Source organism: Hippocampus bargibanti, linkage group LG14 (genome assembly GCF_051943395.1).
Source record: "Hippocampus bargibanti isolate YZ-2025 linkage group LG14, ASM5194339v1, whole genome shotgun sequence".
NCBI classification, from domain to species: Eukaryota; Metazoa; Chordata; class Actinopteri; order Syngnathiformes; family Syngnathidae; genus Hippocampus; species Hippocampus bargibanti.
The window spans coordinates 6,272,428-6,560,785 of NC_142747.1; the positions used below are offsets into that span (position 1 = coordinate 6,272,428).

At 42.5% G+C, this 288,358-nt stretch overlaps 4 protein-coding genes and 1 pseudogene across 8 annotated transcripts in view; 1 reads left to right on the forward strand and 4 right to left on the reverse strand.

Moving 5' to 3' along the window:
* pgr (progesterone receptor) overlaps positions 1–3,250 on the forward strand; it is an 8,531-nt gene extending 5,281 nt beyond the window's left edge. The window contains exons 6-8 of the mRNA XM_089012983.1: positions 818–948; positions 2,707–2,864; positions 2,979–3,250. Of these exons, the coding sequence (XP_088869109.1) occupies positions 818–948; positions 2,707–2,864; positions 2,979–3,134 (445 nt within the window). The 3' untranslated portion in view covers positions 3,135–3,250. The remainder of the gene's footprint in view (positions 1–817; positions 949–2,706; positions 2,865–2,978) is intronic.
* Positions 3,251–5,445: 2,195 nt separating this feature from the next.
* Positions 5,446–83,717, reverse strand: arhgap42b (Rho GTPase activating protein 42b). Of its 5 annotated transcripts, none has more exons than XM_089013648.1 (25): positions 83,430–83,717; positions 68,429–68,524; positions 44,362–44,433; positions 29,152–29,207; positions 28,340–28,441; positions 28,112–28,222; positions 25,143–25,247; positions 21,311–21,440; positions 20,912–21,012; positions 19,846–19,955; positions 19,340–19,396; positions 18,167–18,245; positions 17,534–17,573; positions 17,078–17,140; positions 16,932–17,006; positions 15,683–15,767; positions 15,480–15,538; positions 15,194–15,299; positions 14,953–15,112; positions 14,719–14,869; positions 11,852–12,172; positions 11,553–11,712; positions 10,532–10,594; positions 9,178–9,257; positions 5,446–6,302 (listed from the first exon to the last, which is right to left on the reverse strand). In XM_089013648.1, the coding sequence occupies exons 1-25, from the start codon at positions 83,581–83,583 to the stop codon at positions 6,214–6,216; spliced, it is 2,625 nt and encodes an 874-aa protein (XP_088869774.1). In that variant the 5' UTR covers positions 83,584–83,717; the 3' UTR covers positions 5,446–6,213. The 5 variants fall into 5 exon arrangements, with proteins under 5 accessions (XP_088869774.1, XP_088869773.1, XP_088869776.1 ...); XM_089013647.1 differs by lacking the exon at positions 29,152–29,207 and adding an exon at positions 62,991–63,052 and having other exon boundaries at positions 83,430–83,715; XM_089013650.1 differs by lacking the exon at positions 68,429–68,524.
* A 14,722-nt stretch (positions 83,718–98,439) lies between these two features.
* LOC148888108 (28S ribosomal RNA) lies at positions 98,440–99,046 on the reverse strand (annotated as a pseudogene; the record flags this gene model as incomplete).
* A 12,905-nt stretch (positions 99,047–111,951) lies between these two features.
* On the reverse strand, positions 111,952–242,252 carry cntn5 (contactin 5). The gene is made up of 24 exons (XM_089013643.1): positions 242,065–242,252; positions 215,296–215,414; positions 196,978–197,190; positions 193,887–194,010; positions 193,596–193,771; positions 185,298–185,393; positions 167,989–168,192; positions 163,114–163,216; positions 159,253–159,434; positions 155,299–155,435; positions 155,048–155,177; positions 152,528–152,672; positions 139,736–139,863; positions 136,986–137,176; positions 135,103–135,223; positions 132,945–133,103; positions 131,736–131,885; positions 131,577–131,647; positions 122,576–122,810; positions 122,383–122,492; positions 119,820–120,006; positions 119,609–119,721; positions 116,732–116,900; positions 111,952–112,706 (listed from the first exon to the last, which is right to left on the reverse strand). The coding sequence occupies exons 2-24, from the start codon at positions 215,348–215,350 to the stop codon at positions 112,621–112,623; spliced, it is 3,285 nt and encodes a 1,094-aa protein (XP_088869769.1). The 5' UTR covers positions 215,351–215,414; positions 242,065–242,252; the 3' UTR covers positions 111,952–112,620.
* On the reverse strand, positions 208,401–211,767 carry LOC148888110 (uncharacterized). Its single transcript, XM_089014423.1, has 2 exons — positions 210,152–211,767; positions 208,401–208,509 (listed from the first exon to the last, which is right to left on the reverse strand). Exons 1-2 carry the CDS (start codon positions 211,343–211,345, stop codon positions 208,483–208,485), a joined length of 1,221 nt encoding a protein of 406 aa, XP_088870549.1. The 5' UTR covers positions 211,346–211,767; the 3' UTR covers positions 208,401–208,482.
* Positions 242,253–288,358: the final 46,106 nt, after the last annotated feature.

A 288,358-nucleotide genomic window follows, 5' to 3' on the forward strand; every position in this document is an offset into this window, starting at 1 on the left:
GGGGCTGTGAAGATGCTGCCCATTCAAGGTGCAAAAAAGCACAATCACCCTATAGCTGTCCAGCGATGACAGTCAAATAGCACCGACATTCTTCCCAAATCAAAAACAGTGCTGGCATATTTGTGCTGCCAAAAAGGCGCAACCGCTCAGCAGTGTCTCCTCCTTGAAGAATGTCATGGCTTAAAATGCTGAAAAACAATCCGTATCCGTGCCACATGACACACAACAACTCAAAGTGACACAAAGACAACACAAAAGCAACAAATATAGCAAGACAGCTGTGAGAACTTGCTGACGGATGCCTACTGGGGCGCCATCTTGGACTTCTTTCATGTACCGCTATTCAGTTCTTGACCAGCCTTTTAGTTTCGGAAACAGTATATTTCAATTGCATTAACCGTGGATGTTTCTTGGCAGAAATAAATGCAATGTGTTTTCATGAAAAAAAAATGACATTACAAATACAGTTCATTTCATTCAAGTCAAAAAGGAAAAACGTCATTTCCCCCGATGTTCATTACATCTCCAACTGGGGCGCACTCAGTCCAAAGCTTAGGGATGTAGCTAAAAAGAATTAAATTAATACATTGCAAACAAACTAACAAATAAATACAGTATACAAATTCACGGATTAAAGTGGGGCTTGTGAGATTTTTTTTGGTTATCCCTACAAAATACCTTGGCAGGATTATATTTGTATTTGTTATTATTAATTTTTATTTATTTATTTCATTTGCCATACTTTATTAAAAAAAAAAAAAACTAACTCATGGCCAATGTCTATTTTTTCTACTCTGTACCCCACCCTCCTCATCAGGGAACAAATGAGGAGATCCCCCATATACGACCTGTGCGTCGCCATCCAGTTCATCCCGCAGGAGTTTGCCAACCTTCAAGTGACCCGCGAGGAATTTCTGTGCATGAAGGCCATCATCTTGCTCAACACAGGTAAAACTGTTTTGCGGCACCGGTGACCCAAGCGGCAGCCAAAACCCTTGTTTAACTCATTCACTGCCAGACAATGTGCAAAAATGTATCCACTCCAGTGCCAGGGTTTTCGCCACTTTTTGGGGTTCATTCAATTTCATTGTGTTTTTAGGTCGCGTGTCGACTTGAACAATAGAAACAAGATGCGCTTTATGTACCTTTTAGTACCACATTGAAAAGAAGTGACAAACAAGAGTTCAATACATATACAAGCAAAGTAATAAAATAAAAAGTAGCTAACTAAAATTATTAACTCATTCACGATCAGAAGATGTGCACAAATGTGTCCACTCCAGTTTTTGTCATTTTCACTCAAATTGCAGGGCCCACAGAAGATTGAGTTTTAGGACTACATAACTTACATACATAACTTTGCTGCTGTGAAATGTAAATTTCTCCACTGCGAGACTATTAAAGGCAAATCCAAATCCAAATCCAAATCCAAATAAACATTCAATGCAGCGGAAGAAACCTTAGACTCTCTTCTTTCTTCAGAAAATATAAGTTAGTTCCAAAATTCTATGGGTCTGGAGTGATCTGAGCTTGAAATGGGGGTGGCTGTGTAAAAGGTAAATGCTGCCCCATATTGGGAGGGAAAAACATTGCCAGAGGTCTGACCGAATCTTGAAACGCACCCCCCCAGCCCCCGCAAGAAAAAACAAAACCTGAACACATTCAGGAATGGCGTTCCACGTTGTCACACTTTTCAATTTCCGAATAAATTTGGGAATGGCAGTGGGTGTGCTGTAGACTATATCGCCAGTCTTCAGGCAGTATGTGGGGGAAAACCTGAACTGGTTGCCAGCCAATCGCAAGGCACATAGAGACAGACAACCATCACACCGAGGGACAATTTATAATAATAATAATACATTTATTTATTATTTCAAAACTGTCAAGGTGACTTTACAGTCACAGAGTAAGTTTTTCTGTGGGTGAGCAGGGGCAGCCACATGCGCCAGCGTTCACTCAACCCGGAATTTAATAGCTAGGAAGCTAGCTAGCCAGCAAGTATAGTTCATAGATAGCCAACAGCTAGCTAGATAGCTAGCCACCTAGATAGTTATATAGCTAATAGCTAGCTAGCTAGATAGTTAGTTAGCGAATACACTGAACGTCACTATTAAATACACAGATAGAAAGCTAGCTAGCCAGCTAGTAGATAGCTAGCTAGATAGCCAGCCACGTATACAGCTATATAGCTAATAGGTAGCTAACTAGATAGCTGGTTAGCTATTTAGAGTAGGGGTGTCAATGTCATTTTTGCTGTGGGCCACATTGTAGTTGTTTTCCTCTCGAGGGCCGTTATGAATGTGGGTGAATACAAATATTACATATATATAGAGTGCACAACAAATTAATTAATAACTACTTTTCAAATCTGAAGTCAAGAAAAATGACTGTTATTGTGGTTTACTTACATTTAGAAATGTTGGCTCGGATTTTAGCAAGCATCGTGGAAAGTTTCATTTGCTTTCGCGGGCCGAAAAAAATGATGTGGCGGGCCGGATTTGGCCCCCGGGCCTTGACTTCGACACCAGTTGTGAAGGCAATTTGCTAAATGTGTTCGTATAGCAAATTGCCTCAACATCTGTGATTTAGAGTGTTCAATCGTGCTCCCATGCACATTTTTGGAATGCCGGAGGAAAGGAGAAACGTCACACCTGATAGCTCCCTCAATGCGTCCGTTCCAAAACGTCCTTGCGGTTGTGCCCTCAGTGCCTCTGGAGGGTCTGAAAAGTCAAGGCGCCTTTGAGGAGATGCGGCAAAATTACATCCGCGAGTTGACCAAGGCCATCCACGGGAAGGAGAAAGGCGTGGTGGCCAGCTCGCAGCGTTTCTACCACCTGACCAAACTCATGGACGCCATGCATGAAGTACACCGACCCAAAATTCTTCAACCTCTCACACGCTTCTTTTTGACAATTGCAAATATCCAAAAGTATCACCCTCATCTCCTCGATCCCCTTCCTTCTTTTTTTTCTGGACAGATCGTGAAGAAGGTCAACCTGTTCTGCCTGAGCACATTCATCCAAGCAGAGGCCATGAAGGTGGAGTTTCCCGAGATGATGACAGAGGTGATCGCCTCGCAGCTGCCCAAGGTCTTGGCAGGCATGGTGAGGCCGTTGCTCTTCCACCCCAAGTGACCACGTAGACTGGATTTGTTTGTCGTTACTTTTCAAGCCTCCCCTTGTGCCTCTCCTGATTTTTTTTAATCTCTTTTCTGTGTGGGATCAATCAAAAACGCTTGATGAATAAAGTGACACTGGAAAGAAAATCATCCACATGACCAATAAAATACCGTAACGGGGCCACCGGCATACAGGCGCCACACTCGCGTTCCATAAACCCAGCAGAATCACGAATGCGCGCAAATCGGGACGGTCCGATTGTCAAAATCAAGGCCCCTGGGCCGAATCGGGCCAGTTGCGTCGTTGGAGTGGTTCATGACAGCAAAAAGTTGAAAAAAAAATTATATATAAAAAAAAAAATATATATATATATATATATATATGTGTGTGTGTGTGTGTGTGTGTGTATGTATGTATACAGTGATACCTCGGTTTACAAAGCGAAGCGTTAAATTTATGAAAATTTTACCTTGGCATACAAACTATTTTTCGGGATACACAGGCAGCTGCCACAATGAGTGATGTGTCGTTCGTGAACGAGCCCATTCTCCTAAAAGAAAATGGCACTGGCTTGTTTTGGTCCTCTATTCCCCGTCCCCAGTCGTCGGTTAAAGCCACTTGATTGGTCAAGAATGCAGCAGTGAGGGGAGGTAGTTTAAACATTAAAGAGACAGGCAGACAACAGAGTGAGAGTGACAAAATGGATCAAACAAGGTGAAATTTGGACCAGTTTCAACTTTGATAGTTCAAAGGTGCATGGTTAAAATATCCCATCAATCAGGCTCCACAAACAACCCGCACAAGCCATCTGTACCCTTGATGCAAAAAGCTATCAACCCAGCTAAACAGAACACAATTGATGAGTAACTAGGTAAAATGATCACAGAGAAAGCACCTACAAGGGATCATTCCTCAAGTTGGTGAAAGAATAAGGCTACGTTTCTCATCAAGTGTTTCATGCTCATGAAACCGGCCACTCCATTCCATCAAGCCATCATCGACCATCACCAAAGTAAATAAAACGACTTTATTATACGGTACAGTTGATTTCTTTAATCATAATACTGTAGCACATTTAGTATACATAAAATAAGGTATATTCTGTGTAGTTTTGAGGCTTAGAAAATTAGAAAGTAGAAAATTATGTTTTATGGGGACCTGGGAACGGATTATTCTCATTTTTATGGTTTCCTATGGGAAATTAATTTTTGGGATACACACTTTTCACCTTACACTGTCTGGGAACCAATTAGATTCGTAAGCCAAGGTATCCCTGTACAATACAATACATATTGATTTATGTCGCGCTTTAACAACAGCCCAAGCTGTAACAAAGCACTTTACATTGTCAGCTGTCATATACAGGAAATAAAGCAGTCACAAAGATAGTAGTAAGCACCAGGGAGTAAGTCTGAATCATGAGGAGTCACATGCCAGTGTCACAACAAGAATAACAATGAGCTTGCGAAAAATAGATTTTTTTTTGTTGTTATGTTGATTCTCAGTAATCTGGGTGGTCATGCTCACAGTTCAATCGATACAACTGGATTTGTTTTGTTTGTGGACATACAGTAAAGTCTCGTTATATCGATAGTACTGCTTATTACGATACTATTTCTATGAACGCAAGGAGAAAATTTACATGCCGCAGGATCGGATATATCGATATTTTTTCCGACTCCCGAGAATATCGATATAACGAGACTTTACTGTAATTAGCAACATGCAGTGCACCGGTAAGCTAATCATATCATTAACTCATTCACTGCCATTCCCAAATGTATTCCGGAATTGAAAAGCATGACATGAAGCCATTCCCTAATTTGTTCGGGTTTTGGTTTTTCTTGCGCGGGGTGCTGATCAAGCGCTGGACAGACCTCTGGCAATGTTTTTCCCTACCGTGAGAAAGCAGCATTCGTCTTTTGTACAGCTGCCCCCATTTCAGGCTCAGACAACTCCAGACCCATATAAATTAAGAATTAACTCTTTGTTTCTGATGAAAGAAGAGAGTGTAAGGTTTCTTATGCTGAATTGAATGTTTATGTAGTCCTAAAACTCAATATTCTGTAGGTCCTGCAATTTGAGTGAAAATGACAAAAACCCTGGCACTGGAGTGGAGACATTTTTGCACATCGTTTGGCAGTGAATGAGTTAACAGTCCGACTCGCTTGTGGTTGGTGCAACCCAAATGCTCAAATTTATGCGACATAAATCACATTAAAATAAATAAACACATAAATAAATAAATAACTTACCCACCGACATTCCAAGCTCGTAATCGCACAATAAGCCAAGTAGGGAGAATAATAAAAAAAAAATGTCATCCTTAATAAATCATTTTGTTTATTTGGAGACACACAGTAGTTGTTCGCCGAGGAAACAACCTCCTCCACGTGGAAATGTTACACAATGCGAGACACGATTCTAATTTCTGCAACACGCATGCGCAAACCCTCACTTTTAGGGAGTTTTCTCCTCAATCTTCCCACGTCGCTCAAAAGCGGCCAAGGCCACCTGACATTCCCGAAATACACTCTCAGCCCCTCCGCCCTTGCAGTGGTTGTTTTTTTTCCCCTAAGTGCTCACATAGTTTTAGAAAACAATAATAAAATTAAGGGTGTGGGGGATGCCAACAAGTATATATAAAAATATATAAAGCATATATAAAACAATATATAATATATAAAACAAGGCTGGTGAAAAAAAATATAATAATGATAATAATAACACAGTATTTTCCGTCATTGTGTGCAGGCCTGAGCAAGGCAGTCAATTTTGCTAACTTGGCAAATGATTAGTTCTTTTGCTGATCTCTGTTTTTAAACATGGGGAAAAACATCACAGACTGCTAAAGATCATATTCCAGGATAATAAAACCAGTCAAGTGGTTCTCGTGTGTCATTGGAAGTCTTAAAAAAAAACCACGTCGCAAAAGTTAAACGATGTCTCGGTCTGATTAAAAGCACATTGGAGCAAGTTTTGTACATATAAAAAAGGAAAGAAAGAGGTATTTGTCATATTGTAGCCCCCATCCAAACAGCTGGATGAAACTGGTGTTACCATCGATGGATGGGGGGGATAAAAAGAAAAAAAATTAAAGATAGATGACGTAGTTTTCAGGGATTAAACCCGTTTTTCCCTGGTATGTCGCTTGTAGCCATCCTGGTTCGACTGACGGATGCACTGCCACAGACAAAAACACAGATGAAAAAGATAAGTACAAATGCATGTGAAGAGTTTTTGAAACGCTACAACATCCCTTGAAATTTACAATCACTGGCAACCTATTTTGACAACAGGCCTGCGTTAAAAAGCCCCAATCTCGCCCTCCAAGGGTTAAGCGGTGGAACCAATTAACTCATTCGCTGCCATTCCCGAATTTATTGTGACGTGGAGCGCCATTCCGGAATTTGTTCGGGTTTTATTTTTTCTTGTGGGCGGGGCTGTGTGTGTGCCGATAAAGCACTGGTCAGAGCTCTGGCAATGTTTTTCCCTTCCACGAGTGGGAAGCATTTACCTTTTCTCCATGTTTCAGCTTCAGCTGTTGTTAAAGCACTATATAAATCAATATGTACGCATTGTACTGTATTTTGTACAGCCAGCCTCATTTCAAGCTCAGATAACTCCAGACCCATAAAACTTTAGAATTAACTACAGTAAAGTCTCGTTATATCGATATTCAAGGGAGTCCGAAAAAATATCGATATAACCGGGACTATCGATATATCCGACCCTGTTTGCATGTAATTTTCTCCGTGCGTGCATAGAAATAGTATCGATATAACCGGGACTATCGATATATCCGATATCGATATAACGAGACTTTACTGTATTTCATTCTGATGAAGGAAGAGAGTCTAAGGTTTATTACACTATATTGAATGTTTATGTAGGCCCAAAACTCAATTTTCGGTGGGTCTTGCAATTTGAGTGAAAATGACAAAAACCCTGGCATTGGAGTCAACTCATTTTTTCACATCGTCTGGCAGTGAATGAGTTAAGTGGCACCTTGCAAGTCACATCCTATCGCTCGATTAGTTGTTTTTCTTCAGGTGCGGTGGTCTCTTAGATTTTGGATGAGAGACACAAACGGGGTTGATGCTCACACACAATTGCCGAACCATAATGATTGTTTTGACAAATAGGACCAAAAGTACAGTAAATCCCAAGGAGCGGACTGTCAACATTAGTTCATTGTGGAACTTGATCAGAGCAAATAAAAAAATGATAAAGTGCTTTCGGTTTACTCATGCGAAGCCATGAAAAGCCTTTTGCTAAATGGCGAGTAGTGTTGTCCTTTTTTTGTATCTGTCAGCAGGCTTTGCTGGACCAGAGAGACATAGTGGGGGGTTGGGTTAGCGAGCCCGGGTGCCTTCCATCACTAGGTTACTGTGACCTGCCTCCCTGCTGTTAGCGGGCCAAACGGGATCGTCAGGGAAAGGCAATAAAACCAGAGGGGAAAAAAAGGCGCTGTTTGGATTTTAGCAGTGCTCACACTAAAAGCCAGGATGAAGCCAAATGGGTTCCAATGAGCCACAGCAAAGCAGATAAGCAGCAACTGGAGGGGAGCAAGTCATGAAGTACAAAGACTATGGAAGAGGATTGGGGCCACTGAAGAAAAAAAAAAACAAGGTTGGCAAGATTCTGACCCTTTTTCTCAAAATTCGGAGAATTGAGTCACTCTAAAGTTAGAATTTTGAGATGAAAGTCAGAATTCTGACTTTGTATAGTTATAGCTATAGCTTCACGAATGTCACAGTCATAAATACTTTTCGTCTTTGTGAGCTCTCAGTCGTACAGGAGTGGTCCATCGATGAAAGGGTTTCTTCAGCCGTCATCTGTATTTCTTTGAAGGTGTCGGACGTTTCGCTTATCCAAGAAACTTCGTCAGCAAACAAAATTTTTGCTGGTAGTTTAGGCTCTATAGGGGGGAGCAGAGGACTACTCCCTGCGGCTCCACTGATTGTTCCTATTGTCCTGACTAACGACTGGCCTAGTTGCCCCACTTGCTCCGGTATCACCGCATCAGCATTACTAATCCTATGTTGCCTACGCAGGCTGTTGTACGAACGATCCAAATTGAACCTCACCCCACCATATCGGTTTAATGAAGGATTTGGCTGATTTATGAAAATTGCTTTTTGTACTCCCCTTTCAAACTATCTATGTTCTTTCTCTAAGATTTTAACCTCATTGTCATCAAATGAGTGGTTGCTAGCTTTTAGGTGCATATGTACTGCCGATTGAGGCCCACTAGTATTATCCCTGCGATGTTGATAAAGTCTTTTTTTGAGAATTTGTTTAGTCTCCCCAATGTATTGTGCTTTACAATTTTCATTATTACAATGTATTGAATAAACTACATTACTTTGTTTTTCATTTGGCAGCCTATCTTTTGGATGCACTAATTTTTGCCTTAAAGTGTTTATCGGTTTGAAATAAGTGGGAATTTTGTGTTGCCAAAGTACTCTGTAGTTTTTCAGAAACTCCTGCAATGTAAGGTATACTGCTACTCCTCTCCTTTTTGTATCTTCAGAATTTTTGGTTTAATTCCCTATTCTTTCTTTCTGACATTTGTTAAATGACCACTGAGGGTACCCACACATTGTGAGTGCTCTCCTGATATGTTTTGACTCCTTTTCTCGACCTTCGACTGGAGGGTTCTGATAACTCCTAGTTTGTGTTGTAAAGGGTGGTTAGAATCGAAAAGTAAGTATTGGTCAGTGTGCATAGCCTTCCGAAAGACTTGCTCTGTCCTCTTTTATAATTTACAATTGGTTAGCTATAGAGAAGCAACTAGCCTTTTTGGATTGTCAAGTAATTATAAATAATAATCGTCCGTCAAATACTGACTATACTTAAGTTATACTTTTAGAAAGAGAGAAAGAGAAAGAAATAAACTCAACTGTGGTTAAGACCTTCGAAAAAAAAAACAGATGTTTACCAGAACATCGTTTTTCAAATACAAACAAACAAACAAAACAGTATGTGAAGAAAACGTGCGCAATGTCGCCTTGATAGACAAGCTGAGTTCATTTTGTTTCCTAGTAGAGCTCACCATTTGAGAAATGCGCCCCCTGGGGGAAGCTGAGCTCGTGGCTGTGCTCCGCTTCGCAGGAGTAGACGGCTTGAGCGTCCCTGTCAGAAGAACATGTTACAAAATGCCTTTTGAGTCTTTCGCTGGAGAATTTTCTTTCCAATAGCCTCTAGTGGCCTATTGGGGGCATTTCCCAAAAAAGCACAAAAACTGATTGCATATAAATTCACCAGTCAAGAACAGTCATTAATTTTGTCATCCGTGTATTTGAAAAGTGAATTTAACTTTTGATGAATTAGAATTATTACGCTTTGTAAAATACCAGAAGATGGCACCCAAAGCCCAAGCTGACATCTTTAAACATCTGTTCCAGTAATTGTTATCATTTTATTTCCCAAATTACAGTGATACCTCAGTTTACGAACCCCTTGGCTTACGAACTTTTCGGTTTACGAACTTTACATTTATGAAAATATTACCTTGGCATACGAACTTTTTTTTGTACACAGAGCTGCCTCAATGAGTGATGTGTCGTTCGCGAACGAGCCCATTCTTCGAACAACAAAATGGCAGCCGACTGTTTTTGTCTTCTATTCCCCGCCCCCAGTCATCGGTTAAAGCCACGTGATTGGTCAAGAATGCAGCAGTGAGGGTAGGTAGTTTAAACATGAAAAAGACCGGCAGACAATAGTGAGAGAGTTTCAACTTTGATAGTTCAATTGATGAGGAATCAGATAAAATTATCACAAAGAAAGCACCTACAAGGGATCATTCCTCAAGATGGTGAAAGAAGACGGTTACGTTCCTCATCAAGTGTTTAATGCTGATGAAACCAGCCACTCCATTCCATCAAGCAATCAACGACCATCACAAAGGTAAATAAAACGACTTTATTATACACTACAGTTTATTTCTTTAATTATAATACCATAGCACATGTATTATAAAATAAAATAAAATAAGGTATATTTTGTATAGTTTTAAGGTGTAGAAAATTAGAAAGTAGAAAATTACGTTTTATGGGGACCTGGGAACAGATTATTCTCATTTAATTTTTGGGATACACACTTTTCGCCTTACACACTGTCTGGGAACCAATTAAGTTCAGAAGCCAAGGTATCACTGTAATTAATTAATGTATTTTTTTAATTAAGGGTAATTGAGGGTAAAGTTTGAAATAATGTTAAAAGTTTTTAGAAATGTGGTTTGTAGGAGCTCTATTGTGTCAACAACTAGTATGGGCAATTATGAACTTTCGGAAAAGAAATGGGTGGAATGATGTCAATGACTAACCTATTTTCACAATTCGAGAACCTGACTGAAAAAAAAGAACCCCAATTTGTATTTGACATCTTTGGAAGTGTATGCCAGTTACCTCCCGAAGGTGGCGGGCCGCTGGGTGATGGCGTGTTCGAAAAGCAGCGCTCTGGCAGCAATCCTGAGAGTTAACCAACCAAAAAAAAAGCACAACAATTACTGCGCTGATATCAGATTGTGGTTGGCGGGCCCTTCATTTTTTTTGTCAGCACAAATATTTCACAAACAAGCATCCAACACATGTAATATAATTACAAATTCATACATACAAAGCTTATCACATCAACATGTTTCACCCCCCGCTCAAAAAAATACACAAAACACGCGAATGGTGGCAAAAAGGTCAATTAAGCTATTCAACGCACGTCAACAGTTCCTATCGGATGGCGCCACAGCACTGTTTAAAGCAGTGGTTGGATTGCTGAGCACATCAGCGAATCACGAAGGATTGGTTTAAAATACATGCACACGCACGCACGCACGCACGCACGCACGCACGCACGCACACACACACACACACACACACACACACACACACACACACACACACACACACACACACACACACACATTAACGAGGAGGATGAGGAGAGCATTCTGCTAGGTCACATCAACCCCGAGAATTAAGAGCAGCTCTCCCACGACAGAGGAGAGATCTCATAAATCCTCACCACGCTTGCATGCAGGCCAAGGTGGTGGCCAGAAATTGTCCTTATTTATGTGTAACGCATGCTAAATTAATATTATAAAAAAACATGCTATGAGAGCAAAGAGGAAAAACACAAATGGCCATCAAAAAAAAAAATAAAAAAAATAAAATAAAATCCCCTATTTGCATTTTTGTTCAGGCTAATTTTTTCAGGCATCCCGATGGGCCTTCGTTTCCTTAAATGTCCTTCTGTTTGGACAAAGTGTTTGGACTAGTATAAAATTCCAATCTTCTGATGTCGAATGTGCTGCGCCATCTTCTTGCTGACAGTCATTTGCGCTTGCCAAATAGTGAGCCAACACTTTTTAAAGCTATTCTAAGTCATACACAACACTCGGGATGATGATGGAAATAATACGGGTGTACTTACACTGAGCCTGGTCTTTGGTATCTGTTGACGGATGAGTCAGCGGCGCCTCGCCGTCGGATCACAAGCTTGGGCGGAAGCTGGGGGTGCTCCGCTGGCTTCAAGTGATCGATAAGATCCAGCGTGGAGAGATTTTGGGCGGACTTTGAGTAGATCCTTTGGCCTTGAAAGGGAGTTTCTCAGTTTTTATTCAATGATTTTAATGTTATTTGTCTTTTTTTCAAGGAGGCATGCTGACAATAATAATCGCTTTAAAAGTGATAGTGTGACAAAGTTTAGCCTGGGTTGTGCCTGAGAGTTACCTGTTGCCGTGAGATCCGGCGGCCTGAGTCCAAGATGCCCTCGGTGGGGGGCCTTTTTGGGGGCCATGCCGGTAAACGACCATGCGCTGAGCGCGTCCTCCGATTCCACGTCGGTCGGACCGGGATCCTCCCTCGAGCTGGACTCGGTGCTCCGGGCCCCGCTGGAGTGCAGGGACGCGGCGTCGGGGAGCCTCGGGCTTGGAGCTTGAATGGAGGGAGGCGTCTCGGCCTTGGAGGAGCCGTTGTGCTCCGACGAGTGTGAGGAAAGAGACTCAATGCTGCCCATGGGGGTGCTGCCTGGACTGCTGCTGGACGCGTTGCCTATGCAGGGATCGGACGCGACACATGCAAGGCCCTCATTAAAATCGTCCTTGTCACTACAAATGCGGATTTGTTTGGCGACCTGATAAAACAAAGGCTTTTAAAGGACAACCAACGTCCCTTTTTTGTTTTTTAACTGACATCAGAAAAACTTTTATAACATCTAATATACCCAAAACACGCAGTATGATATTTTTAGTCAAATGCAAAACACCAATAAAAATGGCTTAAAGTGTCCAAAATCTGCAAAAAATGGAGCTGCGAATTGGGCATTTTCAGAAAGTCCCGCCCCCAGTTCGTGACGTACACGCCAAGACGTCAAGCATTGCTAGTGAATCAAAACAATTGCTTCAGATTTGGAAAATATGCTTTCTTGTTACACATCCAGTTATGAATATGATTCAAATAGTTCTGAAGAGGAAAGCATACATGTTTGCAATCGATTAAATAATTTATTTGTGCCATTTTGAGGCAACATTGGGGGGAAATCTCTCACCCAAAAAAAGAGGCACAAAATTCAATTTCATTCCTTTCATCACTTTGCTGCTGTTAAATGTAAATTTCTCCATTGGGAGACTAATAAAGGCATATCCAATCCAATATCCAAAATGGCGACCTCCTGTGGCCACCTCCGTTTCCACAGGCTAATAAATTCCTTAAATGGCGCTTGGACGCCCTCTTCTGGCCTTCTGGCGGCTTTTGGGTGCAACACGAGGTCCCCAGACCAAACAAGTACAGCAAAATCCTTGAACTTTGAGTGTTATAATTCTTTTTCCTTTGTGTCTTTGTGTTGTCATATTTGTTATTTTTGTTTTTCCCAAGATGGCGGCGCGTGAACACGCAGCGGCTCCCCTCTCCCGGCAAATTGGCGTTTTCATGTTTATTATGTTTGTTAAAGTCATTATAAGTGCGTTGCATGCTGGGTCCGAGAGGACAGTAATTTCATCTGTGCTGTATGTCATGCATGTTAGCATATTTGACAATAAAGCTGACTTTGACTTTGAAAATACATTGACGTGATGGAAGGACCGCTACAATGCGTCTTTTTTTACGGTCAGGGGCGGTCCTTTAGTAACGTCACGTACGGACTGGTCACCAACTCAAAAACAAGACTTCCTGAATATTCAGCGCGAGTCTTAAAACGTAAAATATAGCTATATGCGGTGGAATGTTTGTAAAATACGCTCAGTAGAAGTCATTTGAAGCCATTTTACAAATTATGGACCCAACTTGTCCGGAGACGTCGGTTGTCCTTTAAGTGTATATGTACTGCATATTAAACAAATGATCAAAAATAGCATTTGTTTATTTTCCGAAACTAAACAAATGCTGAAAAAAAGACGTTATCAACATCACAGGGATAATGCTAGTGGGCCTCAATCTGCAGTACATATGCACCTAAAAGCTAGCAACCACTCATTTGACGACAGTGAGGTTAAAATCTTAGCCAAAGAAAATAGATGGTTTGAAAGGGGAATAAAAGAAGCTATTTTTATAAAACAGCAAAACCCTTCACCAAATCGCCATGGTGGTTTGGGGTTTAATTTGGATCATGCTTCCAACAGACTTCTATGATCGTTACCACGTAGGCTTAGTCATGCTGCTGAGGTGATACCAGAGCGAATGGGGCAATCAGAGCCAGTCATAGTCTATAATCAGACAGACCAAAAGAGGATTTAGATTAGCTTCAGGGAGTAGTCCACTGCTCCCTCCAACCTTAGAGCAGGGACCTATCAAAGCAGAGGTCTGGCACCGCCATCGATGTCCATTATGGATACATATAGGGCCAGAGCTACCGGCACAACTTTAGTTGGCTGACGAAGCTTTTCGGATGAGGAGCGAAAAATCTGACACCTTCAAAGAAATACAGTTGACGGCTGAAGAAACCTTTTCATTGATGTCAGGAGTAACATGATAGCTCACGGTCGCCAAATGGAGTACTGTATTTTCCGATGTATAAGGCACACCCAAAAGCCTTGATTTTCTTCTAAAGATGACCCTGCGCCTTATAAGCAGGTGTGCCGTATGTGTCGTAATATTGAGCCACAACAGTTCTCGCAACTCCTGTCAGCAGCGACAGACTCCAGTTCCCCCCACCCCACAAGTAGAAGTATTGCATAACCCCAGCCTCTCCTCTAGCGCCTTATAATGTGGTGTGCCTTATATTTGGAAAACCTTTTATCATTCATTTAAGGTGTGCCTTTTAGTTTAGTGCACCCTATACTGTATATGTAAAAAGTTTGGAAATATGTACACCATTCATTGGGGGTGTGCTTTATACTCCAGTGCGCCCTATACACGGGAAAATATGGTAGATATCCCATATTTTCGTCCGTACATAGATGGAAAATGCAAATTATGAAATAAATTACCTCACTTGAGTCAATAGACTTTGATTTTTGTTTAAATGGGGGCACATAGTTTGCACAGTAGATGTCGAAGAATATATCTCTGCGGGACACATCGTGTCAAATCCATTTGCATTTATAACCGCCAATCGAGAAAATCGTGCAGCCCGGCAGGCTTTATTTCCTCTTGGTACTCACTTTCAACATCGGCCAAGCACAGGGTGGGGGTGTAGAGGCCGCGAGGCTTGCGGGGGGCGCTTGACAGACAAATGGCTCTGCTCCTGCGGGAACCGGGTCTATTCTGAGGCTGCGGTGGTGGTACATTGGGGTCTGGAGGCTTATGAAAGATCTAGGTGAAAACAAAAATCCTGAGGATCATATTTTTAATTTTGCTTGTGTTTTGACAATGCGAAAGTTGACCCCTCGGCACACCTTTTTAAAATTCTCAATGAGAATTTCCACCACAATATTCTGGAACTTGATGTTCATCATGGCGGCCACCGTTTCCTCTTGCGAGCGCATCAGTGTGGGGCCAAAGATGACACCCAGGTTGGACACAGTCATCATGTTGGACTGATTTTTCATGGAAACCCTGCAGGTCAAAAACATAGGCATGGAAAGGCCACTACTTTTGTCTTCTCTACATATTGACAAAAACAGAGCTGAATCGTACACAACAAGGTGTTTGATGAGCATCTCCAACATCTCCTTGTTCCTCCCAGGCAGCCTATGGACCAAAGAATGGACAGCGCACACGCGGTAGTTCTGGTCGTCCGATTCTGAGACGGAACCATCAAAAAAGTTGCAAATTATAAATCGGTTCTGTTAAAATGATTTTATGGAGAAAAAATAATTGCTTGGATACAAACAGCTGGTTCTTTAACCTTTTTGAAGGACAATGGTGAGTACAGAGGACAACTGAGGAAAGCCTCAAAAGGACTAAAATGTGTTGAACTTACTGGCAGCCATGATGAATTCTTTATGCAGCTTGAAGGTCATCAGCGGCTCAGAGAGACACCTGGACAATTTAAATATAAATCAATTAAATAACTCGAGAGACTTGTCATTCATTTCTAAATTTTGGCAGCCCTGCTTCTTCCTTCCCGTCGGTCATCGAGAGTCAATGAGTATTTGTGACAGACGAAGACAGTGGGAAACTGACCTGAGATAATTCTTCAGGCCGCTGGTGATTGTCTTGTTGTCCCATGTATCGGGATCCAGGTCCACGTCCACCGGGGCCTTGGTTGCTTTGAGAAACACGCAGTGAACGTGAGTGACGTCGCTGACAACCGGTAGCCACATATTGGCCATATAAAAAAAAAAGAAAGAAAGAGAGATCCGCCTCCAACCCCACCAAAAAATTTCCACTCAAATAGTAAAACCATAAAGCTAAACCAAACGTAAATTCTTAAATCAAAGGTCAGTTGTTCGAGTCGTCTGTCGTCTTCTTGAAGAAACAATCATGAGTGAAATTTGGTTTTGAATCTGCACTTGACAACTGCCTTAGTTTCCACACTAAAAGGCACGCTGGATTATAAAGCGCAATATTCAATACGTCCACCAGATAGAGCTACGCTTCTTCCGTTCGACTTGATGCAATCAGGGCCACCTTCAAAAAATACGTGAATTAAACATCACTTCAATGAAACTACGAATATAAAAACAATGCGTCAAAAAAAAAAAAAATCAAGCGACGGAATCACCCCTACCGAATTTACTTTGTGATTTCTTTGTTTGTGAATACACACAAAAAAAAATGAAATAGAAACTTTTAAGAAAATAGAAGGCTTTTTGGTTTGAAAAATACATTACTCCATATATTTGTGTCCTTGAGAGTTTTGAAAGGCAATACAATTCTTATTCTTATTTTTTTCAAAAAATAAAACTGATACAAAATGAATAAAAACGTAAATAAAACGATGCATTTCAGATACCAATTTACCATACATTTTTTAAAACAACAAATTTAACTAATTCGCTGCCATTCCCGGTGTTATTCTGGAATTGAAAATGTGACGTGGAGCACCATTCCTGAATGTGTTCGGTTTTTGTCAGACAGACCTCTGGCAATATTTTTCCCTTCCACGAGGGGGCAGCATTTGACTTTTGTACAGCCGTCCTCACTTGCACCTCATATTACTCCAGATCCATATAACTTTGAAATTGACTGTTTTTTTTCTCATGAAAGAAGAGAGTCTAAGGTTTCTTACGCTGCATTGAATGTTTATGTAGTCCTAAAACTCAATATTCTATGTGTCCTGCAATTTGAGTGAAAATGACAACAACCCTGGCACTGGAGTGGACATATTTTTGCACATCGACTGGCAGTGAATGAGTTAACAACCAAGCCGACACGCAAGAGCCGTTGGGCTGAACTTGCGCAACCTACTTTCCTAGCATGGTTTACTTACAAAAAGCCGTCGCCATCAACTTCTGCACTTTGGAGTTGACACCTCCGATCCTGTACAGTCCCAAAGTGTTGATGCCTGAACATGAGATCAACTGCTATGAAGTCATATTGTCCATCAATGGCCGTTCGTTTTGGAAGCCATCCTACCTCTGCTCTCCACCAAGTTGATGCACTTCCGCACAAAGTTAAAGCCGGCCTCGTCCAGGAACGCTGGGACACAACGTTAAGTGTGGAGTGGCGAATTGAGAGCATCAACACGAAATTTACATTGCGTGAATATATTTTACTGTCATAAATAAGGTGGCTTCTCGAAGGACCATTCTTTCAATATTACAACTCTCTTTTTCTCCTCTAAAAGTTTTACTTTTTACATTCAGATGGAATTTTAGGGAAACATTATGATTATATGTCAATCTTGAATTTTTTTATGAGAAAGCAAAATAGTCACTTGCCACTTGATTAGGTACACAAAGAATAGTACCGCTGAGAATTCATCTGACGATGGTACTGTACCAATGTTGCAACAGGAGCCATCTTTTTCACGTTGGGTGGCAAACCTTAACCTGTCAGAAACATGTCTAATGCACAAAAAGACACACTTACTTTCTTCCTTCTTGCTCAGGATAGCAGGCAGGTTATAAATCTAGATAATGATAAAAACAAAATAAATCAAAACAAAAAGCAAAGCAAAACATTCATTTGAGCATGTTTAGTCTAGAACAGGGTCACTTCACTCTATTTTATTTTATTGTTTAATCCAGTCACCAAGCAATTAGATTAAGATTGCTGAGAATATGGATGGATTCATGAAAAGAAAACACGTGAGTGAATTATCAGTCTACGGAAAAATCATTTGATTTATAAATCAATTTAAAGACGACATCTGTGTAAGCTCTCAGTCGTACAGGAGTGGTCCATCAGTCAGACTTCAGTTCGCTGACGAAGCCTCTTGGATAGGAGGCGAAACGTCCGACACCTTCAAAAAGTACAGATGACGGCTGAAGAAACCTTCTCATCGATTTAAAGACGACAGTCGCTGAGGGGAATTAAGGCCCTTTGTGTTTTGTAGTTTCGAGAAAGAGACACACGAGGAAGCCAGAGGCCCACGAATGCGACTGACTGACTGACTGACTGACTGACTGATTTACTTACTTACTTACTTACTTACTTACTTACTTGTTTATTTTTACCCGCCAACTCTGCAGGATTGTCATACATCCCAAGGGGGTTCCTTACCGGCTCCTTGCCATCCATGGCCTCCAGCCACAGCCTCCTGTTGGACTCTGACAGCGCCTGCAGTGTCATGACACCATGCCTTGGGTCATAGAAACAAAAATTCATAATTAAAAACATAAATAAAATTCTTTCGGTGTGGTGCCATTGCCTCTGGGGTGTTTACAGTTTCTGTTGTCACTTTTAAAAGCCCAGTGTGACCAAATACAGTTTGACGGGGCTTGGCATCCCGCGCGCGTTTGATTAAAAGCCGCAGCGTGATTCACCACCATTGCAAACCCAGCATGCATGCGCGTTTTGTTTTCATCACCTCAACGGCGCAACACACAAAACGCTGATTTGAAGGCGTGGCTCACAAATTTGCTCCATTTTACTGATTTTGCCGGCATTAAGCGTAAATCTGGGCACGGAGGGACACAAAATGAAAAGCAGAAAAGCAGTTTTGGTCGAGAAAGAAATGTTGGCTTCTTAACTCATTCACTGCCATTCCCGAATTAAAGCGTGACGTGGAGCGCCATACCCGAATTTGTTCGGGTTTTGGTTTTTCTTGCAGGAGGTGCCGATAAAGCGCTGGTCAAACAACTGCCGTTTTTTTCCCTTCCACAAGGGGCAGCATTTCACTTTTTTCCATGTTAGCGCTTTGTTACAGCTTCAACTATTGTTAGAGCGCTATATAAATCAATATGTACGTATTGTCTTGTATTTTGTACAGCCGCCCCTATTTCAATCTAAGGTAACTCCAGACCCATATAACTGTATAGGAATTAACTTTTTTTCTCTTTTTTTGACAGAAGAGAGTATATGGTTTCTCACGCTGCATTGAGTGTTCACGTAGTCCTAAAACGCAATATTCTGTGGGTCCTGTGAGTGAAAATGAATAAAACCCTGGCACTGGAGTGGACACATTTTTGCATGTCTGGCAGTGAAAGAGTTAAACACAGAAATGCATTTCAAATGAATAATAAGCTAAAATTTGATTGGGTAAAACATCTGAATGTTTCCCTCGCCCAAAAGTAATCTTGGTGGAATATTGTCTTTCTAACCAATTCGGGTCAAAATTGGAAGGTTGGACAACAATCGCTGCAAAAACGCACATTGAAAGCATCTGTACATTTTGCCCCAGCGAGGCACACACAAACACACGCGTGCACATGCGACGAGGTTCCGCTCACGTACCGGACTTTATAGAACAATCGAAGAGGCCTGAAAAGAGTTCCGCGGCAGACGGCGTTTCTATGCGTACATGGAGAAAGAAGGAGAAGAAGAAGAAAAAGAATAAAGAGGGACTTGGAAGAGCTTTTTAACGTTGAGGTTACTGTAATCCTGCACCTTTAAATTACGATTCCTCGTTGAGTTCCTGCTGAGTATTGCAATCCAGTATTTTAAATCCCAAACTGTCATGAATAGCAGGGTGACGACTGTATATGCAACAAGGAAATATGAGGGGAATCATGCTAGACTCAAAGGGAAAGGAAAACTTGGGGAGCCTTCCAGGATGTTAATGGAGGGTGGACAACGTTGACACGGAGAGAGTCTCTGCCGGGTTAATTTGATGGAACAGCAAACATACCACATGCACTTCAACTGAGCTTTTTCTTGAGTGCTGAATAAACACGATTGGAAAGATTCACATTTTTAATGAGCATTTTTTTTTAATCTATTTTTAGAAATTTTACACAAACCTTTCCACCACCTCAGTGTCAAAGCAGAAGCGCTTGTCGATGGAGTCCGTTTTCCTTCGGATGCACGACTTGAGTTTGAACATCTCGGGCTGGTTGAGGACCAAACCATTCTAAAAAAATAAGTGCAATAAAAACAGCCCCAATCAATTAAAGATGCAATGTTAGAGATTGAAAATTAAATCTTTAAGAAATTCAACGAAGAAAAAATACATTGTAATGACATGCCTGGAATAAAGTTGTTGATAAATGGGGGAAAAAACGATATCAGGATTAAACAACTCTAAGATAAATTCATCTGTGTAGGCTCTTAGTCATACAGGAGTGGTCCATCGATGAAAAGGTTTCTTCAGCCATCATCTGTACTTCTTTGAAGAAGTACAGATGATGGCTGACCGTCATCTGTAATTCTTGAAAGAAGTACAGATGACACAAAATAAATTAGTACATGAGGATAATCAAACATGAAGCCAATCTGGAAAAAAAAAAAATCACCCAAGTCACTTAACTCATTCACTGCCATTCGCAAATTCAATCGGGTTTTCGTGTTTCTTGCTGAAGGTGCTGATAAAGCACTGGCCAAGGCCTCTGGCAATGTTTTTCCTTTCCACGAGGGGCCAGCATTTCCTTTTTTTCCATGCTAGTGCTATGTTCCAGCTTCAGCTATTGTTGTAGCGCTATGTAAACCAATACGTATTGCATTCTACTCTGGACAGCCGCCCTCATTTCAAGCTCATATAACTTCATACCCATATAATTTATGAATTACCTCTTTTTTTCTCACGAAAGAAAAAAGTCTAAGGTTTCTTACGCTGCATTGAATGTTTATGTAGTCCCAAAACTCAATATTCTGTGGGTCCTGGAATTTGAGTGAAAATGACATAAACCCTGGCACTGGAATGGACACATCGTCTGGCAGTGAATGAGTTAAAATAAACAAAAGTGAACCACATCGAAAATAATCCAAGCCAAAAACAAACGAAGCAGAACAGAAGCTAAGCTAAGATCAAATAAAACAAAACTAAGCTAAACAAAACAAAACAAGAAAAAAATGAGGTGAGTAAACTACCTGCTTATTGCCTGATTTATTGTCTGTATTGCTCATGGTAAAAGTTTTGCTGCTTTTCTCATATGTGCAGTAGTGCCTTGCCCAAGTGCAGCCAAGCGGACCTGGGACAACAACAAGAAAACATTGTCATATCAGTTGAAACTCATCTCTTTTCATCATTTAAAATTAATGCCCATTTTACTATTACCGGAGTTTTTCAGAGACTAAGGGTATATCAGTACCTTGACTTTGGAGTTTAATTCCTATTGTGACCTAGCTTGTCGACATATTTCCTTATTTGTGTGCATTTTGGCAACACTGTAATCTTTCCAAAAAAGTCAAAAACAAAATACGAGTTTCTTGACTGGTACATTTGAGTGACACCTCAAAACTTCAGTGACATCAAGAACGGTCGCTCACGTTTCTCCAGAACATACAGGAAGCCTTCCATGCTCCATCTGCCTGGAGCTTTGTAGTCCTGGTCGGCAGATCGGATCCTCCTCATCAGTTTCTCCACTTCCTGCTTGGTGCTTACAAAGTTGTTGCGTGTCTGAATGAGGGCAAGGGAAGAGAGGAGGGAGTGAAGAGAGTCAGCTTTATTGTCAAATATGCTAATATGCATGACATACAGCACAGATGAAATTACACTGAAAACATCACACTCTTAAAGGACAACCGACACCATTTGTTTCCTAACTGACACCAGAAAAATGTTTTATAGCATCTAAAATACCCAAAACACGCAGGCTGATATTTTTAGTGAAATGCAAAACACCAATAAAAATGAGTTAAAGTGTCCCAAAACTACTTTAAAATGACCCAGAATATGGTGAGTTTAAGAAGGTTCTACCCCGTTGTTCGTGACGTCACGCCAGGACGTCTTGCCTTGCTCTAGAATCAAAACAATGGCTTCAGATTCGAAGAAGATGCTTTCTTGTTACTCATCCAGTACGAATATCATTCAAATAGTTCTGAAGAGGAAAGCATAAATGTTTGCAATTGATTAAAGAAGTCCTTCCGTTTCATTTTGAGGCATCTGGACTCCAATGTAGCGCCCAGAAAATGCACAGCATGGCGCCCAAGCTCTGATTTGTCTGCTGGGAATTTGTGTCAACTAGTATCAAATAGTATGCTTGGTGCAACACACAACGATTCACCATTGCGTTATTTATATTTTTTTCTTCTAATTTCGCCATCAACACGGATCAACACAAAGTTTTCAGACCAAACAAAGTACCCAAAATGCTTTGTGTGTCGTTTTCTCGGTCTGGAATCGTCACCAACTCGAAAACATGACTTCCTGAATATTCAGCGCAAGTCTTAAAATGTAAAATGTAGCTATATGGCGTGGAATCTTTGTAAAATATGCTCAGTATAAGTCATTTTAAGTGATTTTACAAATTAAGGACACAACTTGTCCGGAGGCGTCGGTTGTCCTTTAAAGGGGTCAATTTGATATATTTTGTGTACTCCCACAAGTGTCAACTCAGATTGCTGATTAACTCATTCACTGCCAGACGATGTGCAAAAATGTGTACACTCCAGTGCCATGGTTGCTTGTCATTTTCACTCAAATTGCAGGACCCACAGAATATCAGGTTTTAGGATTACTTAAACATTCAAAGAAACGTTAGACAGTCTCTCAGAAAAAAAACAGTTAATTATATTTTATAGTTAATTATATAGTTAATTATATGGGTCTGGAGTTATCTGAGCTTGAAATGGAGGCGACTGTACAAAATACTGTACTTCTTTTCCTTCAGGGGTCGCCACAACGAATCAGTGTCCTCCATCTAACGCGGTTTTAATACAGTACAATACATACATATTAATTTATATTATTTAAAAGACAACCGACATCACTTTTTTGTTTCCTAACTGACATCAGAAAAACGTTTTATAGCATCTAAAATACCCAAAACATGCTGTATGATATTTTTAGTCAAATGCAAAACACCAATAAAAATGACTTAAAGTCTCCAAAAACTACTTCAAATTGAACCCGGAAGTGGCCAGTTTTAGAAGGTTCCGCCCCCTCGTTTGTGGTGTCACACCAAGACGTCTTGCCTTGCTCAAGAATCAAAACAATGGCTTCAGATTTGGAAAATATGCTTTCTTGTTACTCATCCAGTTATGAATATGATTCAAATAGTTCTGAAGAGGAAAGCATACATGTTTGAAATCGATTAAAGAATTTATTCCGCTCATTTTAATGCATCTGGAGAGAAATGGAGTGACAAACTCTTTAGTACCCACAGTACCCAAAAAAGGCAGAAGACGCCGACAAAGCTCCGTGGAAATTGTCTCCTGGGACGTTTTGTAAGCGGACATCAAATACACTGTACAAGTCTGGGCGCAACACACAACGATTCACCATTGCGTTATTTATGAGTTTTCCTTCTAATTTCGCCATCAACATGGATCAACACGAAGTTTTCAGATCAAACAAAGTACCGCAAAATGCATTGAGGTGATGCAAGGTATGTCCTTTCTCGGTGAGGGGCCTTCCTTCAGTGACGTAGGGTGAGGACTCGTCACCAACTCAAAAACAAGACTTCCAGAATATTCAGCGTGAGTCTTAAAATATAAAATATAGCTATATGCAGTGGAATCTTTGTAAAATACGCTCAGTAGAAGTCATTTGAAGCGATTTTACAAATTATGGACACAACTTGTCCGGAGACGTCGGTTGTCCTTTAATAAATATATAAACAAACAAACAAACAAACAAACAAACAAACAAACAAATAAATAAATAAATAAATAAATAAATAAATCATAATAATTATTATTATTAATTAGAATAATCATTATTGTTATTCTGATGATTTATTGTTTTTCTGACCAAGCTCACTTGCGATTGGCGTACTGTGCTGCACGCATACGCACGAACACAGACACATTAGAGCAGTGGTTCTTAACCTGGGTTCCATCGAACCCTAGGGGTTCGGTGAGTTGGTCTCAGGGGTTCGCTCTCCACTTTCTGAAAAATACATTGCACTGCCAGCGGGCAACAGGTGACAAAATGGCCGCCGCTTCAGATGGTTAAAAACAAATGGATTTGTGTGCTTATGTGATGAAATCTGAACCCTCATATTTAGACTATAGTGGGGGCATGTAGAAGATAGCATTGGAAACAAAATTTGGGACTTGACTTCCCGCCTTGAATTAAAAATATCTCTCATTTGTTAGCTCACTAGCTTGTAAACAAAAAAATCTATCCATCCATCCACCACTAACCCACCAATCCATCTACCAAATATCACTAGCTAGCTATGTTGACAACAAAAACATCTATTGGCCAATCAATCGATACACGTGTCTATTGCAAGTTAACTGGGCACCTAAAAAAAAAAAAAAAAAAAAAATCCACCCATCAACCATAACTAGGTAGCTGTCATGAAAAGAAAAACATCTATCTTACTGGCTATCTATACCCATGGCCAGCTATTTAGAAGTAAAATATAAAAGACATTGCTCAAGTAAAAGAAGAAATAGCTGCAAAATCAACCTAAAAAAATAGAGTGAGGAAGTATTTGTCAAACTTTATTTGCCACGACGGACTGCAGCGTGTGATGGCGCAGAGCAGCGAGATGCTGATGCAGTGGTGCAGTGCTATCAAAGCCCTCAGCCTTGCGGGGCGTGAAGAGCAAGTGTAAAATGTCAGCGCGACGGCTGCTGCGTCAGGCCGATTTCCAGGGGCCCTGGGGCTGCCACTGCTGTCGAAGGCAGCCTGCTGTTATTTGACTCTTAACCTTTATTATTATTTTATTTATTTATTTTAATTAAGGGCAGGATAAAGGAGACACGTTTGGGAAAATTACTTTTTTTTATCGCTTGTTCATGGGATGTGGTGAGATTATAACAGGGTTCTGCTCAGAAATACAACAAATAATTTTCCCACTTGGTGAAGTGCTGCTTCAATGAATGAAAATTCCTCAGCTTTATTTTTCTATTTTTGTCGTGATGCAATCATTCTCGCACACTATACAGCAGAGAGTGTGGGAGGGGTGAGGGGATGGGGATGAAGGTCTGCCTCCACCAGCGAAAATACATATTGTGCTTTTATGTATTTTTTATGGGGGTCGGTCTCTCTTTCTCTTTTTGGAAATAATTAGCAGAACTTTTATGAAGACACATGGGAACTCCTTTACATTATGACCAAAAAAAAATGTGGTATCTCCTTTAAAAAGCAGCAGCAGAGAAACCTGACGACCATACAGGGCACGGTCAGATATGGGTCGGTACTTACGTTCTGGAGGTTGAACTGGAGCTGCTGTTTGTACGGCTCAAACTCGTGAGCAAGCTCGTATCCCTCGTGGTAGAACGTAAACAAGCCCTGCAGGAAGGCCAGGAGCTGTGAAGGAGCAGCGCTGAGGCATTAGCACACACACACACACACATACACAAACCATAACCTGTGTACTGTATCAACATACAAATAGGATAGAGAGGGTGCTCGAAAAAGTTAAGAGATGAGGTGCTCTTCCTCTGTGACCCTCTTGGTGCAAACTCCTCCACAATTGAGCAGTTGAGGAGTTGTTGTTGTTATGCACAGACTATGTCAATTTTCGCATCATGTTGAAAAAAATAAAATAAAAATCTCAACTCAGTGGTGTAATGCGCAGTACTCTAAATCTGATCTTCTTCTTCTTCTTTTCCTTTTGGCTTTTCCCTTCAAGGGGTCGCCACAGCGGATCAGTGTCCTCCATCTTCAGAGGTCTGATCCGCATGCTTTTTTTAGCCAAGCTTTTACGTCGGATGCCCTTCCTGACAAAACCCGCTGTATTTATCCGGGCTTGGGACCGGCACAAGAAGACTTATGTCCTTTTGTGGCTACAGAACAAGCAACTCGCTCAGTACAAAGCTCCCAAACACAACATGGTCATCGGCGCAGCAACATTCAAAAAAGCAAAACTACACTCACCATGACTAGATGACTAGTTAGCTATCGGTGAACTATATTCCACCATGAATACATAAATTCAAAAAAATAATTGAACAATTTTAGGTTGTAGTTGGGCTGGTGAAACTAGCTAAAGCTAATAAGGCTAGCAAAAAAAGATTACAAGCGACACTGACAAAAAAACGTCAAAACTAAGTTGCCAAAGGGTACGAAAATGGAATCAAAGGTGATCAAGTGAGTAATAAATTAAAAAAAGAAAGAAAAATAATGTTTATTTTAATACAGATGAATCATACGATTGCGGTCGTTAAAAATAAATAAATAAAAAATATGGGACGATGATTGTCTCATAAATTGCGATTGCAATATTGAGGAATGAATGTTTTATTAGAATTTTTTCTTAAATCATTCAGCCATTTTAATGCGAGCTTGATCATGGAATGGATGAAAGTCATAAATCAAGGTATCGCTGCGCTTGTATTACTTATTTATCGTATTTTAAGGTGTAGAAGGCTGACCCAAAAAGCCTTCATTTTCTTCAAAACATGACCCTGCGCCTTATATGCAGGTGCGCCTTACATGTGAAGTAATATTGAGCCACAACAAGTCTCGCAACTGCTGTCAGCAGCCCCCGACTCCATTTCATCCCTGTAGAGCACAGGTGTCAAAGTCAAGGCCCGCGGGCCAAATCCGGCCCGCCACATCATTTTTTTTTCGGCCCGCGACAGCAAATCAAACTTGTCAAATTCCATGATGATTGCTAAAATCTGAGCCAAAATTTCATATTTTTGGATGTCAACCACAATAAAAGTCATTATACTTGACTTCAGATTTGAAAACGAGTTATTCATTAATTTGCTGTGTGCTCTATATGTAATATTTGAATTGATTTAAACATTCTAATGGGTTCCCCAAATTCATAACGGCCCTCGAGAGGAAACCATAACTACAATGTGGCCCGCGGCAAAAAATGACTTTGACACCCCTGCTGTAGAGGAAGTAGTACGTATCCCCAGCCTCTACTGAAAACTTTAATATATTTGTTATATTATATGTGGAAAACTTTTTTCATTCATATTATATGGAAAAAGTTAAAAATACACTATTTATTGGGGTGCACCTTATACTCCAGTGCGGCTTATACAACGGAAAATGCATTATTTACCGATCCATGCGCTCCAGCAGACATTTAAACAGCTTCTTCCCCCAAGCCATTAACACTTTGAACTCTTTCAACAGTAGCCAAAATGGAACTGTATAGTGCCACTTAGCAGTTTTTTTTTTTTTTTTTGACGACGATACTAGTGCAGCGTGTTCTACCGGAAACAAATTCCTTGTGTGTTCTACATACTTGGCAATAAAGATGATTCTGATTATCTATCTATCTATCTATCTATCTATCTATCTATCTATCTATCTATCTATCTATCTATCTATCTATCTATCTATCTATCTATCTATCTATCTATCTATCTATCTATCTATCTATCTATCTATCTATCTATCTATCTATCTATCTATCTATCTATCTATCTGTCTGTCTGTCTGTCTGTCTGTCTGTCTGTTTATTTATTCATTCCGTTCTTCACCGAATAACTACCCCTATCCAATTTTCTCCATGAGAAAGCAAAACTGAGTCATTGATCCCCCCCCAATAAGACCACACAACCCATTCCAAAATCAACCTACACCCCAGATGCAGACAGTTGCTCCTCAAATTAAGTCATTGCAGAGCACTACTTTGACACAAAAGGAAGAAAAAAACATTTTGATCCTTGCCTCCTGTGGTGCCAGACGAGAGCGATTGTCAGTCAAATCCCGGCGACACAGACCCCGATTTCATATTCGGTATGAGCTTGGCTGTATCAAACGCTCATCAAAAGGATGAATCACCTTATGTAGCAATTCATTCCATCACGGTGACCCAGCGGGCCAATAGATTTACATTTCGTTTGGTGGAGTGGGGGGATGGGCCTTTCTTTGCAACATGGGTTGACATAAACAAATGAAAAATGGGGATGCAGCGGGTTGAGGTTGGACTTGGAAATCATCTCACGTCTTCAACACATTCAGTAAACAGAGAACTATTACCTGTCACCTTTGCTGATGGAGATGTTGAAAATAACCGCACGGGTGCGATGGTTGGTTGTATGACGCACACGCGGTTGGGGTGTTAACTAGCGGAACACATTATTAGGCACGCTCAAACCATCTAATGATATGAGGTGTGGCCTCGTATGTGCCTGACGCTACGAAAATAAACTTCCCTTACCACGTACAGTACAAACAAAGTGTTGGAAACAAGTTCTACTTACCGGCTCCACAAACTCAAACTTCTTCTTTTCTTGCACTTCCTGTATTTTAAAGACGTACTCGAGGGACGCGTCATAGAAAAGCTGCCTCTCGTTATCAATCTGTGCGTCGGCCTGCCAACCAGCAAAAGTGTCCAGTCAAAGAAAGGTGAGCCCGAGCTTTATTCATGAGAATTAGATGACAGACAAAGCTGCATTAGATATTTAAAAAAATATTTGTTTGGGCTTTACCTCTTGAAGATAAGCTTCTTTCTTTTTGGATGACAGGTTGAGGTGCCTTTCAAGCGTGGAGTAATATTTCTCTGTCTCCTTATCAAATTTCTTCTTCCCATCCTAAAAAATGAAAAAAACCGGAATGGATAAATAAAAGGCCCTAACACCAGTCTTGGGAAAGTGTGATGCACCTTCCACTAGGTGGAAGTCAAACCACATTCACACTTTGCATGCTGCCATCAAGAGAATTAAGTCATAAAATACAGCACGGGCATTTTGTGAAATCTGAATTATCGATTACGAAAAGAAAAAAAATCTCCAAGTTCCACCATTATAACAAACACTAAAATACAGTAGTGTAGGTCTAAGTGTTTATATGTATACATATGTGACGGGTGTCACAAAAGTGACTGTCTTGAGCTCCACGATGCTGCCGTCTTAATAATACCAGACGCGTGGATGTGCCTTTTTATTTCTGCAACACAGTATGGCAGAAGGGATGGGTGAAGTCGCATGGGTTTTGTCTTGTGATTAACATAAATCTTGTCCAAGTAGTCGTCAATATGCAAAACATTGTAGATAACAAAACAGAATGAACAACGTGTGATCGTATAGTGGTTATTTACAGAAAAAGAGAATACAACACAAGTTCACTGTTATTTACATGATGTCCCTGAACACATCACATTTGCGACGACGGTCGCCGCGAACACGCGGTCCGCTGGATTATGGCGGCACAGTTCGACCGGCCACGAACACTCACGGCCAAATGAAACACGACACAAGAAACTAAATACTATATAATAAAAATGAAATGAAACAATTATTACCTGCAACACAGTATGGCAGAAGGGATTGGTGAAGTCGCATGAGTTTCGTCTTGTAACTGCGCAACAGAAAAGCACTATGAAGCACTTGTGCTTCAAAGTTCCACTCGACAAAACTTAAATTAAATAATGACACAAAAAGTAATCTGGACTCGAAAGGAATCAGGGAACTAATTAAATAACAGTAGACAGTACAAAAGGGGAAACAAAATAAGATATTGTTATGAAAATGCGCGTTAATCTAGACCAGGGGTGCTCATTATGTCGATCGCGATCTACTGGTCGATCGCGGAGGTAGTACTGGTCGATCGCAGCGTGACAGTAAAAAAAAACTTCAGAAAAAATTTGTCAGCCTATCAAACAGCGTAACCATTCAGATGACAACTGAATTTTTACCTTTAGGTCGCCGTGCATGCGTAAACAACGGCGCTAAAAGCAGCAAAATTTACAAGCTAGTCAGCGAATTACCTCAGATTTTAAGGCCTTGCTAAAACATATGGTGATCAAAATGAGTGAGAAAGCGGGACCAAGTAAGGGGGCAAAACATATTACTTTCATACGGAATGGGAAAATGTGGAGCGCCATTTTCGGACTGTTCATGGATAATACGACATTGACTTCACGCAGAAAAGCCAGCTGAGAAAGAAAACGGTGGACGAACTAAAATCCCAGTTGTCCGGACAGCAGTCATTTTTCACTCAACATACTTCAAAAGCGAAAGTCGCCACCTAAGCATCTTTCCGGGTGAGTCACGCCATCGTTAAAACCAATAAGTCCTTCCAAGACGGAGAGACAGTAAAAGAAGCATTCGTTGAGGCAGCTGACTCCTTGTTCAGAGAATTGGACAGGTCTGTAACTTACTCACACAGGAAAAGTACCCCAACTTGAGGAAATGTGCTACCTCCTTGACTGCATTATTCGGCTCCACTTATTTATGTGAGTCAGCCTTTTCCTACATGAAGATCATTAAGTCCAAATACCGTTCCACCATAGATGATGAACATTTGGAAATGTGCTTGAGGCTGGCTGTCAGCAGCGACTGTCCAGACTATGCATCCCTGGCTGATTCAATTCAGTGCAAGTCATCAAAGTAAACTCAGGGCAGGACATTAGGGATATATAAATAGGGCCGATACGACCAGTCAGACTTTAGTTCGCTGACGAAGCCTCTTGGATAGGAGGCGAAACGTCCGAAACCTTCAAATTTGAACAGATGACGGCTGAAGAAACCTTCTCATCGATGGACCACTCCTGTACGACTGAGAGCTTACGCAGACGTAAACTTAGGTAATTACAAAAAAAAAAAAAAAACAATAGTTATTTATTATGTTATGTATATGTAGTTATTATGTGTGTTGTGCAATATTGGCTTATTCAGTTATGCAAGATACATCAACATACATACAAAGAATCCTTAAAACATTGGAAAATAATTATGTTTTGCATTTTTGTTGCATAAATGTTGTCCAAATAGTTCTGAAAACTATGGGCAGGACTTGGTGCCACACTGTGCGCCGTGTTACACATATCAGAATCAGAAAGCCTTTAACAGACCCACAATGCGGAAATTTGCAATCTACAGCAGCAAAAAGGCAGCAAAAGGTGTGTATTATATATATGTCTGTGTAAGCTCTCAGTCGTACAGGAGTGGTCCATCGATGAGAAGGTTTCTTGTCATCTGTACAAATTTGAAGGTTTCGGACGTTTCGCCTCCTATCTAAGAGGCTTCGTCAGCGAACTAAAGTCTGACTGGTCGTATCGGCCCTATTTATATATCCCTAATGTCCACACATGGCGGCGCCGGACACAGCTATGATAGGTCCCTACTCTGAGGTTGGGGGGAGCAGAGGACCACTCCCTGTGGCCCCCACTGATATATATATATATATATATATATATATATATATATATATATATATATATATATATATATATATATATACGCAGCAGAGCCATAGAGGCACGGATATACCACACCAGTCAAGACCCAAGGTGTAGTTGTGCAAAGAGGCACCTGGGACAATCCAACACATAACTGCAGGGTGTAAGATGTTGGCAGGGAAAGCCTGCATGGAGCACCATGACTGGCATAGTCTACTGAAACATCTGTGCGGAGTATGGACTGGAAACCCCAAGGTCAAAATGGGAAACACCTCCCAAGGTAGTCGAGAATGATCGAGCAAAGATCCTGTGGGACTTCCAGATACAGACTGACAAGATGGTAACGACTGACAAGAAGGAACATGAGAAAATCGAGAAATACCAAGGGCTCAGAGAGGAGCTGGAGAGAGCCTGGAAGGTAAAGGTGACAGTCGTGCCTGTGGTGGTCGGAGCACTCGGGCTAGTGACCCCCAAACTCGACGAGTGGTTGCAACAGATCCCGGGAACAACATTGGATATCTTGGTCCAGAAAAGCGCATTACTGGGAACAGCACGGATACTGCGCAGAACCCTCAAGCTTCCTGGCCTCTGGTAGAGGACCCGAGCTAAAATGGGGGACAGACACCACCCATGGGGGGTGAGACGAGGACTTTTTTATTGATGTAGTAAAAAAATTCATAGTTGAGGTCCACTGCATAAAAAAATCTCTGTTGCTATTTAGGACAGAGTAAATGATTCCGCCGTCATTCTAAATGGGCAGGAGAGAGGGGCAAACTTATCGTAAACCATCAACAGCAAAATAAAATTTGGGGCAGATCTGCATGACATTCGGAACTTATTTTTTCCCTATTAAGTGGATGGATGCCGTGTATTTTCCCAAAATGATCTTTAAAGATCTGACAAAATGTTTCTGTGAGAGGAGTAGGAAATGGACTTTTCATGACACGCGGCCATCTTGCAAGAATGTAAACACAAGACTCAACTTTTAACAACCCCTCCACCCCAAATTAGATCCAAATCAGATGTGTCTGATCTATGAAGGCATGTGTGTTGTCTGACCTCTTGGGCTGAGACAAAGTAACAGAAAAAGGGAGGGGAGTGGACCCAGAGGGGGGGCATTGAGGAGGGCTTGAAATCAGAGCCTGCTTGTTTGTTTTCATTCCCATGGCCCTGATGTTCAGCAAGCCGACTGGACCCACACGGACCCTGAGCGAGTTAAAACTCACCACGGAACACAATGACGCAACAATTCCTGCCACCGGAGAGTGAGAAAAAAAATCAATACATAATTTTACATGGCTTCTTATTTCCATCACACCCGCTGTGTCTGGCACACAATTGATTTTTGTCAACAGAGGATGAAGGGGCGCTGTTGTTGAGAGAGACAAGCCACACAAACGGGTGTCGAGCTAAATAAACACTTAAGTATGATACGAGATTGACAGCAAATATATTTCCCCCAAGAACCGAATGTGCACTTTCTTCCATTTCAAAAATAAAATAAAATTGCCAACGTTGGTAAAGTGCCGTTGACATGAAATTATTTTGGAAGCACGCACACAAGTGTAGGGAATTCCCTCAGGAGAGAGAAAACACACATACACGCTCACTACGGGACTCACAATAAATTAGCAACTCGGGTGGCCAATGCGGAAGTCTGACCAGCACGAGCGTGCCACGATCGGCTGCTCACCACTTTCCCACAGGCCTTCTCGCACTGTTGGGATTGCAGAGTGAAAATGTAAGTAGGCGCAAGTCGCATTTTGTCACCCTGCTTTGTTTGTTTGCGACAAATACAAAGTGCTTCATTACTTTACCTGAAAAACGCTGTTAAGTGAATTCAGACATTTGTTTCTCAACATCATCAAAGTGTTTCATAAAAGCTGCACATTGTTCACTCGGGAAATAGAACTAAAACATTTCCACCATTTGGGTTGTCGACGTGAATAGAGTGAGATATATTACATCCCCTTTGAGGTGCCTGACTATGCTGAAAGCAAAAATGGGAGAGACAAAGGCGTTTGAACCGCAATAACAACAAAAACAAAAACAATGTCAACACAACAGGTCATATCCAGTTGCGCACAATGCTAAGCAAGTACAACAAATTATACAAACACATTGTCATGCACAAAGAAAATAAACCGCGATCGCTTTGGATGGGAACATTGGCCCTGCCAACATGGCGGCTAGCATCTTTGGGTGCGTTTGGGAATGTGCGCCAAGCGTGCATTGCTTCACCACAATCGTTCGGAAACCTATCTTTTTCAGATTATTTTTTTTAGACAAGCATCTGTACTTTGACTTGAGTATGGACTCCAAGTACGTTGGCCACCTATGTTGACAAGAGTCTCGCGAAGTGCAGCAGGTGCTCTCTGATTTGTTCCAGAAATAAGTATGGCACCTACATCACCCTGGATGGGAGAAAAATACAAGTGGGGGGAATCAGATGAAGGAATTCTGCCAAGCTTTACACTGATGTCATTGTGTGTGTCACTGTGGAAGGTAAAAGGAGGAGTAGAGGGTGACAGTTCAAGACCACCCGCGGACCAAAAATGACATGATAGCAGCTTCCGCTGTGGCCAGGTCACGGGTACTCTGAAGCGGGGTTACCTAGAGTGCCGGCCAACTATGAGCATTCTGACTCACGGAAATATTGGGCTATACGTTGATGTCAACACAGAAACTACCAAATTAAACATTAAACTCACGTCATGCATCTGAATAATGAATTTCTTTCCAATTTATTCCTTTGTTTTCTTTTTGCAATCAGCAGTAGAATATAAACTGGTTTCACGTAATTCATAGACTAGACAACAGCAAACAAGGATTTGGTGAAAAGATAATATTTTATAAACAACAGTGACTTTTAAGCTAATTAGTTTTGTTTTATTGACAGCCACACATAAACAGCCATTTTCGTAAAATACCCACAGCAACGACAAAAGCTGCTTTTGATGGCATAATGATGGTTTCACAAATTTCACCAGCTGCACAAATACACCCTTGAGAACCTTCGTGGACTATTTCCACCCGATTTAGTAGTAATTGTAGTCGTAGTAGTTGTAGTATTTAGTTGTGTGTATTGATCCATCATGCCATGCAAAAGCCAAAACACTTAACAGGACTACCAATGCATACCTGCCAACTTGTGAAACCAGAAAAGCCTTGTAATATGCCGGGGTCCAAGGGCCGCAGGCCCCGGTTGGTCGTAAATATTTATTTATTTATTTAAAGTGTTGTGCAAAAGCAAAAAAATAAAGTGCAATAGGCACGGTGTTTATTACTGTATATGACTCTTGCTATTCTTTGTAGATAGTCATTTGCCCCCCTGAAGCCAAACGATTTTTAACATTATACGTAGGTACAGTACTTAAAACGAGGCTAAAAACATCATGGTCAATGTCAAAGATAGACTTGTGAAAAAATACCTATATTTCAACTCGTCAATCATTAAAATATGTTTGCGCCTATTTTAAGAAAACAAAACAGAAGTATTTTACAATCAACCAAACATTTAATAATCAATCTTGTTTAAAAAGTACAATGAATTGTAAGACATTATTAGTAACTTCGAATATGCACATCTAACCTACATTCCTATGGGTTGAGAAAAACAGTTGTCAGCAAACTCAAATTATAAACACGGGAAATTTTCACCTTTTCTTGACCGAACTCCTGGAAATGCTTGGGACTATTCCTCGCGAAAACATCATCATTTTCTTTTAGATTTCACACTTTTTGTTGCCTTTTCTCTGGCAGATGCCATTACAAGACAATGATAAAAATGATGCTGACTCTTGACTCTCGATACCAGGAATGACCCGTACCACGTGCATGCGCAATTCATCCAAAGGAAGCTAACAGCTGGCATTGTGCCAATCGCCTGTTCTAAATTTAGATACAATATATAGTGATCTCGTGGGTATTTTGACAATTTTTGACTTATTGTTTTTATTGGAAACCGTAATTTTCATTCATAAACCGTAACCCGGAATGAGATAAAAACCATACATATTACAGCAAAACCAGAGTAGTTGGCAGGTATGTCTCATGGGAATGTCTTGTGATTACGACCAAAGTGCCAAGAGTGATAGTTGTTCCCTTAAGCTGATTGCAGAACGGATGCAGTCAATGTTCCCACCACTTGAACTTAACCTCAATATGAAATAGTTGCCAGCCTCAAGCAGGAATAGCTAAGCAAAACCATTACTGCTCTTACTGCTTGCAGCATGTTTAACATATACCTATTTGACACTGTGGCTTTGTTTACCCCGAACATGGTGCTGTGAGTTGTTATTGAAGTATCAGATGCGTCACTATAGAGTTTATAACCCTGTAGCGCCGCCGAGAAGGAATCTTTGACCCAGACTGATCCCGGGTGCCCAAGAGTAATCAGCTGGATAGGAATAGAAGAGAAACAAAGCAGTGGTAAGCAATCGGCAAATAACCTACTCAACAAACGTGCACACGCGCATGCACACACACTTGGCGCTACTGTACGACCTGGGAGATTTCCCCATCTGATTACTTTGTATTCCCTCATGAATAAATCGCACGCAAGAAGAGATGCTTCTGAAGCAGAGCGATGTCGGGATGGCTGTTGTGTGTTTGGGCGCAATACTTGGTGTGGGAAAAAATGCAGTACCCAACGGTATTTTCACTAGATCCAATATGGACAAAAAAAGTACAATCAGCAAATATCAGTAGAGCGCAGATGCCCGCTAGGTATAGATCTGGATTCTCCAAAGCGTTCCAATCCGCAAACTGTAATTATTTTGAAGGAGCACCAGCAGAGCAGTGATTCTCAAACGCAGGTCCCGAGATCCCGAGGGTCTGCAAGCGGTTGTTAATGAATATGTCAATTATATCACGAAATATATGGATACCAAGAAAACAAACATACAAAGCAATTACCTTATTTCCCGGTGTATAAGGTGCACCCAAAAGCCCTGATTTTCTTTAAAAGATGAACCTGCGACTTATACGCAGATGCACCTTATATGTGAAGTCATATTGAGCCACAACAGGTCTCGCAACGACTGTCAGTAGCCACTGACTCCATTTCCCCTTGTAAAAGAAGTCGTGCGTAAACCTAGCCTCTACTGAAGCGCCTTATAATGTGGTGTGCCTTATATTTGGAAAACTAATATATTTATTATATTACATGTGGAAAACATTTTTCATTCATTAAAGGTGCGCCTTATATATGGAAAACGAAAATACACCATTCATTGGTGGTCCGCCTTATAATACGGTGTGCATTATAAACCGGAAAATATGGTACAAATTCATTCCGTAGCTTAGGGCCATTTAAAAACACTCAGGGGATTATGACCTATCATGTAAATCATTCTTGCTTTATTATTATTTTTTTTTTACAGGATTATATTCAGCTATTTTTCAAGCACAAAGGTGTTGTATGCCAACATGAACGGGCATTAAATGACAAAAATACTTTCCTACCTTGTTAAAGTACCGTATTTGGAAAATGTTTATATATTTATATATTATATTCGAAAAACGTTGTCATTCATTGAAGGTGCACCTTATAGTCCGGTGTACCATATGTGTGAAAAAAGTTTGAAAATACACCATTCATTGGGGTGCACCTTATACTCCACTGCGCCTTATATAGCGGAAAATACGGTAGGACTTTAACCATTTTATGCACCATGTCAACTTTAGGAACCGCTGTCCGTGAAATGGTTGACATCATAATTCAGTATTATGACTCTATTGCAGGGGCCGGGAACCTTTTTGACTAAGAGAGCCATAAAAGTAAAATATTTCTAAATGTTTTTCAGTGAGAGCCAGACGCACGCGCGCGCGCACATACAAACACGCGCGTGCGCACACACGCACACGGCCACTTTTCAAAAAAACATCAGAATGTATGACTTAAAATAACTTTGTGATAGTACTCACTGTTAACATGAAAGGTTTTCCGTTCCTCGTGATTGGTAAAAATCCAGCCAAACGATCGGAATGAAATTCAACTTGCCGGTCCAGAGGAGAAGTTACTGCTAGCTAGCCTGCACACAGCTCATAAGCTTCCACACTTGCTATCTGCAATATACTTCTCGCAGAAGTATGTCGATGTTAACGTTAACATGGGGCTTGTTAAAATGTCACTGACGTTCGACTGGCATCGATGGTATTGTTTCATTGCAAATTAGAATCAGAACATTTTCTCTCCTCAAAGGCTAATGCTCCGGTGCATTCAAGCTGAAGTGCACTCGTTGGGCTCATTTAAAGGGGCGTTTACCTGTTTTAACATGACGGCCGGTATCATCCAATCAAAATGGCGCTTTCGGCCAACCTAGGTCAGTGTCATCCAATCAAAATGGCGCTTTCCGCCAACTGCAGCCCCAACGGGAAATCAACAGCGAAAAAAAACAAGAATATGTATTTAGTTTTATCGGCGAGCCATACGCAATCATCAAAAGAGCCATAGGTTCCCCTGCTCTATTGGAATATAATCACCCCCCTCCAGTAATCCATAAATGTCACAGTACAATTTTTTAAAGTCTTAATGTCATGTCGGTGTTTGCTCTTAATTTTCGGATTATTAGCAAGAACATTTCTTTCCTTGTGAGGTAAATTTGTGTCCAGTGTACGCATCATTAGCGGTGCAGGTGTACCCTACCTAATGTTGTGGCCAGTGAGCATATCATGTTATGAACGCTGAGGGGTGGGGAAAAAATGTATACACCTCACTAACATTGCCCCCTTAACAGGGGCTCTAATGAGCAACACGACCATTGTCTTCTTGCCTCACATCACCATGGCAACAGATGTCAGCAGAGGGAGGTCCAACGTTCACCGATATGTACAGCGGAAAAGAGAAAACGTCTCAATAGCACACCTTGTAACATTTCAATAGTAAAGTTAACATCTGTGGCTGACGAGATGTCACCTGAATTTTGGGTTGAAATGGCTTCCCTGGAACGGTGACAAGAAATAGGAGGACGGGGACTTTCGGTATGAGGGAGCTCATTACAGGAAGCTAATTTGTAACAAAGGCGGATCACGCTACCAAACGGGAAGAGATTTACATTCTGCCTTATTTTAAATGTCGGTTTATTTCTGTTTTTAGATTGGGTTGTTTGTAAAAAATGTGACAAACTGGTGCCTCGCCCGAGAAATGAGAAAGTTTGCAGTCATGCTTGTTCTCCAATGTTTTTGTGTGTATTAAATTTTAATTTTGGGAAGGAAAAAACAGAGTAAAGCCAGCGCTGATACTACTTGTGATTTTGTCAGTCCTGGCGTGTGGCATTCCATAAAAGCTACATTTGTACAATAAAATACAAAACATTGTTTTATAAGCACTAAGCAACAACAGCTGAAGCTGCAACAAAGCGCTTAACATGGACAGGTATCATGTACATGAAATAAAGCAGTCACAAAGTTACTAGAAAGCATCAGGGAGTGAAACCAAGATCAAGTCGGAATCATGCTGAGTCGAATGCCAAAGAGTACAAGTGAGTTTTGAGACGGGTTTTAAAGATGGGCAGCGAGGGTTCTTGCCGAATGTTCAATGGCAGGCCATTCCAGAGAGTGGGACCAGCAACGGAAAAAGCTTGATCCCCTCTGATCCTCCGATTAGTTTTTGGTACATCTAATAATGTCTGATCAGCAGATCTGAGGCGTCGGGAAGGAACGAGGCCATTTAAAGATTTGAAGACAAATGATAAAATCTTGAAAAGAACTCGAAAATGTATCGGTAGCCAGTGAAGGGATGCCAGAGTAGGAGTTATGTGCTCCCTCTTACGAGTACCAGTCCAATTTGTGGATCATACTTTGTGGATCAACGAAAAATAGGCCGGCATTTGCAATATTTGTGTAAAAGTTCATGGTGATAGTTGTGTCATATACATTGCAATTATCACATTTCAAGATGAACATGCAAAAAAGGTGAATGTCACATCCTCCAGGGATCCAAAGTAGCCACGAACTATCTGCGGTGTGTGCACTGACATCTTTTAATTAGCAGTGGTCACGTCCCCTCCCCGTGTGTGTGTATGTGTGTGTGTGTGTGTGTGTGTGTGTGTGTGTGTGTGTGTGTGTGTGTGTGTGTGCATTCATCCTTCACACCCTCAAGCCGGTGATGGACCTCAACAGTAACCCTGCTGACGAAATCTCTCAACCGGAACATTATAATGTGATTATTTTTTTTCTTTTTTCTTAACCACAAGCTAAAAGGGTCACCAAAGAATTTGAAGCTCCTCTGCTGATTCCAGGATGAAAGTTAAAAGTAGCACAGACACTGCTTTTGTGTGTGTGTGTGTGTGTGTGTGTGTGTGTGTGTGCGTGCGTGCGTGCGTGTGTGTGTGTGTGTGTGTGTGTGTGTGTGTGTGTTTAACTCTGACACATCCCAGTATGTGACAAAAGAGAAAAAAAAGTTAACACGAATGAAAGTACAAAGTACTTCAGTCTTTATGACAGTTCTAAAAATATACTTTTACGTGGGAAGAAGACGAACAACAGGGTGTGGGGGAGGATCGGTTGGGAGGATTAACTATTGCACAAATTATATCCCCTTTTGATTAAATCACAGTGGGTATTAGACAAAATTATCAAAAGGGAACACGGAGAAAACAAAATGAGAAATATCAAGATTTTAAATTTCATGCTTTATATACAAGGGCAGCCCGGTAGTCAAGTGGTTAGCACGCTGGCTTCACAATGCAAAGGTCATGAGTTTAAGACCCGGACCGGCCTCCTGTGTGGAGTTCCCCTGCGTGGGTTTTCTCCGTGTACTCCCGTTTCCTCCGACATTCCATCAATAGGGAGGAGGAATGATAAATATCAAGATTTTAAATTTCATGTTTTATATACAAGGGCGCTCCGGTAGTCAAGTGGTTAGCATGCTGACTTCGCAGTGCAGAGGTCGTGAGTTCAAGACCACGTCTGGCCTCCTTGTAGGGGTTTGCATGTCCTCTCAGGGCCGCGTGGGTTTTCTCCAGGTCCCCCGATTTCCTCCCACATTCCAACAACATGCATGGCAGGCTGATTGAACACTCAAAAAAAAGTTGTCCAGAGGTTCGAGTGTGAGAGCGATTGGTGGTTTGTCTCGGTGTGCCCTGCGATTGGCTGGCAACCAATTCAGGGTTTTCTCCCGCTTAGTGTCCGAAGACGACTGGGATAGGCTACAGCACCCCCGCGACCCTAATGAAGATAAAATTGTCTAGATGGATACATTAGATTTGTAATTTAAGATATTAAGTACATAATATTTGCATAAATGCAATTATAACAGTCAGTTTTCCATCATGTACTGTATTCCTTTTAACGTGAATATCCCCTGCTTAGTTGTAATTGTTACGCCAACAGAAGCCGTCACGGGACAGATTTAAATTTCCTCGGCAGTGGTGCAGTTTACGCGCCGGCACGCCGTGAGCGTCACGCATCAGCACCCGCCGAGGCGAAGCATCCATACGTTACCTCGAGGGATTACTCGCAGTGCTGCAAAATAAGGCGCTAACAGGAAGAGGGCCGTGTGGGGGTTGGGCGGATGGAAGGCAGAGCGTGGCTCTGCATTCTCGGAATCGTGTAAAAGTTGCCACTGGTGATGGCCGGCTTTTATCTTGCTCCAGTCCGTGCTAATATTTGGCGATACGAGAGGAGAAAGCCATTAGGAGGAAGTGGGCGGAGTTCGAATGACGTGAGGAGCAAGCTTTTAAGGAGCCGCTCTATAAACATGAGCAATAACAACACTGGAAAGTGGAATGGGGGGGGAAAAGTGGAGGCAGAACACCCAAGGGATGGAAATGAATAGAAATACCATTCTTCTCGCCGCAATGTTTTTCTTTTACCTCATTCCAATTTTAGTAATCAACAGGAGAATATGGGTTGGTTTCACCAAAATGACCTATTTCATCTGTGCTGTATGTAATGCATATTAGCATATTTGACAATAAAGCTGACTTTGACTTTTAACTTTGATTTTGAACCAAAAAAAGCTCTTCATGAAAATATATATTCCGTGCAAAGGTGCACACTATTTTATTGTAGTAGTATTTAGTTGATAGCGGCAGGGTAGTCGAGTGGAGGGCACGCCGACTGCACAGTGCAGAGCTTTTGAGTTCAAATCTAACTCCGGCTTCGTGTGGGGAGGTTGCATGTTCTCCCTGGGCCCGCATGGCTTTTCGCAGGGTCCTCCGGTTTCCTCCCACATTGCAAAAACATGCATTGCAGGCTGATTGAACACTGTAAATCTAAAACGTCCCTCAGTGTGAGAGCGAATGTTTGTTTGTTTCTGTGTGCGATTGACTGGCAACCAATTCAGGGTGTCCACCACGGAATGCCAGAAGACGGCTGGGATTGGCTTCAACACTCCCCGCCCGCAACCTTAAGGATAAAGCGGTAATGAATGAATGAATGAATGAATTGTATTTAGTTTTGTGTGTTTGTTTGAGGATTACTTTGATGACATTTGATGTGAATTGTGTTTAAAGCGTTCTGAAAATATCATTTAAAGGACAACCGACGCCTTCGGCCGGACAAGTTGTGTCCATAATTTGTAAAATCACTTCAAATGACTTCTACTGAGCGTTTTTACAAAGATTCCACGGCATATAGCTATATTTTAGGTTTTAAGACTCACGCTGAATATTCAGGAAGTCTTGTTTTCGAGTTGATGAAGATGCCTGATGTGATGTCGCGTCTGGAACGCCCCTGACTGAGGAAGCGACACACAATGCATTTTGGGTACTTTGATTGGTCCGAAAACTTTGTGTTGTGTTAATGGCAAAATTAAAAGAAAAAAAACATAAATAACGCGATGGTGAATCGTTGTGTGTTGCACCCAGACTACTATTTGATACTAGTTGACACAAATTCCTAGGAGACAAATCAGCCCATTTCCAACGGAGCTTGGGCGCCATGCTGTGCATTTTCTGGGAGCTACATTGGAGTTCAGACGCCTCAAAATGAGACGGAAGGACTTCGTTAATCGATTGCAAACATTTATGCTTTTTTTACATTTATGCAAGACGTCTTGCCGTGAGACCACGAACATGGGAGCGGGACCTTCTGAAACTGGCCACTTCCGGTTTCAAATTGAAGTACTTTTTAGACACTTTAAGTCATTTTTATTGGTGTTTTGCATTTGACTAAAAATATCAGCCTGCGTGTTTTGGGTATTTTAGATGTTATAAAACGATTTTCTGATGTCAGTTAGGAAACAAAAAAATGGTGTCGGTTGTCCTTTAACAAGATTGTAAACAGAGTAATAGCTATCAAATGTAACGTAAAGAACCAAACAACTTGTGCATTATGAGTCCAGTTTGTGTTGCTCCAACTGGTGTAACCTGCCAGACCCATTGGGGCAGTACATACATAATGATAATCATAGTAATTAAACCCTATTTTCCGGTGTATGAGACATACCCAAAAGCCTTTGTTTTTCTTCAAAAGATGACCCTGCGGCTTATAACCCTGCGGCTTATACACCAGTGCGCATTATATGTGAAGTAATATTGAGCCACAACAGGTCTTGAAACTACTGTCAGTAACCACTGACTCCATTTCCACCTGTAGAAGAAGTAGTGCGTGGTCAATGCTGGCATATATAAAATGTAACCCCAACCTCTACTGTAAATCCTTATAATGTGGTGTGCCTTATATTTAGAAAACCTTTTGAAATATGTCATACAGTGGAGGTGTGCCTTATAGTCCGGTGCCCCTTATATATGAAAAAGTTTGAAAATATAACATTCATTGCAGGTGCGCCTTATACGGCGGTGCGTCTTATGCATCAGAAAATATGGTAATAATCGGAAGACAAGGAATATATGCTTGTGAGCATTGTTATATATTATGCATTGATTGCCATTGATACAAACTGTCAGCAAACAAATGTCGCTTTGCTTCATTAACTTGAAGTGTTTAAAAAGTATTCTTTCAAGCCTGGGTGACGGTTTCAAAGAAGTAGGATTTCAAATGACAAATTTCAAGACGAGGTTACGCTTCAGGACAGTTTCTGATGGAGGTACCTATCAAGGGGACGGACTCACAAGGGTTAAAAGACCACATAATGACGGCAAAAGGGCTGAAGCGAGCTCTGAGACTCGGCAGGATGCCGTGGGAACGAGCACAAACGCGGCGCCGCGCTTTGATTTGACGGGTCCACAGTAGCCAGGGGAATGAAATCCGCGTTCCTGTGAAGCAACAAAGCAACTCTGTGCTTTTTACAAGTCATCCGCAGAGGCTCGATGATGCCCTGCAGCCAGTATTTTCGTCCCTATCAATCCTGTGTGTCCACTCGGGCGTGGAGCATGTAACCGGATCAGAGTAATCTGATTATAAAAAATGGCTCATACTATAAATTAGATACTGTTGGGTTGACACAATAAGATTAGCAAATCTTATGAAAACAAAAAATGCTGGTCAGCAGGATTGTGGAGAAGTATCTTCGAAAGAATGACAGTGACCATAAAAGGAGTTTTACTGCAAATAGACATGAAAGTAGAAAGACAGTAATCCCCCGAGATTATGAATCGAGCCCCCTAAGAATGTCCCTCGTTTTCTATCTCAATGCAGTGGTGTCAACTGTAAATATACAGGATGTAACAAATTACGATCCCCAGACACTTTAAATGTCATATTTTGTATTTGTGTATATAGTAAATTTATTGTGAGCAAATATGTTAAAATTGTTCGGAAATTGAAAATATGACGTGCAGTGCAATTCCCGAATTTGTTCGGGTTTTCATTTTTCCATCGATGGGTGCCGATAAAGCGCTGGCCAGACCTCTGGCAGTGTTTTTTTCCCATTCCACAAGGGGCAGCATTTCCCTTTTTTCCACGTTAGCGCTTGTTTCCAGCTTCATCTGATATTAAAGCGTTATATAATCCAATATGTATGTATTGCATTGTAATTTGTACAGCCGCTCTCATTTCAAGATCATAACTCCAGACCCATATAATTTAGGAATTAACTTTTTTTGATGAAAGAAGAGAGTCTAAGGTTTCTTACGCTGCATTGAATATTGAATATTCTGTGGGTCCTGGAATTTGAGTGAAAATGACAAAAACCCTGGCACTGGAGTGGACACATTTTTGCACGTCAGGCAGTGGATGAGTTAAATTAAATTGGCTAGTCTGAAATAAGATTTTCTTCTGCTTGTGTCATTCTGTCACCAACCTTTATGATTGCTGATTGCGTTCGTGCAAATTTGACTTTCATTTCGGGATGCCGCGTTTCATCGCCACGCAAAGCGACACTCGCACCATTCATTCAGCCAAGAATCAATCCTCCGTCTGACTTAGGTCCCGCACAGTATGATACTAAGGAGCTCGCTGTATACGTCGGAATGGGTCACTTACCTTGGCGGCGCCAATTTGTTCCTTGCGAAACCTTTCCAAGGGAGCGATCAAGACATCGTTGGCGTTCTGAATCTGGCGGTGCGACAAAACAAAAGCAAACAAATGTTGAGCTGTGTCTTCAAAGGAAGTATTCAAGCTGAAAAGATCACAAATTAAAAAGCGCCATGTAGCTGTCATTGGACCGGAGCGTTGCGTAAAGGCTCCACGGCGAGTGTGACACGTGAGGGTTTAAAGCTTAGTCCAGGATACAGTTTGGAAAAAGAATGGAGTTAATTTAAAACTCTCATCCTGACCCTTTGAATCTGAGTCTCAATTTCAGTCTAAGTGATAAAACTGGGCTATAGTTTCAAAAACAAAATGTTGGTTTCAAAGTAGGGTTTTAAGATGGTGCTAGGTGTTCAATTTAGTGTGATTGTTCAAAGTAAAAGAGCAAAAGAATATCAATGATATCATTTTAAAAAGCCATTTTCTTTTCTCGGTGGTAAACGGCCTGGTCATTGGGGATCTTTGAGCTGCAGAACTCAAATCAGAGTTTTTGTTTTGCATCATTAATCACTGAGCAATTTTAGCATGTGGAACATCTGTTGGGGCCTCCATGGAAACTCTAAGTGGAGCTTTGGTCCTTTTCAATTGCCCCATTCTTTTCTTTAATCATCACAAATGCAGTTTCAAATGGAAGCGGCGACACAAAAGGCTCCAAACGTCCTTGCCAGACCTTTTTCCAGTATGTATAAATCATCTTGTCATCAGCATGCATCTGCCAGCTAACCCCGGGACGTCTGTTAGATAGGTCATTCATATACACATGCAAAATTGCAGCGGGCTCGAGACGGACTCCTGGGGTATCCCCCCCATGACCATTCTCGGAAAATTGTACTCATCCCCTGAGGCGCAAGCGAAAGCAATACAGAAAAAAAACAATTTGGATTTCAATAGACAGTGTTGAAAGTTACGAGAGGACGTTTTGAGTAAGCCTGATTTCACAGGAAATCGTGTGTGCAAAACAAATGAGCCTGAACACAAATAGCAAATCCCCGCCAATCATCCATGCTCCCTTACAAACAAGATGTGTTTTCCGAGCGGTCGTTCGTATGGCGAAGTTGCTTCAGTGCTATATTTTGTATGGAATGCACTGTATGATTAAGTCAAACACTGAAAAATAAATTTATAACTACTCCAGTACGACGACATATATCCTTGGGTCTTCAGTAAGCCATTACTGAAGCTGCTGGCAAGTAATTACTGAATTATGTGCCAGCAGCCTTTACTTTTTGGTATGCATCGCGTCCTCCTGGAGCGTCAACTGTGAAGAGGGATTTCCTCCCCGCCCACATACTCTACACAGCCAATTGCAAGCGAGCTCAGTCGGAAAAAGGTGTTTAATACAAAATCCAATTCACAACATCTCTGTCTGAAGATTTTCCAACATACCTGCAAAAATGTTCGCATGTACTGTTGTTCGGAACTCCACTGTTCGAAAGTCAGAGAGCGACTGTATATTGATCATACATACCTTTTTGTTTTAGCCTGCTGCAGCGGTAATTATAATGTGCCTTAGTTTTGAATGTGCATACGGTGAGTCTTCAGTGACAAATTCTTTCCCTTCATATACTTGTTAGAATATTGGCCTGGCGCTCATGAGCACAGCATGTGATGTACGCATTCCATTAGAGATAAGGTCTCCCCTTTTGTCAATTGTTTTTCTGTGTGTGTGTAGACTTTATTTTGGCATTGCCTATGCACATGTATTTAAATAAAAATCACATCATAACCGCAGACCCTTTTGCGCAACACTCAACCTGAGATCGTCGGAGGACGTTTGGGGTTCATACTAACGGCACCTATTTGTTATCCCCCTGCCGGCCCCCCACAAGTCGCGGTGTTATCTACATGCACCGGGAGTCATCTGCCGGTGTGGGAGTGTCATTTCCGACGCTTTATCTCCTCTATGCTTGTTCGTCTAATTGAACCCGCGTTGTGTGCCGTTGTGCTTTTCCAATGGAGACATCTAATAGCACTCGCTTGTCCAATTCCATTTGAACAGACAGGACAGTTAAACACAGCTTGATAAGAGACAGAAATTAACGCCTACAATGAAAATGTGAAGGCAAGAATGTGTACTTCTCTTTAGCTTGTAATCAGTGACGCATGGTACCTCAAAACGTAAATATTTTTAATACATCGCGACCGAATTGGATGCTTGTAAACCATCTATCGCGGGAATTTTATTTTATTTTGTGTATTCCCATGAGGACCACTTCAGTCATTGTAACTTTCTCAAAAGCCGACAGTGAGCATTATATTCCGATGCACCTATAATACAGTGGTGGGGTGTCAGGGCCTGCTAGGCGTTCTCTGCCGGCCTAAAAATATCAGTATCACAGACTAATGTTAATCATATTTTGTCCATGAATTCTTATTAAGTAATTACAAATTGTCTTTAAGCTTTCTTTCATTACTTTTCCCTTGTGCTACTTCCAGACGTGTGTTTTCATATTAAAGCATTTAACCAATCACCTTTCAGCCATCATTTGTTGCTCGGGTCAGAAATCTACCTGGACACCTTCACAAACAGTTCTGAAGGCCTTAGAGCAGTGGTCCCCAACATTTTTTTGCGCCACGGACCGGTTTAATGTCAGACAATATTTTAACGGACCGGTGGATAAATACAACAAAAACTAAAATGGTACGACAGGCATGGAAACTGTTTTTTTTCTTTCTTTTAAATAGAATAAACGTGAATCCATGGTGTATTTTTATACAACTTTATTAGCAGAGTCCTGGTAACATCGCGCCAACAACAACATTATGTAACATTGTCTCTGTCCCTGAATGCTCTATGGCAGGGGTGTCAAAGTCATTTTTGCTGCGGGCCACATTGTAGTTATGGTTTCCTCTCGAGGGCTGTTATGAATTTGGGCAACCCATTAGAATGTTTAAATCCCTTCAAATATTACATATAGAGCACACAGCAAATTAATGAATAACTTGTTTTCAAATCTGAAGTCAAGAATAATGACTTTTATTGTGGTCCAAAACCCATCCAAAAATGTGAAATTTTGGCTCAGATTTTAGCAATCGTCATGGAATTTAACAAGTTTGATTTGCTTTCGCGGGCCGAAAAAAATGATGTGGCGGGCCGGATTTGGCCTGCGGGCCTTGACTTTGATAAGTGTGCTCTATGGTCACCATGCTAATGTTTAATCGTGTCTTCAAAATAAGATACACCACAAAAACAAGTACAAAGCGCATGAAAAATACAACTCACTACAACTGAATCAGTGGGACTGAGCAACGAGACGGTCCCATCTAGGGATAATAGGAGCAAATGACACCCGCAGTGTCTTGCTTATGTGCAGTCTACTCCGTAGTTTTGTTTTGGTTGCTGTCACTGCAGAAAACCCCGCTTCACACAAATAAGATGTCGGATACGGCAACAGGGTTTTCAGTGCCGTTGTGGCGATCTCGGGGTATTCTGCCATCACTTTAATCCAGAACACCGGCAGAGTTGTTGACTCAAACATACTTTTAAGTCCACCATCATTTGCGAACTCCAGCAATTGTTCTTCCTCTTGCACGGGCATGCTGGATTCACCTGGTTTGTTGACAAATAGGTTGCGGATCCATTCCTTGACAGTTCGTGGGTCTTTTGTGGCTGGGAAGTAGCGTTCGAACTCTTTTAAAAGCAAAGACAGGTGCTCGTGCATCCGCTGGGGGAATGAAGGCTCGGGCTCAGTCTCTTCCAAAAACCCCGTCAATTTTTGAAACATGTCAAATACACTGCTATTCGCGTGCCGTCCTCACAAATCCAGTTTGGCTTGAAATGCAGCTACTTTATCAGCCAACTTGAAGACAGTTGCCATTTTCCCCCGAAGTGACAGATTGAGTTCATTGAGCAGCAGTTGAATATGTCCACAAGTATGCGAGCTTTGCGACCCATTCCTCGTCACGGAAATGCGCTGCAAGCGGTGACTTTTCATTTTTCAAAATAAAACATAGTTCGGCCTCAGATCATAAATAAAATGGAAATTATGTAAATTATTTATTCCTTCTGCACGGCCCAGTACCAAATGACCCATGGACCGGTACTGGTCCGCAGCCCGGGGGTTGGGGACCTCTGCCCTAGAGGATAAAAATCAATGTAGATGAAACTATTGCTTTAACCAATCAGAGTTAACCAAGCAGAGATCGAGTTGGCAACCCAAGGCGTGCGGGAAGGCGCTGGAAACGTCAGGGCTTTCGCAAACTATGATTGGCTAGTCACATGAATGGCTAGTCAGTAGCCAATCACAGTATCACTAGCCGTTAGTGAAGAGCATACTGGCCAGAGCTAGCATACTGTATCTGTAGCGAGCTGCATAAATAAATATATTGTGTTGATTTAATAGCAGTTTTGTCAACTCACAATGGTTGAAGGAGGCGAAGAAATTGATTTGGTTGCGGATATATTGTTAAAGCCATTTTCAAGACGGACTTTAAGAATAGATGGACCTCATTAAGGTTGGACGGCTAGCAAAAATAGCAAATAATATTGTAATTTAATAATAATAATAATAATAATACATTTTATTTCAAGCGCCTTTCAAAACACCCAAGGACACTTTACAATAAAAACAATAAAACAAAGCACATAACAATAAAACCATAAGTAAAATGATACATAATAAAATAGCAGATAGAACTAGACATTGAAAGCAATTTTAAACAAGTGGGTTTTGAGGTGAGCCTTGAAAATAGGGAGGGAGTCAATATTACGGATGTTGGGTGGAATTTTATGTGGTTATCATGAATCCACACGTTCATAGTAAAAATGTGAACAGTTTAATGACATCCATCCATCCATTTTCCGTACCGCTTATTCCTCATTAGGGTCGCGGGGGTTGCTGCAGCCTATCCCCGCCGTCTCCGGGCACTAGGCAGGGGACACCCCGAATTGGTTGCCCGCCAATCGCAGAGCACACAAAGACATACAACAGTCATTCTCACACTCACACCTAGGGACAATTTGGAGTGTTCAATCTGCCTGCCATACATAATTTTAGAATGTTGGAGGAAACCGGAGGACCGGGAGAGAACCCACGCAGGCCCGGCACAAACATGCAAACTCCACACAGGGAGGCCGGAGTGGGGCGCGACCCGGCGACATCTGCACCGTAAAGCCAGCGTGCTAACCATTGGTCTACCAGGCCGCCCTAGTTTAATGACAGTAATTTTTAAGTTTCTTCAAGTCACTAGTCATTTCCTGACCCTGTGACCCCTAAGGACTTTGCCATCGTTATGGATGCCATCCCAAGTGTTATCATAAGCCTGTTCAAGGGTCACTCCGCTACTCCCGACAGACCACCGCCAATTCCAGTAACAGAAACCGCCCTGGGGAAACTCTGTTTCTCATCAATTGCCCGAAATCGGAACCGTGCAATTAGATATTTGTTTCAAAAATCCTTTGTGACGGTTCCCTACATTGTTCATCACTGGAGAACGTATGTCCCAAATATCCCCTGGGAAAAGGTTTGGACCCTCCCATATAAATTTTTCATCACAAACAAACAAAGAGAAATAACCTACAAACTCTTGCACCGTTGCTATCCTGTTAAACATAAGATACGTTCCTTACAGGATATATTTTGTACATTTTGTGAACCTGAGCCTGAAACTGCAACTCACCTCTTCTGGGCTTGTCCCGAAACTACTCGCTTCTGGAAACACTTTGTCAAATATGTTCAATGTAAAATCACTTCTACGTTCATATTTCATTACAAAGACATGCTGTTTGGATATTACAACAAGACCAATGATAAATATTTTATTATTAATTTATTAGTTTTCCTTGCCAAACACCATATTCATAAATCTAAATTTTGTGGGAGGAAACCCCTATTTGTAATATTTCAAAATGAAATGAAACTATATCAGAAAACAATTCAACCATCTGCCGACCCAAATGCTATCAAAACATATGATTTGTTTATCAAATATGGCATAGGATGACATGCTTGCCAAATCATCTGGTGTCCCCCCCCCTCTCTTTTTTTTGTCAATTTCACTATGTTGTGCGGACTCAATGAAATGTTAAAACCCCTGGCACCCCCCGCTCTCTCTCTCTCTTCTATTTTTTTTCTTCTCTCCTCTTTTTTCTTTTTGTATAATGATTATCTGTCAGGAACTCTTATTTCCTGTGCGATCAGGTACTGTCTCTTACGCGTTTATGTCACCTAATGTATGTTACTGTCTCTTATGCGATTATGGGATTATGTCACCTAATGTATGTTACTGTCTCTTATGCGATTATGGGATTATGTCACCTAATGTATGTTGCCAACTATTTAGAAAATATTAAGCATGCAGAAAGATTTGCTGAGACACACCTGATTTACTTCTAGAAGCTCCACGAGCTATGCAAAACCAATGGTTTTGTTTACTTTTGTTGTGTTTTGTTTTCAGTGTTGTTTGTTTCTATTACTTTGTATGTTTGCATGCCATTTTAATAAAAAAAAAAGACCGCTTTGAAAATTTCAAGAAAATACGTGTTCGAATTCGAAATACGCACCAAAAAAACAAAAAGTTATTTCCTGGTCCAAGTCACCCTCTAGTGGACGTGTAGTAATATCACACCAAACTCACAGCTCATTGATTCAGACTTAGCACTATCGAAGGCCGAGGAGTGACACGCACGGCCCACCACTGCTATAATATAAATATCTGTCGTCGACATCTCCATCCATCCATCTATCTATCCATTTATCATAGTGTTCTAAATGTTCTATAAAGCCCTTTGTCATTTATGCAGCATTTGTGAAAGCGCAATAACAAATAAAACTGTATTGTATTGTATTCTTTTTTGCATAGCTCCATATAGTGGATGTGTTGTAGAGCACAGAGTAGTGCCATATATTTGAAAACAGTTTTAAGATATACTCCCATGTGCCTTATTGTGCGGAAGATATGGTAGTTCTATATAATTCAAGGCACAAAAAGATCCCAATTGAATATAGTTGTCTTAGCAGTACATCAACTGGGCTTATTTACACCTCAACTGAAGGCAACCTTAGCGAAGGCTCTTCCGTTAAGTTGGCATTGTTCCAGATGCCCTCAGCAGCCGCTTCTCTCAAACTGATTAAATCTACGATGCTCGAAAGGATGCAACGGCACTGAAGAATTTCATCATGGGGCAAGTAGTTCAGAATCGCAGTGCGCTCAGCTGCTGCCGGTGAATGTGTTTTTCCTCAGACCACCAGCAGCTCATTAAACACTACAATCAGAATCCTTTGCAATCGACCATTTTTGAGTTGAAAATCAAAATCAGGAGGCGAATCCCGGATTGAAACGATTATACTTGGGAGAAATAACGATTGCATTATTTGGAATCTCTATAATTGCCAAAGAAATTCGAATTCCACAAGGCCATTATCAACGACGCATTTTGCATCCTTACGCAGGATAATAACTGGTACCCCACTGCACGCTGTATAAAAGCTTTTCTTCAAATCCATTATTAGCCATGTTGTCCGGGGCATATTTATGACTCATTATAACTAACGAGGAGCAAGCTCTCAGTCAGATATTGATTTGTCTTTTTTTTTTTTTTTTCATAGTCGTAGTGATTTCTGCAAACCAATAAAGTGTTGAGAAGTCAAGAGGTGACAAAACAACAGCATTTTGCAGGAACAAGCAACGTTGATATGCCATGTACAGCTAAATATTGAATGAATAAAAAGCGGGTTTGAGGAAGGGAAGGAAGTGAAGAAGGCAATGAAGCCATTAATTTTGAAGAGCCAAGCAAAATCAGAATCTGAATCAACTTTATTGCCAAGTATGTAGAACACACAAGGAATTTGTTTCCGGTAGAACACGCTGCACTAGTATCATCAAAACATTGCTAAGTGGCACTATACAGTTCCATTTGGGCTACTGTTGAAAGAGTTCAAAGAGTTAATGGCTTGGGGGAAGAAGCTGTTTAAATGTCTGCTGGATTTGGTGCGCATGGATCCGTAGCGCCTGTTATGATCTGGTTGGCGACCAACGGGTGGTGCTGTCGGCCCCGCCTGCACCTGCACAGGTGCTGGTCGTTACAATCAGTGACACTTAAAAGGACACCCGGCAGGACCATTCGGTGTCGGGTAAATGTTAAATGTCATTGTACGTGACAGCGCCGGCCTGAGGGGAGTAGCTGGAAAAGGTGGTGGGCAGGGTGCGGAGGGTCCAGTAGGATTTTCCGCGCCCTAGTTTGGATTCTTCCAGTGTGCAAGTCCTCGAGAGTGGGTAGGGCGGTGCCAATGATTTTTTTCCGCCGTCCTAACTGACCGTTGAAGTCGGATTTTGTCCATTTTTGTGGCGGCCCCGAACCAAACGTGATGGAAGAACACAGTATCGATTCGATGACAGCCGTGTAGAAATGTTGCAGCACATCCTGTGGCAGGCCATGCTTCTTTAGCAGCCTCAAAATGAAAATATTCAAAATTTTAGAGATCATAGCTTGTGGTATCCTTTCTCATGAGTCAATGTGAACCGTTGTATGGCTTCCATCGACTCGCAGGTTCTTCGCCGTTGATTCATCTCGACGCCACTACATCAACGCGCTGTCATCAGCTGGGAACGAGCAACTCCACCACCAACACCACCCTCACCCTGACCATCCCTTCATCTGGAGCCACATACCCGCTAATGATGGCCGGGAGCACGGCATAAAAAAAATATAGGGGCCGCTCGCACCTATAATCACAACAACAGACGCCGCGCCCTGAAGAAATTAGCCCGACTCGTTAAAGTAGTCCTAAGCATGCGTGCCCGCCAAATGAACGGCTAATAAACATTCCACCCTTGTCATTATGATCGAATAAAATCCCCCATTTCATGCCGAGGGTGTGAAATGACCTTTATTAAAAAAGCGTGGCGTGTAGATTGGTTTCGTGAGGGGTGCGTAGAGGTGGTGGGGGTTGAGAGGGGGTGGGTGGAGACAAGTGAGGGAGGGCAGAACCACGCAATTGTACGGCTAAATATTCATCTGGTCCGCAATCGGCACCTGGAGCAAAGCCGGCAAGGTATTATAAAAACATATTTCTTGAATCTGCGTCCAAAAATCATTCAGACAGTAAAAGCCATCTTGGCCTTGAATCAAAATAAAAAATGTGCGATTGATTTTGGATTTTTTATATTTTGTGATATATTTCAGACCAAAAAAGAAACAGAATCAGAATTAGCTTATGTTCCTACATTTTTTTGGAAATTTGAAATGTCTTCCTAAAAATCGCGGTTTATGATCTAAAAGGTAGGAAAAAATATTATTATTATTATTTAAAAACACGTCAAGTAGACAATGACTCAAACACTTCATGACACCGTAAATTGTTAAAATAACTAAACAAATAATTACCATAATTTCTGGACTATCGAGCACACCTGATTATAAGCTTCACCTAGTACATTTTTAATGGAAACACAACCCTAGTAATGGTAGTAACACAACCCTAACAGGGCAGGTTAAAAAAACGTCGATAAAAGTCACTGAGATAGGGCAGCAACACGGCAGCAACACGTTAGCACTCGCTAACAGGTTTGGGAGCAAAAACATACCGAGTCACTGAGACACGGAAGAAACACGTTAGCACTCACTAACAGTGCTGGTTGCAAAAACATAGCAGGTCACTAAGAGTCGTCCTCATCTTCCTCCTGTGCACTGAAACCATGGAAGTCTTCCTCCTGTGTGTCGCATTGCAATAGCATCAGATATTCCTTGCCACACACTCATTCTCTCTTTCGTTGTCGCATTAAGAGGTAAAGTAACCCCCGAGCTTGTGCTGTCCTCTCCGTCACGCAGCAGACTCGTTTTTCAAAACCCGTTGGTGATGGTTGATTTTTTTTCCCCCCATTGCTCCACGCTGTCAGGATCCACTGGCATATTTGTGCAATAGTTGCTCTTCGCATACGGCCACCTTTGGTAAACGATTTCTCGCCGCTGGTCATCCAAGCCTCTCATTCAACTCGGAGGTCCACTTTAATTGCACGATTCACACGCGAAGTTACATTTAACTTGCGTCGTCCTCGGCACATATATTCGCTGTGTCTCACTCTTACCGTTAGTGCTCGAGCACCCCTGGCGGCCATGAGAAAAAATGTATACATTGACCGCATCATTGCATAAACCGCAGTGTTTAAAGCTTGTGACAAAAGTTGCGGCTTATAGTCCCGAAATTATGATACCGCTTTTGTTGTAACAAAATAATCATTTCATTACAGATATAAAACTATAATTCTGGTATATTTATCATGAAAGGACTTATGTTAGCGTGCCGATTCCATTTTTTCACAATTAGTGGTAGGGCTCGAATTCTGTAAAAAACAGACCTCAATAGTCGCGCCGTGAAAACAAGGACACCATGCTCGTATGCAAGCAAAATCGAAGACCAGCTCAGGGGTCGGCCATTTTGTAACCACAACTGTGTTTAATGTGATACAATGTTTTAACCACCTCATATTTCCCTCGCTCGCATAGGAGCAACTATCTAAGCAGGGAAGGTCAATGCTGTGTGCATCTTTATATGTGAAGCAACACCGTCCTGGTATGAATTCTTCATGAGGGAGATGAGAAGATAAAAAAATAAACGTAAACAAACAAAAAAAAAAAAAACTGCAATACAGTACAACACGGACAGTCGACGTGCCACGCTTGCCTCACGTTGCATTGGTGAGTAAGTCACTGAACGAACGGCACACAGCACCTGATATAAAGCTGCTCTGTCGCTCCCCGGGGAGCTCTCACGCATCCCGCGGCTTTCTTTGACAACGATGCCCATTGAATGGGGAGTTTGGGGGGCTGATGCAGACCGCTTCCCTACAGCCGTGTGATGCACCCAACAACTGAAGCAATAGATTCCTTGCTGTGTGCTATACTGACATGAAAGGACTCCACACCCCAGAGTTGTGTTTGGAGATGTAGGCTACTGAACTAACGAAGAAAAAAAAAAATGTCAGCAGTGCAGAACAGTGTAAATAATTTTCACACAGCAACTTCTTTGCTGTGTGCTGTGTGCATTGCATTTTTTATGGTTTTAATATGACAATAGTGTCAAATGTATTGTCATTTATTTAGATCAAAGTGTCACTCAATTATTTTTGGGAAACCACATCCATGGAACCCATTTCATGCAGTCGAGCTATTGGAGTTTCGTGGTTATGTCAAATATTTGATGTACAATTGAGGTGAGGGCTGATATTCTCATCTGGGCTTAAATTTGCGAAGGCTCATTGCCTTGCAAGTTTTTATCATCTGCTCCAAATAGTTTTCCAACGCTCATCAAACACACTCGGGGCCCACATCAGCTGAGAACAACGGCTGCCTTTATTGGCCACTGTTGCTTCAGGGTCATTGGAAACATTCCTGTGTTCACGTGACGGTACAGAAGGTGCCCACAGGGACGAGTCACTGTACTAAACACACACACACACACACACACGCATAGACACAAAGACATTTAATTCTGCCACACCGAGATGCACTTTGGACAATGTTGTTTCTGTCGGTGGTGTAAAATGGTTATGGTTGATTTTGAAATGTGTTTAAAAGGCCATTGAAGGAAATGTAAACCTAAAGAAAAGTGTCAACGTGGGAAATAAATTGGGAGTCGGCAAAGCCAAAAAGCACTTAAGGGATCGAGAGGCCTTGGTTGTTCATTTTAAAAAGCAGCAGGAGAACCCGTAAATTACAATGTGAATTAAAACCTGGCACTTATGACTCAGAGTACAATAGGTTTGCACATAGAGGCTACATCAACAACAATAAAATAAAAAAAAAAAAAACGAGAGCAGATATTTTCAAATTGTGTGCAGCTTTATCGAATTGCCAAAATTTGTAAAGAAAGAGAAAAAAAATGCTGCTAAATGCTTGTGTTTCCACTGTTACTTATTGTCTGATTTTTTTTTTAGACCAAAAAAAACTCTTATTGCCCTCAACTTTATCACATTGGAGGGAGCAAGGACCTGGACCAGATTTTCGCTAGTATGAGGCTAGCTCATATGTACAAAAAGTTTGCTTTAGCATATTAGCTAGCTCTGCCCCACCTGTGCTAGCCACATTTACGTTATGTGTATGAGCTAAGTTAAAAACAATAGCAGCCTTGACACAAATACCATTTGTAATATTTTACTTTATATCAGATGTTATAAATAGAACTAAACCTTTATCTAGCAGTGAACTATGTGAAGCAATTAAAGTGGACACTTTTACATAAACTATTAGCCTGCTACAATTCGACCGACATCATTTTTTAAAAAAATCTATCTTAATGATATATTTATTTTACTGCTCTAAACTGGCTTTGCGGTGTGTTTAAATAATGTTTACAGTATGTGTAATGGCTAGTTTTACAACATGTTGTCTTGGCTCAGCTCGCTTCCTAATGCTGTGAACTGTTTCAACGTGGGATTAAGCGATGAAGATGCCCAATTCGCAAAGAAAGAACAGTGGATATGCCGCAATTTACTTTTTATTTTTACGCAAGCTCCACTTTAGGTACGAACTGGCTTTACAAACATCACTGAGTTGCTTTTACAGTGAAGGTGATTTCCATCATGACGAAGCACTTTGCCTCTGTTCTACCCAAGGCCAAGTTGACTCCAAGCATGCAAATTAAATCAATATTGTACTTAAAAAAAAGAGTGAATTTGAGAATTCTTGCCGGCTACGCCAATCATGGCATAATTTACGGCTTGGCTTCCCAACGAAGCATCAGACAATAAATGGCAAATTGGACCTGTGGAACAAGTCAATCCTGAACGCTTCAGGAGGAAGGAAAGGCTACGTTTCTTTCCCATCTGCTGTCAGATGTTTGGCTTTCAACAAAAAGCATTATCGGTGAATCTATTTATATACCACTGATTAAGTCCAGATACAAAAGAGGAGTGGAAAGGGGTTGGACTAATCTAAATTTGATTTGTGATGCTCCTCTGAAAAAGACAAAACGAAAAAGGAAACCAAAAATAAGAAGCTTCCACGCACACGTCCACCTCCAAATGTCTCATTGGCTCAAACATGTTGCACCACTGAAATCTAAATAAAGTGAACAAGGAAACATCTTGTAGAGACTTTCGCTCCATAGTATTCATTTTTCTAAAACAAGGTATGCTCTGATACCACCCAAAAATAATAAATAAATAAACAACTTCCTTGTTAAATAACTGCCAGCTCTGCAAAAAGTACTGAAATCAAAACCAGTTGGACACCCAAAAGTTTGAAGTTCAAATCCTTTTTAAATGAAATGAAATGTCAGCAGCAAACTGAGTGTTGTCCAGTTTGCGTTTTAAATTGTGAATCAAAGTTTATCTCTGCCCCAGTTCATTTGCTGTGTGTTTTAAATTGGCCAAGCAACCAACAGAGCAAATTACATTTCACACAGGCAGCACTTTATTGGCAGCCAGTGGCTAATCTAATGGCAAATTCCATAAAAGCACATTCATCTTGTTTGGATTTACAACTTGTTCAAAAGATTCTCTGTCCTATCGCTTAATGGACGTTTAAATCACGCAGGCCGGAATGGGATCAGTTAAAGCGCATTTTTAATGCCGGCTCTATATCGATGTGGCCCAGACACCCGTGCACCCCCCCCCCTCCACAAAGATAAATAAATAATTAAAAAAACATTGTCAATTATTTACGACAGCTTCATTCGCGTCAAGGTGGAAGTGTGATGGGCACTAAACTCAGAGGCGGGTTTGGTGATTTGAGACCAGCCATCCATACATTCATCCATCCATTATCCATCTGATAGAGAATATCCAACTGAATATCTCTGACACTGTCTTTTCTTTTTTTCCATAGAAGCAGCAGATATCTGAACAAAAACGGTGTTGCAACACATTTGACCGGCGCTGTCAAACTCAATTTTGTTGCGGGACGGTTTCTCCCTTATTTCTCTAAAAATGTAAAAATTTGAAAGAGATTTTAGCAAGCATGATGAAAGTTGATAATTATGATTTGCATTCACGGGCCATGAGTTAGCCATGTGTGCATTCGACAATATAACACAAGTCAGGCTGGATGATTTCCCCAAAAAAATATGTTTTGACTCAAGATGAAATCATAATTAAAACCATTATTTACAGATTTCGAAACCTAAGTAACGGAGGTCTATTGTGACTACTGTGTTAGCTCAATTCTGACAGAAAGAAAGCAGAAAACGGTAAAAACTATTGATGCAACTCCACTAATTACGACCCTCCTATTAGCGAGGGCTTGGGTGCGGTCTTCTGCCGTCGTCTGGCATTTTGGACAGAGCGGACAAATGAGCGAATCAGTGAGTTAAGAGGGCTTGCAAAGAGGAAATTGCCAAAAGGCTGATTCACTGCATTGCTTAAAAGACTCATGGACCTTGCACTTCATCTTTAGCGAGCACACAGGTGACCCGTTGCTCGAAAGGGCAACACCGTCGTAAACATTTTGCTGCACTTTCACTATCAGACAGGGAGAGTGTGAGGGTGTGGGGGGGGAGAGATCTCAAATATATTAAAGCACTTCTCTTCTAAGCGTGAGCAGGTTAGATTTTATCACTCAATATACTAAATGGTAAAAGGCGGCATCAGTGTATGCAGTGTTTATGGGCTTGCGGTTCGTTGGTAGATTGTAAAGCAAAAAAAAGTTTGACTGAGGAAAAACAATTAAAAACATTTTGGGACCTATAACGCTAACGTCTGCTTTGCCGCTCGAGTCTCAAACACAGACATTGCTGCTATGTGTTCCTCCCATTAGAACAAGGACTCATCATTAATTATTATTATTATTATTACTATTATTATTTCTTTTAATTCATTCACTGCCGTTCACAAATGTATATAGGAATTGAAAATATGGCGTAGAGCGCTATTCCCGAATTTGTTCGGGTTTTGTTTTTTTTTTCTTATTTGGGTGCCAATAAAGCGGTGGGCAAGTTCTGGCCAAGTTTTTTTTTCCTTTCCACAAGGGGCCGCATTTCCTTTTTTCCATGTTAGCGCTTCATTCCAGCTTCAACTATTGTATTAGCCCTATATATGTATGTAGTACATTGTATTTTGGACAGCCACCGTCATTTCAAGCTCATATAACTTCAGAGCCATATAATTTAGGAACAAACTTTTTTTCTGATGAAAGAAGATAGTTTAAGGTTTCTTACGCTGCATTGAATGTTTATGTCGGTCGAGTTCTGTGGGTCCTGGAATTCAAGTGACAATGACAAAAACCCTGGCACTGGAGTTTTTGTCTGGCATTGAATGAGTCAAAGATAAAGATACAAGCCATTAGAATTGTGAGCAAGTGCACCATTTGTGTACACACAAATGGTGGAGCGACATGCGTACACACGCAATTTGAGACTAAATATATTCTTTATCTTCTGTAAAAAATGCAGACTGGTCCTGCAGCTTGCTCAAGATTTTTTCTTTCACCCCCCCCAACCCCTCCAACTTGTAATGCAAGACAATAAATATAAAGCCTTATCTGTTTGAGGCACATGTTGAAGTCGCTATAAGCACACCACCCTCCCCCCATTATTTTCTTTTTTGATTGTTTGTTTTCCATAATTTCGGTATCACGCCAAGCCCAAAAATTATTGCATTATTATTCTCGCGATAAGACGTTTGAATAGTAATGAGTCATCTTGATGCAAGGGTTGTTGCAGTTTTCCCGGTGGGTGGCTGATAAACACAAAGCTGACGCAACAAAGGATCGTTCTTATGATGAAGCGCTCAAAAATGTTTTCAAATTCACATTGAGCCATTTCGTTGCACTGGGACAATTTCCCCTCAACAATCACAAATAGAACAAAAGCAAGACACAGAAGATTGAAGCAGCAAGCGACACATTTTTGAGGGACGGGTGTAAACATTAATCGAAGTGATTCAAGCAGGCGGGTGAAAACAACAAAAAATAAGTGGACGTCATTGAGGGGTTGCAGTTGCCACTTTTGACTCGCTGGGGAGCCGGATTCAATTTCTCAGCGGCTGAAAGGGGCGCGATAAATGTGAATGTGACTTTTTGGGACTAACCTGGGGATCAGGAATCTATGGCTCGCGAGCCATATATGCCTCTTTTGATGATTGCATCTGGCTCGCCAATAAAACTATATTCTCGCTTTTTCGCTGTTCATTTCCAGTTTGGGCTGCAGTTGGCGGAAAGCCTAATTTTGATTAGATTGGATACTGGCCGTTGTTGAAACAGGAAAATGGCCCTTTTAAATAAACCCGCCGAGTAAAAAAAATGATGAGTATCGTACACTTCAGGTTGAATAAATGGGGAGAGAAAAGGTTCTGATTCTAATTTGCAATGAAACAATATCGATGAAACAGTCGAATGTCAGTGGCACTTTGACAAGCCCCATGCTAACGTGAGCATCAATATACTTCTGCAAGAGACAGCAGAAAGCAAGTGTGGAAGCTAACGAGCCGTATGCAGGCTAGCTAGCAGTAACTTCACGTATGGACCCGGCAAGTTGACTTTCATTCCGATCGTTTGTCTGGAATTTTTTTTACCAATCATGGTGAGTATTATCACAAAGTTATGTTAAATAATACATTCTGACATTTTGTTGAAAAGTGGCCGCGCATGCATGCGTGTGTGTTTGTGACTCTCACTGCAAAACATGTCTCAATACAGTGATACCTCGGTTTACGAACCCCTTGGCTTCCAAACTTTTTGGTTTAAGAACGATACACTTGGCATATGAATTTTTTCATACGAACTTTACCTTGGCATATGAATTTTTTCGTACACGGAGCTGCCTCAATGAGTGATGTCGTTTGCGAACGAGCCCGTTCTTCTAACAACAACATGGCAGCCGACTGTTTTTGTCCTCGATTCCCCGTCCCCAGTCTTCGGTTAAAGCCATGAGATTGGTCAAGAACGCAGCGCTGTGGGGGGTGTGGGTGTGGTCTGAACATTAAAGAGACAGGCAGACGACAGTGAGAGAGTTTCAACTTTAATAGTTCAAAGGCAGAGTGTAGACTGCTGACGGTTAAAATATCCCATCAATCAGGCTCCACAAACAACCTGCACAAGCCATCTGTACACTTGATGCAAAAAGCTATCAACCCAGCTAAACAAAACACAATTGATGAGGAACTAGATACAATTATCACAGAGAAAGCACCTACAACATTCCTCAAGATGATGAAAGGTTACGTTCCTCATCAAGTGTTTAATGCTGATGAAACCTGCCACTCCATTCCATCAAGACATCAACGACCAGCACAAAGGTACATAAAACGACCTTATTATATCTCATCTCATCTCATTTTCCATACCGCTTATTCCTCATTAGGGTCGCGGGGGTTGCTGGAGCCTATCTCAGCTGTCTTCGGGCACGAGGCGGGTGTCACCCTGAATTGGTTATTTTTTGGGATACACACTTTTTGCCTGACACACTCTGTCTGGGAACCAATTAAGTTCGTAAGCCAAGGTATCACTGTATTTTACTTTTATGGCTCTCTTAGTCAAAAAGGTTCCCGACCCCTGAAGTAACCCATCAAGTGTGACATCTCGCAACCGTGTCAATCTTTTGTCAGCTGCCCATTTCGGAAAAAGTTTTTTGTGATACGTAACTGTGTTAATTTACATAAGACAGCCTATGACTTCATGGGGTGTTCGTTTGTTTGTTTTTGTATGTATGTGTGTGTGTGTGTGTGTGTGTGTGTGTGTGTGTGTGTGTGTGTGTGTGTGTGTGTGTGTGATGGGTGGATGTATGTATGTATGTATGTATGCATGCATGTATGTATGTATGCATGTATGCATGTGTGTACGTATGTATGCATGCATGTATGTTTGTATGTATGTACAGTATGTCTGCGGTCTGTATGTATGTATTTATGTACGTATTTATTTTTTATTTGTCATTTATCCATTTATTTATTTGTCGTTGTCTTTATCCATCCATCCATTTTCCGTCCCGCTTATTCGTCATTAGGGTCGCGGGGAGTGCTGGAGCCTATCTCAGCTGTCTTCGGGCACGAGGCGGGTGTCACCCTGAATTGGTTGCCAGCCAATCGCAGGGCACACAAAGACATACAACAGTCACTCTCACACTCACACCTAGGGCCAATTTGGAGTGGTCAATCTGCCTGCCATGCATGTTTTTGGAGTGTGGGAGGAAACCGGAGGACCCGGAGAAAACCCACGCGGATCCGGGGAGAACATGCAAACTCCACACAGGGAGGCCGGACCGGGACGCGAACCGGCGACCTCTGCACTGTGAAGCCGGTGTACTAACCACTCGACTACCGGGCCGCTCGTTGTCTTTATGTATTTATTAATTTTGAATTTAATGTATTTATATATTTATGTATTGATATATTTATCCATCCATCCATTTTCCGTATCGCTTATTCCTCATTAGGGTCGCGGGGGTGCTGGAGCCTATCTCACCTCTCTGCGGGCACGAGGCGGGGGACACCCTGAATTGGTTGCCAGCCAATCGCATTTATTTATTTATTTATTTATTTATTTATTTATGTGTTTATTTGCTTGTTCGTTCATTTATTCATATTTTATGACAACAATTTAGTGTTTCCTCACAGGATGGAGACAATATGAAATGTAACGGATGAAGAGCTGCCTCCACGAGTGAAAATGCACGTTATTTCAATCATCAAATGTTTCCAAGCTGCATTCTTACCAAGCGCAGTCTCTCCTCTTCCACAGTGTTGAGAAGCTTGGAGAACTCCTTGAAGGACTGCGCTGAAATGGAATCAAGAAGAAACTTTGAACACAGACATGAGTTTACAGATGCAACGGCATTCGTTAAACGTCAGATGCTCCCAGCTCGCCGTGAGCATCAGACCCTAAAACTTTTATGGAAACTGCAGCCTCAGAGCTTTTGTCTCGGCATATTTTAGAACGCAGTAAAGTTAGGCAGCTGTTGGAAGATAAGTTGTAAAATACACGAACACAAATGCAACACCTGAAACTGAGTGAAGACCATTAATTACATCCCCTTTATTTTAGTTCCCTTGCCCCACCTGGGGCTGACATTACAAGCTGCGGGGTCAGTTGAGACCTTGGTCTGCCTGCGAACTGGCCGCTGACACCATTATCAGCTGGGCATGGGGTAGGGGTAGTGGGTCATGCATAATCCGAGACACGCTGGCCCATATATATATATACAGTAAAGTCTCGTTATATCGATATCGGTTATATCGATAGTATTGCTTATTACGATACTATTTCGCTGAACGCAAGGAGAACATTTACATGCCGCAGGATCGGATATATCGATAGTCCGGTTATATCGATATTTTTTCCGACTCCCGAGAATATATTGATATAACGAGACTTTACTATATATATATATATATATATATGTATATACACACACACACACACATACGGACGGGCGGACGGACAGACAGAGAGACAGACAGACAGACAGACAGATCGAGATAACAATTTCTTTCCCTTTTGTGCTGAAAAGTGTAATTTCCCTCCGATATTTTGTTCACTTTCTGTAATACGTCTGTGTAAGCTCTCAGTCGTACAGGAGTGGTCCATCGATGAGAAGGTTTCTTCAGCCGTCATCTGTACAAAAGTGAAGGTTTCGGACGTTTCGCCTCCTATCCAAGAGGCTTCGTCAGCGAACTAAAGTCTGACTGGTCGTATCGGCCCCATTTATATATCCCTAATGTCCAGACCTGGTGGCGCCGGACACAGCTATGATAGGTCCCTACTCTCAGGTTGGGGGGGCCCCATATAAATGGGGCCGATACGACCAGTCAGACTTTAGTTCGCTCAGATAACCTTCTCATCCACTTTCTGTAATGGCAAGGATGTGACATCATGCTAAGTTTAGCCTGGGTAACTAGTGGAAATGATGTTTTCCTTTTTTTGAGAGGAAATGTATCTCATGTTTACGGGATGATAGAGATATAAAGCTGATCTCACACTGAAATGCTGTGGGATGAATTTTCAGGAGAAGGGCACGCAACGTAAAAAAAAAACGCATTAATCCTTTGGTGCTATTGATTTTCCGCAGAATGTGAATGTCATGGAGCCGAATCGATCGGAGGTCAGGTGAACCCCCGTGACGACAAGTGCACGGGGTTTTGGCGTGCCACCGTTGAAGTAAGGACCATCAAAGAGAGGCCGGTGACGGACGTGAGGCTGCCAGTGTCGGTCGAGGGACTAGCATAGATGGGGTTCAACCTTGCTGATGACTGGATTGATTTCCATCGAGTATATATATATATATATATATATATATATATATATCGTTATATTGATATCGGATATATCGATAGTCCCGGTTATATCGATACTATTTCTATGCACGCACGTAGAAAATTACATGCAAACAGGATCGGATATATCGATAGTCCCGGTTATATCGATATTTTTTCGGACTCCCTTGAATATCGATATAACGAGACTTTACTATATCAGTAAAGTCGGTCGATACCGATATCGATATAACGAGACTTTACTATATCAGTAAAGTCTCGTTATATCGATATCGGTTATATCGATATCGGTTATATCGATAGTACTGCTTATTACGATACTATTTCTATGAACTCAAGGAGAAAATTACATGACCGCAGGATCGGATATATTGATAGTCCGGTTATATCGATATTTTTTCCGACTCCCGAGAATATCGATATAATGAGAATTTACTGTATATACAGTAAAGTCTCGTTATATCGATCTCGGTTATATCGATAGTACCGCTTATTACGATACTATTTTCATTTCCCTTGCACATTTCTAGTCTTTTTATGTATAATTAGTACCGTTTAGTACGATACCCGGTTATTACGATAATCCGGTTATTACGGTGCTCCTTTTCATCCCCCGCCGGCCATTTTTGTTGTTTATATCGATATATCCGTCGCGCCATTGGTCAACTTGGTCACGTGTCTTGTTACGTGAGCCGCCATCGGTCGCGCCATTGGTCGACTTGGTCACATGAGCCGCCATCGGTCGCGCTATTGGTCGACTTGGCCGTGTGACTTTGTCACGTGACACGCCATCGGTCGCGCCATTGGTCAACTTGGTCACGTGTCTTGGTTACGTGTCAAGCCATCAGTCGCACCATTGGTCGACTTGGTCAGGTGACTTGGTTACGTGCCCAGCACCCGTGTAGCAGAGCCATTTTCATTTTCAGACGCTAGCTCGTGTGTAGCAGACGAGATTGAAGTGTTTGTGTTAAAAGGTAAAAATGGGAAGCAGAAGAAGATTGATGACTTTTTTAAATTGTATAGATAATACAGTAAGATGTAAGCGTTGCAGTTTCCTTGTTGTGTTATGTACATGCCCACTGTACTGTATATGAATGCAATCGTTTTTTGCAACAATGTTTCTTGTTTTGTCTGCTGAAGCGCGATGATTTTGAAAATTATTAACATTCCATACTGTGTATTAAAGGACAGCCGATGTCACTTTTTATTCAAATGCAAATAAAAATGACTTCACGCCAAGACGTCTTGCATTGCTTGTGAATCCAAACAATGGCTTCAGATTCGGATAATATGCTTTCTTGTTACACATCCAGTTATGAATATTTTTCAAATACACTGTAGTTCTGAAGATTAAAGCATACATGTTTACAATCATGAAAGAATTATATGTGCCATTTTGAGGCAACATTGGGGGAACGTCTCTCACCCCCAAAAAAAGGGAGCTAATGGCCAGCTCCGTTTCTTATATGGCGCTTGGCTGCCCTCTTTTGGCGGCTTTTGTTTAATGCAGTTCGGCGCAGGATCGGATATATCGATAGTCCCGGTTATATTGATATTTTTTCGGACTCCCTTGAATATCGATATAACGAGACTTTACTGTATATGGCTGATCTCAAGAAGTCCTATCAGTGGCTAGAGAGGGCTAGCCTAAAGGACAGAACAGAGGCACTCAAGAGCAGGCCCTGAATACCAGAGCCATAGAGGCACAGGTATACCACCCCAGGCAAGACCCAAGGTGTAGGTTGTGCAAAGAGGCACCTGAGCCAATCCAACATAAAACTGCAGGGTGTAAAATGCTGGCAGGGAAGCCTACATGGAGCGCCATAACCAGGTGGCTGGCATAGTCTAACGAAACATCTGTGCGGAGTATGGACTGGAAACCCCAAGGTCAAAATGGGAAACACCTCCCAAGGTAGTAGAGAATGACCGAGCAAAGATCCCGTGGGACTTCCAGATACAGACTGACAAGATGGTAATGGCCAACAAACCAGATATCGTGTTCATAGATAAAGGGCAAAGGAAAGCCGTTGTCGTGGATGTAGCGGTCCCGAGTGATGGAAACATCAGAAAGAAGGAACATGAGAAAATCGAGAAATATCAAGGGCTCAGAGAGGAGCTGGTGAGAGCCTTAAAGGTAAAGGTGACAGTCGTGCCTGTGGGAGTCGGAGCACTCGGGGCAGTGACCCCCAAACTAGACGAGTGGTTGCAACAGATCCCGGGAACAACCTCAAATATCTCGGTCCAGGAAAGCGCACTGCTAGGAACAGCACGGATACTGTGCAGAACCCTCAAGCTTCATGGCCCCTGGTAGAGGGCCCAAGCTAAAAAGAAAAAAAAAATGGGGGACAGACACCACCCATGGTGGGTGAGACGAGGATTATTTTAAATTATAAAAATCCTCGTCTCACCCCCCATGGGTGGTGTCTGTCCCCATTTTAGCTCGGGTCCTCTACCAAGGTCTCACTGTATGTCCCTACTGTCCAGACATGGCGGTGCCGGACACTGCTATGATAGGTCCCTGCTCTCAGGTTGGGGGGAGCAGAGGACTAATCCCTGCAGCTCCACTGACACCTGACTGACGACTGGCCTGATTGCCCAATTGGCCCTGGTATCACCTCATCAGCATGACTAATCCTATGTTGCCTAAGCAGGCTATTGTATGAACGATCCAAATTGAACCTCACCCCACCAAACCGGTTTAATGAAGGATTTAGTTGTTTTATGAAAACCACTTCTTTTACTCCCCTTTCAAACCATCTATGTTCTTTCGCTAAGATTTTAACCTCATTGTCGTCAAATGAGTGGCTGCTAGCTTTTAGGTGCAAATGTACTGCCGATTGAGGCCCACTAGCATTATCCCTGCGATGTTGATAAAGTCTTTTTTTCGAGAATTTGTTTAGTCTCCCCTATGTACTGCTCTTTAATATTTTCATTTTTACAATGTATTGAAAAAACTACATTACTTTGTTTTTCATTTGGCAGCCTATCTCTTGGATGCACTAATTTTTTCCTTAAAGTGTTTAGCGGTTTGAAATAAATAGGAATTTTGTGTTGCCAAAGGACTCTGTAGTTTTTCAGAAACTCCTGCAATGTAAGGTACTACTACTCTTCTCCTTTTAGTATCTTCAGAATTGTTGGTCTCATTCCCTTTTCTGTCCTTTTGACATTTGTTAAAAGACCACTGAGGGTAACCAGAGTTTGTGACTTCTTTCCTGATATGTTTTGAGTCTTTTTCTCTACCTTCGACACTTGTTGATATTAGGTTCACCCTATACTGGAGGGTTGTGATAACTCCTAGTTTGTGTTGTAGAGGGTGGTTAGAATCGAAAAGTAAGTATTGATCAGTGTGTGTGTGTGTGTATATATATATATATATATATATTCCAGAGGACTGACCAGCGCTTTATCGGCACCCCTCACAAGAAAACCAAAATCGAACAAATTCAGGTTACACTTTTCAAATACACTCGAGAATGGCAGCGAATGAGTTAAAAAAGAAGTTACTGTCTTAAAAAAATGCTTTGTTAATTCCCTCCATTAGTGTAAGATTTGTGTGGGTTTTGTAGCAACAATTCAAACAATTTAACCTGGACACTAGACAGAAAATTACTTCCCTTAATCTCCTAAAGAGAGAAAAAAAACAATTGATGGCATGAATTATAAATGCAGCAAACAGTTCGAGGCTGGGCATAACGATGGATTGATTAATTGGTGCCGTTCAATCTTGCGGAATTGGAATACAATGATTGCCGATTGATCACACAGGTGTCATTTGCACCTTTAAAACGTGTCATGGAAGCATGGTTTGAAACATTCTGAGTAAAATCAAATCAAATAAAAATCCTCACTGTGCCAAGAAAAAAAAACAGACTGAACTCACCGATGTTCACCTCATCATCTGTTTCGGCGTCGCCGAGGCACTCAAACTGGAACTCCTGCAGAGATTGGGAGAATTTCTGGACGGCAACAGAAAGATCTGAGCAACGAGAGAACATAAAAGCCAGGACATCAGGAAACCGAGCCATGACCATGTTTACTTCTCATTTCATGGTCCACTGATTGGGGTTTACACATTCATTGACCAACACCCAAATAAAACCGATCCCAGTCACCGTTTTGTTCACCATCATCCCGGCGTAAACCGTTTACATTTCATCTCCGCTTGCAATGATTTTTCACACGTGATATTTGACACTTTTCCGAGCCAAGCGTTTACTCATTTGGAACTTTTATTCACCCAGCCTTCATTAGTGCGTGTCGGCGGTGGAAAAGATTTCCGACGGTGCAACGCTGGAACATCTTTGCTCATTAAAACGTGTCAAAAGTGCTAAAATGTAACAGAGGTTGATGCTTCCCGTCAAGCGCCATAAATCTGTTGCGAAATGAAAATGACACAAATAATGTGCCTACTCTGCACGGCACATTGCAGAGGCGCCACCTAAACTCTCACGTCTGTGTAAGCTCTCAATCGTACAGGTGAAAAGGTTTCATTACCTGCCATCAGTACTTCTTTGAAGGTCTCGGACATTTCGCTCCTCATCCAAAAAGCTTCGTCAGCGAACTAAAGTTGTGCTGGTAACTCTAACCCTATATATATATATATATATATATATATATATATATATATATATATATATATATATATACAGTAAAGTCTCGTTATATCGATATTCAAGGGAGTCCGAAAAAATATCGATATAACCGGGACTATCGATATATCCGACCCTGTTTGCATGTAATTTTCTCCGTGCGTGCATAGAAATAGTATCGATATAACCGGGACTATCGATATATCCGATATCGATATAACGAGACTTTACTGTATATATATATATATATATATATATATATATATATATATATATATATATATATATATATATATATATATATATATATATATATATATATATATATATATATATATATGCCTAATGGACACTGGTGGCGATGCCAAACCTCTGCTTTGATAGGTCCCTGCTCTAAGGTTGGAGGGAGCAGTGGACTACTCCCTGAAGCTAATCTAAATCCTCTTTTGGTCTGTCTGATTATGTACTATGACTGGCTCTGATTGCCCCATTCGCTCTGGTATCACCTCATCAGCATGACTAAGCCTACGTAGTAACGATCTAAGAAGTCTGTTGTAAGCACGATCCAAATTAAACCTCACACCACCATGGCAATTTGGTGAAGGGTTTTGCTGTTTGATGAAAATAGCTTCTTTTACTCCTCTTAGATCAGGGGTCTGCAACCTTTACGACTCAAAGAGCCATTTGGACCCATTTCCCACAGAAAAGAAAACACTGGGAGCCACAAAATCCTTTTGACATTTAAAATGAAGACAACTGCATCTTTTCATCATCGTTTTTTACCTTTATATATGCATAAACAAACTATAGTGTGTTGCATTTATGAATCAATTCACGGTTACACAGAAGCAAAATTACATTTCTGCACGCAACAAAAACATTTTAAACTGAAAAAAAGACGTTGGGTTGAAGATTACTTTCAAATATAATACTAAATGTCTATTTGAAAAAAAAGAATATTTGCAAAATGGCAAATACAATATTTATCACCTGGTTAATGTGATTTCTGCTCCTGCACCTCAGCGCACAGCCTCTGCACAGCAGGGCTGTATGACGTTACCTTCATCTTCACACAGGACTGTAAGCTGTCATCTGTCAGGCGTGAGCGATATCTGTTTTTAAGGCGAACGAATATGCCCACATATAATTAAACGTTCCGTTTTCTTCAGAAACTTTTCTTTTCTTAGATTTATCCATAGTTGGCCGACCTGGGGGTCGAAAAATTCAAGAAATCGTGTGCAATTTGGCAGTTGGGACCGGATATACGTCCACTGTCGATGGTTGTAACTTATATTATGAGCGACAAAAAAATTGAATACGTTTTATTTTGTATTAGTTATAATCACCATAATCTTAAAATTTAGAATTACATTTTAAAAACGAACGAACTAAAATAATATACATTGAATTAAATACTCATTTATTTTCTAAAGCCGCAGGGAGCCGCAGCAGGGGGGTGAAAGAGCCACATGCGGCTCCGGAGCCGCAGGTTGCCGACGCCTGTCTTAGATGGTTTGAAAGGGGAGTCGTTTTTGCGCCTATAATGGCCAGAATTTTCACAGCCCGGCTATGTTCAGTGGAAAGGTCGGTGCTGTTGGACAGTCTGCGTTTGGATGGATGCATGGTTTGAGGAGCCCACGATGAGATGAAAGGAGCATTAGCGCAATGCGTATGTGGAACGGTCGCAGCTTGGAATTGACACGGATTTACGTGTGACAGGAGATGTGAGACAATCGATCTTCGTCAATGGATGCTACAGCTGCGTTTTTGCTTTCAAATTTAGCTTGTAGTAGACATGCACTTTCCACCATGACGTCCCTAATCCACTGGTGAAAAGTATGCTTTGATCCTCTCCTCTTTCATCTTGAACTGTTTCATGCAACAAAGAGGGTTCTTAAAGTGCTTAAGATTGAATGACTGTCTGTGTCTTTTGTGTTGTGTCACATTATTTGTTTTTTTTGTTCTTTTGACTTCAAGATGGTACTGTGAGAGTGGCTGCCTTTCCAGCAGCTTCTGTATTTTGGTTTTCTACTTATTTCTTTCCTTTCATAACTTTGCTGCATTTATACAATTCTGTACGCAAAATATACGCAAATATGTACATTTCTCTACTGTGAGACTAATAAAGGCTAAACCAATCGAAAAACATGTGGACTGAGAATCAAGCCATGTGGAACATGATCATCTGCGGTGGTTTACGGCCGAGTTGTATTCCTCAAAGAAAGGGATGAAATAGATTCCCACACCGCATAAACACATTTCAATGGCCTGACATGATATCGTCGCACTCTTCAGCCAGACCTCAAATTGAAATCCTCTTGTGAAAGCCATTTACATTAGAGTGAACAATGACCGCTTGCAAACACCGCTCCGAGTGCCGTCGCGAGCTACAGTCCCAGAAGATGGATTACACCTCCGCCACACTAGCCCTCTTTGTCCGCGCGGCCGCAAATTTTGGGATCGATACCTGCCCGGCGGTCCGAAGGCGCTCGCGGGGCCATCAATAATGGGTGATCTTAGAGCGCGGATATTCAAGACAGGTGGAACAAACGTGAGGTCACGTGCTGTCCGATGCTTGCCTTGGCCACCATAGAAACAAAACATGACACCTCTAAAAGCCGATGTTAGAAAAAATAGTGCTGAGAAGCAAAATAAATAAAAGAACATTCTATTTTCCCCATTTACACGCATTTTGGTGCAAGTATAACAATTTACGACACAAAGCAAACAACAAGGCCAAAAGGCTTGTTGACACACAGCGGCAAACATGAGAGACCCCATTAGCTTCCACTCTACAAGACAGCAGGGAAATAAGACATAAAAGCGCCAAACAAAATGGCCACTCGGAAGGCGTGCACGTCAAGTAGAGATGTCACGGCTCCTCGTATAGCTCGTCTTCATCTGACAGAGGAGGGAATTTGTTGCATTACACTTTGATTATATGATGTATGGCCATTTGGGGGGAGCTGGAACAAGCCGAGTGTGGAGGAGTAATACAATCAAAATAAATAAATAAAAGACAGAATAAAAAAGATAGCAACGTGAGCTAGCAAAGGTCTAAATCATCTCGCTGAGCAGTGTCAGAGCGACATGAGAGGAGTGGCTGTGATGAAAGTGTCGTTGAGGAGCAAAACCCAGCAAAAGAAAACATTTTGCACTTATTACAAGAAGGTGTCTAAATAGCCACTCTTAATTTTATTACACTCGACAAGCATTTGATCCGGCCCAGCGTGAGATTTTTTTGTGCTGAAATGATCATTCGGCACAGAAGGGAGGGGGGGGCAAGAATAATATTAACCATGGGGGCAGATTGGCATGCAGGTTTGATCACACAAGAGATGCTCCGGGGTCTCGAAACAGAGCGGGTATGCCACTTAGTAGCCAACGTGCAAAGACAGCCCCCCGGCCACCCACAGGACTGACGAAATCTCATCTCCAAGGCAACAGCATGCCTGTCCAAAGATGCCACACTGATGACAGCGCTGTCCACAAATCCGGAAGACAATTTAAATAAATAAATAAATAAATAAATAAATAAATAAATAACCACATGAATAAATGATTAAATTAATAATGTTGAAAAGTTGAAATAAATGAGATAATAAATAGAATAAATAAACAATAAATACAATAATCATTCCACCATAACATCTCTGATCCACTGCTGAAAAGGATGCTTTGATCCTCTCCTCTTTCATCTAGAACTGCTTCATGTCACAAAGAGGGTACAGCAATTGCTGAAATTGAATGACTCTCTGTGTCTTTGTTTTGTCATATTATTTGTTTTTTTTTTCCCAAAAGATGGCGGCGCGTGAACGCAGTGGCTCCTCTCTCTCTCCCGGTAAAGTTGCATTTTCGTGTTTATTATGTTTGTCAAAGTCATTATAAGTGCCTTGCACGCTGGGTCCGAGAGGACAGTAATTTCATCTGTGCTGTATGTCATTAATATTAGCATATTTGACAATAAAGCTGACTTTGACTTGAAACAAATATATATATATATATATATATATATATATATATATATATATATATATATATATATATATATATATATATATATATATATATATAAAATAATAAAATAAATAAATAATACTCATTTGTGTTTGGGTGGGGACGGCAGGGGGACAAGCACAAAAGCAGGCTGGAAAGAACACGCCGGCGCTCTGTCCTGTGCAACACATTTCATCAGTGTTGATTAGGGGCCAAGCCGTTTTCCAGAAAGGGAGCCCGCTGCTTTCTTTTACGCTGCCCGAGCTTAGCGGTGGCATGGTGAGAAAACGACGGGGCGCATCGTGCAACTTTGATTGAAACGAACCGTGGAGGCTTCCACTTCAGGTAAGTCCCACCTTGCACTCTGCATTGCACCATCCTGTCAGTCGCACGACGGGGGGCCCCAAGTCCAAAAGACGAGCCCGTGAGAGCAGAGAGTATACCTATTTTTTCCCACCCTCTTGTAGGCTGGGAAACAAAAAACTTTCTAATTCACTATATTGGAAATATTGAACCGATGTTGGTATTTACAGCTCTGAATGCACCGCATGGGGAATTGGGCAAGGACATTTTGTTTTTCGGAGCATGAGACAATCTGACTTTCGCTGAGTTAGACAGAACAAAAGAAGTAATCAGATTAGCTTCAGGCAGTAGTACTGCTCCCCCAACCTTAGAACAGGGGCCCATCAGAGCAGAGGTCTGGCACCGCTACCTCTGTCCTTTAGGGATACATATCGGGCCAGAGTTACCAGCACAACTTTAGATCACTGACGCAGATCTTTGGATGAGGAGAGAAATGTCCGGCACTTTGAAAGAAGTACAGATGACGGCTGAAGAAACCGTTTCATCGATGGACCACCCCTGTACAACTGAGAGCATACACATACCTTTTTTTGCTGAAATACATCGGAAAAGCAAATTTAGTCCCATAAATGCGATGTGTGTACCTTGCTCCATAAGAGTAGGCGATCATTTTAGAGATGGGCAAAAATTGTGGCGCATACTCTGGTATTGCTATTTGTTGAGACTGCAAATACTAGCTACCAATATAAATACCAGGAAAACAAATCTGACATTGATTCAGCATACATTGGCAATATTTCGTGCCATACTGCAGCAGCATGAAATCATCATCATCATTATCTGTGGAGCAAAGAAAGGTTTTTGGTAACAACTTGTGATATTTTGAAATCAAAACGTATTCATCGAAGGTACAAGAGGTATACTCAATGAGTGCATGATCGTACCGGTTTTGGTCGAAAGAAGAGTGGTCTAGAACATCTCCAACTAACTCGGCATACCATACAGCAGGGGGCGGGAACCTTTTTGAATAAGAGAGCCATACAAGTAAAATATCGAGAAATGTTTTTCAGTGAGCGCCACAAGCACGCGCACACACACACACACACACACACACACACACACACACACACACACACGCGCACACACACACAAACACACACACACACACACACACACACACACACACACACACACGCACGCACGCACACACGCACACAAGTGCAGCCACTTTTCAACAAATGTCAGAACGTATTATTTAAAATAACTTTGTGATAGTAATCACCATTAACATGAATGGTTTTCCTTTCCCCATGATTGGTAAAAATCCAGCCAAACGATCGGAATGAAAGTCAACTTGCTGGGTCCATATGTGAAGTTACTGCTAGCTAGCCTGCACATGGCTCATTAGCTTCCACACTTTCTTTCTGCTGTCTCTTGCAGAAGTACAGTGGCACCTTGGCTTACGAACTTAATTGGTTCCCAGACAGAGTGTGTAAGGCGAAAAGTGTGTATCCCAAAATTTTATTTCCCATAGGAAACCATTAAAATGAGAATAATGCATTCCCAGGTCCGCATAAAACATAATTTTCTACTTTCTAATGTTCTAAGCCTTAAAGGACAACCGACATTTTTTTGTTTCCTAACTGACAGCAGAAAAACGTTTTATAACATCTAAAATAGCCAAAACATGAAGTATGATATTTTTATTCAAATGCAAAACACCAATAAAAATGATTTAAAGTGTCCTAAATCTGCAAAAAATTGAGCTGCGAGAATTGGGCATTTTCAGAAAGTCCCGCACTCAGTTCGTGACGTCACGCCAAGATGTCTTGCATTGGTGGAGAATCAACACAATGGCTTCAAATTCGGAGAATATGCTTTCTTGTTACACATCCAGTTATGAATATGATTCAAATAGTTCTGAAGAGGAAAGCATGTTTTCAATCGATTAAAGAATTTATTCCGTGCCATTTTGAGGCAACATTGGGGGGAAATGTATCACCAAAAAAGAGGCAGAAAATGCCGACCGAGCTCCTGTGAGGAATTAATCAGCCCGTTTCCACAGGCTGATAAATTCCTTATATGGAGCTTGGTCGCCCTCTTCTGGCTCTTTTTGGTGCAACATAACGTTTTCAGACCAAACAAGCACAGCATAATGCATTGACGTGATGGAAGGACTGCTACAATGTGTCCTTTTTTTCGGTCAGGGGCATTCCTTCAGTGACGTCACGTACGGACTCGTCACCAACTCAAAAACAAGACTTCCGGAATATTCAGCGCAAGTCTTAAAATGTAAAATATAGCTATATGCGGTGGAATCTTTGTAAAATACACTCAGTAGGAGTCGTTTGCAGCCATTTTACAAATTATGGACACAACTTGTCGGGAGACGTCGGTTGTCCTTTAAAACAACACCAATATACCTTATTTTATGCATAATACATGTGCTATAGTATTATGATTAAAGAAATAAACTGTACTGTACAATAAAGTCATTTATTTACCTTTATAATGATCGTTAATGGCTTGATGGAATGGAGTGGCCGGTTTCCTCAGCATTAACCACTTGATGAGAAACGTAACCTTCTTTCACCATCTTGAGGAATGATCCCTTGTAGGTGCTTTCTCTGTGACAATTGTATCTAGTTATTCATCAATTGTGATCTGTTTAGCTGGGTTGATAGCTTTTTGCATCAAGTGTACAGATGACTTGTGCGGTTTATTTGTGGAGCCTGATTGATGGGATATTTTAACATTCCAGTCTACACTCTGCTTTTGAATTTTCAAAGTTGAAACGAGTCTAAATTTCACTATTTTCTATCCATTTTCTAACCTTTTTCTATGTTGTTTTTCTTTTATTTTTCACTTTTGTTTTTTTGGTTTAAAACTCTGTCATCTCCTTTTCGTGTGTGTTTTCTCTCACTCTCTCTGTCTGCCTGTCTCTTCAATGTTTAACCCCCCCCCCCTCCACTGCTGGGTTCTTGACCAATCTCGTGGCTTTAACCGAAGACGTCATTTTGTTTTTTGGAGAACGGCCTCATTCTCTGTCTGCAACCCGATCCCCCACGTGACCAATCACGTGGCTTTAAACGAAGACTGGGGGCGGGGAACAGAGAAATAAATGCAGTAGGCTGCCATTTTGTTGTTAGAAGAACGGGCTCGTTCGCGAACGACACATCACTCATTGTGGCAGCTCCGTGTGTATTCCGAAAAATAGTTTGTATGCCTAGGTAATATTTTCATAAATGTAACGTTCGGAAATCGAAAAGTTCGTAAGCCAAGGGGTTCGTAAACCGAGGTCTCACTGTATGTTGCCGGTAACGTTAGCATGGGGCTCGTCAAAGTGCCACTGACATTCGACTGTTTCATCGCTGGTTTTGTTTCATTGCAAATTAGAATCAGAACCTTTTCTCTCCACAAAGGCGAATCCTCCGGTCCATTCAACCTGAAGTGTACGATACTTGTCATTTTTTCACTCGTCAGGCTTATTTAAAAGGGATGTTTACCTGTTTCAACATGAACGGCCAGTATCATCCAATCAAAACTGCGCTTTCCGCCTACTGCAGCCAAAACAGGAAATGAACAGTGAAAAAGCCAGATTATATATTTAGTTTTATCGGCGCGCCAGATGCAATCATCAAAAGAGCCATATATGGTGCGCGAGACATAGGTTCCCTACCCCTGCCACACAGTATACCTCGAAAGCAATTGCCCCACCGAATTTGGGCCACGGCAGCGGTGAAGCTTTTGACATGAGACGGAAGCTTGATCTCTTTTTTTAATACAGTCTATAAAAAGCCTTTTAGTTCTGCATGCATGGGGAAAAAGTCACCAAATTCTCGCGACAGGCTGTCTCCCACTGCATCTGACCATGACAACTTATAAAAAAATACATTCAAAGAAAGGAGGGCAACCAATCGTTTAAGCACTTTCACGATTCAGCCAGCTCCCTGCTGCTATTGACACGGGTGGGATTTGTCAGTACTTTGACTTCCCAGCCACAATCAGTTAAAAAAGGAAAACAACTAAAATATCGAAATCAGAAAGAAAAACAACTTCAACATGTCTGCAACAGGACTTTATGCAATGCATTACACAGATTTCAGTTCCTCCACGCGCACACACACACACACATGCATGCACACTCACACATGCACACACACACACACACACGCACGCACACTCACACTCACACATGCACACACACACACACACACACACGCACACACACACACACACACACACACACACACACACACACACACACACACACACACACACACACACACACACACACACACACACACACACACACACATCATACAGTTCGAAGAATAAACACCCCTGCAGTAAACCAGAGTGATGTCAGGCCAAATGCAATGCAAGGGTGGGCAGTGGGGTGGGGGGGGGGGGTCTAGTTACACAAGCAAGCATGTTTACACGACACTTCCTGTGGCTGAGCCTCAGAAGCGTCATCTGTCCTCACATCAACGCGGAGACGTCCCAGAGCTCCAAAGCCGACATGATAACGGATCCGTATCATTATTTTAATAACGTTGCCCGTATCACATTGCTCGGCTAAAATATGCACAAGTACAAGTGAATATGTTGTTTACAGACGTTTACAAGAACATAGCGTGACCCATTCATTGGTGTCCCCCTCCACCAATACTGCTGAGCAGGTATAAGCACGCATCGGGCGTAATAAGGCGCCATCATGAAACAAAATGATGGCCTGCCATGGTTGTATGCCAGATGGCAATGTAGTGAATGTAATGAAGAAAAAAACAACAACATTCACAGTACTTAATACACACACACCAGGGAATGTTGTTAAGTATTTGCACATAGTAGAGTCAAACCAAAACCGTAACCACTGTGTCTCCATGCTTTGTCATTTGGGAAAGTGCGGAATTTACGTTAAAATTTTATATCGGCTTTGTGGATTTTTTTTTCTCGACACTTGTTGGGGATCATTCAATTTCTTAGAGTTTTTGGGTCGCGTGTCGACTTCTAAAATAGAAACAAGATGTGCTTTATGCAACTTTCAGTACCACATTGAAAATAAGTGACAACCAAGAGTTCAATACATACTTTTTGACAAAATAAAAAGTAGCTAACGAAAATGATTAACTCACTCACTGTCAGACGATGTGCAAAAATATGCCCATTCCACTGCCAGGGTTTCTGAAATTTTCACTCAAATTGCAGGACCCACAGAATATTGAGTTTCAGGACGATATAAACATTCAATGGAGCGTGAGAAACATTAGACTCTCTTCTTTCATCAGAAAAATGGTAATTCCTAAGTTATATGGGTCTGGAGTTATCTGAACTTGAAATTGGGGCGGCTGTACAAAATACAATAAAATACATACATATTGATTTATTTAGCGCTTTAACAACATCTTGAAGCTGTAACAAACGCTATCATGGTCAAAAAGCAAATGCTTCCCCCTTGTGGAAGGAAAAACATTACCAGGGATCTGACCAGCGCTTGATCGGCTCCCCCTAGCAAGAAAAATCAAAACACGAACAAATTTTGGAATGACAATTGACATCAAGGTTTTCAATTCCCGAATAATTTCGGGAATGGCAGTGAATGAGTTCAAAGAATGTCCAGTGTAAGAACTACAAAAAAATCTCTCTCTATCTCTCTCTATTATAAATATGCTATACTCTCACTTTCTCTCTCTCCCCATCTATCTCCCTCTCTCTCCACCCTCTCTGCTCTCTCAACTCGCCACAGCATAATTAGTGTATTCAATTAGCGCAGCCGCACCAAGGGAATTAATACAAGTCAGCGGTGGTTTCAGAGACCAGGTGTGAATATCAAGTAGCTTGCTGGATGCAGATGGATCTCACTTGCAGCTGGAATCAATTACCCGTGGCACAATAAATTCAGGATGCTTTGGACTGCCATTCATGTAAAGCTGCAAGAGAAACAGCCGCCGCTTGAAAGAGGCCAATCCATAGCAAAAGCTACATCATCAAGATCCGGGGAATTTTCAAAGTTGGAAGCGTTCCACAAGAATTGAGAGCAATAAACAAGGAATGAACCAGATTGAAAATTGGGCCTGAACTCATTCACCGCCGTTGATGTTTCTATTTGTCAATTCCAACGCAACAGTTCCCTGCCACCACTTGGACATATGCCAAGTCTTTTTTTTTTACTCATTCGCTGCCATTCCCGAATTTATTCAGGAATTGAAAAGTGTGACATGGCGCGCCATTTTTGAATGGGAGGGGATAAAGCGCTGGGCAGACCTCTTTCAATGGTTTTCCCTCCCACGAGGGGGTAGCATTTGGTCTTCGTCCATGTTACCGCTTTGTTACAGCTTCAGCTGTTGTTGAAGCGCTATATAAAGCAATATGTATGTATTGTATTTTGTACAGCCACCCCCGTTTAAAGATTAGATAACTCCAAACCCATATAACTTAGGAATGAACTCTGATGAAAGAAGAAAGAAGAAATCAAAATACAGTAAAGTCTCGTTATATCGATATCGGATATAACGATAGTCCCGGTTATATCTCTGTGTAAGCTCTCAGTCGTACAGGAGTGGTCCATCGATGAGAAGGTTTCTTCAGCCGTCATCTGTACAAAGGTTTTTGTACAGATGACGGCTGAAGAAACCTTCTCATCCCGGTTATATCGATACTATTTCTATGCATGCACGGAGAAAATTACATGCAAACAGGGTCGGATATATCGATAGTCCCGGTTATATTGATATTTTTTCGGACTCCCTTGAATATCGATGTAACGAGACTTTACTGTATTCTAACGGTTTATTGAATGTTTATGTAGTCCTAAAACTCCATATTCTGTGGGTCCTGGAATTTGAGTAAAAATGACAAAAAAACTGTCACTGGAGTGGACACATTTTTGCACATCATCTGGTAGTCAATGAGTTAATGAGTGGGTGTGGAGTCACCCAGTGATTCAGATTTGTAGATCACTGTAATAATAAACAGATCCCTGAAGACGGCACATTCACAGCATCCGTTGTACTCTCGACACCCCGGCTATCCCACCAGACCAGCCTCATGCGGATTTGATGTTGAGTTTTGAAGTGAAAAGTGACAAAATGACATTTTTTTCTGACATGGGAACTTCCATGGTAACATGTTGATGAATTAATTAATGTTATTTAAAAAAAATATAAAAGAAAACCTCATCGTTATCCCTCAACCAGACCAACACTACAGTACCCTGGTTTTCCAACCAGACCAGCCTCATGGCATTATTATGTCGCGTTTTGAAATCAAAGGCCTCTGAAAAGTGACAACATGACTTTGTTTCTGACATGTTGACCTGCATGCTAACATGTTGATCAGTGGTTCTTAATCTTGTTGGGGGCACCGATTTGGATTAACGAAAAGCAGCTATCCGGCGACAGCGTGAGTAAAGCTATTTTATGTGAGAAATAACGCCAAAACATGTCAGCTAATTGAACACCTACACTGTCTGTAAGTAAAGAATCTGCTTAATATTAGATATCAAGTAGACAGGATGAACTTTTATGTGAGAAAAGCACGGCTAATTCACGCCGAAATCGGCATGCGCCAACCTGGAAGTTCGGCGCTTATTGAGGATTTTAAAGCCAGTAACGGATCGTTCGAGAACATCTGAGGGCGACGAGGAGATGGCTGCAGCATCAAGTGAGCTCATATAGGCAAAGTGGAATGATGTGCAGGCTTTTACCGAACAGTTCCATCCAGAAAAGACTGTGGCTATGAAAATCATCAACATGATGAACGATAATGTGATGCCTCAGCTTCATAAGACCTTACAAGTCAGAAAGCAACAGGTGTCAATTAAGAGGTTTTTAATTAGCAAAAATGACCAGGAGTCTCCAAAGAAAAAAGAAGAGAAGCTACACCAGAGGTTAAATTACCAACAGTACTTATGGAAGGTGACTCTCCTTCCATAAGCCATCAACGACCATCAAAAAGGTAAATAAAACTTTATTTTACAGCACAGTTTATTTCTTTAATTACAGTCCTCATGTAATGTGCCTCTCTTTCCAAACAGCAATTCCCTTTGACCTTCGACCTCCAATGCCATTCCATCAAGCCATCAATGACCATCACAAATGTAAATAAAGTGACTTTATGATACAATGCAGTGTATTTCTTTCATTACAATACAATAGCACGTTTATTATACATAGAATAAGGTATGTTGCGTGTTGTTTTAAGGCTTATTTAGTTGAAACGTATATTTTATGGAAACCCGGGAACGGATTATTCCCATTTTAATGGTTTCCTATGGGAAAAATGTTTTTGAGATACACACTTTTAGCCTTACACTCTATCTGGGAACCAATTAAGTTCGTAAGTTGAGATCTCACTGTACTTTGCTACGTACACGATGCTACAGCTTCGTGTTTGCTTTCAACATTTAGCTTGTAGTAGACGTACAAATTCCACCATGAAATCCCTGATCCACTGCCGACATGGATGCTTTGATCCTCTCCTCTTTCATCTAGAGCTGCTTCATGCCATCACAAAGAGGGTGCAGCAAGTCCTGAAGAATGAATGACTCTGTGTCTTTGGATTTGGATTTGCCTTTATTAGTCTCGCAGTGGAGAAATTTACATTTCACAGCAGCAAAGTTATGAAAGAAATGAAAGATGAATGATTTGTGTTGTCATATTTGTTATTTTTGTTTTATTTTATTTTTCCCAAGATGGCGGCGCGTGAACGCGCAGCGGCTCCTCTCTCCCGGCAAATTGCCGTTTTCATGTTTATTATGTTTGTTAAAGTCATTACAAGTGCCTTGAATGCTGGGTCCGTGAGGACAGTAATTTCATCTGTGCTGTATGTCATTCATATTAGCATATTTGACAATAAAGCTGACTTTGACTTTCCTATGCTCATTCAATGAACCCTTATTTAATTAGTTATTATTATTTTACTGGTGCAGTAAGAGAATTGTGTTCAAATAACAAAACCAACATAGTGCATGAACTCAAAACACTTTCAATGACTGCCCACTAACTGCAGACTAGACTGAGGGGTGGACCTCTACGGCAGAGGATCCACAAAACCCCTGAGACCGACTCACCTTGGGTTCGATCAAAGCCAGTTTAAGAACCACTGATGTTGATATTTTTAGTCAATTTTTAAAAACCTCTCAAGGACAAAAATCCTAGTTATCCCTCAACTAGACCAACAATTGGGGAAACTACAGCACCCAGCTATCCAACCACACCTGACTCATGCGGATCTGATGTCGCGTTTTGGAATCAATGGCTTCTGAAAAGTGACAACATGACCTGAGATCTGACATGTTGACCCGCATCCGAACATGTTGATCTTTTCCATGAATTTTTAGAGCACGCTAAAATAAAGAATCCTAGTTATCCCCCAACCAGACCAACACTTGGGGGAACTACAGCAACCCGGCTATCCAACCAGACCAGCCTCATGCGGCTCTGGTGTTGCGTTTTGGAATCTAAGGCCTCTGAAAAGTGACAAGACACTTGACTTCAGTTTTGCGAGTGCGAACTGGCTTGACCACAGTCATATCATTTAACTACAGAGGATGACAATGAGATGCAATTTTAAAAAACCACTGCGTCTGTATCCATGAACACAGAGTAACTACACTATTATATTTTGTTGATGTCAATTTTTTTTGGGGGGTGGGGGTTGTTTTTAGCCTGATACTTGGTACTGTAAAGTTTTAGAAGCACTATTTTGGAATGTCAGTCAGTGCCACAACAAAATGTGGAGTCGTCGACTCGACTCCATTGGGCCTCTCAAGTGCTCAGTGAGGCAAGTCTCATCTTGCAACCAACGAAAAGGACAAACAAACTATTCCGCGTGTTCTCACATGGAATAAATGTCATTCAATAATCATCGCAAATGACATTTGCGTGGATTGTTGCGCCCCGCACGTCATTCACCCGGCGTGTCGTTGCTTTTCATGTAAAAAAAAGCGCGTGTTGAGAAATTTATTTTCATTGCATTTGTTTTACTCACTCCTGAGGGCTCCGATGAGCATATTTCCATCTTTAATGAGATCCTTGATGAATTTATTGGTCCTCTCCAGTTCGATTTCGTGACACTTGAGACGCTCTCGGAAATCAGGACCGTCCAGAAAAGAGTCACTAAACTCCAGTGTGGGGAGCCCCATGCTTCGTCTTGTTCCAATGGCTCTCCTTTACGAGGAGACGCCGCAGACACCGAAAGAAAAAGTTCTCGGCGACAAACTTTAGGCTCCTTTCCCACTAGCTTCCGGGTGCCGTGGTTCGAAGTTGGAGGATTGGGGGGTTGGATGTTGGAGGAGCGGGGGGCAATCGTCTAATCACGGTGGTCGCGTGACTCCTGCTGGTGACTCCGTGCCCACTCCCACCACCCCTGTTCCGGAAGAAAGGTGTCTGAATTCAAAAACTACACTTAGGTTTTAAGACGGGGTCCGAGTTTCAGAGTTTGGAAATCGTCGCTTGATGCTGATAATTATAGTGTATCTAAGGCAGGCTTAGGTTTCAAAATTAAGTTTCAAACCAAGTCAGGGTTCAAATGAGGTACAGTATTCCTTTGCTAATTTGCGCTTCGATTATCGCAGCCCTTGATGGATCGCGGATTTTTGTCGAACCTAAGAAAAAGTAGCGAATGGTAGAAAATGGTAGCGAAAGTCACTACACTACAGTACAGTGCTGTAAAACATCAGCGGGTCACATAGATCAGCGTATAGCATTCATTAGATTTACTGTTATATTTTTATACGTACATTTCGAGGCATTACTGTACTGTAAATGCACAAAACCGAACATTACTTCAGTAACCAAAAACATCGGTTTCATTTGGTCACACCTGACAATGAGTTGGTGATTAATGTAAACATGTTCATCACTTTGCTTACTATGAATTAATTGTTGAGACTTTGTTTACATGCATGCGATGCCACACTGTCAACTCGGGTTTTTCTTTTTACATTTGTTTTTTTCATTTGCTCACTCGGGTCGAAGATGATTGGCCGAGAGACACCACTACTGGACAGCATTCAACCTACCTGAATGCTTATCCCTCCTCCTGTTGTCGCATCACGTTAGTTCAGGTAACATACTGTTGTGGCGGGCACGAGGACCAGGCATCTCACCCAGCAGGTGCACAGGAGGGGGTGGGTTTATGTTACATATATTTCACTGCATTTTCTGTTTGAGTCAGATCCACTTGTTAGCCGTTGGAATAAACACATGTCTACGTTCAGTCCTGTGTGCTCCTTCCTCAACGACCCCAAAGTTTAAAATGTTCCTGTCAACCGACGAAGAGGTATCTTCCTCGGCCATGTCGTCATGACCAACGCTCCAACTCGCAGACGAGGCTGCCCGAGTTCTGGCACAGCGATCCGGCTTCGTGGTTCCAGCATGTGGAAGCGCTTTTCCACCTCCGTGCCATTACGACAGATGAGCTGAAGTATTGTCTGGCCGTGGCGTCTCTCAACGAGCAGACTACTCGTCATGTTCTGCCGCTCTCATGCGCACCTCAACAGAGCTATAAATATGCGGCGCACAAACACCTGCTGCTCAGACGATTCACGTTATCGGCAGACATGCTTCTTTCCCTTCCTGGACTCGGCGACGGAACAGCAGTAGATCTCATGGACAAAATGCTGTCGCTGTTAAATTCGGATGAGGCCGGATTCCTTTTCCCCCACATATTCCTCCGTCAGCTACCAGCCTCAGCGTGCGCTGTGCTAGCTAACTCGACGTGCCTAGCCACCGCCAACTATCAAGGTTTGGCTGAAGAAGCGGATCGAGTGCTTCTGGCGACACAGCGGTTCGCCGTGCAAAGCGTGACGGCCGAACCTCTCGGTGAAGAGGCATCGAGCATCGATGATGGAGTGGTATCGGAGAAGCGGCGCAGGAAGACCATCTGTTTTTTCCATCAGTGGTTTGGCACCAAGGCTCGACTCTGCGTACCCCCCTGCCGCCACGAGGATCCGGGAAACTCCCAACACCGGCAGTGGGTGCCGGTCCGGCACCCAGTAGCAGCCATGGGCGCCGGCAACGAAAGAGCGCTGCTTTTCATGACGGACTCCTCGTCAGAAGAGGTTTCCTTGTGCACAGCGGATCACAAGTCAGCCTGCTGACGCCCACCGCCGCGTACAAAACGGCAGGTGGGTGCAGGCCTCCCCTGTGCGCAGCTCACCCATCGGCAACTTTGGCTCCAGGTCGGTGACTGTGTGCTTCCACGGACGGGAATTCAAGTGGAACGTTTGATTGATGCCATATCGTTCACGACTTTACCGTGTGATGCTGGAGGGCTCGGAGCATGAACACACGCAAATTATTTAACGTCAGGTAATGTTTACGAACGTCTGCTGACCGAGTTCCCGTCATTAACTACTCCCGCCTTTTCCAATTCCGATACTAAAAACGGGGTAGAGCATTTCATTTTTGGGCATGGTTAATTTTTACAACCGGTTCCTCATCACACAGCTGACCTCCTGTCATGATGCCAAAAGAAATATTAAATAATTTTGTGTTTTCTGGATTTTGGATGGGACAAAGGTGCGCATTTCTCCCCATCCAAAACAGTAGAGTTGGGCGACCACTAATTGACTCTGAGAAGGTGATTGCAACCGCCTGGGAATGGCCAATTGCTGCTGGAACCTGATTGGCCAGAGGCTCAGGTGAAGCACCTTTAAAACCAGACTGAGCCAGTCACTTTGAGAAGGAAGAAGAGGGAGAAAGGACAGCCTGGGGAGCAGTGTTACCTGAGGTCTGCCGAAAACTGACATCCATTGCAACTTCAAATAAAGAAAACTCACAATACCCTTCCTGCATCTGGCTGAGTGAACTTTTATCATCTTTCCACCTGCTTGCTGTCTCGCCGCACGACACCTCCTACAACCCCTTTACGGCACCTTGAGAAAAAAGAAGGCTTATGACCCCGTCCAGTGGCCTCCGCAGCGAGCACAGTCCTTTCAACAAGCCAAGGACGCTCTCGCGAGTGCAACTCTTCTGGTCGACCCGATCTCAACCGCACAAGTGGCTTTGACTACCGATGCGTCTGATGTTGCCATAGGGGCAGTGGTCGAGCGGCTTGTGGAGAACGAATGGCACCCCCTTGCATTTTTCAGTCGGAAGCTGCAAGATAACGAACGCAAGTATAGTGTTTTTGACAGAGAGTTGTTAGCACTCTATCTTGCAACGCGCCATTTTCATTCCCTCCTCGAGGGGCGCCGATCACCGCATATGTGGATCACAAACACTCACATTCGCCATGTCAAAGGTGAGTGAACCGTGGTTGGCCCGACAGCAACGGCATTTAGCGGCCATTTCAGAATTTACAGCAGACGTTCGGCACATGGCCTGCAAGTGTAACCCTGTGGCCGATTGCTTGTCACTGAGGATCCGGACATCCACGAACTCAAGGCAGCAGGCACAGCCCTGAAACTTGAGGAGGTGGCACTGTGTGAATGGGGTCCCGCTCTCCTCTGCGATGTGTCTACAGTGGCGTCGGCAAATTTTAAATTCTATTAATTCCCTCTCACACCGGGCATCAGTCAAACTACAAGTTTGTCTGGCCTGGGTTACGAAAGGACGTCAGGAAGTGGGCAGCTGCATGCGTGGCAATGTCAGTGCGCCAAAGTCCAGAGGCACACCTGGGCAAACCTGCAAGCTTTTCCAATTCCGGCCAGGAGATTTGACCACGTCCACGTGGATCTGGTCGGGCCCCTCCCTCCTTCGCAGGGGTGCACGCATCGCCTCACTATGGTCGATCGGATCACTAGGTGACCGGAAGCAGTCCCCCTGTCCTCCACGACCTCGGCAGATAGAGCACCCGCATTTCTATCGTCCTGGCTCGCGTGTTTCACCACGCCATCCGACTTCACTTCGGACAGGGGCCCCCAGTTTGTGTCCGAGCTCTGGTCGGCCATGGCGCAGTCCTTGGGTGTGCAGGTACACCGCACTGTGGCCTACCACCCGCAGGCTAACGAGATGTGTGAACGTTTCCACCGGTCACTTAAAGCCGCGCTGTCAGACAGTAACTGGGTCGACCGGCTTCCGTGGGTCCTGCTAGGGTTACGTTTGGCCCCAAAAGAAGACCTTAACGCCGCTCCGGTAGAGTTAGTGCTCGACCCGCCGCACCGCATCCTTGGTGAATTTCTGCCTGAAGCTTTGGGTGCACCTTCTTTCCCCTTTTTGCCAGGAGAGTCCCTGACTCCAGCGCCATTTCAGCACTGTGTGTCCCCAAAGTATTTGTTCTGTCTGCTTTTAGCTCAGCCCGGTTTGTCTTCGTGTGTCACGATGCCCACCGTTCTCCCCTCCAGCCGCCGTACAATGGCCCGTTTAGAGTGCTCGAACATGGTGAAAAGAGTTTTGTGCTCGATATGGGTGAGTGAAGGGAGGGCATTTCAGTAGACAGGCTCAAACCGGCTCATTTAGTTGCGGGCGAGGACATTTCGCAGGCCCAGGTTCCACATCGCGGACACCCTCCGAAACCTCCAGCCTCACCGCGGCATGCCAGGGTTGAGTGTCGTTCCCCCACTCAGGTCTTACCCGGGTCACCTGCCCGAATAACGTCACCTGCACCACTGAACGAAGGACTGCTTAGTCGTTGTGGCAGGCTGGTCAATCCCCCAGCAAAGTTTTCACCTTGACTTTCGTTCTGGGCGCGGGGGGCTGTGTGGCGGGCACTAGGACCAGGCATCTCACCCAGCAGGTGCACGGGAGGGGGCGGGCTTATGGTACATATATTTCACTGCATTTTCTGTTTGAGTCAGATCCACTTGTTAGCCGTTGGAATAAACACAATGGATGTCTATGTTCAGTCTTGTGTGTGCCTTCCTCAACGGCTACACTGTATGTATTCTCGTATTTTCATTCGTACTTTATACGCACCCCCCGACAATGGCTCCGAAACGCCCCATGCCTTCAAAGCGCAACCCAAAAAGAAGAGGAAAATGATGATAGTGAATGAAAAAGTAAAATGACTTGACATTGGCGAAAGTTATGCCGCTGTTGCATTCCATTATGTCAATTAATCTACGGTCAAGAAAGACGAGTAGTATACCTGTAAAATGCATACTACACACAGTACACTGTATGTTGATAGTGGACTGTTTATTTCATTAGAGTTTTGTATTGTACTACAAACATTTACTGTTCTTCTTTTTAATGTCCTGTCCTATGTTCCACTAAATTTGGCCAATATAAATATTTTTTTGGGACTCATACACATGTAAATTTACCAATACACGGGTTCATTACACCACAGTTTTTCGTCTATCATGGTTAGTCCTGGTCCGCATGAACCGCGGTAAACGAGGGATTACGGTATTTTCAGAGTTTCAAAGTTGGGTTTCACATTTATGTTTCAAACCAGGGGAAGAAATAAAAGTGGGGTTCTGAGACAGGGTCGTAGTTTCAAACAGGGGTTATGATTTCCATACAGGCGAGGTTTGAAAGTGGGGTTAGGGTTTCAAATAAGAGTTAGTGTTTCATATCCGGGTTTTAAGATAGGATTGGTGTTTTAAATGTATAGTAAATTTCACAGCAGGGATTCTCAAGAGGTATTTGAGATAGGGTTCCGTCCAGGGCTATGGCTGTCCAGAAGAGACACAAACCAAAGAAAAAAGAAAGAAAAAGGTTTTAATAATGGGTGGCTTTGCTTTCATTTCCTCAGACGACTAACAGTGGCTGGCCTACATCAGTCATTTGGCCTCAAGTCGCATTCGGATAAATCATCAGGGACAGATGAAGTTCACGGTCTTGTTGCTCCATCTGAAGGTCACATCCACCAAACAGCCAGGAGAGAGAAAAAAAAACAAGAAAATCTTCCCGAGGAGTTACGATGTCTTTTATTTGTTGTGTCATGCTAATATGACCGCTGCAAAGCTTCTCCCGCAGTGGCCTCCTCTTATAAAACTCTGACAACCATGACCAAACGCTGTTGGAAAAAAAATGATTCGCAGGAAGGTTTTGTCTCCATAAATCAGTCAACATCAGATATCAAGACCAACCGACAATGGTTGACTTGAGGAAAATGGATATACATGTATTTGAGGGGGATAAATTGGTATCTGGTGCGGTGTTTTATTCACTTAAGGAATCTTCAGTCAAATTAGCTTTACACCTCCTTCTGAGAGGAGTACACAAGCTGGCACTGATTTCCAAGCTGATGATTAATGACCCTAATTTACACTTTTTTTTTATAAATCCAATCACGCTGTGACATTTCCTATCAAATGAGTCCTTCCTCACTTTTGTGTTGTTTACCTCCTGACAGAGCAATCTCACTTTATGACAAGCCGACGATCTGTTCTGCATCATTACCAGCATCACATGCACATGCATCTGCCAGGCAGGACCAAACCGGACCAAATTACGACAGTGGCTCTCAAACTGGGGTCCACTGACCACCGCCAGGGGTCGGTGAGCTTTGGCTTGAAGCTCCACAAAAAAATAATTGTCAACAAGTGATAATTGCATGCAAGTGATAACAAGTGATAATTGCATACAACAAGTGAAGATTTTGCATATAGTGTTGACTCTGTCTGTGCTTAGTTTAATACATTAACTCATTCACTGTCAGCCATGCAAGGATGTATCCACTCCAGTGCCAGGGTTTTTGTCATTGTCACTTGAATTCCAGGATTTACATATTATTGAGTTTTAGAACTACATAACATTCACTACAGCGTTAGAAACCTTAGACTATCTTCTTTCATCAGAACAAAAGATTTAATTCCTAAATTATATGGTTCTGGAGTTATCTGAGCTTGAAACGAAGGTGGCTGTACAAAATACAACACAAAGATTACATGTTGGTTTATCAAGCGCTTTACCAACAGCTGAAGCTGGAACTAAGTGTGATCATGGAAAAAAGGAAAATGGTGGCCCCTTGTGGAACTGAAAAAAATATATTGCCAGAGGCCATGGCCAGCGCTTTATCAGCACCAAAGCATGAAAAAAAAAAAAACGATCAGAGGCACCCTAGTATGAAAAAACAAAACCCGAACAAATTCGGGAATGGCGCTCTACGTCATATTTTCAATTCCCGGATAAATTCATGAATGGCAGTGAACGAGTAAATTGCATTTTTGGGCGGATTAAGTTTGTGTCTGAATTGTACTTTTTAGCCATAAAGAAAATCAGGAAGAAATATTAAAAACTTGTCATATTAAAAGTCTTTCAATGCCAAGGGCTTATTTTCTTTCTTTTTTTTATTCATTCAAATCGATTTTTTTCTTCACATAGATGTGGAAAGAAGGGTTTGATAAAAAAAAATGGCACTGAATGAGTTCAGTGACATGTGATTTCAGTATAGCATTATGTACAGAAAGCCTTACATGGCCATTCGGGCAAAATGTGTCCGATAATGTGAAAACAGAAAATAAAATAAATGGCCTTTGAAGACATGACTTATAAATTTGGAAACTAAAATATTCTTGCAGGAATCCATTACCATTGCGGACAAAAGGTACTCTCGTTAAAATAATTTGTTGTTTGTTTTCCCCCACAGGCAAACAACAGCCTAGCTAGCATGTCAAATGTAACCTTGATAATTTGCATAAATCTTTGCGACCTGTCGTCGATGTGCGCCAAGCGGCGTTAAGGTCGGAACTGTGGCATCAGGCCTTTTTTGTTTTGTGTGTGTTAAATGGCGCGACCTTGGATTATTGAGCTTCTGTCACCCGCTGCTCTTTGAGGACATAATGGATGGTTGGTCGCTTTTGGCGCCGTCTTCGCAGGCGACCTCACCTTCGGGCCCGCCGCAGTATAACAACTTGACATTTGCTGTAATGAGAGGGGGAGGAATGTGTTACGGCTTGGCTGTTTGGAAAAGGAATGTTTTGTGAAATGTCGCAAAAAAAGAAGCACCGATGTTAGGAAGCTACAGTCCTCTCATTTGTGATTCACGATACATAAATTCACCTATGAGCGTTTTTTTTTTTTATATCTAAAATCTGAATCTGAACCTCCCCAGCTCCCCACAGACCGGTCTCAAGCCCGGATAAATACAGAGGGTTGTGTCAGGAAGGGCATCCGACGTAAAAGCTTGGCCAAAACAAACATGCGGATCAAACCTCTCAAGATGGAGGACACTGATTTGCTGTGGCGACCCCTTGAAGGGAAAAGCCGAAAGGAAAAGAAGAAGATGACATTTTTGGATGGTCTTTTTGAAACCAGCCCAATGCAGTTGGCAAGAAATTTGGTTTAAGTGTTGTCTTCATGAAGAGACAAACTATGTTTAGCCTGGGTTGTAAGTGGAAGTAACAGAGTGTCTTTTCTGCGGATGTACCGTATTTTCTAGTGTATAAGGCGCACCCAAAAGCCTTTATTTTCTTCAAAAGACGACCTTATACGCAGGTGCACCTTATCTGTGAAGTAATATTGAGCCACAACAGGTCTCGCAACGACTGTCAGCAGCTACAGACTCTATTTTGTCAGCAGCTACAGACTCTATTTTGCCCCGTAGAAGAAGTTGTGTGTCACCCCAGCCTCTACTGTAGTGTAATGTGGTTTGCCTGTATTTTGAAAATGTCATTATATATTTATATATTATATTTGGAAAACTTTTAGCATTCATTGAAAGTGCACCTTATATATGGATAAAATTTGAAAATACATCATTCATTGGTGTTGAGCCTTATACTCTGGTGTGCCTTATACACAGGAAAGTACGGTACTTATGATTTTTTTTTAAATGAAAAAAAAACACCTTTTTCAACCTACAGTATATCGACACCCACATTGCTAAATGAGCTAAAATATATTTAAAATAAAGGAATCATAACTGTGTCCTTCATTTACAAATCATGATGTCACACCCGGCCACAGTGTTTGATACATGCATCTGATGCCGACTTATATTTTCCGTTTCCATGGCGATTCGTGAGAATTCATTCTTCGCTCTGGCAAATGCAGTTTGTCGACAGCAGACACGCAGTGTTCCATAAAAAAAAGAAGAAAAAAAGGACGTCTCTGTCTCTTCAGTGGTTTTTTTAAAAGACAAGTCATTGAAAATTGCACTGACAAGTGGAGAAGGACACTGTCGCATTGAAAAAAGTGGCCACATTCACATCGAGCTATTACTTCTGTGGCAGAGAACAATGTTGTCCATAACCTGCTCAATCTATTGCTGTCCCACCATATGTTAGCAGACAATTAACAATGGGGCTTTTACAAAGAGAATAATGTTTATTTTTTTTTCTAAGAATCCAATACGCTTGTCAACCATTTTACAGACAGGATTAGAAAGACCTCACACCACATTAAACAATAAATAAATAATCGTAATTTATCATCTGTCTTGTATAGAGTCGTTTTTGATTGGAGCCCATTGGGGAAAATTCCTGACTCAAAGTTCTGCAATTCACTTAAAATGTCATTTTTTTTGGGTACAATTAGCTTGTGCACTGAATACATTTTGAGAGTCTGATTACGATTGACACGTCCACCCAATTTTGGGTTGGCGGGAACCGCAGAGTGAGTTTATGTGAGGAACCCAAAGGAGATCACCCAAATACAGTACATGAATTTCCCCAGAGGCCACACGTATGCTGGAATTTGTGAGTTTTTTTGCCATGTGAATGCAATTCATCTGTCAACAGAATGATACCAAACATATCGTGCACACAGATTTGGATGCTGCTTACCAACGGAAAGTGTCACTTTCTAAACCGAAAGCTCTTTTTTTTCAAATGAATGAAACTCAAGGGCTTTTCATTTGGAGGGGAAAGCCAGAATGCAAAACGAAAAAAAGGCATTTTGCCGAGAAAGCCTTTTGGGGGAGCGGCATACGTAATTCTTTTGGGTTGATGGAAAGCGCTTAGAGTGATTTATCTAATCAAGAGCGTCTCCGCCGCATCCCCAGGCACGCTGCAGGAATACTAAGAAAGTACTATTTGTGTCGATGAAAAGCATGGCGGTATTCATGCATGTTTTGGTGTGCCATCACTTCATTCTGGAATGATTATTCATTATGACGCAATTCGGCAAACGCCACAACCATTTTCAGATGGCTCCACGAATAAATAAATAAAAGCTTTTGGATCATCACTAATTTCTGCCATCTTTACTCGTCAAAAATGCGTTAAGAATTAAATTGCGAATAAGACGGAACACTGGCCAGGTAATTTAGAAGGTTAAATTCATCCACAAATTAAAGTGGTGAAAATTCACTCATTATTGGCGAATTAAAGGACAACCGACGCCCCAGACAAGTAGTGTCCATAATTTGTAAAATCACTTCAAATGACTTCTACTAAGTGTATTTGACAAAGATTTCACCGCATTTCGCTATATTTTACGTTTTAAGACTGGCACTAAAAATTCGGGAACTCTTGTTTTTGAGTTGATGACGATGCGTGACCTGACGTCACGTCTGGAACGTCCCTGACCAAGAAAGATTTTGGGTACACAATGCATCTTGGGTACTTTGTTTGGTCTGAAAACTTCGTGTTGATCAGTGTTGATGGCGAAATTAGAAGGAAAACACATACATAACTTGATGGTAAATCGTTGTGTGTTGCACCAAGACGACTATTTGATACGAGTTGACAAAAATTCCCAGAAGACAAATCAGCCCATTTCCAACGGAGCTTGGGTGCCATCTTGTGCATTTTCCGGGACGCTACATTGGAGTCCTGACTTATGCTTTCCTCTTCAGAACTATTTGAATCATATTCATAACTGGATGAGTAACAAGAAAGCATATTCTCCGAATCTGAAGCCATTGTTTTGATTGTAGAGCAAGGCACGACGTACTGGCGTGACGTAACAAACAAGGGGGCTCTTTGCCTGAGAAGTCGTTCGAGGGGGTCGGTGCCGCCACTCTCCTTAGGCGGCTGGCATGCCAACGCGACCCGTCAGCCAGACAGAAGGTGGTCGGTCCGAGTTGGGCGGTAATCTGGACTGGTGCTGTCCAGAATGAGTCCAATTTGTGAGAGCAGCACGGCCGGCGAATGCGGACCCAGTCCGACACAGTAAGTGTGCGTTGCTTCGTCCGGCGCTTCTCGTTGGGCCCTCTGCTGGCTGAGGAAGAGTAGGGCAGGCCGTCTGCTTGGTTGGAGCTTTCTCCACCCCCGTTGGCCTGGGGGTGAATTGTGGCACCCGCATTGTCAGAGATGGAAAAGCCGAGTGCACAAAACAAGTCCAAGCCCAAGAGGTTGGCGCCATGACGGGATATTTGGAAGGTGAAGGGGGGGAGAGTCCTCGAGCCATAGCGCACTTTGAAGGTGGCAGTGCCCACCATACCAATCTTAGTTTGGCCATAGCCAAACAAGTCCTCAGCGTTGGCCTCGATCTGGAGATGAGGAAATAGCCGTCGAACTGTGGACACGTTCAACAGTGACCTGGAGGCTGCCGTGTCGAGCAGGAGTGGTAAGCTCACTCCATCCAGTTCCACTGTGCACCACTTGAATGGCTTGGCGCGCGAGCCCACGCAGTGGATGGTGGTTCGCCTCGGCTGGTCTGGTGAGCGGCGTGGCGGGTATGTTGACGTGGGAGCAGAGCGGCACATCCTGGCGAAGTGGTTCCTCCTTCCGCAGTGCTGGCATCTCTGTCCAATGGCTTTGCAAGTTGCCGCGCGTGTGGGGTGCCAGGCAGACCCACAGTTGGCACAAGGTCTGCGTGTGTTGGCCCGTTGATGTCTGACGACATTTATCTCGGTACGGTCGTAGGTGAAGGTGGGAGCAGAGCGGCACATCCTTTCGAAATGATTCATCTTCCCGCAGCGTTGGCATCGTTGTCCGGTGGCTCTGCAAGTGGGCGCACGTGTGGGATGCGAGGCTGACCCACAGTTGGCACAAGGCGTGCGTGCATCGGCCCCTTGACGTCTGGCCACATTTATCTCTGCACCGTCGTATGTAGAGGTGGAGTCGTAGGTGGCGGTGGCATCTGGGAGTGGAGGGGTTGGAGCAACAATCTGTGCCAACGCGGGAGAGTGTGAAGGTGTGGGTGGGTTCACGAACTGAGCCGTTAATTGTGTTGCGTTCTCCAATTGAAACGTCATTTCCACAGCCTTCGATAGTGGGAGGTCGTCAGGGGACAATAACAGTTTCTCCCGCAGTTTGGGATCAATCGTGTGCTCGGCGAGTTGATCCCTAATCATTTCCTCCTCCAAGCGGCCGAATTTACAGAGGCCCGCTAAACACCGCAAGTCGGCAACGTAGTGGTGTACCGACTCGCCTGTTCGTTGCAGTCATTGACGGAAGGCAATCCGCCGGACAATCACGCCCTGAGGTGGGGCGAAATGTCGGGCCAATAAAGTGACACAATCCCCGTATGTCTTCGAGACCTTTTAAAACTGAAACTTTCTGAGGTCATTTTGAAGTAGTTTTGGGACACTGAGTCTTAAATAAAAATGACTTAAAGTTTAAGTCATTTTTATTGGTGTTTTGACAAAAAATATCAGCCTGTGTGTTTCAGGTATTTTAGATGCTAGAAAACGTTTTTCTGATGTCAGTTAGGAAACAAAAAAATGGTATTGGTTGTCCTTTAAGTGATTTTGTTGTCGCTCGGAATAATGGCTCAAACATCTTTGAACGCTGACATGAATAGCTAGCTTCCTGTAGATTTTGGCGTTAGATTAGATTAGATGAGCCTTTATTCATCTCACAGTGGAGAAATTTACATTTCACATTAGCAAAAACAAAATACAGGAGCTGCTATAAAGGCAGCCACTCATGCGGCGCCATCTTGAAGTCTAAAACAAACAAAAAAAAATCAAATAATGTGACAAAACACAGAGGACACAGACAGCCGTTCAAATTTAAGCACTTGCGGTAGCCTCTTTGTTACATGTAGCAGTTCTAGATAAAAGAGGAGAGGATCAAAGCCTTCTTTTCATCAGTGGATCAGAGACATCATGGTAGAATGTGTCTATTATTGACCATATCCATTTGTCCTTGTCACCCACAGTTTGAACTGATTTTGTTGTTTTTGAAGAAAATAAAATAAAAACTAAACGATAGCAAATAGGTTTCGTAGCGTAAAACAAAAGACAACGCTAATTTAAAAGCACGTGATCAATAACCGGTACAATTTAATTTTATTTTTATGATATTTTTGCGAGTCAAAGTTACAAATAAAAAAGCCACATAATCCAGTGAGTACATATTTTCTAAAGAAGCCATTTGGGGCCGAGGAAGCCTAAATAAAGTCCGCTTGCTCGTGGTCTTTTACTGACATTTCGTGAAGGTTTTATGCTAACACTGATTGTTAATTGGAAATGTACATAATTCCCTCCCACCTGTTTATTTATTATTTTTTTAGCAAAGGAAAGTATTTGTATGGTTATTATTTTTTAATTTACACATGTTTATGTACTTCTGTGTCAGTTTGGACAGTATTTTGAACTCATTCACTGCCATTCCCGTATTTATTCGGGGATTGAAAATATGATGTTAAGTGCCATTCCCGAATTTGTTCGAGTTTTGGTTTTTCTTACAGGGGGGTGCCGATAAAGCGCTGGTTAGACATCTGGCAATGTTTTCCCTCCCATGAGGGGGCGGCATTTGCCTTTTGTACATCCGCACCCATTTCAAGCTCAGATAACTCCAGACCCATATAGCTTGGGAATTAACTCTTTTTTTCTGATGAAAGAAGAGAGTATAAGGTTTCTTATGCTGCATTGAATATTTATGTAGCCCTAAAACCCAATTTGAGTGAAAAGGACAAAAGCCGTGGCACTAGAGTGGAGATTTTTGCACATCGTCTGGCAGTGAATGAGTTAAAATGTCTTGTTCATTTGAAAATCATGCTTCAGATAAAGAAAAGATGTTATGTATTTGTAACATCACAAGTTAAGCTTCCATCTTTGTAATTTTCATTGAAACCGAAAGATTCCCCAGAAGCACATAAACATGCATTAAAAATTGTCTTCCATGTTATCTTCAGGGCTCTGTCGTAAGCCCCCAGTTCCAGTTGAAGAAAAATAGCCAAAATGCATGATGCTACCACAATCACATTTCAGCAGACCAAGTGTTCAACACCCCACCCCCCACCCTGCTTTACCATTTGACACGTCTGGGGCTCTGCATTAATCCACTACATTGACTGTCGTCTGGTGAAGGATAAGCTCATCGTCAGGTTCGTCTTTGAAGCTTTCTGCCGAGTCACAAAAACCCGCCATGGTTCGGCCTTTGCATAAAAAGCTGTTTCTTTGTGCGGCAAATGCTAAACTGAGATTAGCATGAGGGAGAACATCCGCTAAATCGTGGAGGACAAGCCGGTTTGCATTGATTTCGTGTGTAACGCGCTATTGATCTCCTGCGAATGGAAAAGGAAGCTCAGCATCGAGTACGATCATGTCACATTTGTCCATACGCGATGTTTCATTGACACTGTATTAGGCTCATCGATCAGGACATCAGGAAGGGCCGACGCCCATTCCGGCGACGGCAGACTGTTGTCAGGGTTGGAGCTGCTAGAGTTATTTGGCTCGATGCATTGAAATGAAGCACGATAACTGGTGGCTGTTAAAAAAGATAAACAGTCATCACGACCTGTGGGAAATGTCGTTTGGCGTGCACAGCCGAGTTCTTGTCAGTATTTATTCATTTATGTAAAAAATCCATTTCAAAGGCATTTTCTTTCAGATTTAACTCTTCCCTCCATATTTTTCCACATGTTCAATTATTCAAGTCATACCGACTCGTGCATTTTTCATGATGCCCAAATTACAGCATATTATTTTCCTTGCCAGTATTTCACAAACACATTTAGTCCCAAAAACTGAAAGGAAAACATAGAATTACTGAAATTACAGTGATACCTCAGTCTACGAACGGTTTAGTTCACGAACTTTTTGCCTTACGAACATTAAATTCGCGAGTATATAATCTTGGCATACAAACTAGTTTTCAGCAAATGAACCAAACCACATGTTTGCAGGTCACTTAGCACCGAGTCTTTGATACACATGCGGTGTAGGTAACAGGAGAGGGGGCACCCATCATCCGGGCGCACCCCAGCCCAGTGTCGAGCGGCATTCCCCCCGCCACTAACCTTGGCCAGTCGTAAGGCCATGGCACCACGGTATCAGCGCGTCTCGGCGGGATTCTGACTTAGAGGCGTTCAGTCATAATCCCGCAGATGGTAGCCTCGCACCATTGGCTCCTCAGCCAAACGCACGCACCAAATGTCTGAACATGCGGTTCCTCTCGTACTGAGCAAGATGGCTATCGCGACAACACATCATCAGTAGGGTAAAACTAACCTGTCTCACGACGGTCTAAACCAAGCTCACATTCCCTATTAGTGGGTGAACAATCCAACACTTGGTGAATTCTGCTTCACAATGATAGGAAGAGCCGACATCGAAGGATCAAAGAGCGACGTCGCTATGAACGCGTGGCCGCCACAAGCCAGTTATCCCTGTGGTAACTTTTCTGACACCTCCTGCTTGAAACCCAAAACGCCAGAAGGATCGTGAGGCCACGCTTTCGCGGTCCGTACTCATACTGAAAATCTGGATCAAGCGAGCTTTTGCCCTTCTGCTCCTCGGGAGGTTTCCGTCCTCCCTTAGGACACCTGCGTTACCGTTTGACAGGTGTACTGACCCAGTCAAACTCCCCACCGCGGGAGCGGGCGCTTGGAACCAGAACCAAGAGCCCCGCGCGGGGCTCGCCCTCCCGCCTCACTGGGTAAGTGAGGAAATGATAAGTGGCTGGCGGATTAGTTTTCGGTGGAAGAACACCAAACCACACGGTCGAACAGTGCCAAGGTGGCTGGTGGACTAGTTTTCATCACCCCTTTCCTTGATTGCAAACGTGGTTTGTTATCCAGGATACTTTTGCTATTATGGGACCAAAAAAGACCCCACCTCAGGCTCATGTTCAGCCGAAGAGGACACAAAAGAAAATTACGGTCGAGCAGAAGAAGGAGATCCTCGAAAAACACGAATGAGGTGTGCGTTTGTATGATTTAGCATCGCAGTACCAGTACGCTAAGTCGACCATTGCTACGTGTGGCTAAGGGAAAGGGAAAGCATGGCAATTTCACTCGGATATCATCAAGAGGCAACCTGGAAGTTCATCATCCATTGACAACCATCACAAAGGTAAATAAAACCACTTTATTACCAGTACAGTTTATTTCTTTAGTTACAATACAATAGCACATTTATTATACATAAAATAATGTATATTTTGTGTAGTTTTAAGGTTTATTTAGTAGAAAATTATGTTTTATGGGGACCTGGAAACGGATTATTCTAATTTGTAATGGTTTCTTATGGGAAATAAATGTTTGACAGACGAACTGTTCGCCTTACACACACTTTCTGGGAGCCAATTAAGTTTGTAAACTGAGGTATCACTGTATTCATTTAATTACTTCATGTTACCATTGAACATTTTTTGGTCAAATTACCAATGTGGAAAAAAATTAATCAAAATTTAGATCTGAACCATATTAGCCATTGTGGGCCAGTGTAAATGCAAACAGTCGTGATTGTTTCCTTAATCTCATGTTTTCCTCCCATCAAAAACAAACAAGCAAAATAAATAAACAAACAAAATAATGAAAAACAAACAAACAAATATAATAATAAAGAAATAAAGAAATGTAAATAAATAAAAATAAAAATAAATAAATGATTGGTGCCAATATGCATTTGAGCTTGAAGTCAGAAAAGCTGCTACGAAAAAAGTAAAAGTCAGTATTTCGGTGCCAAAATGTATACAGTATGTGAGTATGGCATTTTTATTTGGGAGTAGACGTGTCAGGAATAACTGTGCTTTGGTGGCTGGTACGATTGGAAGTCATATCCGGTCCCGTGTGCAGAGCAGAGATGGGCAACCAACCGGACTTTCACAAAAGCTAATTTAACGGCAAGGTTGGGCTGCTACGAGCAAACTGCTAGATGAGCACAGTGCGACCCTTTTATTGTTTAACGACTGTTTCGGTTTAAAGGAACCCCCGGATTGGCCGCGGATGATCCCCAGCTTCAGCCTGGGGAACCTTTAAAGGGGGCAATATGTCACTGCCGCGAAAGGTTGGCTTTGCTGTAAAGCGTCTAGTGAAGCCATTAAAAAAAAAGGGCGGGGGGGGGGGGGGGGGGTGGGGCAGGTGAGGGGTTGTGAACCTGACACTAACCTGAGGATAAACCTCCGCGTTTTCCTTTCCTTGCAGATTGGGCGTGGACGTGCGACAGGTCAGAGCGGTTCAATCCGCGGAGGAGCCAGTGCATTAGAGGAACAGATTAGACTTTGATCCATCCGAATCTAGAAGCAATGAATAAAACATTGGGTATTACGCTCAGATCCATTTGTTATTAAGGTCTTAAAAGTCGATCGGACCACAGGACAGAAAGCGAGAGGCTGGAAGGATTGCTTGCAATTTAGAGAGAAACCTCAACGGGGCATTTCAGCTGATACGCCGTTGTGAGCGTGACCTTGGGTGAACGATGATGACCTTCTCTTGGAAAACTAAGGGCACCTCCACAACAAATAACTGAGCCAACTTGAAAACGTGTTTCGCCCTATCGGCATTTGTTGTGCTCTTGAGCAACGATCTTCAAATTGTGCCTCTGCGGGTATCTGGCGAAATCATTTGCAATGTATGATCTAGTTGATAAAAAGTTGTTGATAGACAAGATACAGCAAAATGTCTCATTATATCGATATCGGTTATATTGATAGTACTGCTTATTACGATACTATTTCTATGAACGCAAGGAGAAAATTGAGATGCCGCAGGATCGGATATATCGATAGTCCGGTTATATCGATATTTTTTCAGACTCCCGAGAATATCGATATAACAAGACTTTACTGTATGTACATATAGAAGTTTGGCCGTCTTATTGAGTGTCAAAAAATGGCAGATGAGAGGTAGCGTCATTTTACAGGCTTATGTTTTTGGAAGTTTTTTTGAGTACAGCCAAGAAAAGACAACTTTATATTGAAAATATAAAAACAGCTGCATGTTTGCAATTTTTAACATCCAATTTACGACTGGTGCGACTTACGACCACCCGTACTTATGACCACGACTGCCAGATGCTATTTTTTTTTTTATTCTATGCCTGGCACCGCAACGTGCTAGCAGCCCGGCAACACATATGACAATTTTGGCCATATATATATTAAAACGTTTTGCTTTTTTTTAATTATCAGCAATGACTCGTGTCTCGTCGTGTTTAATTTGTCACTTTGTATTTGTACTCCATCGTCTACCTTCTACATCCACCCACCCTCGACTACACCCCCGCCACCTCCATGAACAAAAGCTCACTTCTGAGCGTCCCTGCTGAGACTGGAACGAAGATCTCCCTGTCACCACTCAACTTGCGAACACTCGACTTCTATTTTCATCTTGTTTTTTATTTAATTTAATGGTGAACCTCATCAGTGACACCAAGTAAAGAGCCATTGAAGATCCCACGTCAAGGAGTAACACCGTCCCTCGCCACGAGTTGTTAACACATCATTTTCACCAGTGTTCGGCTTGTCCCTTCAATTTGACCACACAGTTAAATATAATTTCCAAAGCCAGGTCTCATACGCATAGCAACACGACCTGTCGTCCTTGGAGATGAACACCTTCCTTCCTTTTTCTCACATTTGCTCATAAATGTTCTCTCTAATAAGGATTCGCAGCAGGACACTTTGCGCTTTAATTTCCTTCTGGGGAGGTGGGCACGCTCAGTGCGTTTTTTAAAATTGGCTGCAATTTGTGTCGCAGCGCAATGTCTCCAATAAAAAAAAAAAAAAGAGTAAGGCATTCATAAAAGCATTTCCGCAGGCAAATGAGTATGTTCTCGACCAGCATCCGTCATGTCCTCATTATCATCGACTCTATGTATCACCCTGTTGATGTTTTCTTCCATACGTCCTGTGCTGCTGGGGGTGAGCTGGAATTGAACCCGGTGGTGATTTTGAAAGAAGCCGGGTACCTTAGTTGCGAGTCCCATCCAGCTTAGGGGTTTGTTGTTTTTTAAGGGGTTTGTTGTTTTTTTAATGGTTGGCTCTACTATGCGAATGGCAAATGGAGACATGGAATCCTGCGAACACACTGTTCGCAACTTAAATCACTTCTTGGTTGCCTTTCCTTCAACAGCCAATCAGAATCTGTCACCTTAAAAATACATTTAAGCAATTATTAACTCATTCACTGCCGTTCTCAAATGTACTCTTGAACTGAAAATATGACATGGAGTGCTATTCCTGCATTTGTTTGAGTTTTTTCTTGCAGTGGGGTGCCGATCAAGCGCTGGTCAGACCTCTGGCAATGTTATCCCTTCCACGAGGGCAGGGGGGCAGCATTTGCTTTTTGTACTTGCACCTCAATATACTCCAGAGCCATACAACTTCGAAATTAACTCTTTTTTTCTGATGCAAGAAGAGAGTTTAAAGTTCCTAACGCTGCATTGAATGTATATGTAATCCAAAAACTCAATATTCTGTCGGTTCTGCAACTTGAGTGAAAATGACAAAAACCCTGGCACTGGAGTGGACACATTTTTGCACATCATCTGGCAGTGAACGAGTTAAACAGGGGAATGCAATGTCAGCAATATTAACTCATTCACTACCATTCACAAATTTATTCGGGAATTGAAAATATGACGTAGAGCACCATTCCCAAGTTTGTTCGAGTTTTGTTTTTTTCCTCTGGGTGCTGATAAAGCGCTGCCCGTGGCCTCTGATAATGTCTTTTCCCTTCCACAAGGGGGCAGCATTTCCCTATGTTCCAAGTTTGTGCTTTGTTCTAGCTTCAGCTGTTGATAAAGCACAATATAAACCAATACAGCAAAGTCTCGTTATATCGATATCGATTATATTGATAGTAATGTTTATTACGATACTATTTTCATTTCATTCTAGTCTTTTATGTATAATTACTTCCGTTTAGTACAATACCGGGTTATTACGATAATCCGGTTACTACGGTGCCCTTTTTATCTCCCGCCAGCCATTTTGCTCTGCTTATATCGATACATAAGCGGCTTAATCTGAATCGATATTTGCTTCCGGATTTCTATGCAGTACCACCATTAGCGATATCTGTATCGGTCACACCGTTGGTCACGTGACCAGCTTCTGTGTCATGCACTATAAAAACAGTGGAGCAGAGCTCACATCTTTCATTACTGCTGCAATAGCATCTGAAACATACTGTAATGCCCCTCAGCGTGGCAAATGATGCGTACAGTTGCTGGTATAGCGGGTCGGTCTTTTTAATAACAAAACGTAGCAGTTATCACATACAAACAGGAGCAGTTGTTACGCCACAACTCACGCGCAGTGGTTCTATTCAGGAACTCTCTCGAACCCCGTTGTCGGGTCCTCCCTTCTCCGTATGTCGACGCGCACCCCCGACGAGCCGAGCCCCCAAACATGCACAACACAAGCACCGAACGTTACAATACTGTAGTCTTCTTATATACAGTAGTGTTGTTCAACACCAATTTCAACCATGGGGAAATGTTAGAATTGTGATATCCGAACAACGTCCAAGGCAATCGTGGCTGTGGAGGACAATCCAACAAGCAAAACCTCCATTGCGAAAGAGTTCTACGTGCCGCAGAATACTTCATCAACGTAAGTAAACGTTGCAGTTTTTGGTTTCCATACATGTATTTAATTGTGTTGTATTAAGATATCTTTATCGCTTGCAATAATCACTGTTTTTCATACAGTATGTACATGCTGGCGTTCGTGGTTTCTCTTGTGTGTATAGAACAGACATGGGCAAACTACGGCCCGCGGGCCACATACGGCCCATTAGGCTTTTCAATCCGGCCCGCCGAACTTGCCCAAATTATAGTACAGTGTCTAAAACTCATGACAATAAGCTAGCGAACAACAGGGCAGATAACTGAAAAGTTGCCTGCCCCATTTTTCACAACTTGAAGCAAAATGAAACCAATCCCATTAAAAAAACATTGTCACAAAGTATAAAGTTTTTTTTTTTAAATCAAGAATGCACCAACTACAAATGCTACCTTGCATAATTTACGGCAAATGCGCATAGCTGTAAATTTTGCTACAGTAGTCGATTGCCATTGTGGTGCACAATGCAACGTTTGCATTGCTTCCTACGAGCCACTAAGCCCCTTTCATGAGTCTCACGTACACTTTACAGTCACGGTTTAATGTAAATTTACGTTTTGTAGCGTCACATATGTTGTTAGCTTCTATTGAATCTTTCTTCTAGTCTTAGGTTCTGTGCATCTATTTTGGAAAATGACATGCAATTGCACGACTTTGTAACGCTTGCGAAAGTCCGGAAGAAAGAAGCAGGCTTCTGATTGGCTGCCGAGCCGAGTATGCAAATTTCAACTGCAGGTAGTCTATGTTTGTGTGCTCGGCGACGGTACACGTGTAATGTTAGCGCGTGAAGGCGAGAGCGTCAGTGAGGAGTTTGTTGAGCGCGCGGTCAGGACAAACCATCTATGATTTGGCGGAATTTAACACAAGTAGGTATTATTGAGCTTGAATATTTCGTTGTGTAATAATATGTTTTGAATGTTGAAAGTGATTCCATTTTTCAATAAATGTTGATTTCTTTAACTTTGCCCCTTCGATGGAAACTTAAAAACAGACGCAATCTTGATAAATCACAGTGCATATGTTATTTTAATCTATTTCCATTTCCTCCTCCAAGTATCTGCGAAATAGTATGTAAACGCCATATTCCTTGAGACAAATTTACCTGATCAGGGATATCTTTCACATTTGAAAGACAGTTAATAAATTGGGGTCTTACTGTGCTATGAGGTTTGTACACACTACATTTAAAGGACAACCGGCACCATTTTTTTGTGTTTCCCACTGACATCAGAAAAACGTTTTATAGCATCTGAAATACCCAAAACAGGCAGGCTGATAGTTTTAGTTAAATGAAAAACACCAATAAAAATGACTTCAAAATGAATCCGGAAATGGTCAGTTTCAGAAGGTCCCACCCCCTTGTTCGTTACGTCACGCCAAGACGTCTTGCCTTGCTCGAGAATCAAAACAATGGCTTCAGATTCGGAGAAGATGTTTTCTTGTTCTTGTTCTTCTGAAGAGGAAAGCATAAATGTTTGCAATTGATTCTAGGAGTCCTCCCATATCAATTCGAGCCGTCAAGGACAGAAATGTAGCACCCAGAAAAAGCAGAAGATTGCGCCCAAGCTCCGTTGGAAATGGGCTGATTTGTCAGCTGGGAATTTGTGTCAGCGAATATCAAATAGTTGTCTTGGTGCAACACACAACGATTCACCATGGCGTTATTTATGTGTTTTCCTTCTAATTTCACCATCAACACGGATCAACACGGATCAACACGAAGTTTTCAGACCAAACAAAGTACCCAAAATGCATTGTATGTCGCTTTCTCGGTCAGGGGCGGTCCAAACGTGACGTCACATGGGGATCGTCATCAACTCGAAAACAAGACTTCATGAATATTCAGCGCAAGTCTTAAACCGTAAACTATAGCTATATGCTGTGGAATCTTTGTAAAATACGCTCAGTCGAAGTCATTTGAAGTGATTTTATAAATTATGGACATAACTTGTTCGGAGTATTTCCGGCCCAAACACTCCCTCCAAATGCTCCTGGCCCGGCCCCTCTGTCAAATTTTAGAACCCAATGCGGCCCGCGAGTCAAAAAGTTTGCCCACCCCTGGTATAGAACAATGTCGAGTGCTACTCAGAGTCACTATTGCAAGAGTGCGTTATGAAAATAATAAATGACATTTTTATTTAATGCAGACGTTTATTTTTCACTTCACTACAGTACAAAAGCATGCTAGATACGCAACCCATGAACCCAATGAGAAAATTACATGCCATATCAAAGATCCCCCATTTATTGCCCTGTTTTAATGCAGTTCGGCGCAGGATCAGATATAGCGATTGTCCGGTTTTATTGATATTTTTTCCAACTCCCGAGAATATCGATATAACGAGACTTTACTGTACGGATGTATTACATTGTATTTTGGACAGCCACCCTCATTTCAAGGTCATATAACTCCAGACCCATATAACTTAGGAATTTACTCTTTTTTTCTAATGAGTCTAAGGTTTCTTACGCTGCATTGTATGTTTATGTAGTCCTAAAACTCAATATTCGGTGGGTCCTGGAATTCAAGTGACAATGACAAAAACCTTGGCACTGGAGTGGACACATTTTTGCACATCTGGCAGTGAATGAGTTAACATGACATAATATGACACTCAAACCTAAATAACACACCATTAGCTTACATCAGCGATGTCAGCTGGCTTAAAGTGGCACTCTTTTTGTATTTTTGGGATAATAAATGTGCATTCACTGCATGTGATTAGTTTCATTCAAGATCACCTCAGACGGCAAGGCCGCCCTACTGCATCCGAGAAGAGAAGGCCAAGGCCAACTTTAGCAGCGGGATATAATCAGACATGAATGATCTCAAGTTAATTTGCCATTCCAACACGGATTGTGAGAGTTCACAAATATAGACTGCCATATTCATATTTTTTTTGCAGTTGGGGGTTACTAAATGTGTTACAAACGAATATGATGGCGTATAGAAGTGGATGGTGTCGGCAAAGAAACACGCCGGTGACAAATATGTCTGTTTGCTCTTCAGCACTTTTGTGCCATCTTTGAATGGGAAGTTTAATACAAGATAAATCACAAGTTGGAGCGAGCAAACCAACGCCAAAGTCAAGCAAGACGCTCACTCTCTTTTATCCCTCCCCGTTCGTCCCCCCTTCGCTTTACAGGTCTCGAGACGACTTCAATTAAGGCGGCCATGATTAGCGCTTGGTGTAAGGCGAGAGAAAAAAAAAACAAAAACTGCATGTTGACTCAAGATCCAAAGCCGCGTTAATCCTTTTGTTCACATTTGTTGGCATATTGCGCATTTCCCTAATTCTCATTCCCGAACAGCATGCGGATGAAAAGCCAAACATGGCAGAAGAAGAAGAATTACATTTGCATGCACAAGCAAAAGTCCAAGCACCTCCGCATTACCTCTGGTGCAACCCCACAGGATTTAGCAAACACAAGATGACAACACAATCATGCTTTCTATTGCGCATCGTAATAAAACAATACACGCGAGGAGAACTAATAATGCAAAATAAATCACTTCAACCCTCCTGAACTTTTATTGATGCCTTTACTTATTTATCGAAGAGAAGGTTTCTTTAGCCGTCATCTGTACTTTTTTGAAGGTGCCGGACGTTTCGCCTCCTATCCAAGAGGCTTCGACAGCGAACTAAAGTCTTACTGGTCGTATTGGCCCTATTTATATATCCCTAATGTCCAGACATGACGGCGCCGGACACAGCTATGATATGTCCCTACTCTCAGGTTGGGGGGAGCAGAGGACCACTCCCTGTGGCCCCACTGATTGTTTCTACCAGTGGTGGGCCGTCAGAGCCAGCAAGGCCTTCTCTGCTGGCCTAACATAATCAGACATCATTATCATAATTATAATAAAAGTCACTTCAAGTCAATTAAAAGTCAATTATTATTAAAATAGTTGCGTCCATAATTTGTAAAATCACTTCAAATGACTTCTACTGACTGCATTTTACAAAGATTCCACCGCATATAGCGATATTTATACTTTTTAAAATTCATGCTTAATATTCAAGGACTCTTGTTTTCGAGTTGATGACGATGCCGGAAGTGAGGTATATTTAGGAACCCTCTGAGGCATTTACGTCTTACTTTTATGTCCAGCCTAACAATAGGAAGGAAGGTGCTTCCAGTGGTGAAAGAGAGCGATCACCAATATGTACATAAGTAGAGCAAACCCATCTGACAAGCATCCAGCTGCAGTTAGCTTGTAGCCGTAGCGCACCAGCCGGAGGGGAACGAGGAGCTAACCGCTTGGATAACCGCTGTCATCCTCTCGTGTTGTTTCTGCTCCTCTCGAGGCTGATCATCTAGCTCGTAAACTATTTTGTTGAACGTATAGAACTAAAATGGAGCTGTTCCAAGCCAAAGATGATGACATTCTTCAGAACGGGGACCGAGCTCTTTGGTGTAACCGAAAGGACGCTTCGATGACAGTCAAACCTGGTCAGACAGTCAGTTTTTTTCTTTGATCAAACACTAATGCTTTTCTTGACCCCGTGATTAAATTCTCGATTTGATGTGAATTGCGATTCACTACAATTTTCTTATTCTGAACTGCATTGTGTAGAAGGCCATTCATATGTAATTTCGGAACATTTCAACATTTCTTGAAAGTTGAAAGAACTTTTTGCATGCACAACCATTAAACAATCTACATTGATGTTGACATCTTGTAGCTTATTATTTATTCTTCATGTCCTTATATGCCACATATCACTGAAGTTGATGCTATATTGCTCATTCACAGAGCTTCATTTATGCTTCATATGTCGTGTCCTTCACCGGTTTCGTCGCTTGCATACGGCTCGAATTTATACGCAAGTACTTATTTCATCTTATGCTTTACTCTTCAGAACTACAGTAAAGTCTCGTTATATCGATATCGGATATATCGATAGTCCCGGTTATATCAATACTATTTCTATGCACGCACGGAGAAAATTACATGCAAACAGGGTCGGATATATCGATAGTCCCGGTTATATCGATATTTTTTCGGACTCCCTTGAGTATCGATATAACGAGACTTTACTGTATTTGAATTATATGCATAACTGGATGAGTAAAAAGAAAGCATATTCTCCAAATTTGAACTCTCTGAAGCCATTGTTTTGATTCTGGAGCAAGGCAGTTTGTGGGACAGGATCGCCGGATTCACTCAGAAGGTTCCCAATGTGATGTCACGAACAAGTTCTGAGCTCATTAGTGGCAGTTTTGGGTGACTTTATGTCATTTTTATTGGTGTCTTGCGTTTAACTAAAAATATCAGCCTGCGTGCTTTGTGTTGGGGTAATTCGCTATATGAAGATCGTTTTGCATCGTTTACGTTTCGTACTTCCTGATACGTCATATCCTGTCTTCCTTTACATGATGTCACATCCTATTATGTCCGTCTTATAAATGCTCTCCCAGCGGTCTTTCGGGCTTCTTCCTCCTTCCTCTTTTCTTTCTGTCTCTCCTCGGCCGACACCCCACGATGCCCTGCTGTCTACAAGATTAAACTAACTTATTCTGTTCAACACCTGGCTTCCTGCTGATTTAACCATCCTCTGCTATGAACACCCAGAGCAGCCATGAACCAGGAACGAACGATCAGTTTCAACCAATTACTTTGTGTATTTTAGAAGCTATAAAACATTTTTCTGATGTCAGTTAGGCACCAAAAATGGTGTCTGTTGTCCTTTGGTACATGTGTATGTCAACTTCAAAATTTTTCGCCAGGCCCGATTGATTGAAAATTTTGTTTTTTGAGTTTTGTTTAGGCCCTCAAAAAATGCAAACTCTTATATTAAAAATATATATGTAATATATAATAATAATAATAATAATAATAATAATACTTTTATGTGAAATTACAAAATTGTTGACTAAGTTGTGATTATTTTTTTTTTGCCCCTCCATAATCAACCGCAGTGCCATGTTCGAACTCCGCGTCATGTTACAGCGGCTGACAATATTAAATAAATCGTTTAAGAACTAAAATCTTTTTTTTTTTTGCTCAACACTTATGCCATCTATGCAACTGTGAGTTCACGTTAGTCGAGTTGGTGGTGCAAGCAATTTTATTTTTTTAAGGGAAACTAAACATTAAAGATTAGAGAAATACTTCTGTTGAACACTGGGAAGGCCTCAGCCTATCTTCCCATCATTTGCAATTATTTTAAATTTACACTTTTAACACACACGTGCACGCGCTGCGGTGTGGAGTGGTTGGTGTCTTACTTGCGGTTTAATTGCTGACACTGTAGCTCGTGGCTCTCCTTTGCACAAAACATGAACCATTATCATAAATCACATGTGCCAACACAGACAGCAGCCGCATGAATAATTAAAGGTCGCTACATTAGCATTTGTGTGAGTGTCCAAAAGCTGCAAAAATGATTAAAAAAAAGAATAAATAAATAATAAATCAATGTCTCATCAATCAATGCAGTCCATATACAATTTGTATTAGGTCGACCTTGGCACCAAATTTGGCCCAGTCAACCCCCTGTTGTGCCCCCACCATTTTTTGTGCACATAGCAATGCGAGTGGTTGACCTGAGCTGTGTCACAATGTCTTTGCTGAAAATGAACTGACACTCAATTAGATGACAAGGTGGGCGAGTGGGAAGCACATGTGCCTCGTAGTTCCCATGTTCAAAAGTGGACTCTGGCCTTGCGTGAAGGGTTTCATGCTATTCTCTGACCTGTGCACGGCGTACGGTACCTCATAGCCCAAAGTTGGCTCAAAGAGAAGGAGTGCTGCTGGCTTGCATCAGCTTTGGCTCCCTGGTCCCATTGGATGCTGCCAAATTAAATGGCAGCGCTACGTGACAAATGAAATGTTTGCCGTGTCTGAGTGGTGACATTTCAAGCCAGCTGCAACAGTGTCAGAAATAAAAGGTCCCCTGTCCATTGTCTCAAGTTTAAAATGCTTTTGTGCTTGGCTACACTTGGGGAAATTTGACTGCAATGATGACAAACTATCTTTATTTTAGACATGGCTTTGGCATCAACATGAAAACAGAGAATACGAGAAAATGTTGACCAAAGTTACTCCAGTACATAAATGATTAACCACACTCTAAAAATGAATGAAAAATAACCACATTTGAGTCCAAAAGGAACTTAACTCACTATTTGGGTTGGGCGGACTCAAATTCTAGTGTATTTTTTTCTTAAAAGGTAAAAAAAAGTTGGTCTGTGGAAAATCGATTTGTTTCCAATATTTTTTTTCGGAGTTAGTCTGAAGTACATGAGCCAAAGTGTGGGCTTGTTTCGAGAAAAAAAAGCCAAATTTCTTGAGCTGGTTTAAACAAAATGACAGTAATTTTTCATTTGTTGCAATAAATTGATCCGATTTTTGGAGTCCCAATCAACTCTTTGGGTTATTTAAAAACAACAAAATTTCTGGTGTATAAGGCGCACGAAAGTAGAAGGCGCACCCCCAATGAACGGGGTATTTTCAAACTTTTTCCATATATAAAGCGCACCGGACTATAAGGCACACCTTTAATGAATGAAAAAAGTTTTCCAAAATAATATATAAATATACAAAAGTTTTCCAAAGTTAAGGCACACCACATTATAATGTGCTACAGTAGAGGCTGGGTTACGCACTGCTTCTTCTACAGGGGGAAGTAGTGGCGGTGGCTGCTGACAGTAGTTGCAAGACCTGAGGTGGCTCAATATTATTTCACATATAAGGCGCATCTGCGTATAAGACGCAGGGTTTTCTTTTGAAGAAAATGAAGGCTTTTTTTTGTGCGCCTTATACACTGGAACATACGGTACTTGTTTTGTTGCCATCGTAATTGTGCAATGTCACCACTAGTCCCTTGTTGAATTATCTTTTGAATTAACACATTTTAAAACACTGCAGTGCCAATGAAGGCCTTGGCTTCGGACTCACGGATTCCATGTCTTGACCTCGTCATCATATTCCCAACGCCGCGACTCGCATTTGAATCCACTGTAAAAGATAACAAGAGGACAGGCTTGTAAAAATATACATCACATTTATTGGTCACCAGAAATCCCTAATGCTGCCTACTGTACTGTCACCATCGCGGGGCCACGGAGCACCAAAGCGCTGCTTGCTACCAACAAAGCTGATACACACCACCGTCTTATTTTCTAAAAGGTAACACATTGTACAAAAAAAACGTTTTGGAAACTCGTCCGAGCCATTGTGGTTTGGTCCATTAAGAAGGAGGAGAAGAAGAAAAAAAAGCACTTCTTTCCTCAAGTGAGTTTTCTGCCGCCTGGCTAGTCGGGCAGCCAGAGGAACGAGGAGGAGGTGGTGCGGGGGCACAAGGGGTGGGTGATGCACATGTCCCAGATGATCCTGTTCGTGCTTCCATTGCATCTTTCCGAGAGGTATTCATGCTCTGCAGACCCCAAGAGTCAATGAGATGAAGCACTTAAAAAAAAAAAGAAATAGAATCTCTCCTCGCACGGCACACGACAGCACAACACTAGCGCGATGTTGGACACGAATCTAAACAGGGTGACGAGATGAGTCAACCCCTCCTCCGCGCGGACCTTTTCTCCTCCACGGGGACGCCGAATGGTGGCGTCAAAGGGAATTAAAAAATGAAGAAGGGCGAGGTTTGTTTTCCCCCTTCTGATCAAAATAAATAAATAAATGAAGCAACCTCATCAGGACGCTGAAGGCACCAGCAGAACTAGGAGCAACACAGGCCACGCCAGGTTCTGTTTGCACTCGCCGCTCTTTGCCCGCACACCTGACAAGGAACAAGAGGGGACGTATTAGTCGCAAGACACACACACACACACACACACACACACACACACACACACACACACACACACACACACACACACACACACACACACACACACAGCTTGAATTGTCAACATCCGGCAATTTGAATTTATTTTCAAAAATAATCAGAATATGGTTGACAGCTACTGTAATACATTTGATCAAAGGTTAGCAGTGGAGTGAATGACCAAACCATAGCAGTAGTCGTGATGAGCAAGTGGGTGTCAGATCGTAAAAAAGTTCTTCCCTGGTTCAGTTCTTAATTTGTGTTGGTCTAAATATTCAATCAGCAAGAAGCAAGGTGATATACAAAAAATAATATTTATTTATCAGGCAGCTAGAGAATGCTTTTCATGGGAGAGAAGGAACAAACCAAATACAGAGAGAAGCAAGAGCCAAAGGGAGAGTGCATCGCCAGCAGATATAGACAACAGGAGTGATGTCATTTTGAAAAGTACCTATCATCTGCTAGATACAATCATGAATATTATATTAGACTGAAAAGAGATAGCTTAAAGGACAACCGACGTCTCTGGACAAGTTGTGTCCATAATTTGTAAAATGGCTTCAAATAACTTCTACTGACCATATTTTACAAAGATTCCACTGCATATAGCTATATTTTGTGTATTAAGACTCGTGTTGAATATTTCGGAAGTCTTTTTTTGAGTTGGTGACGAGACCGTATGCCAGAAAAAAAGGACACATTGTAGCAGTCCTTCCATCACATCAATGCTTGTTTGGTCTGAAAACCTCGTGCTGCACCAGAAAGAGCCAGAAGAAGGCGTCCAAGCTCCATGTAAGGACTATATCAGCCTGTGGAAACGGGCTGATTCATTCCTCACAGGAGCTCGGTGGGCATTTTCTGCCTCTTTTTGGGTGAGACATTTTCCCCTAATGTTGCCTCAAAATGGCACGGAATAAATTATTTAATTGATTGCAAACATGTATGCTTTCCTCTTCAGAACTATTTGAATCATATTCATAACTGGATGTGTAACAAGAAAGCATATTCTCCGAATCTGAAGCCATTGTTTTGATTCTCCAGCAATGCAAGACGAACTGGGGGCGGGACTTTCTGAAAATGCCCAATTCGCAGCTCAATTTTTTGACCAACGTCATGGGAGAGAAAGAACAAGCCAAAAAAGTGACATCAGAAAAAAATGTTTTATAGCATCTAAAATACCCAAAACACGCAGTATGACATTTTTATTCAAATGCAAAACACCAATAAAAATGACTTAAAGTATCCAAAATCTGCAAAAAATTGAGCTGCGAATTAAATGTATGATTATTATTATTATTATTTGATCATTAAGTCAACAGCTGATCACTCAGCAATCATCAGGCAGCCTCTGAAGGCAACTTTTTTATACATAGAGAAATGAGAACTGAATCCTTTTGCACGCCACGTTTTTCTTTTCTTTTTTTTTTTTAAATAAAAGTCAAAGTCATGTATACTTTTCCATCTACTTCACAATTGTGAACCGCTTTGTGTTGGTCTTTCACATATAATGCCAACAAAATATATTAATGTTTGTGGTCAGAACGTGACAAAATCTGGAAAAGTTCAAGGGGTATAAATACTTTTTCTAGCCACTGTATAATTTAGGAATATATTTATGTAGTCCTAATACTCAATATTCTGAGGGCAATTTGAATGACAATAACAAAAACCATGGCACTGGAGAGGACACGTTGCACGTCTGGCAGTGAGTGAGTTAAAAACATCGAGAACCAAGCCAGCTTCGACTTGTGGCCACGGTATGCTGAGGTATGCTGGTTTAAGTAAAATAGTTGAAATTAAATTTTAAATAAAAAGGGAAAACATCACTGGAGGTAAAAAAGGCTGTCAAATCAGGTTTGCATACGCTCTGATACAACAGATTTGTCTGTGAAGATTGCTTTCTTTATGCAAAAATGTATTTTTCCAAATGAATTTAAAAAGACATCATAAATATGATCAAAGAACAGAATGAGGCCACATTGTTTTGAGAATATATTTCCGAAGAGAGAACGATTTTTAACCGGGTCAATTTGACTGGAGGTGTTCAATCAAAGCCGAACATTGACGTGACATTTCCAAACGCATTGTGTGGTGAGGGACAACAGTGTCATTGTCCAACTAATTACCACTGCAAACATTACAGCCAGTGAGCCGGCCACGAGGATAAAACATCTGCTCGGCCGTCTCGTCTGGTCGGTCCGCCGCGATCAGGTTAATTGGCCAAGCGCATCCGCCAAGCTTTGTCTGTGCGTGGGTGAGGTAATTAAAAGAGTATTAGCCAAAGAAAACTTTGCTCACGCAAGAGCTTTGACTGCTTAATTACAATGGATAGCACTGAACTATCCTAAAATAAACACAGGGGGTGTTAGGAAATAAATCCACATCAGTCGATTTTTTTGAGGTAGCTGCAGTTTCCTACATTTGTCGTCAAATCAAAATTGACGATAAAACAAACAATAATTAAAATTAATAAACAAAGATAATTAAAATTTGAATGAATCAGTTGACACTCCGGAGCAATTTATTTTGGGTGGTGGGCCATTTTTGCATATTTTTAGAGTTAAACTGTATAAGATTTTCTTACACTTTATATGATTGTCTGACAAAGTTCGGCAAAATTACAATTAAAATAGATTTTTTTCAAAAGATGAGCCTGCACCTTATACGCAGGCGCGCCTTATATGTTAAGTATTATTGAGCCACAAGTCTCGCAACGACCGTCAGCAGCTACTGACTCCATTTCCCCCCTGTAGAAGAAGTCATGCGTAACCCACCATCGACTGTAGCGCCTCATGATACTGTGGCCTTATATTTTCAAAACGTTTATATATTTATATATTTGTACAACATTTTTCATTCATTGAAAGTGAGCCTTATACTCCAGTGCACCCATAGAAATAGATAGGTTTAGAAGTGGCGTAGAGACGAGGTTGATTGCAAACCCGGAAATGACGGCACGAGTTGTAGCGTCCATAGTAACGTGGCTTGGTTTGGCATAGAAATATATTGCTAAGTTCATTGTTAACGCTAAAAACGTGTCTCACTAAACATCATTTAGCAATATTGTTAACGCTTAGCAATATTGCTAAAGAGCAAAGTTTAGTGAAACGCGCCCCAGGTTAGCCGACTCTGCTCATACAACATACTAATAATTACTTCTCTATCTTTTTGATCCGTTGTAGATTTCACACATATATACACTATACACAGTGTTACCTAATCCTCTACAATTTCCGATTTAGTCCAATTCCGATCACCAATTAAGTATGATCATTCTTTATGAATGTTATTTTTTTCACGTTTGAAGATTGGTTACAATCACACTCAAAAGATAATGATACTATGTATTTGAATTTTCAATCTTAAAGAGCTGTCATTTCTATTATTCATAACATTTTTAGACTCTGAATAAATATACATCAATAGTGGTGTATTTAATTGCAATTGTATGTTTTGGATTATAAAAAAAATTATGATCCAGAGCATATCTGATCTTGAAAGTTGAGGTTTTTGGACTTGTCCGACTTCACATCGCGCCGAAAGACGACGTGAGAGTGAAGTAGTTGTCTTCTAAAACATATTTAGCCACAAAGTATTAGAATTTCGTCAAATACCGGAAGAAAATCGATGAAAAACGAGCAAAAATTATTCATATGGTACGGAACTGTGTCAGAGGCTACAACTCGTGACGTCATCAGCGACGTCACGACCTGGTGACCGCGGGGCGCAATGCTATTGCCTCCTTTGGGCACTTCTAAACCTATCTATTTCTATGAGTGCACCATATACACCGGAATATACGATAAAATAAATAAATATTCACCGATAAGTCGATGAATCAAAATCAGAATCAGAATCATCTTTATTGCCAAGTATGTAGAACACACACAAGGACCGTGGCCGTGGTCTTTCAAAAGCCGCCACCGCCTCCCCAAGAAAAAAAAAAAAACAAAAAAAACTTGATGGCGACAACATACCAGAAGAGGTGACGAGTCGTATTTGTGAGCTGACTATCCCTTCGCCGCCTTCGCTGAGGGCGCGCACCTCAATGACGTACGTGCCGCCCTCCGGAAGCGAAAGCATGGTGGACGGGTTGATGGTGCGAGTCACCTGGTTATGGCCGCGGCCCTCCTGCTTGAGAAACACCTGCGCAACAACGACACAATGAGGCATTGTATGTTTAGGGTCAAATTTGTCATTATGTGTCTTTTGGTTGTGTTTTAAATGTTTTTTTCAGACATAATTGGATGTTATATCTTGTTCACCTCTTGTTTTTTTTTCTCGCTCTGTGGGTCAACTTTCTTTCGTCCTATTTCGCTTTTTTTTGTCTTTTCTCTTGACTTTATTCCAATTTTTTTCTCTCTTCACTTCTTTTTATTTCTCTAGCTATCAAGCTACCTATCACTGGCTATCTAGCTAGTTACCTAGCTTACTATCTTTACTACTACTACTATTACTTCTACCGCTACTACAACTACTACTACTACTACTAATAATAATAATAAAAATAATACATTTTATTTCTAAGTACCTTTCAAAACATGCTATATATTAGCTGTCTGGCTGGCTCGCTATCTATCTATCTGTTAGCTATGGCCTTGGGACTTTTGAAAGGTGCTTATAGATACAATGTATTCTTATTATAAGCTATCTAGCTAGTTACCTGGCTTACTATCTATACTACTACTACTACACCTACTACCACTACTACAACTACTAGTACTACTACTAATAATAATACATTTTATTTCTAAGTACCTTTCAAAACTTGCTACCTATTAGCTGTCTGGCTGGCTCGCTATCTATCTATCTATTAGCTATGGCCTTGAGAGTTTTGAAAGGCGCTTATCGATACAATGTATTCTAATTATTAGCTATCTAGCTAGTTACCGAGCTTACTATCTTTAGTACTACGACTACTACTACTACTACTACGACTACTACAACTACTACTACCAATAATACTACCAATACTACCAATAATAATAATAATAATAATAATAATAATAATAATACATTTTATTTCTAAGCACCTTTCAAAAACTCTATTAGCTGTCTGGCTGGCTCGCTAGTTATCTATCTATCTATTAGCTATGGCATTGAGAGTTTTGAAAGGTGCTTATAGATACAATGTATTCTTATTATTAGCTGTCTAGCTAGCTTTCTATCTATTTGAGTTACTTCCGCGTTGAGTCAATGCTGGTGCGTGCGGCTGCCGCTGCTCACCCACAGAAAAACTTATCCTGTGACTGTAAAGTGACCTTGAGAGATTTGAAAAGTGCTTGTAAATGAAATGTATTATTATATTATTATTAATTTATTATTGTTTGTGTCTTATTTGTGTTTTCATCAACCCTGTTTCTGTGTTTTCAGTTCCCTTAAGCCACCCGTGTCACATTGCCTGTTGTCCGCATTTTCGGCTGATTCTTTCCTTTATGTTGAATCTTCCTTTTTATGTGTGAATTGAGTATTTTTGATCCTACCATGTACCTTGTTTGCTTTTTTGAAAATACCAGACAACTTTTAATACGACTGCCTTGTCTGACTTGACTTGCTATTAAGGCTAACAAGATGGGAACCGCGCAACCACTTACAAGACCCTTCGCCGGCCTTTTTGGACCAGTTAAAAACTGTGTTGATGAGGCTTGTGTCATACCAGTTGAATTCTGGCAGCCAGGTCGTGCACATATAGAGTCATACTTAAAACACAGGTTTGCTGCGCAATACATATGGACGGCTTGGCAAATGGGGCAAGAAAGCTTTCCAAACTACAGAAACGGGATTTTCTTGCACTCCCAAGATGGCATTGCATCATTGAAGAGAATATAGTTTGAAAACATTTCGACTGAGCAATAAAAGGAAAATGGCTCCCAGCCTACCCCAAACCATTCTTCTTTCCCCCTCCTCGCCTGCCTTGCTACAGCTTGGAGGTCACGAGCCAGAAGGACGCTCTCGCCGCCTGTGAGCTGGATGGCTTTGAAAGGTAGCCAGCTTTCTTCCTCCTCCTACTTGGCTTCCTCCTCCACAGCCTCACTCGCCATGTAGTCGAAGCATCAATGAAATTCCCGTTGCTATTTTTAAAGCCCTTGTCACTGCGTAACATACTCCAGCATTTTTTCTTTTCCGTTTTTTTTGTGCCTTTTTTTCAAAAATTCTGTACAGTAATAAGGATCATATACAAAGCTAATTGTAGTGTGCATGCCGGGCCAGTAGTTGGCAGTATCCATGTGAGCCTGTGTTGTTTTCGTTATCGTGATATTATTTTCTCTGCTCATTTTTGAGTGATGAACATTGATTACACTGTTCCCGCTTTATCTGCGTGAAATGGATAGATCAGAAAATCTTTGCTATTGGGATGGAAACTTTGCGTTTTATTTCTGACTCGAAGGGACCAAAAGTAAACAAAAATTGTTTTGAGTTTTTGTCGACTATTATGATCACAAAAAGGAATTACTAAAAGATGATTCAAACTAATGACCATTTATGCCCAAAAGACTAAGACTAAATCTAAAGTGGAATTATTTTTGTTATTTTCTTAATGACAATTGTGGGACTGCTTAAGTCTTTCTGATTCTGATCAATAATAATGATGTAATTCACAAGCAAATGTAATGAAAGTGTAGAGTACAATTTGTTTTCTATTTTTTAATCAATTACCAGTATTCTTCCGAATGAAATCAAGTGGTATTTTTATCCCATCATTTTATTTTGTATTTTCGTGCCTTATTTGAAAGGCGCTTAGAGAGGAATTGTATTATTATAATTTTTTTTATTTTTTTATTTTCTCATTTTCCCTCAGATTTTTAAATTCTAATCTTTACTTTTATTACACATCAGAAAACAGCCCTGGTTACCATGTAGCCGATGACATCTGACTCATTTTCTTTAGCCTTCACTGGGTCCCAGCTTAAAGACACGTTGTTGCCCTCTTGAATCCACAACAGGTTTCCCGGAGGCTGCACAGGAGCTAAAGACACCACAAAGAAGAGACCACAAAAGAAGAAAACAAAAGCTCATCATGCCCAGAAAGAAGCGGGGTACATCATATTACAGTATTGTCCTTACGGGCTTTCCTGGTCTTGGCCATGACGGAGGCACTGGCGGGTCCTTGTCCGATGCTGTTGAAGCCTTTGACGGTGAGGACATACTGGCTGTTGCCTTCTAAGCCCCCCAGAACGAGGGAGGTCTCGTTTTTTGTGGTTCTCCGTTTCCAGCCGGAGTCCTCCTTCTCGGAAGCTCTCCAGTAGCTCACCTGGTCACACAGACACACAGTTGAGTTCAGCGGTGGGAGCGAATTTTGCCAGTTGAACTTCATGTTTCAAGACACGAATGTCTGTGGCAAATAAAAATTAGATGATTGGAGTCAAGTCATTCAGGATGTCAGCAGCTCAAAACTGAAGTCACATGCATGGCAGGCAGATTGACCACTCCAAATTGCCCCTAGGTGTGAGAGTGACTGTTGTATGTCTTTGTGTGCCCTGTGATTGGCTGGCAACCAATTCGGGGTGTCCCCCGCCTCGTGCCCGAAGACAGCTGAGATAGGCTCCAGCAACCCCCGCGACCCTAATGAGGAATAAGCGGTACAGAAGATGAGATGAGATATATATATATATATATATATATATATATATATAGAGAGAGAGAGAGAGAAAATATATAGAGACAATTTACATGCCGCAGGATCGGATAGTCCGGTTATATCGATATTTTTTTCCGACTCTCGATATAACGAGACTTTACTGTATATACAGTGAAGTCTCGTTATATCGATATTCTCGGGAGTCCGAAAAATATCGATATAACCGGGACTATCGATATATCCGACCCTGCGCGCATGTAATTTTCTCCTTGCGTTCATAGAAATAGTATCATAATAAACAGTACTATCGATATAACCGATATCGATATAACGAGACTTTACTGTATATATATAGTGATACCTCAGCTTAAGAACTTAATTGGTTCCCATAAAGTGTGTGAAAGGTGAAAAGTGTGTCTTCCAAACATTAATTTGTCATTGGAAACCATTAAAAATGAGAATAATCTGTTACCAGGTGCCCATAAAACATAATTTTCTACTAAATAAGCCTTAAAACTACACAAAATATACCTTATTTTATGTATAATAAAGGTGCTATTGTATTGTAATTAAAGAAATAAACTGTACTGTATAATGAAGTAGTTTTATTTACCTTTGTGATGGTCGTTGATGTACTTGCCACTTGACAATATCCGAGTGATGTTGCCGTGCTTTCTCAGCAATAATACTCACACACTGTCCCCTGCTCGCTGCTTTTCGTTAATCCAAATCAACAGAGGTTTTTCAACCTCTTCTATTGCCTGAGACCGTTGCTTAGACAACACAGAAACTCCCTTAGCCACACGTAGCAATGGTCAACTTAGCATACTTGTACAGGGACGCTAAGTCACACAAACGCACATCTCGTTCGTGTTTCTCGATGATCTCCTTCTTCTGCTTGACGTTAATTTAGTTCTGTGCCTTCTTCGGCTGAACACTAGCCTGTGGTGGAGTCTTTTTCGGTCCCACAGAAGCAAAAGTATCCACTCAATCACAAACCATGTCTGCACTGAGTGCACTGAAAGAAAGTGGGTGTGGAAAACGAGTCCGCCAGTCACGGTGGCGCTGTTCGACCATGTGGTTTGGTGTTCTTCCGCCGAAAACTAGTCCGCCAGCCATTGTGGCGCTCCGTGTTTCCCGAAAACTAGTTGGTATGCCAATATTATATTCTCGCGAATTTAATGTTTGTAAGGCGAAAAGTTCATTAGCTAAAGCGTTCGCAAGCCAAGGTATCACTGTACTCATACACTAACCTGCTGTTCCTAATTAACCCTCTAGATGGCGGCACTTAGAACAGACAGATAAGAGCGTTGTGACCCACTGTATTAATTCTATATGCGGGCCAGACATTATTGATTGTTATGTCGGACTTTGGACATATCCGTTTTAGGCGTTCCATATTATTTAAATTCAGAGACCATCAATATTTTGGGGGGAATTGGTCTTTAAAAAAAATATATCGGTCGGGCACTTTTAAATTAGACACACAGGCACACACACACACACACACACACACACACACACACACACACACACACACACACACACACACACACACACACACACACACACACGTTTCCAAAGACTAAAAATTGTCATCTAAAGTCCCAAGTATAAGACGGGGGGCACTCCAGTCACACCGACACACTCAAGCTTCCTCTGATTGGATCACATTTAATTGCGTGTGTGTGTGTACCTAATGAATCGTTTGCTCAGGGTGTGTGTCACGTTTTGGTTTTCGATCAACGGCTGGCAGAGGCACGGGTGTTAGTCGTTTTAATGAGTGGCAGTCAAAAGGACTGTCGGCACGACCATTCAGTGTCGAGCCATTGTTTGTTTCACCCTTTAAGGTTTGTTTCACCTTGTCATGTTTTACTCATGCTTTTGTTTGCTACTTTGAACCTTTTTGTTGCGATGACTGCTGTTTTAGATTTTGTTCCCGCTGACTTTATTTAAACAATTTGTCAAATACACCCTGCCCCTCCCTCTTGTCTACATATTTGGGGTGCACCACGACCGTGCAAATCGGTGGAATGAAGACGAGCGCACCTCGTATCCTTTGGGTCTTCCGGGACCAGGGTTGGGCGGCCTCCACGTGACTCTGATTTGCGAAGCTGAAATTGCATAGGCTTTCACGTTGGATGGCACGTCTCTAGGCTCTGCACACACACATGCACACAATTCTTTTTGACTGTCTTTTTTTCTCCTGAAAGTAGTCCCAACAAGCCAAATTTGACCTCACCGCCCTCGGCCGAGTAGATGACGACGACCGGGCTGAATGGCCCGTCGCCTTTGTTGTTGTACACGCCCACTTTCACCTCAAAGGGAGTCAGCGGTGGGAAGGTCTCGTCGCGGTATTTGTACGTTGTGGAGTCGGCTGACGTTACCATCTTCTCTTTCCAGCCTCGGGTGCCGTTGGCACGGAAGGCAACGATGTAGCCGAAGCCCTCCCCATTTTGGAATTCCTCTGACACAGGCTGGAACAGGAAGATACATTTTCTTAGGGGAGACAAATGCTGCCTGAGTAATGGTTGTTCATCAGCTAGTATGCAACGTACCGTGAAGGTCAACTTCAAAATAAAATCACTATATTGATGCTTTATTTAGATTTTATTTTGAAGGCCCCCAAAGCAAATGCGGCAGATGACTTGACTTGTTCTTCAGTGTGCTAAAGCACGATGACAGACTTGAACTGACGGGATAATCAATATTAAATTTTCAGTCCTCATGCGCACCAGTGCACCACTTATGTGCACCCACCTCGTAATTATGAAGTGGATGCATTATTTCCGATAGCTAAAGCTGACTGATCAGTTCAAATGCTGAGCGCAGGTTGGTTAATTTGCAAATACGTACTGTATGTCTGTGTAAGCTCTCAGTCGTACATCTGCCTTAATACTACGTATTTTCAATTTCGGGAAAAATTCTGTACATGGAAGAGATGGAGAAACAGGCCCTCACATCCTTCCCGGGGACAAAACCTAGACACTGGTTTAGATATGTGGACGATACTTTAGTCATAATTAAAAAACAAGAAATTCAATCCTTCACAGACCTCAACTCTGTAGACATCAACATTAAATTTACTCGTGAGGACATTAAAGAGAACCAACTAGCCTTCTTGGATTGTAAAGTAATTATAAAAGAGGACAGAGCGCGAAAAACAGAAGTCTTTAGGAAGGCTACGCACACTGACCAATACTTACTTTTTGACTCTAACCACCCTTTACAACACAAATTAGGAGTTATCAGAACCCTCCAGCATAGGGCTAAACTAATACCAACTAGCATTGAAGGTTGAGAAAAGGAGTCAAAACATATCAGGCGAGCACTCACTAACTGTGGGTACCCTCAGTGGCCATTCAACAAATGTCAGAAAGAAAGAATGGGGAATGAAACCAATAATTCTCAAGATAAAAAAAGGAGAGGATTCGCAGTACCTTACATTGCAGGAGTTTCTGAAAAATTACAATGAGTCCTTTGGCAACACAAAATTCCTACTTATTTCAAACCGATAAACACGTTAAGGCAAAAATTAGTGCATCCAAAAGATAGGCTACCAAATGAAAAACAAAGTAATGTAGTTTATTCCATACATTGTAAGAATGAAAATTGTAAAGAGCAGTACATTGGGGAGACTAGACAAATTCTCAAAAAAAGACTTTATCAACATCCCAGGGATAATACAAGTGGGCCTCAATCGGCAGTACATTTGCACCTAAAAGCTAGCAACCACTCATTTGACGACAATGAGGTTAAAATCTTAGCGAAAGAACATAGATGGTTTGAAAGGGGGGTAAAAGAAGCGATTCTTATAAAACAACAAAATCCTTCATTAAACCGGTCTGGTGGGGTGAGGTTCAATTTGGATCGTTCATACAATAGCCTGCTTAGGCAAAACAGGTTTGGCAACATTCATAATGCTGATGAGGGTCGTTATGCTGATGAGGTGATACCGGTGGGAGTGGGGGAAATGGGCCAGTCGTTAGTCAGGAATGTAGGAACAATCAGTGGGGCCACAGGGAGTGGTCCTCTGCTCCCCCCAACCTGAGAGTAGGGACCTATCATAGCTGTGTCCGGCGCCGCCATGGCTGGACATTAGGGATACATAAATAGGGCCGATACGACCAGTCAGACTTTAGTTCGCTGACGAAGCCTCTTGGATAGGAGGCGAAACTTCCGAAACCTTCAAATCTGTACAGATGACGGCTGAAGAAACCTTCTCATCTACGCACTGTATGCACTTTGCCTGAATAAGACAGTACAACTTGTCCTCAAATCATGACCGGGCCACAATAACCTGAGTGAAATCAACAAATGAAAAATGGAAAACAGTTGGATTAAAAACAACACACAGTTTCACTTTTTGGGACACCAACTAAAGGAAACAAACTTTTCTCATCTGGAACAATTTCCTGTGTGGTTCCAGTTATCACGAAGGCGTTTTTTTAGAACGGCATCGAGTGTCACTTCCCTTGAGTTGCCTAACAGCAACTCCATCCAATCAAATGGGAATTCATTAGGGCAGAATTGAAATAATTACCACGAGATCAGCGGATTAAGGGCCTTGCTCAATGCAATACATGGAAATGAGTCGCTGCCTTTTGCATTTAATGGAATGTGTTTTAATGATGGTGCGTGAAAGTCAATATAAATATTAATTGAGATTGACTTGTACATATATTAAAACATCTTTGAATTGTTCTATGTACTCGGTATTTAAAAAAATATATATATAATATATCCATCCATCCATAATCCATTGTTACAAAAAGTAGTTTGAGTGTGAATAGAAAAAATAAAACAGGAATCCAAACATGGCCCAAATGAACCACATCCCCCACCTGGAGGTAATGGCAGCGGATGGAAAGGCGATGACCAATCAGTGTGACCGTACTCATTACAGGGATGACCAGCGGAGCTAAATGAGCTGTCATCAAAATGGATCATTACAGGCTGGCCGCGCTGCTCATTGAATATGAACCTTTTAGGAGCTACCTGAACAAACGGAAGCCGTTTAGGACCCCACTGGTGGGGCAGAAGGGGCTGGGAAGGGGGGGTGGGGACGGACAGAGCGTGACAAATGAGCTCATCAGCAAGCCTTTATGGGCGATGCGACCAAAGGTGGACTAAAATACTCACATCGCGGGCTTCCGAAAGAAGCACCGCAGTGGTGCTTGGGGTCACATACAATCGAGATAGAGAACTGATTTACGAAGATCCCAAACAGCGGTGGTAAATCTGTGGTTCTCTCAACCTAATTGCGCAGCATGGAGTATTAAAAAGAGGACAGTAGAAATAAAATGACATTTTGAAGTGATGGAATTGGAACTGTTAGTAGAAGCGCAAACATATTGCTGAGATAGAGACAACAATTAATTCGGTTTGTCATGAGAGCACGATGACCCAAATAAGTAAAAGTACCGGTAAAAGGAGTTTTGTCTTATGGCATGACTCCCTCTTGTGGCTGGCTCCAAAAATGTATTTCAAAATATGTCAGGTTGGAAAAGTCCCATATCTTATGTTGAATGATTTATTTTTACCACTTTCCCCAATTTGGCGTGAAATACAATCGTAGTGAAAATAAGACCCAAGACACAACACCAACACCATTTTTTTGTTTCCTAACTGACATCAGAAAAACGTTTTATAGCATCTAAAATCACGCAGGCTGATATTTTTAGTCAAATGAAAAACACCAATAAAAATGACTTAAAGTGTCCAAAAACGACTTCAAAATGAAACTGGAAGTGTCCAGTTTCAGAAGGTTCCGCCCCCTTGTTCGTGACGTCACGCCAGGACGTCTTGCCTTGCTGGAGAATCAAAACAATGGCTTCAGATTCGGAGAAGATGCTTTCTTGTTCCTCATCCAGTTATGAATATGATTCAAATAGTTCTGAAGAGGAAAGATAAATTTTTGCAATCGATTAAAGAAGTCCTCCCATATCAATTCGAGCCGTCAGGACTCCAATGTAGCGTCCCAGAAAATGCACAAGATGGTACTCAAGCACAGTTGGAAATGGGCTGATGGGGAATTTTTGTCAACTAGTATCAAATAGTAGTCTTGGTGCAACACACAACGATTCACCATTGCATTATTTATGTGTTTTCCTTATAATTTCGGCATCAACACGTATCAACACAAAGTTTTCAGACCAAACAAAGTACCCAAAATGCATTGTGTGTCGCTTTCTCGGTCAGGGGTGTTCCAGACTTGACGTCACGTCAGGCATCGTCATCAACTCGAAAACAAGACTTCCTGAATATTCAGCGCGAGTCTTAAAACGTAAAATATAGCTGTATGCCGTGGAATCTTTGTAAAATACGCTCAGTAGAAGTAATTTGAAGTGATTTTACAAATTATGGACACAACTTGTCGGGAGGTGTTGATTGTCCTTTAAGTACAGGACCAAGTACGTATTTGTAGTTTTTTACATACAACCTAATGAGCCTAGAGAGAATGAAGAGGCCACACGCGGACAGAGCCTGGTAAATAAGTTCGTGACCAATCACTAATGGGATCGGTGACTGCGAGGCCAACGCTAATGGACGCCCCCGCAGAAAAGCAGCCGCCTGCTTAGTCATTCATCCTGCTTTAACGGCGTCCAGCCCTCTCGCCGTCGACCCTTCAGCAGATGATGACGGAAGCGTTAGTGAGCAAGCCACAGCCGGCAAAAAAAGGCTACCGTCTCCTTTAATAGGGGCCACCATCGATCACCGGGCGCCCGCTGCTGATTTATACCCAAACGTGTTGAGCCGCCACCTGAGGAAATAGTGCACGGGCGGGAAACCGGTTGAGGTTGGAAGAGCGAGGAGCTTGTCAAATTTATGGATGACAGTGAGGCGTAGTGGAGAGACATCATCACATTCATTTTTCTTATCACTCGCTCACATGAGTGAATACTTCCACCAAGGCCAACAGAAGGCACCAATTGCGTCCAGTACGGTACATTGAGTCCTGAAAGGTTCTTCCTCCAGTAAAGGGAAACAAAATATTTCAAAACACAGTTTTGAATCTGTGCAGTTGTACAATGTTCAAGATCCATCCTTCGCCTGTGCCTCTTGTGACTTCAATATGGACACAGCCGAATGAGCTCCAACCGCTACCAAATATTAAAAAAATAACAAATGAATAACAAAACAAAGATAAGCCTTTACTAAAATTACATTTCTTCACCAAGCCTTCTCGGACTACATGTCATGTGGCAATACCTTTATCAGTGAGTGCACGACTTCTGGGAGTGGAGTAGTACCACCCTCCTCTCAGGGACCTTCCGACCCATCAGTTCTGATGGCTGTTTATCCCAAATTATTCATGTACAAGTAGTACAAACAAAGTATTTTTTTTTCGTCAATATACACCTCGGATTTATTACTCATCAATCACAGGGCGCATTCTTCAAATTCTTACAATTTAGATCATTTTCAGTAGATGGTATTTTGTATGGTGTTCCACAAGGCTCAATTTGGGTGCCCCTGCTATTTTCACTCTATTTTCTACCCTTGGCTTCCATCACCATAAGACAGGGTATTTATTGTCTTTCCCTGCTCTGAAGACAACTGCCAGATCTACAGTATGTCCCACTAATTCGAAGGGACACATTCCTTTGCAGTTTCCTTTTGTCCTCTCTGGATGAAACCAAAGCCTGGATGGCACTATATGTCTTGAACCTTTATAAAATGAAAAGAGAATTTCTGGCTTATAGTCTTGAATTACTGTATGTGATTACTGACCACAATCACTTTTTACATGTCACACGACTGTGCATGAAATGAACGATATTCTCATTCCTTTCAATGACAAAAGTTAAATTAAGAGAGAAGTGATTTGGAACTAATTAAACTTGCGAGTCTAATGACCACTGTATGAATATGCTAAGTGGACTCAAGCCAACAATATGTTTCACCAACCGAACCATTGACAACAGCAGGCATCCGTTCCATCCGGATGGCGCTCTCCCTTCCATCAGGCACCCGCAAGCCCACCTTTCCATTCCTTCTCCCCGTGGCAGTTGGGCTTCCAGGTCCCACTTAATAACGACAATGTGATTTCACATCTGTTCACCCCTCCCCCGTTTGCAAAAGAGTTCTTCAACCCGTTTTAATTACAAATTCTTGGCCTTGCTCAGAGTCAGTCCAGACCCGACGCATCAAGCAACCCCTCAGCCCCCCCCCCCCCCCCCCCCCCCCCCCCCCCATGCCGCCAAACCACTCAAATCCCAACCCATCTGCGGGGCGAGCCTGCGACAAGTTCACGCCAATTTCCTCTCCGCGAGATTTATTATCTGTAGCAAGAGATAAACACACTAATACGCATCGATGGGTTCATCCGGAGCGGTTCTGACCTGCTGTCTTCTTCCCCTTTTTTCATTGGAGACCCAATTGCGTATTCACTACATCTTCATCACCGCGACGAGGGTCCCAGGTGGGCAGACGGGACCGCCTCGTCAGCCCATTTGTCAACTCTGACCAAGGTGAGCCTCCCCTATCGCAAACCATGAGATATATTTCTTCACCGACCATGCTCACAAGACCAAAGACTCACCTGAATTTTTTTTAAGAAAACGATATTGTACTCCGATAACAATGACAATTAACTCATAACTCAGACGATGTGCATGTTTTTGGCATTTTAACTGAAATTGCATGAATCACAGAATATTGATTTTTAGCACTAAATAAACATTCAATGCAACATAAGAAACCTTATACTCTCTTCTTTCATCAGAAAAAAAGCCAATTGGTTAAAGTTATATCGGTCTGGAGTTATCAGAGCTTGAAATGGGGGCAGCTGTACAAAATATAATACAGTACATACATATTGATTTATATCGTGCTTTAACAACAGCTAAAGTTGTAACAAGGCGCCAAGATGGCAAAAAGGCAAATGCTGCCACCTCGTGGAAGGTAAAAACGACGAGCGCTTTATCAGCACCCACGCAAGAAAAACCAAAACCTGAACAAATTCAGAAATGGCTCTCTCCATCATGCTTTTCAATTCCCAAATAGATTCGGGAATAGCAGTAAATGAGTAAATAGAATTCACAGATTAACTGTTTATGCATCATGATTTAATGCTGCAATACATTACATGATGCTGCTCCTTTTGGTGTGTCTAAAATGGCCACTGAGGGGTAGTATCATACTGTGATCAGGACGCAAACAAAGAAGAACCGTCACTTGGGAAGAGGAGTCTTTTTTTTATTTTTATTTTTTTAATATATCCCTCCATTATGCCCCCACTGGCCGACTCACAATTCAACGTTTGTATTACATTCTGTGTTTAGCAGTTTGACTCAGCATCCCCTGGGTCCAATGAGATAATCCCCGTTATCTTGGACAGGAGCGTCTTATTACAGTAATCACTTCTACCTCTGCTCTTGCGGAAAACAATCATACTCTGGCTCACTGCTCTGTTTCCAGGGTTTGTTTTCCAAACAGGAACAAAAAAAAAACCTGATCAGAAAGAGCCTGTCTTGACTGCCTCCCACCCACCCACCCACACACACACTGACAAACACACACATGCACATACACACACACGCATGCAAACAAACACACACACACACACACACACACACACACAACACACACACACACACACACACACACACACACACACACACACACACACACACACACACACACACACACACACACACACACACACACACCTCTCTTCGCACCAGAAATGTCTTTTGTCATTGACATTCACTGAAAGTAACGCATGGATAAAGTCAGAGCTTTTTGCGTGGGGGCCAGCATATATCGAGTGTGTGTCCATACTAATACTATTGTTTTTATTCCGACTTAATTTGTTATTGATTTTTCTCCTTGCAGGGACGTGCCAGCTTGGGCTACATTGGGAAATCAGCAAATTAAACCACATACATCCGATGTGTGAGTTAAAATGTGAGTTAAAAAAAAATCTGTAGGTGATTTTTTTTGTTGTGGTTTTTTGTGCATTTAAATTCACATTTGTTGCATTGACTTCTAAAATGAGTTCCTTAATAAATTACTTGGTCTATACCAAGGGTGTCAAACTCATTTTTTGCCTTGGGTTATGGTTCCCTCTCGAGGGCCGTTCAGAATTTTGGGAACCCATTAGAATGTTTAATGCCCTCTACATAGTACATATACAACAAATTAATGAATAACTAGCTTTCAAATTTCAAGTAAAGCATAATGACTGTTACTATGGTTTACATACGACACTTTTAAATTAGACCTTAGCAAGCATCATGGAATTTCACAACTTTGATTTGCTGTCGCGGGCCGAATAAGATAATATGGCGGGCCACATTTGTCCCTCGGGCCTTGACTTTGACACCTATGGGCTATACTATGGGCTATTGAGTGTATGCTGTCCTTGAAAAGGTTAATACAAAAATTGTGGCATATTCACAAGCTGTGTATCTATGTATGGTGTCGTCCCTGATCCAAATAGGGATGGGCAGGCCTGGGCAGAGGAGGAGTGTCAGTCTATTTTCATTTTGGATCCATTTCCAGCCAGCACAACCCCAGACTCTTGTCAAGGTTTCATTCCATGCAGGAAAAAAAAACAACTTCCTTCGAGTTTTAATTAGAGACCACTGGACGATTGCAAGACGGACGCGGCGTCACTAATCGACTTTCTGTGACAGCGTACGCAACCGAGTGTAAACGCTTGTGATTATTTTGCAAAAAAATACGTTCAAAGTCATTCAACCGCTTCGTGCGAGGCTTTGGAGGCAGCGACATCCATCAACCACGCTTGATTCCCCCCTCCCACCCATTCTTGCCTCACGGTGTGTGACAGGTATTTCCAGGTAAGACAAAGTGACAAATGCTAATGGGTGGACCATGCAGCAGCAAGCATGTACTCATTAAGTCACATTCATGGATCTGGAATTCATGAGGAGGTCCCATTGAAGCTTATGGTGGGAAGGAAGGGGAATAAAAAGTGTCCACCTCATTGTGCACATCCATTGAATGCTGTTTCTTTGAGAAACAAAAAGTATCTCAAGACATGGAGAAAGCATTTATATTGGGTGAGGGGGCATCAATTTGTCATTATACAACCATGGATATTTGAAACGTTCTACTTGAAAAACGTGAGTGGCACAGTGGCACAAAATAAAACTTTTCTTTGAAGCTTAAAGCCCAGTGGCCAGGGTGACATTTGAGTGCCCCCACACCATTCATCCTGGAAAAAAACAGCAAAAAGAAAAAAAAGAAATGAATCATGCTGGCGCACCACTTACCTCCCAAGAGATGACCAGTTCATGCCTGCGGCCATTCCCGCCACTCACATTCGCTGGCGCCACTGAGGGCACTGAAGACCATAAAAGGAAAGTTTTTTTACATTCCACACCTTGAAGGAAAAAAAAAACATTCTAAATGCAGTCGTGGCTCAAAAGTACCTGCTTCTTTGGTTCGGACTCCTCTGGAAAGAGCGCTGGGATCTCCAGTTCCGATGGCGTTGCTGGCAACCACACGGAACTCGTACTCCACCCAGGGGTTCAGTTCTACAGCCACGGCGGACTCCAAGTCCCCAGTGACGGGTTCCGGGTCTGCAATGTGCAAAAATTTGCCATGAGGGGAAAAATTTAAAATGAAATACTATATAGTATTTGACTGCATGTACTGTATAGAGGTGGGAAAAACTGTATATAAATGCCGTAAGGGTAGATGTGTGTGAATAGTAAAAATAAACAATGAATAAGAAACCACATAAATAACCACATGAATGAATGAATGAATAAATAAATACATAAATAAATAAATAAAATTGAACGATGAAAAAACTGAAACCATAAAGATGTTTATGCTTCTTGGTTCTCTTGAAAACTGTCCCCATCCCATTGTGAGTATAAAATACAAATCTATTTTTACATGCAAGAAGTAGAGGTAAAGAGTTTTACAAAAACTAAATAAATAAAGTTATCTTAAAAAATAAAATAAAGAAGATATTCTGATACTCAATGACAGAATAATTGTACTGTACTTCATTATATCCGACTACCATTTACAATGGACAGTTTCGCCAGTTTTATATTTAATCCAGCGCTCTGAGTCAAGAATACAAGAACATGAAATATTGAGCTTTACATATTTTTCTACACTGGGCGGTAACAAAGCTAAAATGGCTTCCAAAGCACAATTCAAATTCACCGTCGCTAACGGTTTACACGCATTTGATCTTTTTGTAATCCCAAGGGTGGGGAAACACGCTTGTGACGGTATTTGCTAATCCTCTGTGACGAGACATGCGAAAGAAGATGTCTTCTGGCGAAAGCTTTTGTGAAGTATCCCAACAATGCACTCACCGTACATCCAGATTAGGTTTCTGACAACAAAGCTAATGCGTATCAATTCCTAGTACTTGAATGCGCTTCAAAGTGAATTGACGTTTTGGTACCAAAATACAATAAATAACTAAAGAAATAAATTAACACAAATGGCTATATGTATAAGCGCGCAGATGTGCTTCGCCTAATTGATGCTAACAAGGTGAGGAGCAGATATATTTTGGAGAAATTTCAACTTTTTAAATTGGCTTTTGATTTGTCTACTTGGGTATTGGAAATTTCTCGTTCAGTCAAAATTCTAAATGGCACCATATTGATTACCTGTCTTGACCGTTTGCCATCCCAATGAAAATGGACTGCGGGCCTGCAGGTGGTAGGTACCGATTGGACTGTGGTTGTCCAGGCCACGGGTCCATGACAGGGTGGCGGTGGTCTCACTGATCTCCTCTACAATCACTACACCAGGGGGGCCAGGAGGACCTGAAAGGTTGAGAAAGATCGAAGTCAAAAATCAATCGGTTTCTGATGACGAAAAACCTTTAGCTAGCTAAAAGTTCAAGCTGGAGCAGTCACTACTTCCCAGTCTGAAAAACAGCCAACCGGTTTCGGAATCTTTCAAAATACGCAACCAAACCGACCCCCCGCTGTCATGGCTATGCGCAACGTGTGAGTCAGGAGTCGTCTCTCATCTTGAGGTAACGCATTCAGGCACGTGAAATCGCTAACCCACAGCAGGAGAGCCACACATGCTACGGGACAAGATGTCTGGAAGGCGTGAGGAATTCACAGACACAGAATTTTCATACAGAGCAAAACAGAAAGCCGTCTCAAACATTCAGCTCCGGTCAGAATTATACCGCAGCTGTTCGATATGAGAATGAGGCCTTCACAATGGCAATTAGATGTGCAAATTAGCATGAATAGCGGTAATCTTGTAATCTCCTTCAACTAAGCAAACAAAAGAACCGATGGCAAACACAATCAGACTGTTGATCGGAGAGGAAGACTCAAACATTGCCTATTTTTTGAAAAGGGGGGTGGGGGTGTTCGGTGTCAGGAATCGCCATGTTCCAATAAAGGTGAACATATGTTTGCCTCCGTCTTGTTTAGCGAACGCCATCATCGCAGAAAACGTGAGGACTCAGGGGGTGGGGGGTGGGGCGAGTTGGGATTAGGGGTGTGGGGGGTTCGGGGGGGCGAACAGCTGGAGCTCTCTCAAATGAAAGGCAATGTGCTGTGTCCCTAGCAAGGTGTCCCGTTTGGAAGGTTCCCATAAAAGTGGCTCACTGACGAATGGCAATGAGAACACGCAGAATGCAGCATGCTGTAGTTTGGAAAACTAATCATCATCACATAAACAAAAACATTGATGTGGAGTGTTTTTTTTTCTGGTTTAATAATGTGGTGGTGAATGAAATAAAATAAATTTGAATTAAACTGTCTGAGAGTAAAGCAGAGTTGAAAATCGCACATCAATACAGCAACAAAATCGGAATCGTAAATGGTCCCTTCTCTTTGCGGCATCAACAAGATGGGGCGGGGTGTGGAGGATATGAAATTAAGAGCGAGTCCAGTCATCCAGCCAAGAGCAAACCCAATTTATTTGCCGCTGGATGACAGTTCCTGTCAGCTCCGCTTAAGACCGAACCTGTGCACATGCGGGCAAGCCGGCCCCTTCGCACACACTACATTGTAGTAGTGACTACAATATGCGCAGACTTGCTTTAATTAAAAAGTAAATGTCAGCATTTCATACGATGAGCTGTGATGTTAGCGGGGTTTAAAGGTTACATTGTTGATTTAAAAATAACTAAAACTAAAGGTACATGATGAAAAAAAGTAAAAGCACAATTATTGGAATTAATTAATCATAATTTCATGTAATAATTTCCTTGTTACCTCTCATTCTCATGATAACACCCACCCTCCACGTAAAATGTATTTTATGGTGAGAGCTGATGACTAAGTTGTCAAAATGTGATGGCATCTCATCTCTCATCTCATTTTCCGTACCGCTTATTCCTCAATAGAGTCGCGGGGGTCGCTGGAGCCTATCTCAGCTGTCTTCGGGCACGAGGCGGGGGACACCCTGAATTGGTTGCCAGCCAATCACAGGGCACACAAAGACATACAACAGTCACTCTCACACTCACACCTCGGGAAAATTTGGAGTGGTCAATCTGCCTGCCATGCATGTTTTTGGAGTGTGGGAGGAAACCGGAGGACCCGGAAAAACCCACGCGGGTCCGGGGAGAACATTCAAACTCCACACAAGGAGGCCGGACCGGCACGCGAACCGGGACACGGACCGGGACACGAACCGGCGACCTCTGCACTGTGAAGCTGGTGTGCTAACGACTCGACTACCGGGCCGCCCTGCGATGGCATCATTCACGCCATTCTACCACGCCGTTCTTGCCGTCGCGGAAATGTGATTTTTTTTTCTAGCTCGCTTCAATGCGACTTCAGACAAGCTCACCTCGAACAAGAAGTTCTGACTCTGCGCTCATAGTGTCGGCGCTGGTTTGGGCCCTGCAGCCGTACTTCCCAGCATGCTTCAGCAAAATGCTCCTAATCATCAAATCCACCGTGGACGACTGCTGCAAAGACATACAAGGCAGACATGAGAAGGATCCGGAATGCACTTGAAAGGAAAGCGTGCAATTCCTTTACATCTAGAAGCTCAAGCGGCCAGAAGGAAAAAAAAATATTCTTTTTGAATTCAGCCGCTCCTTCCTGGGCTTTTTCCCCCCCTTTGGGTTCTGGGAAATGAAAAGTGCCATCGGCTGCAAACCCAGGCGGGCTTCTTGCATGGCTGCTTAGCATCGATCCCGATTAAAATTGCAGAGCGTGCCTCAGCCGCCAACAGGGAACCGCTGCTCAATGTCGTTCGGTGGCGAGACGACGGCTTGTCAGGACAGATGTGACTTGAAAAAAAAAAAGTGGCTCCAACATTTCGTGCTTGGCACCAGAGGTGCGAATAAGTTACATACTGTACGTGCACGTTCTAAGAAGTCTCTGGTAACTTTCATGTATTGAGCAAGTGCCGTGATAATGTACAAAAATAAACATCTGATAAAAATAATTGAAATACTGCACCACTGATAAAGAGAATTGGATCGGTTTTATAAAATACAGTGATACCTCAGCCTACGAACTTAATTGGTTCCCAGGTAGTGCGTGGAAGGTGAAAAGTGTGTCTTCCAAACATTAATTTCCAATAGGAAACCATTAAAAATGAGATTAATCCGTTTCCAGGTCCCTATAAAACATCGTTTTCTACTAAATAAGCCTTACAACTACATGAATATACCTTATTTTATGTATAATAAATGTACAATTGTATTGTAATTAAATAAATAAACTGTACTATATAATAAAGTTGTTTTATTTATCTTTCTGGTGGTCGTTGATGTAGTTGTGTCTTGATGATATCCGAGAGAAGTTACCGTGCTTTCTTGGCGATAATACTCTCACTCACTGTCCCCTGCCAGCTGCTTTTCGTTAATCCAAATCAACAGCAGTTTTTCAACCACTTCTATTGCCTGAGACCGTTGCTTGGACAACACTGAAACACGCTTAAATGGCCGACCCAGCATACTGGTACTGGGATGCTAAGTCACACAAATGCACACCTTGTTCGTGTTTCTCGATGATCTCCTTCTTCTACTCGACCGTAATCTTCTTTTGTGTCCTCTTCAGCTGAACACCAGCCTGTGTTGGGGTCTTTTTCGGTCGCAAAAAAGCAAAAGTATACACTTGATAGCAAACCACGTATGCCACATATGCACACAGAGAAAGGGGGTGTGGAAAAGTAGTCCGGAAGCCACGGTGGCGCTGTTCGGCCGTGTGGTTTGGTGTTCTTCCGCCGAAAACTAGTCCGCCAGCCATTGTGGCGCTCCTTGTGTTTCTCGAAAACTAGTTTGTATGCCAAGATTATATTCTCGCAAATTTAATGTTCGTAAGGAGAAAAGTTCGTCAGCTAAAGCGTTCGTAAACCGAGGTATTACTGTATTGGAGTCATCTGACTTGACTCAAATCAGTTTCGAGATGCCATTTTTATGACGTGCTTGTTTACATTTTTTCAAGTTGCTGTGAAAAAATAAAACAAATGCAAATGTTCATTTCATTTCAAGAGAAAATTAGTTTTCTCTTTCGTATGATCAGTGAGGGGGGCTGTATCACCTCAACATTTCATGAGATTGGCAAGAGTTTATAATTTGAATTACAACTTGCGAGAACTTAAAAAAAGGATAGACTGCAAAATGGAATATTCTAATCAAGACATAATACAAAATGAAAAAAACACTACAGAGACATATAGAATCAGATGAGAAAACAGGAACAAAATGTAATGCTTACTTTGGCTCGGACTGTCTGGATGTACTCAAAATGGCCGCCACCTCCCTCCTGGAAGCTGATTGGTTTGTGGTCGAACATCCACTGGAAGGCGACCTCCAACGAGGTGTCGTGAGTGACCTTGCAGCTGAGCACCACGCTTTCGCCCACGGTCACTTCCACGCGGCTCGGGCTCAGCTCCACGCGCATGGCCTCTGCAAGTGCAAAGCTGCTTGCACTGTCACCTCAGACGGACAGCCGCCGTTTTGGCTGTGACCTCATACGGTGGATCACATGATTCTGTTCACAGCACCTGGTGGGCATTGGCGGTAGCGCCCTTGAGTGGTTTAGGTCCTTATTTAGCTTACAAAGCCTTTTGTGTTGGTTGCTTAAATTGCCCCGCTGTCATGTGGTGTTCAGTCATCGAATCAATCCTGTGTTCTTCCATCGCGTTTTGGTTCGGGGCCACCACCACAATGGACAAAATACGACTTCAACGGACAGTTAGGACGGCGAAAAAAAAAAAAAACATTGGCACCGCCCTACCCACTCTTGAGGACTTGCACACCGCAAGAACCAAGACAAGGGCATTGAAAATCCTCCTGGACCCTCCGCACACTGCACACCACCTTTTCCAGCGACTCCCCTCAGGCAGGCGCAAGCCGATCGATGCACACTAAATCCAGCAGCCATTTAAACAGCTTCGTCCCCCTAGACATTAACTCTATAAACAGTAACCCAAATATCATAGCACAGTGCCTCTTTGCAATTTTGTACAACCCTGTGGAACAGTATCCTGTTATAATCATTGTAGCTCTTGCTCTGGATTCACTTGAACCACTATTACTGACCAATATAATCTACAGCACCAGACACTTGAGGCGCTCAAGGACATATGCATAATTGCACACGTGTTGTACGACAAATACAGCAACTGATCACTTTCAAATGGTTCACTGATTTTCTGCACCCACTGTACAACATACAGTCAGGGGAGGCAGGTAAGGCACAGCCTCACCTGTCATCATGGAAATATCAATTGACGAAATAAATTAAACAGTTATATTTATTTAGTGATTTGTACTTTAACCTTCTTTTCCATTTAACTTCACCATTTTTTGATTTTTTTTTAAATCGCTGAATTTTCACATTTACCGTTCAAAAATACTCAGTAGAGACTAGCATGAGGCAGCAGCTGGCTGAGCCTCACCATGTATTGCGCAATGACTATGCTAACTGTGCTGGCTTGCTCTGCAGTGAGACCGCATTGCTGTCCCTCTGCATATCACTATTAAAATGTTCAAAAGCTTTGAGTAAATGAACTAAATTTCTACAGTTTAGCTGGTGTATATAATGTAACACTGTACTACAATGTTTATTTTATTTTATTTTTATCAAAACTGTGCATAGGTGAGGCACACAGTTCTCCTGCCTCATGACAGGGGGCGCTGGTGATTACAGATTCTTCTTGCGACTCCTCGGCTGCAGAATAATAGAATTAGTGACAGCAAGCTACAGAAAACAGTTAGCAGGTTAAGTGCAACCATCCAGTCATTTTTTTTTCGTGTTGCTTGGCCTTATTTTCAGAATGGTGGATTACATATCTTTCAACCCTGCGGTTTATTCAACGATGCGGCCCATTTATGCATTTTTTCTAACGGCCGCCATGGGGCGCTCGAGCACTAAAGGTAAGAGTGAGACACGGCGAATATATGTGCCGAGGAAGACGCAAATTCATGTAACGACGGTAACTACGCGTGTTAATCGTGCATTTAAAGTAGCCCTCCGAGTTCAATTGGAAGCTTGGATAGCCCGCGGAAAGAAACCGTTTACCAAAATGTAGGGGGTTAGAAACGACCTCTGTTATTGTATGTTAGTCGATTAGACTACCAAGTCAGGAGAGGGCGCTACGCGCCTGTGAATGGAACAGAGGAAGGCGATGTAGCTCAGCTCACGCATGCGCAGTTGTCATAAATGCCGTTGTGTGAAGCTGATTAACACGGTTGTCTCGTGTCGTCTTTCCTCGTCGTTCACAGGTATTCAAAATAATAAGTGTTAGACATTCTCAAGATGTTAAAGTAATTGGGGACTTATTGGGCGATGCTATATATGAAACCTTGTTTGTGGCTTTGATGAATTTGGATTTTTGGATGTCAATTGTAGTTCCCAGTACAACACACACGAGTGGGCAGACGTGCATAATAAGCATGTGCGAATGTGGAGGATATATACAATGTATATATGTTGAATGTATAGATCTACACATGAATGTATTCTGATATTGAAATTGCTAAATTGATGTTTTGATGAGTAAATGGTCATAAATGCTGTTGTGTGAAGCTGATTAACACGGTTGTCTCGTGTCGTCTTTCTTCGTCGTTCACAGTGCTACCTGCCTGTGACGCCTTTGGATTTTATACCCGGACCTGTTAGCGAGTGCAAACGTGTTGCTGCCTTGTCTCATTTGGCTCATGTTGTGTTGCTGCCGCGTTTAAAGAAAATTTAAGGTATATTATTAAAACTTTGACAACTTTTTTGTGTACCGTCTTTCATTATAAACATGTGGCTTATAGACAGATGGTTTGGTGCGCCTTTAGTTTTTTTTTTGCACGGTTTATTTTTGCTCCAGGTCCACCACTTTTACTGCAGCAGTGGTTGTTTTAAAGTCCTCTATATAGACAGTTGACTTGAGCCAACTGGTGGACATGGCGGTGCACTTGCCCTACTTTGCTCCGAATGTGACAGACAATGACGGGCTGTGGGGTATCACTTACCTTTCACCCACAGCGTGGCTGTCATCTCGGCCCAGCCCAGCTGATTCTCAGCCCGGCACACGTAGCCACCTTCGTCCGCTCGGCTAGCGTTGGCGATTTTCAGAGTGTTGTTCCTCAACAGCATCATCCTGCAGCAAGGAAAAAAAAACGCTCATTACAATTTCATTTCTTTCATTCCTTTCATCACTTTGCTGCTGTGAAATGTAAATTTCTCCACTGTGAGACTAATGAAGGCATATCCAATCCAATCCAATCCAATCAACCGTGGGATGATATTAACGGCGACCAAAAGAGGTGAATCATCATGGCCAGAAGGTAACATTTTATTTCATTTTTGCTCCTTGACCATGTTTGCTCCCTGAACATTTGGGCAGATATATTATTCATAGTAAAAGTTAAATAGAACCGAACCGAACTGTGTTTAAAAATTGTACCGTATCAGTTTAAAAAGACAAACAAACAACAACAAAAACCCTCAGCAGCACATTATGAACATTTAGTTCGTTATTCATTCCTGCGCCACTATAGAAAGCCTGGATACAACCCTTTTGGATGAAACAGACTAATGGGTTGAAAGTGATCGTTCGTTCATGGTTCATGGCTGCTGAGGGTGTTGACACAGACGTTGGTATTTTAAACATCAAAGCAAATATTGGGATACCAGCATCCTTACTCAGGCAAAATATACAGTATGTTCTTGCCAGGACGTTGCGGCCTGCGTACTTTTGGTTCCAAACTGCACTGCAATATTTGTGTATTTGTAGCGTCATTTGCGATGGAGGAATGTTGACATCAAAGTCTTTCAGAACAGATCAATGAGCAATGAGGCTAACCTCCAGGCACCGCGATCAGTCATCTAGCATCTCTGGAGCTTTTAAATCGCAGATTTTCCTTGAGATAGAGACAACGCAAATAACATTTTGGTCAGGGAAAAAAAAACAGGAAACAATGTCAAATTTAAACCAGATTCTTTTCTTACAGACAGTGTATTGTAGGTGTTCAATTACCTGACATGTTATGGCGTATACTTCCGCATTCGTCAGGGAATCTGGTTTAAATTAGATATCAAGTAGACAGGATGAACTTAGTGCAACTAACAGTAAATGTCACCTTGACTTCAATTGCTTTTTGCTTTTGAGGTCGAGAACAAAAGAGGCACATATGTTGCCTGACTATCAATTCGGCAGGGGTGATTCTTTTTAAAGAACACAATTGCCTTATTTCACTTTTTTTTAAATCAACTTTAGAAACAATATTATACTCATAAATTGACCTGACAAAGGCATTTGGAAGGGAGTCTTACGTTTCATCACTGTGTACTCCGGGGGAGATATGCTGAGTGTAATCGACGGGAAAAACAAACAGGTGAACATGCCGAGACTCGTAAGTAGCTGCTGAAGGATGCGGCAGCAACAACGCTTGCCAGATAATGGGGACGGTGGAAGTGGAGGACGGAGTGGATCTTACATTATTTGGTTCCAGGAGATTGCGATTTTGAAAAGAAAAAAATACCACTTCTCTGCCGATTTCTTTAGATTACAGCAATTATTTGGCAATTTTTGTTGTTGCCGTTTTAATTGATAGTGTATAGTCAAGCTAATTCCACACTAAGCGGCAGTTCATATCATAAAATAAATGCTAAAAATATATTATTATTAAGATTTCATGCCATTTCAAGCACACAAAAAAAAAAACACAATTTAAAACAAAGAGAATTCCACTAAACGTAGCTTCTCCCCAGTATTATCCATTTAGCTAAATACATACAATGCAAAAGCCAATGGCATTCTAACAGTTAGCATCCAAAGCAACAGTTTGACATGCATTTTAGATACATAAAATTTAAAAAAAGGGAATTGAAAGTGATTTATTTCAACTACTCAAGTAATACATTTTTTTCTACCAAATAATTTTGTGTGATTTATATATCGCATGTGCTGCACTGTACATGTGATAGTAAAACTCTTGTTGAAAAGGTTTCTTCAGCCATCACCTGTATTTCTTTCAAAGAAGAACAGATGACGGCTGAAGAAACATGTTCATCGATGGACCACTCCTGTACGACTGAGAGCTTACACAGACGTAAAACTCTTGTATAAATAAGTCTCTCATGCAGCCAACATAGTAGCCAAGGCTAAAATTGGCTCGATAGGAGAGCTAATGCTATCTTAGCATTTTAATCTACACTTGCTCTTTGTTGAACAATGTGACCAGTCGAAAATGTCCATCTCTTCCACGAAACTGGTGATCCCATAGCACAACCATGAATTTGTTTGTAGAATTTTTCCCTAAATTGAAAATACGTAGTATTAAGGCAGATTTCCAATAATTGGGAGATGTGGTCCGGTTTAAATTTGGTTCTTTCATGCAGAGAAACGTCCGCCAGCAGTCTCGTCCTCACCACTGAGACTGTCCCAACCCCAGCAGCAAAGTAATGTAGTTTATTCAATACATTGTAAGAATGAAAATTGTAAAGAGCAGTACATTGGGGAGACTAAACACATTCTCAAAAAAACTATCAACATCGCAGGGATAATACTAGTGGGCCTCAATCGGCAGTACATATGCACCTAAAAGCTAGCAACCACCCATTCGACGACAATGAGGTGAAAATCTTAGTGAAAGAACGTAGATGGTTTGAAAGGGGAGTAAAAGAAGCAATTTTCATAAAACAACTAAATCCTTCATTAAACCGGTTTGGTGGGGTGAGGTTCAATTTGGATCGTTCGTACAGCCTACTTAGGCAAAATAGGATTAGGAATACTGATCAGGTGATACTGGTGGAAGTGGGGCATTCAGGCCAGTCGTTAGTCAGAACAATAGGAACCATCAGTGGAGTGGCAGGGAGTAGTCCTCTGCTCCCCCCAATCTGAGAGCAGGGACCTATCATAGCAGAGTCCGGCACCGCCATGTCTGGACACTAGGGATATATATCGGGCCTAAACTACCAGTAAGACTTTAGTTTGTTGACGAAGTTTCTTGGATAAGAAGCGAAACGTCCGACACCTTCAAAGAAGTACAGATAACAGCGGAAGAAACCTTTTCATCGATTGAACGTGTATGTAGTCCTAAAACTCAATATTTTGTGGGTCCTGGAATTTGAGTGAAAATGACAAAAACCCTGGCACTGGAGTGGACAAAAGTTTGCACATCATCTGGCAGTATATGAGTTAAATTGGCTGGCAATTGTGTTTTTTTTTTTTTCAACAGTATCCGGGGACTTGTTTTAAACTTGACGGGTAGGACTTGCGACTTCCTTGTGACTCGCACATGTGAATTACACCCACCTTGGAGGACAACATCCCATTATGTTGAAATGAACACCCGCCCATTGTCGTCATCTACTTAAGGGTTCTGAGGCGTCTATGCCATTCAAATTAATTAATATTGTTTGGCATTTAAATCGAACCCTCCCAAACCCGCCCTTCCCCCTTCTTCATGTGCAAAGCTGATGGAAATTGGTAAAGAGGAAGCCTGGAAGGCGTGACCGACTCTTGACAAGAGCAATTCACGAGGCAATCTACAGCCAGGAGGCATTTTTCAAATGGGGGGCATTAGGAAATTCACATAGCCCCGCAAGGACGTTGACGGATAAAGGACAGGACGGGGACAGGTGCCTACCTAGAACGTGCAAATTGAGTCGAGCGCAGGGATATTGAAAGCTAAGAATTACAATATAGAACTGACTTATTTGAAAATGACTCGACTATGGGATTCAAGTGTTATTTACATATGAAACAAGGCAGAGGTGTCATTTCATTTCAGGTCATGCAGATGGCCTATTATAACTGTGACACAGTTCGCGGTCAACGTGTCAAAGACACTCATGATATACGGTCTTAGGCGCTGAGCTCTGATACATACGATGAAAAGCAGTCAGTAACTTACAATAAGTCTGAAAAAGGTCCTAACTGCCTTTATAAAGCATTTGTTTAATTAGACTGTTATTTAAAACTTTGATCATATCGACCTGGTAAAAGTGAGTAAAATGTGTACACACGAAACACAGTACATTATATCATATCATATCTGTTTTGACTGCCCGATTCAGGTGGGAGTTTATGGTAATACAATATGGGTATGGAATACAATGCTAATTCATGATTATTATGGTTATTCTGTCGTCAAAAGCATGAAACAATGGTGACATGATTTACGGTCAAAGGGATGGAGGTTTTATTCCCCTGTTTGTCTATATGTATACTGCGAACGGTCCCGGGGCGCAGAAAATGGTTGGATGGCACTAGTCAATAATGGTGACAAAATTAATGGCTACACTGAACCAATCCTTGTGCCAGAAAGAAAATAAATACAACAAAAACATACTGATCATTGTCCACAAAAAAACAAAACGGGATGAACACCTTGTGTTTAAGCAACAAAAGGCTTAACATTAGCGGAAATCCATGTTAATTACGCACCTTCATTAAGTCGGGACAGCTGTCAATGGCAGATAAACACGCAGGCATTTTCGATTCACCCCGAAAAAGAATGATAGGCCTGCCGTCCATAAACCTTGCCACTCCAACAAAGGCCAATGTCACGAAATCTTTGCCATAGTCCGCCCGGGTCGACACCCGAGCGCCGCTTTTGTTTCTAGATCGGAATCGCCATAATCAGACGCTGGATCAGCGTTGACCTTACAAACGCGCTGCTGATTCATTTCGTCCGGGAAGAGTGACGGGAGGCTATGGGTTTGTCCTCGTTCGGTCGGAAATGTCCAGCAAACTTTGATGCGATAATAAAAAGCCGTTTTTTACACAGAGCGCCATCTCATCTTGGGTGGGTGTGGGGGTGTGAAACTGTGGCCGGGCAAATTTGTGATTAATGGCGTGAACTTGCATCATTTTGTTCTTGCCGTAGTTTTTGATTTGGAGTACAGTGATACCTCAGCTTATGAACTTAATTGGTTCCCAGAAAGTGTGTGAAAGGTGAAAAGTTTGTCTGCCAAACATTTATTTCCCATAAGAAACCATTAAAAATGAGAATAATCCGTTCCCTGGTCCCCATAAAATATAATTTTCTACTAAATAAGCCTTAAAACTACATAAAATATAACTTATTTTATGTACAATAAATGTGCTATTGGATTGTAACCTAAACTCTATAATAAAGTTGTTTTATTTACCTTTGTGATGGTCATTAATGTAGTTGCCTCTTTATGATATCCGAGTGAAGTTGCTATGCTTTCTCAGCGATAATACCCTCACTCACACGGTCCCCTGCTACCTGCTTTTCGTTAATCAAAATCAACAGTCAATCAAGTTTTTCAACCTCTTCAATAGCCTGAGACAACACAGAAACACCCTTCGCCACACGTGGCAATGGTCGATTTAGCGTACTGGTACGGGGACGCTAAGTCACACAAACGCACACCTCGTTTGTGTTTCTTGATAATCTTCTGCTCGACCGTAGTTTTGTTTTGTGTCCTCTTTGGCTGAACACTAGCCTGTGGTGGGGTCTTTTTCGGTCCCATAAGAGCAAAAGTACTTCACTCGATAGCAAACCACGTCTGCACTCAAAGGGGGTGTGGAAAACTAGTCCGCCAGGGACCGTGGCGCTGTTCGACCGTGTGGTTTTGTGTTCACCCGCGGAAAACTAGTCCGGCAGCCACCGTGGCCCTGTGTGGTTTGGTTCGTCCGCCGAAAACTAGTTTGTATGCCAAGATTATATTCTCGCCAAAGTGTCCGTAAACCGAGGTATCACTGGACTGTAATTTGTATGTGCATTTACCCCCTATGGGCCACCGTAGTTTTCTACACCCAGAATACTTGACTGTATCTCAGGCAAGATAAGAGCCCGAGCACAGGTGCAATTTTTTTTCGCCACAGCCGCCGCAGAAAAATAGAATTTGTAGCTTTGACGAATGCCTCTTAGGTTTTATCGGGTTCCGTCGAGTTTGAGTCATTAATCATCATTTTATGGGACCACACACTCCGCCAAGCCCAAAAGCCATCATTCAGCTGCGATCCTGAGTTCAAACAACAGCTCAATTCGCAATTCACATTTTTTTCTTTTGTTTTTGCTGGATGAAATATTTCTATTAAAATGACCACATCAAAGGAACTTGGACACGTTAGCAGTGACACTCTCGAGGATTTTGATCATCGAACCAAGGCACATTCTTGCAGGCTAAATATAAAAGGTCCAAGAGCATCCGAATACAGATTCTTACGCCACTCACTTTGATTGACAGAGCCCCATGGATGCTCCCGGTAAAAGGATGACGCCCCCAAATGCGCGAGAGCTCTGAATGCAATCGTGGGATCCAAGAGGGATTTTTTTTTATCAAGCAACAATGTTTTGTTTTGCACTGACACTTCATCTCAGTCACACTAATAAAAATGACACGCCTCCTAAGGCTCATCACCGCAGGGAGAAGTCTGAAAAAAAGTAACTAAATAAATAAATATACATAAAGATAGAGTGGCAAGACAAACTTTTTTCATGAGTTTGCGGATATTTTAACTCGGAGGAAAAGAAAATAAACTTTGATGCTTTATAAGCATGCAAGATGCTGCTATTAAAACGGTCGGTAAACAATTATTGGTCGTTGTCGCCGTGCAATGTGCGTCGCGGCAGCGGCGGGAAGTCGCAAAGCACGAGTGACGTGGTCATTTACAATTCTATAATGCTATGGAATCATTGCTGCTCTTTTTGTGGGAAAACCAAATTTGATTACTCGGTTACAGCCCCTTAAAAACAACTCAAAATGAATGTGTTTTAAATACTCTGAGTCACAGTCTTAAAAAAAAGACCAAATCTAAAACCAAGTGTGGATGGATTGAGATGGGACTTTCGACACTCAAACGACCTTCTATCGGATGAAAAACGAACCCAGAAGACTTGGATCCTCCAAGATGGACCATGAGAATCTTAGATTAGATTATATTAAATTAGATTAGCCTTTAATAGTCTCATAGTGGACAAATTTACATTTCACAGCAGAAAAGTTAGGAAAGAATTAAGAAAGGGAAAGGAGAAGGAGAAAAACAAAATACAGGAATTGATTAACGCTTTGCTCTCCATTTCATTTGCATTTCATCTGATGGAGAAGAAACGAGAAGGTGGAGGTTTGCCCTGGAAAATAGAGGAATGCAGGTCAGTCGCAGCAAAATGGAATATATGTGTGTGAGAGGTACCCATGTACAAAAGTGAGTTTACAGGGAGAAGAGATAAAGAAGGTTGGAGGATTTTAAGTACTTGGTGTCAGCTGCCCAGATCAATGGAGAGTGTGCAAAAGAGGTGAAGAAGCATATCCAGGCTGGCTGGAACGGCTGGAGAAAAATGTCAGGTGTGATGTGTGATAGAAGAGTTTCAGGCAGGATAAAAAGCAAGATGTAGAAAACTGTGGTGAGACCAGCCATGATGTTCTGACTGGAGACAGTGCCACTGAAGAAAAGACAGGAAGCAGAGTTGGAAGTAGCAGAGATGAAGATGTTTATGTTTTCTTTGGGAGTGAACAGGTTGGATAGGACCGGGAATGAGTATATCAGAGGGACAACCCATAATAGAGGCGTTGGAGAGAAAGTCAGAGATGCCAGATTGAGGTGGTTTGGACATGTCCAGAAGAGGAGAGTGTAAAGGAGAGGGATGCTGAGCCTTGTATTGCCAGGCAGGAGACCCAAAGGAAGACCTAAGAGAAGGTTTGTGGATGTTGTCAAAGAGGACATGGACGAGCTGGTGTGAGAGAAGAGGATGCACAAAACCGGGTTAGATGGAGGCCGTGGCGATCCCCGAGGGGAAAAGCCGAAAGGAAAAGAAGAAGCTCTCTGTTTGACGTAATTATTAAAACAGTCTTCTTCGAATCAATTTTAAAATGATGCTACAGGTCTACAAATTGCTCGGGTCAATTCATGGAGTTGAAAAACACCTCAAGGAAGCATATGGCTATGATGCTGCATAAACAAACGAAATTAGACACAAGGTTAAATGCTTTTGAAAGCAAGTTAAACACTTTTATGTTTCCTTAAATGTATCAATGATTCTGGTCTTTTCAAAGCCATTTTAAAATCATAATTTCTTCATTTTATTTTTTTCAATAAATAAACAAAGGAGGCGAAACGTCCGAGACCTTCAAAATTGCACAGATGACGGCTGAAGAAACCTTCTCATCGATAAACGAAGTAACTATCATTTTAAACGACCGTGTTCTCCGGTGTACAATGCCACATCTTACTTTCTTCCAAATATGACCCTGCGCCGTATACTCAGGTGTGCCTTACATGTCAAGTAATATTGAGCCACAACAGGTCTCGCAACTACTGTCAGCAGCCACGACTCCATTTCCCCCCTGGGGTAGAAGTAGTGTGTAACCCCAGCCTCTATTGTGGTGTGCCTAATATTTGCAAAACTTTTGTATATTTATATATTTGGAAAATGTTTTTCATTCATTGAAGGTGCACCTTATAGTTCGGTGTGCCTTATATACCGGAAAATTTTTAGCAAGATAGCGGCGCGTGAACACGCAGCGGCTCCCCTCTCCCGGCAAATTGGCGTTTTCATGTTTATGTTTGTTAAGTAATTATAAGTGCCTTGCATGCTGGGTCGAGAGGACAGTAATTTAATCTGTGCTGTATCAGAATCAGAATCAGATTACCTTTATTCGTCCCGCAATGGGGAAATTTGCATGTCATGCATGTTTGTATGTCATGCATATTAGCATATTTGACAATAAAGCTGACTTTGACTTTTTGACTTTGATTCGTTGGGTGTGCGCCTTAAACTCCTGTGCGCCTCATACACCGGAAAACACGGAACTTTCTGTGTCTCTCTGTGAGGCATTATAACAAAATGGCTATACCTTTTACTGGGCTGCATCCTCCGGTCCATTCGCCTCCACGTGACCCGTGGCTTGGGTGACGCCCGAGGTTTGCACTCTATGAAAGCGTCCTTGCCAAGCGTGGCAACGACTCGCACCGGATCGGGCACAAAGACAGGTGCAGATGCTGTGACGAGTACAAAAAAAAGGGCATGAAGCGAAAACAGGGTCACGGCCCCTTTGTGTTTATCGTGGTTATCTGAAACAAATAAATAAATAAACAAACAAATAAACAACTACTTCTGAAAAAAAAACTCAACGAAAACAAGCAATAACAAAAAAAGCAAAATAGTCTCTTATTCTTTTCCTTTTGCCACAGCGAATCAGTGTCCTCCATCTAACCGTGTTTTGTGCATCCTCTTACCTCACATCAGCTACCGTAATTACGCACCTTCATTAAGTCGGGACAGCTGTCAATGGCAGATAAACACGCAGGCATTTTCGATTCACCCCGAAAAAGAATGATAGGCCTGCCGTCCATAAACCTTGCCACTCCAACAAAGGCCAATGTCACGAAATCTTTGCCATAGTCCGCCCGGGTCGACACCCGAGCGCCGCTTTTGTTTCTAGATCGGAATCGCCATAATCAGACGCTGGATCAGCGTTGACCTTACAAACGCGCTGCTGATTCATTTCGTCCGGGAAGAGTGACGGGAGGCTATGGGTTTGTCCTCGTTCGGTCGGAAATGTCCAGCAAACTTTGATGCGATAATAAAAAGCCGTTTTTTACACAGAGCGCCATCTCATCTTGGGTGGGTGTGGGGGTGTGAAACTGTGGCCGGGCAAATTTGTGATTAATGGCGTGAACTTGCATCATTTTGTTCTTGCCGTAGTTTTTGATTTGGAGTACAGTGATACCTCAGCTTATGAACTTAATTGGTTCCCAGAAAGTGTGTGAAAGGTGAAAAGTTTGTCTGCCAAACATTTATTTCCCATAAGAAACCATTAAAAATGAGAATAATCCGTTCCCTGGTCCCCATAAAATATAATTTTCTACTAAATAAGCCTTAAAACTACATAAAATATAACTTATTTTATGTACAATAAATGTGCTATTGGATTGTAACCTAAACTCTATAATAAAGTTGTTTTATTTACCTTTGTGATGGTCATTAATGTAGTTGCCTCTTTATGATATCCGAGTGAAGTTGCTATGCTTTCTCAGCGATAATACCCTCACTCACACGGTCCCCTGCTACCTGCTTTTCGTTAATCAAAATCAACAGTCAATCAAGTTTTTCAACCTCTTCAATAGCCTGAGACAACACAGAAACACCCTTCGCCACACGTGGCAATGGTCGATTTAGCGTACTGGTACGGGGACGCTAAGTCACACAAACGCACACCTCGTTTGTGTTTCTTGATAATCTTCTGCTCGACCGTAGTTTTGTTTTGTGTCCTCTTTGGCTGAACACTAGCCTGTGGTGGGGTCTTTTTCGGTCCCATAAGAGCAAAAGTACTTCACTCGATAGCAAACCACGTCTGCACTCAAAGGGGGTGTGGAAAACTAGTCCGCCAGGGACCGTGGCGCTGTTCGACCGTGTGGTTTTGTGTTCACCCGCGGAAAACTAGTCCGGCAGCCACCGTGGCCCTGTGTGGTTTGGTTCGTCCGCCGAAAACTAGTTTGTATGCCAAGATTATATTCTCGCCAAAGTGTCCGTAAACCGAGGTATCACTGGACTGTAATTTGTATGTGCATTTACCCCCTATGGGCCACCGTAGTTTTCTACACCCAGAATACTTGACTGTATCTCAGGCAAGATAAGAGCCCGAGCACAGGTGCAATTTTTTTTCGCCACAGCCGCCGCAGAAAAATAGAATTTGTAGCTTTGACGAATGCCTCTTAGGTTTTATCGGGTTCCGTCGAGTTTGAGTCATTAATCATCATTTTATGGGACCACACACTCCGCCAAGCCCAAAAGCCATCATTCAGCTGCGATCCTGAGTTCAAACAACAGCTCAATTCGCAATTCACATTTTTTTCTTTTGTTTTTGCTGGATGAAATATTTCTATTAAAATGACCACATCAAAGGAACTTGGACACGTTAGCAGTGACACTCTCGAGGATTTTGATCATCGAACCAAGGCACATTCTTGCAGGCTAAATATAAAAGGTCCAAGAGCATCCGAATACAGATTCTTACGCCACTCACTTTGATTGACAGAGCCCCATGGATGCTCCCGGTAAAAGGATGACGCCCCCAAATGCGCGAGAGCTCTGAATGCAATCGTGGGATCCAAGAGGGATTTTTTTTTATCAAGCAACAATGTTTTGTTTTGCACTGACACTTCATCTCAGTCACACTAATAAAAATGACACGCCTCCTAAGGCTCATCACCGCAGGGAGAAGTCTGAAAAAAAGTAACTAAATAAATAAATATACATAAAGATAGAGTGGCAAGACAAACTTTTTTCATGAGTTTGCGGATATTTTAACTCGGAGGAAAAGAAAATAAACTTTGATGCTTTATAAGCATGCAAGATGCTGCTATTAAAACGGTCGGTAAACAATTATTGGTCGTTGTCGCCGTGCAATGTGCGTCGCGGCAGCGGCGGGAAGTCGCAAAGCACGAGTGACGTGGTCATTTACAATTCTATAATGCTATGGAATCATTGCTGCTCTTTTTGTGGGAAAACCAAATTTGATTACTCGGTTACAGCCCCTTAAAAACAACTCAAAATGAATGTGTTTTAAATACTCTGAGTCACAGTCTTAAAAAAAAGACCAAATCTAAAACCAAGTGTGGATGGATTGAGATGGGACTTTCGACACTCAAACGACCTTCTATCGGATGAAAAACGAACCCAGAAGACTTGGATCCTCCAAGATGGACCATGAGAATCTTAGATTAGATTATATTAAATTAGATTAGCCTTTAATAGTCTCATAGTGGACAAAGTTACATTTCACAGCAGAAAAGTTAGGAAAGAATTAAGAAAGGGAAAGGAGAAGGAGAAAAACAAAATACAGGAATTGATTAACGCTTTGCTCTCCATTTCATTTGCATTTCATCTGATGGAGAAGAAACGAGAAGGTGGAGGTTTGCCCTGGAAAATAGAGGAATGCAGGTCAGTCGCAGCAAAATGGAATATATGTGTGTGAGAGGGACCCATGTACAAAAGTGAGTTTACAGGGAGAAGAGATAAAGAAGGTTGGAGGATTTTAAGTACTTGGTGTCAGCTGCCCAGATCAATGGAGAGTGTGCAAAAGAGGTGAAGAAGCATATCCAGGCTGGCTGGAACGGCTGGAGAAAAATGTCAGGTGTGATGTGTGATAGAAGAGTTTCAGGCAGGATAAAAAGCAAGATGTAGAAAACTGTGGTGAGACCAGCCATGATGTTCTGACTGGAGACAGTGCCACTGAAGAAAAGACAGGAAGCAGAGTTGGAAGTAGCAGAGATGAAGATATTTATGTTTTCTTTGGGAGTAACCAGGTTGGATAGGACCGGGAATGAGTATATCAGAGGGACAACCCATAATAGAGGCGTTGGAGAGAAAGTCAGAGATGCCAGATTGAGGTGGTTTTGACATGTCCAGAAGAGGAGAGTGTAAACATCGGGAGAAGGATGCTGAACCTTGTATTGCCAGGCAGGAGACCCAAAGGAAGACCTAAGAGAAGGTTTGTGGATGTTGTCAAAGAGGACATGGACGAGCTGGTGTGAGAGAAGAGGATGCACAAAACCGGGTTAGATGGAGGCCGTGGCGATCCCCGAGGGGAAAAGCCGAAAGGAAAAGAAGAAGCTCTCTGTTTGACGTAATTATTAAAACAGTCTTCTTCGAATCAATTTTAAAATGATGCTACAGGTCTACAAATTGCTCGGGTCAATTCATGGAGTTGAAAAACACCTCAAGGAAGCATATGGCTATGATGCTGCATAAGTGCGCCTTAAACTCCTGTGCGCCTCATACACCGGAAAACACGGAACTTTCTGTGTCTCTCTGTGAGGCATTATAACAAAATGGCTATACCTTTTACTGGGCTGCATCCTCCGGTCCATTCGCCTCCACGTGACCCGTGGCTTGGGTGACGCCCGAGGTTTGCACTCTATGAAAGCGTCCTTGCCAAGCGTGGCAACGACTCGCACCGGATCGGGCACAAAGACAGGTGCAGATGCTGTGACGAGTACAAAAAAAAGGGCATGAAGCGAAAACAGGGTCACGGCCCCTTTGTGTTTATCGTGGTTATCTGAAACAAATAAATAAATAAACAAACAAATAAACAACTACTTCTGAAAAAAAAACTCAACGAAAACAAGCAATAACAAAAAAAGCAAAATAGTCTCTTATTCTTTTCCTTTTGCCACAGCGAATCAGTGTCCTCCATCTAACCGTGTTTTGTGCATCCTCTTACCTCACATCAGCTACCGTCATGTCCTCTTTGACAACATCCATAAACCTCCTCTTTGGTCTTCCTCTATGTATCCTTCTCCCAATATGTTCACTCTCTTTCCTCTGGACATGTCCAAGCCATCTCATCTCAGTCTGTCTGGCCTCTTGGACTTTCTCTCCAAAGCCTCGAAAGTGAGTTGTCCCTCTGATGTACTCATTCATGATCCTGTCCAACCTGGTCACTCCCAAAAAAATCTTCATCTCTGCTTCCTGTCTTTTCGCCAGTGGCACTGTCTCCAGTCCAGTCATGGCAGGTTCCACCACAGTTTTCTACTCCTTTTCTTTCATCTTAGCTGAAAATCTTCTGTCACACATCACATCTGATATTTTTCTCCAGCCTTCCCAGCCTGCCTGTCCACGCTTCTTCCCCTCTTTTCCACACTCTCCATTGCTCTGGACAGATGACCCTAAGCACTTAAAATTCTCCACCTTATTTATCTCTTCTCTCTGTAACATCACACATATAGGCCAAACCTCCACCTCTCTAGTTTCTCCTCCACCTGTTCCCTGCTCTCGCTACAGATCACAATGTCATCTTTAAACATCATCGTCCAAGGAGATTCCTATCTAACATCATCTGTCAGCCTGTCCATCACCATAGCGAATAAGAAGGGGCTCTGAGCTGACCATCTGATGGAGTCCCACCTGCACCTTGAATTCCTCCGTCACACCGACAGCACAGTTCACAACTGTGTTACAGTCATCATACACGCACTTTATCTACTCTGCTAAAATGTAATACAATGAATAAATACATGAAAGTAATAAACAAACAAACAAATAAATACATCAATAAAATTAAAAACTACAACAAAACATCCCCAAACGATGATGACCTTGTTCTGTCCACAACAAATGAAGGCGTAAATGTGAAGTGGGTCATCATCATCATCATCTGTAATATACATCAAGGCCTTCTCCGAGGCTTTGTCAGCCAGCATTATTCAGATTCTGAGTGAGTCTTTCCAAGTGACATCACGCACAATGACAATTCAATCCCGACCGTAGCTCAAGGCCGACCGTCAGAGTAGGACTGTGCTCGCCTGCTGTTGGCATCAGCCACCACCCGCCACCAATCGGCGTCATCATCGGCTCCGCGCCTATGTGGCCCACGGTGCCTCAGCTTGTCGCTCACCCGCACCTGGCGGCCGTTATTAGCCATGTAATCGGTCCCGAGGTTTGTATAAGGGCATCACCAGATCAGAACTATCCGGCACCCTCATCAGGTCTTGTTAAAGTTTCATTCAAGTTTTGCTCATCTTCTAAACTGGGTGACACAGTTGATATGAAAAACAAGTCATTAACCTGGAGTCATTCCCACGGCGCAAGCACTGAGCATTATTCACACTCCAAAAATTCTGGGTCCATTGGCCTCTTACGGTAAAGAAACTGTTTCCATGGATGCCCTCCAAGTCGGGCATAATTAAAAGTAAATTATCTGTCCATTAAGGCTCCTAATCTGGTTTGGCAATATTTCTTATATTGAATCAACAGGGCTTAAAAAGTTAAGGTGAAAAATGCTACACAGTCATAGAATGCCGGTCGGTGTTCCTGATTTAAAGCTAAATTAACAGAAGTAAAATAAATCAAGACCAAGTTATAATAATGTTTTATTATTATTATTATTATTATTATTATTATTATTATTATTATTATTATTATTATTATTATGTATTATTATTGGGAAATGGAATTAAAATATTCTTCAATCCTCCAATACTTCTTGAACAGGGAAGGAAGGGTTTGTGACCCCAAGGAACATGTTTTTTATTTCTTTTCATCATCAAGAACATGTAATTGCTTATCCAACACAGTCGGTGGCTGTGTTGGTCTCCTGTGTTTTTTTTTTTTTAATTTCTTTTTCATCATCGGAAATGTGTAATTGCATATCCACTAGAGTAGGTGGCAGTGCTGGTTTCATATCATGTCAGAGTGTGCAAGGAGTATTCACTCCACTATTCAAGTCTACACACAATGACATTATTTATACATGTGGCTGTGATTTGAGGAATTGAGGCATCTTGGATTAAAATTTGCCATTGACCAGACATGATGATGTCGTGATCCAAGGTTTAAAAATGTGTGTAGCTCAGGGTTTACCTAAAATCTTGAGTTCGGCGTTGGAGTAAATGGCGCCGTACTTATTTTCTGCCACACACTGGTACATTCCTGAGTCAACTGGCTGCAGCTTGCTAATAGAGAGCTCGCCGTTCACAATCTCCATACGACCCTGGAATGAGTTGAATTAATGAGCATTTGATGATGATTCATGACAACAATCAGCATCTTGAGGTCTTTTATTTTTTTTGCGGTTCTTTCAGCAAAAAGAAGAAGAGGCAAGGTGCTTGTACCTGAGACGTCAAGGGCAAACCGTTACGCAGCCAGCGATAGGTAGGCCGAGGCCTTCCCGTGGCCTTGCACTCCCACTGGAGCTTCTCCCCACTATCCAGCTGAGTGTCATTAATCATTCGCACCCACTGCGGCAGCACTGGAAGAAAGCGCGAGAGTGAGAATGAGGAGGAGGAAAAATTACAAGCACAATCACTGAAACGTCCCCTGCGCAGTCTACATCTCGTGCGGCTGTTAACATCTTTTGCTGGCTTTGAGCTCACTTCTCATCAATCAGATCAGATGATCAAAATCAATAATCAACAAACAAATACAGAAGGATTTGTCAGTATTTTTATGTTTATTTCATCCTTTAATTAATCCTTTTTATCCTTTAATTTTTTTAAAAGCTTTGTTGTGTTCTTTAGTTGTTTTAGTGTTATTTTTTTAGAGCAGCTTAGTTTACTTTATTTTTGAAAAGCCAATGTTTTGTTCATTTGTTGTTTGAGTGTTTTTGTTTCTCTTTTTCCATCGGCTGTCATTGAATCCATCCTGTGTTCTTCCATCACTGTTTGGTTCGGGCCCGCCACAAAAATGGACAAAATCCGACTTCAACGGACAGTTAGGACGGCGGAAAAAAATATTGTCACCGCCCTACCCACTCTCGAGGACTTGCACACTGCAAGACTCCAAACTAGGGTGCGGAAAATCATACGGGACCCTCCGCACCCTGCCCACCACCTTTTCCAGCTACTCCCCTCAGGCAGGCGCTACCGATCCATGCGCACCAAATCCAGACGACATTTAAACAGCTTCTTCCCCCAAGCCATTAACTCTTTGAACAGTCGCCCAAATGGAATTGTATAGTGCCTCTTTGCAATTTTTTTGCTGATGATACTAGTGCAGCGTGTTCGACCGGAAACAAATTCCTTGTGTGTTCTACATACTTGGCAATAAGGATGATTCTGATTCTGATCACAACATAAACTTTGAAAGTGTACACTTACTTCCTTCCAGCACCTTCATATCATTCGAAATTCAGAGCTTATGTTTGAAAATCTCGCAATGTACGTGATTTTTCCCGCAGCCCGGCTTTTACACTGCAACGTCCTTCTCGAAAGCTTGCAAGAAATGTGCGCTTGATGCGCTCTCCCTTTCATCTGATAGTCTCCGTCTATCTGCCGACTGCATTTTTCAATACGTGAACGTATATTCATGAGATTCTAAAATTTACAAGGCCCTTTTGCTGGAGTCGGATGGTTCGTCTTGCGTGGGAGCGAGAATATTAATCAGCCACCAAGAAGCGAGAAACCACCGGCAGCCCGCCTGTTCTATCCTTCAATTTAATCTTTGAAGGTCCCACCCCCTTTTTTGTGTTAAAACTTATGCCTCAGTTCTGTTAATAATGCAAAAAACACGAAGACTAATCTAGAGAAATGAAAGAGATGTAAATGAATTCAAAGAAAATTAAAGATGCACGCATCCAAGATTGAATCCTCTGTGCTGTTGCTAAAACAGCTCAGAAATTTCACATTGGATTGGATTGGATATGCCTTTATTAGTCTCACAGTGGAGAAATTTACATTTCACAGCAGCAAAGTGATGAAAGGAATGAAAGTAGATTTCACATCGCACACACACATCGCACATTGCACATTTAGGTCAACTCCCGAGTCGAAGTTCATCACAGGACGAGCCCTGATACTCGCCCAAAATGGCCGACTTCCACTTCATTTATAGGCATAGGATTTTTTTTCATGCGTAGTGTTAGGATGGATGCGCCAATGGGTCAAAATGGCCTGCCCTTATTTCATTGGGGTAGGGCTTGGGCAATATTGTTTACGTCTTAAAAAAATGGGCAAAATGTTCACAAACATCGAGTTGACAAACATTGGTCAGTTCTATGAATTGTCAGAAAAGGCAATTTATTTGTTGAGAATAATTGTGGGGGTGGGGGGCTTCAATTTCAGGGTGATGTGACCTTGATATAGTTTCTTCAAGTCCTTATGGGGCCCCTGTGATTATTCCATTAGATTTGTACCTTTTCATGGCCACGAATGCAATTCCGGGTTGCCACTGTTACCATTGTTGACTGTTCCGTGCATACACCTCAATTTCGGCAACGTGCAATGTGGTGGCTTGATTGCTTCTTTATGGCCATTTCACAATGAAAGCCCAAAGTATCGGATGACCTCAAGGAAATTACTTTTAGCCTCAAACAAGCTGTGGCTCCTTTTCTCCTTGTGTTGTCAACCGAATCAAGGCGGCAATGCGGGACCTTGGAAGCGCGCCCCGCCAAGGCTGTGACACTCCCATTATGTTGGTCTCGTGTCTTTGGCACGCCTGGAATTGGGTTCTGCTGCTTTCATGATGGTGGGCAAAACAACGAATGAGACGTGCCGATAGCTAAGCATTTTTACAAAAGAAAAATGTTCAGGCAAGCATGTCGTGCATGTTTTTCAGAATTGAAAACCGTCGCAAGTTGACTCCGTAAAATGCTTTTGATATTCTTTGGTCAAAATATAAAAACATCCAAACGTGAACGTTGTTAAAAAATACAATTTCACTCCGGGCTTCAGCACTTCAGCACACCAAGCTCCCAAATTGCATTTGTCAACAGAAACACTGAGACTTTACGAGTTCAAAAATTGCCGTTATGATTTCTGCTCCAAATTGAAAATGTCAGATCTTTACCCAGCCTACCTGCCAAATCACATCTAAAACGAAAGCACGTGAATACACTGAGTCGAGGGTAAGAGTCTTAATTGTGTCCTAACCACCCTAACTTCATCTATAAATAAAAGCAAATCCATCATTTCATTTTAAAAACACCACATGAAACTTGAGCGCAAAATTTTTCCCACCCGCGTTCTAAAATAAAAGCGGCTGCTAATTTTCTATGGTCATTAGCAATGTTTTCTTATCTATAATTACAGTTTTCGTGACACCAGTCTTCTCTCGGTTTGTAGTTAAAAATAAATCCTACCATCAGTCAAGAGAAATATTGTTGGCAACTGCCATGAGAAACATTAATCGGGCTTTGCAGCAGCCTTTGACCCAATTTTGTTGCGGGAGAACACCGCAGCCTTTTGGCACAGTGACGATAACCAGGGTTTGCGTCACGCCTGAATTTTCGGAAATTGCACAGCGGTTTAACTGATGCCATTATTGACGGCGTTCATTCTATCACGAAACTCAAATGATGGTATGACTGACACAAATGTCAATCATCTGGTTGGGCGACAGTGTATAAACTGGACAGGAAAAAAATGGGGGGGAGTGCAAATACAAAAATAAACTGGCATACATTATTGAGACTATAAATGGTTTAAAAAAGCCTTTTCCATTTCAGATCTTAATTCATGAGAGTAGTCTTCAGCATATATTCTTTATCCTCATCAAGGAGTCAAGAAAAGAAACGTATGAATATCCTTCTAAAATTTTGTCAATGTCCTAGTCTGCCCACCATTGACCAACACGGGTAGCAACACAAGGTGGTTTGAATTGAAAAAGAAATAAATACATAAATACTTACAATAACATAAAATACATTTACATGTAATTGTAATGAAGAATGAACTTTCTGTGTCTTTCCGTTCTCATATTATTTGTTATTTAGTTTTTTTGTGTGTTCTTTTGACATCAAGATGGCGCAGCGAGAGTGGCTGCCTTTCCAGCAGCTCCTGCATTTTCTTTTTCTACTTCTTTCTTTCCTTTCCTTTCCTCTTCCTTTCATCACTTTGCTGCTATGAAATGTAAATTTCTCCTCTGTGAGACGAAGAAAGTAAGAGCCAAACCAAGCCAATCCAATATGTCATGAGTACTTACATGACACATTATCTCATTCCTGTTTGTTTAATTCATAGTTCCTTTCATTGACAACTCAAACACCGTGCAGCCATTTTTAACTCTATATAACCCCCACTCCAAAAAAAAGATAAAAAAAAACAAGTACCACCAGTACCATCAAGACTTACTGTAGACCTGCAGATTTCCCTTGAAAGCTGTCCCTCCCCTCTGGTTCTCGGCTTTACACTCGTACGTTCCCGAGTCTTCCAGCTGGATGTTGGGGATCTCCAGGACGGCCTGAGACTTGCGTAATCGAGCCTTTTTCGGAATATTGCCGCTGATCTTCCTCCAGGTTATTGTGGGCACTGGACTATGAGAGGTGACAACATACAATTTCTAAATGAGGTTGATTGTATTTTTTTCAGGGAAAAAAAAGAAACCTCAAAAAATTCTCCGAGAAACACCCAAAAAAAGTAGTCATGCCAACATGAGCAAAAATATATATTTTTCCGGTGGAGGAATTTTGATTCAACGTAAGTCATATTATTTTTAAAGCGTGCATTGCCTGCGCAAGGTCCTACCGCAACATCTCAAATGAATTCAAGTCAAGCGTCAAAAGCGTTTGAGCTTGAGGGCACAGAAAGGTCTGTATATTTGCCTGAAGGACTTCAATCAGACAGCAAAATCCATCCATTTTCCATACCGCTTATTCCTCATTAGGGTCACGGGGGGTGCTGGAGCCTATCTCGGCTGTCTTCGGGCACGAGGCAGGGGACACAAAGACGAACAACAGTCACTCTCACACCTAGGGACAATTTGGAGTTGTTAATCTGTCTGCCATGCATGTTTTTGGAGTGTGGGAGGAAACCGGAGGACCCGGAGAAAACCCAGGCGGGTCCGGGGAGAACATGCAAACTCCACACAGGGAGGCCAGACCGGGACGCGAACCGGCGACCTCTGCACTGTGAAGCCGTTGTGCTAACCACTCAACTACCAGGCCGACAGCAAAATTAATTGTTTTATTATTGTCAGCAACTTGTCCAGGTTCTGAATGAGCAGGGCGGTACTAGTCCATCACACTGCCTCCGCAAGATGTTCCCATGTTTTAGAATGGTTGAGAATGGAGGATGTTGTTACGGTTGATAGTTCGTGGTTTCGGAGCAAGGTTGGTAATGGGTTTCGAATTACCCCAACAGTTGGGGTTCAAGATTAGGTGTTGGAATCGAGGGCGAGTTTTGGGTGGTTCACCCAAGGGACGAGATGTTAGCAATGTGTACTCTTGTTGAAGTCAATTAAAGTAATAAGCCTCTGCTAAAAACCGGAGGACAGTATCAAAGACGCTTATGGTGGTCCACTTTATTTATTTGCTTCATTTATTCCTGCGCGGATGACATCCCAATTAGCATTCCACACAATCGATGCGCTAACCTTCCTTTGGAATGGCTCCATGATTAAGACTTGCCATCGACTGCGTGTGAGGCTGTCAATGAATGATGGTTTTGATTCACTTGATTAAAGATCCTCATAGAGTGAGACCTCAACTTACGAACTTAATTGGTTCCCAGACAGTGTGTAAGGCGACAAGTGTGTATCTCAAAAATAAATTTCCCATAGGAAACCATTAAAATGGGAATAATCCATTCCGGGGTTTCCATAAAATATACTTTTCAACCAAATAAGCCTAAAAACTACACACAACATACCTTATTCTATGTATAATAAATGTGCTATTGTATTGTAATGAAAGAAACACACTGCATTGTATCATAAAGTCACTTTATTTACATTTGTGATGGTCATTTATGGCTTGATGGAATGGCGTTGGAGGTCGAAGGTCAAAGGGAATTGCTGTTTGGAAAGAGAGGCGCATTACATGAGGACTGTAATTAAAGAAATAAACTGTGCTGTGAAATAAAGTTTTATTTACCTTTTTGATGGCCGTTGGTGGCTTATGGAAGGAGAGTCACCCCTCCATAAGGACTGTTGCTAACTTAACCTCTGGTGCTGTTTGGTCGTGTGCTTCCGCTGAAGATCACTCCGCCAGCCGTGGTGGGTGTGTATTATGAAAATAGTGCTTATTATAAGGTTTCATTTCCATAAATTTGACGTTTGTAAGACGAAAAGTTTGTAAGATAAGGTGTTTGTAAGTTGAGGTCTCACTGTATTGTCGACCCGCTACTCATTTTTTTTCTTTCTTTCCAAAACATCCATCTCTCATGCATAAACGGCGCCTCAAGAGCGCAACTCGCTGTTATAATAAGGCACTCAATTCCCGCCCGGTGCTGAATGTGAAAGCCCTTGCCGTTCTGACGCCCCCTTGCCCCCCGAGGCTGAACGTGCGGCTGCCAGGATTTTACAAGTTTGATTCCCCTTGGGGTCAGTTAAAGCAAAAAGTGAGTTGGCTGCTGTACGGCAATTTGGGTGAAAGTATCCAAAGTATTTCAAGGCACAAGTGCAACAAAGTGGAGAGTGTCTGAACCAACGGCTTGATCTTGCGCAGGAATTGATGAAATCTCAGAATCCCGAATACTGCCCAGTGTGAAACAAAGCTGAGGCTCATTTTATATTCCGTGGACAACGGTTTTGCTCTTGAAAACACAACAACAACAAAGACTAATCACGTCAATTACGGTCATTGTCTTTGCACTCTCATTTGCAGAGTCCATTGGATCAAAAGGAAAACAAAAAGGCGTCTCTGACTTAATTCCCAAAGCTAATCAAGAAACAGTGGCCTCCTACAAAGTCCGCATTGAAAGGTCTTCCGTCTCAACTCACAGGAAAATGGTTTCTGATGGACAGCTATCAAGCAGAATTGAGTTTATTTAGGAGAGATCCAGGCACAGCTGCCGTTCATCTTCTTTCCGGACGAATTTGAGGTCCCCGGCGACGCGACGTTCAGGAAGTAACTCGGCATAATGAGCGACGCTGATTGGAATCTAGGTAAACGGTGATTAGGTTTTTGGTGGTTTATTTTAGATTAGAGACACTCGATGACAGACAACCATGAATAATTCATGTTGACTAATTATAAACATAATGGAGTGTGTGATGCAAGATCTTTTTTTCCCCACAAAAGCAAATCACTTTTCACCGGAGAAGATTGAAAATGCGCTTTTGTTTGTTTGTTTAAATGTTGTAAAATGAACAATAAATCTTAGTTTTCGTCTTCGGATGAGACGTCTGCCAAGTCTCACATTTGTTGCCAGTGGAATAAGTCTACTTCTGTCGACAAGGGGATCAAATTCTAAAAGAACTAGACTAAAAAAAACACTTTTTTAAATTTAAATATTGACTTTCATGAAAGTTCACCCCCACAAAATAAATAAATAAACAAACAAACAAATAAATAAATGAAAACTTTATCAATGAAACAGTACCCACTAGCAAAATTTGCAATTATATTTTCACAAAATTCCCTCTTGAAATTATTTTTATTATAAGCAACATAAATGTTACCCCTTTTATAGTGAAACACTAATGAGGCTACATTGCCTTCAGCAAAATTGAATGGGGACATAACAGACGTATTAAAAAAATAATCAAGCTACGTTGCTGTATTACAAACCAACAATCCTTGGCCTGCGCGAATGTGTCCCCCTGGGAGGAGGTAGAAATAAATTTATCTCAGTATTTGCGAGAGCTACGATGCCGCTAACTTTAGTAAGTGTGCTAAGTGCTTTCAGAATGCACTCTCCATGGACTCTCCCCCCTGGCAGATGACTATTACAATGTCATTTATTTTCTGCGCCGATATAACCTTGTCCCACTCCCTTCATTCATTCAACATTGAGCAAGGAAACACACGTGCATACATTAGGCCTTATCCCTTAGGGTGGATCGCACGACCATCAAACACACGCACACTTCGCCCCACTCTAGTAACATCCCGCCTGAAGAAGTCATGTAATGGAATAAAGATATTTCAAGTGGAGAGGAAAACACTGGCGATATTAACAGAGCTGTGACGAACCGAGCTGCTGTTTTTTTTGTTAGAAATATGATCAGCTGATGCAGTAAATATCCGCGACGACTTGTGCTTGTTGACTTACTTTCCCAATGCGAAGCACTCCAGTCTGACTGTGACGCCCCTTGCAGCCAGCGCGGAGGTGGGAAAGTGCACCTCAATTTTAGGCTCATATTCACCCATGACACCTGGGAAAGGTTAAGGAAGAGAAAGCGTGGTTAATAAGATTTGGGCTGTGTTCGCAGTCACTCCCTATAAACAATATAGGCCCTATATAGTGAGCTGCCCTTTTGCAATGTACACCATTTCATAATATTTGTCAACAATAGGAATCTGAGCAATTCATCTAAAAGCGCAGACCGGGAACCACAAATTCTCACAGGTGTGTTCAGAAAGTTTGGTCGACTTGATGTTGAGTGAAAAACATGAAGGCTACCCTGCTAGCTAATGTCATCTGTGTGCCATACTAATGCTATAACATCCGTGCCATTCATCCCAGCATGAACAAAGCTACAACAACCATGTTAAATTTCCATCATGTCTATTTTTGAATCAATATAAACAGATAAAAAATGTGTGAGGCGAATGAATCATGCTGCCAATGTCGCAATGCTTATGCTAGCTTGGCATTGGTCATGCTGCCATTTGGTCAAAGCTCGAGAAACTAGTATTTATCTTTGGTGAAGTGAGACTCGCCAGCACTTTTTACATCTCAAACTCAGTTTTTAAGACACCCGGGAACTGTTAAATTGGGGGAATGGGGACAACAAACAAGAACTTTACTGCTCCTTTAAACTGAAGCCACTCTTCTTTTTCTCCATCACGGTTACAATGATTCCGTGAAGCGGATTCATGGTTATGTTAAATCACAAACACAAAAAGATGTGCAGCTCACGGCCACTTAAAGTGCACCATCTGCTTTATTTTTCACCCATCCATTTCTCCCTCTTTTTTACACTTTTGTAAACGTGGATGGCAACAGCGTTGTAAAGTAAGAAAATACTTGCATTTCTTCTTGATCCTTTTGTGCCAACTGATTTATTTTAAGAAGGTTAATAAATCTCGGCACATGCACGTTTTTTTTTCCTCGTAAGGGTAGCACATTTACACTAGGCCGAGTTAGCTGTGTTAAATGATAGCCAAGGAGCACACTATTAGGATGATGTATTAACACAATATGCGAATGTAGGCCGGGATAACCAATCTGCGCGACAATCTGCACGGCTAGGCGATAAGGTGCTATCAGTGCAGCTAAGTGGTGACATGAATAATAGCACGCCTCGCCCGCACAAGTGCACCCAGCTTATTTTTGTTTATTTGTTTCACTCTTGAGGCGGCCATTAATACCCATTCACGATCCCGTCGTCGCAAACGGCTAGCGACTAATTTGGATCAAAGCAACAACGAGAAGTTGTTTGCGTCTCCGATTACTTTGTGACAAGTTCGTTTTTTTCATCCCTCCTACTAGCTCTTTTGTGGTGATGGTGACTATACATGCTAATGCTATCACATGTGTGCCATTCATCTCAGAATAGACAAAGCTACAACAACCATGTTAAATTTCCACCGTGTCTATTTTTGAATCAATATAAACATATAAAATTACACCAAGCGATGAAACAAACAGGAAAAAGTTTGAGATTTTAGGGGCCTTTTGGCGATGATGGGTTGCCACTTTAAATCATACAAATAAGTGTCCAACTGTCATGGAGGTTCCGATATTTGAAAGCAATGAATTTAACACATCAGACATAGAACGGCATTTTGTCATTGTTTTTCAACTTTCAAGGTCTCACAATTCAGGAGGTGTTGATGACCGCAGTAAATGATGTGCAAACTATTTTATTTGCTTGAGTATCAGTGGCTGGTATTGGCAGTCTTCAGGAGAGCATTATACTTCAGAATAAGCGGGGGAATGCCCGATACCCAAACCTGGTTATGCATCGAATATAAAAGAAATAATGCAAGAAGCATGTCTCAGCCCGGAACATTACCTGTCATTATTGCGTATAGTATAGCTTCAAGAATGTTGACATTATTCGGGGGAGTGGGCTTCCATTGGTACGGGCATTTCTTTTTATTTGTAGATTTATTTATTTTTTTTTGTATAGAGAAGATAAAGAATACATGCAGTGCGTTAATTGAGCCCAGGCACCGCTTTTAGTCCTCGCAATGCCATGTTATAAAAATGGGTACATAAAATATAGATTTTTGCTTAATGCACTGAAATCCCAGAATCTGGACTTTTTTTCTTTTTTAAGCATCATATACCAGTCACATATGTGCAGGTTTCGGACGTGTTTGTGTGATTGGTCGCCACCCCGTGACCGGTGCGCCAACATTTGGGGCCATCTGTTGTGAGGTGTGCCAATGCAATTTTCACCATTTTAACAGTGGGACGCACAATATGGCAGCAGGCTGCATGAGGCCACCGAGGGGATTGGGAGACGAGTGGGGAAGTGTAATTTGAAGGGGTGCTGCTGGCGGGGGTTGGAGGGGTGTCTTTGGCGTGATGGATTTTTATTTGGAAACCTCACCCATGTCATGTTTGCTGCAGAGAAAAGATGTTGCATTCGCTGAAAAAAAAGTGTCATTAATTCTCCAAGCGGAGCTCGGCAAAGCGTAGCTTGGGGTGGGGTGGAGTGGGTGGGTGGGTAAAATAATATAATGAATTATGATGAATCATTTTGAGAAAGTACAAGATGGCGGTCAGGGTAGAACGTTGGCTACAAACCCCTTCCGTCATCAGCCCGCCTCATCTGCAGGTATCTAACAACAGGTCTGACATATACCGGAGCGCTGCATCTACATGTTTAACACTGAAGCCAAGCGGCAGCGGATCGTTTTGTCAAAGGTTAAAGAATTCAACTTTTTTTTTTTTTTTTTTTTTGCTGGAGGCCATCCAATAATGTCATCGTTTAATAATGTCATCACGTAACGAAGATGTAAGCTGACATTGCGCTTCTGCTCCCGAGGTATGAAGGGCCTTTAGCTCCATCGCCGGGGACTGCGTCAGAACATTGACAGGCTCCCGGGCGGCGGCGTGATGGACGCCGGCACTCCCACGTGAGGCCAACCAGTGGTGCTGACAAATAACAAGCGTACAAGCCCTCCGCCAAGGCTTCACATAAAAACAAAAGCAAGAAGGTAAACTCCCAAGCCACACATTTATTGACGGAAAAGCAAATGCATACAATATATTGAATATATTGTATATATTTTTAGGTTGATTATTTTAATTTAGATCATGTGGAGATCCATTTTATTATTATTATTATTATTATTATTATTAGTTTTTCTTGGAAGATAAAATAGATCACACCTATATTGTCCTAATATATTAGTTCAGTATTATTGTGCTTATTGCTTATTATCAATATTTTCGTGTGTTCAATCAGCCTGCCGTGCAGGTTTCTGGAATGTGGGAAGAAACCGGAGGCCCCAAGGAAATCCCACACAAGCCTGGGGAGAACAAGCAAACTACACACAAAAGCCAAAGCCTGAATTAAACCCATCATCACTGTACTTTAACTAATTCACTGCCATCCCTGAATTTATTCAGGAAGTGAAAATATGATGTGGAGCGCCATTCCCGAATTTGTTCGTGTTTTGGTTTTTCTTGCTGGTGTTCCAATAAAGTGCTGCTCAGACCTCTGGCAATGATGTTTTTCCTTCCAGGAGGACGCAGTATTTGCCTTTTGTCCATCTCATTGCTTTGTTACAGCTTCAGCTGTTGTTAAAGTGCTATATAAATCAATAAGTATGTATTCTATTGTATTTTGTACAGCCACCCCCATTTCAAGCTCAGATAACTTCAGACCAATGTAACTTAAGAATTAACTCTTTTTTTTCTGATTTCTTACGCTGCATTGAATTGTATGTAGTCCGAAACCTCAATATTCTGTGGGTCCTGGAATTTGAGTGAAAATGACAACGAAAATGTGAAAATGAGGACACATTTTTGCACATCGTCTGACATCGACGTGGAAATATGTCAACTACTGTGTCGCCATGATAATAACCTTTTGCATTCATTCAAACAAACGCAGTTGTCCTTGAATTGAGCAATTGCAAATAGACAAGTACAGTGATACCTTGGCTTATGAACGCAAATAAAAATAAAAAAGATAGGCAGACGACAGAGCGAGAGAGTGAGAAAATGGATCGAAAACACGGTGAAATTTGGACTTGTTTCAACTTTATGGATAGTACAAAGGCAGAGTGTAGACTGCAAGGTTAAAATATCCGATCAATCAGGCTCCACAAATAACCCACACAAGCCATCTGTACACTTGATGCAAAAAGCTATCAAGTAGCAACACAATTGATTAGGAACTAGGTGAATTTATTGCAGAGAAAGCACGGCAACTTCACTCGGATATCGTCAAGAGGCAACCTGGAAGTTCGTCATCCAGTGATGATTTCAAGGCTAGCCAAGAATGGTTCGAGAACTTTAAGCGTCGTACAGGGATTCATAGTGTCATTCGTCATGGTGAGGTAGCCAGTTCTGACGATAAAGCTGCCAAAGCTTACAAGGAATCATTCCTCAAGATGGTGGAAGAAGAAGGCTACGTTCCTCATTAAGTGTTTATTGTTGATGAAACCGGCCACTCCATTCCATCAAGCCATCAACGACCAGCATAAAAGTAAATAAAACGACTTTATTAAATAGTAGAGTATTTATTTAATTACAATACCATAGCACACTTATTATACATAAAATAAGGCATATTTTGAGTAGTTTTGAGGCGTGGAAAAATTATAAATTAGAAAAAGATGTTTTATGGGGACCTTGGAACGGATTATTCTCCTTTGAATGGTTTTCTATGGTAAAGTAATGTTTGGGATACACACTTTTCGCCTTACACACTCTGGGAAGCAATTAAGTCCCTAAGCCAAGGTATCACTGTATTATCACGCGAGCCATAGGAGGACAATAAACAGCGATGAACTGTCTCACCATCTGTCCGAAGCGTGAGCGGCGTGGGTGGGCTGAGCTGGCGCGTGTTGGTGGCCGTGTTCTTGAGCAGGCAGATGTAGCTGCCCACGTCCGACGGTTGCACTTTGGACACGTAAAGGTTGCCCGTCATCTGCGAAATGAAGCGGCGGCTGTCCTCGGCCACGAAGGACGGGAACTCGTTGAAGACCCAGCTGTAGGTGATTTCTGCCGGAAGGCCAACAAAATATCAGGGGCAGTGCTCATATCGACATGCACTCTATTCCATATACCGCTTCTAATATATATCAGAATCAGAATCAGAATCATCAGAATCAGAATCATCTTTATTGCCAAGTATGTAGAACACACAAGGAATTTGTTTCCGGTCGAACACGCTGCACTAGTATCATCATCAAAAATTTGCAAAGAGTCATTATACAGTTCCATTTGGGCTACTGTTCAAAGATTTAATGGCTTGGGGGAAGAAGCAGTTTAAATGTCTTCTGGATTTGGTGCGCATGGATCGGTCGCGCCTGCCTGAGGGGAGTAGCTGGAAAAGGTGGTGGGCAGGGTGCGGAGGGTCCAGTATGATTTTCCGTGCCCTAGTTTGGATTCTTGCAGTGTGCAAGTCCTTGAGAGTGGGTAGGCCGGTGCCAATTATTTTTTCCGTCGTCCTAACTGTCCGTTGAAGTCGGATTTTGTCCGTTTTGGTGGTGGCCCCGAACCAAACGGTGATGGAAGAACACAGAATGGATTTGATGACAGCCGTGTAGAAATGTTGCAGGACCTCCTGTGGCAGGCCATGCTTCTTTAGCATCCTCAGGAAGTACATTCTCTGTTGGGCCTTTTTCAGGATAGAGTTGGTGTTGACCTCCCACTTCATGTCAAAGGAGACTGTAATTCCCAGGAACTTAAAGGTCTCAATGGTTGACACGCGGCAGTTGGATAGTGTGAGGGGTAGCTGTGGTGATGGATGTTTCCTGAAGTCCACGATCATTATGAAACGTTATGAATTTGACAGCTGGGTGCGTTGAGGTGCAGTCGTTCGTGTAGAGAGAGAAGAGCAATGGAGAGAGGACGCATCCCTGCGGGGCTCCAGTGCTCGAGGTTCGTGTTGAGCATGATATTTTTCACAGTCTGGCCTGTTTTGTCCGTCCTGTCCTGAGGATCCACTGGCAGATCGTAGGGGACACTCCAAGCTGGAGAAGTTTGGGGATGAGGAGTTCTGGGATGATGGTATTGAACGCAGAGCTGTAGTCCACAAACAGGATCCTTGTGTAGGTTCCTGTGTTGTCGAGGTGGTCAAGGATGTGGTGCAGTCGGATGTTGACTGCACCACATATAGCGGCTGGATAGCTCAGTTGATAAGGCATCGGTTTGGCATATGGGAGACGAGGGTTCGAATCCCACTTGTGGCAGATAAAATGAGCACAATCACATCATCCAGTGTGGGTCCTTGGGCAAGACCCTTCACGCTAATGCCTACCTCATACAATGATGAGAGACAATAAATGGAATGACATGCCGGCTCAGACGTCGCCCGGCCAAACAAGGTCTGCGTCAGGTGCTGGGGAACCAGAGCACCCTGATGAAAAATGGGCTACTGGAACAAAGCGGAGATGGACGAGATGCGATAACATGGCTCTGTTGGAATGCTACTACTCAAGCAACCCTAGTCAGAGGGGTTACATGCGGAGAGTGGGGGCTGAATGGTTACTTCGAAACCCACAGTCACGGTTGACCACGAAACAACTAGTAGCTCAGTGTTCCAATATCCACAAACGGCAATTGCTATCACAACTTGAGATTGATGAGGTACAACACAAATTCCGAGGTGAAGGGCCCCAGGCTGCCACATCACAGGAAGAGGTTCAACCAGAGATTGGGAGGCAAGCCCCAATGAATAATGAGATTGGGAAGCCAGCCCCAATAAATGAAATGCTGAGCGAGGCAGCAAATGACCTGAGAGATAAGATCATGGCAAGAATGAAAACTTGGCAATGAAGGCACCGATTACAACGGCTATGTGAAGTACCACCTGAAAGTCTCATGGAAACTGTGAATGCAGCACTGAGAACGATCCCGACCGGAACGATCACGGAAACAAATGAGCTGATATACACCTCAGCATCAGTGATCCTAGACATGCTTGGCTACAAGAGCAACCATGAGAGCCACGAGATTCATTACCCACCATGGAAAAGACGGTTGGAGGCCAAGATCAAGGCGGCTCGGAAAGATGTGAGTCAATTGACGGAGACCCAGAGAGGTGTGAATAAAAGGCCAATACCCAAGAGGTACATGCAGATAACCATACCTGAAGCACTCGAAACTGCCAAACAAAGGCTCCAGGCCTTGGCCAGTCGCCTAAAGAGGTACACGAAAGAGAATGAGGCCAGAAGAATAAACAGGCTGTTCGCAACACAACCTGCGAAAGTGTACGCTCAGTGGCAGGGTTCTAACAGCAGAGCAGACCCTCCAAGGCTGGAAACTGAAAGATACTGGAAAGGCATATGGGAGAAGGAGGTCGCACATAACAGCAGTGCATAATGGCTGGTGACTCTGAAAGAGGAGCACAGCAACCTCCCTGAACAGAACCCAGTTACCATCACAGCGGCAGATATACAAGGGTCTCAGGTATGAAAAACTGGACGGCACCAGGCCCGGATATGGTCCACACCTACTGGCTAAAGAAACTCACAGCTCTCCACGAGCGCCTAGCAGCACAAATGAATCAGCTGCTGATGGATGGGACTCACCCAGGATGGCTAACCGAAGGGCGAACAATCCTGATCATGAAGGATTCCTCAAAGGGTGCAGTTCCTTCCAACTATCGGCCAATAACCTGTCTCTCCACAACATGGAAGCTCATGTCAGGCATCATTGCGGCTAAGATAAGTGGACACATGGATCAATACATGAGCAAAGCACAGAAAGGCATTAGTAGAGATACTAGAGGTGCCAAACATCAGCTGCTGGTTGACAGAACAGTCGCTCAAGACTGCAGGTCCCGACATACCAACCTGTGCACAGCCTGGATTGATTACAAGAAAGCATATGACTCGATGCCACACACATGGATCAATGAATGCTTGGAGTTGTATAAGGTCAACAGGACCCTGAGAGCCTTCGTTGCAAACTCGATGAGGATGTGGAAAACCACACTTGAACGCAAGTGTCCATCAAATGTGGCATATACCAAGGTGATGCACTCTCCCCACTGCCGTTCTTCATAGGACTGAACCCCCTCAGCCAGATAATCGCCAAGACAGGCTATGGATACCGCCTCAGAAATGGAGCTACGATCAGTCACCTCCTCTACATGGATGACATCAAGCTGTATGCTAAGAGCGAAAGGGACATAGACTCCCTGATCCACACAACCAGGATCTACAGCAGTGATATTGGAATGTCATTCGGGCTGGAGAAATGTAGTCGGATGGTGACTAAGAGGGGCAAGGTAGTCCACACTGAAGGGGTCTCACTCACTGAAGGAACAATAGCAGACATTGAAAACAGCTACAAGTACCTCGGTATACCACAGGCCAATGGCAACCTCGAATTAGCAACAAGGAAAGCGGCTATGACCAAATACCTCCAGCGGGTGAGGCAAGTCCTCAGAAGCCAGCTCAATGGCAAGAACAAGACCCGGGCAATAAACAGCTATGCCCTGCCAGTGATCAGATACCCTGCAGGAATAATAAGGTGGCCAAAGGAAGAGATTCAGACCACGGATGTTAAGACCCGAAAACTCCTCACCATGCACGGAGGGTTCCATCCCAAGTCCAGCACCCTGAGACTGTACACAAGCCGTAAGGAAGGAGGCCGGGGACTAGTGAGTGTGAGAGCCACTGTCCAGGATGAAACATCCAAGCTCCATGAATACATCAAAGAGAAGGCTCCAACGGATGATGTACTCAGAGAATGTCTCAGTCAATGGGGAACAGAGGATGAGGTGCTGGAAGAGGGACAATCATGGGAGGAAAAGCCCCTACACGGGATGTACCACCGAACCATAGCAGAAGTGGCTGATCTCAAGAAGTCCTATCAGTGGCTAGAGAGGGCTGGCCTAAAGGACAGCACAGAGGCACTCATCATGGCTGCCCACAGCAGGCCCTGAACACCAGAGCCATAGAGGCAGGGATATACCACACCAGACAAGACCCAAGGTGTAGGTTGTGCAAAGAGGCACCTGAGACAATCCAACACGTAACTGCAGGGTGTAAGATGCTGGCAGGGAAAGCCTACATGGAGCGCCATAACCAGGTGGCTGGCATAGTCTACCGAAACATCTGTGCGGAGTATGGACTGTCAACCCCAAGGTCAAAATGGGAAACACCTCCCAAGGTGGTGGAGAATGACCGAGCAAAAATCCTGTGGGACTTCCAGATACAGACTGACAAGATGGTAATGGCCAACCAACCAGATATCGTGGTCATAGATAAAGGGGAAAGGAAAGCCATTGTCGTGGATGTAGCGGTCCCGAGTGATGGGAACATCAGAAAGAAGGAACATGAGAAAATCGAGAAATACCAAGGGCTCAGAGAGGAGCTGGAGAGAGCCTGGAAGGTAAAGGTGACAGTCGTGCCTGTGGTGGTCGGAGCACTTGGGGCAGTGACCCCCAAACTCGACGAGTGGTTGCAACAGATCCCGGGAACAACATCGGATATCTCGGTCCAGAAAAGCGCAGTGCTGGGAACAGCACGGATACTGCGCAGAACCCTCAAGCTTCCTGGCCTCTGGTAGAGGACCCGAGCTGAAATGGGGATAGACACCACCCATGGTGGGTGAGACGAGGATTTTTTTTTTATATATATATATATATATATATATATATATATACAGTAAAGTCTCATTATATCGATATTCAAGGGAGTCCGAAAAAATATCGATATAACCGGGACTATCGATATATCCGACCCTGTTTGCATGTAATTTTCTCCGTGCGTGCATAGCAATAATATCGATATAACCGGGACTATCGATATATCCGATATCGATATAACGAGACTTTACTGTATATACAGTAAAGTCTCGTTATATCGATATTCTCTCTCTCTCTCTCTCTCTCTCTCTCTCTCTCTCTCTCTCTCTCTCTCTCTCTCTCTCTCTATATATATATATATATATATATATATATATATATATACACACAAAGCATGGATCACATACACTTATAAATACTACTGCGACAAAATAGCATGGAAATGCTTTACAAGGTTTCGTCGACAAAATTGTTAACTTGGTGATATATGTAAATTCATGATTTATGTATTTGGCGGCATCTGAATGCAAAGTGCGATGTTTTATAAAATTCTAATCCATATATAAATCAATCTACAGTGAGACCTCGGTTTACGAACACTTTACCTTACGTACTTTTCAGTTTACAAACGTCAAATTTCTGAAAATTAAACCTTGGAATACACACTACTTTTCGCGATACACACCCACCACAGCTGGCGGAGTGATCTTCGGATCTGGCAGAGTGATCTTCGGATCTTCAGTGGAAGCACATGACCGAACAGTGCTCCAGCCGGGGCACTTTTCCACACCCCCTCTCTCTGAATTCACACGTTGATCGCCTCCGAGGAGCTATTTGCAGATAATTTTGCTATTATGGGACCGAAAAAGACCGCACCACAGGCTTGTGTTCAGCCGAAGAAGACACAAAACAAAATCACCGTCGATGAGATGAAGGAAATAATTTAAAACCACGAACGAGGTGTGCGTTTGTGTGATTTAGTGGCCCAGTACGGCTATGCTCAGTCAACCATTGCTACCATTCTCTGCAACAGAGAAGCCATCAAAGGTGCGTCTGTTGCAAAAGGTGTTTCCATGCTGTCAAAGCAGCGGTCTCGGGCAATCGAAGAAGTTAAAAACGCTCTGTTAATTTGGATTAACGAAAAGCAGATATCCGGACTGTGGCTATGAGAGTCATCAACATGATGAACGATAATATTATGCCTCGGTTTCGTAAAACCTTAGATATCAGAAAGCAACAGCTGTCAATTCAGAGGTTTTTAATCAGCAAAAATAATGAAGTGTCTCCAAAGAAGCAAAGAGGCGAAGCCACACCAGAGGTTGAGTTCACAACAGTCCTTATGGAAGGTGACTCTCCTTCCATAAGCCATCAACGACCATCAAACAGGTAAATAAAACTACTTACAGTACAGTTTATTTCTTTAATTACAGTCATCATGTAATGTGCCTCTCTTTCCAAACAGCAATTCCCTCGGACCTCCGACCTCCAACACCATTCCATCAAGTCATCAATGACCTTGACAAAGGTAAATAAAACGACTTTATTTTACAGTACAGTTTATGTCTTTAATTACAGTCCTTATGGAATGTGACTCTCTTTCCAAACAGCAATTCCCTCCGACCTCCGACGCCATTCCATCAAGCCATCAATGACCATCACAAATGTAAATAAAGTGACTTTATTATACAGTGCAGTGTATTTCTTCCATGACAATACAATAGCACATTTATTATAAATAGAATAAGGTATGTTGTGTGTAGTTTTAAGGCTTATTTAGTTGAAAATTATATTTTATGGAAACCTGGGAACGGATTGTTCTCATTTTAGTGGTTAACTATGGGATTATTTTTTTTTGGGGATCCACACTTTTTGCCTTACACACTCTGTCGGGGAACAAATTAAGTTTGTAAGCCAAGGTCTCACTGTATTCACTTTGTGGGGGGACGGCAACATCAAAACCTAAACGGAGGTCCGTGAACCGAATGAGTTGTGATGTTTTCCTGTGGTTATTTTTTTCGCGTGTGAAACATTACTTGAAAAAGGCTGGCTGAATCGGTAATTAATTAGTATTAATTAAGCTGACAACGGAATGCTCGTAAATAGACTTCGATGAGCGAGAGAACAGAAGGCTGCTAGCTGAACAACTAATACTTACAGAACACTTTCATTACCCTCGTTTGGTGGCAGACGACGTCTCGACTGCATAGTTTACAGTCTGGATCAGCGTTAGGCTCTTAAGTAAATGGCTAAAAGTAAATGTCCCGTCACATATAAAAGCAGCCACCCCCACCCAACACACACACACACACCACATTTAAAGATACGTGATTTTCTTTTTTTAAGAAGCAGCAGCTCTCAATGATGTTTTAAATGTTATAACTGTCACAGATTGCAAGGTGGTGATGGCGGTTGTGGATCCCAAAAAGCAGGCAGGAGGGAGCAGGAGGTTGTGTTTGACAAATTGTATTTAAATAAAGTATCAAAAGTAAACACATGCACAATATACAATGCATAGAATTGCTTACAATTGCATACAAAGCATACAATGACCCGACGCCGAATGGTCGTGCCGGGAGTCCTTTTGACTGTCATTGATTGGGAACGACTAGCACCTGCGAGGCAGCAGGCAGGGCTGACAGCGCTACCGTTGGTCGCGAATCCGAACGTGGCAGGCTGCCACTGATCGGGACGACCAGCACCTGTGCAGGCGGGGCCGACAGCGCCACCCGTTGGTCGCCAACCAGATCATGACAGTACCCCCTCCCAAAAGGTCCAACTCGCCAGGAAACGATGGTGGAGAAAGCAACCGTTGCCTCTCCAGCATATGATGGGCGGCGGCCTGATGGGAACGTGACTCAGCCTGACGTGGACGAAGATACGGCACGGATTGTCTGGACGTCTGTGCGACCCTTCTCGCACGATCACGTGACGACGCATGGCGCGACGTGGACGTTGCACTGCCAGGCGCAGAGTGGCACCCCAGACGGCTGTATGGGAACGGGTCTCGACCGGACGTTGGTGTGGACATTACGGCTCGTCGAGTGACTCAATTCAAACTCAACGTGGTGTGGGCTAACGTGGACGCGAACTGCCCGGCACCGGGGAAACGAGCCCGGTCCATAGCAGCTCCGGGATCCAGCGGTAAGTGGGGTCTCGGACTGACGTGGACGCGGACGTTGCACGGCTCGTCGTGGATGCGACTCAATTCAACATGCACGACGACCCGTGGCTGGACGTGGGCGTGCACTGCCAGACACCAAGTGTCAACCTGGACGGCCACCTGGAATGAGGTCTCGACCTGACGTGGACGTGCAAGCGGTACCGCTTATCGTGGACGTGCAAGCGGTACCGCTTGTCATGGACGTGAGTGTGAACCTTTTCACACAATCACGGGACGAAGCATCGGCTCGACATGGACGTTGACTGCCAGGCACAGGTTGGAAATGAGACCGGTCCGTTGTACTTGCGGGATCCGATGGTTGGTCGGGTCACGGTTTGCAAGGTGGTGATGGCGGTTGTGGATCCCAAAAAGCAGGCAGGAGGGACCAGGAGGTTGTGTTTGACAAATTGCATGAAAATAAAGTCAGCAGAAACAAAATCTAAAACATCAAAATCATTTGAACAGAAAAAAATACAAAGTATCAAAAGAAAACCAAGAGTAAAAATCCGCCAAGGTAAAACAAACACATACACAGCATACAATACATACACAATGCACAATGCATACAATTGCATACAAAGTATACAATGACCCGACGCCAAATGGTCGGGAGTCCTTTTGACTGTCATTGATTGCGAACGACCAGCACCTGCGAGGCAGAAGGCTGGACTGACAGCGCTACCGTTGGTCACCAATCCGAACGTGGCAGGCTGCCACTGATCGGGACGACCAGCACCTGTGCAGGTGCAGGTGGGGCCGACAGCGCCACCCGTTGGTCGCCAACCAGGGCATGACAATAACGAATAGTTTGACGCATAAATCGGTATGAGACAATATAATAGTCAAAATAGTGTTAATTCACTATTAACAAATTAAAAAAATACAATCAGGTTAAAAATATTGTGAACTCAAATATAAAAACGAAAAGTGACAAATGGAATTTCTGAATACATTCCAAATGAAATCTATAAAATGCATAAAATAAATAAGAAGATTGCATGTTTCACGTACAGTGAGACCTCAACTTACAAACACCTCAACTTACAAACTTTTTGTCTTACAAACGTCAAATTTATGAAAATTAAACCTTATAATAAGCACTATTTTCATAATACACACCCACCACGGCTGGCGGAGTGATCTTCGGCGGAAGCACACGACCGAACAGCACCAGAGGTTAAGTTACCAAGAGTCCTTATGGAAGGTGACTCTCCTTCCGTAAGCCATCAACGACCATCAAAAAGGTAAATAAAACTTTATTTTACAGCACAGTTTATTTCTTTAATTACAGTCGTCATGTAATGCGCCTCTCTTTCCAAACAGCAATTCCCTTTGACCTCCAACGCCATTCCATCAAGCCATAAATGACCATCACAAATGTAAATAAAGTGACTTTATGATACAATGCAGTGTATTTCTTTCATTACAATACAATAGCACATTTATTATACATAGAATAAGGTATGTTGTGTGCAGTTTTAAGGCTTATTTAGTTGAAAAGTATATTTTATGGAACGGATTATTCCCATTTTAATGGTTTCCTATGGGAATGTTTTTTTGAGATACACACTTTTCGCCTTACACACTCTGTCCGGGAACCAATTAAGTTCGTAAGTTGAGGTCTCACTGTATATTAGGAGTCAGAAACTGGAGGAACAAAATGAAGTAGCATATTTTCGGGTATATACGGCGCACCCCAAAAGTCTTGATTTTTTTACAAAGATGACCCTGCGCTGTATACGTAGATGCGTCTTATATGTGAAATAATATTGGGCCACAACAGGTGTCGCAACTCCTGTCAGCAGCCATCGACTCCATTTCCCCCTGTTGGAAGAAGTCGTGTGTAACCGCAGCCCCTACTGTAGCACCTTATAATGTGGTGTGCCTTATATTTGGAAACTTGTATATATTTATTCATTATATTGGGAAAACTTTTTTCATTCCTCGGGGGTGCTCCTTATACTTCGGTTCACCTTATACACCAGAAAATGTGGTAAAATTGGCACATTGAATGCATCTAAAACGAATACATTAATAAATACGGTTAAAAAAAATAAAGCTCGAAGTATGGTACATAAAGAGACGCATACCTAAAAAAATGTAAACGGTGACTAATCAAAAGGATGGATGACACACAAGCCGGATGCTTTGTGTCTATGCCGCGCTCTTCTATATTAACACCTGGAAGGTAAAGGTGACAGTCGTGCCTGTGGTGGTCGGAGCACTTGGGGCAGTGACCCCCAAACTCGACGAGTGGTTGCAACAGATCCCGGGAACAACATCGGATATCTCGGTCCAGAAAAGCGCAGTGCTGGGAACAGCACGGATACTGCGCAGAACCCTCAAGCTTCCTGGCCTCTGGTAGAGGACCCGAGCTGAAATGGGGATAGACACCACCCATGGTGGGTGAGACGAGGATTTTTTTTTATATATATATATATATATATATATATATATATACAGTAAAGTCTCATTATATCGATATTCAAGGGAGTCCGAAAAAATATCGATATAACCGGGACTATCGATATATCCGACCCTGTTTGCATGTAATTTTCTCCGTGCGTGCATAGCAATAATATCGATATAACCGGGACTATCGATATATCCGATATCGATATAACGAGACTTTACTGTATATACAGTAAAGTCTCGTTATATCGATATTCTCTCTCTCTCTCTCTCTCTCTCTCTCTCTCTCTCTCTCTCTCTCTCTCTCTCTCTCTCTGTATATATATATATATATATATATATATATATATATACACACAAAGCATGGATCACATACACTTATAAATACTACTGCGACAAAATAGCATGGAAATGCTTTACAAGGTTTCGTCGACAAAATTGTTAACTTGGTGATATATGTAAATTCATGATTTATGTATTTGGCGGCATCTGAATGCAAAGTGCGATGTTTTATAAAATTCTAATCCATATATAAATCAATCTACAGTGAGACCTCGGTTTACGAACACTTTACCTTACGTACTTTTCAGTTTACAAACGTCAAATTTCTGAAAATTAAACCTTGGAATACACACTACTTTTCGCGATACACACCCACCACAGCTGGCGGAGTGATCTTCGGATCTGGCAGAGTGATCTTCGGATCTTCAGTGGAAGCACATGACCGAACAGTGCTCCAGCCGGGGCACTTTTCCACACCCCCTCTCTCTGAATTCACACGTTGATCGCCTCCGAGGAGCTATTTGCAGATAATTTTGCTATTATGGGACCGAAAAAGACCGCACCACAGGCTTGTGTTCAGCCGAAGAAGACACAAAACAAAATCACCGTCGATGAGATGAAGGAAATAATTTAAAACCACGAACGAGGTGTGCGTTTGTGTGATTTAGTGGCCCAGTACGGCTATGCTCAGTCAACCATTGCTACCATTCTCTGCAACAGAGAAGCCATCAAAGGTGCGTCTGTTGCAAAAGGTGTTTCCATGCTGTCAAAGCAGCGGTCTCGGGCAATCGAAGAAGTTAAAAACGCTCTGTTAATTTGGATTAACGAAAAGCAGATATCCGGACTGTGGCTATGAGAGTCATCAACATGATGAACGATAATATTATGCCTCGGTTTCGTAAAACCTTAGATATCAGAAAGCAACAGCTGTCAATTCAGAGGTTTTTAATCAGCAAAAATAATGAAGTGTCTCCAAAGAAGCAAAGAGGCGAAGCCACACCAGAGGTTGAGTTCACAACAGTCCTTATGGAAGGTGACTCTCCTTCCATAAGCCATCAACGACCATCAAACAGGTAAATAAAACTACTTACAGTACAGTTTATTTCTTTAATTACAGTCATCATGTAATGTGCCTCTCTTTCCAAACAGCAATTCCCTCGGACCTCCGACCTCCAACACCATTCCATCAAGTCATCAATGACCTTGACAAAGGTAAATAAAACGACTTTATTTTACAGTACAGTTTATGTCTTTAATTACAGTCCTTATGGAATGTGACTCTCTTTCCAAACAGCAATTCCCTCCGACCTCCGACGCCATTCCATCAAGCCATCAATGACCATCACAAATGTAAATAAAGTGACTTTATTATACAGTGCAGTGTATTTCTTCCATGACAATACAATAGCACATTTATTATAAATAGAATAAGGTATGTTGTGTGTAGTTTTAAGGCTTATTTAGTTGAAAATTATATTTTATGGAAACCTGGGAACGGATTGTTCTCATTTTAGTGGTTAACTATGGGATTATTTTTTTTTGGGGATCCACACTTTTTGCCTTACACACTCTGTCGGGGAACAAATTAAGTTTGTAAGCCAAGGTCTCACTGTATTCACTTTGTGGGGGGACGGCAACATCAAAACCTAAACGGAGGTCCGTGAACCGAATGAGTTGTGATGTTTTCCTGTGGTTATTTTTTTCGCGTGTGAAACATTACTTGAAAAAGGCTGGCTGAATCGGTAATTAATTAGTATTAATTAAGCTGACAACGGAATGCTCGTAAATAGACTTCGATGAGCGAGAGAACAGAAGGCTGCTAGCTGAACAACTAATACTTACAGAACACTTTCATTACCCTCGTTTGGTGGCAGACGACGTCTCGACTGCATAGTTTACAGTCTGGATCAGCGTTAGGCTCTTAAGTAAATGGCTAAAAGTAAATGTCCCGTCACATATAAAAGCAGCCACCCCCACCCAACACACACACACACACCACATTTAAAGATACGTGATTTTCTTTTTTTAAGAAGCAGCAGCTCTCAATGATGTTTTAAATGTTATAACTGTCACAGATTGCAAGGTGGTGATGGCGGTTGTGGATCCCAAAAAGCAGGCAGGAGGGAGCAGGAGGTTGTGTTTGACAAATTGTATTTAAATAAAGTATCAAAAGTAAACACATGCACAATATACAATGCATAGAATTGCTTACAATTGCATACAAAGCATACAATGACCCGACGCCGAATGGTCGTGCCGGGAGTCCTTTTGACTGTCATTGATTGGGAACGACTAGCACCTGCGAGGCAGCAGGCAGGGCTGACAGCGCTACCGTTGGTCGCGAATCCGAACGTGGCAGGCTGCCACTGATCGGGACGACCAGCACCTGTGCAGGCGGGGCCGACAGCGCCACCCGTTGGTCGCCAACCAGATCATGACAGTACCCCCTCCCAAAAGGTCCAACTCGCCAGGAAACGATGGTGGAGAAAGCAACCGTTGCCTCTCCAGCATATGATGGGCGGCGGCCTGATGGGAACGTGACTCAGCCTGACGTGGACGAAGATACGGCACGGATTGTCTGGACGTCTGTGCGACCCTTCTCGCACGATCACGTGACGACGCATGGCGCGACGTGGACGTTGCACTGCCAGGCGCAGAGTGGCACCCCAGACGGCTGTATGGGAACGGGTCTCGACCGGACGTTGGTGTGGACATTACGGCTCGTCGAGTGACTCAATTCAAACTCAACGTGGTGTGGGCTAACGTGGACGCGAACTGCCCGGCACCGGGGAAACGAGCCCGGTCCATAGCAGCTCCGGGATCCAGCGGTAAGTGGGGTCTCGGACTGACGTGGACGCGGACGTTGCACGGCTCGTCGTGGATGCGACTCAATTCAACATGCACGACGACCCGTGGCTGGACGTGGGCGTGCACTGCCAGACACCAAGTGTCAACCTGGACGGCCACCTGGAATGAGGTCTCGACCTGACGTGGACGTGCAAGCGGTACCGCTTATCGTGGACGTGCAAGCGGTACCGCTTGTCATGGACGTGAGTGTGAACCTTTTCACACAATCACGGGACGAAGCATCGGCTCGACATGGACGTTGACTGCCAGGCACAGGTTGGAAATGAGACCGGTCCGTTGTACTTGCGGGATCCGATGGTTGGTCGGGTCACGGTTTGCAAGGTGGTGATGGCGGTTGTGGATCCCAAAAAGCAGGCAGGAGGGACCAGGAGGTTGTGTTTGACAAATTGCATGAAAATAAAGTCAGCAGAAACAAAATCTAAAACATCAAAATCATTTGAACAGAAAAAAATACAAAGTATCAAAAGAAAACCAAGAGTAAAAATCCGCCAAGGTAAAACAAACACATACACAGCATACAATACATACACAATGCACAATGCATACAATTGCATACAAAGTATACAATGACCCGACGCCAAATGGTCGGGAGTCCTTTTGACTGTCATTGATTGCGAACGACCAGCACCTGCGAGGCAGAAGGCTGGACTGACAGCGCTACCGTTGGTCACCAATCCGAACGTGGCAGGCTGCCACTGATCGGGACGACCAGCACCTGTGCAGGTGCAGGTGGGGCCGACAGCGCCACCCGTTGGTCGCCAACCAGGGCATGACAATAACGAATAGTTTGACGCATAAATCGGTATGAGACAATATAATAGTCAAAATAGTGTTAATTCACTATTAACAAATTAAAAAAATACAATCAGGTTAAAAATATTGTGAACTCAAATATAAAAACGAAAAGTGACAAATGGAATTTCTGAATACATTCCAAATGAAATCTATAAAATGCATAAAATAAATAAGAAGATTGCATGTTTCACGTACAGTGAGACCTCAACTTACAAACACCTCAACTTACAAACTTTTTGTCTTACAAACGTCAAATTTATGAAAATTAAACCTTATAATAAGCACTATTTTCATAATACACACCCACCACGGCTGGCGGAGTGATCTTCGGCGGAAGCACACGACCGAACAGCACCAGAGGTTAAGTTACCAAGAGTCCTTATGGAAGGTGACTCTCCTTCCGTAAGCCATCAACGACCATCAAAAAGGTAAATAAAACTTTATTTTACAGCACAGTTTATTTCTTTAATTACAGTCGTCATGTAATGCGCCTCTCTTTCCAAACAGCAATTCCCTTTGACCTCCAACGCCATTCCATCAAGCCATAAATGACCATCACAAATGTAAATAAAGTGACTTTATGATACAATGCAGTGTATTTCTTTCATTACAATACAATAGCACATTTATTATACATAGAATAAGGTATGTTGTGTGCAGTTTTAAGGCTTATTTAGTTGAAAAGTATATTTTATGGAACGGATTATTCCCATTTTAATGGTTTCCTATGGGAATGTTTTTTTGAGATACACACTTTTCGCCTTACACACTCTGTCCGGGAACCAATTAAGTTCGTAAGTTGAGGTCTCACTGTATATTAGGAGTCAGAAACTGGAGGAACAAAATGAAGTAGCATATTTTCGGGTATATACGGCGCACCCCAAAAGTCTTGATTTTTTTACAAAGATGACCCTGCGCTGTATACGTAGATGCGTCTTATATGTGAAATAATATTGGGCCACAACAGGTGTCGCAACTCCTGTCAGCAGCCATCGACTCCATTTCCCCCTGTTGGAAGAAGTCGTGTGTAACCGCAGCCCCTACTGTAGCACCTTATAATGTGGTGTGCCTTATATTTGGAAACTTGTATATATTTATTCATTATATTGGGAAAACTTTTTTCATTCCTCGGGGGTGCTCCTTATACTTCGGTTCACCTTATACACCAGAAAATGTGGTAAAATTGGCACATTGAATGCATCTAAAACGAATACATTAATAAATACGGTTAAAAAAAATAAAGCTCGAAGTATGGTACATAAAGAGACGCATACCTAAAAAAATGTAAACGGTGACTAATCAAAAGGATGGATGACACACAAGCCGGATGCTTTGTGTCTATGCCGCGCTCTTCTATATTAACACATCCGTCAACCGTTGCGGTGAACTCAGCGACAAATTAATCTACTCCACGCGGCCTGACAGTATTTGCGTGCGTTATCTGTCACCAACTAGAAGAGCGAGAGCCAGGCGGCGTCGGGCAGCTTCAAAGTGAAAAGGAAAATATGTGAAAATGAATAAAGTGCCGTGTCAGCGTCGATGGCATCTGGAAACACTTGAACTCAATTTGGTGTTCGAAGCTTAACTAGGCTGCGTTTTCCCTTTAATCTACTAAAAGGGCTACTTGATAAAAGGATGGAGGGATTAGGGCGTCGTGTACACACTTACACGCTTACTTTTGCTTGGCTAGTAAATCTTCCTGCTGAAAGTGCAATAAAAATCTTGTCGCCGCAATAAAGGTCATTTGGGACCTCCTCTGATCGATATCAACATAAATCTGCCAGCCTGACCAAAGCATGATCACTGTTGTCTTTTTGGCCACAATAATAAGGACGCACACTTGATCCCTTCAGAGTTCTTGCTTACGTCGCACGGTGGACAGATGCCGCCAAACACTTGGTGAAATTGAAAAGTGTGTGTCAAGGAAGCATGTGGATGCCATGCTTTCCGATCGAGAGACAAAATCATGAATTTACAAATATTACCATGTTAACAATTTTACGTCGACCAAACTTTACACAATGTTTCCATGCCATTTAGTACTAGTAGTATTTATTAGTGTGTGTGCGCCATGTCGCCAAGACCTATTGTTTAGATTCATCATTGAATGGGGACAACACTCAATTTACACTAATTTTAAAAAACATATACAGTATAAATAAATACAAATCACAACGCAAAATGACAAAAATCTAAAATTAAATTGATAAATAAGAACATCAATATGTGTGTCTTGGATATTCCATAAAGCTTGACTGGTATGATGTTGGTCCGAAAGAAAATCACAGTGTCATCTGCCATTGCCCCAGTTTATATTTTTCGGATTGCACTCTACACGGAGAACAGCCGAGTTCAAAGACAATGTTTCTAATGGTGCATCGACTGAGCAGCGGTCGGTGAGCTGTTTGGTAGCGCGCCTTACAGAGACACTGAACAAAAATATTTTATTGATCATCAGAGTCTGAGAGATGTTTTACCTCGGGAAAGCGGGGACCTCTCACTCTAACTCTGCGTAGATGTCAAAAATGCTGCCACAAGATACCTTGGTTAAAAAAAAACCTCCACGAGACAGATAAATGAGGAATATAACAGCCAAAAACAAAAAAAAAAAAAACAACAACAGTTGTTAACTCTCGAAACACAGTATGGGGCAATGGCATCGTGAGCTTTGACAGTTGGTAAAAAAACGCTGCAGGGTACTGAAACGCTCCCAACAGGTGCAGTGCAGCGGCGCATTGCGGCCGACGTATCCGAGTGACTCACTCCCAAGAGCGTGAGCACATTAGAGGCCGGCCGGGGCCAGGTATGCTTTTATACATTGAGCAACATTGCTAATGACCCTGAAAATTGCCTCTCGAGGATGCTGTGTTCTGCTGCATGCAAAGGCGGCTGAGCCGCGGGAAAAGGGGAGCTTTTCGGCTCAAAAAAACTCAAGTGAAACACCGCTGCTCTTTACCAAAGCGCAAACCACATAGCGTACAAACATATCAACTCCGACTTTGTTAGCCGAGCTAAACCACAGAGGGTCAAGGCCACGTTTTGCCTCACCTGGAGAATGTGGCGGTGGTGTGCACATAAGCACGACGCCTTGGCCTTCGCGCACAGAGACGGCACCTCTGGTCTTGGCGCTGAACTCTCCGATGTCTGCAAGGCAACACACAAAAAAACATTGTGAACAATGCACTTGTAAACACGCATGTTTTAGGACTGTGGGCTCAATCACAAAGGCCAGAGCCGAGATTCAAACACAGAAAAACGGAACTGCAAGGTGCGCGTGCCAACCTCTGTAGCGCAACATGGCAGTGAGTTTTATTACTGAAAAGTCACCGAAAATCAGCTAGCGCTTTGTTGCATAAAAGAGTGGAAAACATCGTCCTGGGCAAATACACAGCGTTTAAGTGTCACACACTTTTTTTCTGCCAACGCGTTCTAATGCAGTCAGAGGATGTCGTCAAGGTTTAACGATCCTTTCCAGGATTCACCTTGAAAAATATCGACTCCATATTTAAATCCGGCCGCCGATCTTGACGATTTCCAAAAATGCAGCGGCAACCGTACGATGCAATTCCCGGTTGTCATATCTACAATCTTGTCTTTGCGGTGACATCCCACCATCGAGCGAAACTCCGTACTTGCCCTCCTGCTGCTTGTTAGGCTGGTCGCCGTTTCCATCCCAGAGACATTTGATGCCCGTAATCATGCCTCGTTTGTTTCAAGCGACGACTATCGATCGGAGGTTCTCACCGACCGCCTGCCCAGCACCACGCTTGATTGACAAGCAGCTGTCTACACTGCCCCTGTCTCATAATGCATAAATCCCCATTCATTGTTCATCGAGGTGTTTAATGCACTAACTCTGTGGCGATAAGATCGGAATGTGGTCGTCTTTTAATCATGAAAGGTTAGGCGCACAATGCTAGTATTTTTATTTACGAGCGAAAGCAGCGTGATCAACAGTATTGGACAGATTGTACAAGCAGCATAATTACAATGTTAGAAAATAACCGCAGCACTGGCAAGACCAGATGGGATGCATGCTGCTATAAATAGCCCGCATGCTGGGGAGTCGGTCTGGTCCTAATTTAATGAATATTGAATGGGCCAGAATAGGACCGAGTCCCCCCACTGGTTCAGCATGATAACAAGTCCTTCCAAAGAGGAAGCATTACCGCTCGGAATATCCAATCAGCGCGACGGGAAACATCTGCGTGTGATGCATTTTTGGAGGGGGTGTTCAGGCCTTGTTAAAGCCAGTTTGTGTTAGCTTGCATAAATATGTATTGTCATGTGTGAAATTAAACATGGCGTCAGGAAAGTGTAAGACGCATGCAGTTTTCCACCAGGGGGCTTTTTTTCCTCGGCGGTTCTATTCAAAAATGAAACACCAGTTAGACGCGTTCAACACAAAAAAGGGGAAAAGAAAACCGATTTTCAGAAAGCTAACCCCTATAATGAATATTTTCTTGTGTCTGTGATTGGCGGGCGACCATTCCAACGTGTGGCGAGGGGCAGAAGAGCTCAGATAGGTAAGGTGTAGCAAGGCCGTTTGAAAATAAATAGAATTTAAAAAAAACACAAAAATGGAGAGGGAGTGAACATTTGTGAGCAGCAGTATGGCTTCATGCCCAAAAAGAGTACGACAGATGCAGTGTTTGCTTTAAGAATGCTGATAGAGAAGTACAGAGAAGGTCAGAAGGAATTGCATTGTGTCTTTGTAGATCTGGAGAAAGCTGTGGTATTGCATGAGGAAGTCTGGAGTGACAGATAAGTATGTCAGAGCGGTGCAAGACATGGATCATGACCTTAAGACAGTTGTGAGGTGTGCTGTCGGTGTGACTGAGGAATTCAAGGTGGAGGTGGGACTCCACCAGGGGTCAGCTCTGAGCCCCTTCTTATTTGCTATGGTGATGGACAGGCTGACAGACGATGTTAGACAAGAATCTCCTTGGACCATGATGTTTGCAGATGACATTGTGATCTGCAGCGAGAACGGGGAGCCGGTGGAGGAGAAACTAGAGATGTGGAGATATGCCCTGGAAAGGAGAGGAATGAAGCTCAGTCGCAGCAAGACGGAATATATGTGTGTGAATGAGAGGGATCCAAGTGCAAGAGTGATGCTACAGGGAAAATGGATGAAGAAGGTGGAGGATTTTAAGTACTTGGGGTCAACTGTCCAGAGCAATGGAGAGTGTGGAAAAGAGGTGAAGAAGCGTGTCCAGGCAGGCTGGAGCGGCTGGAGAAAAATGTCAGGTGTGATGTGTGATAGAAGGGTTTCAGCTAGGATGAAAGGAAAAGTGTATAAAATAGTGGAGAGACCAGCCATGATGTTTGGACTGGAGACACTTCCACTGAAGAAAAGACAGGAAGCAGAGCTGGAGGTAGCAGAGCTGAAGACGTTGAGGTTTTCTTTGTGAGTGACCAGGTTGGATAGGATCAGGAACGAGTACATTAGAGGGACAACTCATATTAGAGGCTTTGGAGAGAAAGTCAGAGAGGCCAGACTGAGATGGTTTGGACATGTCCAGAGGAGAGAGAGCGACTATATCGGGAGAAGGATGCTGAGCCTTGAACTGCCAGGTAGGAGGCCGAGAGGAAGACCGAAGAGGAGGTTTATGGATGTGGTCAAAGAGGACATGAAGGTAGCTGGTGTGAGAGAAGAGGATGCACAAAACCGGGTTAGATGGCAGACATTGATTCGCTGTGGCGACCCCTGAGGGGAAAAGCCGAAAGGAAAAGAAGAAGAAGACTAAAATGGAGAGGGAGCAAGTGAAGGGATGCCGTTGGCCATTGAATCCTTGGTCCAAAGGCGAATGTTTCAACTCGACAGTATCATGCTTGCAACTCGCCGCTGTGATAAAAATAAGGGAACTTTACTGTGAAAGTGCAACTTGAAAACAATTGGACAAATAGTCTGTCTCCACATAGTGTGTGTGGGGGGGGAGGGGGGTGCGGGGGGGGGGGGGTGAATAAAGCGCTTTGGATGTGGTCCAAAGTATGGCTTAAAATCTTGATGGCTTCAGTCAAACACAGCAGCATTTCTGCTCTGTGCACTTCAAAAAATGTTGACCAATGAAAACCCCGAAAGCTCTATCGGCCTTAAGAAAAAATGGCTTTTTAACAACAGATCCCAGTTCCTTTTTTTTCGTTCTCCAAGCTAATGGAGCCATTTGTTTCCCTCCCGCAAGCACAACACACCAGACTGTGAACTTTCTTCCTCCCTATAGGATCACCACCGAGGCTATTATGGTCTTTGCTCGTAAAAAAAAAAAAAAAAACCCACAGTGCACTTTTTTTTGCTGGCCTGGAGTTGTGATACTGTTCTGGAGCACTGCAAATTAGTCGTGGAGGGTTGAAGGTGGCTGTGGAGGGGGGCAGTGACCATCACGTTGTTGCAATGATGAGAATACCCTATCAAAGTTGCTCGTCAGGTGACACAACTACAAAGACATCATAGCGAATGATCGGGAAAGCCCGGAGAGTACCATCACCCATTATTTATTTATCTATTTATCTATTTATCTACAGTAATACCTCATCTTATGAATGCTTTAGCTCACAAACATTTTGCCTCACGAACATTAAATTCTTGAGCATATAGTCTTGGCTAACAAACTACTCTCGGTCGAAAAGCGCCACGATGGCCGGTGGACTAGTTTTCTTTGAGCGCAGACGTGCTTTGTTATCGATTGGAGTACTTTTGCTATTATAGGATCGAACAAGACCCCACCACAGGCTAGTGTTAATACAAAAAGTTAAGACGACCACGCTAGGTAGACCATTGCTACCATCCATTGACAACTACCATCACAAAAGTAAATAAAATGAATTTATTATATAGTACAGTTTATTTGTTTAATTACAATATAATACCACATTTATTATACATAACATATATTATAGTATATGTTGTGTAGTTTTAAGGCTTATTCAGTAGAAATTTATGTTTTATGGGGATCTGGGAATAGATTATTCTCATTTTATTGGTTTCTTATGGGAAATACATGTTTGGAAGACAAACTTTTTGTCTTCCACACATTTTCTGGGAACAAATTAAGTTTGTAAGCTGAGGTATCGCTGTATTTATCTATTTATGTACTGTATTTTCTGGTGTATAAGGCGCACCGGAGTAAAAGACGCACCCCCAATGAATACAGTATTTCATTTTCCATAACTAAGGCGCACCGGACTATAAGGCGGACCTTTAATGATTGAAAAATGTTTTACAAATATAATATATAAATATACTGTATAAACGCTTTCAAAATATAAGGCACACCATATCATAAGGCGCTATAGTAGAGGATGGGTTACGCATGACTTCTTCTACAGGGGGGAAATGGAGTCAGTAGCTGCTGACAGTAGTTGCGAGACCTGTTGTGGCTCAATATGACTTCACATATAAGGCGCACCTGCATTTAAGGCACAGGGTCGTCTTTTGAAGAAAATGAAGGCTTGTGGGTGTACTTTATACACTGGAAAATACAGTACAGTGATATACTTGTTTAAGAACTTAATTGGTTTCCAGAGTGTGTAAGGCGAAAAGTGTGATTCACAAAAATTAATTTCCCATAGGAAACCATTAAAATGAGAATAATTCGTTCCCAGGTCCCTATAAAACATAATTTTCTACTTTCTAATTTTACAAGCCTTAAAACTACACAAAATATACATTATTTGATGTATTATAAATGTGCTACAGTATTATAATTAAATAAAAGAAAACGGTCCTTTATAATAAAGTCGTTTTATTTACCTTTGTGATGGTCGTTGATGACTTGATGGAATGGAGTGGCCGGTTTCATCAGCATTAAACACTTGATGAGGAACATAGCCTTCTTATTTCACCATCTTGAGGAATGATCCCTTTTAGGTACTTTCTCTGCGACAATTTTATCTTGTTCCTCATCAGTTGTGTTCTGTTTAGCTGGGTTGGTTTTTGTATCAAGTGTATAGATGGCTTGTGCGGGTTGTTTGTGGAGCCTGATTGATGGGAATTTTAAGTTTGCAGTCTACAGTCTGCCTTTGAACTATCAAAATCGACACAAGTCCAAATTTCGCTCCATTTTCTCACTCGCTCTCTGTCGTCTGCCTGTCTCTTTAATGTTTAAACCCCCTCCCCTCACTGCTGCGTTCCTGACTAATCACGTGGCTTTAACCGAAGACTGGGGGTGGGGAATAGAGGACAAAAAAAATGTCAGCAGCCAGTTTCTTTTTTGGAGAATGGCTTCACTCTCTCTTTGTCTGTAAACCCCCGCCCCCCTCACTGCTGCGTTCTTGATCAATCACGTGACTTTAACCGAAGACTGGGGGCGGGAAATTGACGACAAAAAAAAAGTTGGCTGCCATTTTGTTTTTGGAGAACGGCCTCACTCTCTCTCTCTGTCTGTAACCCCCGCCCCCCTCACTGCTGCGTTCTTAAATTAATCACGTGACTTTCACCGAAGACTGGGGGCGGGGAATAGAGGACAAAAATGAGCCGGCTGCCATTTTCTTGTTACGAGAACGGGCTCGTTCGCGAACGCCACATCACTCGTTGTGGCGCTCCGTGTGTATCCCGAAATATAGTTTGTATGCCAAAGTAAAATTTACATACATTTAACGTTTGTAAACCGAAAAGTTCGTAAACCAAGGGGTTCGTAAACCGCGGGATCACTGTACTTATTTTGCATTTGCCCCCTATGGGCCACCATAGTTTTCTACACCCGGAACAATTGATTCTATCACGTGTAAGATACATATAAGGTGTACAAGCGGATAAGGCCCAGGGTCAACTTTTCAAGAAAATGGAGGCTTTTGGGTGCATCTTATACACTGGAAAATATTGTATTTATTTATATATTTATTTTTGCCTTTATTTATTGCGGTGCTGTTTTACTCCATTTGAAATCCATGATCTCACCAATGAAATGTTTTTTTTTAAGGAGGGAGGAGCGCGTACAATTTGGAGTCAAAAATTCTATTTACACCGTGTCTAGATCCGTGCTCGAGAAGTGAAGTCCACGTTTACATATATTTCTGTATTTTTTTTAGAATAATCGTAGAGTAAATTGCAATTGCAATATTGAGCCGTGTGGAATGCAACTGTTGTTTTTCAAAATCATTCGGCCCTTCCCTTGACTGCACATCGATCAATCAAAGGACCCTGATAGCAATTTAGCAGGCTGATGAATGAACGATTACGATTGACAGAGATGTAGACTGTCAGACAGATGAGATCTTAAATGAGTTTGTGAATGACAAATAAATATTGATGAATATTAGCCAGAGAGGTTAAAAATCAAATCTATAATAAGTGGATGTCTCGACATTATAACGTAACTAAAATAATAATCGGCTGCTGCAAAAAATGTGTCGAATAGCTAACTGGCATTCCAGATAAACGCACGCTGTGATTTACATCAATCTTAACTCATTCACTGCAAATATACCCAGTGCCAGGGTTGTCATTTTCACTCAAATTCCAAGACCCACATAATATTGAGTTTTAGGACTACATAAACATTTAAGGCAGCGTAAGAAACATAAGACACTCTTCTTTCATCAGAAAAAAAGAATTCATTCCTAACTTATATGGGTATGGTGTTAGTTGAGCTTGAAATGGGGGCGGATGTACAACATATAATACAACACATACATATTGATTGATATAGCGATTAAACAACAGTTGAAGCTGTAACAACACACTACCATGGACAAAAGGCGAGTGCTGCCCCACATGAAAAGGAAAAACATTGCCAGAGGTCTGACCAGCACTTTATAGGCATCCTCTGCAAGAAAAACTAAACCCTGAACAAATTCGGGAATGTCATTTCACATCACACTGTTCAATTCCCAAATAAATTTGGGAATGCGTTATCAAGACGTCTTAAATGTACAGACGCTCCCCACCTTACGAATGAGATACGTTCCGAGTGGTTCGTAAGGTGAATTTGGTCGTAAGTTGTTTCAGTGCTATATTTTGTATGTTTAAGTAAAACACTGAACAGGGAAGTACTTACTTAGGCATCATGTCCTCCTGGACCGTCAAATGGGAAGAGGGATTTCCTCCCCAACCACATACTCTACGTCTGAGCAATCAATCATAAGCGACCTTGGGGCCTGAACTAGTTAGCAACACTTCAGCATATTGGTCAGCCTTGGTGTCCGTCGCGTAAACATCCAGCCCTTGAAGCCTCCAACGTGTCTTTGTGCATGCTTTTGTGTGAAGCACAGTATGCAGTCAATAGCAAGCGAGCTCGGCCGGAAGAAGGCGCGCAATACAAAATCTAACTTACAGTATCTCTGTCCAATCATTTTTCGACATACAATACCCGCATACATGTTTGTATGTACCGTTTTGTTGTGACTCAAATGTTCGTAAACTGGAGAGCATCTGTATTGGGAGTCAGTGAAGGGATGTCAGAGTTGGAGTTTTGTGCTCTTTTTTACCAGTACCAGTTAAGAAACAAGCAGCGGCATTATGGCCCAACTCGAGTCGCTGAATGGAGGATTGGCTGACTCCTAATTATATTATGCATGACAGCAATCCAGCAATTCTCGACCGCAAAGAAGTTTCACCTAATCCCCAATATTTGATGGCGTACAAGGTGAACAAAACATCTTCAATAATAATAATAATAATAATAATAATAATAATAATAATAATAATAATAATAATAATAATAATAATATTAATAATAATAATAATAATACATTTAATTTACAAGCGCCTTTCTGAACACCCAAGGACACTTTACAACAAAGACAATACACAAAACAGTAAAATCATGAATAAAACAATAAATAAAAAAACAGCAGATTAAACTAGACCATGAAAGCAAGTTTAAACAGATGGGTTTTCAGGTGAGATTTGAAAGTAGGAAGGGAGTCAATGTTACGGATGTTGGGTGGAACTGAGTTCCAGAGTTTGGGAGTGGAGCGGCTGAAAGCTCTGCACCCCATCGTTGTGAGACGGGCAGAGGGCATATAGAGGTGGAGGGAGGAAGAAGATCTGAGGGCCCGAGAGGGAGCGGAGATTTGAATTAGGTCAGACAGATAGGGGGAAAGGTTATGGATGGCTTTAAATGTAAACAGAAGTATCTTGAATTCAATACGGAGTTTAACAGGGAGCCAATGGAGCTGTTGGAGGACAGGGGTTATGTGGTGAAAGGAGGGGGTTTTAGTGATGATCCGGGCTGAGGAATTTTGGACTAGTTGGAGTTTATGGAGACATTTTTGATCGACCCCGAAAAGAAGTGAATTACAATAATCGATACGGGAGGTGATGAGACTGTGGATGAGGATAGCAGTGGTGTGAGGGGTGAGAGAGGGACGGAGACGATTGATATTGTGGAGGTGAAAACTCACATGCAAACTGTAGATGAGCATTGCGGCTCAGAATGGTGCCAAACGTGTTCTTGGCGCGGCACTGGTAAATCCCAAAGTCATCATTGTCACTTGCGTTGGCGATGATTAAGTTGCCCTCTGTGAGCCTGTAGCGGAAACCTGCCCCAATGTCCACCTGGGTGCCGTTGATGTACCAGCTGTGCAGAAAGCACACAGGGAAGTTATTTTGGATGAGGCCGACATTGGTGCTTGTTTGTTTGAGGTGGGGGCTGGAAAATTGGCGGCAAACGTCACTGGCAGGGGCGCAATTACCTGTATGTGGGCGGAGGGTTCCCTCGTGCCTCGCAGTGCATCACCACTTTGTTTTCGCGGCCGTCCAATGGGAAAATCACGTCGTCAGGCTCCAGCAGGAAAATAGGTCCGAACTCGTCGCTCTCTAAACAAAAGAGAGAAAGAAAAGGACGATCATGGCCGTGACTGCCGCGGGATGGTTCCCGCGGCTTGAGTGTGTCACCAAATTAAGAGGATAAAAGCCAACGGGCAACATGCGAAGAAATCACAATGGATGGCTGATTTTCATAAAGTGGAGGAGCAATTTCATGTGTTACAAATACAAATGCTGCTAAGATAAAAATAGTTAGATAATTCCAAAAAAACAAACAGAAAAGCAAACAAATATAAATAAGCATTGTCTATTCCTGCTATGCACTCCTTGACCTCTTGAGGTCAGTGTGCTGGCATCAAAGTATGGAGTACACAATTCCATGACTAATACAGGAGTAGAAGAAGAAAATTGCTAGCGCCTTCTTTTAATACAACTCCTTCGTCACAGATTGGGAAGAATTATTAGCTTTTGAGGATTGTTATTACCTGTACTGTGTGCGAGACAGGATTCGCCAACGGGCTTGCCTAGGTTTGAACCAACCCTTTACGCCCTCCACCCACCCGCGATTTGGAAAAAAATGTGCTTCATTTTTCCATTCAAGCGCAATTCACGCTTGGCATTCAGGCGCCCAATACGAGAACAAGACGGAGCATTGACTTGAAACAGGTGAGATAGCGTGTTTGCATTTAAAAACGGTGTGATTTCTTTTCGTTTGATTGTTTTTTTTTTCCCGACCACTGATCTGTTTGCAGAATCAACAGAAAAAAAACACAGGCTTTTTTTTGTATGCCTGGAAAATCGACGCTTGTCCCACAAATAGTCAGAGGCACAATGACAGGTATTTACTGCTGATAAGAAACCCTTCACGCAAGCACAAGGATATACAACATTCCCATCCTCCATCATCTCTGCCTTTTCTTTGCTTCGGAGATTTACATCTAAAATTAAAACCAACGGGACCAATATATACTCTTGCACATTGTGTGTGCGTGTGTGTGTGTGTGTATATATATATATATATATATATATATATATATATATATATATATATATATATATATATATATATATATATATATATTTGTTCTTCGCATGTTGCCCGTCTAATGTAGCACCTTATAATGTGGTAGGCATTATACAGTAAAGTCTCGTTATATCGATATTGGATATATCGATAGTCCCGGTTATATCGATACTATTTCTATGCACGCACTGAGAAAATTACATGCAAACAGGGTCGGATATATCGATAGTCCCGGTTATATCGATACTATTTCTATGCACGCACGGAGAAAATTACATGCAAACAGGGTCGGATATATCGATAGTCCCGGTTATATCGATATTTTTTCGGACTCCCTTGAATATCGATATAACGAGACTTTACTGTATTTGGAAAACGTTTATATAACTTTTTTCATTCATTGAAGGTGCGCCTTATAGTCCGGTGCGCTTTATATATTGAAGAAGTTTGAAAATACACCATTCATTGGGGTTGCGCCTTAAACTCCGGTACACCTTATACACTGGAAAATACAGTACTCACCGGACACTCAAAAGAATGTGGCTCATTTTAAATTGAAACCCACGGCCATCTGCCACCCACGCGTTGAGAAATCACCGGATGGACGGGAAAAAGACTACAGTGACACCTTAGCTTAAGAATGCTTTAGCTCACGAACTTTTCGCCTCACGAACATTAATTCGCGAACATATATAGTATTGGCTAACGAACTACTTTTTGGCGGACGAACCAAACCACATAGCGCCACGGTGGCTGGCGAACTAGTTTTCGGTGGATGAACATCAAACCACACGGTCGAACAGCGCCATGGTGGCTGGCAGACTAGTTTTTGTCACTCGCTTTCTTTGAGTGCGTACGTGGTTTGTTATTGAGTGGAGTACTTTTGCTATTATGGGATGTGAAAAAGACCCCACCACAGGCTAGTGTTATGCTGAACAAGACACAAAAGAAATTTACGGTCAAGCAGAACATGAAGATGATCGAAAAACACGAACGACATGTGCGTTTATGTGATTTAGCGTACCAGTACCAGTACGGTAAGTCGTCTATTGCTACCATCATTAAGAACAAGGAAGCTATTCAGGGTGCGTGTGTTGCGAAGAGTGTTTCCGTGTTGTACGGTCTCAGGCAATAGAAGAGGTTGAAAAACATCTGTTAATTTGGATTACTGAAAAGCAGCTAGAAGGGGACTGTGTGAGTGAGGGTATTAAGTTAAGTTAAGGTATAAAGCACGGCCATTTCACTCGGATTTCATCAAGAGGCAACTACATCAACGACCATCACAAAGGTGATCTTCTACAGTACCATTCATTTATTTAATTACAATACAATAGCACATTGACTATACATAAAAATAATGTATATTTTGAGTAGTTTTAAGGCTTATTTAGTTGAAAATTATGTTTTATGGGGACCTGGGAACGGATTATTCTCATTTTAATGGTTTCTAATGGGAAATAAACACTTGGAAGACAAACTTTTCAACCAATTAAATTCGTAAGCTGAGGTATGCCTGTATGTTGCAAAAGGAGGCATGGCATGGTCGCAAAGAGAAGGAAAAAATAACACAAGGCGAGTATGTTATCGGCTACTTTCGTCTGCTCTTATGCAGACACTTGACATTTCCGTTTCTTAAGCAGTCCAGATGCAATGAGTATGATGCCATTAATTCGACGTTAACGGATCGATTTGTCATTATAGGCGCTCTAAATGAATTACTATGGCAAACGGGAGATTTATGACAGAGTGCTTGCGGCCTTCTGCTTGGACCTATCCTGACAAAAATATCCATTATCTGGGCAGTTATCATGATGACAAGCGGGCGGGCAGTGAGAAAGCTAGATCAGTAACACGCTTAACACCGTAGAAATTCTCAGGATGGCAACCGCAAATAAATAAACCACACAAAAAGTAATAAATAAATAAATCTGCATCTATTGGTGATATCCGCCTACACGCATGACGCATTGAAATCAATCCCACTGGTTTTGTACCTTGACTTCTGTAGTCCTGCTGAGAGCCGAGGAGGCTGAGGGCCGGATGTGGGTGTCCAGCGAAGACGGGCCATCCGGGCGGCGCCTCCATGCCGCCGCCATGCTGCTGCCGATTTCGTCCGCGGGTGTTGAGCAGCGAAGACGAGCCGTCCGCTTTCATTTGCAGCACGGCGGCGTACGAGATGGGCCGCGCTGCCACAGCTCCTCCGAAGCCTGCGACAAGATGTCACTCATTGATAAATAGATTTGCACTTCAAATGAAAATAACGAGGCAACAAAGACATTCTTATGTCACCATAGCGAAGCATATGTTGACAGTATGTAAAAAATGTTGGTCGAGTAATGGATGAAAAGATGGCCTAATTGGAGCTTTATCATCAAATGGAACAACTGAGCAACACAATTTACACTTTTCAAGGCAAATCTTTCGACCATGGTGAAATTTAATTCCTGCGTGGCCATGTGCCAAATGTGTTGTTTTTAAAAATGTGCAACGACCCAAGACGGGCGGGCATTTCATGTAGCTCCGAGACAAGCCGAGAAGTCACAGATGGCGCCGATGAGCGGCAGAACATCGAGGGCTGTGAGACAAATGCAAAAGTCTCAGAGTGCGGGTGCAGCGAGAGTTGAGCGGGATGTGATTAGAACGTAACGCAAGCCCAAGAAGTAATCCAAGGACCCTCGGGGGAGGCGCCAGCTCAGAACGAAACAGAGCATGTGATTAGTGCCTTACATGTGTCCTATGGAAGTCAACGCATGGACACGATACAATTATTTTAGGCGCGCCATGAAATGTGACATAGGTATAAAGTGTTTCCGAATAAATTCCCCCAAAAGAGCATCAAACAGCCACAGATCATTCGGAACATAGCGACCTGTTGACTAGGAGGGTTGACAGTGGCTACAACGATGCCTCTGGTCTAAAAATCACTCACCGCTTTCGATCCGGAATACATGAAAGAAAATGTAATGACATATAAACTCACCCAGGTTCTGAGGTCAGCAGATTTGATCTTATTTGTGGAGACCAGAGTTAGGAACAAAACATGGTGAAGCAGCATTTAGATGTTGTGATGCGTGCAAATTGAATAAATAAGCTAAAAACACCAGTGAAGTCAGCCCAAAGTGTAATCTTTTTGTTTTTTTTACATCCTAAATTATATATATTTGAGCTATTAAAGCTCTTGTGAAGGCTGTTCCCCAAATCTGAACAAAACGATGACCCCCGGCGATCGGGTGCCGTTCAGAAGCGGCAGAAAATTGAAGAAATGCTGATTACCTCACAAAAGAATGCACGCGGCAAATGCAATCTTTGGCTATTGTCAAGGGAGCGGTCAAAACTGCTGTCATGATAACATCATTTGGAACAATATAAGTCTGATTATCGAATAACCCACAGTTCGTGGTAATTAAGTTCTTTTTTGGTTTCCCAGTAGTTATTTTCCAGGGACAGCTACTTTCCATGAGTTTGAGGAAGTTTTTACTTCCTTGTTGAAATGGGACTGCTCCTATTATCTTCTTCTTTTCCTTTCGGCTTTTCCCCTCAGGGGTCGCCATAGCGAATCAATGTCCTCCATATATCCCAGTTTTGTGCATCCTCTTCTCTCACACCAGCTACCTTCATGTCCTCTTTGACCACATCCATAAACCTCCTCTTCGGTCTTCCTCTCGGTCTCCTGCCTGGCATATTATAGTCACGTCTCGCCTCTGGACATGTCCAAACAATCTCAGTCTGGCCTCTCTGACTTTCTCTCCAAAGCCTCTAATATGAGTTGTCCATCTAATGTACTCATTCCTGATCATATCCATCCTGGTCACTCCCAAAGCAAACCTGTACATCTTCAGCACTGCTACCTCCAGCTCTGCTTCCTGTCTTTTCTTCAGTGGCACTGTCTCCAGTCCAAACATCATGGAGTTGTCTCACCACTGTTTTATACACTTTTCCTTTCATCCTAGCTGAAACCCTTCTATCACACATCACCCCTGACATTTTTCTCCAGGCTGCCTGGACACGCTTCTTCACCTTCACAGTTGACCCCAAGTACTTAAAATCTTCCACCTTCTTCATCCATTTTCCCTGTAGCATCACTCTTGCACTTGGATCCCTCTCATTCACACACATAAATTCTGTCTTGCCGCAACTGATCTTCATTCCTCTCCTTTCCAGGGCATATCTCCACATCTCTAGTTTCTCTGCCACCTGTTCCCTGTTCTCGCTACAGATCACAATGTCATCTGCAAACATCATGGTCCAAGGAGATTCTTGTCTAACATCGTCTGTCAGCCTGTCCATCACCATAGCAAATAAGAAGGGGCTCAGAGCTGACCCCTGGTGGAGTCCCACCTCCACCTTGAATTCCTCAGTCACACCGACAGCACACCTCACAACTGTCTTACAGTCATGATACATGTCTGACACCGCTCTGACATACTTTTCCGCCACTCCAGACTTCCTCATGCAATGCCACAGCTCTTCTCTGGGCACCCTGTCATACTCTTTCTCTAGATCTACAAAGACACAATGCAATTCCTTATGAACTTCTCTGTACTTCTCTATCAGCATTCTTAAAGCAACCCATGCATCTGTCGTACTTTTTTTTGGCATGAAGCCATACTGCTGCTCACAAATGTTCACTTCTGCTCTTAGTCTAGCTTCAACTACTCTTTCCCAGAGTTCCATTGTATGGCTCATCAACTTTATTCCTCTGTAGTTAGTACAACTCTGCACATCTCCTTTGTTCTTAAAAATGGGCACGAGTGCACTTCGTCTCCATTCTTTAGGCATCTGTTCACCATCTAAGACAGGGGCGGGCAAACTTTTTGACTCGCGGGCCGCATTGGGTTCTAAAATTTGACAGAGGGGCCGGGCCAGGAGCATTTGGAGGGAGTGTTTGGGCCGGAAATACTAAACCTAAAGCATTAAAGGACAACCGACGCCACCGGACAAGTTATGTCCATAATTTATAATATCACTTCAAATGACTTCGACTGAGCATATTTTACAAAGACTCCACAGCATATAGCTATAGTTTAAGTTTTAAGTTCGCCCCTGACCGAGAAAGCGACACAAAATGCATTTTGGGTACTTTGTTTGGTCTGAAAACTTCGTGTTGATCCGTGTTTATGGCGAAATTAGAAGGAAAACACATCAATAACACCATGGTAAATCGTTGTGTGTTGCACCAAGACAACTATTTGATATTTGCTGACACAAATTCCCAGCTGACAAATCAGCCCATTTCCAACGGAGCTTGGGCGCAATCTTCTGCATTTTCTGGGTGCTACATTGCTGTCATTGACGGCTCGAATTGATATGGGAGGACTCCTTGAATCAATTGCAAACATTTATGCTTTCCTCTTCAGAACTATTTGAATCATATTCATAACTGGATGAGTAACAAGAAAACATCTTCTCCGAATCTGAAGCCATTGTTTTGAATCTCGAGCAAGGCAAGACGTCTTGGCGTGACGTAACGAACAAGGGGGTGGGACCTTCTGAAACTGGCCATTTCCGGATTCATTTTGAAGTCATTTTTATTGGTGTTTTTCATTTAACTAAAAATATCAGCCTGCTTGATTTGGGTATTTTAGATGCTATAAAACGTTTTTCTGATGTCAGTGGGAAACAAAAAAAAATGGTGCCGGTTGTCCTTTAAATGTAGTGTGTACAAACCTCATAGCACAGTAAGAACACTACAACCCAATTTATTAACTGTCTTTCAAATGTGAAAAATATCCCTGATTAGTTAATAAATTCGTCTCAAGGAATATGGCGTTTACATACTATTTCGCAGATACTTGGAGGAGGAAATGGAAATAGATTAAAATAACATATGCACTGTGATTTATCAAGATTGCGTTTGTTTTTAATAAGTTTTCATTGAAGGGGCAAAGTTAAAGAAATCAATATTTATTGAAAAATGGAATCACTTTCAACATTCAAAACATATTATTACACAACGAAATATTCAAGCTCAATAATACCTACTTGTGTTAAATTGTGCCAAATCATAGATGGTTTGTCCTGACCGCGCGCTCAAAAAACTCTCCATTGACGCTCTCGCCTTCATGTGCAAACAGTACACGTGTACCGTCGCCGAGCACACAGACGTAGGCTACCTGCAGTTGAAATTTGCATACTCGGCACGGCAGCCAATCAGAAGCCTGCTTCTCTCTTCCGGACTTTCGCAAGCGTTATAAAGTCGTGCAATTGCATGTCATTTTCCAAAATAGATGCACAGAACCTCAGCCCAGAAGAAAGATTCAAAAGAAGCTAACAACATATGTGACGCTACAAAACGTAAATTTACATTAAACCGTGACTGTAAAGTGTACGTGAGACTTATGAAAGGGGCTTAGTGGCTCGTAGGAAGCAATGCAAACATTGCATTGTGCACCACAATGACAATCGACTACTGTAGCAAAATCTACAGCCATGCACATTTACCGTAAATTAAGCACGGTAGCATTTGTAGTAGGTACATTCTTGATTTTAAAACAACTTTACTTTGTGACAATGTTTTTAATGTGATTTGTTGTTTCATTGTTGTTCAAGTTGTGAAAAATGGGGCAGGCAACTTTTCACTTACCTGCCCTGTTGTCTGCTAACTTTTTGTCATGAGTTTCAGACACTGTTTTTACTATACTTTGGGCAAGTTCGGCGGGCCGGATTAAAAAGCCTAACGGGCCGTATGTGGCCCGCGGGCCGTAGTTTGCCCATGTCTTATCTAAGATCTTGTTGAATAACCCGGTCAGGAACATCACCGCCACCTCTACAAGACACTTCCATACCTCAATTGGTAAATCATCAGGCCCGAGTGCCTTGCTCACCTTCATCCTCTTCAGCACCCTCCTCACTTCATCCTTGCTCATGCTTGGTACGTCTTGGTCCACAAAAGTCACGTCTTCTACTCTTTGTTCCTTCTCATTTTCCTCATTCATCAATTCTTCAAAGTACTCTTTCCATCTTGCCATCACATTACTGGCACCTGTTAATACACTGCCATCTCTATCCTTAATCACCCGAACCTGCTGCAGGTCCTTACCATCTTTGTCTCGCTGTCTCGCCAGCCTGTAAAGATCAGTCTCGCCTTCCTTGCTGTCCAGCCGAGCATGCAAGTCATCATAGGCCTCTTGTTTGGCCTTTGCCACCTTTACTTTAACCGTGCACTGCATCTCCTTGTACTGCTGTCTGCTCTCGTCCGTCCTCTCAGTGTCCCACTTCTTCTTTGCTAACCTCTTTCTCTGTATACACTCCTGCACCTCCCCATTCCACCACCAAGTCTCTTTATCTACCTTTCTTTCTACCGTACTTTCCGACCTGTGTCTCTGATTATGTTCGCTGTAGTTTGCCAGTCATCTGGAAGGACCTCTTGCCCACCCAGTGCTTGTCTTACCTCCTTCCTAAATGTCATGCAACACTCTTCCTTTTTCAACTTCCACCATTTTGTCCTCACTTCAGCCTTTGGTTTTTTTCATCTTCCTCACTGCCAGCGTCATCCTACATACCGCCAACCTATGATGTCTGGCTACACTCTCACCACCCACACCTTTGTAGTCACTGATTTCCTTTAGATGGCGCCGTTGACACAAAATGTAGTCTACCTGTGTACTTCTGCCTCCACTCTTATAGGTCACCCTATGTTCCTGTCTCTTCTGAAAGAAAGTATTCACAATAGCCATTTCCATTCTCTTAGCAAAGTCAACCACCATCTGTCCTTTAACGTTCCTTCTCTGGAGTCCAACCCTGCCCATCACCTCCTCATCATCTTTGTTTCCTGCGCCAACATGCCCATTGAAGTCTCCACCAATTACAACCCTCTCACTTCTCGGGATGTTCTGTATGACTTCATCAAAGTCCAACCAAAATGTCTCATTCTCCGCCAGCTCACATCCTACTTGTGGGGCATACCCACAAACAACATTGAACATCATACCTTCAAGTTCTAGCTTCAGACTCATCATTCTATCTGATACTCTTTTTACTTCTAAGACATTCCTAACAAACTCCTCTTTTAAGATAACCCCGACTCCATTTCTCTTTTTGTCTTCACCATGATAGAACAACTTAAACCCTGACCCTAAGCTTCTAGCCTTGCTCCCTTTCCACCTCGTCTCCTGGACACACAGAATGTCTACCTTCCTTCTCTGCATCATGTCAACCAGCTCTCGACCTTTACCTGTCATTGTTCCTACATTCAAAGTTCCTCCTCTTCGTTCTATACTCTTGGCGTTCCATTTCTCTCTTTTACTCCGGGCACACCTCCCTCCTCTCCTTCTTCGACCAACAGTAGTCAATTTTCCACTGGCACCCTGAAGGTCAACCGCACCAATGGCGGCCGTTGTTAACCCGGGCCTCGACCGATCCAGTATGGGATTCAGAGGTTTGATTCGCATATTTGTTTTGGCAAAAAATGTTTTACTTGGGATGCCCTTCTGGACACAACCCTCTGAATTTATCCGGGCTTGGGACCGGCACAATAAGACACTGGCTTGTGTCCCCTTGTGGCTACATTGGGACTGCTCCTATTATGCTTCACAGAAAACCAAACAAAGTCAAAGTGCTCTATAACTACAATTTAGTTGTGTTGAGATTATACATAAAATAATATATATAATATGTGAATTATTTGCGCATTGAGTCGGAAGCCAAACAATCAGCTATTAGTACAGTATTCAAAAAAATCTCAGCTATATAGAAACACTATTATTCACATTCACACTGAACATTTTTTTAGCTAAGGGCTAATGTAACAAATGCTGTTCATAAATATCTGCACGTCTACTTCAGTTTAACCGTAAGCACTTTGTTTAAACCTCTGGATGTAAGGCACATTAACATACTAGCAAGAAGGTCAGCATTCGCCAAACCAGCCCGGGGTATCTTTAGGCAATGCGCCTGGTATGTAAATGAGTCACAACGGCGAGAGGTGAGGTTCGGGCAAGATGACACGTTGGAGAGACCCAGGTACCAGACTGTTGGACAGCTCCAGATTTGTGAACAAAGAATTAATGGGACTAATTTGCATTAAGTACACAAAATATTGGCGGGGGTAGGGGAGGGGGCAGATGAGGATGATTAGTCGACAAAGCGTGACATTAATGAAGACCTTCACGGGGAGATTCGATTGACTGAGGCCGATTAGGGTGGAGTACATTTACGCGGAAAGATCCTCCACGGAGTCGGTGGTTCTGATTCATTTTCTTCTGCGTCCGCTAAAATCTTGATCCCTCGCGGCTGCTTGTAAAGGTTGCCCCAGTAACAAGTGCTGTTTTTTTTTTTTTTTTGCAAAACAGACAAGTGGAGACAAGCTACGGCAAATAATCGTTGGACTAAAGAAGATGAGGGCAGATCACGTTTTCTTTGCTGTAAAAATCCTCAGGAGACTGAAAGAGACTGGTTCATACTTTGTTTTCATAAACTGAGCAGAAAGGAGAGAAGTCCATCGTTGAAACTTTGCTGTAATTCATCAACATGCAGAATATACATGCGGAAGAGAGAGACTCGCGTCAAAGTGAAGACAAAAGATAACTGCCCTTACTTTGTTTGAATGACCTTAATCACGAAAAACAGACTCAGATTATTCCAGCATTGTTGGATTCCGACAACTCAATTGTGGACTCAACCATACTCTCCCAGTTCCCTGCCGGTTGTGCGTTTAGCTAACTAGCATGCGCTGCTAACTAGCATGTGCTGGCTGTCACCTGACAGGGCTTAAATATCCAACAATGTTCGCGGTGGCGATATTACAGATATGGGATAGGTTTGAATGTATGAGTTATCCCCACGTTAAACAAGCATGGCAGTGTTGCGCTCTCCACTATAGTAAGGGAGATACGGTGTTGTGGGATCCAGGAAAAAACCACAAGACAAGCAATGTGATACGTCTTGACTCAACAGTGGTTTACTTCGAATGCCCCGATCTAATGCAAACGTACGCGCACAACAATTTCCGGTCCAACGATCTAAATCGGTCCGACACGAAACACGAACTGAAGCAGGCGTTCCATGTTTAAATAAACATTTTCGATATATATCATTTGTAAACCAATAGAACTACGCGAATGTAACCAAAATAGGAAATACGATAATTTACAACCTGTCACATACTCCCCCTCAAAATAGATGTTGTCCCCAACATATGTACTAGTAAATACATAAATACGCTGGACGACGTGCCCAAAACAATGACGCACGGTATTATGAACTGCATCCAAATATGAACTATAATAATGAACAGTTTACAGACTGGAACTCTTTTCATACATTCTGTTTACATTATAACAATCAACAATTCACAGACTGGAACTCTTTTCATACATTCCGTTTTACTTATACAGGGCTCATCGGGGTCTTCTTGTTTCCATCTCACTGTTCTATTAAACCGAAGTGTCGATTAACCATTTCTGTAGTATTTCGTGGCATGATAGGGGTGTGCGCCATACATCCAAGGCATTGTCTGTTCACCATGATATGGTACTGTCCCTACATTGTAACAAGATGGCGAACCAAGGCGATCATACGTGAATACCTTGGGTCTCCTGTGTTCTCGTCGTGGCCGTTGATTTCCCCCAATATCAGGATTACTGGGGGTTGGCTGGGGAAAAGGGGGACACACCGTCACAGGTGCATCATTTTCCGGACCAATGTTGCCCTCCTGAGGTTGGTCAACTTCCGCAGCTCCCGGCTCTGTCCCCGGCAGTTCATTCCCCAGTTGATTGTCATCATGGTGGGTTGTCTCCACGAAGCTCACGTCCCGCGGTTCTGGTGAGTCTGGTCGGGTGCTCTGGCGATGCAACACTGGATAATACTCATCCTCCTCATCATCCTCTTCCGGATCCATTTCCGGCATCTTGTTCGGTCGTTGCCGAGTGGACTTTTCCTTGGACTGGGACTGTAGTGAAGTCTCTAATGGCAAATGATCACATGGCAGCAAGAGATTGCGGTGGAGTATCCTAGATCTGCCCTTCCCCCTCTCAGGTTTCAGCTCATAAACTGGAATGTCTTGGCTGACTTGACGAACCACTGTATGAACAACATCCTCCCAGTGGTTTCTCAGTTTGCCTGAACCTCCACGTGGGGTTAAGTTTCGAACCAGAACACGATCACCGGGCAACAGGGTAGAATACTTTAGTTTACTGTCATATAGTCTCTTACTCCTGGCAGCAGCTTTGTTGTTATTTTCTACCGTGATCGCATACGCTTCCTCCATGCCCTGTTTCCACTTCTTCACATAGTCCTTCTGGTTGGTTTCACCCTGGTTAGAGTCTGGATTCAAACTAAACAACATATCAACTGGCAAACGTGGTGAACGTCCATAAAGTAAGTAAAAAGGTGAGAACCCTGTCACCTCACTTTTGGTACAGTTGTAAGCATAAACGAGTTTGTTTAGTGAGTCTTTCCAGTTACTCTTTTGTTTCTCTGTCAGTGTCTTTAACATCTGGATCAGTGTTCGATTAAATCGTTCAACCTGTCCATTTCCCTGTGGATGGTAGGGGGTTGTCCTTGAACCCGCAACCCCACAATATTCCTTCAGTTGAGCAAAAAGTTGATTTTCAAATTCACCACCCTGATCATGGTGAATTCGAAGGGGGAACCCAAACTTTAAAGCATAGTCATTAAAGATTTTGTTTGCCGCTGTTTTGCCAGATTTGGACGTCGTAGCATAAACTTGAGCGAAACGTGTAAAATGGTCTACTAGCACAAGCACGTATTCATAACCACCCTTACATTTGTCGAGATGCAAAAAGTCAACGGAGACAAGTTCAAAAGGCTGAGTAGTCACAATATTAGTGAGAGGGGCTCTGGTCTCACGGTTGGGCTTTTTGTGTTTTAGGCACACACACTCTCTCAGTACATAGTCCTCTATTTCTTTTTGCATAAAGGGCCAGTAAAAACGATCCCTTACAAGGGAAAGAGTCCTTTCTACACCATGGTGGCCCATTTCATCATGCAGCTCTTTTAACACTGTCACCTTGTGTTTTTCAGGAAGCAGTAGTTGGGTTCTGTTTGCCGTTTTTCTGTACAAAACACCTCTGTCATTAAAGTGTAGCTTGTCCCATTCCCTCACAAGACAAACAACTTGAGGACAATGCTTTCTTAGTTCAGTACCTAGCGGTTTCGTCTCCGCCAGTTTGTATCTAATAATATGTCCTATAATGGGGTCAGTCTCTTGATCTAGCTTGATCTGTCCAACAGTCAATGGGGCTATCGGTGTGTTTAGTGACACCTCGGCACACGTAGCTGAAATTCCCATAGACCAAGCTGCACTAGACTCGTTCTGTTGGTCAACCGCTTGTACGGCAGCACTCACAGCATCATATGACATTTCTTTTGTACATCCTTCCATATATGTTACCATATCAAGGGGCATCCTAGATAAACTGTCTGCATCAACATTTTCCTTACCGGGACGATATTTAACAGTAAAATTAAAATCAGAAAGTTCTGCGACCCACCTGCACCCAGTTGCATTTAACTTAGCAGTCGACAGTACATAAGTGAGTGGATTATTGTCACTATACACAGTGAAGAATGGTGCATAGTACAAATAATCACGAAACTTGTCTGTGATCGCCCACTTAAGCGCCAAAAATTCCAACTTGCCCGAGTGTAAGTTATAATTCTTCTCAGCTGCAGTTAATGTCCGAGAGCCATAGGCTATCACGCGAAGTTTGCCATTTTGTCTTTGGTACAACACAGCGCCTAAACCCCGGTTAGAGGCATCTGTATGCAAAATGAAAGGATGCGCGAAGTCAGGAAAACCTAAAACTGGTGGTTGAACTAAACAGTCTATTAGCTGCTCTAACACTGACTGATGCTCATCACTCCACTCAATACGTGTGTTGGAAGACACACTGTTATGTCTCACTTTCCATTTTTGTCTTTGATGCTGCTGAGTCTCAACATTCAGAGGGGCTTTAAGCAAATCATACAAGGGACTAGCGATACAAGAGAAATCTTTGATGTATTGCCTATAATAGCTTAATAGTCCCAAAATGGCTCGAAGCTCACCGACAGTGCCTGGCTGCTTGTTTTTCAGGGCACGCACTGCTGCTGTATCTGCCGGGTCCATTCGGCTCCCCTCAGCAGAGACAATCCTGCCGAGGTATCTCACTTCCGGCTTGAAGAGGTCACACTTTCGGGCTTTGAGTTTTATTCCATTTTCCCTGAGACGTCGCAACACTCGTCTGACGTCCTCAACGTGGTTGTCAAATGTCCCGCTGAAAACAAGAATGTCATCAAGATAGGGGACACATATTTCGTCCCGTAACCCCTCCAGACATTGTTCCATACACCGCTGGAACGCTGCTGGTGCATTCATGAGTCCAAACGGAATTCGAATCCATTCATAAAGGCCCCAAGGGGTCACGAAGGCAGTCAGGTGTCGGCTCCCTTTGGACATGAACCCCTGGTGGTATGCTTTGCCTTGGTCCAGCAGCGAGAAGATGGTGTTACCCCCAAGGCTATCCACCACGTCCTGTACCCGTGGGATGGGGTGCCGGTCAGGGTGTGTTTTCCGGTTCAGCTCTCTGTAATCAATACATAAGCGCAGTGTACCATCTTTTTTCCTGACACAGACGACAGGGGATGAGTAGGAGGAAGTGGACTTTTCCACCCACCCCTGCGCTATCAAGTCCTGTAAATAATCTTTCACCTCTCTGTACATTGGCTTTGGGACAGACATATATGTCTTTGAAACGGGCTCAGTGTCTTTCAACAAAATGTCCATTTGTAGGTTTTCCACACACCCTATGTCGTCGTCCGATTTTGAAAATGATGCCGATTCCTCTCTCAACATCTGCTGAACGGTCTTTCTTTTATCTTCGTCCAAATGAGAAAGGTCAATTGGGGGGTCCCACTGCTCACTGAGAGCGATGGTGGTATTCTGGACATGGACCTCATTGACAACCGCTGAAGGAAGGTCCCTTTTAAATATGTTAGCTGGGTAGACAGACCCTACTGACTGCACTGTACCAATAATAGTCTTTACTGGAAACCTAATATCATGATTAGTAGGGTTCTGGACACTAACAACTATCCTAGGGATGGAACCTGCCTTTACTGAGACCAACGAGTCACAAAGCTCGAGGCCATCTGGCCACTGTGGGTTTTCACTTGGCTCAAAAACTAATGTAACATCTTCCTTAAAGGGCTTAGCCTGTACTTTGCATGGAATAATAAGTGAGCTATGCCTGGCTATAGTGAATCTCTCATTTGTTGTTTTTACACGGTACTCATGTGCTTGTCCCAGACTAACTGCTTTTATGAAAGTGGCAGCTTTATTGCGCTTAAGGTGGGGAAAAGCTAGTCTAACCGATTTCAAGAGCTTTTCTGCATCCCCTGTTTGTGACTCATTAGAGAGGCTATCTAACACAAGACGCTCAATGACATTAAACCCTATGATAGGACACTGTTGCTGGTCACCTTTTAGTACTAATACTGGTACAAGTAGCCCTGGATCATTAGCACCAAGTTTAAATGGTATCTCAAGCCATCCTACATAAGGCATATCCGTTCCATTAGCTGCCACAATATTGAGAGTGTTATCAGGGTCAATAAGCTCATTCACATTTTTCAATGACACGTCAGGTAAGTTCGTTTGTTTCCATAACTCATCTACAGCACACACCTGGGACCCCGAGTCCCAGAGTGCTTCAACCCTTTTGTTACCCAAAAAGCACCGAATAAGACATTTCTTCCCCACTAACTCCCTGACCGAAGGTAATTTGCCACACTGTTTCTTATCTGTACGCTCGACAAATGACTGCTTATATCTCTTCTGAACGGGGCCACATGTGTGGGGCTTACATTCCATTTTCATAGCACCACTGTAACGCTGGGACCTATCTGTCTCTGTGGTCACACCATGTCCCACTGGGGTAACCCTTTCTAGTTTAAAGCATGGTTCCTAGCTGAGTTCTGTGCTTTGCAGCCTGCTCTGAAATGTTCACTACTTCCACATTTAAAACAGTGCTGACAATATTCTTCACCTGTCTGAATACAAGAATAACACCTGGGCTGAGGGCGAAGGGGCATGTAGTACTGCTGAGGGGCGAACCGCTGCTGGAACTGTGCTGCCCCCCTCATCGACCTGGGGCCTGGTGCTGGGTGGTACTGCTGAAGAGCTGATGGGGAGTGCTGGTTGTAGTAGTGCCTGGCTGGTGGATCTACCTGATATTGTGAAGGTGGAGTGAAGGCGACCTGTTCAGGGTAGTGGTCAGGCAGGCGTTCAGGTCCTCCGCTGGTGGGCTGAGAAGTGGCTGTTGGTTTCTGAATAGTCTCTTTGATCTGGGACACTTCTGCACGCAGCTCTTTTAACAGCATCATCTCTGACCTCATCTCTTTGATCTCTGAAAGGAGTTCATTCGGCACAGTAAAAGTATTCTGCTTTAAGACTGTCTTCTTCCCAATCGGGACTGGTGTGTCATCTAACTGGACAGTGTTCAGCGTTGTCACCCGTGCAGCAGCATTTTTCTTTTTTTCCTGTCGCTCTTTTTCATTTGCACATGCCATGTTTAATTTTTCTAACAGTACTTCATCTGATGTGGTGGTTAGCAGGAGGAAAGGTTGCATATCACTCTTTACATTGTCACTCTGTAACCCCGTCAGAACTGTGTGCAGGAATAAACTCTGGACCAACGTGGGATCATACTTCACCCCTGATTCAGCCTCTTGAGATGCAGAAAGAATCCTTTGACGAAGATCCATCGCACGCAGTAGAAATTTCTGTGGGGACTCTTTATTAGTCTGCACTTCCGATGAGAGCTGCTTGTACAATTCAGTGGCTCCTCTCTCTTGATAGTGAGATCGGAGAATCCTTCGTAAAGAAGGTAGGGTGAGATTTTCTTTCCCTTCGAGGTAGCTTCTCAACTGCAGACCTGGTGTTATGGCACGAACCACTGCATCAATGATCTCATCCCCCTGGTAGCCTTTACTGAGCCCACTTTCTATCTGTCTGACCAAATTAGGAAATGTGAGTTTATCTTTTTGTCCGAGTTCACCTATTTGTCCAGATATTTTGAAATCTTTGCGCCAGGGGGCAGTGTCTGGGGGCACTATGCTTCTCTTTCGCACTGCATCCCGACCTTTTTCACTTGGTTTGGCTATTCCTAGTTCAAAATCTTTTATACTTTGAATCAAGTCCTTGACACGTAGCAAATCTGACATTCCTTCATCTTCTAGCTCTAATTCAGCTCTTTCAATGTAGGTTGACACAATATTAATTAGTTGGCCTCGAGTCTTTCCTGTAAGTTGCTCTCTTTCCAGTCCAGATATTTGGATTTCAGCACATAACTCTGACAACTGTTGAAAATTCAGTCCAAATAACTTGCCTTTGATGTCCAACTGTAATTCCTCTAACGCCATTTTCGAGAGGGTAGACGCAGTTCAGCTGGCCGGATTCACTTCAAAGTCTTCCAGTGCCCTCTAGTGGTGGCTGTACGCACAGAGATGCAACTAGAGCACATGTAGAAACAAACCAGTAAACGGCGACGCCACTCCGACTGGGTTGATTGGGGATATTCGGCGCGAGCTTCTACCCACGGCGAGTAGACAACACTCGAACACAAATATCCCAGCGGTGCCTCCAAAATGTTGCGCTCTCCACTATAGTAAGGGAGATACGGTGTTGTGGGATCCAGGAAAAAACCACAAGACAAGCAATGTGATACGTCTTGACTCAACAGTGGTTTACTTCGAATGCCCCGATCTAATGCAAACGTACGCGCACAACAATTTCCGGTCCAACGATCTAAATCGGTCCGACACGAAACACGAACTGAAGCAGGCGTTCCATGTTTAAATAAACATTTTCGATATATATCATTTGTAAACCAATAGAACTACGCGAATGTAACCAAAATAGGAAATACGATAATTTACAACCTGTCACAGCAGCACCTGCCGTCATACTCGCTTCATGTCTAAAGTAGTCGCTAATTGGCTGCAGCCTGAGTGGTTCATGAAAACATCCTTTTAACCGGCACTGGCATTGGTACAGAGGCTCTGAAAAAAGAGGAAAAAAATCAAATTCTGAATGCAGAGCTGATTTTATTTCCTGGGCACAACTTGTGAGTACAAGAGCGCCCCTGCCAGTTGGAGGAAGGCCACCACTCCCTGATGGTGCCACCCAAAATAAACCTCCCATCCCCCAGGATGGTAAATTGAAGGGAATGGCGACGAAATCGTCGGTCTTTGCCTTGTAAAAAGTTTCTCATGCTCAAAGTAATCAAACGAAAGCAATAAAAAACCCAAAAGAAAATAAAAGAAATAAAGCGACTGACTAAATGCAAACAGACAAAAGCCAATTGCCCTTACTTGGTTTTAATAAACTGACACACAATGTGTCACTGAACAGCCACTATACTGTGAATGTAGTGTATAATTAAGTCATTTTATTGACCTTTGTGATGGTCGTGTATGTAGTTGCCTCTTGATGATATACAGTAAAGTCTCGTTATATCGATATCGGATATATCGATAGTCCCGGTTATATCGATACTATTTCTATGCACGCATGGAGAAAATTACATGCAAACAGGGTCGGATATATCGATAGTCCCGGTTATATCGATATTTTTTCGGACTCCCTTGAATATCGATATAACGAGACTTTACTGTACGAGTTAAGTTGCCGTGTTTTCTCGGTGAAAATAACCTAACTCACACTGACACCTGCTAGCTGCTTTTCGTTAATCCAAATCAACAGAAGTTTTTCAAACTCTTTTATTGCCTAAGACCGTTGCTTAGACAACACAGAAACACCCTTAGCCACACGTAGCAATGGTCGACTTGGCATACTGGTACAGGGACACTAAATCACACAAACGCACACCTCGTTCGTGTTTTTCGATAATCGCCCTCTTCTGCTCGACCGTAATTTTCTTTTGTGTCTTGTTCAGCTAAACACTAGCCTGTGGTGGGGTCTTTTTCGGTCCCATAATAGCAAAGTACTCCACTCGATAACAAACCACGTCCACACTCAAAGAAAGGGGGTGAGGAAAACTAGTCCGCCAGCCACCGGGGCACTGTTCCACCGCGCGGTTTGGTGTTCATCTGCCGAAAACTAGTGCACCAGCCACCGTGGCGCTATGTGATTTGGTTCGTCAGCCGAAAGCTAGTTTGTCAGCCAATATTATATGCTTGCAAATTTAATGTTTGTGAGGCGAAAGGTTCTTGATGCTCAAGACCTTTCGGTAAAAATCAGACCGTCCTTACTTTGTCGATATCCACACACCAGCCAAGACACACAAAGCAGTCGGCCACCGCTAAATTTGCTTTCGTAACATGAACAAGACAACGAAGTGGAACGTCAACCATCTTTACTTCACTGTATATTTACAGACAGAGAAGCAAGGATTGTTTTTGTATACTGGTGCTCCAACAAATCACATCAGATTGATAAATAGTTTTTTTTAAATTGATGTTCTCTGTTGTACAGGTGCATCTTGCAGCTAAGAGTCTATCACGGCAATACTCATTTCATGTGCAGTGTATCAAAATCTATCCATTTTCTCCAAAGCGTATTTGTGGCGAATGACACCTTCACCCTTGGTCAAAGTGGCCTCATGAATCACCAATTTAGTCAACGCATCAATAATCCCTGGTACACACTTCTTGGAAACAGAGACACCTCAGAGGGACGCCTGAATTACAGGTCCACACTTGACTCCGTGGTTCAATCAGTATCGGGCGAGAGGCGAAAATGGCCCCGATCTCGCCACCGTGCTGGAGTATTTTTTATTATAAGCGAGTCATGTGAAAGCCGCCCCCATCCCTCCCCGATGTTTGACGCTTATCTTCAAAAATGGAAAAAGGAACAGATAGCCGAAATAGGGAGTCAAATTATAATTCGGAGCGGAGAGCGTCCGAATTGTTGCAGCTGTCCTCAAAAGTGAGCATCTTTTTGAACGTTCTACAAGAACAATGGAGCAATAATCCATTACACGAGCCATCATGTCAAAAGTATGGTGGCGCATAAAAGGCAAAAGCGCACCCTTGGGGGCGTCTGAAGTGGCACGCTGAAGTCCATCAAGCCTTTGTGACAGCTGTCGGCGCTAAACTTGGCACAAAAGAATTTGCTGTTTCAAAGTGCAGGGATTCTCAAATTTTGCGGGTCCGGGGACCCCTTTAAGTGAAGGTTTTTCGAACTAATGTGCACCCCCTACGGCCAAGGCTACAGGAATTGAGGTGTCAAAAAAAGAGAATTATTTTCTCAGTAAAAGGTGATTCTCCAAAAATTAGACAGAACGTTCCCAAAACGAGGTCTTGTTGATCTGGGTAATGGCAGCAACAATGAGCCTCACAATATTATTATAACAGTAGCTATCGAAAGACTATACACTCCCAGTTAAGTATTTCAAAAGGGCCAGGTATGCATGGGTCAAGTGCATCATGAAGGGAGTAGCTGGAAGAGGTGGTGGGCAGGATGTGAGGGCTCCAGCAGGATTTTCCATGCCCTTGCTTTGGTTCTTGCATTTAACTTTATAATGAAATACTTTGTTCCCCTGCTTTGTTTTCCCATTGTGTATTGGGTTGTGATGGGTGGATAAATCAAAGAAATAATAATAATAATAATAATAATAATAATTAATAATACCAGTAACTAAAAATACACAGACAGTGTCAGGTAAACACCTGTCACACCAGTGGCAGGTCTATAAATTTGAATACCATACAAAACTCTATTTATTTTCACACATAACTGAGTAACTTACTAAATTCGTGGAAATATTTTGAATGTTCAAATGTTTATTTATTTTGAAAAACAACAACAAGAAATTAATAATAATAATAATAATAATAATAATAATAATAATCACAATGACAGGAATCCAAATGGCTTGATATTGCAAATTGGAGTTTGATGTCACATAAAAAAATAAATACATACATTAAAAAAAATAAAAAAAAAATAATTCAACATATTTTCAATACCGGCTCTAAAATGGAAAAGACATCAACTGAACAACAAAAAATAAATCTTTCCATCCCTGTTTATTGACACACACCTGTGTACCTGCTCCGCATACGGATGCGGAATATGGCCGATACTTCAATCATGATGAAGAACCGTGCCATTCTGTGACCACCGCAGCTTCTATTTTAGGCAGCAATTCCCTTTTTCCTTCATATACATGTAAATGTGTAATATGCAATTTTCACCCCGGCCCTCAAATATGCACACACGAAGACCCCAACAACACCTTCATTTGCATTACGACATGTCGTCCCCCGTGATTCTCCTTACCTAAGAAGATGGCGCTTTTCCTCCTCAAACAAGATTATTTGGCGGGACGGCGGGGAGCATCTCTTACCTGAAAGGCTTCCGATGACGTAGAGTAGAAGAATTGGTTTCCATGGTGACCCCATACTTTTTGACGAGGGCCCCTTCAATGAGAAGGTCAACAGCTCGGCTTCTTCATGAAAGCTGCGCCTGCATGCAACGGCAACGCGGTAAGCAAGATGTAGCGCAACTTTGGTGCATTATTTACAACGACAGAAAAACGTGTCATCCATCTTGTCTTTTCATCTTTCTCATACTTGACATCATATTTGTCTCATTTGTATGGCTGGACGATTCCAGCTAAAATTGCATTTTAAATTGAAGCCATTCACGCACGGTAAAGTACAATATTTTTAAAAAATATATTAAGATATTAATATGAGACAGCATGGCAAAAAATGGATCCATCACCAACCACCAAAAAGCAATAATAAAATATACCTGGAGACCTCTCACACACAGAAATAAATTAAATAAATCAAAGCACAGCAGCCTTGAAAGAATTTGAAAAGACCAAGGCATTTTCTAATCACGACGTGGACAATGGATACACATCAGGCATTGTTTCCTGAACGGTGTTGACCTTTGTCGTCAATCATTTCTCTGTTACAGCCTGTGTTTATCTGATTAGGTGTACCGTGCCGACTCTCCGTGGCGCTCTCTCACTCGGATCTCTCCACCTCCGTGCCGCAAAGCCCATCTTCTCCCTCACATGGTGATTGGGAATGTTGGAGAACGCCCAGGGGGTTGAGGGAGGCATGTCCACATCCAGCAGGAGCTGTCCCGCATTTATCATTTATGGAAGCGGAGAGAGCTCGCCTCGCCCCATCGACCCAACTTCCCCCTTTCTTTCCCTTGTGCAGCGCTGCTCTACTTCTACCTCGCATGTTTTGGTCGCAATTGTACCGATCTTGGTTGTGTAAACAAATTGGGTAGTAAGGGAACAAAATGCAAAACAGATATTTTGACGTACACACGAACACACGGGTGCTCCAAAGAACATGTCTGGCAGACATTGGCGTCAAACTGCGCAACCGGTCATACATAAAAAAAACTCTTTGTTACATCTAATTGTATCCCAAATAAACTGGAAGGAAACAAAAGGGCGAAGGCCGAGGTGATGCTTGTTGGCGGCGTAATAAATCCAAGCCAAGCGGACAACTGTTCCAATCGTGATCATGCCCGCCAACTTCCTTGACATTGGCGGAAAATCAGTGCTCAATCCCACATCATATACACATTGACTCTTGCATACATTGCAAGTGTACCAAAGGAGCTAAACAGTCTCAAATCGTTTTTGTTTTCATGCTGATTTTCAGCCTCGAGGTTTTCACTGTGTTAGGAGCATTGAAACCACTGACCCGTTTGCACAAAAAATGGGAAGGAGAGCAATGGGGCGGGGAGAAAAAAAATAACAAGGCTTGGTCTAATGGGTCTCCCAGTGAAAACGATGAAATGCTCTGTCGCCTGCTTGGCTTTTGATGCGACCTCGGGAATTGCCAAAAATGACGTCCCTGTATTGACAACAATGTTTGTTTTTCATCCCGATGGATGGATCATGCGGCTATTAATGTGGACAGCTCTCTTTGTTTGTCAAGACAGGCTTTCAGTCGCTCGGTTGGACGGTCACAAATTGGCAAAATGAATGCCGAATGCGGCAAACGTGGCACAGAACATTGACAAACGTCAGACACTCGACAACTCATTTTGCACAATCTGTGAGTGTTTTTGGGATGCGTGAAGCGATCATTATGATATTGCTAGGCCTATGCTAATGCTAGAGGTGGACCGTCAGAGCCTGCAAGGCCTCCTCTGCTGGCCTAAAAATATCAGAATCAAACACCTGATGTGAATTATACTTTGTCCATGCATTCTGATTACATAATTGTGATACCAAATTGTCTTTCAGCTTTCTTTCATTGCTTTTCACCTGTTGCGCTTCCAGATGTGCATTTTCGTATTTAAGCATTTAACCAATCACATTTCAGCCATCATTTGTTACCAGGGTCCAGAAATCTACCTGGACGGCTTCACAATCAGATCTGCGGGCCCTGTCACATCAAATGTGTCGATGAAACTGTTGCTTTACGAATCAATTTCAAGTTGGCAACCCAAAAGGGCCAACCAGCGCCTTCTTGCAGGGGCTGCTAAATGTCAGTTTTCGCAAACTGTGATTGCAAACTATGATTGAGCTGATCATAGTTTGCGAAAACTGCTCTAACACTCTTTAGCAGTGCTCTTGTCACGAGCCGCTTGTGACAAGAGAATACTGGCCAGAGCTAGCACACTGTATCGGTAGCGAGCTGCATAAGTAAATGTATTGTTGCATTGATTTAACAGTGGTTTTGTCAACCCACAATGGCTGAAGGAGAAGAAAATGGATCTGGTTACAGATTTATTGTTTCCATTTTCAAGGAAAGATCGACATCATTAAGAAAGGTCGGTCACTTATTTCCTGGCAATCTGCACCCTCAAGTGGACTTGTAGTAAATCATACCACAGTTTTTACAGTCGCAGTTGTGGATTGATTCTGACGTAACACTACTGAGGGCCTAGGGTTGACATGCATGGCTCGCCACTGGTTATAATTAACCATGAAACACAAAACCGGAATGAGTTTAGTTTTGCATGAAGCCAATTACACATAGCCGCACTAACCAACGCTAACTTTTTGGGATGGTGCAATATCAGCCATAACCTAACGCTAACCGCCAACATGACTTCTGACACATCCACCGAATCATCAATGAGGGATCATTTTGTAGAGATTGGATAAAGGTTATGATCTAGAAAGGACCAAAGTCCAGCCTTGGGGCCAAATGCGTCCCGTGGTCAAATTTTCATCCGGCCAGCAGCCTCCGTCATCAAAATCAATAATGTCTAGCCCACAAGTAGAATTGGACAGTAGGGCTGCATGTGCTAAGTGCTGCCATCTAGAGACTCAATTAGGAACAGCAATTGTACATGAGTGATTTAACAAATAAGCCCCCCAATTTTGTAAAATGGCAACAAAAGTCGGAAAGTGGACTGTAAATGTCAATTCAAATTGATATTCATGTTTCAAATGAACCAAAACATATGCATCAGACAGGTGAAATTAAACTAACAAAACACTTTTGAAACACAGAATGGCTCACTGAAATGTATTTAAATTGCTGCTAAATGTAAAGAACATCCCCCTACACACAAATCTGGCCCCCTTTGAAAAAAATTATGTCATGTGACATTGAATTCCGCAAGCAGATTGTGTTCCTATTGCGAACGGCATGATACAGAAGCTATCAGTCAGCGTGTGTCTTCAAAAAAAAAAAAGAAAGAAAGAAAGAAAAGAAAAAAAAGTCCATATGATCATTGAACTGACTTTTGAGGCCCGCTCCCACGCACAATTATCCCCGGCGCTCATCCTTGTCGCAAATGTCGGCCGTCTGCGCTCTCTCGCCACCACTTTTCACCCATCAATGCTTTTAATTGTCCCGCTGACCTCAATCAAAAGACAATTACCAAAGGGGGACCGCGGCGCGGGCAATTACCGTTCCCGCCGTGACACCCGCAGAGCGCCCAATCATGTGCCTCGAAAAGTTCAAAGACAGGTGTACAAATGCTTCAAATGGACACTTGTGTTTGAAGAATCTTTGAAAAGACTCTTTCTGGCCACATTAGGCAGTGTCGGCATAATAGCGTGAGAATTTGTGCATCGTCCATTCATCTCGGACACTTGCTTCTGACAGGGGGCTCATTAATTTAAATTACCTCGGAGCAGTTGGTCAAAGCGCAAGCTTTGGAATTGGCGTAAAGCGGCTTCCTTGCATCAAAATGGAGAAGTTGATGTTTGATAATAAGGGTATTGAAACATTTGCGTGTGCCTTGTCTTGGTAGACAGTCCACCCGATTTCAGGTTGATTGAAAGAACTGATTTCAGGGTCTTAGGACTCTTACTGAATGCTAGAAAGGGTCCGACTCTGAAGCCAAGCTGCAGCTATATTAGGTCATGTTGTAATTTTTGATTGTCTAGATGCCCATTTCGGATCAGGTAAATTAACTTGAAGCCGCCATTTGCAGTTTGTAACCATTTTCCACCAAGTTAAAAATAACCATCCAATAGTAACGGTATACAACAATACCTAACCATATTTATATCTGAACCAATGGATGAAATTCAGAAGCTTGGGGAACACAAAGCAAGGTAAAAGCTTGCATTCATAAGTCCCATAGTGAGCGATTTGTCCACAGTCGGTACCACCTGAATCCTTCCGGCAACCACCCCAAGAGGCCCCAGTCCAAGGCAGGAGCCACGACTATTATACTCCAATGTTCCAGACTATTGAATGAGACCCGGCTAGCGGTGCCTACACTCCCCAAAAAATGTATAGTTTCATTATTTCCCCAATTAACTCATTCACTGCCAGACGATGTTCAAAAATGTGTCCACTCCAGTGCCAGGGTTTTTGTCATTTTCATTCAAATTGCAGGACCCACAGAATATCGAGTTTTAGAGGACTACATAAACATTCAATGCAGTGTAAGAAACCTTGGACTCTCTTCTTTCATCAGAAAAAAAGAGTTAATTCAGAAGTTATATGGGTCTGCAGTAATATGAGGTGCAAGTGGGGTCGGCTGTGCAAAAGGCAAATGCTGCCTCCTCGTGGAAGGGAAAAAACATTGCCAGAGGTCTGACCAGCGCTTTATACCCCCCCCCCTCCCCACAAGAAAAAACAAAACCCGAACAAATTTGGGAATGGCGCTCCACATCATGCTTTTCAATTTCCAAATAAATTTGGGAATGGAAGTGAATGAGTTCATACATAAAGCATGAAAATGAAAATATGGTTAAGTATTGTTGGAAAACATTTTTAATAAGTTGGCAGTGTCAGTCACTTTCTCTGGAGAAGGCTTTGAAAAGTGGTTCCATCGTTGCCGCACAGCTCTGAAAAAGTGGAACGGAAAAGTAACCACGCAGGTTCGAGCATAACCGTTCTGGGTCGTTCAAGATGGATTATCAACTCCTTCTCTTCAAGCATGGAATAAAATGCCGAGAATCAGTTTCTTATGTTAATTCAAGTCTGATGGAGAGCCCTCAGGAAGCCTCCAACTTGCTGCTGACCTTCTACTTCCCATCCAGGGAGAACTTGATGACATAACTGCATAATAGGATGGTACATCAGCTGTAAAACGGCAGGCAGGAGGAGTGGTAAAAAGCCATGTGGAAGCGCGTGGGCTGCCCTCGCGTCTCCCTGATGGACATTTTAGACTTCACGCTGGCTCAGCAGTGCAAACAACCTTTTCAAGGGCAGCTCTCATCCTGGCACTGATCCGCTTGACCCAAAGCCATTTGGGAGGCGCGACAGGTGCGGCAAGTACAGTTTTATTTGTTTTTTTGAAATCCATTTCCCCCCAAAAAATTGCCCAAAAAGGTTTTTTTGTCTGTGTAAGTCTTCCAGGTAAGACTTTTCATTTTATTTTATTTTTTCATGTTCAGAAAGCAGTGAAAAGCGAAGGTTGTGCAATTAGACTAATAGAAGTTTTTATTTTGTTAGGTTTAGTTAAAGGACAACCGACGTGTCCGGACAAGTTGTGTCCATAATTTGTAAAATGGCTTCAAATGACTTCTACTGAGCGTATTTTACAAAGAGTCCACCGCATATAGCTATATTTTACGTTTTAAGACTCTCGCTGAATAGTCCGGAAGTCTTGTTTTTGAGTTGGTGACGAGTGCTCACCCACTCTGTAGCAACAGGAGGTGATGTTTTCCTCTTTTCTTGTTGCTGTAAATAAACTGCCACTTTCTCCTCCCAGGAGAGCGCAGCGCAGACACACAATATGCAGAAAAAAATCTCTCCGGGAAAGTCTATTCAAATGGTGAGAGCTGCATTGGAATGCTCTTGCATTGCGTCTATCTTGCCTTAAAACGTCAATACGAAACAGCTGTTGGTTGTTACGTAGAGAAAAAAAATGTTGAACTGTGCCAAAATGAATTTTTTTAGCATGTTTGGCTTTGATATGACAGAGCGTATGAAAAACAAGAAAGCAGCCACTTAGAAAGTGTTGCATTAGACCACAAAGTGCGCACCAAATATCAAAATCGCGAAGTGGTCATAGTGCCTTTCTAAAAGTGTGCTAATACCACCATTGGAATGTGAAAAGACAAAGAGCATACACTGGAAAAGATTATTTAAAAAAAAATTAGTTTCGCTCGCAGAGGCAGCACTTCACTGACAAGGAGTGCAATGGATGAAAAGGTTTCTTCAGCAGTCTCATCTGTACTTGGTGTTGGACGTTTCGCTTCTCATCCAAGGCTTCGTCAGCGAAGTAAAATTTTGCTGGTAACTCTGGCCCTATATATATATATATAAAAAAAAAAATCCTCGTCTCACCCACCATGGGTGGTGTCTGTCCCCATTTCAGCTCGGGTCCTCTACCAGAGGCCAGGAAGCTTGAGGGTTCTGCGCAGTATCCGTGCTGTTCCCAGCACTGCGCTTTTCTGGACCGAGATATCCGATGTTGTTCCCGGGATCTGTTGCAACCACTCGTCGAGTTTGGGGGTCACTGCCCCAAGTGCTCCGACCACCACAGGCACGACTGTCACCTTTACCTTCCAGGCTCTCTCCAGCTCCTCTCTGAGCCCTTGGTATTTCTCAATTTTCTCATGTTCCTTCTTTCTGATGTTCCCATCACTCGGGACCGCTACATCCACGACAACGGCTTTCCTTTCCCCTTTATCTATGACCACGATATCTGGTTTGTTGGCCATTACCATCTTGTCAGTCTGTATCTGGAAGTCCCACAGGATTTTTGCTCGGTCATTCTCCACCACCTTGGGAGGTGTTTCCCATTTTGACCTTGGGGTTTCCAGTCCATACTCCGCACAGATGTTTCGGTAGACTATGCCAGCCACCTGGTTATGGCGCTCCATGTAGGCTTTCCCTGCCAGCATCTTACACCCTGCAGTTACGTGTTGGATTGTCTCAGGTGCCTCTTTGCACAACCTACACCTTGGGTCTTGTCTGGTGTGGTATATCCCTGCCTCTATGGCTCTGGTGTTCAGGGCCTGCTCTTGGGCAGCCAGGATGAGTGCCTCTGTGCTGTCCTTTAGGCCAGCCCTCTCTAGCCACTGATAGGACTTCTTGAGATCAGCCACTTCTGCTATGGTTCGGTGGTACATCCCGTGTAGGGGCTTTTCCTCCCATGATTGTCCCTCTTCCAGCACCTCATCCTCTGTTCCCCATTGACTGAGACATTCTCTGAGTACATCATCCGTTGGAGCCTTCTCTTTGATGTATTCATGGAGCTTGGATGTTTCATCCTGGACAGTGGCTCTCACACTCACTAGTCCCCGGCCTCCTTCCTTACGGCTTGTGTACAGTCTCAGCGTGCTGGACTTGGGATGGAACCCTCCGTGCATGGTGAGGAGTTTTCGGGTCTTAATATCCGTGGTCTGAATCTCTTCCTTTGGCCACCTTATTATTCCTGCAGGGTATCTGATCACTGGCAGGGCATAGCTGTTGCCCGGGTCTTGTTCTTGCCATTGAGCTGGCTTCTGAGGACTTGCCTCACCCGCTGGAGGTATTTGGTCGTAGCCGCTTTCCTTGTTGCTAATTCGAGGTTGCCATTGGCCTGTGGTATACCGAGGTACTTGTAGCTGTTTTCAATGTCTGCTATTGTTCCTTCAGGGAGTGAGACCCCTTCAGTGTGAACTACCTTGCCCCTCTTAGTCACCATCCGACTACATTTCTCCAGCCCGAATGACATTCCGATATCACTGCTGTAGATCCTGGTTGTGTGGATCAGGGAGTCTAAGTCCCTTTCGCTCTTAGCATACAGCTTGATGTCATCCATGTAGAGGAGGTGACTGATCGTAGCTCCATTTCTGAGGCGGTATCCATAGCCTGTCTTGGCGATTATCTGGCTGAGGGGGTTCAGTCCGATGCAGAACAGCAGTGGGGAGAGTGCATCACCTTGGTATATGCCACATTTGATGGACACTTGCGTTAGTGGCTTGCCATTGGCTTCAAGTGTGGTTTTCCACATCCTCATCGAGTTTGCAACGAAGGCTCTCAGGGTCCTGTTGACCTTATACAACTCCAAGCATTCATTGATCCATGTGTGTGGCATCGAGTCATATGCTTTCTTGTAATCAATCCAGGCTGTGCACAGGTTGGTATGTCGGGACCTGCAGTCTTGAGCGACTGTTCTGTCAACCAGCAGCTGATGTTTGGCACCTCTAGTATCTCTACTAATGCCTTTCTGTGCTTTGCTCATGTATTGATCCATGTGTCCACTTATCTTAGCCGCAATGATGCCTGACATGAGCTTCCATGTTGTGGAGAGACAGGTTATTGGCCGATAGTTGGAAGGAACTGCACCCTTTGAGGAATCCTTCATGATCAGGATTGTTCGCCCTTCGGTTAGCCATCCTGGGTGAGTCCCATCCATCAGCAGCTGGTTCATTTGTGCTGCTAGGCGCTCGTGGAGAGCTGTGAGTTTCTTTAGCCAGTAGGTGTGGACTATATCCGGGCCTGGTGCCGTCCAGTTTTTCATACCTGAGACTCTTCCCTGTATATCTGCCGCTGTGATGGTAACTGGGTTCTGCTCAGGGAGGTTGCTGTGCTCCTCTTTCAGAGTCACCAGCCATTGTGCACTGCTGTTATGTGCGACCTCCTTCTCCCATATGCCTTTCCAGTATCTTTCAGTTTCCAGCCTTGGAGGGTCTGCTCTGCTGTTAGAACCCTGCCACTGAGCGTACACTTTCGCAGGTTGTGTTGCGAACAGCCTGTTTATTCTTCTGGCCTCATTCTCTTTCGTGTACCTCTTTAGGCGACTGGCCAAGGCCTGGAGCCTTTGTTTGGCAGTTTCGAGTGCTTCAGGTATGGTTATCTGCATGTACCTCTTGGGTATTGGCCTTTTATTCACACCTCTCTGGGTCTCCGTCAATTGACTCACATCTTTCCGAGCCGCCTTGATCTTGGCCTCCAACCGTCTTTTCCATGGTGGGTAATGAATCTCGTGGCTCTCATGGTTGCTCTTGTAGCCAAGCATGTCTAGGATCACTGATGCTGATGTGTATATCAGCTCATTGGTTTCCGTGATCGTTCCGGTCGGGATCGTTCTCAGTGCTGCATTCACAGTTTCCATGAGACTTTCAGGTGGTACTTCACATAGCCGTTGTAATCGGTGCCTTCGTTGCCCAGTTTTCATTCTTGCCATGATCTTATCTCTCAGGTCATTTGCTGCCTCGCTCAGCATTTCATTTATTGAGGCTGGCTTCCCAATCTCATTATTCATTGGGGCTTGCCTCCCAATCTCTGGTTGAACCTCTTCCTGTGATGTGGCAGCCTGGGGCCCTTCACCTCGGAATTTGTGTTGTACCTCATCAATCTCAAGTTGTGATAGCAATTGCCGTTTGTGGATATTGGAACACTGAGCTACTAGTTGTTTCGTGGTCAACCGTGACTGTGGGTTTCGAAGTAACCATTCAGCCCCCATTCTCCGCATGTAACCCCTCTGACTAGGGTTGCTTGAGTAGTAGCATTCCAACAGAGCCAAGTTATCGCATCTCGTCCATCTCCGCTTTGTTCCAGTAGCCCATTTTTCATCAGGGTGCTCTGGTTCCCCAGCACCTGACGCAGACCTTGTTTGGCCGGTTGACGTCTGAGCCGGCATGTCATTCCATTTATTGTCTCTCATCATTGTATGAGGTAGGCATTAGCGTGAAGGGTCTTGCCCAAGGACCCACACTGGATGATGTCATTGTGCTCATTTTCTCTGCCACAAGTGGGATTCGAACCCTCGTCTCCCATATGCCAAACCGATGCATTATCAACTGAGCTATCCAGCCGCTATATATATATATATATATATATATATATATATATATATATATATATATATATATATATATATATATATATATATATATATATATATATATATATAAATCTCAGCCCTCATGGGTGGTGTCTGTCCCCCATTTTAGCTCGGGTCCTATATATATATATATCAGAATCAGAATCAGAATCATCTTTATTGCCAAGTATGTAGAACACACAAGGAATTTGTTTCCGGTAGAACACGCTGCACTAGTATCGTTGTCAAAAAAAACTGCTAAGTGGCACTATACAGTTCCATTTTGGCTACTGGTGGCTGTTGTTGTTGTTGTTGTTGTTGTTGTACTGTTGTTGTTATATATATATATATATATATATATATATATATATATATATATATATATATATATATATATATATATATATATATATATATATATATACATACATACATGCAGGACGCAGCTTCTCTGTTCAGCTGTTTAAGCCACTTCAGCCTTTCTGTGAAACTCATTTAAATAAAATAAAATAATATCTCCCTATATGACCAGCCACTACAATAAGACCAAGGGTGACGTCACACTAATGCCGAGGACAGCTTTTAGCCGGCCCCACGCTGCATATGAACACATTTGCGTTGTTCTCAGGCCACGTCGCCGGCGCTGTAATCAGCCTTTTCCACAATCCATTAACAATCCAATAGCGGCGGCTTAATGACTCTCGAAAGGCGGCAGGAAAAGAAGAAGAAGAAGCAGAGGAGATTTTCTTTTATTTGATGGTGTAATCTTTTTGATAAAAAAAACACTTGGGCCACATTAAAATTCATGTCTGATTTCATGCAGATATTGGATGCAAAAGAGAAGTGAGCACTCAATTGGATCTCGAAATTATTATTAAACTCAGTGATTGGCATGAATGTGATTGTACTCTTCACCCAAAGAAACATCCACGTTATTGGATGAATAAACCCTTTCTAATTTTAGCATCATATGCGTACCCTACAAAGATTCTTTGTCCATGATTTGGGAGCAAGGCTGGGTGAAAGTCAGATCATTTTCAAGTGATGACAGATGGCAATCAACATATTGTATTTTTCTGAACTATAACGACCCTAAAAGTATTCCATTCTCGCAAATGGTGAAAGTGCACTGATCCACCCAAATTGCGAATCAATATTTAGATTTATTGGATATAGTATTTAAGATGTTCTGGAAAGCGTTTTATTGCAGCTACAGCGATTGTGAAAGCTTTACATAAATAAAGGGTTATTGTATTTCTTTAGTGCAGCTCTATCTAGTGCAGGGGTGGGCAAACGTTTTGACTCGCGGGCCACAATGGGTTCTAAAATTTGACAGAGGGGCCAGGCCAGCAGCATTTGGAGGGAGTGTCTGGGCATTAAATGTAGTGTGTGCAAACCTCATAGCACAGTAAGAACACTACAACTCAATTTATTAACTGTTGTTCAAATGTGAAAAATAGCCCTTATTAGTTAATAAATTTGTCTCAAGGAATATCCAAGAGATAACATTAACATACTATTTCACAGATACTGGGAGGAGAAAATTGTAAATAGATTAAAATAACATACGCACGGTGATATCGCAAGATTACCGTCTGTTTTTAATAAGTTTCAATCAAAGGTGCAAAGTTAAAGAAACCAACATTTATTGAAAAATGGAATCACTTTCATCATTCAAAACATATTATTACACAACGAAATACTCAAGCTCAATAATATCTACTCGTGTTAAACTCCGCAAAAAAAATGGATTGTCCTGACCGCGCACTCTACAAAATCGCCACGGACGCCCTCGCCTTCACACGCAAACAGTACAGGTGTATCGTTGCCAAGCTCACAGACAGAGGCTACCTACAGTTGAAATTTGCATACTCGGCAAGGCAGCCAATCAGAACCCTGCTTTGTGCTTCAGACTTTCCTTCAGACTGTAAAGTCACAAACCGCGACTGTAAAGTGTACTTGAGAGTTATGAAAGGCACTTAGTGGCTTGCAGCAGACAACGCAATGCAAACATTGCATTGTGCATAATGACCACAAACGACAACTGGAGCAAACTCTTCAGCCACGGATATTTACCCTAAATTAAGCAAGGTAGAATTTGTGGTAGGTACATTCTTAATAAAAAAAAAAAAAAGCTTTATACTTTGCGTTGTTTTTTTTTTTGATTACTTGTCTTATTGTGTTTCATTCAATAATGACTCTGTGGTGGCATCAGCCATCCACTATGGCATTGTCTGCTGGTCAGGCAGCATCACCACCCGGGACAGAAAAAGACTGGAGCGCTTTGTCAAGCGGGCCAGTTCTGTCGTGGGCTGCTCGCTGGACTCTCTAGAGGAGGTGGGCAACAGACGGACGCTAGCTAAACTAAAAGCTATGACGGAGAGCCCCTCCCACCCCCTCCTGCCCATCCTGACAGCTCTGGGTAGCTCCTTTAGCCAGAGACTATTACACCCGCGCTGCAAGAAGGACAGGTACCGCCACTCGTTCCTACCGACTGCTGTCAGGCTTCACAATTCCCAATGATCACATGTGAAAAAAAAAAACAAAAACTGGACACTTGTAAATATGGGTTGTTGCAATATATCTAAATGCATGTACAGTCTTGTTTATAGAACGGTTTTTGCACATCTACATTTGCACAGTATACAGCTGACATTTTTATTTTGTTATGCTTAGAATATCTTGTTTTCTATCCTTTCACTCCCACCCCAACCCCATCCCTCTTCAATTGCTGCTGTGGACTGCAAATTTCCCCATTGCGGGACGAATAAAGGTATTCTGATTCTGATTCTGATTCTGATTCAAGCGGCCCGGTAGTTGAGTGGTTAGCACACCGGCTTCACAGTGCAGAGGTCGCTGGTACGCGTCCCACCCCAGCCTCCCCGTGTGGAGTTTGCATGTTCTCCCCGGGCCCGTGTGGGTTTTCTCCGGGTCCTCCAGTTTCCTCCCACATTCCAAAAACATGCATGGCAGGCAGATTGAACAATGTGAGAGTGACTGTTGTACGTCTTTGTGTGCCCTGCGATTGGCTGGCAACCAATTCAGGGTGTCCCCCGCCTCGTGCCCGAAGACGCTGGGATAGGCTCTGGCACCCCCCGCGACCCTACTGAGAAATAAACGGTACGGAAAATCGATGGATGGATGGATTGTGTTTCAAGTTGTGAAAAATGGGGCAGGCAGCTTTTCAGAGTTGTCTGCCTTGTTGTCCGCGAACTTTTTGTCTTGAGTTTCAGACATTGTTTTTACTATAATTTGGACAAATTCGGCGGGCCGGATTAAAAAGCCTAGCGGGTCGTATGTGGCCCGCTGACCTTAGTTTGCCAATGTCTGATCTAGTGTATGCATAACGCCACAGCAGCCACTGGTGTAGCTTCCATGCAATGCTCCACATCGTGTGTGCGCCCTAAATTGTTTTAAAATGGGCCATTCATCGAACATCAGTCTAATAGTCCAAATGCCTTATTGTAAGGAAAATACGTCACTCAAAACGGTTGGGCAAATTGTGTGTGACATTTGTCTATGTCGTACAAAGGGAAAAAAAGATTTATTTCTTGTTTGTATTTATTTTTGCAGTGAATATGCTACCACAGTTTTGCTAACATTCTGTACTGTGGTACAAAAAATATCGAAAATAGATACCATTAAAAAAAAACATGTTTTTTCCCCTTGCAATTCATCATGATGTGAAGTCCCTAACGTTGGGCGAGCAGACGCTCAAAGGGTCCATCTGAAAATTGAGATTTAATGAGCTCTGGGTGAGGCAGCAATGTCTCAAGGCTCCTTTTTTCTGGGGTCAGCCTAGTTAACGTGCCCACTTATGCATGAAAGCGACGTTGTTCTCGGCGCGAATGACTCGTGACTGAACCCGAGAGCGAAGGCGACGCAACAGTGGCGTTGATCTTTGCGGCCCGGAATAGAAACAAACAATGGTAAGCGGATGACATCAACTATTTGCTTGAATGGAAAAGCGCTTCAACAATAAATCCCCACACTCTCATTTAGTCCAAGAAAACGTTCACGAATATGACAACTGCATCCCTCACTGTAAAAGTCGTACAGAAAGGTAAGCTAGCATAATTTAGCAATTTAGTGTACACACACCTCTGCTCAAAAATTAGCAAAGCTTCCTGTTGCCGACACCTTTAATTTTGGAGGACATAAACTTCATTTCCATGTTGTCAAAGAAATATTGATCTAATCAACTATTTTATTTGGAGGCCATCGCCAGCGACGGCCTCCAACGGGAGGAAATTCCCACATCTCCCCTATGTGTATGTATGTGCGTGCGCGGGTGAGGAAGCAATTTGACACTCGAGTCTGATCTGTAGCTTGTCACAAATTGATTTTTAGTGAGTTTGTAAAAATGAAAATGACTGAAATGGGGGTGGGGGGAATGAACCCCCTGGCCCCTCTTGATTATTTTTGCGAGTGAAAACAATAGTATATATATATAATAGTATTTTTGTATGTTTTTTTTTTTATTTTATGGTTTTTGTTGTTTTTGTTGTTTTGGTTTTTTTGCACTGCAAATTTGAAAGAGGGAACACATGGAGGATCTGATTACGTTGATGACTGTCTGGTGTCCACTTCATAAAACTAATATTCATTTGCTTCAATGCGTTCACCACAAGAGGAGAAACCAAAAAAGGAAAAAGAAAACAAAGCTTCAAAGAACTCAGTTCAGCATGCGTCAAACAATTATGGCATTTTTATGGCATTAACGTTTTATTCCTAAACAAATATCCTAAGTCATGTTTAGGTCGAAATTAGATTGTTATAGGAACCCAGGCTCACTCTATTAGCTGATAACAAAAACCATGAGCGAACAAAACAAAAAATATTTCATCTACAGTAAAGTCTCGTTGTATCGATATCGGTTATATCGATAGTACCGCTTATTACAATACTATTTCTATGAACGCAAGGAGAGAATTACATGCGCGCAGGGTCGGATATATCGATATCCCGGTTATATCGATATTTTTTCGGACTCCCGAGAATATCGATATAACGAGACTTTACTGTATTTGCAGGATCAAATTTGGTCCTTACACACTTGCAATGCCCCCCCCCCCAACCTCTCCCTCAATCACACAGTGGAAGCATCGACTAAAAGGATCATATCAAGCTTCTTCTCTTTTCCCGCATTTTCAGCCCGTCGCTTCACTGCTCAAGTCTCATCTCAACGTTTAATGGAGCCTCGCATCGGTCGACGATCGGGAAGAAACCTTGCTTACCAGCACGCCTTGGCATCAGGCTAAATAAATGTACGTTTATGGAGCGCATGGGGTTCATTGTCACCGGAATGACACTGAGGGGTGGTGGCGGGGAGTACGAGGAGGAGAGGGGGGGGTTATTAAATCACTCTTCCCGCCACAGGGGGGTCTGCCATTGCATAGAAGAAATATATTCAAAGGAATTATGCTCCCCCAGCCGGCTTGGGCGGAATAAATCCAACGGCTGTCAGAGGGTGAGACGCCGCAGGAAGCGAACTGAGGACATGGACTTGCAGATCCCAGGGATGCCATCAATTTCGATGGGAATTCTCAACAAAACAATACCCAAAAAGATTATATTTGCAAGGGCAGAGGAGGGCTGGTAAATACTTTCAATGCTACTCGAGTCCATCTCGCTGGAAGAGGGCTATGCTGTTGTCACGTGCAGGATAGCTGTCAGCATCGAGCTGTTGGATGCACATTTGAATGCATTCATTTCAGAAGGTAAATAGTGTCATGAGGCTTTGCAAGCTAGCTTGTTCTAATTACGGCTCGGTAAGCGTTTTGTATCAGAGTATGGGTTCACAATTGTACTTTTACTGAAAAATGACAATTCAGTTCGCTGAAATAATCAAGGACATTATAAAAGGTTGTCATCAAAATAAACAACAAAAAAACGTACTGACTATATGGTCGATGAGAAGGTTTCTTCAGCCGTCATCTGTACAAAAGTGAAGGTTTCGGACGTTTCGCCTCCTATCCAAGAGGCTTCGTCAGCGAACTAAAGTCTGACTGGTCGTATCGGCCCCATTTATATATCCCTAATGTCCAGACCTGGTGGCGCCGGACACAGCTATGATAGGTCCCTACTCTCAGGTTGGGGGGGGGGCGCGGGACCCCCCCCCCTGTGGCCCCACATGACTATATGGTCATACATTTGGTGCTCCAAATGGTGTTTTTGGTGCTTGGCACTACAGCGCCAATCTAATGTTATCCTGTCACCTAGGCACACAAAGTCACAGTTTGCTTCTTGATTATTTTTTTAATTGGTATTATACCAAGCCAAATTTTGATATACCACATGTTGTGGTGTGTAAAGCACACCCAAAAGCCTTGATTTTTCTTCAAATGATAACGCAGGTGAGTCTTATATGTGAAGTAATATTGAGCCACAACAGGTCTCACAACTGCTGTCAGCAGCCACTGACTCCATTTCCCTTTCTAGAAGTAGTGCTTAACCCGGCCTCTCATGTAGCGCCTTATAATGTGCTATTCCTTATATTTGAAAAACTTGCATATATTTATATGTTATATTTGATTTTTTTTTTTTCATTCATTGAATGTGCAACTTGTAATCCGGTGGGTGCGCCTTTTATATGGAAAAAGTTGGAAAATGCACTGTTCATGAAATGACAACCGACGTCTCTGGAAATGTTGTGTCCATAATTTGTAAAATGGCTTCAAATGACTTCTACTGAGCGTATTTTAAAAAGATTCCACCGCATATAGCTATATACTACGTTTTAAGACTCGCGCTGAATATTCAGGAAGTCTTGTTTTTGAGTTGGTGACGAGTCCGTACATGACGTCACTAGAGGAACGCCCCACACCGAAAAAAGACACATTGTAGCAGTCCTTCCATCACGTCAATGTATTTTGCTGTACTGTTTGGTCTGAAAACCTTGTGTTGCACCCAAAAGCTGCCAGAAGAGGGTGTCCAAGCTCCATATAAGGAATTTATAAGCCTGTGGAAACGGAGGTGGCCACAGGAGGTCACCATTTTGTGCTTCTTTTTCGTTGAGACATCTCCCCTCAATGTTGCCTCATAATGGCACGGAATAAATTCTTTAATCGATTGCAAACATGTAAGCTTTCCTCTTCAGAACTATTTGAATCATATTCATAACTGGATGTGTAACAAGAAAGCATATTCTCAAAATCTGAAGCCATTGTTTTGATTCTGCAGCAATGCAAGACGTATTGGCGTGACGTTACGAACTGGGGACGGGACTTTCTGAAAATGCCTAATTCGCAGCTCAATTTTTTGCAGATTTTGGACACTTTAAGTCATTTTTATTGGTGTTTTGCATTTGAATAAAAATATCATACTGCGTGTTTTGGGTATTTTAGATGCTATAAAACGTTTTTCTGATGTCAGTTAAGAAACAAAAAAAGGGACGTCGGTTGTCCTTTAAGGGTGCACCTTATACTCCGGTGAGTCTTATATACCAGAAGATATGATATATTGATCGCGTGTCTATCGCCATATATACTGAATATTCGCCCAATCCCAAAATCAACAAAATTATTTACGCATAATTGCCGATTGCCATGACCTGGATGACGATTGACACAGGCAGGGTGTCGGTAAGTAAATAAATTAATAAATACATCAATAAATGAATAAATACCATCTCATATGAGCAAAGCAGTTGGGTATTTTGTATCTTGATATGAAACAGTTCATTCTTAATGGTTTGAGCAATTGTGCAATGAGGTTAATGATGTGCATCAGCATGATGGTTATGTGACAAGTGATCAACATGTGGTGATTGACTAATTTCACATAGGCTACAGCTACCGCAATAAAAAGTTGATGCAATAAATAAATAAATAAATAAATAAATGCAAATCTGGAAGTCGGGATGTATAAAGATCAACTTGCCAAAAGCAGCAAAGATGACACCAACATTACAACTGTGAACTGCAAAAAGTGCACACACACACACACACACACACACACACACACACACACACACGCACACGCACACGCACACGCACACGCACACACACACACACAAGTGCGTCCCACCTGTCCCCCGGAGCAGTCGAGCCAAAGGGAAAATGCCGAAAGATGTTGAGACAACTTCAGATGGACTTGATGCATGAACTTGGCAAGTCATCCTTCACTGACAGTCAGCGTTTCTTATCTCTTATCCACACGCGCCATTGTTTGCCACGTCGAGGAATCGCATTCGGGCCCACGTTCATGTGTCAAAAGGTGGCTGACTCATTTACGCTCATCTTTGCATTTCCAACAATGGGTGAGGCTGCAGATTTCGCTTTTGGACCCCAATTACCAGAAATCTCTTTGATGGCTGTAATCTGTCATTTGCATGAGCATAATAAATTAATACTGTAATAATAACTACAAGTAATAACAAATATTGAGCCAGACGCCATAGCTTTATTAAAAAGGAATAAGATGAGATTTTCTGGTTGGCACAGATTCTTCTGGAGGGGGCGGGGCAGGTGATGGACACTCGGACCCATGCGGTGGTGACCCAACGCAAATGAGATGTAGCGTTGGAGGCTGGAATAAACTGAATGGTGTATTGATGATTCGGCAAATGGATACAATTGCGAAATAACAAGCAAGAAGACCTTTCTGAAATTGGCTGTCCAAAATTGTGGACGGCCTGTACCCCAAACAACTGTTATCTGTACTTTCCCTTGGATGGGGAAAATTATCATGAGATCCTAGCGTTCCTATCTGGCTCGTGCATCAGCAGCAGGTGCTCAACACGTACACAATGACAAAAACAAAAATGCATGCCCTGCAATGTCAACGCCTTCGTTGGATTCCAAAACTCCAGCTCCACGTTTTCCAACTTGATTAGCTGAGCATTCCCATGATGAGCTGTTTGCCGCTCTGATTGTGACGCATCTCCCCCCAATACACTATCCTCATAGGACATTTATCCCACACATGCAATCAGCCTGGAGCTACCAACTGCTGGAAAAACACAATCCTCAGGCTATTTCTCTTGACCACCAACAAGTTAATCACTCTTGCACTGATATGGAGCTGTTAAACGAAGCTCGCACATACGGATAATCGGTCTAATTTGAGTCCAATACCCTGCCTGCCATTAAAAGTCAGCAAAAGACCGAATTATCGTGTACACCATAATCGACGGGCAGTAATCTCACGTTTGCGTGTAAATCCTTTCCTGCGAGTCAGCAACGATCCAACTATTAACAAACTCAGACTCACATAATCTTGGCATGAGTGCGCACAGACCAGAGAAGCACAATTGTGTTCAACAAAAAATAATAAACAAATAAATGAAGATGAAAAGGTTTCTTCAGCCGTCACATGTACTACTTCGAAGGGGTCGGACATTTCGCTCCTCATCCGAAGAGCTTCGTCAGCGAACTTAAGTTGTGCTGGTAAACCTGGCCCTGTGTGCCTAATCCCTCTGCTGGACCCTTGCTCTGATAGGTTCCTACTCTAAGGTTGGGGGAACAGTGGACCACTCCCTGAAGCCAATCTGATTACCTCTACTGTTCTATCCCTGGCTCTGGTTCCTCCTAATTAGCCAATCTGATTACCTCTCCAATCTGATTACCTCTATTGTACTATCCGTGGTTCTGGTTTCACCTCATTAGCCAATCCGATTCCCACTATTGTTCTAACCCTGGCTCTGGTTTCACCTCATTAGAATGACTCAGCCTACATGGTATCGGCCTAAGAAGTCTGTTGAAAGCACGGTCTGATTTTAAATCTTAAACCACCATGGCGATTTAGTGAAGGGTTTTGCATCTTTTTCTCATTTTACTTAGCTAAGATTTTGACCTCGCTGTCCTAAAATGAATGGTTGCTATCTTTTAAATGCAGATTAACTGCAGATTGACGGCCACAAAAATAACCGAAGAAATAAGCAAATAAATAAATTCTCTCTCTCTCTCTCTCTCTCTCTCTCTCTCTCTCTCTCTCTCTCTCTCTCTCTCTCTCTCTCTCTCTCTCTCTCTCTCTCTCTCTCTCTCTCTATCTATATATATATATATATATATATATATATATATATATATATATATATATATATATATATATATATATATATATATATGTGGGTTTTTGGTTTTTTCTTTTTGGATGGCGCAGGTCTGCCTCGAGACAGTCATTTGGAATTTGCGAACTTAAAAGACTTGACATTCTCATCAAATCTCCTCTTGGGATTGCTTGGTACGACCAAACTTCAATTGCCTGCCATGACAACAAAGGAATTATGCAAGCGTTTTTTTGTAGACGACTCGATGGGAGAGTTCACCGAATGAGGACATCACAAAGAGACGCTGATGAAAGAACGCCTTAATCAACGGCAATGAGGCTGCCCGACGCATGGACACACCCCAAGACTCTTGTTGCCGATTAGTAAAACAATCAAGAGTCAGGTCGCAGGATAAGACCGATTTATGGCTTCTTCGCGTTGTCGTGTCGCTCGTGTTATTTACATTAGCCCTCAACACCCGCAGACATTCATCACGGGTACGAATTACAACGGGGTTCGTAATGCCAAAATCGATCCAACTGTGACTGAACTGTTCCAGAAAAACAAAACTCGAACATTAAAGTACTTGTCCAAAATAGCCCCTTGAAAACAAAATGGTGGACTTTCCTGTAAAATTTCATACATTGACCGTTGAGATTTTGTGTGTCCTGTCACGACATTAAATAATTTGTTTAACTGCGATATGGGGCTGTTTTATTCTTCTGGTTCCTAAAAGACAATACTTAAATCCACATAAAGACATAGCACGTTTTCGGTATGTTGAGGACCCCAAAAAGGGTCTTTTGTTATTAGTAGAGGATTCCGAGATGTCATTCTCACTGCCTGATGCTCGCACAAGCGCCAACTCATTGGAGAACAAAGCCATGAGAGAGTCGCGTGTCTGCTGCGATTAGTTCTTAGGCAAGTCAGTGAAAAGTCTGTGGTTCATTGATGGAACCACGCGGCTCGATTAGTTTGCTACCCATTTATCCAGTGAAAGGCTCCAGTTGCAAAAATGTATCCCACCGTGAGGTTACGGAGCCTTTCAGAGCCGCGGTGAGGGCCACTAAACACAAATTAGCTTATGAGCTAACGAGTAATGTCAAATAGGCTACTCACAGTTGTGCTAGTTTTCCACTGATGCCAACAAAAGGTAGCTCTGCCGTTTTAACCACATGACCCCCCCCCCCCCCCCCCCCACACACACACACACACACACACAGACACCTCTCCTCTTTAAACAAAGGTAAACTGAAATGGTCCAAAAAAATACATGAATGCATTAATGTCCACATTTTACTTCCTCTACTTCTCGGTCATTGTGTTAGCACAGCGTTGCTAGAAAAACAGGTGAAATACAGAATTCAAAATGCCGACTTCACTGGTCAAATTTTGCTTGAAACCTGGAGGGGATCCGACTGGGAATCGCTTCAGCAGACTTGCTTAAAACTCGAACGTTTGAGGAGCATGACCTACACATACAGTGCAAGCCTCACTCCCACCTCTGCTCGATGGAGATGTGGCGAAATTATCAAACGCCGTTTTTGTCTCGGGCCTCAGCGTGTCAACAGCAGTTTGCCTTCGGGATTGTCTGTTCGAATCGGAGTCAACGCTGCGAGTGACGTGTTTGCACGTTTGCCGAACGGCGGCCGTCTCGACAGTCGTAGCAATTACGATGTCAGATTAATCCTGGAGGGGGATGCGTGTCGCTCACTCGCTGAAGGGGAACACTCAGACAATCTAAAGAGGCCGACGGAGACGTGTTGTAGTCTGTCATCCCAACAAATGTCAGTCATGCCAAAATCAGGGCATATATATATATATATATATATATATATATACACACCTTGGCTTACGACCTTAATTGGTTCCCAGACAGAGTGTGTAAGGCGAAAAGTGTGCATTGCAAAAATTAATTTCCCATAGGAAACCATTAAAATGAGAATAATGCGTTCCCAGGTCCCCATAAAACAGAATTTTCTACTTTCTAATTTTCTAAGCCTTAAAACTACAGAAAATATACCTTATTTTATGTATAATAAATGTGCTATAGTATTATGATTAAAGAAATAAACTGCACTGTACAATAAAGTCATTTTATTTACCTTTGTGACGGTCGTTAATGGCTTGATGGAATGGAGTGTCCGGTTTCCTCAGCATTAAACACTTGATGAGGAACGTAACCGTCTTCTTTCACCATCTTGAGGAATGATCCCTTGTAGGTGCTTTCTCTGTGATAATTGTATCTAGTTCTTCATCAATTGTGATTTGTTTAGCTGGGTTGATAACTTTTTGCATCAAGTGTACAGATGACTTGTGCGGGTTACTTGTGGAGCCTGATTGATGGGATATTTTAACCTTCCAGTCTACACTCTGCTTTTGAATTTTCAAAGTTGAAACAAGTCTAAATTTCACTGTTTTCTTTCCATTTTATAACCTTTTTTATGTTTATTCTTTTATTTTTCACTGTTTTTTTTGGTTTAAAACTCTGTCATCTCCCTTTCGTGTGTGTGTGTGTGTGTGTGTGTGTGTGTGTGTGTGTGTGTGTGTGTGTGTGTGTGTGTGTGTGTGTGTGTGTGTGTGTGTGTGTGTGTGTGTGTGTGTGTGTGTGTGTGTGTGTGTGTGTGTGTGTGTGTGTGTGTGTGTGTGTGTGTGTGTGTGTGTGCGTGTTTTCTCTCACTCTCTGTCTACCTGTCTCTTTAATGTTTAACCCCCCCCACTGCTGGGTTCATGACCAATCACGTGGCTTTAACCGAAGACTGGGGCCGAGGAATAGAGAAATAAATGCAGTCGGCTGCCATTTTCTTGTTAGAAGAACGGGCTCGTTCACGAACGACACATCATTGTGGCAGCTCCGTGTTTATCCCGAAAAATAGTTCGTATCCCAAGGTAAAATTTTCATAAATGTAACGTTCGTAAACCGAAAAAATAATATATATATATATATATATATATATATATATATATATATATATATATATATATATATATATATATATATATATATATATATATATATATATATATTCCAAATATTATTCACACCACATTATAAGGCGAGGAGAGCTTCTACTCGCCTTATAAGGTGCCTTACACTAGAAATGGAGTCTGTGGCTGCTGACAGTAGTTGCGAGACCCGTTATGGCTGAACATTACTTCACATATAAGGCACACCTGCGTATAAGGCGCAGGGTCATATTTGGAAGAAAATCAAGGCCTTTGGGTGCACCTTACACACCGGAAAATATGGTATATACATATATCTTCCATTTCAACTACAGAAACAAAGTTGTATTGTGATCTGAAAGTTCAATTTAAAGGACAACCGGCGTCACTTTTTTGTTTCTTAACTGACATCAGAAAAACGTTTTATAGCATCTAAAATACCTAAAACACGCAGTATGATATTTTTATTCAAATGCAAAACACCAATATAAATGACTTGAATGCGAAAGTGTCCAAAATCTGCAAAAAATTGAGCTGCGAATTGGGCATTTTCAGAAAGTCCCGCCCCCAGTTCGTGACGTCACGCCAAGACGTCTTGCATTGCTGAAAAATCAAAACAATGGCTTCAGATTCGGAGAATATGCTTTCTTGTTACACATCCAGTTATGAATATGATTCAAATAGTTCTGAAGAGGAAAGCATACAAGTCTGCAATCGATTAAAGAATTTTTTCTGTGTCATTTTGAGGCAAACGGGCGACCAGCTCCCGTGAGGAATGAATCAGCCCGTTTCCACAGGCTGATAAATTCCTTCCATGGAGCTTGAACGCCCTCTTCTGGCGGCTTTTGGGGGCAACATCAAGGTTTTCAGACAAACAGTACAGCAAAATACATTGACATGATGACGGACTGCTACAATATGTCTTTTTGTCGGTTGGGGTGGGGGGGGGGCTTTCATGACGTAACGTGAGGACTCGTCACCAACTCAAAAACAAGACTTCCTAAATATTCAGCGCGAGTCTTAAAACGCAAAATATAGCTATATGCGGTGGAGATGCGCTCAGTAGAAGTCATTTAAAGCCATTTTACAAATTATGGACACAATTTATCCGGAGACGTCGGTTGTCCTTTAAATTAAATATTTTCATGATTGTTGATCAATAGTTTGGCCTACAATTGGCCGTTTGGGTACTAATCTGAAAGCTAATATATTTGGAAACAGGGGGGCTTGTAACGCAAGTTTGAGAATCGCTCAGTGTGACGAGTTATCACAGAGTCGCCATCATCTAAGCAGACGATGCGCTTCGGGGACGTGTCGGCTTGTTGGGTCGGGAGTCTTTCATGTCGGTTTCCACTCAGATTTGTCAGTGACAAGCAGACACCCTTGGGTGCCATTGTCTTGGCGAGACAGCCCCATCCCCAACCCAACCCTTTCGTCGGGTCACTTATTGGCCGTCTTCACTGCGATATATTTTCATTTGGCCGACCTGGGGGTTAGCCTTCATCGCCGCGTTGTCATATTCAATTAGCCAGAGGACCCACATCGCAATTTGTCTCAGTTAAGCAGCGGCGAGCGTCATGAGCCACGCTGAGATCGCGCACCTGCACCAGGGAGGGGTGTCCAAATTGCCAGGACCAGATGTAAGGACCATTTCGACAAGCCGCATTTTGAATTAATTCACTCTTTCAATGCTATAGCTATTTAAAAAAATAATATTTATCAGCGTGACTCAAAATCATGAAATGTGATCATGTCATGAATTAATGTTTAATTGCAAATCCCCCCATTGTGGGACGAATCAAATTTATCTTATCTTAATGTGATTTGTTCACAAATAGAGCAGAGCAGAAAGTGGAGCAAATCGTTTTTTGCTCCTCCTCAAATTAATTATCTGCATTCAACACAGGGTTATAGGGGGGATGTCAGTGCTTGTCTGCAGTTTATGTGTTTACATATCTAGGACGTTGGACAAGTACTACTACAAGTGACATCCGACTTACAACCGGCGCAACTTGCGATCACCCGTAATTACGATCACGACCACAATCTCACTCCCGCACAGCAATTGACCGCGTGATGGCACCGGAGGGGGTGGGGGTGTCTACCGATGCCGGCCGCAGCGCGACCAGGACTAAGGCCGAGGCGGGTGGGCGTCTGCGCTTGGGAGTGCCACGACGAGAACGGGGTGAGGGTCCTCGGTCACCGCCCGCGGCCCGGACAGGAATAGAGCCGAGGCGGGTCAGGCATCTGTTCTGCTTCGGGGTGAGGTGGCAGGTCGGGCGCGTCAGTGCTGCAGACGGCCGCGGGGTCGGGCCGGTCGTCAGGGAGCGGGGTAAGGTCCGGGTAGAGGGCAACTGGTAGAACACAGGCGACCCAGACCCACGCCCACCCACCCCTGTGGTGTCCGAATCGAATTGTTTGCAAGTCATTTAGCAGCGAGTCTTAATTAAATATTTAGAATGGATTTCGACTTACGACCATTTTGACTTACGGCCGTTTGGTCAGAACAGAACCCTGCCGTAAGTCGGATGTTACCTGTATAGAATTTATTGCATGATGATTTTTTTTTTGTTTTTTATAGCCAAACAAGCAGTCAGTCATTTACAAATTTGCATATCTTTGGAAAAATGTTTGCTACAATAGTCATGCTTTTTCAAAGTATCATTGTATGCTTGCTATTTCTTTTTAGATTTTTTTGTCATATTATGTCTTTTTCCTGTTGTTCCTATATTTTGTCTTGCTCGTTGGGTTGACATTTTCATCTGTATGACACATCAGCTCCCTCCACCTACCGGTGTCTTGTCCAGGTGTGCCTCGGTGTCTCATCACCTTGAATTCAGTTACCTGTTGCCTCAAATTCCGTGTCGATTACTTAAAATAAATATTGGAAAACCCAAATGTTCATGCGACACCCATCGCTGAGTTTATATTTATGAAAACCCTTTAAATGTTCCATTCCAATCCCTGCAAAATTAACTAATTCACATTCACGGGCCATTTCATCAAGCACATCAAGAGTATCTCATACCAAATTAAAAACTGCTCTCGAAAAGATGAAGTTCTGCAAACTGCAAGTACAACAATAAAAACGCAGTTGAGTTGTTTAGCCTTTTTGTTCTGTGTCTCATTGCACCGAATGGATTGAGCCAGCAATTCAGGCTCTTTAGTTTCACATTCAAGAGTCTTGAATCTTTTATTCCGAATTTTGGCGTGGCCAGCCGTTGCACTTGTAAAACATCGCTCCATTATACATGAAGAAAAACCACAAGAGAGCAGGAGGAGGATTTCCTGGTACCACGCACACACACACACACACACACACACACACACACACACACACACACACACACACACACACACACACACACACACACACACACACACACACACACACACACACGCACACGCACACGCACACACACGCGCGCGCACACTACTTTTGAGTTGTTGGCCTTGGTCAAGTCCTGTCATATCTACCACCTCTTGACTGAATTGTGACTGGCACGGGGCTAGCCTCTCATATAAAGAAAAATCAATGTCAGGTGACATAAAAATGATACACTGATTTAAAAAAAATATTATTTCCGTGCACGAACCATCAACTAGCTATGAGGTACATAACATGGAACCCAAGCAACAGCACCGCAAAAAATCAAGCCTCAAAAAGCCATGAAATTGAATTCTGGGATTGACTTCAAGAGCACCTGCCAAACGACAACCTGAGAGCTCTTGTGGAGACACATCTGCATTAATTGCACATCCAAGCCACTTTCATTGTGCGTCTAAGTGTTTGTAGGCATGGATTTAAGTTTAAAATAATTGGCTCCGTGGACGGGTTTTCGATCCACATTTGCACTCGTTCATTCCACAACGAGCAAGTTCATTAACTCCAGACTGGAGCAGCAGGTAAAAAAACACTCATTCCTGAGATTAATATTCCGACAAAAGCCGTTATTTCTCTTTTTGTCTCTATTTGAATGGAAAACAAGTATATACACGACAGCCTACAGTGGTTCCACTCACCGGGAAAGCAGCGGTACTGTCCGCCTCCGCTCGCCGAGCTCCTCGGTTCTTGTGCGGACCTCCTCCTCCTCCGCCACTGCCGCCGCTGCTACCGCCGATACCCTCGTGTCCAGCCTCCAGCCGAGAGAATCTCCAGATAAGTCCGCCAAGCTGCTCAGCTGGCGCCGACATCCATTCCGGAAGAAGAAGAAGAAGAGCTCTCATCCACTTTAGGTCCCGTCTTAGTTCAAGTCCACTCGTTCGTCAGCCTGTGTAGACGAAGACCGCTGGAGTCCCTCTGCAGGCTCGCATCCCAGTGGCTGTTGACTGACTGATCGAGGGAGGGAGGGAGAGGAGGACGCTGGTCCTTCCCCTTTCTTCGAGGAAAGATCGCGATCGAGTGGCACTGCTCGTTGGCACCGCCAGATTTTAACGCTGATGACTGTGTTGTTTAATTTACATGGCCCCACTAGTCCAAACACGGTGGTGTGATTATGTGAGATTATGTTTCGACGCCGGCCTCACGGTGCAGGTGTGGAGGGCTTTGACTTCCACTTCATTAGCCAACATATCCAGTATTATTTTGAAAGTTTCTTTTCTTATTTCTGACCAATTTAAGCTGTTTGAACTGCTTGTAAAAGTACATACAAAGCATCACATTTGTAACAATCAAGTCATCAGACAAAACTAAAATTGCTGACCTAGCAATGCTAGCTGATATTAGCACTTTAAAACAGCAGTTGAGTGCACGCTGGCGCGTGTGGCTGCCGCTGCTCACCCGCAGAAAAAAAATATCTGTAAAGTGTCCTTGAGAATTTTGAAAGGCACTTATAAATGAAATGCATGATTAATATTATTATAATGAAGGCTTATTTTTGCTCAAGACAGGTCGATTTATTTATTTATATATATACAGTGAGACCTCAACTTACAAACACCTTATGTTACAAAATTTTCGTCTTAAGAACCTCTAATTTATGAAAATTAAACCTTATAATAAGCACTATATTCATAATACACACCCACCACGGCTGGCGGAGTGATCTTCGGCGGAAGCACACGACCGAACAGCGCTCCAGCCGGCGCTACTTTGCACACCCCCTCTCATTGAATGCACACGTCGATCGCCTTGGACTTGGACTTGGAGCTTTTTGCTGATAATTTTACTATGATGGGACCGAAAAAAAACCCACCACAGGCTCGTGTTCAGCCCAGGAAGACACAAAATAAAATCACCGTCGCTGAGAAGAAGGAGAGAATTGAAAAACACAAACGAGTTGTGCGTTTGTGTTATTTAGTGGTCGAGCACGGCTATGCTAAGTCAACCATTGCTCCCATTCTCCGGAACACAGAAGCCATCAAATGTGCGTCTGTTGCAAAAGGTGTTTCTGTGCTCTCAAAGCGACGGTCTCGGGCAATCGAAGAAGTTGAAAAAAAAATATTTTACAGCACAGTTTATTTCTTTAATTACAGTCCTCATGTAATGTGCCTCTCTTTGTGACTTTATGATACAATGCAGTGTATTTCTTTCATTACAATACAATAGCACATTCATTATACATATAATAAGGTATGTTGTGTGTAGTTTTAAGGCTTATTTAGTTAAAAACTATATTTTATGGAAACCCGGGAACGGATTATTCCCATTTTAATGGTTTCCTATGGGAATTTTTTTTAGATACACTATATCTCAGCTATCTTCGGGCACGAGGCGGGGAACACCCTGAATTGGTTGCCAGCCAATCGCAGGGCGCACAAAGATGTACAACAGTTAGTCTCACACTCACACCTCGGGACAATTTGGAGTGATCAATCTGCCTGCCATGCAGTTTTTGGAGTGTGGGAGGAAACCGGAGGACCCAGAGAAAACCCACGCGGGCCCGGGGAGAACATGCAAACTCCACACAAGGAGGCCGGACCGGGATGCGAACCTCTGCACTGTGAAGCCGGTGTGCTAACCACTCGACTTCCGGGCCGCCGGTATCTATTTATGTATTATTTATTTATTTATTTGTTTATTTGTTGTGGAATGTACACTCACTTTTGAAAAAGGGAGAGAAACATGGCCGCCAAGCTGAAATGTTGCTCTAACCCACATGTGTCAAAGTCAAGGCCCGGAGGCCAAATCTGGCCCACCACACCATTTTATTCGGCCCGTGACGCTTGCTAAAGTCCCAAAGTCCAAACCCAAATTTCAAATTGTCGTATGTAAACTACAATAACAGTCATTATTTTTTACTTCAAATTTGAAAACTAATTCATTTGTGCACTCTATATGTAATATTCCTTCCACATATTACATATAGAGCGCACAACAAATTAATGAATAACTCGTTTTCAAATCTGAAAAGTTTATAACTCGAATAACTCGTTTTCAAATCTGAAAATAAACATTCTAACGGCTTCCCAGAATTCATCACGACCCCTGAGAGGAAATCGTAAATACAATATGGCCCGTGGCAAAAAACGGATTTTGGCACCCTTGCTCTAACCCTTTCGATACTGACGGTACAAATGAGTACCGCCATAAATTTTTACTCGTGGAGAATAAAGGAGAGGAAGTTTCTTCCCAAATTTGCTGTCGGTACAAATTAGTACCCCATTCTTCCAATATCTAGCGACATGTGGCATTTTTCGGCTGTCAACACAAGATTGCATCAGAATTACTCCAGGCGTCCAAGTGAGGGCAAATTAATTTGCTCTACTTATGTTTTTAGTTATTTACTAAATATCGATAAAAATGGTTTCCTATGTTTGTATTCTGATGTATAAACTGCGGGATGAGATTTTATTGACGATCAATATAATAAATATTAAAAACATTTCTGCATTTCTTGATTGATATGCCTTCTTTAGTAGCCAATGAAATGAGGCACCATTAAATGTCTTCATCTTCAGTATGCACTGTACGCAATGTAAAAAAAAAATCTAATTTTCAGATTATGGTATCCTTCCACAGTCTGAAAACATGATGTTTAGCTTTTTTTTAAACTGTGATAATTGCTACAGGTACACAGCCTCCTACCCCAAAGTCATCTTGGAGAAAACAATCCGAGCGTTGGAGAGTCTGTTTATGAACGGTACTGCCAGTCAATTAGACCTCTTTAATAGCTTTCTTGTCTTTGAAAAGATTTTTTTTAAATGATGTTTTACAAGCGACAATAAATCCATTATTTTAGGCAAAATGCTGACTGCTTGTGTATTTTTTTTTACCCTTTGATTAAGGTCAAACACGTCACATTATTCCATTATACATGAAATATTGTGGTTTCACACATGCTCTGACCTTCAAATTAAACTCCGCAGGCGGAACGCATCGTGTTTCTTTGCAGTAATGAAAGAAAAAAAATACAAACAAGAACAATGAAAAAAAAGAACAAACACATCCTTTTTTTCTAAATGAGTCGGAACAGGATGAGCATTTTTCTCCATGTAATCCAGGGCCTTTAAAAGTGCCAGTATATGTGTTTTTTTAGACTCTCTTCTTTAGAGGATTAGAGGGGATTCGTTCGTAATTTGAGAAGTCACGGAACCATATGGGATTTAATGTCTTTGCTGGACACTTTGCCAAAACTCATCCTGAGAAATTACCAATGACAATGAGATATTTTATTTATGAATTTATTCATAAATGATAGAAATCGAGACTTGAGCAGAGTAAAAATAAACATTTAAAACAAAATCAATAAATAAACATTTCCCACATGAATTTAAATGCAACAGTCATACACCGCCACACTCAAGAGGTATATATAACATAATTGATTTTTTTCAAAGTTTTTAACAAGCTTCTGAATCCGTCCATGCTTGTAATAGTCTTTGCAAAAATAGGACTTTATTTTCAAGGTACAGTTATTGCATTTTTGTTTCAACGTGACCTTAATATTCTTTTGTAGACTCTGCCAGCTGCCGTGTCAAACTTATTTTCATCACAGGCCCCCATTGTCGTTGTGGGATGCCTCATAGGGATATAAGACCGGGAGACTCGTATGAAAGTAAAACCTTATCAGGTACTTACGCATATAACATTACCCCTCACATTTTATTGTGACTACATGGATGGATAGACCGTATATATACAAAAAAAAAATCATAGAACATATTGATTGTAATTGGATGAAGTGTTTTGGGCATCTGGTTCGAATGCCTCCCCTGTGATCTGGACCTTGGGCTTTCCATTTGATAGTTTGACTCTCGAAGCCTGTCAGTCAACATTTTAATGTCCACATTGCCACCTTTGCGTCTCTTCCAAACATATCAGAAGTGACCCGCCCATCGTTAACTGGTGAATCCAGTCTGTATCCATTGCCTCCCTTTCTGGTCTCACTTAACAAGCTCCCATTTGCTTCCTCTCGTCTCTAAAGTGTTTGACTGACATCATGGAGCTAACAGCCTATCTTTGTCCGCCATCATTAATTAAACAGTGCCCGTGACGGAGTGCACTTCCTATTGCACAAATAATCAATTCCGGCGCTTTTCCCCCTCTTATCAGCAAGTAGATGGCATCTTTTGAGAAGCGATAATTGCGGGTGTGCTTTTTTTTTTAAACGGCGCTGGTTGTCAGCACTGATATCCTTTTGAGAGTTTTGCACATAACACTACAGTCCATATTGTTCCCTGTGTCTTTGGTTCAGTCGTGAGTGTGGATACGACTTTAATAGTCTTGTAGATGAAAACGCTGTTGTGTCGTCACACAAAGCGGCACATTAATTGCATCGCTGCCCTTTGATTGTATATGTATGCTCGCTGGGTCAAACGTCATAGACTAGTTTAAAAAAAAAGGTTTTAAACCACGTTGTTTTAAACTGGACAATGGGGAGAATCCGAAACTCAAAATCTTGAGTCTGTGATATTCTGTTTGCAGCCTATTAATTTACGGTCAAGCTCTCAAGATGTGAAGTCAGCCCTCGGGACTTGTCCCCCGGCCTGGTTTTCCAAGCAACTGAAAAGCACGAGAAGGTCTAAACTTTCATGCTGAGACTGTTGTTTCCCGGGAAAACATTAAAAAGTCAAGTTGTGGATAAAAACACACCCACAAATTGAGTACGGATTGAGTGGACGAGATTATACGGACCACCATTTTACCAGTGGTGTGCCGTGCATTTTACTCCTAGGCCTTCAGTAATGCTACGTCTGAATCAATCAGCTGCGAATGTGGTGTGACACGTCCACTAGAGGGTGGCGTTGGCCAGGAAATAACTTGTAACTTGAAGAAACTTAAGAAATACTGTCATTAAATAGTTCAAAGGGTTACTCTGAATGTGCGGATTCATGATAACCTCATAACATTGCAATATTAGTTGCTATTTTTGCTAGCTTCGAAGCTGTCCAATCTTAATGATACCCATCTAATCTTGAAAAATTCGCCTTGAAAATGGCTTAACAGTAAATCTGCAACATAATCCATTTCTTCTCCTCCTTCAGCCATTGTGGGTTGACAAAACTTCTATTAAATCAACACAACAATATATTTGCTTATGCAGCTCACTACAGATACATTGGGCTAGCTCTGGTCTGTATGCTCTTATCACGAGCAGATAGTGATACTATTATTGGCTAGTGACTTGCCAATCAGTTTCCAAAAATCGACCGCTCCAGGGCCTGCAGAACGGATTGTGAAGGCTTACTGGTAAATTGCTGACCCTGGTAACAAATTATGGTTGAAATGTGATTGGGTAAATGCTTAAATACGAAAACACCCATCTTGAAGCAGAAGAACAGGGGGAAAATAATGAAAGGAAGCTGAAAGACAAATTTGATTTATTTATAAAGAATTCATGGAGAAAATATAATTCACATTAGTCTGTGATTAAGATATTTTTAGGCCAGCAGAGAAGGCCTTGCAGGCCTTGACTGCGCAGCAGTGGATTTTACAGCATGGTATTTTGTAGCAAATTAACATTTGTGTGACGGGGGCTCTGTCCAACCAAGGTAAAGATGAGCGAGACAATTTTCAACAAAAAATAAACAGCTTGATAAACACAGAACCCAACGCGATACATTCATGAAGTACTTTGGCAGACACAAAAATTCCTTGCGGTGTTTGCTCATTGCTGCTGACTCAAACAATCCCCTTGCAGGTTTTGGAGTGTTACTGTGTCATCGGTGTGACACATCACATACATAACTTCATTACAGATGACCGCAGAAACAACAACACCAGCAATTATCTTTGCCGTCGGGAGTCACAGTTAAGTATTATTGTTTGGCTTTGGCGTAGTTTAGATGAAATATTAAAAGCTAAGCAGACTATGCTAACTTTAGGCTCAGCATCAGTTATTTAGGCCGTGTTTCTACTTCCAACATGATGAGCCTGTCATGCAGTTTATAGCGGGGTGTTAGCTACGAGACAACAGCAGCCACACGTAATTAAACCGGCATGTTTTTTTGTAGGCAGGTTATAAATTACAGCCTGACAGAAGGGTTGGCTGGTGAGAAGCAACTTTCTCCCAACTTGATCTTGAATGTTCCGAACATCGCAAGACAAGTACAATACTGTATTTCATTTTTCACGTTATTTTTTTCCTTGATGTGAAAATGGAGTTAGCCACGTTTAATCGTCAAACATAAACTAAACACATTCTTCAGGGAAATAGGCAATAAGACGTACGACGAATAGTGAAAACAAATATCACGAGCACTATAAGGAGCTTTGGAGTATCAGGCACGCCTTCACCGAATGGCATACTTTTTAACTGTTTTCGAATATAGGACCGCATTATAAGGTGCATAGAATCGAAGCTACAATCATGGCTGTGGTTGCGTATTTCATCCACAAGATAGAGCTACAATAAAGGAAATAGAATACAATACAGTGTTATTTATATTGCACATTGACACCCACTGAATCTGGAACAAAGCACTGTTCAGAACATTTAACTAATTCACTGCTAGACATGTGCAAAAATGTGTCCACTGCGGTGCCAGGGTTTTTGTCATTTTCACTCAAATTCCATGACCCACAGAATATTAAGTTTTAGGACTGCATAAACATTCAATGCAGTGTAAGAAACCTTGGACTCTCTTCTTTCATCAGAAAAAAAGAGTTAATTCCGTAGTTATATGGGTCTGGAATTATCTGAGCTTGAAATGGGGGCAGCTGTACAAAAGGCAGGTCTAACTCTATCGGCACCTCCACGCAAGAAAAAGCCATGAGTTTAAATACTACATCCAACAAATCAGAATATTGATACACTGATAAGGTGAATTGGATTATAAAATGCAGTATTTTGAGAAAATGGAATGCGTTTAGGTGCTCCTTATAGAGTGTGAAATACGGTACGCCCACCACGGTATATTCGTATTGTACATCTTTGGCTAAACTAGTTTAGCTAGCTTTCAATAGCCTTCCGATTAGCAGCGTGGTGAATTTGTGATAAGCTAAACACAAATCGTCAGGGGCTCCCCGAGTTGAATATATCAACACTTATCTTTGTGTGACGTGTTCTTCTTGAGCAGCTTCTTGGTTGAGAAGAAGCATCTCAGAATAAATGTCACTCATTTGACATTTGCTAAACCAAGATCGGTTGAGGTTTAGCAGCAAAATTGCCTTTCCTGTCTTCATGTTAAAGAGAGTATGTATGACAATTTTTCAGCAAATGGAATGAGCAGTACAAAATGTCCCTTACATAATCCTAACACACGGACAATTTCACACTTCTAGCCAACAGAAATATCTTGACATCTGAGACAGGCGACGACGCATTGACAGAAAATTCGATGGGGAAGGCAAACTTCAACCTTTCAGAGGTGTGAAGCTTCTTCACCTGAGTCAGTCTAAGATGGGGAACACAATCCGGCAAAGTCCATTCATCCATTCATTTCATCATTATCCCAGCCGCCTCCCGGCACTAGGCGGGGGACACCCTGAATTGGTTGCCAGCCAATCGCAGGGCGCACACAGAAAAACAACCATTCACACTCACACACACCTCGGGACAATTTATAGGGTTCAATAATCCTGCCATGCATGTTTTTGGAATGTGGGAGGAAACTGTAGAAAACTCACACGGGCCCAGCGAGAACATGCAAACTCCACACAGGGAGGCCAGACCGAGTCTTAAACTCACGACCTCTGCACTGTGAAGTCAGCGTGCTAACCACTCGACTATCGAGCCGCGGGCAAAGTCCATCTCTACCATCCATTTTCTGAACTGGTTAATTGTTACAAGGATTGCGGGGGTGCTGGAGATTATCCCTGGAGATGTCTCTGGGTAGTAGGCGGGGACACCCTGAACCGGATGCCAATTTATCGCAGGGCACACAGAAACGAACAACCATCCTGAGTTGCCTATTTTTGGACTGAGGGAGGGAACCTGAGTACCTGGAGAAAAGCCACGCAAGGCCCAGGAGGAACGTGGAAGCTCTACAAAGAGAGGCCAGAACCGGAATCGAATCATGGACCACCGGATCACCTATACGGCAAAGTGCAATGCCAAAATTTAGTTCCGAAAATTCATATCCAACCTAGCCAAGATATCTCAAATCAAAGCGAAAGATCCACTGCGGCACATTGGCGCAAGAGTGTGCGTTCAGATGTGTGCACGTCTGAGTGTTATTATTTGTCGAGCATGTCTGTCTTTGGGCGTTTTAAGTGCGGGCTAAGAATTGACGTTTCCACCAGTGCAGATGGCGCGTGGCATTAACATGCTGAGCAAATGCGAGCAATTCATATTTATTGCTCAACAGATGCTGACTATATAGGCGGCGGTAAATTACAATTTGTTTGCTAGTCGGATGCTTTTCATTATTGGGTGCGTTAACATCTGCCGTGTTCAACTTATGCAGCTGCATTGAGTCACTTTGAGGGATATTCCTAATTGGGGCAGGCGGGGAAATAACAATTGAGCAAAAAACAGTTGGGACTGGGAAAGAGGATCGATTAAAATGAAGCAAAGGCTTAAATGTGTAAAAGGCGAATCAGTCGAGCTTTTAAAAAAAGCACAGGAAGGTGCCCATCTGCTCTAATTTCGAACCAACATTTGCATTAATGCAATGTCAACCAAACAATGCAAACACAGTCAGTGCAAAGCCATCAATGTACATTACTGCACACGTTGCGGCTGAATGCTGAACCACCCTTATTGGCCATAAAAGGCTGCATTAATAATTCAAGCTTTGCAATGATAGCGTGAACAGTCATGTACAGTAAATCCATCTGAAAAGTATGGGGCAATCAAACAATAAAAATAAAAACATAAGCCGCATTTCCGCTTTGTTCAGTGGAAAAGTTGGTGCTGTTGGACAGTCTGCGGTTGGATAAATGCATGGCTTGAGGAGTGGATCAGAAGAAAGGAGAAGGAAGGAGCATCAGAGCAGACTGCTGATGCGTATGTGGAACTGTAGCAGCTTGGAATTGAAGCGGATTTACATGGGACACTAAATGTGAGACAATCTCTTTTTTGTCAATGGATGTGACAACTTTGTGTTTGCTTTCAACAATTAGCTTGTAACAGAGATGCTCATTTCACCATGACATACCTGATCCACTGGTGAAAAGGACATTTTGATCCTATCCTCTATCATCCAGAACTGTTTCATGCAACAAAGAGGGAGCAGAAAATGCTTAAGATTGAATGACTGTCTGTGTCTTTTTTGTTGTGTCACATTATTTGTTATTTAGTTTTTGCATTTCAAGATGGCACAGCGAGAGTAGCTGTCTTTACAGAAGCTACTGTATTTGTTTGTCTCCTTTTTCCTTTCCTCTTACATTCATCACTTTGCTGCCGTGACATTTAAATTCCTCCACTGTGAGACTAATAAAGGCTAATCCAATCCAATATGTCTAGACCATACTTTTTTTTCCTTACACCATTGCACAAATGTTGAATCGTCATGTATCCATTTTTGGGATAGGCATGAACCAATATCAGGAATCAATACAAGGGACCTTACTTTAAGGTACAGCCAGACCTCAACTTACAAACTTAATTGGTTCCCAGACAGAGTGTGAAGGCGAAAAGTGTGTATCTAAAAAAAAAAAAAAAAAAAAAAAAAAAAAATCCCATAGGAAACCATTAAAATGGGAGTAATCCATACCCGGGTTTGTATAAAATATACTTTTCAACTAAATAAGCCTTAAAACTACACACAACATACCTTATTCTATGTATAATAAATGTGCTATTGTATTGTAATGAAAGAAATACACTGTGTGGTATCATAAAGTCACTTTATTTACATTTGTGATGGTCATTGATGGCTTGATGGACTGGCGTTGGAGGTCCGAGGTTAAAGGGAATTGCTGTTTGGAAAGAGATGCACATTACATGAGGACTATAATTAAAGAAATAAACTGTGCTGTAAAATAAAGTTTTATTTACCTTTTTGATGGTCGTTGATGGCTTATGGAAGGAGAGTCACCTTCCATAAGGACTGTTGGTAACTCAACCTCTGGTGTGGCTTCTCTTTTTTCTTTGGAGACTCCTCATCATTTTCCTTGATTAAAAACCTCTTAATTGACACCTGTTCCTTTCTGACTTGTAAGGTTTTACGAAGCTGAGGCATCACATTATTGTTCATCATGTTGATGATTGTCAGAGCCACAGTCTTTTCTGAATGGAACTGTTCGGTAAAACCCTGCACATCATTCCACTTTGCCAACATTGCCTTTAGGAGCTCACTTGATGCTGCAGCCATCTCCTCCTCAGATGTTCTGTCACTGGCTTTAAAATCCTCAATAAGCGCTGAACTTCCAGGTTGGCGCATGGCGATATCGGTGTGAATTAGCCGTGCTTTCTCACACAATATAGCTTTACTCACGCTGTCGCCGGATAGCTGCTTTTCGTTAATCCAAATTAACAGAAGTTTTTCAACTTCTTCGATTGCCAGAGACCGTCGCTTTGAGAGCACGGAAACATCTTTTGCAGCAGACGCACCTTTGATGCCTTTTCTGTTCCGGAGAATGGTAGCAATGGTTGACTTAGCATAGCCATGCTCGTTGCTTATTATAAGTTTTGATTTTCATAAATTTGACGTTCGTAAGATGAAAAGTTCATAATATAAGGTGTTTGTAAGTTGAGGTCTCACTGTATTGGGTAATGTGGAGACTGCCAATACTAGGCAGCGATCCAAGACGGAATACAAAATATCTACCGGACCTTTTTTTTGCGCTTTCTTTTGCACTTTGCTGAACCAACTCGTAAAGTTGGCCATCTGCCTAAGCGACCACACAGAGCTGTCTGCCTGAGAAATTGTGTGCGGGGTCCCCGCTGAAATACGCGGCAGCGCATTTATCACCGTTTGTGCCAACAGAAGTCTTGCGCCACCAATCACCGACCTTCCCCATCACAATCATCCGCCGCAGACGATCACAGCGCGCCGCTGTCACCAATAATACAGTATGACTTCATTCAGCCGGAATGGCAAATCGGCATCATAATTACTGTGGCGTAATCGCATCCCGCAGCAATGAGTGTCACTGGAGTGACATTAGCTGAACGGCATGACTGATTGTCTGATCAACCAGTGGGATGGTTCGATCGCAGACTTTCAAGGCAATACGTAGCATGCGTCGCTAATCTGTGAGATGAAACCTAACTATTTGGAGATGCGCCGTGAGGATTTTTTCTCGACATTAAAATTGTGCCTTGGCATCCAAACTAATGAAAAATGCACAGAAGAGAAAGTAGCAACAAATGCTAGAAGCTAGGCCAACCATTAGCTTGCCTGATAACTGCGGCATATTATGCAAACTGTGATTCTTCCTAATCAGGTTTAAGGTTTCTTCCTGTTTGGCTATTCTTCACGCCAGAATCACAAAAGTATGCGGCTAAACTTTGTGTTGACAACATTTTCGGCCTTGTGATTGCACTGGCAGGACGTGCATATCGCCTGTGGGTCTTCAGTAGTGTTACGTTTCAATCAATCCACTGCTGCGACTGTAAATAAAAAGTGTGGTATGATTTACTAGAGAGTCCTGTTAGCCAGGAAATAACTTGTGAAGAAAATAAATACTGTCATTAAGCTGTTTGAGTTTTTACCATGAACGTGTGGATTATGTGTGGTCAGAAGTTCCTCTTTCACACCGCAGAAAAGATTGAACAACAAGATTGTGAAGCATTAATAATACCTCATAGAACCTCATAACCCACATAAAATTCCAATATTATTTGCTAGTTTCTGACATATTCTAAACTGTCCGCCCTTTCTTAATGATCACAATTTTTTCTTGAAAAGTCTGTCTTGAAAATGGCTTTAACAGTAAATCTGCAACCAAATCCATTTATTCTCCTCCTTCATCATCAATCATTTCAATAAAATCAACACAGCGATATATTTGCTTATGCCGTTCGCTTCAGATGCAGTGAGCTAGCTCTGGCCAGTATTTTCTTTTCACTCACGTCAAATGATACTATACATGACTGGTGACTAGCCAGTCATAGTTTGTGAAAACTGACATTACCCAGGCCTGCAAGCAGCAATTGCGCGTCACCAACTCAAAATCCTATTGGTTAAAGCAACAGACATTAGTTAAAGCTATAGAATCATCGACACTGCATTTGACACGCCAGGGCCAGCACAACTGATTGTGAAGGCGTCCAGGTACATTTCTGACCATTTCTAACAACAAATGGCTGAGATTTGATAGGTTAAATGCTTAAATATGAAAACACATGTCTGGAAGCAGCTCAACAGAGGAAAAGTAATGAGAAGAAGCTGAAATACAATTTGGAATTATTTAATAAGAATTTATGGACAAAATATAACACACATTAGTCTGTGATACAGATATTTGTAGGCCAGCAGAGAAGGCCCTGCAGTCCACCACTGTGTGATTGTAACTCCTCGACATGCCTTTGTTATTAGCGATATTGAGCAACCCTTGGAGAAAATGTGGTAGTGTTTGCGAAAGTGTTTTTGTGAAGGAAAGATGGTAACTAATTGGGGAAAGCATTGTGCCATTGTGCAGATAGACGAGCATTTACCACTTGTTGAGAAAATTCTGGATCTTTTTTGGGACCCTCAACCGAATGAAAAGTTGAAGATGTTATTCAGTTTTCGGTTGACCACTCACAAAGATCTCAAGAATACGATGAGGAATTCAAAACAACGAGGAGCTCAGTTGTCCCAGTTGCGTAAAAAGGTCACAGCCTTCCTCTTTGCACCTATATTTCCTCTACATCTGAGAACAGCAAGCCCAAGAAAAAAAATGATCGAAGTCTGACCCAACTGTCTGTTTCGATTTGCAAAATATTATGTCTGAGAATCCCTGATGTTCGGAAGGTGGGTGTATTTTTAGTTACCGAAAAAAAGGGAAAGAAGGCTTTGGGGATACTGTCATTCACGTTGCTTCCGGGAGGATTCCTCATCTCCCGTGAGGCGTCCCATTTGTCCCGGTGTAATTCATTACTCGTTCACCCGGTGGTGACAACAACTCAATTCCATCTGGCTCCTCAGGCCCCGGGAGGTCGGGGGTGGGGTGAGAGGCGAACCCTGAATAATAAGGACTGCCAGCAGGAAACATATTTGCTCACCTATTACCCCGGTAACAATGCCATGATTGATTTCTGTTTGGATTATTCTCGTGTCAGCGGGCCACCAAGAGCCTCCTTAATGGCGGCCCTCTTTCTAGCTTGTGTCGATGTTCCGAATCACCGGAGATAAAGGAGTCGTGGGGCAGAGGCGGTAACGTCATCAGCGGTGCGGGGGGACAATCGTGATGAGCCAAAAGTGACACGCTGGGTCGCCGGCCAACACATGAAAGTCGGCGCGAGTCGACAAAGAGGAGCTCAGTCGTCAAGGTTACGAAGACGACAGAATGGTCTGCATGGGACCAACAAAGCCAAAAGACGACTTCGAGGTATTTAAGGGGAAACCAAAGCGCTCACAAAGGCGAGGTAACAACACATCCGAGAATGTAAATAAAACAGCAGGAGTCTAATTTCATGGAACTAAATGAGAGCAAGGACAAAAGGTAACATATTTTACAAGCACAAACAACAACAATGACCCCGAGAGGTCAAGAAAACGACACTTAAGAACAAGTCAACAACCAAGGTCAATAATCTGAGAGATACTTGGTGATTCGGCAGTCCTTCAATACAACAAAACATTGGCAGCAGGTATGCATGCTGGAGGGAAAGTCCTCCTCTGTCACCTGCTGGAGACACGCAGGAGCAGGACTATGACAATTGGATTGTTATATTCAGCACGCAAGCTTCTTCTTTCTTCTTTTCCTTTCGGCTTTTCCCTTCAGCGGTGGCCACAGCGAATCAGTGTTGTATATTCAGCACGCAAGCAATAATCTAAAAACGATTTTCGTTGTTACTTTCCTACCTGTGTCCAAAATATTTGTCGTTTAACCTTCACAGATAATTGTGATTCTTCTGAGTATTGATGATGAGCTTAAAAATATCCACAGGCAAGGTATCTACAGTTAAATTTGAAGTATGTGGACATTTTTTTAACCTTCTTGACCAATCTGAGCGCTGAAAAAAAATTGTCCTTAAACTTACCTAAGTGAAGCCACTTTTTTTAAGAAGTCACATTTTTCAGGTAAAGCACAAAAAGGTTCACGTTGAGATTTGTTTTCATGTGAGTCCTGACTGCTTTAATTACCCGGCATTGTTGACTTTGGCTTCAAAAGATACAAATCGACTTCCTGTTCCACAGTTGCAGTCCAATTTTAATCACAAGAAACCAACAGTAGCTTCGTCCAAATTGTGGGTCTGTGTTTGATTACATCAAAATGCCATGTGAAGATGCTCCAGATTCAAGCACTTCCTTTCAAATGCCATCCACAAGAAAAATACTAAAATGTTTTCATCATGGGGGCGACTTCCATATACTTTATAGCACTTAGCACACTGCCCTGATTTTTAACCAGTCCTTCTCTGAGGACATTTGGGAACGTGAAAGTGCCCCCATCGGACATAAGTGATATTTCAAAGCAAATGTTGTTTAAAAAAAAAGTAAGCAAAGACACGCTGATATTGAGGACTTTTGCAATGGGTCGCCCGCACCCCGCTGCCGCCTGCACTCGCCCAGGGTGCGGCTTCAGAGGCCAGCTGCCGCGATTCACCCTGACAGCTGGGCAAATGTTGACGTCCTTTTTCCCTCTGGAGTGGAGGGAGGGGGGAGCAGAAGGACCATGCGTATCCTGCAGCCACGCTTTGAAAGCACCCTTGATTTAACATATACGACGTTCGAGATAAATACGGGCAAGACATGACTTTCCCTGCGGTACCCATCACTTTCTGTTAACATTTAACAATTCCGCTTTCATCCTGATAGAGTTTCAAAAGAATTAAGGCTGCCGATCAACTAATTGGAAAATTAATGATTACAGAATAGAACAAAATATATTTTGCGGGCAAATGCAGATTTTAATTCTTGATCAGATTGTGCAAGACTATCTGCAGTGATTACACCGTATTAGTAGTCAAGAGGCTATTACATTTTCATTCCTTTTCTCTCCACGATAGCAAAAATCTCATCTTTTATTTTGTTGCATCTTGGATGTGCTCCAGCTCTGCTAGAATTGATTAACGGGTGGCTTTAATTCCACGGGAATGCTGACATGCTGCTTGGCGAAAAGCGTGTCCTGAAAACATGCTCCTTAACTCCTCTCATCATCGCGACGGTCGTTCTGCATAATTTAATGAATAAGTCATCGGGAGGCGATCGTGATTGATGTAACAGAAATAAACAAGTGTCTGGACCCAGCGTGCTCACTGGATGGTTATTTTATCTATTTGAATTTTCCACTTTCAATCACACTTTCAGATTATTTGGAATTGAGCAGATGCCCGACATATTACTTTACAAGAAATCCATTCACAGCTCTAAACTGGGAGATGGCTTAAAATACAAGATGGCTGACATTTCCACGTATGAGACACCCATTCAAACAACACATACACAATAGGCACGATGCAGCACGCCTATACACCCACATGTATCCGTCAATTCCTTCTAAAGGGAAATCACACAACCATTGACTCGATTTAAGGAAACTGGAACAAGAAACTTGGATTGGATTAAGCTTTATAAGACCCAAAGTGGCTAAATTTTATTTCACAGCAGCAAAGTGATTATTTTAAGAGGAAAGGAAAGGAAGGACTAGTAAAACAAAATACCTTCTGGAAATGCAGCCACTCTGACCGTGCAATCTTGAAGTCAAAACAACAAAAAAATAACGAACTAACAAATAATGTGACACAAAACAAAAGACACAGACAGTCATTCAATCTTAAGCATTTTCGGCACCTTCAGAATCTAGATGAAAAAGCAGAGGACCAAAGCATCCCTTTCACCAGTGGATCAGAGACATTGAGGTGAAATGTACACATCTGCTACATGCTAAATGTTGAAAGCAAACAGGAAGCTGTAGAATCCATTTAAGAAAAGAGATTTTCTCACATCTCCTGTCCTACGTAAATCCGCTTCAATTCCAAACCACGACAGTTCCACATAGGCATTGGCGCCCTGCGCTGACACTACTTTATTCTCAGTGCGGGCGATGTTCTTCTCAACTTGGGCCAAAAAGTGAAGGGGGAATATTGCGAGACTTCCCTGCCTGGGGAACAAAAAAAAAATGGCTGTTGGCAATTAGCATAAATAAGACAGCAGGTTGACTTGCTGGCGAAAGGCCATGCGTGACGTTCTCTCCAAAAGACACCTCATGGGGTAATCTGCATGTTTCGACTTAAGAGGACGCCTTATGGAAATTGTATTTTTTAATAGCTTGTATACAAGTAGTTGGCTCTCTGGGTGGTCTTCTACCTTTCAATTACACAATCGGGTAATGTAATTTGTGATCTGTCGGTGTCACGGTTTGCGAGGTGGTGATGGCGGGTTCGGATCCCAAAAAGCAGGCAGGAGTGAGCAGGAGGTTGTTTGACAAATTGTATTAAAATAAAGGTCAGCAGTAACAAAATGTAAAACATCAAAATGATCTGAATGGAAAAAATACAAAGTAGCAAAAGAAAACCAAGTGTAAAAGTCCGCCAAGGTTAAACAAACACGTACACAATGCATGCTGCAACCAAGCAGCAAACAAACAATGAATCGGCACCGGATGATCGTGCCAGGTGTCTTTTTAAGTGTCATTGATTATAACGACCAGCACCTGCGAGGCTGCCGGCAGGGCTGACGTCGCTACCCGCTGGTCGCCAATTTGATCGGGACGACCAGCACCTGTGCAGGTGCAGGCGGGGCCGACAGCGCCCCCCGTTGGTCGCCAACCAGATCATGACAGTCGGTGTGCATACGTAGTGAAATGAATGGCATACAGTTATGGTGATGTTGAATAAAAAATGTAGGGGTTTGTGCAAATGTACATCCACTTGCAGGAAAGACTGTAATTTCCATTAATAACCAAGGCTAAATTTACCTGCTCACCAACATACAGAACAAAGCTTCTCTATAAATGTATATGTATCGATTCAGTTTGTTTCCTTCATACCGACTGTCCATCCATCCATCCATCCATCCATCCATCCATCCATCCATCCATCCATTATCTGCCGCTTATCCAAGGTTGAGTTGCGGGGGCAGCAGCTTCAATAGAGAAGCCCAGACTTCCATCTACCCAGCCACTTCTTCCAGTTTTTCCTGGCAGATCTCAAGGCATTCCGAGGCCAGCTGGGTGACACAGTCTCCCCAGTGCGTCCTGAGTCACCCCAGTGGCCTTCTGTCAGTGTGGCATGCCCGGAAAACCTCACCAGGGAGGTGTCCAGGATGCATCCTTAACAGATGCTCAAGCCACCTCATCTGGCACCTCTCTATGTGGAGGAGAAGGGGTTCGACTCTGAGCCCCTCCTGGATGACTGAGATTCTCACCTTGGGAGAATCCGGACACCCTACGGAGAAAGCTCATTTCGCCGCTTGTATCCGGGATCTAGTTCTGTCGGCCACGACCCATAGCTCGTGACCATAGATGACGGTTGGAACGTAGATCGACCGGTAAAGAGAGTGCTTCACCTTTTGGCTCAGCTTCTTCTTCACCACAACAGTACAAGTCCAAGACAAGACGGCGCACCGATCCACCTGTCGATCTCTCGCTCCCTCCTACCCTCATTTGTGAACAAGACTCCAAGAGACTTAAACTCCTCCACTTGAGGCAATAGCTTCCCCCTTTTCCAACTCAGAACCACGGTCTCAGATCCGGAGGTGCTGATTCGGAGGTGCTGATTCTCATCCCAACCGCTTCATATTCGGCTGCGAAATGCTCCAGTGAAAGCTGGATTGCCCCGCTTGAAGGCTCCAACGGTACCACATCATCCCCAGAAAGCTGAGATGCTATCCTGAGGCCACCAAAATAGAGCCCTTCAATGCTTCGGCTGCACCTAGAAATTCTGATAACGACTACTACTATATAATTTGCCTATTTGATAAGATTCAACAAAACGTCATTACAGGTCACTTGTTGCATCTTTGGAAGAACACAACATGTAAATAGATGAGTTTTTCAACAAACGACATGAAGATGAGGTTCAAAAAACACAAAAAGCTAAATTTAAATGTTAGTTGACTGTAATTGTAAATCCTTTGGGCTATTTTAATGAAGCGACATCACAAAGATGCCAATTGAGACATCTGTAACTGATTTAAATTGTGCAAGGGGGCAGAAGGTGTGTGTGGGGAGGAGTGGGCAAGCATAATGGGTCTCCTTTAAAAGGCGTCTCTCATATGCAAACTCATGATGGGCTCCATCTCGAGCAGTAATTTCGTAACGAAAGATAATAAACTCGAAGAGAGGAGAATTCACAGAGAGCCAAGCTGTTCAAAAATGACTCCAAGTTGCATTTGTGCCCCCAGAGAGACACTTTCCAATTAATAAGTATGGCGTTAGACTCATATTAAGGTTCTTAATGGGTGAAAAAAAGCAGCCATTAGAGGTTGTTATAAAGCGTGTAAGCAGGCGGGGTGCCGTTGAGGGCCGCCGTCGATCGGTCTGTTGGAGGCGTAATCCAAGCATAGTTTGGCAGACGTGTGGGGCGACCTGAAGGTGAATGTCTTGAGATTCACGTTGAGATTTGTTTTCATGTGAGTCCTGACTGCTTTAATTACCCGGCATTGTTGACTTTGGCTTCAAAAGATACAAATCGACTTCCTGTTCCAAATGATGGCTTTGTTGGCGCAGTTGCAGTCCAATTTTAATCACAAGAAACCAACAGTAGCTTCGTCCAAATTGTGGGTCTGTGTTTGATTACATCAAAATGCCACGTGAAGATGCTCCAGATTCAAGCACTTCCTTTCAAATGCCATCCACAAGAAAAATACTAAAATGTTTTCATCATGGGGGCGACTTCCATATACTTTATAGCACTTAGCACACTGCCCTGATTTTTTTTTAACCAGTCCTTCTCTGAGGACATTTGGGAACGTGAAAGTGCCCCCATCGGACATAAGTGATATTTCAAAGCAAATGTTGTTTAAAAAAAAAGTAAGCAAAGACACGCTGATATTGAGGACTTTTGCAATGGGTCGCCCGCACCCCGCTGCCGCCTGCATTCGCCCAGGGTGCGGCTTCAGAGGCCAGCTGCCGCGAATCACCCTGACAGCTGGGCAAATGTTGACGTCCTTTTTCCCTCTGGAGTAGGGAGGGGGGGGGGGGGGGGGGGGGGGCAGAAGGACCATGCGTATCCTGCAGCCACGCTTTGAAAGCACCCTTGATTTAACATATACGACATTCGAGATAAATACGGGCAAGACATGACTTTCCCTGCGGTACCCATCACTTTCTGTTAACATTTAACAATTCCGCTTTCATCCTGATAGAGTTTCAAAAGAATTAAGGCTGCCGATCAACTAATTGGAAAATTAATGATTACAGAATAGAACAAAATATATTTTGCGGGCAAATGCAGATTTTAATTCTTGATCAGATTGTGCAAGACTATCTGCAGTGATTACACCGTATTAGTAGTCAAGAGGCTATTACATTTTCATTCCTTTTCTCTCCACGATAGCAAAAATCTCATCTTTTATTTTGTTGCATCTTGGATGTGCTCCAGCTCTGCTAGAATTGATTAACGGGTGGCTTTAATTCCACGGGAATGCTGACATGCTGCTTGGCGAAAAGCGTGTCCTGAAAACATGCTCCTTAACTCCTCTCATCATCGCGACGGTCGTTCTGCATAATTTAATGAATAAGTCATCGGGAGGCGATCGTGATTGATGTAACAGAAATAAACAAGTGTCTGGACCCAGCGTGCTCACTGGATGGTTATTTTATCTATTTGAATTTTCCACTTTCAATCACACTTTCAGATTATTTGGAATTGAGCAGATGCCCGACATATTACTTTACAAGAAATCCATTCACAGCTCTAAACTGGGAGATGGCTTAAAATACAAGATGGCTGACATTTCCACGTATGAGACACCCATTCAAACGACACATACACAATAGGCACGATGCAGCACGCCTATACACCCACATGTATCCGTCAATTCCTTCTAAAGGGAAATCACACAACCATTGACTCGATTTAAGGAAACTGGAACAAGAAACTTGGATTGGATTAAGCTTTATAAGACCCAAAGTGGCTAAATTTTATTTCACAGCAGCAAAGTGATTATTTTAAGAGGAAAGGAAAGGAAGGACTAGTAAAACAAAATACCTTCTGGAAATGCAGCCACTCTGACCGCGCAATCTTGAAGTCAAAACAACAAAAAAATAACGAACTAACAAATAATGTGACACAAAACAAAAGACACAGACAGTCATTCAATCTTAAGCATTTTCGGCACCTTCAGAATCTAGATGAAAAAGCAGAGGACCAAAGCATCCCTTTCACCAGTGGATCAGAGACATTGAGGTGAAATGTACACATCTGCTACATGCTAAATGTTGAAAGCAAACAGGAAGCTGTAGAATCCATTTAAGAAAAGAGATTTTCTCACATCTCCTGTCCGCTTCAATTCCAAACCACGACAGTTCCACATAGGCATTGGCGCCCTGCGCTGACACTACTTTAATCTCAGTGCGGGCGATGTTCTTCTCAACTTGGGCCAAAAAGTGAAGGGGGAATATTGCGAGACTTCACTGCCTGGGCAACAAGAAGAAAAATGTCTGTTGGCAATTAGCATAAATAAGACAGCAGGTTGACTTGCTGGCGAAAGGCCATGCGTGACGTTCTCTCCAAAAGACACCTCATGGGGTAATCTGCATGTTTCGACTTAAGAGGACGCCTTATGGAAATTGTATTTTTTAATAGCTTGCATACAAGTAGTTGGCTCTCTGGGTGGTCTTCTACCTTTCAAGTCTTACAAACACACAATCGGGTAATGTCATTTGTGATCTGTCGGTGTGCATACGTAGTGAAATGAATGGCATACAGTTATGGTGATGTTGAATAAAAAATGTAGGGGTTTGTGCAAATGTACATCCACTTGCAGGAAAGACTGTAATTTCCATTAATAACCAAGGCTAAATTTACATGCTCACCAACATACAGAACAAAGCTTCTCTATAAATGTATATGTATCGATTCAGTTTGTTTCCTTCATACCGACTGTCCATCCATCCATCCATCCATCCATCCATCCATCCATCCATCCATCCATTATCTGCCGCTTATCCAAGGTTGAGTTGCGGGGGCAGCAGCTTCAATAGAGAAGCCCAGACTTCCATCTACCCAGCCACTTCTTCCAGTTTTTCCTGGCAGATCTCAAGGCATTCCGGGGCCAGCTGGGTGACACAGTCTCCCCAGTGCGTCCTGAGTCACCCCAGTGGCCTTCTGTCAGTGTGGCATGCCCGGAAAACCTCACCAGGGAGGTGTCCAGGATGCATCCTTAACAGATGCTCAAGCCACCTCATCTGGCACCTCTCTATGTGGGGGAGACGGGGTTCGACTCTGAGCCCCTCCTGGATGACTGAGCTTCTCACCTTGGGAGAATCCGGACACCCTACGGAGAAAGCTCATTTCGCCGCTTGTATCCGGGATCTAGTTCTGTCGGCCACGACCCATAGCTCGTGACCATAGATGACGGTTGGAACGTAGATCGACCGGTAAAGAGAGTGCTTCACCTTTTGGCTCAGCTTCTTCTTCACCACAACAGTACAAGTCCAAGACAAGACGGCGCACCGATCCACCTGTCGATCTCTCGCTCCCTCCTACCCTCATTTGTGAACAAGACTCCAAGAGATTTAAACTCCTCCACTTGAGGCAATATCTTCCCCCTTTTCCAACTCAGAACCACGGTCTCAGATCCGGAGGTGCTGATTCGGAGGTGCTGATTCTCATCCCAACCGCTTCATATTCGGCTGCGAAATGCTCCAGTGAAAGCTGGATTGCCCCGCTTGAAGGCTCCAACGGTACCACATCATCCCCAGAAAGCTGAGATGCTATCCTGAGGCCACCAAAATAGAGCCCTTCAATGCTTCGGCTGCACCTAGAAATTCTGATAACGACTACTACTATATAATTTGCCTATTTGATAAGATTCAACAAAACGTCATTACAGGTCACTTGTTGCATCTTTGGAAGAACACAACATGTAAATAGATGAGTTTTTCAACAAACGACATGAAGATGAGGTTCAAAAAACACAAAAAGCTAAATTTAAATGTTAGTTGACTGTAATTGTAAATCCTTTGGGCTATTTTAATGAAGCGACATCACAAAGATGCCAATTGAGACATCTGTAACTGATTTAAATTGTGCAAGGGGGCAGAAGGTGTGTGTGGGGAGGAGTGGGCAAGCATAATGGGTCTCCTTTAAAAGGCGTCTCTCATACGCAAACTCATGATGGGCTCCATCTCGAGCAGTAATTTCGTAACGAAAGATAATAAACTCGAAGAGAGGAGAATTCACAGAGAGCCAAGCTGTTCAAAAATGACTCCAAGTTGCATTTGTGCCCCCAGAGAGACACTTTCCGATTAATAAGTATGGCGTTAAACTCATATTAAGGTTTTTAATGGGTGAAAAAAAGCAGCCATTAGAGGTTGTTATAAAGCGTGTAAGCAGGCGGGGTGCCGTTGAGGGCCGCCGTCGATCGGTCTGTTGGAGGCGTAATCCAAGCATAGTTTGGCAGACGTGTGGGGCGACCTGAAGGTGAATGTCTTGAGAGCCAACATCAATCACAGCTGAGGGAAAAGTGGTCTAAACAGTGTTTACATGGCCGCGAAGGGCTGGGGGGGGGGGGGGGGGGGGGGGGGGGGGGGGGGGGGGGGGGGGGGGGGGGGGGGGGGGGGGGGGGGGGGGGGGGGGGGGGGGGGGGGGGGGGGGGGGGGGGGGGGGGGGGGGGGGGGGGGGGGGGGGGGGGGAAAAAAAAAAAAAAAAAAAAAAAAAAAAAAAAAAAAAAAAAAAAAAAAAAAAAAAAAAAAAAAAAAAAAAAAAAAAAAAAAAAAAAAAAAAAAAAAAAAAAAAAAAAAAAAAAAAAAAAAAAAAAAAAAAAAAAAAAAAAAAATGGCACATAATTCTGTAATTAAATGCCAGCAGCATCAGTATTAGAGTAGTGAAGACCCAAGTATATATGTTGTCGTAGTAAAGTAAAAATTATTATTATTATTATTATTATTATTATTATTATTATTAGTAGTAGTAGTAGTAGTAGTAGTAGTAGTAGTAGTATAATAATACATTTTATTTCAAGCGCCTTTCAAAACACCCAAGGACACTTTACAATAAAAACAATAGAACACAGCACATAACAATAAAACCATAAGTAAAATGATAAACAATAAAATAGCAGAGAGAATTAGACATTGAAAGCAATTTTAAACAAATGGGTTTTGAGATGAGCCTTGAAAATAGGGAGGGAGTCAATATTACGGATGTTGGGTGGGAGTGAATTCCAGAGTTTGGGAGCAGAGCGGCTGAAAGCTCTGCATCCCATCGTGGTGAGACGGGCAGAGGGCACATAGAGGTGAAGGGAGGATGAGGATCTGAGGGACCGAGAGGGAACAGAGATTAGAAGCAGGTCAGAAAGATAGGGAGGAGCAAGGTTATGGATGGCTTTGAAAGTAAACAGAAGTATTTTGAATTCGATACGATGTTTAACCGGTAGCCAGTGGAGTTGCTGGAGTACAGGGGTGATGTGGTGAAAGGAGGGGGTTTTGGTGATGATCCGGGCTGAAGAATTTTGGACGAGTTGGAGTTTATGGAGAAATTTCTGATTGACACCGAAGAGAAGTGCGTTGCAATAATCGATGCGGGATGTGACAAGACTGTGGATAAGGATAGCAGCGGAGTGAGGGGTGAGCGAGGGACGGAGACGGTTAATATTACGGAGGTGGAAATAAGCAGACCGAGTAATGTTATTAATATGGGAGTGAAAGGAAAGTGAGCTATCGAGGATGACACCCAGACTCTTGACCTGAGGGGAGGGGGACACGGTAGAACTGTCAATGGTGAGGGAGAAACTGTTAGTTTTGTGGAGGGTGGATTTGGTACCGACAAGAAGAAGTTCAGTTTTTTCACTGTTGAGCTTGAGAAAGCTATGGGAAAGCCAGGATTTAATTTCTGAGAGGCAACATGAGAGGGATGAAGGTGGAAGAGAAGCGTCGGGTTTGCTGGAGAGGTAGAGTTGGGTGTCATCCGCGAAGCAGTGAAAGTGAATGCCAAACTTACGGAAAATATTGCCAAGAGGAAGTAGGTAGATAATAAAGAGAAGTGGCCCCAGGACAGACCCTTGAGGCACACCAGAGGACACCGGAGAGGACCGTGAGGTGAACGAGTTGATTTGGATGAATTGTGCGCGATCAGAGAGATAGGAGTGAAACCAGCGGAGTGGGATGTGGGTGATGCCTAGGGTGGAAAGTCTGTCGAGAAGGATAGGGTGGGAAATGGTGTCAAAAGCTGAGGTCAGGTCGAGAAGAATGAGGATGGAGAGTGAACCGGCATCGGCTGCCATAAAAAGATCATTCGTGATTTTTATGAGAGCCGATTCAGTACTGTGGCGGAGGCGGAAACCAGACTGGAATTGTTCGTAGAGGTTATTGTGAGTGAGGTGTGAGTGAAGCTGGGAAACAACTGTCTTTTCAAGAATTTTGGCGATGAATGGAAGGTGGGAAATTGGACGTAGGTTATTGAAATCGTTTGGGTCTGAGCCAGGTTTTTTCAAGATTGGAGTGACAGCTGCGGTTTTGAGTGGGATAGGAACAATTCCAGTTGATAATGAGGAGTGAATAATAGTAGAAATAAATGGGAGAAGAGAGGGTAGGCAGGACTTGATAAGGATAGTGGGGAGGGGGTCGAGTTGACAGGAGGAGTTCTTGGATTTAGTGATAATGTCTGAGATTATAGAGGGATGGGGGAGTGCAAAAGCGGAAAAAAGTTTGGAAGGAGTAGAAAGGCTGGGAGAAGGGGGGCGGACAGAGGACCCGAGGTGCTGATGGATTTTGTTGATCTTTTCGCTAAAAAACATCAGCAGAGTGTTGCATGTCTCAGAGGAATAAAAGTGTGAGGGGAGAGAGATAGGAGATTGTGTGATTTTGTGATAGAGGGAAAAGAGGGCCCGTGAGTTACCAGAATTTGAATCAATGAGTCCAGAGTAATAAAGCGATTTTGCGCGTGAGATAGAGTCCTTATAAAGGGTAAGGTGAGTTGCATACATGTCCTTGTGGATAGTGAGCCCGGACTTTCTGTAAAGTCTTTCAAGTTGGCGAGTCTTTGTCTTGATGGAGCGGAGATGGCAGCAGCTTCAATAGAGAAGCCCAGACTTCCATCTACCCAGCCACTTCTTCCAGTTTTTCCTGGCAGATCTCAAGGCATTCCGAGGCCAGCTGGGTGACACAGTCTCCCCAGTGCGTCCTGAGTCACCCCAGTGGCCTTCTGTCAGTGTGGCATGCCCGGAAAACCTCACCAGGGAGGTGTCCAGGATGCATCCTTAACAGATGCTCAAGCCACCTCATCTGGCACCTCTCTATGTGGAGGAGAAGGGGTTCGACTCTGAGCCCCTCCTGGATGACTGAGATTCTCACCTTGGGAGAATCCGGACACCCTACGGAGAAAGCTCATTTCGCCGCTTGTATCCGGGATCTAGTTCTGTCGGCCACGACCCATAGCTCGTGACCATAGATGACGGTTGGAACGTAGATCGACCGGTAAAGAGAGTGCTTCACCTTTTGGCTCAGCTTCTTCTTCACCACAACAGTACAAGTCCAAGACAAGACGGCGCACCGATCCACCTGTCGATCTCTCGCTCCCTCCTACCCTCATTTGTGAACAAGACTCCAAGAGACTTAAACTCCTCCACTTGAGGCAATAGCTTCCCCCTTTTCCAACTCAGAACCACGGTCTCAGATCCGGAGGTGCTGATTCGGAGGTGCTGATTCTCATCCCAACCGCTTCATATTCGGCTGCGAAATGCTCCAGTGAAAGCTGGATTGCCCCGCTTGAAGGCTCCAACGGTACCACATCATCCCCAGAAAGCTGAGATGCTATCCTGAGGCCACCAAAATAGAGCCCTTCAATGCTTCGGCTGCACCTAGAAATTCTGATAACGACTACTACTATATAATTTGCCTATTTGATAAGATTCAACAAAACGTCATTACAGGTCACTTGTTGCATTAATGGGTGAAAAAAAGCAGCCATTAGAGGTTGTTATAAAGCGTGTAAGCAGGCGGGGTGCCGTTGAGGGCCGCCGTCGATCGGTCTGTTGGAGGCGTAATCCAAGCATAGTTTGGCAGACGTGTGGGGCGACCTGAAGGTGAATGTCTTGAGAGCCAACATCAATCACAGCTGAGGGAAAAGTGGTCTAAACAGTGTTTACATGGCCACGAAGGGCTGGACCGCGACAAATGTGCCACCCTACTTTTTCCACACTTAAAGCAGCGAGTATCAGGGGTCGTCGATGGCATTCCGTGATTGACGGGAACACTAGGAGACAAATGACATTTTTCGCATTCACATATTAAGGTAGCCGTGTTTTACATCTGTGTAAGCTCTGATTCGTACAAGGTTTCTTCAACCGTCATCTGTACTTCTATGTAGTAACGATCGCAGAAGTGTGTTGTAAGCACTACACAAATTTAAACTCACACCACCATACCGATTTAGTGAAGGGTGTTGCTGTTTTCGCTTCTTTTACTTCCCTTATAAAACAATCTATTTTCTTTCGCTAAGATTTTAACTTCATTGTCGTCAAATGTGTGGTTCCTGGCTTTTAGGTGCATATGTACAGGTGCACATTGAGGCCCACTAGTATTATCCCGGCATGACGGTACATTTTTGCGGGTACTGTATGTGGAAAAATGTTCGGACAGAGGTGCTGTAAATTAGATTTTCTATTGCGCGCCTTTTTCTGGCGAGCTCACTTGGGATTGGCCGCGTACTGTGCTTCACGCACACACGTAGACACATTAGAGGTTTCAAGGGCTGGATGTTTACGTGACGGACACCAAGGCTGACCAATCAGCGTCTTCTATGCTGAAGCGTTGCCTAAGAGTTCAGGCCCCGATCCGCCAAGCTCGTTTACGATTGGCTGCATCGAGTATGTGGGCGGGAAGGAAAATCCCTCTTACCAGTTGTCGCTCCAGGTACACGCGATGCATAAAAAAAAGTAATGGCACGTAATTCTGTAATTAAATGCCAGCAGCATCAGTATTAGAGTAGTGAAGACCCAAGTATATATGTTGTCGTAGTAAAGTAAAAATTATTATTATTATTATTATTATTATTATTATTATTATTATTATTAGAAAGTGAATGCCAAACTTACGGAAAATATTGCCAAGAGGAAGTAGGTAGATAATAAAGAGAAGTGGCCCCAGGACAGACCCTTGAGGCACACCAGAGGACACCGGAGAGGACCGTGAGGTGAACGAGTTGATTTGGATGAATTGTGCGCGATCAGAGAGATAGGAGTGAAACCAGCGGAGTGGGATGTGGGTGATGCCTAGGGTGGAAAGTCTGTCGAGAAGGATAGGGTGGGAAATGGTGTCAAAAGCTGAGGTCAGGTCGAGAAGAATGAGGATGGAGAGTGAACCGGCATCGGCTGCCATAAAAAGATCATTCGTGATTTTTATGAGAGCCGATTCAGTACTGTGGCGGAGGCGGAAACCAGACTGGAATTGTTCGTAGAGGTTATTGTGAGTGAGGTGTGAGTGAAGCTGGGAAACAACTGTCTTTTCAAGAATTTTGGCGATGAATGGAAGGTGGGAAATTGGACGTAGGTTATTGAAATCGTTTGGGTCTGAGCCAGGTTTTTTCAAGATTGGAGTGACAGCTGCGGTTTTGAGTGGGATAGGAACAATTCCAGTTGATAATGAGGAGTGAATAATAGTAGAAATAAATGGGAGAAGAGAGGGTAGGCAGGACTTGATAAGGATAGTGGGGAGGGGGTCGAGTTGACAGGAGGAGTTCTTGGATTTAGTGATAATGTCTGAGATTATAGAGGGATGGGGGAGTGCAAAAGCGGAAAAAAGTTTGGAAGGAGTAGAAAGGCTGGGAGAAGGGGGGCGGACAGAGGACCCGAGGTGCTGATGGATTTTGTTGATCTTTTCGCTAAAAAACATCAGCAGAGTGTTGCATGTCTCAGAGGAATAAAAGTGTGAGGGGAGAGAGATAGGAGATTGTGTGATTTTGTGATAGAGGGAAAAGAGGGCCCGTGAGTTACCAGAATTTGAATCAATGAGTCCAGAGTAATAAAGCGATTTTGCGCGTGAGATAGAGTCCTTATAAAGGGTAAGGTGAGTTGCATACATGTCCTTGTGGATAGTGAGCCCGGACTTTCTGTAAAGTCTTTCAAGTTGGCGAGTCTTTGTCTTGATGGAGCGGAGATGGGGGGTGAACCAGGGTGCAGGTCGGGTAAATTGAACAGACCGGGACTTTACAGGAGCAAGGGCGTTGAGGGTGTTCGTGAGGTCCGCGTTGTACCGGGAGACAAGTTCATCAGGAGAAGAGTTGTGGTCCAGAGTCAGGGTGGCAATCATCTCAGCAAGGGTGGCAACGTTGATGTCCTTGATGTTGCGATATGTGATGACACGGGGTGGTTTGGGGAGAGAGAGAGTGATGGAAACATTGAATGAAACCAGGAAATGGTCTGTTATAGGGATTTCATCAGCTGTGCAATTCTTAGGGGTAAGGCCAGACATGCAGATGAGGTTTTTTTTTTTTTTTTTTTTTTTTTTTTTTTTTTTTTTTAAAAAAAAAAAAAAAAAAAAAAAAAAAAAAAAAGGGTCCAGAAATTTTACACGCAAGACATTCAAAAGATTGGGTTTCCTGGATAGAAACTTGAAGGATTCTCCAGTTCTTGCGGTAAAGTATCGCAAGTCCACCTCCGCGGCCTGAGAGGCGGGGCTTAGCAATGTAAACAAAGCCTGGTGGAGTTGCGCCATTGAGCTCGGAGAAGTCTCCCGCCGTTTGCCAAGTCTCAGTTATACAAAAAAAGTCAAGCTTACGGTCAATTAGAATGTCTTGGATAAGACACCTCCTTTCCAACGTAAGCGAGCGGGGACGTTGAGGAGGCCGAAGTTGACGCTGGTGGCGATCCACTTGCAGGGCGACGAGGCGCATTAGCCGACCATAGCCAGGAAACCGGCTAACATTACGCGATGGTCGATCGTGCAAGGCCCTACTTTTCCCTCTAAGCGCGGCGGGTGGCGGATCGGATGACGGACACAGGGAGGTGATTTTATCCTTAGGAGCTTTCATCGAGGTGAAAGTTTACCTCGATCGTAGATCCAGCGGTGAGAATTAATCACCTCCTTGTGAAGGGTGCGTTTACGAGCTTGATTTCCTAAGGAAATTTCTTCGAGATTGAATCTGCCGGTGGCAACGCTCGTCCATCGGTTGAGCGGAACTTCAGGCAGCTCCGCCGCCGAGTACTGTAGCCGCCGCATTTTACAGGTCGATGGAGAAGTCGCGCAATGATATTCATCCAGCAACTTTACGCCAGATGGGATGGCAGCGGCCAGGTAGCCCTCGACAGCGGGAACTAGGTTAGGGTGGAGATGATAACGCGGCTTCGTCAGTGATCCGGATAAGCGACTCGGAATCATGAGATGGATCGATAGCCAACGTTCGTTTGGTGACTGTGGCGGTGGTAATCCTCCAGAGGTTCGTCGAACCATAAAAAAGCTAAGATAGATGGTTTAAACAGGCTAATAAGAAGGATACCAAAAATCAGAAGTAAAAATACATTACGCGGGATATAGCAGCGGCATGCCATATAGCGCGCCAGCGTAGTAGTAGTAGTAGTAGTAGTAGTAGTAGTAGTAGTAGTAGTAGTTTTAGTAGTAGTATAGTATTACTATTACTATTACTATTAGTATTAGTATTAGTATTAGTATTAGTATTAGTATTAGTATTAGTATTAGTATTAGTATTAGTATTAATAGATGACGGTTAGATTATTATACGTCTGTGTTTTATACTTCCTGATTCAGTGTTTGACTTAAACATACAGTGAGACCTCAACTTACAAACACCTTATCTTACAAACTTTTCGTCTTACAAACTTCAAATTTCTGAAGATTAAACCTTATAATAAGCACTATTTTCATAATACACACCCACCACGGCTGGCGGAGTGATCTTCAGCGGAAGCACACGACCGAACAGCACCAGAGGTTAAGTTACCAACAGTCCTTATGGAAGGTGACTCTCCTTCCATAAGCCATCAACAACCATCAAAAAGGTAAATAAAACTTTATTTTACAGCACAGTTTATTTCTTTGATTACAGTCGTCATGTAATGGGGATGTGGGTGATGCCTAGGGTGGAAAGTCTGTCGAGAAGGATAGGGTGGGAAATGGTGTCAAAAGCTGAGGTCAGGTCGAGAAGAATGAGGATGGAGAGTGAACCGGCATCGGCTGCCATAAAAAGATCATTCGTGATTTTTATGAGAGCCGATTCAGTACTGTGGCGGAGGCGGAAACCAGACTGGAATTGTTCGTAGAGGTTATTGTGAGTGAGGTGTGAGTGAAGCTGGGAAACAACTGTCTTTTCAAGAATTTTGGCGATGAATGGAAGGTGGGAAATTGGACGTAGGTTATTGAAATCGTTTGGGTCTGAGCCAGGTTTTTTCAAGATTGGAGTGACAGCTGCGGTTTTGAGTGGGATAGGAACAATTCCAGTTGATAATGAGGAGTGAATAATAGTAGAAATAAATGGGAGAAGAGAGGGTAGGCAGGACTTGATAAGGATAGTGGGGAGGGGGTCGAGTTGACAGGAGGAGTTCTTGGATTTAGTGATAATGTCTGAGATTATAGAGGGATGGGGGAGTGCAAAAGCGGAAAAAAGTTTGGAAGGAGTAGAAAGGCTGGGAGAAGGGGGGCGGACAGAGGACCCGAGGTGCTGATGGATTTTGTTGATCTTTTCGCTAAAAAACATCAGCAGAGTGTTGCATGTCTCAGAGGAATAAAAGTGTGAGGGGAGAGAGATAGGAGATTGTGTGATTTTGTGATAGAGGGAAAAGAGGGCCCGTGAGTTACCAGAATTTGAATCAATGAGTCCAGAGTAATAAAGCGATTTTGCGCGTGAGATAGAGTCCTTATAAAGGGTAAGGTGAGTTGCATACATGTCCTTGTGGATAGTGAGCCCGGACTTTCTGTAAAGTCTTTCAAGTTGGCGAGTCTTTGTCTTGATGGAGCGGAGATGGGGGGTGAACCAGGGTGCAGGTCGGGTAAATTGAACAGACCGGGACTTTACAGGAGCAAGGGCGTTGAGGGTGTTCGTGAGGTCCGCGTTGTACCGGGAGACAAGTTCATCAGGAGAAGAGTTGTGGTCCAGAGTCAGGGTGGCAATCATCTCAGCAAGGGTGGCAACGTTGATGTCCTTGATGTTGCGATATGTGATGACACGGGGTGGTTTGGGGAGAGAGAGAGTGATGGAAACATTGAATGAAACCAGGAAATGGTCTGTTATAGGGATTTCATCAGCTGTGCAATTCTTAGGGGTAAGGCCAGACATGCAGATGAGGTCCAGGGTGTGGCCTTTTATGTGGGTGGGAAAATCCGAGAATTGGTGCAGACCAAGGCTGTCGAGTGAGGAGGTGAAGTCTTTAGTGAGGGGAAGAGTGGAATTGTCCATGTGGATGTTGAAGTCTCCGAGAATAATTACATTCGGTGACAGGGTGGAGAGGTGTGTGAGGACCTCAGAGAATTCTTTTAGAAAGTCACAATGTGGTTTTGGTGCACGGTATACAGTGGCTATGATGGTGGGTGAGGGTCCAGAAATTTTACACGCAAGACATTCAAAAGATTGGGTTTCCTGGATAGAAACTTGAAGGATTCTCCAGTTCTTGCGGTAAAGTATCGCAAGTCCACCTCCGCGGCCTGAGAGGCGGGGCTTAGCAATGTAAACAAAGCCTGGTGGAGTTGCGCCATTGAGCTCGGAGAAGTCTCCCGCCGTTTGCCAAGTCTCAGTTATACAAAAAAAGTCAAGCTTACGGTCAATTAGAATGTCTTGGATAAGACACCCCTTTCCCGTAAGCGAGCGGACGTTGAGGAGGCCGAAGTTGACGCTGGTGGCGTCCCCACGACGAGGCGCATTAGCCGACCTAGCCAGGCCGGCTAACATACGGTGGTCGATCGTGCGGCTACTCCCTCTGCGCGGCTGGCGGACGGATGACCACAGGGAGGTGATATCCTTGGAGCCATCGAGGTGAAAGCCTCGACGTGATCCGCGGTGGATATACCTCCGTGAAGGGCGACGAGCGATTTCCGGAAACCGGAGAATCGCCGGTGGCACGCTCGTCCATCGGGAGCGGAACTTCAGCAGCTCCGCCGCCGAGTACTGTAGCCGCCCAACAGGTCGATGGAGAAGCGCCATGATATTCACCAGCAACACCCAGAGGGAGGCAGCGGCCAGGTAGCCCTCGACAGCGGGAACAGGTGGGTGGAGATGATAACGCGGCTTCGTCAGTGATCCGGATAAGCGACCGGAATCATGAGATGGATCGATAGCCAACGTTCGTTTGGTGACTGTCTGGTAATTCCAGAGGTTCGTGAACCATAAAAAAGCTAAATAGAGGTTTAAAAGGCTAAAAGAAGGTAAAAAACAGGTAAAAAACATTACGCGGGAAAGCAGCGGCAGCCAAAGCGCGCCAGCGTAGTAGTAGTAGTAGTAGTAGTAGTAGTAGTAGTAGTAGTAGTAGTAGTAGTAGTAGTATTACTATTACTATTACTATTAGTATTAGTATTAGTATTAGTATTAGTATTAGTATTAGTATTAGTATTAGTATTAGTATTAGTATTAATAGATGACGGTTAGATTATTATACGTCTGTGTTTTATACTTCCTGATTCAGTGTTTGACTTAAACATACAGTGAGACCTCAACTTACAAACACCTTATCTTACAAACTTTTCGTCTTACAAACTTCAAATTTCTGAAGATTAAACCTTATAATAAGCACTATTTTCATAATACACACCCACCACGGCTGGCGGAGTGATCTTCAGCGGAAGCACACGACCGAACAGCACCAGAGGTTAAGTTACCAACAGTCCTTATGGAAGGTGACTCTCCTTCCATAAGCCATCAACAACCATCAAAAAGGTAAATAAAACTTTATTTTACAGCACAGTTTATTTCTTTGATTACAGTCGTCATGTAATGCGCCTCTCTTTCCAAACAGCAATTTCCTTTGACCTTCGACCTCCAACGCCATTCCATCAAGCTATAAATGACCATCACAAATGTAAATAAAGTGACTTTATGATACAATGCAGTGTATTTCTTTCATTACAATACAATAGCACATTTATTATACATAGAATAAGGTATGTTGTGTGCAGTTTTAAGGCTTATTTAGTTGAAAAGTATATTTTATGGAAACCCGAGAACGGATTATTCCCATTTTAATGGTTTCCTATGGGAATTCTTTTTTCGAGATACACACTTTTCGCCTTACACACTCTGTCTGGGAACCAGTTAAGTTCGTAAGTTGAGGTCTCACGTTACATTCCATACAAAATATAGCACTGAAGCCACTTATGATCAAATTTACCTTATGAACGACCGCTCAGAACGTATCTCGCTTGTAAGATAGGGAAGTGTCTGTAATTGACTTAATTGAAATTTGAGGAGATTTGTCTCATTCGATGACAAATTTTCCATTTACTTTGTTGGTTTCAGCATTCAAAATCATCTCGTGCTATTTTAAAGAGCAGATTTGTTTGGATGCTGCCTCTGATTACAAGCGACAGAGCCAAAGCTCACATCTGCCTCATCCAGAAAATCGAAATATAAAATCCTCCAATGTGTTTTTTCCTTTGGACAATAACACCTGCATTAAAACCAAACAACTGATGAGAGCAGTCTGCTCTTTGTGTGTGTGTGTGTGTGTGTGTGTGTGTGTGTGTGTGTGTGTGTGTGTGTGTGTGTGTGTGTGTGTGTGTGTGTGTGTGTGTGTGTTTCTGTGTGTTAGTGTATGTGTGTGTGTGTGTGTGTGTGTGTGTGTGCGCGTGTGTATGTGTGTGTGCGTACATACATACATACATACATACATACATACATACATACATAGATAGATAGATAGATAGATAGATAGATAGATAGATAGATAGATAGATAGATAGATAGATAGATACATACAGTAAAGTCTCGTTATATCGATACTCAAGGGAGTCCGAAAAAATATGGATATAACCGGGACTATCGATATATCCGATCCTGCGCCGAACTGCATTAAACAAAAGCAGCCAAGCGCCATATAAGAAACGGAGCTGGCCATTAGCTCCCTTTTTTGTTCCCCCAATGTTGCCTCAAAATGGCACATATAATTCTTTAATGATTGTAAAATGTATGCTTTAATCTTCAGAACTACAGTGTATTTGAAACATATTCATAACTGGATGTGTAACAAGAAAGCATATTATCCGAATCTGAAGCCATTGTTTGGATTCACAAGCAATGCAAGACGTCTTGGCGTGAAGTCATTTTTATTTGCATTTGAATAAAAAGTGACATCGGCTGTCCTTTAATACACAGTATGGAATGTTAATAATTTTCAAAATCATCGCGCTACAGCAGACAAAACAAGTTGCAAAAAACAATTGCATTCATATACAGAACAGTGGGCATGTACATAACACAACAGGGAAACTGCAACGCTTACATCTTACTGTATTATGTATACAATTTAAAAAAGTCATCAATCTTCTTCTGCTTCCCATTTTTACCTTTTAACACAAACACTTCAATCTCGTCTGCTACACACGAGCTAGCGTCTGAAAATGAAAATGGCTCTGCTACACGAGTGCTGGGCACGTAACCAAGTCACCTGACCAAGTCGACCAATGGCGCGACTGATGGCGTGACACGTAACCAAGACACGTGACCAAGTTCACCAATGGCGCGACCGATGGCGTGTCACGTGACAAAGTCACACGGCCAAGTCGACCAATAGCGCGACCGATGGCGGCTCATGTGACCAAGTCGACCAATGGTGCGACCGATGGCGGCTCACGTAACAAGACACGTGACCAAGTTGACCAATGGCGCGACGGATATATCGATGTAAACAACAAAAATGGCCGGCGGGGGATGAAAAGGAGCACCGTAATAACCGGATTATCGTAACAACCGGGTATCGTACTAAACGGTACTAATTATACATAAAAAGACTAGAAATGTGCAAGGGAAACGAAAATAATATCGTAATAAGCGGTACTAATGATATAACCGATATCGATATAACGAGACTTTACTGTACATACATACATACATACATACATACATACATACATACATACATACATACACATGCATACGCACATGCATACACGCATCCATCCATCCATCCATCCATCCATCCATCCATCCATACATACATACATACATACATACATACATACATACATACATACATACATACATACATACATACATACATACATACATACATACACACACATACACACACACACATACATACATACATACATACATACATACATACATACATACATACATACATACATACATACATCAATAATAAATTAACCAAATAAATACAAAGATAAATAGATAAATAAATAAATAAATAAATAAATACAATTTCAGGATCTTCAAAGAGATTTGTTGAAAACACACTCAGAGATTCTGTTTTTTTTGTCTGAAAGATAGTAGTAGTCCTGAGGGAGGGGAAAGAATTAGACAATTTCAACCCACCCCTGATCCAAAATGTTTACGACTTTCCTCTCTTTATCAAGTGACTCCCTATCTCACCCTTCCACATTTATTTTGTTTTCCCTCTTCCCCATCAAACCCACCCTGACCCCCTCAACCCGTGAGCGTTTGACGACGCTCCAAAGGAATCACTCACCGTGACATCCCGGCGTTCTGACAAGGTCACAGGCTTGCCGTACGGTCTCACCTTTCTCGTCGCGTCTGTTCTTGACTCGTAATTGATCTGGTTAAGAAGCTCGCGAGAGGGAAGGTCACGGGTGGCCACGGACACATGCTCTCCATGAGTGCGAAACAGGCGGCGCCGCCATCTTTTTCGCCTGCAGCGTTTGTGATGAGCCCTAACGAGTTCCAAGGCAGCAAGCAGATTGCCATTGTTATAAATATCGAGAGTTTTATTTTCATTCGGGCAAATAGGCGAAAGTCAAGCCTCTCCCTTTACAATCGCGCTGAGAAACGTTCATCCGTGCTGTCATGACAACTCGGCTTGATGACTGGGATGCATGGTCCTCCCACCGGCATCTCCAGTTGGTCCAAAAACGTTGCTGCTCGTCTCCTATAACTGGAACTCCCTCTACAATGTTTAGTCAATTTTAAGAATATTTAAATCTATAAACACTTGGAACCACAATGGGCCAGACACAGGACAAAGTGGGGGTTTGAAAGTTTTCGCCAAAAATCGCTGCCATTAATTAGATAAGCCCTCTTTCTGTCCATCTTTAACTCATTCACTGCCAGATGATGTGCAAAAACGTGCCAGGGTTTTTGTCATTTTCACTCAAATTGCACGACCCACAGAATATTGAGTTTTAGGACGACATAAACATCAGCAAATGAGTTAAAACTCGTCTTCATTTTTTTTTTTATTCTTTAGCTTTCACCTCAGACTGAGCAGTTTATTTGTCGATTGTGTTTACTGATTTGACACGTTATTAAAATGCAAGGTAATATTATTTTAACTTTGGTTTGATATATGAGCACGAACTTTGCAAGTGTGGTTGTTTTTAAAGTTATGCAAGAGGTTGACATTGATGAAAAAAAGCAAATTACATAATTTGTTGTAGTAAATTCATCCGGTCTACTTGATATCTAATTTAAAACAGATTCTTATCCGAAACATGTCAGGTATTTGAACACCGACAATACACTGTCTGTAAGATAAGAATCTGTTTTAAATTACATAATTTGTGCTGTGTTGGACCAGGTTGTAAATTTGGGGGGGGATTTATTTATTTATTTATTTACTTTTAATCAGGGACTGTGTTGGTTCGGCTACACAGCGGTAATCAAAAGAGGGCAAAAATGCTCACATGTGGTCTCCCGATCTGCGCCGCTAAAACTAAGGAGGCTCCTTGTGTGTTTTTTCATCCGTCTGGATAAATTCGTTCAAATGCCCACAGCTTCTGTGAAGAACCACGAAGCTGTCAGACATCTGCTCACACGTTTGCGCGGTAAGAAAAATCAGCGAGTGAATTTTCACAGGAGAGTGGTCGCCTCAAGAAGGAGATGGATCCCGAAAAGAATGTTATGTTCAATTTTCACGGGAACCAGGCGGCTTTTTTTAAACGGCTCGGTCTCATCAATCAGCCCAGAATTGTTCTTGAAGGACGTTCAGTTAACTGGATCGGGCAGGAAGCGCCGGCAAAAGATGCGACGGAAAAATCAGAGCGGAGATCTGAATGAATTTCTCCGTTGTGTGAATCAATCAGGCGATGCGGCGGCCGTTGCTGCAGGCGCTCGAAGTCAAATAGCCCAAATTGCAAATGACAAAATTGACTGGCAAGCCGTGGGAGACTTTTGTTGACGAGATGTGTTTGTTTCTGCTTGTTTGCGGAGGACGTTAATGAAAAGAGTTTAAAGATGCGGGACGGAGCTTTGATGCCGACAAAAGTTTGCTTATTAGTGGATGGAAAGCATAGTTGTGTTTTAGGAACTACAAAAGATCATTTTTACATTTGAAAATATAGCATATAGCTTCCTTTCTGAACGAGAATGGGAATGTAAATATTTGGCAACATTTGACTGACCGAAACAAATTTCGGTCAGCGATAGAAACACCACAAATATCGCTGAGAAGCCTCACCCGAGCATGGCCCACTGGCCTAAAGGAAAAGGTATCAGCCTCCGGAGCTGGAGATTGTGGGTTCAAGTCCCACTGAGTTCAAAAAATAACCAAGTGGTCACAATTCTTCATGTAAGAAGATGCTCCCCACTTCTATAAACAAAAAACAAAATACAGTGATACATGGGTTTACAAACACTTTAGGTCACAAACTTTGCTCCTTACATTCAATTCGTGAGAATATAATCTTGGCATACCAACTAGTTTTCGGCGGACGAACACCAAACACACAGTGGAACAGCGCCATGGTGGCTGGCAGACGAGTTTTCGGCGGTTGAACACCAAACCACACAGTCGAACAGAGGCACGGTGGCTGGCGGACTAGTTTTCCATACCCCCTTTGAGTGAACACATGGTTTGCTATTGAGTGGAGTACTTATGCTATTATGCGACCGAAAATGACCCCACCACAGGCTAGTGTTAAGTTGAAGAGGATACAAAAGAAAATTACACTCGAGCAGAAGAAGGAGATCATCAAAAAACAGAACGAGGTGTGCGTTTGTGTGATTTGGCGTCCCAGTACCAGTATGCTAAGTCGACCATTGCTACGTGTGGCTAAGGGTGTTTCTGGGCTGTCTAAGCAACGGTTTCAGGCAATAGAATAGGTTGAAAAACTTTTGTTGATTTGGATTAGCGAAGAGCAGCTAGCAGGGTAGTGTGAGTGAGGGTATTATCACAGGGAACTTCACTCGGATATCAAGAGGCAACTACATCAACGACCATCACAAAGATGAGAAGGTTTCTTCAGCCGTCATCTGTACAAAAGTGAAGGTTTCGGACGTTTCGCCTCCTATCCAAGAGGCTTCGTCAGCGAACTAAAGTCTGACTGGTCGTATTGGCCCCATTTATATATCCCTAGGGATATATAAATGGGGCCAATACGAAGCCTCTTGGATAGGAGGCGAAACGTCCGAAACCTTCACTTTTGTACAGATGACGGCTGAAGAAACCTTCTCATCGATGGACCACTCCTGTACGACTGAGAGCTTACACCGACCATCACAAAGGTAAATAAAATGACTTTATTATATAGTACAGTTTATTTCTTTAATTACAATACAATAGCACATTTATTATACATGAAAAAAGATATATTTTGTGTAGTTTTCAGGTTTAAAAAATTAGAAAGTAGAAAATGATGTTTTATGCGGACCTGGGAACGGATTATTCTAATTTTTAATGGTTTCTTATGGGAAATAAATGTTTGGCAGACACACACTTTCTAGGAAGCAATTAAGTTCGTAAGCTGAGGTATCACTGTACATGAATTAGCAAATTCAAAACAATCACATTGTTGGATTCACAGAGTAACATTAGCAACCAGTGTCACCAGTATTAGCCTCATGTAATGGTAACTTCTGAAAACTGCCCCAACGGCATCCTCTAAGGGAGCGTTCCGCAACTCTTGTTCTAGAGAGCTTTCCTATATGTTTTAGATCTCCTCACATGTCTTATTCAAACGTTCGGGATCGCTAGTGGGCTTCTGCGGAGCTGGCTAATGAGCTAATCAACAACATGCAGGACAATTGCCCTGGAGGACGAGATACATATGCTCGAAACGATACACACGCCTCTGTCAGACTATTTCTCTAAAAAAGGGTAAATCCTTGTCACAGTTTGGACTCCCTTTCGCCATCGACTCCCCAACAATCCCATCACCGGGTAGGTTCGAATCTCACTGAGTTGATCTTCTCTTCACTTGTGTCCACTTTGACAGCAATGTCATTGGATAGCTATCGCTCTCTGAGCCTCAAGAAAGAGGGACTCGAAAAAGGCCTCGGAGACCATATTTCCCAGAGGCACTCTTATCTCGGAACAAATATTTGGACTTGTCAGGGGAGAGTAAGTAAAGAGTCAATCCAGGCTCCTGTGGAGCGTGACAAATTCCCACCCGCCGGTGGCAGGCTTCAATGGCAGTCGTGGCTTCACGAAACGGGAAGTACGTTACATTTCATCTTCACTCGACGGGTGTCAGTCAATCAAGCTCACATCCTTGTCATGTGGTGCAGTTGGTCAATTACTTGCACAGTCGCGTAAGCCCGGATCGTCCGCAACCTCAACATGTACAGTCAGTAGGCGAATTGTATAGGGTCGTGCTAGTGATTCCGAATTTACGGATTGTTTTGGTACGGAATTGGTTCAAGAAATGCTAATGGTTATCCGCCCACTCAGGCTTTGACATTTTGTCGAAACAAATAAAGTTTGATGGAGGCCGGGAAGGGTTTAAGGCAAACATGGTGAAGCTGCATTTGGCTGTTATGCTGCACGCCAATGGGATAAGCGTGAAACAAAGTGAAGTCATTCCGAGTTTGAATGTTTTTACAGCCACGTTAAAAAAAAATAACAACATGCTGACATGCTTTTAATTCAATTTACGATTATGGTCTCCTCAAAGCGTTTTTAAAAATAAACACAAATCTCATTATTTTTTGGGGGGGGGGGCAATGATGGCAGATGCATGCTGACGCCGATTTAACACAATAACAAATGTAGTGGGTTCATCTTGAACACAGCCACATATCCATTGTATAAGGGGGTATGCACTCTTTTGCAACTACATTTTCACGGTTGTTTATGTGTATTGTTTCCCCTAATTGAATCATATAAATAAAAGTTTTGAAATGATGGATCTTGGCCTTGCGGCCTGGAAGTCGAAGACTTCACAGTGCAGAGGTCGTGAGTTCAAGACCCGGTCCAGCGTTCCTGAGTGGAGTTTGCATGTACTCCCCGGGCCCAAGCAGGTTTTCTCTGGGCCCTCCGGTTTCGTCCCACATTCCAAATATATGTGTGGCAGGCTCATTGAACACTCCAAATTGTCCCTAGGTGTGAGTGTGAGTGTGGATTGTTGTTGATCTCTGTGTGCCCTGTGATTCGCTAGTTACGAATTCAGGGTGTCCTCCGCCTCGTGCCTGAAGACTGCTGGGAACCCCCCGCCAACCTGATGAAGAATAAGCGGTCTGGAAAATGGATGGTCTTGGTCTCAGTTTGTTCGATTACAAAAATGTGACTAGAGTTGCTCACACACACACACACGCACGCACACCCACACACACACACACACACACACACACACACACACACACACACACACACACACACACACACACACACACACACGCGCGCACACACACACACACACACACACACACACACACACACACACACACACACACACACACACACACACACACACACACACACACACACACACGCGCGCACACACACACACACACACACACACACACACACACACACACACACACACACACATACACACACACACACACACACACACACACACACACACACACACACACACACACGCACGCACACACACACAACACACACAGCCATGAATATTTCACACCGGCATTCAGCAGTACTCTAAGTGGGAAACGCTGCATGTATGGGATTAATGCTCGCAGCTCATTGGCTCAAGGGAGCCTCCAGTGATAAATCATTCATGGGCTCGGAGCGACGCATTTAGAGGTAGTACTCGCCGCATCCCGGAGGAAGACTCATTAGTGGAATTTGCTTTTGCCGCGAGGTGGCAATCGTCGGTGGGGGGAGACAGGGAGGCCGTCGGGAATATCGCCGCATTTGTTTCCGGGTGTCCCGCCATCATCGTCGAAAACGAGAAGAGCCATTCGGGAGTTGAAGGCTTAAAACAAAAGTGGGAGGAGAGGTATTGATTTATGTGCTCCGTCAGTCTTCCGCCCTCATTCATCATGTTGTCTACAAGAGCACGGCCGCCGGACACGTCAGTCCCAGGAGTGGGATGTGTGCTTCCTCTTGGATGACCGCTTATTCTCATGTGAAAAGAACGACCATAACACCTCTTCCCCCTGTTGGATCGTCACAGTCTGGTGGTGTGCGTGAAAATTCGACCATGTGTTGCATTTTGATATTAGCTCGGGGTTCTTGGCCGTTAGCTAATTCGTTTGTTGTTTCCAAAGTTTCAATTTAAAATGTTTCGGAGAACAGAAATGTTTTAACATCTGTAATTTGAAAAGTCACCCTCCCGTAATTTTTGATGCGTTCTGAAAAAAAATGTCAAATGAAACAGAATGAAATAAAAATGAAAGAGAATAAAACAAAAAAAGTCCCAAGCTAGCTTGATGCTAGTGTGACGCGAATCCCAAGAGATGGGCTAGTGCAGATCAGCATTAGCCTGACAGCCATTAAAAATCTTCACATAGCACACTGACGAAGAACTTTTACATGCTGTAGTTATTTTGTCGTGTAGACGCTCTAAATGGAAGAGATGGAAAACGAAAAATTGTGAATATATGGATTCTATATGAATTACTGCTGTGTATGCTCTCATGGACCACTCCTGTAAACAGGAGTGGTCCATCGATTAAAATGTTTCTTCAGCCGTCATCTGTACTTCTTTGATGGTGTCGGACGTTTCGCTTCTTATCCAAGATGCTTCGTCAGTCATGCTACCACACTCACCTTACATGACCGTCGCCTCTCGTTCGGCGTGACTATTTCGTCTTGACACGGGCGTCACGTCGAACCCCGGCCAGCCTGAGTGAATTAAAAACAGCGACGGAATTCGGATGAAGGGCTCCGTGGTTAATAATTCAAAGATGAACATGCAAACGTTCGGCTCTTCAATCCTCATATCACCTACATGGAATGTGAGAAGTGTATGTACTCAAATTCCAAATGAGAGCATGATGCAATTATAGCAGTCGTCTAATATGTTTTTAAATACAGTGAGACCTCAACTTACGAATGTAATTGGTTCCCAGACAGAGTGTGTAAGGCGAAAAGTGTGTATCTAAAAAAAAAATTCCCATAGGAAACCATTAAAATGGGATTAATCCGTTCCAGGGTTTACATAAAATATACTTTTCAACTAAATAAGCCTTAAAACTACACACAACGTACCTTATCCTATGTATAATAAATGTGCTATTGTATGGTAATGAAAGAAATACACTGCACTGTATAATAAAGTCACTTTATTTACATTTGTGATGGTCATTGATGGCTCTTAATTGACACATGTTGCTTTCTGACATGTAAGGTCTTACGAAACTGAGGCATCACATTATCATTCATCATGTTGATGATTCTCATAGCCTTTTTCTGGATGGAACTGTTCAATAAAAGCCTGCACATCAACTGTTGAATGGCCTGCTTCTGATTGTCCTCTTGAAGGCAAATCAAATTCTCTGTGTTGATGACCTCATCATGGTCAGCAACAAGCTCCTCCATGTCATCTGCATTCACTTCGAGTCCCGTAGGTGCTGGCAGAGATTTTATGACAACAAAAGGCGCGGGTCCGATGATTCCACGGACGCGGACTAAAACGCGACAAAATAAGGCGGGCGGGACGAATAAAATGGCACACTCGTGTCTAACAATCACCTCGTGCAAAGCAAACTGTTGGATTTGCCAGCACAAGACATAGCGATGCACATTCAGGGTAATCATGTCACTGGTGAGGTGACAGTGACTCGTTGAAATCAAATGAAATTGAAGTGTCGCGAGCGGCGGTCACACCCGAGCTGTCAACTCGCACGTGACAATTTAGCGTGACTATTGACACGCTGTTCCACTGTGTGTGAAAACACTTGCTCTGATTGGCTTACCATGACACATGACTCTACCCTTTAGCCAATCACAATCACTTCACACAGGGTTCAAGTGTTCAAGTGTCACAACACAGAAAACGTTGGCAAGTGTTTGTCCCTGCTCATTCAGTTAGACTGTTAGACAATGCTTTCCAAACAGCCTAGAGTCATAAGAAGTCGTGCGCTATATATTCTCGAACCTGAATGAACCTGAACGCACCCCTTGGATGACAAATGAACAGAGCAGAGTCGACGTGTACGGCTGGTCGTTTCTTCAATTTATTCATTGTAACGCACTACATTTGAACTGAGGCTGAACACGAGCCTGTGGTGTTTATTTTCCGGTCCCATAATAGTAAAATTATCAGCAAAAAGCTTCAAGTAGGCAATCGATGTGTGCATTCAATGAGAGGGGGTGTGGAAAGTAGCGCCGGCTGGAGCGCTGTTCGGCCGTGTGCTTCCGCCGAAGATCACTCCGCCAGATCCGAAGGTCGTGTGCTTGATGTACCGGCCGTAGAGGGTGTGTATTATGAAAATAGTGCTTAGGCTTAATTTTCAAAAATTTGACGTTCGTATGATGAAAGGTTCGTATTATAAGGAGTTCGTAAGTTGAGGTCTCACTGTATCCTATAATGGGTCATATTTCAAACACGGGGCCTGTTTTCGTTTTGTTAGTACGATGAATGAGTGATTGGCATGACTGCCTCAGAGCTATAAAGTTCAGGTTTGAATTTCATCAAAGAAATATTAACCAGCTTCACAAAACTGACTGGATTTAAAAAAATATAAGCCCACAATAAATAAATAAAATACATAAATAAATAAACACATGAATAAATAAACACATAAATTAATGAAATACATGAATAAACAAACAACCAAATTAATAAAAAACATGTATGTGAATAAATAAAGAACCAAATGAATAGACAAATAAATAAAATACAAAACAAATAAATAAACAAACAAACATGCAAATACATAAACTCATAAATAAATAAAGTACATTAATAAACAAACAACCAAATAAACAGACACCTATGTGAATAAATAAATAAATACTACTAATAATAATTATTATATATGACATTTTAAGCACCTTTCAAAGCTCTCAAGGACACTTTACAGTCACAGACAAGCATAGGTACTATAATAAATAAAATACAATCACAAAGAGAATGCAATAAATACAATTATAAATAGAAACAAGAGAGAGAGCTACACAGAAAATGCAATTTTAAATAGGTTGGTTTTGAGATGGGACTTGAAAGTGGGAAGAGAGAATAAAAACAAATACATTAATAAACAAAGAACCAAATAAATGGACAAATATTCAATAAAGTGTATGAATAAAGAAATAAAGAATTGAGAAAATAATCAAAATAAATAAACAAATAAACAAATACTACATTAATTAATAAAATGAATAAACAAACAAAACACCAAATAAATAAACAAACACCTGTGTGAATAAATAAAATACTTCAATAAATGCATAAATAAATGCATACATGAATGGATACATAAATGCATAAATGCATAGAGAAATAAATAAATACATGCATATATAAATGCATAAATGCATAAATAAATAAATGAATAAATAAATAGATAAATAAATAAATACATAAATAAATAAATAAAGTGATACCCCGGCTTACGAACGCTTTAGCTACCGAACTTTTCGCCTTACGAACGTTAAATTTGCGAGAATATAACCTTGGCATGTGAACTATTTTTCGGGAAACACACGGAGCGCCACAATAAGTGATGTGTCGTCCGCGAATGAGCCGGTTCTTGGAGCTTGATCTCTAAAGTGAACAAAGAGAGACAGCTCCTAAAATGGATCTGGAAATTGCAGCCGACTTTTTTTTGTCCTCGATTCCCCGCCCCCAGTCTTCGGTTAAAGCTGCACGTGATTGGTCAAGATCCATGGTAGAGGAGGGAGGTGACACACACAGCAGGACACATGCAGTGAGGAGGAGGAGTGAGGAGTAAGAGGGGAGTGAGCACATGAACAAAGAAAAAAAGGTGAGAAAATGGATAGAAAACAGTGAGATTTGATCTCGTTTCAACTTTATTGATAGTTCAAAGGCAAAGTGTACAACCCGCACAAGCTATCTGTACAATTTGAAGAGAAAAGACAAGCAATGGAACAAGCTATTAATGAAGTTTCTAGTGTGTTTGCCTGCATCTGTTGCTGTTGCAATATCACAACTTCCAAGATGTACAACCCAGAGATCCTTGAGACACTTGATGCAAAAAGCTATCCACCCAGCTAAACGGAACACAATTGATGAGGAACTAGGTAAAATTATCGCAGAGAAAGCACGTCAACTTCACTCGGATATCGTCAAGAGGCAACCTGTCATACATCGATGATTTCAAGTCTAGCCACGGATGGTTCGACAACTTTAAGCGTAAACAGGGATTCACAGTGTCATTTGTCATGGTGAGGCAGCCATTTTTGACGATAAAGCTGCCAAATCTTACAAGAAATCATTCCTCAAGATGGTGGAAGAAGAAAGTTAGGTCAAACATCAAGTGTTTATTGCTGATGGAACCGGCCTTTT

Bases quoted from the DNA above. Each gene is read 5' to 3' on its own strand.
- LOC148888110 (XM_089014423.1), bottom strand. From the start codon at position 211,345: ATGGCGTTAGAGGAATTACAGTTGGACATCAAAGGCAAGTTATTTGGA. The intron at 208,510-210,151 runs GTAGATCCACCA...TATTGATTACAG, and splicing joins CTCCACCTTCACAATATCAG to AGAGCTGAACCGGAAAACAC.
- arhgap42b (XM_089013647.1), bottom strand. From the start codon at position 83,583: ATGGGGCTCCCCACACTGGAGTTTAGTGACTCTTTTCTGGACGGTCCT. The intron at 17,574-18,166 runs GTAAGGAACCCC...ATCATTATCTAG, and splicing joins CCATGGATGGCAAGGAGCCG to ATTTATAACCTGCCTGCTAT. The intron at 15,300-15,479 runs GTAAGTTCAACA...GTTCCGTCTCAG, and splicing joins AGAATTCATCATGGCTGCCA to AATCGGACGACCAGAACTAC.
- cntn5 (XM_089013643.1), bottom strand. From the start codon at position 215,350: ATGGGGTCACCATGGAAACCAATTCTTCTACTCTACGTCATCGGAAGC. The intron at 185,394-193,595 runs GTGAGTTTTCAC...GTTGCCTTGCAG, and splicing joins TGCTCATCTACAGTTTGCAT to ACATCGGAGAGTTCAGCGCC. The intron at 155,178-155,298 runs GTACAAGCACCT...AACTCATTCCAG, and splicing joins GTTTGCCCTTGACGTCTCAG to GGTCGTATGGAGATTGTGAA.